The 250085-nt window shown below is 32.1% G+C and overlaps 2 protein-coding genes and 5 long non-coding RNA genes across 9 annotated transcripts; 3 read left to right on the plus strand and 4 right to left on the minus strand.

Moving 5' to 3' along the window:
* Window positions 1-8309: 8309 nt before the first annotated feature.
* On the minus strand, window positions 8310-18094 carry LOC126744663 (uncharacterized). Its single transcript, XR_007663275.1, has 6 exons — window positions 17963-18094; window positions 17825-17907; window positions 17687-17769; window positions 16597-16768; window positions 16375-16535; window positions 8310-8782 (listed from the first exon to the last, which is right to left on the minus strand). It is a non-coding gene; the product is annotated as an uncharacterized LOC126744663 (long non-coding RNA).
* Window positions 18095-41100: 23006 nt separating this feature from the next.
* Window positions 41101-154906, minus strand: LOC126744656 (uncharacterized). 3 transcript variants are annotated; one of them, XM_050452174.1, is made up of 9 exons: window positions 124253-124438; window positions 96787-96924; window positions 79594-79857; window positions 79027-79083; window positions 78909-78971; window positions 66508-66600; window positions 66075-66137; window positions 41992-42114; window positions 41101-41377 (listed from the first exon to the last, which is right to left on the minus strand). In XM_050452174.1, the coding sequence occupies exons 1-9, from the start codon at window positions 124346-124348 to the stop codon at window positions 41273-41275; spliced, it is 1002 nt and encodes a 333-aa protein (XP_050308131.1). In that variant the 5' UTR covers window positions 124349-124438; the 3' UTR covers window positions 41101-41272. The 3 variants fall into 3 exon arrangements, with proteins under 3 accessions (XP_050308131.1, XP_050308133.1, XP_050308132.1); XM_050452176.1 differs by lacking the exons at window positions 96787-96924; window positions 124253-124438 and adding an exon at window positions 154658-154906; XM_050452175.1 differs by lacking the exon at window positions 96787-96924 and having other exon boundaries at window positions 124253-124439.
* Window positions 89434-120401, plus strand: LOC126744665 (uncharacterized). The gene is made up of 3 exons (XR_007663277.1): window positions 89434-89630; window positions 116343-117229; window positions 119017-120401. It is a non-coding gene; the product is annotated as an uncharacterized LOC126744665 (long non-coding RNA).
* LOC126744666 (uncharacterized) lies at window positions 136372-137322 on the plus strand. The gene is made up of 3 exons (XR_007663278.1): window positions 136372-136951; window positions 137041-137111; window positions 137201-137322. It is a non-coding gene; the product is annotated as an uncharacterized LOC126744666 (long non-coding RNA).
* LOC126744659 (uncharacterized) lies at window positions 143081-144457 on the plus strand. The gene is made up of 2 exons (XR_007663270.1): window positions 143081-143872; window positions 143929-144457. It is a non-coding gene; the product is annotated as an uncharacterized LOC126744659 (long non-coding RNA).
* A 2552-nt stretch (window positions 154907-157458) lies between the features above and the next one.
* On the minus strand, window positions 157459-161975 carry LOC126744489 (uncharacterized). The gene is made up of 4 exons (XR_007663208.1): window positions 161574-161975; window positions 161140-161327; window positions 160969-161058; window positions 157459-158125 (listed from the first exon to the last, which is right to left on the minus strand). It is a non-coding gene; the product is annotated as an uncharacterized LOC126744489 (long non-coding RNA).
* Window positions 161976-173025: 11050 nt separating this feature from the next.
* Window positions 173026-174952, minus strand: LOC126744517 (uncharacterized). The gene is made up of 2 exons (XM_050451952.1): window positions 173217-174952; window positions 173026-173084 (listed from the first exon to the last, which is right to left on the minus strand). Exon 1 carries the CDS (start codon window positions 174904-174906, stop codon window positions 174004-174006), a length of 903 nt encoding a protein of 300 aa, XP_050307909.1. The 5' UTR covers window positions 174907-174952; the 3' UTR covers window positions 173026-173084; window positions 173217-174003.
* Between the last annotated feature and the right edge of the window lie 75133 nt (window positions 174953-250085).

Consider the following 250085-nt stretch of genomic DNA (forward strand, 5'->3'; position numbering starts at 1 on the left):
CTACACTCTCAACGCGTTCCCAAGTGCGACGACACTGACTTATTGCGAAACACCATCGAACTTCCAAGGGTACTGTGATGAATAAAGCAAAGAGGTATAACTATTATAACGACTTTATCTTTTTCCTTGTGAAAGAGAGAGATGCATGTATTCACGGTCAAGTAAACCTAATCAGGGAAATATGGGGCCTCCCCTTTATTGATTTTTTGGTTTAAAGTGGGTTTGTGCGCATTTTACGTCACCGGCATATTCTCTCATTTTATGGACTCTAGCAACGATTAAAACATAGGACAGTGTATTTATAAGGCCCATTACCAAATTATGTCCACTTCCTTACAACTCTCACGCATGACTTCGCCTCAAGAAGGAAAGAATATTTGGATTTATAAATCAAAACCCGGCTGATATCCGACCAATAACATAATTTCTTATAAACCAATTTTAATCCTACCGAAATAAAATATATTGTACTTCGCGGAAAGCATTGTACGATTGCTTAATATTCTTAGAAATTTTTTTTTTGCCTACTAAGAAATACTTTCTTGTTTTTCAATTATACTAAAATCGGTTAACTCTCAGTCTCCATTATTTTCTATAAATAATATATTTCTATAAGTTATAATATAATTAATTAATATTTTATTTGGAAAAGTGTCTTATTAGTAAAAAACTTAAGAACCAGCAGTATAACGAAGGTGGATATGCTAAATTATCCATAATTGAACCAGCGACCACTCACAAATTAAAGCGTCTATTTAACAATATAAACTCCGTGATATCAAACTAGACAAGTATTTCCATAGTAGCCAATCAAATCCATTTAATTTACCAGTCAATTTATAATATTCTGGATAAAATAGAAGTTGCCTTAACGTTCTCAGAACCAAATACCCGTACTTATCTAATGATTAATCCAGAATTGCTTTCTAGAGTCGAAGAGCTAAGAAAACAATATTTTACTAATTTATAAAGGTAAATTACCTATAATTGTGAAATTATAATGGCCCTAGAAAAATTAATTAATACACAATAGTTGATCATTCATTGCCAGTTAGCCTACTAGTGACTTGTCCATTAAGCTCAACATCTACTCAAATCACTTTTTTGTGCCAGAAAAAATATAGCGCAATAATAGAAGACCATGTGTCATAGTGATTCTAAATATTCAATCAATTACCGCAGTATATGTATGTCGCCTGCTAAAATGATAAGAAACAGACAGGGCTCACTATTTTATAGCATCACCAGGGCCTGTGTCTCCCTTATCGAGAGCAAGAAAGCGGCTGATGACACCAGGGTAGCTAGTTAGTCAGTGGCCCCTGGGCCCTCGGCCTCCGACCTAGAAAAGGCCACTACTGCTGACACCGCAGCTTCCGAGGGGCCAGGGCAATCCGTAGACGATGGCCCTTCCAGCTCCAAGGACTAAGCGTGCTGGCAGTCAGCCAGCCCCACACCATACAGCATGCCTTTAACATTTCTGCAGGCGAATCTACAGCATGGAAGAGCGTCCACCGCTGTTCTGTGCAAAAGGCTCACTGAGCTCCATATCGACGTCGCCTTATTACAGGAGCCCTGGACTTACCAGGGCTCTGTTAAAGGCCTGGGTTTAACTGGCGGCACAATACATAAACATGTACCTTGTGAGAATCCCCGCGCAATCATCCTTACTAGGAATGTGCGGTGTTTTCTCCTCTCAGGTCTCTGTACAAGGGACCTAGTAGCCGTCAAACTGTCAATGGATACGGGAAAGGATCTGATAGTCTGCTCTGCCTACTTTCCCATCGAAATTGAATCACCCCCCCGGCCGTCACTGCGGTGGTCAAATACTGTGAAGACTTGGGTCTCCCGCTTCTCATGGGCTGCGATTTGAATTCACATCACGGCCTTTGAGGATGCGGAGATGAGAACCCAATGGGCCGCTCCCTGGTTGACTTCCTGTGCTCAAATGGCCTAGAACTATTGACCTTACTATCTGTTCACCTAGTACTGTGAACCTTTTCAGCTCATGGAGAGTATCCCTTGAGGTCACAATGTCGCACCACAGGCACATTATTTTTGAATTAAAGAAGCAGGCTCGGTGCGATAGCTCCGCGTACAGACTACAGCCTCACTGATTGGGACCACTTTCGAGAGGAACTAGTCGGTGGTCTTGCGGACATGCCGGTAAGGTACACACTTCCGGCCGACACAGAGATCGGGACTGTCAACCTGACTCGTGCGATAGTCGCGGCATTCGAGGGCAGCTGTCCCCTGAGACGGAGACCCGCCAATGCCAAGAATACCTGATGGAACAGTAATACGGAAAAGCACCGTGGCACTACGCGTCGGCTCCTTTGCAGGGCTGAGCGCACTAAGCTTGCCACTGACTAGGATGCGTTCCACGCAGCTCAAAGGCAATACAAAAAGACACTCAGGGACTCCAAAAGACAGTGCTGGAGGCGGTTCTGCGATGACGTGGAAAACACACCCTCCGCAGCACGACTGTGCAAAGTACTGTCCAAGGAACCTGGAACTAAATTGGGGTCGCTGTCACTTCCAGATGGCGGCTTTACTACCAATGAGCGGGAGTCACTGGAGGCCATGCTGCGCACTCACTTCCCAGACTCCAACTCATCTCGCGATCCTCCTAGCTGTTTTCGGGCTCCGATTCGCTTAGAGTTCGAGACTGCTAGAAGAATAATTACCTACGAGAGGGTGAAATGGGCAATCAAGACATTCCCCCCCTTAAAATCTCCGGGCATGGATGGATTATATCCATGACTTTTGCAAAACGGGTTAGAAGTACCAACCCCACACATAGTCAGACTATTCAGGACGTCCCTTGCTCAGGGCTACGTCCCAAAGTTATGGCGTCAAGTGAAAGTCGTCTTCATTCCGAAACCTGGAAAAAGCGATTTTACGGATCCCAAATCGTACCGACCTATCAGCCTTACCAGCTTTATGCTGAAGGCAATGGAGAGGCTGATTGATCGGTACCTTAAGGAAAGCATTCTGGTCAACAAACCACTGCATGTGCACCAATACGCCTATCAGGCGGGCAAATCCACGGACCTGGCCCTACACCACCTCGTGAGGAAGGTGGAGGGTGCTCTGGGTAGTGGCAAGGCCTGTCTGGGTACGTTTCTAGACATTGAAGGGGCGTTAGACAACAGCCCTTTCGCATTAATCTGCCAAGCAAAGAGAGCCGCATCAACATAACGGGTTCCATGCGGACGGCGCTTGAGACTCTGCTGAGCCTTCCGCCTCTGGACCCCGTTGTGTACTTCGAGGCAATGAGGACTGCGTACAGGCTATACGTCCTCGGCGAACTACGTGCTGGCGAGACCGCTCACGCAAAAATTTGGTCACGGGCCATACAGGAATGTTCTGTCTCCTTCTGATGGGCAGTGACTGCATGGCTCCAGTGACTGTGGACTGCGAGGGATTCGTGACGCACATTGCAGGCAGAGAGGAGTGGCAGCATTCCAACAGACCTGCATTGCTAAATAGGGGGACCATCTGGTACACAGATGGCTCCAGAATGAATAACAAAGCTGGGCTTTATGGTGGGATCCCACATACCAGTAGGGCATACTCGACCAAACTCGCCAAATGCGTTGCGGTCGCGTCAATGAAGGGTCTGCTGGACAAGTGGGCCCACGAAAGATGGACTGAGTCCCCTGGTATGAGATAGGCCAAAGCGCACATAGGTGGGCCCTCTGCCTGTCTCACCAAAAATCTACTACGCCTAAAAAGACGCGAAATTCGGCTAGTGACATGTCTTTTAACCGGTCACTGGCACTTAAGAAGCCATCTCCATACTATTGGTATTGCGGACAACCCGGAATGCCGATGGTGCTGTGAGGAGGATGAAACCGTTGACCATGTAGTCGGGGAGTGCCCAGCACTCACGCGCGCCAGGTTCAAATACTTGGGTAACACTTTCAGTGTACCGAGTGACTTTAAGTCCTTCAGACCAGAGAGCCTTATCGGTTTCTCTAAGGCCGTTGGGCTCTGGTAAACCCCGGAGGGGCATGACGGGTCCATCAGGAGACCTACATACACAACTGCCTTGGCAGCCCACTGTTTCGACAATTCATTCATTCATGTATGTCGCCTTTTTTCTGTTCATCTACAAGACTCAAATATCTTTCACGTTATTGACGCTAAATGGACAATAAGCTTCCCTTTCACTACAATTGCTAAAATAATATTTTAAAAATATTGTGGCAGCTCTGAATCCAGCCAGCTGCTTAATGGATCGTATCTCATAAAAATCCGCCAGGATGTAGGTCAAGAGAAATTTAAAAATGACAATTCGTGTAAATCAATTATACTAAAAAAATTAAATTTGTGCTTTAAATAAAAAAGAACTTAAAAAAGTTAATAGATCGAAAGTTCAGAATTTTATTAATTTGGTAATAAATTTCTATAAGGCGTTTTAAACGATTTTAAGTGTAATAAAAAAATAACAAATTAACAATTTAAACTATAATCATAAACGTAAACAAATTCCTATAATAATTGGAATTACAACAAAAACTTAAAGTTATAATTGCTCAAAATGCCGGCGATCATACTCGATACATGTAGTGTACCTTCGCAGCAGATAAAGGTTAACGTGGTTAAAAAACATCAGGCATGTTTTGTATTACTTCAGCAGCTGCGAAAATTCTAGCCACCAAATCTTCCTCTGATTCGACTGGTTCCATAAACAAGAATTTTCGTATGCTTCATCATGTTGTAGCCACAAGTTTTGTCGTATATTTATGGGCAACTCATCTAACAGTTCTTGCAGTACATAAACGTCTTAAAATAATTAGATAATTGATTGATTAGTTTTATATAGCTTAAGTTATTTGTTTAATAGTTATCCTAGTGCGACACTGTATAACAGCTGAATTTGGTTCATTATTACTGCGTTACTCGATCCTTTATCGCATAATGCGAGAAAAAAGGGAAACGAGACAATCTATAGTCCGATCGATCCGAAATATCGATAGTCCGACTATCGATAGTAATTGATAGTTTTCTTGGAAATGTGTTTTAGGCGAAATTAGAAATATTATGTTAAAAATAAAACTTGTGATATATTTCAAATAACTTATTATTAATCTTTATTAACAAATATTAAGATAAATTAATTTTCCTATGAAGAAATATTAACTTATTTACATTAGTGGACTGAAAAACGAGGAAAAATTCGCTTCCTTCTCGATTTTTTTTTTGAGGTACAACCACATGTGGTCTTTACAAAATGATAGAGTAAGTCCCTGGCTACCTGGAATTGATAATTACAACATTTTTTAGCAGGGACAACATTTTTTATGGCGAAATTTGTCAAAAATCTGTCAAAAAGATTTTTAATACTTTTTTAAACATACTTCGCGATATTTTGGGAACGAATTAAGATATCAACTTACTTTTTTTTTTCCTCAATAAAAGAAATGTTAGCGAAAATAACTGTGGTATTTTTGTTAGTGTGAAAAACTTAGTTTTTTTGTAAAACTAGAAAAATATTTAATATCAACATTTTCGGCATAGCTATTTTCAGTAAGCGAGAAACTTTTTTATTTTAAGATATTTAGCTATACTATCTATGATCGTATCGTATGAAATAAAGCTATAACATCAACAAAGTTTTAAAAAAAAATCAATATTCTAAGTCTTTTAGTTTCCGAGTTATAGCGAGTTAAAATCGAAGCATTTCGTAGCCGCGTTTAAAATATTTCTACTGCCTATGCCGCGCCGGCGCCGGGCCGGGCGGCCGCGCCGCGCGACAGCAGTATTATTGGTATATCCTACATAAACGAATATTAAGCCAGTGAAAACCTGTCGGTAATAGACTTTTTAGTAAGGGTGCGAAAGTTAATGCTTTTTATGTGTTTTTATGCTTATATTCAATTCTATTTTTGTACTCGTTCAGTTAACTGTATATACATTTCTGTTTGTTGTTTTGATATTCTTTTCTTTTAAAATGGAGTGTCTATTTTGTGAGCAATCTTTGCAAGAAAATGACAAAAGTGTAACACAAAATCCAAGGTTACAAGGATTAAAAACAATTATAACTGCAGCAGAAAAAAGGAAAGACGTTTGTTCCCAGAAGATTTTGAATCAAAAATATGACATTCTAGCCGGGAAGTTTAAGGTAAAATTTCATTCAACCTGCAGACAAACATTTATTAGTTTGCAAAATATTGGATATTCTGTTTCTCAAAGCTGTGTTTGCAAAAATGTGTCTAATATATAACAAATCTGGAAAAAAAGGGCAGCAGTGCTTAACATCTGTTCAAACAGATAAATTTCGTAAGAATAGAAGTTTGCGCTAATCTGAAATCTCAAATTAATCGCCAAAATAAATATCTGACGATTTTTCTGTGTCTATGCAACCAATGCCTAAAATTCATAAACTATCCAGGCTATTTTGATGCAACTTAGTTGGTAGTATGGATTGGTGAAAAGCTATTATATTTGTTAGGTTAAATTAACCATTATTTATAAAGCAAAATTACGTTATTTGTTTTTTTTTTCTTATTCAGGAACCGGCAAAGTTACGCACTCTAAAATAATCCAAGCTGCAGAAAAACGACAAGATATTAAGATGATTTCAAAATAAGCTGATTACGAGGATCTCTTTGCATATGATGCAAAAATCATAAAACGTGTCATTGTCAGTATATTGGTAACCGAAATATCGAAGCTTGTCAAAATAAACACGATATGACTACAAGATTTCAACCAATCAGGGACAAGATGATGAATTGAGAACTGATTTAATAATAGTAATAAATAAGTTGTATAAAATAAATCATGTATAAAAAATACAGCAAGCAGTTCGGACGAGCGGGCAAATGCGCTCGGGCGACCGGTCGACTCACGAGGCTGCTGTTGTGAATGCACGATGCTTCATCGGACGCGAGAAAACATTCAAGTTCAACTCGCTATAACTCGAACTAAAAGACTTAGATTATTGATTTTTTTTTATAAAAACTTTGTTGATATTATGGGTTTATTTCATATGCAGATAGTATATCTAAATATCTTAAAATAAAAAAGTTTCTCCCTTACTGAAAATAGCTATGCCGAAAATGTTGATATTAAATATTTTTCTAGTTTTACAAAAAAACTAAGTTTTTCACACTAACAAAAAACCGCAGTTATTTTCGCTAACATTTCTTTTATTGAGGAAAAAAAAAGTAAGTTGATATCTTAATTAGTTCCCGAGATATCGCGAAGTATGTTTAAAAAAGTATTAAAAATCTTTTGACAGATTTTTGACAAATTTCGCCATAAAAAATTTTGTCCCTGCTAAAAAATGTTGTAATTGCCAATTCCAGGTAGCCAGGGACTTACTCTATCATTTTGTAAAGACCACATGTGGTTGTACCTCCAAAATTTTTTTTTTAAACATTTTTGCACCTTTTTCAGTGCACTACATTTGAAGCCCTTAATTTTGACCTTCTTTCCATCACCACCTGCTCTGCTGAACTGAAGGTTCTTTCACTTTCAACAAAAGTTGCTGGAATTATTAAAAATTTTTCAACATATTCATTAATTGGGGACAACTCTGTACCATTTATATAAAATGAAATAGAAGCGATTATTTATCTGAAAAAATAAACAAAAATATATATTTTAACCTACCTTCCAAAATAAAAGTGGATCAGTACCCTCCTCCGCATTTGGTCTTTCTAAGTACTGTCGTTTGGTACTAATGATATCTGCAGTAACTGATCGTATTTTGGTTGAAATTCTATTTTCGAGAAAGAAGAGGGAAGTGGCTGTGTTGCTCGAAGGACAATACAAATTAATCAAACCAGATGTATTCAGAGCATTTTTTAATTTTAACAGCTTAGCAGAGGGCTTTCGGCGTATGAGTCGTGTGGTTAGAGCTGTTAGATGACCATTCTTCACCTTTTTTAAGATTCACATGCTTTTTTTTCCTTAACAGCGCCTCATTTGTTTTCACAAATTTTTTGATCATATAATGTGTACTGTTTCATCTTGTGGATACATTTATAATTTGCTGTTCTTTTTTAAAAAGCTTCATAACAACATTGCTTGTTTTTATGAAGGTTACAATTTCTTTTGACTTCTTTAAAAGTGGTTTAACACAATCAAGGTTTTCTTGCACGACAAGATTGAGGGTATGTGCAAAACAAGGTAGGTGTCTTATTTTTAGTATCTCACACATTTTTAACATATATAACATATAACTACATTTTAAAGGATGGCTCATTCCATTTTCTAGGAGTTTTGTGGAGAGAACATTTGTTAGAACTGGGTTCTAACAGATTTATTAATTTTTGAAAGCCCCTATCTCTATTTCTAACAATTAAAAATGGCTGAAAATCTAAAGCCACCATTTATATCAAAGTATTGTCTATTTGTTTTTTCTTTTGAGAGTTGCTGTCATATTGTAAAGCTCTTTTAAAAAATGAACTTATAGATCCTGACGATCCTGCTCCAGACCTTCCACTAGATTTAGCACTTGTTGAAGTTGGTAGCATTACTTACAGATTCATCTTCAGAGGTTTCACACACATTTTGAGTTTACATAGGAGGGTGATGTGTCTTTAAATGCTCTGCAAGATTAGATGTATTGTCGCTGGTTTTATGTTCCCGTCCACACTCTAAACATTTAGCTAACTTATTATCATTTGACCTCTTAAAGTATTTCCAAACTGATGACACCTTTACCCGTTTTCTTTTTCCACCTGACGATGAGGTTTGTTGAATTGTAGATACTTTAAGTGATCATCCAAGAGTTCTTTATTATTTTCTTTCCATTTTTTGTGAGGCCCTACAATATAATAAAATTTTATGTTTATTATTAAATTTAGCTAGCCTAAATCTGATTACAATTATGATAGTTACAATTATCATAGTAACTAAGTAAGTAACCTGTCTTGGTCTTTGCTTTTATTTAAATACTTTTCATAAGTATCGATAGTTTCCGATAGTGAAAACTGTCGATACTTATCGATAGTTCTCGACCATAAGAAGTTCATTTAATTCGCTCAGCTTAAGAATATAAGAAACCTGTAACTAACCCCAATTAAGGCAAAATTGTAAAATTGAGTAGCCTTTTTAATCAACCTAAATTAAGAATATCTTAGCCCAGCCAGAGGCAATACAAGAAACCCAAAACATTGTTACTGTTCTCCAACAATGCTGGCACAAATATTGACCAAGAACCTATTAGTATCCCTTAAATGAATACCATGTGGGTTTTCCTTAGCCCACAAATGACTATTTTTAAAATTAAAAATAGTCATTTGTCATCGTCTTCTTTCGTAAATATAGCTTTGTCAGTAAAAAGGACATATTCTGGAAATTGAGGATTTTCTGTACACTTGAATGTTATTCAATTTGCCGAAAAGCGCTAGTAATAGCCCAAGTAGTACAAATGTGCTTGAGATTATCATATAGCACGCTATATACCATTCTAAAAAAACTTAATTGTCATTAAGCTTACGCTAATAAAATATTTTTATTTCATTTAATAGTTTTATATAGGATTATAAAATCGATTCCAGTTGATACGTCGTCTTGGCACTGGTTATCCGGTCTAGCGTCGCGAGGCTCTTGCAAGTCTCAGGCTCTTGCCGGTCTAAACCAGTCTACAATAAAGCATTCACAAAATTATTTTATTAATGCTATATTATTGTTTTATTACAAACTTACAAGACTATTTAAATACAATTATAAAATAATAATATTTTATTCAACATACTTTGTATTCGGCTAAGATTATTTTATCACACTCATAAATGGCGAAATTGAAAACAACACCACGCATATCATGGCGGCTTAACTATGATCATACCTGTAATGATTATTATATAAGAAAATATTATTTTAAAAATAAATTACAAATATCACAAACTCAATTGTAATTCAAGTCTGTTTTTAATAAAATTGCAAATGCATTTAATTTAGTTCGTAAAAACCAACATGGCGGAAATAAACTTAAATAAATTACATGGCGTCATTAGATGAATCTATTTCATTTTATAAGAAACACTGATATAGCATAGTTATTGGATCTGTGATAAAAGTGATATATATTTTTATTTTATAAATAATCTGCTTAAAATATAATTGTCTTATTCGAGAACGCTATCAACACTTAACAGATGGCGCTTTTATAGGTCTAGTATTCAAGAGGAAAGGTTTGAATTTGAGAATAATTTTTGTTATTCTAATCTAAGAAATCTGAAGGAATAATTGGAATTTTTTTACTAAAAATCTTAACTTATAGTCTGTTGTCCTCAACCTTAGCTCACTACTCGGCTCTATGTTTTTAGAAATGTCAGTAAGATCATTAACTTTATTAGTACTATTTATACCTTCCACTTCATCATCATCGATGTATTATATGTCAGGATTCTGATCAATTTCTAATGTTTCAAGTTGATAATATTTTCCTTTTTAAAATTGCCAGATTCTTAACGTTTTTCAAGAAGAAATTCTAGATATTTTCAAAAAAAAACTTTATAAATAAGTATTGGCATGAAAAAATAAAACAGATTCTATTATAGCAGATATAAATTAATTTAGAGCGTAGTCTTTAAAAAGTTATGAAATTCCTAAACAATAATTTTGTAAACAAAAACACATATTTATTTTATAAAACATTTATAAATCTATATGAATAACATTTAAGAGAGTGTAATAATATATTTTTATAAACATAATCCTTACAACTATAAAGTTATTGAAAGTTATTTGTTTTATAATAAATTATTCGCTCACCTAATATAATTTACTACAAAACCTTTATAAAATAATTTAATATCTGTTTTATAGTTATGTTATGAAATAATTATAGAGCAACTAAATAACAAATCCCGCTTAAAACATAATAGTTATAAAACTTTGTTATAAAATAAGGTTGTTTATAAGACTGAATTATTTTAATTAAAGCCGTTAAGTAATATTTTATTGTTCAATACGGTCTTAATATAACTAATATAAAATAATTTTGTTTAGTAGTAGACTTTGGGTGCTGTTTAGGAGGGTGCGTCCTAGAATACAAATACAATTTTTGATATTGTAGATATAAATTTATGTAATTTTTAAAATTATTAGATGGCACAGTATTGTGGGAGGTCCAGCAGAAAGCTAAAAATTCAGTCCTTGATGCACTATCGTTTCCCGGTAAATGAACTTTAGCATTATTAATAAAATAATTAACTCTGGTGCTGTATCTTAATTGTATTTCATTTTTCTATATCTCCCGTAATATGTATAATTATACCCGAAAAACATTTAATTCCAATTGTCTTCTAATTGTTAAGTATTATTTACAAGAACAGTGACGTTGAGCGATTTTTGCTGAGAGCACCTTTTTTATGCAAAAGGCATAGGATGATAATTTGATACCCAAACGGGGAGAAATTGAATTCTTAGAGAAATGGGGTTAAATTTACCAAATATCCTCCTGGTTTCCAGGCCCCTGGTTAGAAATATTTTTGTTTAGTAGGTTCAAAAGAATACACGCACAAACAAATAATTTATGTCTCAAAATTTTATTTAAATTTTTTTTATCAAAGTATTATTAATTCATTAAAAATCAATGCGCTTTTTATTGTTAAATATTAATTGATCATTTGTTATTGTTGTGTTTGGAAAACTGAGGTAACAAGTTTTTTAAATTTTCATTCCTCGACCTTATATTTATTACATATTATATATTTATTACAACCAAACGATATTTTAATGTTATAAAATTTATTCTTGAAAATGTTTGTTCGAATAAATAAGTGCTTACAAATACAAATAATTGATTTTGAAGAAAAAAACTGAAATTGGGAAATGTAGTTTTTGGTAGATTTCAATAAAATGGATTCAATTATGATCATCAAAATTATTTTTAAATTCATTATTAGATTGCAAATCAGACTAGACGTAAATTGTCTGGTAGTATCAAATTCTTAAGGATTTTTAATTATTAATAAGTCTATTTCTTTTTGTTAAAAGGGATTGCAAAGTAGGAAAATGACAATAATTACCCTTTTCGGGTTGAGAAATAAACAATTTTATTTTAAGCTGGAAACTGTTATATTGTGTAAATAGCTCAGTGATTAACTTTCCTTTCCTTCCATCTTTTTATTGTTCAAACATTGTTATCTTGTGGATTTCCCTGTTTGGTAGGCATATTGGTGTCAAGGTCTGATATACTTTTCTATATGCTTTTCCTCTGTTTTCTTTACTTTACTTAACTCTTTGGTATATGCGCCATGTCGTAAATGTCTCGTATTATTTTGCATAACGCGGGTAGCAGCAGTTTTTGCCCTGCTATAGCATGACAGGTATAACCATCTATTCCGGGAGACTTGAGCTTGAAGGTGCCTATCCTCCATTAAGCTTTTTTGTAGGTTACATCCTTTTCGCTATTTTGCAGTTTTCCTTTCTGCCCCCGAAACAACAAGAGTCGGTATGGGGCATGTCTTAATTAGAGAATTGTCGATCGCGGGAAATAGGTGTTTAGCATTAAGCCGAGCGAACCTCCTCAATTGTCGTATATTTTTCATTGGGATTTAGGCGATTTAGGCAAGAACTAAGGGTCTGTTGTGGCGTCTTGGCTTTTACCTTGTGGACTCTTGCATATCCATCACTTATAAAGTCAATTAGGTCCCTGCATAGTTATCTCCATACTCTTTTTTCTTTTTTATGTCATCATTGTATCTGGTTAAGCTTTGTCTACGTCGATTCCACTCGCTAGTTCTCTTTGCTCTATTGACAAGTCTTCTTACTGTCTTTTGTCTTACTGCTCACTCAGTTCTTGATTCTACCACCAAGTGTTCCCTGCCTGACATGGTTTGTTTAGGGGGCAAGATTGCCCAAATGCCCTTTCAACTATTTTTTGCATCTATTGGAAATTTTTCCAGGTTGCATGCTATTTGCTCTTTATAGACACTTATAGGAATTGTGTCCGCAGACTCTAGTTTGAACCCTTTGTCCCTATGATCTTACAAACTGGGGTCTTCAGATACGCGCAACTTTGTCACAAGGTCACAAATGCATCCCTTACCTAGTGTAAGATAAATTACTTCTCTTCGGGGTACTTTGACGAATGTCATACGAGCCGTCCTCCACTTAAATCCGAAGATAAACAGTAATCTAATAGTGACTTACCTGTGTGTTTTTTCCAGTGCCAGTTTTGTGTGCATTGGCATCGCATCCTATTAGAAGGTCTTCCGATCTTTGCTGGTCTGCCAGCGTCCGAACTGCGGTGGTTCCCCTGTTCATCGTGCGAGAAGTATGATACTATTGTTGTGTTGTGTCTCCACTGTCTTAACTCGCAATTTAATCACCTCCGTGTCTCTTTACAAAAACACGCACAGCGGTGTGGCTTTAACATCTTTTCTTATGAAGATAAGGCTTCTTGGGTTGGGTCCTTCTTTTTAGTCTGATACAAGTCTCTCTTTGAGGTTCCCTAGTCCTCTTATCTGGCTGCTGTAAATATACGATTCCTGGATTAGGGCTATCAATGAGTGAAGCAGTAGGCAGTGATGAAAGTTTATTTCTAATAACCTTATTTCCATGCAAGCTTTTTATTTACGCTTGGGCGTAGGTTCCCCGCGTGCGTTTGTCCGTCTAATTCGTTTGTTGGCCTCCATTGTTAGGAGTTCAGCTTACCAGAGGTCTCTTTCTCCATCAGGCCGAGGAGCCAGTTTTTAGGCGGCTTATTGATGCAGGTTATGTGAAGGATCCCACCAAGCAAGTATTCTGCTTAAAACCAGCCCTTTAGAATGTTATACTGCTTTTCCGAGATGTGTGCTGTGACGGTTTTTTGGACGCGCCGAATGCTTGCACCAGTCTTGTGGCCCTGCCGTTGAGACCAATGGTTTACCATTGGCTCAAATAAAATGTTCCACGAGTAGCTAGGAAAAAGGTCGCCCGCTAGTTACTCTGTTGTTGCTTTCCCTTCTAGTAATTCATTTAATTTATCGAGATAAGTTCATCACCCACAAGAAAAGCTAACTCGCTCATCCATTTCAAATTCGATAATTTTGGTATATTATATCCTTTTTGTCAAGAACATTTTAATTTTGTCTATCTAAAAATCTTTTTAAGACTTTCCCATGTCTTACTTCAGAAATAAATAATATCTTAAAATTCTTTAAAGAAATTCCGGAATGTTTGATGGTTCATCCAATTTTTGGGATTATAATTAATGGACTTTACTATAAAATATTCATAACGTTTTCCGAATTTATAATATTTTGCAAATCACATATTAATGGATAATACAACGAAGTTGCAGAGGAGAATGTGTAATATTTAATTCTTTCAATTAGTTTTTTTTTCAGTCAGTTAACATCTTTTTAATTTTTCTTACTTGAGATCATATATCTTGAAAACATCTAATAGATGCAAAAATAGATATTCACCTCTTGTCGTTTTATAAAAGCCTCTAGTATTTCCTTTTAAATGCAGCAAGTTTCTCTGTTACACAAAATTGTTCATCAATTTATGGATGTTATATTGGTGGTTAATCCTGAATTTGTGAAAAAAATTACTTTAATTTGTCAAATATATTAGCTGATATATTTTTAATATGCAAGGATGAAAATTTAGTTTTTCCTTTTGTCTTAGTTGGAGATCAAGCTTTTGCTCTAACAGATTACATGAGGCCTTGTAAAAGGTTTTCAATGAGCACCCTACCAGATCAAGGGATGTAGTTGAATGCGCTTTTGGTATTCTGAGAGGACGTTGAAGAATTTTTGCTAAACCAATTATTGCGCCTACAACTAGAAAAATAGTGAAAGCAATAGTTTGCTTACATAATATTATCATGAAGAGAAAATCTTTGTTGCCATCCAGAGATTGCAAATATTCCCAGCTAGATTTAAATAAATTGGAATCTTCAACAGGATTTACTGATGTAAGTAGAACAGGCATGAATGTCTACACAAGAAAGACTGCAAATCTTGGCAAATAGACAATAGAATTATGTAATATTACACAATTTCTTTTAAACGCTTTCTCTTTTCTTCTTAAGCATTTGAAAAACATAAATTTGCAGTCCTAATCTTATGTTGAAGCCTCCTCAGAGCCTCTTCGATCAGGACTAAGAGCCCTTCTATATTATGTATTTTAAAATTGCCTTTTGGACTTGTTCATCCTGGACTCTAGAAATGCAAGTTAATAAATTTTTATAAAATTTGTTTAAGAATGCTTCTAAAGTAAATGATGGGTAAAAAGCTTTAAAATAACTGCTTTGAACATAAAAGTATTTAACATTGTTATTTAATTAGGAAAATCTCATCCATTTTTCACGCAGAGACCGACGTATACAACAGACGAAAAACAATAAAAAGCACAAAGTCACGGTCTCACAACATTTACTTAAAGCTACACGTGTTTCGCTCTATTCAGAGCATCATCAGGCCTAAAACAATAATAATTAGTATTGAAAGAAAAAAAAAACGAGGACATTAAAAAGACTAAAACCTTAAAAAGCCACTAACGTTGGCAAAACAGTAAATAAACATACATTTAAGGTTAGGATGACTATACAGTTATTTACAACCAAAAAATAAAAAATAAAAAATTGCAAAATAATATCACACCTATTGGGAATCGAACCCGCGACAACAAGCTTACAAGCCAGAGACTATGTAAGAGATTATGTAAATATAAAATGGATTAAATAAGATTATTAAAAAAATAAAAAAAAAAATTATTAAAAATAAAGTTACGTAAATAAATATAACGACGTATTTAATTTTGAACCCAACCTTATTTTTAATAATTTTATTTAATCCATTTTATATTTACATAATCTCTTCCAACTGAAATAAGTTTAATATTGTGTTAAAATGCCTTGGCTTAACAACAAATGTTTTGAACTTCTCCTCAGTGTTCCGGGAGCCCGTAGGTTATAGTCTCTGGCTTGTAAGCTTGTTGTCGCGGGTTCGATTCCCAATAGGTGTGATATTTTTTTGCAATTTTTTATTTTTTATTTTTTGGTTCTAAATAACTGTATAGTCATCCTAACCTTAAATGTATGTTTATTTACTGTTTTGCCAACGTTAGTGGCTTTTTAAGGTTTTAGTCTTTTTAATGTCCTCGTTTTTTTTTTTTTTCTTTCAATACTAATTATTATTGTTTTAGGCCTGATGATGCTCTGAATAGAGCGAAACACGTATAGCTTTAAGTAAATGTTGTGAGACCGTGACTTTGTGCTTTTCATTGATTGTTTTTCGTCTATTGTTATTTAATTTAAAAAAATATTTTAAGGTTATTAGGTAACTACAATATTGCTTGGTCCCTATATGAGTATAAGGCCAGGGAAAGTAGTTTTTCAAACAAAAAGTTATTAAACAAAAGATAATTTTTGAAACAAAATAATTAAATTAGTTAATTAGTACATATACTTACACCAAGTTTCCAACAATTTCTTCTTAGAATTTATTAGTTTATAATATTTAAATAAAGGCTGAGTGTTAGTGGTCATTCAGACTCACTAGGAATGTATGCTTTTTTCTTAGTCCGCATAAAATCATATCTCCGCCGTTTTTTAAAATATTCTACAAGAAAGCCTAGAAACAAAAAATAATTACTTAAATAGTAAAATAATACAACATTTTGTTGGTCAATTACCTCTCAACAATTGAGAAACCTCCTCCCACAATTGCTTCAATTTATTTTTGTGTCCTGACTGTAAAAAGTTTCTTGGATTTTATAGAGGTCTTCTGTCATAAATAAATGAAATCAACATTTGGTCATCTAAGTTCCTGTGTTTTTGGCTTAAATCTTTGCTATTGGCTGTTGACTACAAGTAAAATAAAGTTTGAATGAACAAAGAGACAATGTAACTAATAAAAGCTATAACATATACTAGAAGGACACTAACTAAAAACTTGACAAAAAATAAAATAAGTAAAAAATGTAATAAGTATAGTCGCTTCGGTCCTACTCTCTGGTCCGTGGAGATCAAGTTGAAATGTTTAAGTCTCGTCGGTGAAGAGCTTTAAAGGAATTCTTAAAAAAACTACAAATTATTCAGTGTAGTTAGGTCTGATTAGTTTAAGAGCAAAAGTTTATATGCGAAGGAAAGATCAGTTCTTGGGGTATCATGCTTCAAAGAACCGAAACACAATATGTTTATATAGTTGCTCTTAGCGAGTTAAGTAGTAAAAGAGATTTTCAGAAATTATCTTAAAATGTAGCATATGTTCAAAAATAAATCAAGCTTCTTGATTTGCATAAACCTGAAATATAATACTTCAATCAGTTCCAGCCAATAGCAAAAAAGTTTATATTAGTCACGTGACCAAGAAGTCAACGTTAAAAATATGTCAAAATTAATTGACGTGGGTATCGTAAATAAACCATAAACACCAAATTTCAACACAATAGGACCAATAGTAAAAAAGTGATGATGGTCACGTGACCCTAAAACCTTTTATTTTCAAAATTAATTAGTGATATCTTAAACAAATTATAAATATGATTTTCTTAAAAATGCTCTCAATCTTTAAAACACTCTACATAATGCTAATATAATACAGACGCCCACGTACTAATAATAAACACAGTGTTTTTCTTGCCATAACAAAAAAGGTTTTTTTTTCACAGAGAATGGAGAAAGAGGCAGACTTTATTGTGTCTGTGAAGGACAACAGGGGCACTAAGCTATAAAAAACAAAATTTTGAACTTGTTTAATTAATAAGAATATGGTTTTCTTACTATGGCAAAAAGGGGTCTTTTTCTCAGAGAATGAAGGAAGAAGCAGTCTATTGTGTCGCTGAAGGACAAACAGGGGCAGTAAACTGTAAAAAACAAAATTTGAAACTTGTTTAATTAATAAAAATATGATTTTCTTACTATGGCAAAAAAGGAGTTTTTTCCAGAGAATGGAGGAAGAGACACACTTTACTGTGTGGCTGAAGGACAACAGGGGCAGTAAGCTGTAAAAAACAAAATTTTAAACTTGTTTAATTAATAAAAACATGGTTTTCTTACTAAGGAAAAAAATTGACAAATTTGTTTGGCGTCTTTACTTAAACAATTACGTTTTAAAACTGCTTGATTTTCCCCTGTAGCGTCTACTTCCCTTGCGTCTTCTTCTGCTTCCTCAACACTAGAAAGTGAACTATCTGTTATGTATTTAGATATTTAATTAATATTATTTTCTAATTACGTTTACGTTATGAGGCGACAGTCCTATATTCTGTAAATTACTGCTAGCTTGTGTCAGCTGTCATACATTCTGTCATATCGTTTTTTAAATTAAAATTATAGTAAAGAATTGCAAGCAAAGTCGATTTATAGTTAATATCGTGTGTTTCCACAGATATACAATATTGAGAAGAGTTCTTTATATTTCTTATTTTTTTTTGTATGTTTCTGTGATATACGCATCTGTGCAACATATGCATTAGGATGCTTATGTTATCGCTGCGCAGATGGTTTTCACCTTATTGTTAATTTTTATTTATTTTTAATTTTTTAATTGGTGAAAAAAGTATTTTTAAATTTGAATTTTTGAACTAAAAATACTGATGGTTGATGGTACCTTAGATGTTTACGAAGAACAGAAAATAGAATTTCTTTGAAAATTTGGCATCATGGGTCTTAGCTAGTGATCTAACGATTAAAAATATTTTTAGCGATGCAGCATTGCCGCTTATACCAAAAAGTAGTAAGTAAAAAGTAAAAGTAGTAGCAACTTTGTTATTTTAAATAACATATCCTGTATATTATTTTATTCTCTGATCCGGTATCGCTTTGCGATTGTTTTTGTATAAGATGTTCCTATACCTATTTTTAGTGGTTTTCAATATATTATTTATTTTACGAAAACATAGCTCCAAATAAATTTTTATAACTACGGCACTGGAATGCACAGAAAGTTGAAATTATAAATGTAATTTACGGAAGCATTGTACATTAGTCTTCACTATAAATATTTATTCTACAATATACAGGGTTGATCAAAATACAAAAACTGTAGTTTGGTTTCTGAAATAAAAGCAAGTTTCTGTAAAAATCTGAATATTTTGACATATTTGCCTTAGGTGGCCATGAAAGGTCATGACCAAATAATGCTATGCTATTGACGTTTGATAGTTACATTTAATGGATCAATAATAGTAATATACGTAGATTTTTCTTTTAAATAGTTGCCTAAAAATTAATTGAAATGAAAATAGAAAGTTGTTCAAATGAGGTTTTGATAAATCTTTTTATTATTCATGGACAATGTGACAAAATTTTAGCAAGAACATGCCGAAAATTCAACGAATTGTACCCTAATTTACAAAAAATGTATAAAAGTAAAGTTGTGCAAATATAAAATAGCTTTATACATATTGTTTCATAATTTAAGAATGATTTAATAAGTTATCCTAAGCTTATAAGTAATTAATAATAAATTTTCAAAATGATTGCCATTGACTTCTAAGCACTTCAAAATCCTGCGTTGTTCAGCATGTGTTGTCGCTGCTAGAAAAATCTTATTGACCAATGCAATTGATAAGTCATTGACGTAGTTTCTGTTTACTGTTTACCGGTGTCTTATATACCATTTACTTTAAATTACCCCAAGAGTAAAAATTAAGTGGTGTAAGATCAAGTGATCTCGCAATCCAATCCAAACGCCTAAACCAGCCGTCATCGAATTTCTCAAGTTACTCACGTGTCACCTCGGTGCAATAAGCGGGTGCACCAACTACCATCCAATTGGAAGCAAGTGCGATAATCTTCAAGCGTTAAATTTTCCAGAAATTATTCTACTGTTGAGCGCAAAATCTGAAGGTATTTATGGGAAATGACCCGTCGTAAAAGAATGTGATTGTCTTTTAGTAAACAAAGAAACATAAAACAATTTTTTTTTGACATCCTATTTCCTTAACCGCATCTGAATTTTGATTAGCTCAAAAATTTTGATTTCTTCTAGTAAAAATACCTTCTCTAAAAACTCTGCTTTTCTGTTATATATCTGTTATATATATGCGTGAAAGTAGACTAAAACATTCACGATGTTGTCTTGTATCATTATTAAGTTGTGAACCAAATTGTATAAAGTTATTTGCACAAATTTTATTTTATCCATTTTATGAAAAAATTAGAATACATTTTGCTGAACTTTCTGCATGTTCTTACTACAATTTTGTCTCGTTACTCAATAACTATTTCTATGTAACTGTCAAACATCAATAGCATAGCATTGTTGCGTCATGACATTTCACGGCCACCTAAAGCAAATATGTCAAAATATTCCGATTTTTACAAAAACTTGCTTTTATTTAAGAAACCGAACTATTTAGATATATGAACATGTTACCTCGTTAGAAAGGGGTTTCAATTTCCTTTTATAATATGTTATAATATACAGGTGTTCCTTTAAAACATTTTTCACAATTTTTGTATCTAGCTGTTTTGTATCTAGAACAAATTTTTATAGTGGAAACTAATGTACAATACTTCCGTAAATTATGTTTATAATTTTAATTTTTTGCGCGTTCCAGTGCCGTAGTAATAAAAGTTTATTTGGAGCTATGTTTTGCTCAAAAAACAAAGAAAATAATTAATTTCTCGAAAACCATTAAAGGTAGATACAGGAACAACTTATACAAAAACAATTATAAAGTGATCGTAAAATAAAATAATATACAGGTATTAGCGGCAACGCTGTATCGCTAAAAGCATTTTTAATGCTTAGATCACCAGCTAAAATCCATCCATCCGTACCATCAACCATCAATCATCCTGTATATTTGTTGGTCTCTTAGAATTCTAACATATCTTGGAACTATAATATAATATTAAGTTATAACAAAAATATTTATTCTGATCCATGCTTGGTGCTCAGCTCTCTTAGTCTCTTTACCTATGTCTCAGTAAACACAGAAAGTGGTACGATACGAGCATGAAATAAAATAAAAAAATAGGCAGTGCAGGTCTTATAATTCACTTATAAATAAATTCACTAAATGATCCATGTGAAAAATAATGACAAAACGATTGTTTAAATAAATATGTATTGTAGCGTAAAGTCAACAGTATTAGTAGTATCAGCCTTTTTAAAATTTGTTGGAGAGAACTAATCAGAACAAATTCTATAGCTCAAAGTCTTAATAAATTTTTCATTGCATATCTTTCTCAATGATTTTTTCGTAATGGGGACTGAAGGAAACTAAAAAAAATCTTTTGTTACTATGTTTATCAGAACCATTTCAAATATACATCCTTTTATATGAAAGATTTACAGCAAAATTAAAACCTATCCAACAATTAAAACCTAGCAGTATCGTTATTAATTTCACTTATATAAAACTACTTCTGCGCTTACGTAAAGGTCAAAACACAGCTGAATTTCTTACTGCTAGACCTTATATGAGTTCCAATAATTCCCTATTAATTTAAAATAGCATTTTTAAAACAATCCCAACCCACGCTTGCAGCATACATTGAAAAACAAACTCAAAGGATCTTCTATCAGTCAATGTCAACAACATCATTTCTGTCAGCTCCCTGTCAATTTTGCAAAGCAAGATGGCCGATATACGATTCCGAATTTCACCATACAAGCTTCACACATGTGGTTCTAATTAACTAACTTCTATCCACTAAAAATCAACACGTATACAAACGCAAAACACGAGGACGGAGAAAATGTAACAGCAAGAAAGCAACGAGTGAGAGAAAAAGACGAGGAGATACCTGCGAGAGTGAGGAAAAACAAGGTGGTTCCCGTAGATCGGCTTTAGCGCGATGCATCGGGCAAGCACAGGAGGTATCTCTCCTCCCTGCCATCTTTTTGGAAAGAATGCGGCAATTGCTAAGCAAGCGGTCGTATTCGCTGGGGAATGGAGATTAAATTTATAGGTATTCCAGTTTTCACTATGCTTCTGTTAGCGCAGATTTTTGTCACGGACCACATTTCGCACGCTCACACTCTAGGTTTGTTGACTTTTCTTAAAATTATAATGGTGCTTTGGCGAGCCGCGCAAAAAGTTGCAAAGGGCCGCATGCAGGCTGCGAGCCGCAGGTTCCCAACCCCTACTATAGAATGTTATGGTCTGGTTTATTTAATGTCTTTTATTTTATATATATAAAATGATATCATCATGATTAAATTAAAAATGTAAAGTAATTTCTTGTAGTATAATATATTTATTAAGCTCTTACTAACATTATTTCATTGGTAATTTTTCATTAGAAATAAGAAATGAACCAGAAATGCTGCATCTTGCTCCGGTGATTTCATCTTGTATATATTTTTGTATATACAAGATGAAATCTAATGAAAAAAATGTATCATAGTTTTCCGCGAAGGGATTTTTTGTGGAGCACAGACAGCCATTTTTGTTACTTTTGTGAAGTATTCGTCGAACTCTGGCTCTCGCTTACGGTAATTGTTGACGTTGCTGATGCGGGGTTTTCCGTTAATTTTCTCCTGTAAATGTCTGTATAAATGTATAAATTTTGTTCTGGCATTTGGGTTATTTGTTTACATCTGCATTTTATGCGCGTTTTGCGCTGAAGTTATGTTTTTCTATTTGTTTTTTGGAAGGTGATTTTAAACCGTTCCATGTTGGTCTAAATTGTAATTGGTAATGCATTTATAATTGTTTAAAATTTTTGGAAATTTTACGCTTTTTTTAGAGCAAATAAAAGTGGTTTAAATACTTAGAACATGGAAAGGCTAGAATTAGCATGCCGTGAAACTATGGGCAGGTTTGTTTGCTTGCAACATCTCTAATGCAATGATGCCAAATGCTTATATAGAAATGGCAAAAATCACTTTATAGTATCATAACAATTTTCAGTTGTTTCCGAAGTCAAAAAACAATACTATTACTCCCCTTTAATCCAATCAAGCATTTTTTAAATAAAATGATAAGATACTCTATATCGAAGTCAATATACAACGTTAAATAAATGTAAATAAAGTATATTAGAGAAAACGGTAATGGCATCGCAACGCCGCTCGATCGCTTTGTTGATGCCACCGACACAAGCACTCTCCACCAGTGACGTCGTCAACAAATATTTACATGATAAATATTTATTAATTATTATAGAGTTTGAGTATAAGTAATATTACCATTTATGAGCTATTTATGTGTTTTTTTAACGGACTTCATTAGAGGAAGGTCCTAATAAAAAGCATTTTTATGGAATTAAACATTTTATTATTACAATATTATAGATTTCCTAATAAATCATGTTTTAAGACACAAATTTTTAACATTTTGCAAAATTTGATTATAATTATTATATTATACAAAACTCAGTTTTACATCACTTACTTTAAATCACATAATATATACTTCTATGATGCTGACTTTTTCAAAGGGACAGTATTGCTTCAGCGGAAAGAGTTAAAACTACAAGGAGGTTCAAATTGTGAAGGAGTTGCAGGTTTTTTATAGGTTATAAGATTTTTATTATGAGTATTTAGCCTGTACAATGGTTTTGAGACATTTAACAGTGATCTAAATAATACCTAATACCAATTATTATATCAGATTAATTTATACTAAAAAACAAAGCTTACCTAAGAATAAAGACTATGTACAATAGATTAGATTAGATAGTTTATTAGTATTAATATACAAACAAGTACTTTTACAAGTCAAATAAAATATGTAATATATGTAAAATTCCTTAAGTATTTTAATAATAACTTGAGACATCTAATTCAATTTCTTTGGCGCAAATTTGTTTGTTACAATCTTCGAATTTTAATTTTTTGTTCTTTTTTTTCCATAATTTGGTGATAAGTGATTTAGCTTTTAAAAAGTCCTCAGGATATCATTTTCATTTTACCCTAGAGTAATATACATAAAAATATAGTATTACCAATATTAAAAAGAAAAAATTAAAAAAATGTATTATGATAATCCAATTGATCAATAAAATGTATGTTATAAAGAATCTTTGAAATATCATACATTTGATTAATTGCATTTAATTACAAATATAACACAATAAAATACTATATCACTTTTAAATAAGATATATAGAATAAGATGATACATGGCATAAAAGTCTTATTTGTACTTAGAGAAAGAATTGAACAATAATTTTTAAATTTGCTATAATGATGTCTATTTTAAGTGTATTTTTACCTTTTCCTTGGCAGAGTCAGGGAATGTGTAGCAGTTAAACAAAAACGGATTGGATGGGAAATAGTAATTGTTGACCTAGACCCCACAGTAACTATTAATCTCAGATGCAGTTATTGTTGATGATGAATGATCAGATCTGTAATTATACAAAATTTGGTGTATCAAGAATATTAATTTATTTTAATTATCCATACTTGTCTATATTAGCTTCACTGTTTGTACTATATACCATTTTGGAAGCTAAAGAAGTTTTTGCACTCTTCAGGAAAACTACCCTTGCAGCTTTGAAGGGTAAATCACTTGGTAAATTAACTGAATTATCGGCTACTGTGTTTTTAACCAGTGCATCAGAAATCCTAGTAAAAAATAGTTTTACACACATACCTAATTTAATAAGTATTAGGTATAAATAAAGCTTATATGAGTAACACTAATACTTTTTGTAACGATTTTTTTATACTAGAAAAATATATTAAAAAAAATTACCTTTAAGGTAGAGCTGATTTTTTTAATAAAGTCTGGCTACTGATAATATTATCTTCCTTATATAATAAATCACTTCTAAGGATGTGATCTGAACAAATATATTCTTTTTAATTGTGTTGATTTCGATTAATGAAATCCATTGTTCCCTTTGGGCGTATATTAGGCAATTTATAATAAGTATTTGATATTTAATCAAAAAGCAAAAAAAATTACAGTAATAAATTAATATGTGGTGCCAATTACTATATATATATTATTATTATAAGTTGCAATATGGTAAAACAAAAAAAAATTATCGACCCAATTTTAGGGAAAGACAAAATTAACTATACATAGATATCAATATCTAAATAAATTTCAAAATTCTTTAAAGGCAATAAAAAATTAGTAATTTCATCTATCTACCTAATGTCTATATTCAAAAACATTACTATATATAGATAGGTATATGGGTATTATGCCATCTTTCTGCCAAAACAACAAAAAAAACATAAAATCCTGCAATAAAACCAGGGACAAAATTCTAGTTTTATATTTTTTATAGCCTATTGATAGATGAATATGTTCAAAAATATATTTAGATTTAAGAATATAAATATTTTGGTTTTTTACACACACTTTCACATTCAAGTTTTTATTAGGTTTATATCTATAAGATCCCCTATTCTACGTTTATGATGATGGTTACCCCATGATGTGATGTTATGAAAGTATCGGTACTTACTTGTGAAAAGATCGGTTTGAATCACCTTTTTATCATGATGCGGCACAAAGGACACAAGTTTTTGCCATCCTAGCAATTTAAAAAAACACTAAAATGTGGCCTTTTTCCTTTTGAAACCAAAAAATTAAAGAAAATACACGAATCTCGAACATAAACAAAAAGCCGTTTGACAGATAACACTATGCGTATGGCTCAGACGCTTAAGTTCCGGTGTTGTCACTTCAAATTTTTTAGAAACGGTTTTAGGGATAAGAATGTAAATAATTTTGTTATTTTTTTGCTTAAGGATATTATATTTATTCTTAAAATAGGTTAATTGTAGTATTTATATTTTTTAATTTAAATTTTCCTATAAAATACAACACAAGTAAGTTAAATTAACATTATAATGGTTGTTAAAATATAGCAAAAAATTTCCTCCGTTGGAAATTCGCGTCGACTTGACAACAGAGAATCGGCAAATATGTTTGTAAACAACACACCCCTCTTGCCCCTGTGCACATGTTGGACTCAAACAAAGTTGTTGTTTACTAATTCTAGCCTTTCAATGTTCTAAGGTTTCGACTGATGCGCCGCCTGTCGCAGAAATTATTGAAGGTGTTTGTATTGACTGTGGTATTAGTGATATATAGTGAGTCATACTCTATAAATATACTAAAAAAATATATTTACAAAAAAATTACCTTTAAAGTAGAGCTGATTTTTTTAATAAAGTCTGGCTACTGATAATATCATCTCCCTCATATAAGAAATCATTTCTAAGGATGTGATCGGAACAAACAAATATGTTCTTTTTAATCGTGTTGATTTCCATTAATGAAATCCATTGTTCCTTTTGGGCATGGTCATTAGGCAATCTATAATAAGTATTTGACATTTAATAAAAGTACATAGCTATTATACCTTTTTTCTGCCAAAACAACAAAAAAAAAATAAAATCCTGTAATAAAACCACGGACAAAACTCTAGTTTTATATTTTTTATAGCCTATTAATGATTAATATTGAATTAATGTAAATTGATGAATATTTTCAAAAAAAATATTTAGATTTAAAAATATAAATATTTTTATATTGACAGATGACACTACGCGTATGGCACGGGTGCTTAAGCTTGTCGCTTCAAATTTTTTAGAAGCAGTTTTAGGAATGTTAATAATTTTGTATTTTTTTTGCTTAAGGATATTATATTTATTCTAAAAATAGGTTAGTTGGAGTATTTATACTTTTATACTTGGTTAAAAGAAGTCGATTTTTCTTTTCTAGATTTTAAAATGTGACTTTTATTTTTTAAGCGTTGGAATTTAATATATTTTTGATCATAAATAAAGTCTAAAAATTGTGAAATTAAGGTGTCCCATTCGGCAGCATGCAACAATGAACTTAATCTAAAATACAAGAATGTTCTTCTCCTTGTGATAAACTCAGCTCTTGGCTGAATCACATTTTGCTTTCAGTTACCAACCTTAAGAGTCCCTTTTCCATTAAAAATTCTTCACAACTAGCGGATGAATTAAAGGATCTGACTTTACCACCCGCAAGCTTTCTAGTCTCTTTTGACGTCTGCAATCTATTCCCAAGCATCCCCCCCAGTGATTGTGTGTTGTTGGTGAGAGATCTGCTTAAGGACTGTTCCAGTTTTCCCAAATTCATATTGATAATTTATCCCTTTTAGTTGAGTTAGTTCTACAACAAAATTTTTTCCAGTTAAATGGATGTTTTTACCAGCAAAACACAGGAGTCGCTATGGGCTCAAGTTTATCTCCTCTGCTAGCAGAGATTTTCATGTCTAATTTAGAACACAAAATTAAGAACAATTCTCTTTTTCACCACATCTTCTTTATCAAAAGATACGTGGATGATGTTTTTGTCATTCTTTAAGGGAATAAAGAAGAGTTAAACACTTTTGTAACTTTTCTAAATGCCTTACACTCTTCAATAACGATCACTTTTTAAATAGAAGAAAATGAATCATTGCCTTTTCTGGATCTTAATCTAAAACGCTTCAACAATAAAATTAAATTTTCAACATATCCTAAACCTTAGAACATTGAAAGGCTAGAATTAGTAAACAACAACTTTGTTTGAGTCCAACATGTGCACAGGGGCAAGAGGGGTGTGTTGTTTACAAACATATTTGCCGATTCTCTGTTGTCAAGTCGACGCGAATTTCCAACGGAGGAAATTTTTTGCTATATTTTAACAACCATTATAACGTTAATTTAACTTACTTGTGTTGTATTTTATAGGAAAATTTAAATTAAAAAATATAAATACTACAATTAACCTATTTTAAGAATAAATATAATATCCTTAAGCAAAAAAATAACAAAATTATTAACATTCTTATCCCTAAAACCGTTTCTAAAAAATTTGAAGCGACAACACCGGAACTTAAGCGCCTGAGCCATACGCATAGTGTCATCTGTCAAACGGCTTTTTGTTTATGTTCGAGATTCGTGTATTTTCTTTAATTTTTTGGTTTCAAAAGGAAAAAGGCCACATTTTAGTGTTTTTTTAAATTGCTAGGATGGCAAAAACTTGTGTCGTTTGTGCCGCATCATGATAAAAAGGTGATTCAAACCGATCTTTTCACAAGTAAGTACCGATACTTTCATAACATCACATCATGGGGTAACCATCATCATAAACGTAGAATAGGGGATCTTATAGATATAAACCTAATAAAAACTTGAATGTGAAAGTGTGTGTAAAATACCAAAATATTTATATTCTTAAATCTGAATATATTTTTGAACATATTCATCTATCAATAGGCTATAAAAAATATAAAACTAGAATTTTGTCCCTGGTTTTATTGCAGGATTTTATGTTTTTTTTGTTGTTTTGGCAGAAAGATGGCATAATACCCATATACCTATCTATATATAGTTATGTTTTTTAATATAGACATTAGGTAGATAGATGAAATTACTAATTTTTTTTTAAAGAATTTTGAAATTTATTTAGATATTGATATCTATGTATAGTTAATTTTGTCTTTCCCTAAAATTTGGTCAATAATTTTTTTTGTTTTACCATATTGCAACTTATAATAATAATATATATATATAGTAATTGGCACCACATATTAATTTATTACTGTAATTTTTTTTTGCTTTTTGATTAAATATCAAATACTTATTATAAATTGCCTAATATACGCCCAAAGGGAACAATGGATTTCATTAATCGAAATCAACACAATTAAAAAGAATATATTTGTTCAGATCACATCCTTAGAAGTGATTTATTATATAAGGAAGATAATATTATCAGTAGCCAGACTTTATTAAAAAAATCAGCTGTACCTTAAAGGTAATTTTTTTAAATATATTTTTCTAGTATAAAAAAATTGTTACAAAAAGTATTAGTGTTACTCATATAAGCTTTATTTATACCTAATACTTATTAAATTAGGTATGTGTGTAAAACTATTTTTTACTAGGATTTCTGATGCACTGGTTAAAAACACAGCAGCCGATAATTCAGTTAATTTACCAAGTGATTTACCCTTCAAAGCTGCAAGGGTAGTTTTCCTGAAGAGTGCAAAAACTTCTTTAGCTTCCAAAATGGTATATAGTACAAACAGTGAAGCTAATATAGATAAGTATGGATAATTAAAATAAATTAATATTCTTGATACACCAAATTTTGTATAATTACAGATCTGATCATTCATCATCAACAATAACTGCATCTGAGATTAATAGTTACTGTGGGGTCTAGGTCAACAATTACTATTTCCCATCCAATCCGTTTTTGTTTAACTGCTACACATTCCCTGACTCTGCTAAGGAAAAGGTAAAAATACACTCAAAATAGACATCATTATAGCAAATTTAAAAATTATTGTTCAATTCTTTCTCTAAGTACAAATAAGACTTTTATGCTATGTATCATCTTATTCTATATATCTTATTTAAAAGTGATATAGTATTTTATTGTGTTATATTTGTAATTAAATGCAATTAATCAAATGTATGATATTTCAAAGATTCTTTATAACATACATTTTATTGATCAATTGGATTATCATAATACATTTTTTTAATTTTTTCTTTTTAATATTGGTAATACTATATTTTTATGTATATTACTCTAGGGAAAATGAAAATGATATCCTAAGGACTTTTTAAAAGCTAAATCACTTATCACCAAATTATGGAAAAAAAAGAACAAAAAATTAAAATTCGAAGATTGCAACAAACAAATTTGCGCCAAAGAAATTGAATTAGATGTCTCAAGTTATTATTAAAATACTTAAGAAATTTTACATATATTACATATTTTATTTGACTTGTAAAAGTACTTGTTTGTATATTACTACTAATAAACTATCTAATCTAATCTATTGTACATAGTCTTTATTCTTAGGTAAGCTTTGTTTTTTAGTATAAATTAATCTGATATAATAATTGGTATTAGGTATTATATAGGTCACTGTTAAATGTCTCAAAACCATTGTACAGGCTAAATACTCATAATAAAAATCTTATAACCTATAAAAAACCTGCAACTCCTTCACAATTTGAACCTCCTTGTAGTTTTAACTCTTTCCGCTGAAGCAATACTGTCCCTTTGAAAAAGTCAGCATCATAGAAGTATATATTATGTGATTTAAAGTAAGTGATGTAAAACTAAGTTTTGTATAATATAATAATTATAATAAAATTTTGCAAAATGTTAAAAATTTGTGTCTTAAAACATGATTTATTAAGAAATCTATAATATTATATTAATAAAATATTTTATTTCCATAAAAATGCCTTGACAAAAATGCTGCCTTTTATTAGGACCTCCCTTTAACGAAGTCCGTTAAAAAAACACATAAATAGGTCATAAATGGTAATATTACTTATATTTAAACTCTATAATAATTAATAAAAATTTATCAGGTAAATATTTGTTGACGACGTCACTGGTAGAGAGTGCTTGTATTGGTGGCGTCAACAATGCGTTCGAGCGGCGTTGCGATGCCATTAACGTTTTCTCGTTGCTTCGTACTTTATTTTCATTTATTTAACGTATATTGACTTCGATATAGAGTATCTTATCAAATTTATTTTTAAAAAATGCTTGATATTTTATTAAAGGGGAGCAGTAGTATGGTTTTAAGTTTTCGGACAAAACTGAAAACTTTTATGATATTATAAAGTGATTTTTGCCATTTCTCTATAAGCATTTGGCATCATTGTATCAGAGATGTTGCAAGCAAACAAACCTGCCCATAGTTCCACGGCATGCTACTTCTAGCCTTTCAATGTTCTAAGTCCTAAACTCACAACTACGGATAGCACCATCCCCATAGCCATAAACTTGCTTCGTTTCATTCATATTTCTTTAGACTTTTCTCTACCCCCCTAGAAAGGACAGACTTCCTGTCGGAGTTGAAGATCATTAAACAAATTGCAAATAACAATATTTTCCACCGAAACTTATAAATAAAATTTATTGCAAACATTTAAATAAATCACTTAACAGAAATTTAGTGTATAAAAAACCTACAGAAACTAAATATTTTTCACTGCCGTTTTGGGGTCCGATATCACATAAATTAAAAAAGATCTTTAGCTCTCACCTTATTAATACAGGCTTTAAAACCGTACACATTCTTAAATCCTTCTTAGTTAACCCAAAGGACATAGTACCCCTCGACCAAAAATCAGGTTTTTATCAATTAAACTGCTCCAGTGATAACTGTGGCGTTTTTTATATCGGTCAAACCTATAGAAAATTCTCCACTCGCGTTACTGAACATTGTAAAGAGATCGAGGCTAGAAAACGCAATCTCTGCCCTTCAAATATCAAATCCAATTTTGCTAGACACATACATCTCAATAACCATAACTTCGATCCTCTTTTAGACACTAAATATTTACATTTTTGCCATAAAGGTAATAAACTGGATTTACTTGAAATTTTAGAAATAAATAGAGCTATACAAAATAATAATACTACATGTGTCAATGATCAAATTAATCATTCATCTACACATTTTTTTAATTCATTAAATTTTAATGATAATTTATAACGCCTTTTCTTTCTCTCATATTAGAGTCAAAACTTTTTATTTATAAGTATCATTTCTAGTACCGCCATCTGTAGCCAACTTCACAATGTCTAATTTTAAAAATTACAGGTACCATATTTTAAATAGGGCGCGCCCTATCTTTTGAAAAGTTATATATTTCTTTTGTTCTTAGTTCTTGTTGACATAACGATTATCCTAGTTTTGTAATTATGTGATTTTAATGTTTGTATAGACCCTGCTTAGTCCCTTCTCATGCATCTTAATGTGAGTCTTTTGTCTTTAACGTTCAATTGTTTATTTGTTAATTAATTAAGGCTTTTTATCATTATTGTAGATGCGCCTTGATTTATTGTTGAGATTTTAACTTTTGACCTTGCCAGTAGCACGATAGCTGGTTATATGTTATGACGAAAACCCTCATTGTATATAAGTTAATTTTAATACCTTTTATTTCAACACTTTTTATCCTTAGCTTATAAGTTTCCTCGGTTCTTTATAGATCCCTGAAGATGGACACCTTATATGTCCGAAACATGTAGGATAGATGATTTTTAAATAAATTTAGTGGAGGATGAGAGAAACAATTTTAGTTACCCTTCGACAAATAAGTTAAATTAACGTTATAATGGTTGATAATATATAGCTAAAAATTTCCTCCGTGGGAAATTTGTGCCGACTTGACAACAGAGAATCGGCAAATATGTATGTAAACAAAACACCCCTCTTGCCCCTGTGCATATGTTGGACTCAAAAACAAAGTTGTTGTTTACTAATTCTAGCCTTTCAATGTTCAAATACTTTTGTTTGAAAACCGTAATTTCGACCGGAAGAGGAATTCATAAAAACCCCCAGGGCTTTGATGAGACCTCTTGAATAAACTGTATTCTAATGGCTTACCACCATCTCTCGTTGCTTAACTCGGAAGCTTCCCCGAGAACCAATCTATCTAGGTTATAGTTGATGGACACACCTGGACACTCCTTCACACACTCGGAGTGAAGTATTAAATTCCAGGGGTGGAATTTAATACTTCACACCGAAGAAGTATTAAATTATTGCTGGTATTCCTCAGAGATGCATCTTATCCCTGCTTTCTATCCCCGTCCTATTATATCTAAATCAGCGACCTTTACAAAACTTCTAATCCAATAGCTTTGCTAACGACAATACATTGATGTTCTCCTTCAAGTTATTTTAGAGTGGGGTGAATGCAATCTGAATGACGCAGTTAAGAATCAGCTGCTGTATTTACAAAGAAGACTACCTGTACCGGCCTAAGCCTCATTATGTGCAAGCTTCCTTTGCTTCTATAGTCTGGCAAGTCCATCTGAAACAGCGGCAGGAATGTGGGCCAAAATATTCGAAGTTGCCACGTTTAACCTCAAAACGTAATTGTACAGGACTTACTTTCTAATAATATGCAATATAAGATTTTTTACAATCACAAAATATAGAGGGTAAAATGTTAAGAATTATAATCTAAATAGTTATTCCATTTTGGCTTTAATACGCAATTGTTTTACCATTAAATATGGTACAATTAAATGTTTGTCCAAAAAATGGATCATGTTTAGTAAATCTGGCAACATTACGTTCCACCTTTACATTCCTACTTCTACTCCTCTACTTCTTGTATAATAGGGGTCAGCCATTATGACCCTAAACGCTTGTGATTGGTTTCCCTCGCCGCACGTGTTTTTGTTATGAATTATTTCGACAGTTCATTGGACAGGGTCTTTGTCACCTGTTTACAATGCTTGCTGCCGTTTCAAAACATTGATTACTATTGAAGGGTGGACAGTGGCGTAGGTTTTATCGTTGATTTTTGGATTCCGTTTATTTTAATTATTATTCTAATATTTAATTTTTTAGTTTGTTTTATTATTGTCTACATATATACGAATAATAACATTTATTATAATGAATAAATTCACTGAGGGTAAGGTCCTTCAAAGCAAACGAGGAAAGTGATAGCAAACGTTTACAGGTAAGTTATAATAATTTATTTAAAAAAAAGTGAAATACATTGTGCCTCTTAAAAAAAAACAGTAGTTTATATTATATTTTATTGCTTTATGTATACCAACTATGCATTCAAACTGTTGTTATTAGGATTTGCGATGAAGAAGCTGCAATTAATTCGATGAAATTGCCTCCAGGAAAAGGGGAAAAAACGGCCACGGAAAACTGTCGTCGAAAAAGATGACAGTTTTCATTTTCAAATAGTTAGGCATTGTATCACCAGATTTTACCTGGAATATAAAGTGGTTCCGACAACTAGAAAGTTGTTAAGAAAATTTAAAGAAGAGGCAAATTTTTCTTATTCCAGGGAAACGCTTCGGCTTTTATTAAAGTCAAATGGCTTTTTTTGGCGTAAGTGTCAAAATAAGCGAAAAATCTTAATGGAGAGGCCCAATATTTTTTCCTGGAGATACAAATATCTTCGCGAAATACGAAAATATCGTGAAGAAGGCCGAAACATTATTTACTTGGACGAAACTTGGGTGGATAACGATTTGACGTTCAAGAAATGTTGGCAGAGCGATACGGTTACTGGTGTTTTAAAAAATATTAGTTTAACGGGTAAGCATACAATATAAAACAGTGTGTATAAGTTAAAGTCATATATTTTTTCACGGGCAAGGACCCGTAAAATTTGATAAATATATATATTTTAAATGATATTTTAGGTCGGCTAATAATTGTTCATGCAGGTTCCGACAAGGGTTTTGTGGACAATGCCTGTTTAAAGTTTAAAGCCGGAAGGTGATTACCATGGCCAAATGAATAGGGAATATTTTACTAGATGGCTCAAGGAAAAACTTCTCCCAAATATACCTGCCAATTTGGTAATAGTGTTAGACAATGCTCCTTATCATTCGGTGCAGGAAGATAAAACCCCAACAAAATCCTCTTTAAAAAGAGATATAATCGCCTGGTTAACTAAGAAAGGTAACTATAACAACTTAATTAAGCCTTTTGAACTGATAAATTTTAAATTTTAAATATATAAATGTACCTACATAATATGTACATACACGGTGAGCTAATGAAAACTTTCCACCCCAGTTTCTTCAGATATTTTCTTTTAAAAAAAATGTTTGATGATCGTTTTTTGACTTCAGGCGAACAAATTTATTTGGTATTTTCAATCCCTTAACTCTAACCCCCATGCGGGGATGACTATCAACCCCAAAATCTTAAATAGGAAGGGGTGTCGAGTGATACCCTTATCATTTAAGATTTTGGAGTTAATAGTAACCCCTGCGTGGGGTTAAAGTTAAGGGGTTAAAAATACCAAATAAATTTGTCCCTTGCAGTCTAATATCGATTTTTTTTTAAAGAAAATGGCTGAAAAAAATGGGGTGGAATAATGTTTATCCTGTATATTATTATGTATTACATATACTATATGTTACATGATGCAAGTGCCAGAAAATTTGATCTTTTCTGAAGGTAAAGAAGGCTCGCTTATTTTACCAGTGAAAATAAAAACATGTTTAAGTGAAGTGTGTGAGACTTAAAAAAAACATTAATATAAATAACAGTAAACGAAAAATTAGGTAAGTTATTTACCTTATATTTTTCTCAAATTACCTTACTTTTTCGGAAATTCCAAAAAGAATACAAATTTCGCATAAAAAAAACATAAAAATTCCCGTTCCTTGTTTAACCGAACTTGCCAAAACGCTTATGCTGTTCGTTTTTTATAATCTATACCAGGTGGCTCATTTTAGTCGACGTTTGACTTTTGTTTTGTTTTTTTTTAATGACCTTCAAAATACACCTACTATTGCAGTGACGCGGCCCCCTGTGACCTTAGCAACTTTTGTTTAAATTTTGTTTTCAAAATTCGGCTTAGCAACAGAGATATTTGCGTGCGACCCTGTATACAGGGTCTTCCACAATCAACGTCACAGGCTATAACTTTTTTATTTTTAGGTATATGTTTTTTTTAAATATATTTTTAATAGCTATAGGATCACTACTCAAAATTACTTAAAAAAACTACCCCCGACAAATTCATTTTTGGGGGATGTATTTGTTGGGGGTAGTTTTTTAAAATAATTTTGGGTAGTGGTCCTATAGCTATTAAATTTTTTTTTTTATTTTTATAGTTAAAAATAAAAAAGTTATTAATAAAAAGTTAAAAATGTAAAAGTTATGCCTGTGACGTTGATTATGGGACACCCTGTATACCAAAAAAAAAAAAGAATTTATTTCTAAAACCATAAAACATACAAATGAATAATTAATTAGGAAAATTTATTTTAATAAATTTTAAAATTATTTTCCTTAAATCGAATTTAAATAGCTTCACATAATACCACACGCCACTGTCCATTTATGAATGAAGTCGGCCATGTCTCCACTACTGCATTCCCTTTACCTCAGGCCGAAGTGTTTCAGATCCGTCTGCCACACTGTAGTTTCGTCAGTTCGCTTGTTAGGTGTGAAGGTTCGAAGCATTATGTCTTGGTATGATTTAGTAGCGGGAATATCTAAAGCAGCTTCTCAAAATTTTGGGGCTCTTTCAAACAAAAAGGCGGTATACACCACAACAACTTTTAATGCTTTTCAAGACTCAGACTCATCGATCTCTTGATTATTGCTCTCACATATGAAGCTCTCTGCACACAAACACATTTTGAAGCTGCTTGACTTATAATTTCTACTGATCTTACTTAATGGAGCATATTTCTTTTAGGTGTTTTTTTCTGCTTTTTTAGTTTTGGATTTATCCAGGATATCGATTTACCGTTTGGGTCAAACCTTTTGTCTTTTGGAATTCTGCAATATCTGAGGTTTGAACCTGACTTAATGGTTGAGTTGAACCCTCGGATCTTTTGGATTCTCACCACTGTGTCAGCTGTTTACCTTGATTCTGACGAGCTGTTTTAAAATATCTTATCCCTATAGCGACTGGAATCCTCCTACAATAGGAGCAGCGACCGATTGATGTTTACACCCGATATCATCTCAACACCAGCTAGTTTTTAATTAATAGTAAGAATACATCTGTTGTTTCAATTATTTATTTTTTTATACACCTATAATCTATTATATTTTAAATGTAAAATATATTTTCAATATGTTATTTATAATACTGCTAATTCCACACAAATTTCTACTTAGCTGATTACACGTATGATCATACTTCACTACTAAGGGGTAAGACAAAGGTTTTATTAGGCTGTTTCTTTCTTTTCTTTATAATCAAGAGGTACTTCTATTATGTAATAGTACATCCTACTTGTTAAAAACTCACTGTGATGTAGACCAAAAATTGTAGTAATGATGTAAAATAAAAATTCACTGGCGCTCATTTATATTTCTAACGTTTTAGTGAACTTTTGTTTAACCTTAAATTTAGATAAACTGCTAAACCTTTGGACGTAACAAACTCAACCCTGAGTAGAGTTAACTATTGTGTGGTTAACTATAACTAAATTTATTATTTAACTAAATATTTATTTGTTAACTAAATATAAACTAATTTAGTTTGGCACAAGACGATCTTTCGGGTTTTAATATTTTCATTTTCTCCTAAAAAATCACAATTCCTAATTCTATTTGGTTAGTTAAATATCTTGAATTATGAACTTGGTCTAATTTTTGCCACTAGTAAGAATGTAAAATTGCATCGGATATTCAAAGGATCTGATGCAATCCAGAAAATTCCAGTAGCAACAAGCTACTGGAATTTAAGATAACTTGAACTTGATAAAAATTGCAGATAAAAAATGCAGTAGTAGTTACAAAAGGTAACAAGTGACTTTTGTTGGGTGCCACATGTTTTTCAACGGTCTATCTTGATTTAATTTTTTAAAGCTAAATAATATTAACGCACTTAACAATAATCCATTTTTATAATAAGTTAGTAAAGTCAGACTGGTTTTCGCAATTATTTACTTATACAATCATAAATGGACATATAACCGGTTAAATACAAACACCACTAAGTTATATAACTTAATTATTAATCAATTAAGGAATATTTCACCATATTTTATCAGAACTTTTGCAATTAGTTTGTTGGTTCACATTTTCCTTTAATATTATTCACCTAACTTATTTAACCAATCTTCATTTGCTAAATATTGATAAATTACGTCGGCACCATATTTACATTTCATTTTGCAGTAATTAAATTAGGCAATTACATGCATCACCTATCAAATGAATAAATAACTAACAAGTAATGTGAAGTAAATTATAGGAATATACGAAACAGCAACAATCAATAATTTTTTATGTAATAATACCTTTTTAAAAAGTACATAAACTGGTCTAAGTTTAAGTAAATTAAGATACAAAAAATATAAGTAAATGTTTAGTTCTAATAGTTTAGTCCTATTATTTTTTTAATGAATTAAATAACTGTTGTAAGTAGGAGAAATACTAACTAAAGATTATATCAATGGTCAATACACGGGCATAAAAATTTACATGAATAAAAATGTTCAAATTTTTAAGGTGCGATAACTTTCTTAATACGTTTCATTTTTTTTACAAAAAAATCTTCCCAAACACATTCAGATTTATCATGAACAGAGGTTTTCTAAATTAGTATGACCATATTCTTCTAGAGAATACGCTTATGAGTAAGATTATGTAAATAAAACTTTACAAAAACTCTAAGTTGGCCTTTAAAAATCAAGTCGAGGTTAGGTCTAGGATAGGCCTGTTGTGAATGGGGTACCTTGTGTCCCTCCACTGCGACCCTAGGTCTATTGTGGCTTACTCCTAGGTGCCTATGCTGGGGAAGCATCAAGTCAGCCCTCTTTAGGAATTTGATAATTTGATTGGGAGGAGCATTCTTAATATAATCCGTCTTAGGTAAGGTATTACCGAATATGGCCTGCCTGGATATAGTCTGCAGTCTCGTCTTCCTCCATGCATAGTCTGCATGCGGTATACATTCCCATTTGGACTTTTAGTTGCTTCCTGTTGAGTTCCCTTATGGTATCTGCTACCTTCCTTGCTATGTCCGGTATGAAACCCTTCGCATGGTTGTATCCTGGTAATCCCTCCCAGTAACGCTTTGCTTTGTTATGCACCAGGGTTGTGATTGTGTGTTTTACCGTATTAAAGGCAATGCCGAATGCTGTTTCGGGACCTATCAGGTTGGATTCTGCTTTTTAAACGTATAACTTTATAGTCTCTACTTCTAGCACTCAGATCCCTTTTTATAACTTTACGAGATGTTGTTAAGAGATATTCAGTTCTTTTCCGTAACTTCCTGTTTAACCGGAACCTCACTTTTTTTATTTTGCTGACTTGTACTGAGTTAGAAGATTAAGAATTATTAATTTGGTGAGCTTATCCTTTCCTTCAATACTGATTTGTGTAATATTAAGGGTTTACATTTGCTACCAACTCAATAATTTACTCCACCAAGGTATTACATAATTTAATGAAGAATGTTAAATAGGAAATAAAATCGTCATATATGTCTATCAAGTAATACATTTTCATTATATTCCAAATCCTAAGATGATTTAGATTGGAATTTTCTCAGTGGGAAATCGTAGAAGGTATAGGTTTAATATAATTATGGCAAAGTTACGTAACTTGATGTTTATTCAAATGGTGTTTAACAATTCTAAAATTCTGAAATATTTACAGAGAAAATCAAAACATTTTCTTTATTTTTTTCTGACATTATTTAAAGTCAAAAAGGAAAATAAATGACACTTTCTTATGAGCACTATTTTCATATTTCCATTCAGTTTATGATCAAAAATATAATTATTTTCCGAATTTTAAATAGTATCAAATTACGCAAATTTGCTATAAATTAATTTAAGATAATAATATTAATGCACTTTATTTAGCAGAAGCTATAAAGGTTATTAGAATATTGTCTTTAATTACATAATAAAAACTTAACTTAAAAAAATAAACGTCGCTTACAGTAAATTAAAACTAATTAAAAAAAAAACAAAACAAAGAACATAATACGCATACTTCAATAATTAAATAGAAACTAAATGGTAAATCTACGATTTAAAATATAAAATTAAAATAATTAAATACAATCACAGTATAAACTGTTAATATAAAAGTAAACAATAAAATATAAATGAAAATCAAGGCAATAACAGATGCAATGAAACAAATTTTTTCAGCAGTCTTCTAAACCGGTTCAAACCATCACAGTCCTTAATATTAGCTGGTAGTCTATTAAATTTAAATAATCCTCCGCAAAGAATAAAGTTTACCATTTGACTAGTGTTACATCTATGAAAGACAACATTTGTACGGTTTCTTGTACTATAATTGTGAGCGTCTCCCACTATTCTTATTCCATTATAAATATACGCTACGCAGGTAATCACTGTCGATTACGCTGTCGCATGTCATTGTTTTATCCGCAAAAAAACATAGTTCTGCATTTGCAAGCACACTTACCATATCATTTATAAACAAAATTAACAAAACTGTATCCTGTGGAAAACCAAACGTGACATTAAGAACTTATTACGGACAAAATATTCACAAATTTACCACATAGAACTCATTGCACACTTAGGATTTTAACTAGTTTAAGATACTTAATTCCAGTTTAAGATACTTATGACTTAATGCCAAAACCTTCTAATTTATAAACCAACATTGCCCTGTCAATGGTCTCGAAAGCCCTTTTGAAATTCAAGTATAAGCAAGAATTAAGAACTTGTCCTTTTACACAAACTTCAAGAAGCTTTGGATGGGCAGGCAAAATCTTAATGGGTCAAAACTCATTATATTTGGTGGTGTTTGGTACTTTTGGAACAGGAATAACAGTAGACGGTTTCTAGGAACCTGGAAAGACACCACTTTCTAAAGAAGTATGAATAATATTCAAGACACGGTCCTATAGCATAGGATACATTATACAAAACTTTTTTGGATATGCCTCCCTCCCGATCACCAACATTTTTTAGACCATTCAGTATTGTCTTCATTTTACTCCTGTAGACTTATTGTTTTCATTGACCTAATCAGAGACTGGTTTAAACTTGGAAAATTCTTTACTAGTTTCAGAGACCTATCTACCTGCAGGGAATAATCCAGGGCAATTTTATAGGCAAATTTATTCTGCTTCAGTTTAAGTATATATAATAGGGATTTTTATTATTAAGTCTTTATCTATTCTAATTCAATAACAGCTAAAGAACCTCTATTTTTTTATTATGGACATTGGTATATGTCCTTCTTTTAATCATTTTTTAAAGCTCATGAAATATGATATTAAACTTAGTATAAGACATACTATTTATTATATACATACTAGTAGCTACTGTCGGTGTTTTTACAATTGCCAAATTCTGTCGAGAAAGTACTGGAAATTAATCAATCCGACGTCAAAAAATTATCGGATTTGATATGCAAACAGGTATCAAATTTATAATGGCTCTTTCCTACCAACTCAAAATCAAAAAAAGCTTATCAAAATCGATCAAAAGTGATTATAGTGTTGACAGGTTTTTATTGCCTAAATATTAAAGTGTAAATAGACAATATTTTTTTAGCATCTGAGAGTGTAAATTTTTTGCAAAAGACCAGAGGAAAAAACTGGATTGCACTAGAACGCATTCAAGGCAATTATTGAGAAAGCATTATTGGCCTTAAAACTCATTACAAGTTTTATCAAATAACCACCGTATTTACCCGATATGGTCAACTATTTTAAAAGCTATTTGAGCTACATGCCACCTGGATAGCGCGAAGGTCCTTTTTATAATGCCCCGTTGTAAAATTAATTAGTAATAAAATTTAGGCATTTTAGTAAATAACCTATAATAATATATTTATAATATATTTTTAAGTTTAATTTACCTTTTAATTCACGAAAAAAGATACAATATATTGAATAAAAAATTCTAGCTCAGTCAAAGTTAATTATAATTAATAGCATGTCACACTTTTCTACTATATAAATATATAACTATGTAAATAAAATTTTTAATTTTGCCAGTCGGATTTGGACGATAAAGAAGATGCGGCTGAAATCACACCAGTAATTGCAGAGAAGATCAGTTTGAATAAAGTATACTTCGAACCGGTCTTCTGAAAATATTTAAAAAATATACAGTTAATATATTGTTATGACAACTTAAATATTTGCGCATTTATTTTCTATATTCATCTAGATAGTCTAAAGAAGTATAAACTTAAATTTTAATGATATTTTCGACATTTAATTCAATCTAAATTCGACAACTTTATTCTAAGATCTAATAAATTTCTAAATGTTTAAACAACCTTCTATCTTAGGAGCTAAGCATATTTGTCCTTTTTGTTAGCCTATCTAACTTTGTTATTTAACTTAAAAAGAAAAATTGTTGTACTAAGTTTATTAGTTAAATAAAATAATTCTATTTGAACATTGTATATTAGTTATAAGTTTTGCGTAATAAAGTTCAATTTTCTTAATAATAATAAATTAAACAGGGTTTTGAAAAAAATGAACGTCAAGTTTCGAAAATAAACCTTCAAACTGCATTTATATTCCTTTTAAGGGCGTACATAAATTATTTTTTTCTTTATTGCAATATATGAAAAATGATTTTTTTTAATTATTTTGTATGTATTTAATCATTACAGTAAAACTCATTGTTGGAATTATTTTTTTGCTCAGTTTTTACTATAGGTTGAAAAATATGCCCAAAAAAATACTGTACCTGTCCCATTTCATTTCTATTAATTCCTAAGACTGTTTTTAATAATCCAGTCAAGAAAGATCCTGAATCTAATGGAGGTTCTTTTTTCCAAGAGGTTGCACCATGGCCATCCAAATTTGTTTCCTTAAATATACAAATAGTCTGTGAAATAATGTATAATAAATTGGGTATTGGGTAGTAATTGTAAGACTTCTTAAAATCATTATATATTAAGAAATAGTTTTCAAAAATAAAATTTTCATTTAACATTGAACTTTACGAATACGAATCGAATTTAATTTAATACTATACGAATTAAGAAAAATAATTAATTAAATACGAACGACATACGAATTTTGATTGAGATATTACTCGAATTTAAAACCAAATCTAGACCCCCTTTGTCATCTCTTTAAAGCGTTTTGCTTGGAATAACTGCATTCCTTCTGTATCACGTAACCCAGATGGCACCCAATATCCATGAAATATGCCGTCTATATCTTATTTGACGAAATATATTGCAATATGCCTGGAATATCCCGCGAATATGCTAAATATCATATATACAAAAGCAAAATTCTTAATGCATATATTTAATTTTTGTAGTTAAAATACGATTTTAAAACTTATTATTTTAAATATATTGATATGTCTATGGTCGCTATGTTCTGCTCCAATCCAATACCTCTTAGTGTTTTCAAACTCAAATCCGTTTATTTGTTTAAAAAAACAAATACATAACCATATCTTTTATCAACAAACTTTTAATCGTATAAGCTAATCCTATAAAATCTCGATACAGCGATTCTGATCTATTAGTCGTTCAGTCTCTCACTCTTTCTAACTGAGCATTTGTATTGTGAAGTTGTTATTTGTATCTTAGCATAAATTTCAACATAAATTCGTAGCGTTGATTGAATATTTGGGTATATTAAATTAACCAAATATTCAATCAACGTTCGTAGTAAGTATCGATACAGCGTTATAATACACTGAATACTGAACCAAATTTTACTGAATAAAATACAAGTTGCTTCACCTATTCACCGCCCCTCACTTCATTTGCCGGGCGACGCGACGCTCCAACAATCGAATCTGTTGGGGTACACAGTGAGTAGAGTTTAAATCGTTTTGATGTGCGAGCGTTTTATTACTAGTTGTACCGGGTGGACTCAGTGGACTGGCAGATTATTATAATCTATTATATTAAAATGTCGACTTATTGTTCGGTAGACAGTTGTTTTACATAGCGTGGAAGTGGTTTAATGTTTTTTAGATGTCCGAAAAATAAAAATATATATATAAAATATATATTTATATATATAATAAAATAACAAATAAGAAATAAGGGTAACCAAATACATGCCAGGTTATAGTACCTCTCTTGAGAGGGTGTGTTGTGACCAAAATAACGTGCGCAGTTTCGTTTTCACATAAAATAAAATATGAAAGTTGGATTTTGGTCAACTTCTTATTTTATTCTTATATTATTTTGCTATATAAATGCGTTATCGAACTTTTGTACATTTAACTCTTATTTTATTTTTATTTTACTGTATAAATCCAGCTTAAGAGATATTGTTTACATTTTAAAATGGCAAAATATATTTTTCTCTCCATCTTTTGTCCTTCTTTTACAATATTGCACTTTTGCCAGAGCTATTTATTCGCTTTTTAAGTATTAAAAAATGTAATAAAATGTGTTCTACTTATATGTTCTACCTTTTAAAGGTTATTTGAGTTGGAAACATAACTGAGCTTATAATGAAAAAAAACTAATCGAAAATTAATAAAATTCATAGAAAAATCGACTTAATTTAAAAGCAAAAATATTAATAAAAGCAGCAGTCAAAACAAAAATATCTTGGAGCATTAACAAATTTAGTCACTTCGGCAACGTTGCGCTACAGTCTTTTGCACGTTTTACTCTTTTTCCAGTTCTGTCAAAAATTATGAATGACTGAATCCCAAGCGATGTTGCCAAGTAATTAAAACAAATAAACGCTTTAAATTATTGAGTCTAAGGGCGTGTTTGGTGTTAGTCTGTTTGTGTAGAGTCTGTTTTATCACTTTTTTGTTGTTTTCGTACTTTTTTGGTGAAAATTAATGCCAAAATAAACGATCATGGTGCATTCTTGTGTAGTAAAGAGAGTAGAGCATTACAATCCAAATTTAACGTTTCACCGGTAAGTTTATTGTTTACGTTTAAACAGCAAAAGACTTTTGTATTTTTACCACCAGCGTTGTTACATGAAAAATATTAAGGTTAATTAATTATGTAATGACATTTTTCGCCTCTATTTAAAATTGCACAAGAGTGACGAAAACAACACGTATAGATATAGAAAATTATTTGTACAGTACACAATCCTAACCCGATTTGTAAGGGAGGGAAAATGAAAATTACAAATTTGTCGATTATTATAATATTATTTGCACTAGTGCATAAGCTCTACCCCACTGGCAACTAACCAAACAAATATTAATTGAAAATATGCATTGTTGCCAAGGGGTACTAACATCACTTTCTCCATTCTTTTCTCTCTCACTACTAATTTTAAAACAATAAAATTCCACATTTTTGGGCTGGTTATGAATGAAACATTACGTTTATTACTTTTGTCTTTGGTAATGCTATTATGAGCCTGACAAAATAACAAAAACGTCAAAAAGAGCATGAATATCAATCATTTAAAATTCAAACATTCATTCATATCATTACTTAGTAGTTATGTCTATCTTTAGTTGTTACGTTTAGTAACAGTAATATATGCATTTTTTCACACAAACTCGTGACTTTGATTAAAAAATAAATTCTAATGAAACCAGTCGTACCAAAACAACCTTTAATAAGATACCTAAGTACCTAATTATTAACAAAAAAAATTTAACCATTTAGTTCCTGAATTACGTAAACTTTGATAATGTAAAATTTATTTAGTTTGCTGGCTATAAAAACAAATAATTTATAGTATTATCAATTTACAAATTTTTCCCAAGTAGGTACATTGAATAATAATTTTATGCCAGATAATAAAGTTACTATAAAATCGTGCTCCGTCTTACCCTACAGTTCGAATTAGACGAAACTCGTAAAATAATAGCTCTTTTTTACCAGAATTCCCCTTTACATTTTTTGCTAGTTCCCCGTCGGCGAGGAGCTCGGCGGCCTGCCTTTGAGATCGAAATATAAAAGGTTTTTCGCCGAGTGAAGCAACTTGTATTTTATTCAGTAAACTTTGACTGAACCAATGTAATATGGATCCGATACATAAATTTGTATTATTTAACACTTCTTCCATAACTCGTTACCATGTTTTTTTTCAATACATGGTATGGGGATGAAGAAAACATGTATTTTTGATTCCGTACATCGAAATTCCAAATAGCATCGATACAATATATATATGTGAGAATATATTCCGTGCCAGACCAGCTAGATTCAAAACTCAATAGGGCCCTCTTCATGAAATCGTCACCCGAGCCATTACCTTTATTTATTTGACATTATGGGACACTTTATGATGACGATTTATGGATGCGTAGTGTTTGTGTTAGTTTTAAGTTTTAAGTAAGAGTTTTGCTATTAAAAAGAAAAGGGGATATTCGAATTTTAGACAGCGTCTGCGACGCATTATTTCTGAAGAGAAATTTGTTCTGTTTTATTTTAAGATTTTTCGTTTTATTAAATCATAATTTAATTAAAACTCGGTGTTTTCTTACATCAGAAGTGGGATCGGCTTACTAAAAGTACCACTTGTTGTTCGATATTGTTTTCGTGGACGGCTTTAAATCAGTAAAATAAAAGAAAAACTTAATCGCGTCTTGTGGATACAAGAAGTATGGATGAATTCGCGAAAATTTTAACCGACTCTCTAAAAGCGCTTAGAGATGAAAACAAAAGTGCTGTGTCGACGTTAGTGGACATTCCGACGTTTAATCCGGGAAATGACGATGACGGTGCGGTAAGGTGGTGTAACGAATTGGAAAAATTGGGTGAAACTTTTAAGTGGTCTAATCATGAGTTACTTGCCAGAGGTTCGAGTGGGTTGGCTGGAGAAGCAAGGGACTGGTTGTCGACTTGGAAGCCGTTACAGCGAACCTGGGAGGACTTTAGGACTGAGTTATGTAGTCTTTATCCGGCCAAGAGAAATCTAAGCGAAAAGTTGCGAAGAGCCTGTTTGTACACCAGCAATGACGCTACCCCGTACTGTGAGTATGCCAGAAAAAAAATTATTCTTTTAAATTCTCTAGATTTTAATCTAACTGATAGTCAGTTATTAGAAATTGTCATTGGTGATATCAAAGACATTCATGTCAGAACCGCTGCTTTTAATAGCAACCTAGACTCAGTTAGTGGATTACTAATTCTTTTAAGTGATTATAATAAATCTAGCCCGGGTAATTTTTGTGATAAAAGAGGCCAAAAAAGAAGTTTTCCTTTTCATTTTAAAAATCAATTTGACAATAATTCAAAGAAATATTACAACTGTAACCAAACTGGGCATATCAGCCGCCATTGTCAGAATAATCAATTTAAGAGACAAGCTATAGAAAATAAATCTTATAATGACCATATAAAATTGGCAAATAAATCTGAACTTATTTGCAACTATTGTAAAAAACGCGGACATTCTGAATCAAAATGTTTTAAAAAAGAATCCCAGCGACCCTCGACTTCCCAAGTTAATTATTTTTCTATCAACTTGGACAAGAAATTTTGTACGAAATTTTTCATCCAAGGTTTGGAGGTAAACTGCTTGATAGATACAGGTGCGGAATGTAGCTTATTGTCCCAAAAAATCGCAAATAAGGTAAACTGTCATTTAGAACCTTGCCTTATTACTATGAAGGGCATAGGGAATAATATAATTTTTGCTAATAGTAAAACTGAATTGAGATTAGAAAATAATGGCACTGCATTTGAAATTTCTTTTTATCTTGTCGACGATTCCACAATTGGCCCTGATGCTATAGTCGGAAGAGATTTATTTAATTACACAGATCTAGAAATACGCACAGATCACACCGGAACTCGATTGTTTTTGAATAATAACAGTAATTTAATTCCAAAAACCATTAATCAATTATTAATACCCTCAGAAACCATTAACACACCATTAACTGGTATCGAGTTGCAAAATTTAATAACTTTACTTTCTAAATATAAACAAAATATTACGCAGGGAAATTCAGTAGCTGCTATTACTACTGCTGATTTAAATATTAAACTAAATGACGATACGATTATAAATTTTCGTCCTTATAGAATGCCATTATGTGAAAGAGAAAAAGTAAAAATAATAGTACAAGACTTACTTAAAAACAAAATAATTCGCGAGAGCCATTCACCATACGCCAGTCCAATAGTCCTTGTTTATAAAAAAAAAATGGGTCCGCGCGAATGTGTGTTGATTTTAGGGTACTTAATAAAAACACACAAAAGGAAAGGTTTCCCTTGCCGTTAATACAGGATCAGATTGATAATTTAAAGGGTAATAAATTTTTTACAACGTTGGACATGGCATCTGGTTTTCATCAGATACCAATTGCTACTGATTCTATTGAAAAAACCGCTTTTGTGACCCCAGATGGCCATTATGAGTATTTGCGGATGCCCTTTGGCTTGGCCAATGCTCCCACGGTATTCCAGCGTGCTATATCCAAGGCACTGGGTGACTTAAAAGACAAGGATGCATTAGTTTATTTAGATGACGTTTTAATTCCCTCTGTAACTGTCATTGAAGGACTAGAAAAATTAGACCGTGTCTTAAAATCACTCTCTTTAGCTGGATTTTCTTTGAATCTAAAAAATGTAACTTTTTTCAAAATCAACTGGAATATTTGGGACAGGAAATTTCCGAAAAAGGGGTTAGACCAGGGAAGGCTAAGGTAGAAGCGCTTTTAAAAGCAGCTGATCCAAGAAATGTTAAACAAGTTAGGCAGTTTATGGGACTAGCAAACTATTTTCGCAAATTTATACCCGAGTTGTCTTCTCGTACGGCATGTATAACCAAACTAACGAAAAATAATAAAAAATTTATTTGGGGTGATGATCAAAAAATAGCAAAAAACTATGTTTGCGCTTTCTTGAGCCAAAGGCCGTTATTATCATTTTTTGACCCAAGCTTAGAAACAGAACTTCACACCGATGCTAGCTCTGTCGGCTTCGGCGCGATACTGTTTCAGCGTCACGAAAATAAACAGTTAAAAGTAATTTCTTATTTTTCGAAACGCACCTCTAATGAGGAATCTAAATACCATTCTTATGAACTTGAAACCCTAGCTGCTTATTATGCCATTAAACATTTTCGCGTCTATTTATTGGGAATTCATTTTAAATTAATAACTGATTGTAACTCCCTTAAACTGTCAAAGAATAAAAATGAACTTATTCCTAGAGTAGCTAGATGGTGGCTCTATTTGCAATGTTTTAATTTTGATATCGAGTATCGAAAAGGTTAATTTTTACAACATGCTGATTACTTTAGTAGGAATCTTATAGGCTTAATAGAAAAAAGTGTAGCTGTAAATACTATTGATACTGAAAATTGGTTAAGAAAAGCTCAAAATCGTGACCCAGAGACTCAAGATATTTTAGAAAAATTAAAAGATGGTAAATTGACCCACGATTATTTTTCTCAAAATGGAATTCTTTTTAGAAAAATAAACCCCAACCAGATTCCTCCTGTATATCGTGCTTTTGTCCCTAAAGGTAGCCGTCTAGGATTATTACGTTTGTTTCATGACGAACAATGCCACATCGGTCCTGATAAGACATTCGCAAATATAAATCATTTCTTTTGGTTTCCAAAAATGGCAAAATTTGTGAAGAAATATTGCGATCATTGTCTAAAATGTTTAGTGGGTAAAGGTCACACCGGCCCCAAACATACCAAACTACGTCCTATTGACAAAAAACCGATTCCTTTTCAGACAGTGCATGCTGATTGTGTGGGTCCGTTTCCTGTTTCTATCGAGGGGTTTAAACATTTATTACTCATCATTGATTCCTTTACAAAATACATTTTCTTAGTGCCGCTTAAATCCCTTTCTGGCCCCGAGACAAGTGCCGCTCTTAAATTGTATTTAAGTATGTTCAGTGTCACAAAAACTTTGATTTGTGATCGAGGCACTAATTTTACGGATAAGTCTGTAAAACAGATGTTGTTAGAATTAGGCGTACGTCAACACTTAATTGCTAAGGGTACACCTCGGGGTAATGGCCAGGTAGAAAGGTATGTGGGCACTGTTTTGAATTTATTACGCACAGAAATTGAAATTAAGTCCGAATGGTCAAAGCATGTTATAAAGTTGCAAACCACTTTAAACACGACGGTACAAACAAACTACGGGATTTTCACCAATTTATTTACTAACTGGGCTAGAAGGTAGTAATGGCGATGTACGAACCCTAACTGAGTCTCTCCCTTTAATTAATGCATCGGCAAGTTTAGAGAAAGATCGGTAACTGGCATACGGACGTATGAGAAAACAGGCGGATTATGCAAAAAGTTTATATGACAAAACAAAAAGGCTCAATAAAGAAATCTCAATCGGCGATCTTGTCTTTCATCCGTCGGGTGACAGTCATTTAGCAAAGTTGGACAAGAAATACGAAGGTCCATTTGAAGTTATTTCTATTTTGCCGAATGACAGGTTTGAGTTAAAAAATCTGTCAACTAATCGAAAAAGAGTTATTGCTAGAGACATGATCCGAGTTTGGCCAGGCGAACTTTCAGAATGTTGAGATACATTATTACTTCTTCTGCTTGTTTATTTTAGGTAATTGGAAAATATTTTGTTTTTTTGTTTTTGATATGTGGAAGCAAATTGGTTTGACAAGTTAATATTTCAGTATTTGCTTTATTTTATTTTGTGTTGGAAGCTTTTACGCTTTGCATTAGTGTTTTTATAACGTTGAAAGCTTGTACGCTTTGCGAATTATGTTGAAAGCTTTTACGCTTTGCATTAGTGTTTTTATAACGTTGAAAGCTTGTACGCTTGGCGAATTATGTTGAAAGCTTTTACGCTTTGCATTAGTGTTTTTATAACGTTGAAAGCTTGTACGCTTTGCGAATTATGTTGAAAGCTTTTACGCTTTGCATTAGTGTTTTTATAACGTTGAAAGCTCGTACGCTTTGCGAATTATGTTAAAAGCTTTTACGCTTTGCATTAGTGTTTTTATAACATTGAAAGCTCGTACGCTTTGCGAATTATGTTGAGAGCTTTTACGCTTTGCATTAGTGGTTTTATAACGTTGAAAGCTTGTACGCTTGGCGAATTATGTTGAAAGCTTTTACGCTTTGCATTAGTGTTTTTATAACGTTGAAAGCTTGTACGCTTTGCGAATTATGTTGAAAGCTTTTACGCTTTGCATTAGTGTTTTTATAACGTTGAAAGCTCGTACGCTTTGCGAATTATGTTAAAAGCTTTTACGCTTTGCATTAGTGTTTTTATAACGTTGAAAGCTCGTACGCTTTGCGAATTATGTTGAAAGCTTTTACGCTTTGCATTAGTGTTTTTATGACGTTGAAAGCTCGTACGCTTTGCGAATTATGTTGAAACAATACAAATCAATCAAACCAGATGTATTCAGAGCAATTTTAAAAGAAATGTTGAAAGCTTTTACGCTTTACGAATTATGTTGAAAGCCTTAACGCTTTACAACAATGTTTGAATTACGTTAAGAGCTTATGCTTCACACTGATGTTGCTATAACATTGAAAGCTTTCACGCTATGTTAAAAAGAAATTTTTATTAAAAAGGAATTTGAAAAAGAATGTTAAAAAGAAAGACGAAGTTCTTGTATTTTTGTGTCATATAATATGCTTCCACACTAAATAGTTTAAACCAAAATAACTTTGGCAAAATTTGGCTGGCGTTTGTTTTGTTGTTCCAGGTTAACATTGGATTTTTGTTTCAATTCGAGAACGAATTGAGTGTCAGGATTGGCCGTGTGAGAATATATTCCGTGCCAGACCAGCTAGATTCAAAACTCAATAGGGCCCTCCTTATGAAATCGTCACCCGAGCCATTACCTTTATTTATTTGACATTATGGGACACTTTATGATGACGATTTATGGATGCGGAGTGTTTGTGTTAGTTTTAAGTTTTAAGTAAGAGTTTTGCTATTAAAAAGAAAAGGGGATATTCGAATTTTAGACAGCGTCTGCGACGCATTATTTCTGAAGAGAAATTTGTTCTGTTTTATTTTAAGATTTTTCGTTTTATTAAATCATAATTTAATTAAAACTCGGTGTTTTTTTACATATATATCTGTCCCTATTTACCTCGTTTTTATAAATGTTTATATTGTGTGAATAGGGTTTTCTTAACTTTTTTTTAGATTAATTTTGAAGCATTAAAAATACCCGATACCTGTGAGTCGAAACTTGTGAGCGAAATATGTACAAGATTCTTTGAAGACGGTTTGCTTCTTCATAATCTAAAAACAAATTGGTAAGTAGTATAGTATAGTAGTATACCTAACCTCTTTTTATATATGTTATTTTTTGTTATATTTCTCATTAATTGTTGCTATTAGAGGTTTAGAGGATGATACCCTTGGTTAGTTATCCAGCAAAATTCCAAAGATGCTAATGTAAGCAAAATAATTGCGATACTTCTGAAAAACAAACTAATATAACTACATAAAATAATTATAAAATTTAGTAAGGTACTTTCATCGTATGGCTAAACTCATAAGACTAAAATCAATTCTTTTTAAACACAACAACCAAACGCCCAAATTATTATACTGAAACATCAACAAAAACGATATCGTAACATAAACAAATATAATGGGTTCCTGGATCTCGGCTCGGTGGACAAAGTTGCTGTATTAAATAAATAATTGTGTACCCAAGTGTTTCTTACATTCGGCCATCCTGACAGACAAGCCTGTTCTCAGGCTTTTCACACGTACTAGAGATCTGTTGATCCCTTCATATATAAAGATCCATTGATCTTTCACCTAAGAGATCCGCCAATCCCTGCGTAATACGTAAAGATTCATCAATCTTTTCATCTTAGAGATCCGTTAATCTCTGCGTAATACGTAAGGATCCATTGACCTTTTCGTCTAAGAGATCCGTTGATCTCTGCGTAATACGTAAAGATCCATCCATCTTTTCGTTTAAGAGATCCGTTCATCTCTGCGTAATACGTAGAGATACATCGATCTTTTCGTCTTAGAGATCCCTTGGGCTCTGCTTAATACGTAAGGGTTTCTTTTCACTTTTACAAACAACATGTACGGCGTGTCCCATTCTGTGCTACTTTTTCGTAAAACTAAAGATGCTGTTAACAAAATTTTCATAGCCCTTTTATTTTTTAAGATACAGGGCATTTTTTTAATTTTTGCATTTTGGGACCCCTCTTGTATCTCCGTTATTTTAAGGTTTTTGTGAAAGAAACATTTTTTCTCTCATTCTTATAGATTTTTTCCGTAAAATCTAGTGGTGTAGATATTTTTTTTTTGAATAATAGTTTTTGAGTTATAACCCAAAGTTATGTTTTTTTAAACGGAACACCCTATATATTTATAGTTCATAAAATTGGCCTTTTTTTACCCTTTTAAAAATATATAACAGAATTGACTTATTTTCAAAAATACACAAATAACTAATAATTTTCTAAATTATATGCATAATTTAATAGTAGGCCATGAATAACAATAATAGACAAATAAAAAGATTATTAAAAGAATAATTTAAAGAATAATTTAAAGAATTAATAATGACGAATGGGGAATTGCATCATTCTTTTTTTTTGGAATAAAAGAACATAAAAAACAAAATATATATAAATTTCATAAACATTATAGAAACATAAGAAAACAACCTTGTAACAAAACCACATTTTTACAAGAGATGTTCAAAATGACCACCATATTCTCTGATAATAAATAGTTCCTAAAATTATGTAACACCAGAACTTGTAACTTCAAGAAAGTCCTAAATTTAAGATGGGCAGTAAAAGTCAGTTAAAGATGTGGATGCCGTTTATTTAGCCAAAGTATCAGAGCGCTTTAACAGAAAAATGTAAGTACCAATTTTGGGTAACTCTGATCTGCCTTTATTATGACTTTATCAAACTATGATTTACTATGCAAGGATTTATTGTTTTTGATTCATTGTTTTTACTATTTATTTGTAAACTATATTATCTGATTTAATTAATTAACAATACTGATATTTTTGCTTTTTTAGAAATAGAAATACTTTTGGAAGCCAGCTCTAAGAAAAGTAAAGCTTAATATAGAATAACAAAAAATGTGACTGAACACACTTTATTTTTAGTTTCTTTACACTTAACAATTTATTTTCTAATAATTTTTGTTTTAGTTTTTGGCTGTAAAATTATATAGCTCTTTATAGATTTTCAAGATCAATGTTTATTTAAAGTTGTTTTCAAAGTACTTGTTTTGTTATTCTCTTCAATCTAATCGCCGCAAGGGAAGAGTAGATTCACTACCCTTTTGGGTGGTTACATCACCCCGGGTCCCAGTGAGTTAAAAAAGCGTCTGCGCTCCAATTAAGCGGTTTCCTCGGACATCGTCTGACCCAAAATGGGCGGCTGAAAATCACCACCTGGCAACAAGGTATAAAATGCACGAAACTTTAATGCAATGTCGGTTACCAATATGGCCTCGGAAATTGTGTTGCCACTCCGCGGCAGAAGGTCGAGTGACGCCATGGTCTCCAAACCAATCTGGAAGTGGAGCGAATGGCGCTTCCAGCGGCAATATTATCTATTCGATAAAAAATGTTTTTCCTCGTCTTGAAGAACAATCTAGTAAAAGGCTAACAGAAAAAAAATAGAATAAACTCTGATATAAAACGACAAAGAAAAGGCATTCTATTAATAATGGAAAATAGTCTAGAAGCTTTAAATAAAATATAAGTAGTTAAACGATTGGGTGAAGCTGAGGTTATTGTAGAACTACATAAATCTCTCAATTACGTTAAAGGTGTTATATATAGTAAAGATTTAATGATATGCTCAGATAATGAACTATTGAAAGGATTTGGAAAACAAGAAATGATAGAAGTTAAAAGAATTCTATATAAGTCAAAGGAAACATAATTTTAACATTTAAAACACATAAACGACCAAACCAAATTTATGCAGCTTTCATTTGAATAAAAGTCCGTCCCTATATACCACCTCCTTTTCGGTGTTTCAAATGCCAAAAATTCGGTCATCATTCATCAATCTGTGATGAAAAAGACATATGTCCATCGTCCGAAACTGAAACACATACAGACCAGGAATGCTCCTCTCCACCAATTTGTGTAAATTGTAACGATAATCATTCACCACGTTATAAAGGATGCCCAATCTATAAAAAATAATTTCAAATTCAAAAAATCAATTGAAAAATGCCAAACATTTGCAAATATAACACAAAATGATAATCAACAAAAATTAAAACCTATCTAAATCTATAATTTCTGGAAAGAAATCTCGATCCAGATCCCCAAGAGGCTCAAAATCCTCAAGTCAACCTCGATCACCATCTAGAGATAGAAATAACTCTGCTAAAGAAAAACAAAACACTTAAATCATAACATATTCAACTCTCTTATAATTCAATGAAATATATTTGGACTTCAGCATAACTTTGAAGATTAAAAATTACTTATCTCTAGATATAAACCACATATAATACTACTACAAGAAACAAATCTAAAAATTCAAAACAAATTCAAAATTAAAAATTACAAAATAGTTAATAAATACCGGATAAATGCCAATAGAGCATTGGGTGGTGTGGCTATCCTAATCAACAATAAAATACAATATAGGGAAATATTATTGAACACAGATTTGCAGAATTACACTTTTACCGCATAATATTACGATATGCTCTATATATATTTCAACATCTTATGGAACTAACATAAATGTATTCAATAATCTTATTCAAGAACTTTTTTATTATAGGAGGCGAATTTAACTTATACAACATAATATGGGGATCGAGATACACAAATCAGAGAGGTAGTACAATAGAAAATATAATTAATAATAATAACATTACTTCACTAAATAACGGAGCTCCTACTTTTATTAGCTCCTCCTCCGGAACCCTTTCTGCCGTAGATCTAATGAATACCATAGAACCAGTGGGAAATAAATAAAGATACCAATAGCAGCGACCACTACCCGATTATAATAAAACCTTTACATTGGAATCCTGCAAATGTAAATAAAAAAATTTACAACTTATTTAAAGCTGACTGGAAAAACTATAATAAATCATTTAAATGTGACGCAGATCCTAAAAGCCACAACTTTCTGGAAAAATTCATTGCAGCCATCAAACGTTCAGCAGACCAATATATTCCAACAAATTTAATAAACTTTAATAAAGCCTCTGAACCTTGATGATGCAACGATGCAATTTTAGAAAATAAAAAAGCTCTTAACAAGTTTAACCATTCTTCATCTACCGAAAGAGCAAGAGCAAATGCAAAGAGGGTCACAAAAAGCGCAAAGAGATCATTCTGGAAGCATGTGTATCCTCCATAAGCTCATTAATTACAAGCAAAGGACTTTGGTCACAAATTAATAAGCTAAAAGGCAAACCCTTAAATACTATAAATGGGATAATACATTATAATGAATGGCTAGAAGATTCTCACGAAATATCAAATTGCTTTAGAGAATATGTTCAGAATATATCATCTCATAACTATGACGAAAAATTTTTAACGATAAAATCAAACATTGAAAAAACAGAAATAAACATCAATAGTAATACTGAATTCTTATATAATCTGCCCACAACCATTAAAGAACTAAAATTTGCAATAAAGTGTAGCAAAAATCGCTCACCTGCGCCAGACGAAGTTTTGATCACAATGATTGCAAATCTCCCAAATGAAGCATTACATAAACTATTGAAGTACTATCATTGCATCTGGTCCACAAAGTTCTTTCCAGATCCGTGGTGACATTAAACTCTAATTCCAATTGTAAGACCCGCGAAACCATATGCCAATATAGAAAGTTACCGACCTATAACCCTTACAAACCATTTATGCAAAATTTTAGAAAGAGTAGTAAATTTTAGACTGATGTGGTACTTAGAAAAAAACAATCTGACTGATCCAAATCAATTTGGTTTTGGCAAGGGGACATCTACAATTGACCATATAATGGGATATACTCTAGATTTATATGAAAAGTTTGCTAAGAAAAATTACCTTGTTCCTGTTTTTTTTTACCTAACTCGTGCATTTGATACCATATGGAAATACAATATTATTAAAACTCTTTTCTTCGGGAATAAGAGGTCATCTATCAAACTTGTCTGCATTGACATAGCTATATGTTAACGAAAGTTGCAAAAAAACACCAATAACATTACATCTTGGGCACATAAAAAGGGATTCACTTTCTCACCCAATAAATCTAATACAATGCATTTCTGTAAAAAAATAAACTGCCCTAAGACAAACATTATTGGAATACAAAATTTTGGAATTCCTACTGTAATATCAAACAAATTCTTAGGATTAATTTTAGATAATAAAATGACCTGGAAAGACTATTTTAAACACTTAAAAATGAAGTGCACTGCTGATATAAACCTACTAAAGATATTAGCAATCTCCAAATGGGGGAGTGATTGAATATACATTACCATTATTAAACCAAAAATAGACTATGGAAGTATAGTTTATATATCTGCAAGGAAATCATATGTAAATACAATAAATCCAATACAAAATCTATGCCTTAGAGTGTGTATTGGAACTTTCCCAACTACTCGAATTACCAGCTTAAATTGTATAACAGGAATCACCCCTCTGAACATCGGACGCACACAGCTACTTCTAAAATATTTAACTAAAAATATTTTCAAACACAAATACCAGAAGATTTATACACTTGAAGCAATCAAGTTGTTCCACCTAACATAATACTAACGAAATCACTCAAAATGAATAATATAAAATTCGCTGAAATAGGCAATCGTACTAACTATAACTTTCCACAGTTGTTGTTATGTTGTTACTTGTCACGCAAAATTCTGAAATAAATGTAAATAGCAGTATACTTACAACAGAACTACATGTTATTGAGGAAGCAATTATTTTCATAAAAACATCATCTTTCAGTAAATTCTTAATTGCTTCAGACTCTCTCAGCTCATTACATACTCTTAAAAGATATAATTGGGAACGCCCAGCATTCATAAATATATATTCAAAATGACATAATCAAATGCAATAGAAATGGTAAAAATATTCGTTATATATCTGGATTCCCAGTCACATAGGTATAGACGGAAATGAAACAGCTAATAACATACAAAAAATGCAACTGGTATCTGCTCTAGACTATCAGATACCTTTTACTAGAAAGATCTATTTCTGCAAATAAATAACAAAATACAGAATTTAACTCAACTCAAACTAGATTTAGGCGAAACCGATAATAGGCTTATTGAAGAAATCAAAATACAACCTTCGCCTTGCTAAGATGTAAATTTAAACAAAAAAGACCAATCAATTATTTGTAGAATTCTGATAGGCCACACGAAAACCACACATGAATATATCTGAAAGAAAGAAAATCAACCAATATGCCCCTTTTGCAACAACTATAATCTCACCATAAAACATATTTTTGCACATTGCAATAGATTACATACATTTAAAATGAAACACAATTTACCAAACGAAGAAAATATAAAGAATATAATAGAATTCTTAAAGAAAGTAAATATATATAATAAAATATGAAAATATTATAAGAAAAAAAAACGTACAGGGCGCTAAATGGCCTCAGAAGCTGATGCCGCTTTACAAAACCTGATTTCTCTCCTTCTCTTTCTCTCTTCAATCTCATGACTCTATAAATTAAAGAAAAAAGAAAAAGGAAGCATAGTTAAGGGTTATACTAGTCAATCGTCAATCCAGGGTGTTAATTTGACAACTTTGAAATCAGAAAATATTTTAAGTTGAAAAAATGCACTTTGAAATAACTTAAGACTAAGAGAGACTCATGGTAACTATAGAACCACCAAATATTTAATATGACAATTTTTCTTGTGGATGAATCCTACTCAAAAAAAAAATTAATTAAAGTTGTGATAAGAAAAGGAGATTGTTCAATGCTGGGATAGAAGGCGCTTAGAAATGGCTCACCTTTTGATAAAAAAAGGGGGTTCCCATTTTTTCAACCTCCATGAGAGTTATTCCAAACTGCGTCTTTCCAACTCTTATATTTTGTAAGATATTCACATTGACACTTTTCAAATTCACACCCTGTATAAATGATACTATATACCTAGGATATATTTTAAAAGATTAAAAAATAATGCAGGCATATGGATTAAAGGTATTCCCAATATATGCAGCAGATATGCTGCAAGATATTCCTGGCATATGTTTGTTGTATGGTGACCTGCGATATCCCCTGAATATGCCAAGGCCATCTAGCATATGCCAAGGGAGATATGAGATATTCCTGGCATATATGAATATGCCAATTAGATATTCTGAGCATATGCCCAGTATATGTAATTTCATTATTCGTGGTAAGAAAACAGTTAAAAAAAGTAACAAAATTTAGAACTTGGAAAGATGAAACATTGGACGAAAAATTTTGTGGAGCAAAATAGTCAGTATAAAAAGCAACATAAAATAAAATCCATTGTTTGAGTTAATTTTATGTTGCTAAAGTATACTCCGATAGATTTTCTAGGAAATAAAAATCATAAAAACCAACATGCAATCCTAAGATATGAAGTTTTCCATCTATATAAAATTTCAATTTGAGTTTTATGTAAAAATAATAGGTTCATCAACTTCTAATTATACGGCCTTAACTTAAATTCTATTGGTTCTATCAATTTTAATTTTTGCTCTATGATTTAATAAATTAAAATAATGAATAGATTATTTATATAACGGCTTTAATTTGAATGAAAAGTTTCAATATGAGTATACAGGGTGTCATTGAAATGGTGTAAAAAACCGAAGGGTAATAGTCCTCCTAAAAAAAGTAAAAATAGTTTCTATAAGTATAGGGCGGAAAATGAATATTAAGGGCACTAAAATGGTGAATTTAAAAAAACGAGTTTTTTCAAATTGTAGGATTAAAAATGAGATAAAATTCAAAAAAAGTCTGCCGCTATAAATTTTGACCCTAATTAAAAATTTGTGATACTGAAAAATTATTGGGAAAATTGGAAAGGATTAGTTCTTGCAAGTCAGGAGTTGTTTCGTTAATAACTTTTTTAAGGTTATTTTTTTCGTAACGTGAATTCATATTTTAAAAACTACGTACTTTTTCCTACAAAAAAGGTACTCCTGTTGCACATCGCCAGAGCCAACGGTTTTCGAGAATATCGAAGGTAAAAAGTTTGCTCTGATGGGTTGCTATAGTCGGATTACCGAACATATGGAGTAAATGAGGTGCGCGAAATATATGCCCGCCCATCGATGCAACCTTGGCAGATTTAGACGAGGAGAATTATGCCTAGTTATTTTAAATTATTTTACCGTACAGCTTTGCTTTGTAAGCAGCTTTTTTTAAAATATAATACGGTTGCCTGTAAAATGGGTCCAAACCGATTTTGAGGTTGTGTCAGGTAATGATATAATAATGCCTTTTAAGTATTTTGTTATGCAAAGTAATGTTAATATATTGGGGTTTACCGAAAAGGGATAGGTAATCCTTTTAAGTAATCGTGCCACGTCAAACATTTAGTAAATGTTTGACGTTATATGAATATTTATTATCTGCTGCTTCTGCTGTAAACTGGATTTTTTGCACATTGTTGTATGCTGGATGCTCGTTATCACATGTTTTATGTATGTTCATAATCACTTCCTTTTCAGCAATGGTCAAATGTTTTCATACTCTTTTCTTGGGGGGTGAAAATGGGGGTGTACGTGGCGCGTCAGCCATTATTTGTTAACAAACAAATTAACAAAAAAATAAACACAATCTCAACTTTCTTAAATATTCGAATAGCAGAAAATTCAACCAAAACGATTTAACGCCGCTCGACTAATAAAATTAAATAAAACCTCTATAAAAGTCATGAACCCTATCGAGGCTCTAGGCCACACCTCCGGTGCAGAACGATCACGTGACCACTCCATCTATTCGGTAACCCAAGTCCTTATAACTATATTTATAGTTAATCAACATAAATTTATAACAGTTATGGCGTTTCAAAAGTAATCAAGTTGTTATTAAATAATTAATATAAGAATCAAAATTTTATAATTTTTTAAAGCATCTTATAGCTTTAAAACATTAAAGAAACCTAATACCAAAATTCCTTATTAAATGCATACTTATTTGATTCGTTAAAATTATTCGCTTATCTCTGCGGTCTGTTGTCAAGTTTAGACGCATTTTGAAAAGAAGAAATTTTCATATATATATCAACACATATAATAATATTAACTATAATAATAATAATGTTAACTTATTAAAAATATAAAGTAGAAATAACTATATGCTATTCTAAGCGCAAAAATAACAACTTCAAAGCAAAAAAAATAACAATCTTATTCCTAAAATTCCTTCCAAAAATTTTAAATGGAAACACCGCCATCCAAAAGCTGATTTCATCTTGCAAAATGTCATCTTGTCTGTTTTTTTTTAATTTTTGGTTGAAAAAGAAAAAAGGTCTCATTTGAGTGTTTTTATGAACTGTTACGATAGTAAAAACTTATGCCGCTTGTGTCGCACTATGGGGAAAAAACGATTTAGACCGATTTTTTGGATTTTGGATGGGCACTGGTAAAAATTACTTGTGTCGGTGGAATCAACAATACAATCTAGCGGCGTTGCGTTGTTGTTGCCCTTTTCCTCTAATACCCGTTATTTACATTCATTTAACTTTGAATGTTGACTCCTTCATAAAGTATTTTATCATATTTTATGAAAAAAAAGCTTCATATTTTATTAAAAAGAAATAGTATTATTTTGAGCTTGTCAAAATTAGACTTATGATATAAAATTTTTATAATAATATAAAGTGTGTTTTTTTTGCCATTTCTACATAAGCATTTGGCATTATTGCATCAGAGATGTTGCAAGCAAACTGCCCATAGTTCCACGGCAATGCTAATTCTAGCCTTTCAATGTTCTGTGTTTACGCAATTTTGAAATTGGTTCCTTTTCTAACGTAACCCCAACAAAATAAGTAACTCTTTACATACATTGAACTTGTTTTCTTCTACTTTTAGTAGAATAAGTTTTAGATGAAGAAATGTTTATAATTTTGTGTAGAATCCAAAAATGTATTAAAAATAAGAAAGTTTGTATTGATCGCGTCTACATTAGACACCCGTTCGTTTTGTCGTTCACTATATAATGAACGTCTGAAGAGTTTTTTTCTGACAAAAATTATCCAAAAGTCTTTTACAAAATTTAATAAAAATCAGAAAATTCCGAAATGAGTAACAGTGGTCTTAAAAATAGTTATAAAGGCAAATTACTTAAAAAAAAACTAAGTCTAAGTCAGCTACATACAAAGGCAGATGAAATTATAATAAAGGATATCCTATTATGTCTACCCTACAACTTATGAACCGCGTGGTGGAAATGTTAAAAGTGGACTGTATGTTGCGTTTGTTCTAACACTGCTAGCGTTAACTAATAAAAGAAAGGCAACTACACGTTAAAATTACTTATTTATATTATAAAGCCTTCTTATTATTAGGTACAGCGAATTGATATTGATATATCAAGGATAAGGATATTGATACGTTTTGTTTTACGAGAGTTAAAAAAGGAGAAAAAACAGAAGCGTAACAACACGATGATTTCTCTCGTAATACTGCTAATGCAGCTCTTGGAGACGGGCCGGTGTGCTTCCCAGAAATTGTCTATGACGGAGCGCGGTTGCCGCTTACACTGTTGTCAAGTCTTTTTAATCGAAATGTTTTCAACCGAACACCGCGTAATAACCATAATAAACACTTGTGTTTTGGAGGGCATTTTCCCAGCAGCTTAAAAAGAAAATTGCCTAAGAAAGCAGATCCTGAAAACGCCAATGACCTCAGCATTTAGAACCAATAAGGATTTTTCCAGCAATATAAAAAAACTTTTCATTTCTTCGAGAAATTCATTTATCAACAAATATCTCTTTTTGTAGAAGAAACGCACATAATATCTATCAAGAATGTTGAGCACGTCAACATTCTTGGTAAAAATTTTAAATAATATTAGAAATATTAAAGACCATAAAAAACCAACATATCTAACATTGCTGAATTTTACCAAAGCATTCAATCCCATATATCATAATGCTCCTGGCAAAATTAAACTTTTATGATTTTTCTCATAATGCAAAAGGGTTTTTTTGGTATCTCTAAAAGCAGCTATATAATGGAACGAAAGTCCAGCTACATATCAGTATTAGGAAGTGTGCCACAAGGGGTACTATTGCCTCCTTTATTATTTTCTGTTTATATCGCAGTTATGAATAGTCATCTGCAATCTTCCACCTTACAGTAATATACAGATAATTGACAGTTACATTTACCAATAAACTGTGTAGGTTATAAATAGTGTCAATCGAAACTCAATATAGAATTTTAAGAGATTTTTCAATAATCCAAGGATCAAAAAAATTCGAAATGCTTGCATAAGATATTCTTTTAACATTCTACCGCAATTATATTACCTCTTATTTGAATTCTAATAATATTATTTACCTGGAAAACAGAAGAAAACATCATTTGTATTTATTTATGTATAGAATAGTTAAGAGTAAAATGCCTTTGCCTAATAAATTGTTTAACTCCTTTTAAAAATACCTATCAAATCCGCAATTTCTGCCCGACAAATTACGAAAGATCATTTACTTTTATCGCTTCTGATATGTGGAATAAAATTTCTAATGTGTTAAAATCTATTCTAATCATTTCTAATGTGTAATATGCTTTGGCAAGCTCAAACCGTAGTTTAGAGGCGTTTGCATTTGTATAATAATACATGTATAAATATATATAACTTTATATTTTTTATCACAATATATAATTGAATTGATTTGCCGGCATTTGCTGAGCAACAAATATATAAGGGTTTTTATTGAATGAAATTGCACTCCTCTTTTTTTTCTTTCGCCTCGCTAGCTCTTGTTGCACCATGCCTTCAATTTTTTTCTTAGAGTGACCTACTTTTTTCTCTCTTGTTGTTTTGACTTTTTGTTTGTATAGTTTAAAGCATTATATAATTTTCGTTCGACTATTTTAAATTTTTTTTTTCTTTTCGTTTTTTATGACATGTTTTTTAAACCACTATTTTTGTTGAAACATTTAATAAAAAAAAACGTACTAGCAGTTCCAAGTATATAATGTAATATAATTAAGTATAATATATTGAAGTTTTCTTCATTATTAAAGGGTGGTCCCTCACAGAGTTTTTAATTTATTTATTTATTTCACCAACAATTGTCTAACAGGAAATTCCTAATAATAAGACAACTTGCTTAACAGATAAAAAGTAGTTATACAAACCAATAAATTAAAAAAAAACAAAAAACTAAATACTTTAGGCAGCTTAGGTGAACAGCATATAAAACTTAAAAACTCCAAAATTAATTTGACTTAAAAACAGCCGTGCATGCAAAAGAGAATTAAATGGAGAATTTATATATATAGAAATATTTAATGGTTATAAGGTCATAATTATTGCAGCAATTTTATGTTTAAATGCAGCTATAGTGCCATTAAAATTCTGAATATCTTATCAAAACTTATCAAAGGTCAATATTATTATTGCTGTGTAAATATATTAAACTATAAGCAAGGTGTATTTCTTGCTAAATTAAGTAAGTTTATTTCCTAAATAAAAACGAAGGTATTTTCTAGTGTGTATAGGGGGAATAAAAAAGTTTAACTTCCCTAAAAGATAAGGTGCATAAATTTTATAGTTGCATAATTTAAATTAAAAAAGCTCGCTGCTCAGAGTAGAGCAATGCCTTAGAGATAAAAAATTAAATCTTTGTAGAAGGAGTTTATGGTCATACCCCCTTGTAGGGTAGATTCCATTAATTTTGAAGCACAGATACTTCAAAAACCTGCGCTGCACATATTTTAGTCTGTTTATATGGACATTAGAGTTGGGGAACCACACCATTGCTGCATAAAGTAATTTAGACAATGATAAGAATATAGTTCAACCTATCGAAGGCCTTTGAAAAATCTGAATACATAACATCCAATTATCTCCTATGTCCCACAGCTATGTATACTTTTTGTAGAAAACACGTGAGATTCGTGACGGTCCACTTTCTACGAAAGAAACCATGTTGTTTTAAAGAAATATGATTTTTCAGTTGATGAAATAAGCTGTCATAGATATACATTTCAAAGGCCTTCGAGAAGTTCGACAGTATGGACAGGTCAATTATTTTCAATATTGTCTGTTGCACCGCTCTTATGTATTGGCGTAATTTTAGAAATCTTTCAAACATCTGGAAAAGTGGAGGTTCTTATAGCAAGACTGAATATGAGGAGCAGGGGAGCTGTAAAATATTGTGCACAATCTCAAAGAATAAAAGAAGGGATCATATCAAGTCTAGCTATGTATTTGTTTTTCATTTTTTTGCAGTATAGCCTTCACTTTATTTTCAGATAAAGCATTTATTATTATGTTAGGGAAGCAGGAATCCGGGCCAAGGTGTGTAGGCACGAGATGCGACGAGTCCACGTAAACAAAAGTCAGCAAAACCATTGACAATGCATTAAGGTACTGTAAATGAGGACCGACCTAACCGAAGCAGGAATTCGGAAAGTGTTTTTCTTTGATTTTATTTTATTTTATTTTATATTTATTCTATTTAAAGAGAGAGAGAGTAAGTTATAATATACTCTTTGGTCGAGTATGTTATATAGATGCTCATAGTGATATCAAAAGTGATACTGCCAGACTGACATCAGACACAGTTACCAGCTAAAAACTGGTAATTGTTCTCCGAGAGGAGTATTTAAAGCGGAGGGCAATTAGCCTTTTAAAAATGTTGGCATTTGCTATTAGGGTTAGTCTAAAAGAAGTCAGATGATAATTTATTCTCCAAGACCAGGGAGACATTAATGCTGGAGTGCGATTTCTCTTCAAGAACAAGTGTTTGATTTTCTTTAGCAACTTCATACTCAAAATTACTTATCACAAGATCCAATACCTTATTGTAGGGAGTTTTAAATGTATTAAATTGTTTGAAACTGCATAATGCCATAAAATCTTTTAACATATTAAGCTGGGGACTAGATGTAATATTGAAGTCTTTAATGAAGATCACCTTATTATTTTATATGAGCTCATACACTGAAAAATAATCAAAAAAAGTTGACATTGAGGCAGTGGCGTTTGTGGTTGAATATAAATAACAAAAATATATATACAGGTTTATAAGAGATTAACAGCTTACATCTCAATACATCTATCCTAGGTATCAGATTTTCAATGTCCCGAAAATCAATTGCCGGGGCTGGTATATCACTCCTAACACCAAGCAGAACTTGTCCTCTTACTACATTCATTACATCCAAATTTCTATTCCTTCTAAATACTCTATAGTTTTGGTTAAATAGTTCGCCATTCAAGACACCATCCTGGATGCAGGTCTCTGTAACTGCCACTAAATGACACAGACTTATCAAATTAACTATTAACCAAATGTGAACAAAATGAACTATTTTACCAAAACTACATAATATTTAGAAGGGATAGAAATTTGGTACTTAGGAAAATAACCAATTGCTAAAAGATATGCTCAACTGAATTGAGTGTATATTAGCTTACATAAGAAAATTACCGTTAGAGACTAGCATCACTTTAGTATTAGCGGCTAACAGGATAGATTAAGTGAATAGAAATAACCATCTGTTATAGCTTTTGCAGTAAATATTTGATTCTATTTATCTCGCGAAGCATGACCTTCCTAAAATAAAATATGGCTCGCTTTACGTTTTTCAAAATTATATCAAGTATATTACAGTACACCACTTGTATAGGAAATTTTGGTTACTTTATTTAATTAAAAACCGCAAAGCAAGGATAAAGCAAAAAACGTTTTTTTTTAATGTATAATAATAAATATAGGACACTTACTGGGGCACTCAAGGCTGGCAATATACCAGTCACCACCTTCCCGGCTAGAATACCCGCGCCTTTCTAAAAAATAATAATTAGATAATAATATCATGATTAATCAGTTCAATTCACCCGTCTAAATGAATAATCCTAGACTAATAACTTATAGGTTTGGTTTTTTTCTAAAAAATAAAAATGCAACATTCACAATAGTTCACGGTCAATGTAGAGACTTAATTTCTGAGAGAATAATAGCTTATTTTAAATTAGATCCTTTTTGTAAATAATAAGGAAGTTTCCTTAAATTAATGTAACTTTTACAACAAAAGTCGACTAGATTCTTTATTTCATCGGTCAAAATTTTATTATTGACAAATAATGTAAAAACCAATAATTTTCTTAATTTTAGATAGTCTCAAAAGATATTAATTTTATTAGTTATAAAACCTACCGGACCAGGAGGATTAGCGACACCTTTAATAAATGCTCCAAGTAATCCACCAGCAAATGCACCAATATCAGATCCGCCTCCATCGGGACTACCCTGAAAAAAGCAGTATAAACTTATTTTAATAGAAAATTGATGTCAAAGTAATTACAATAACAAATGATATTTCTTTTAAAGCCTTTATTAAAATTTTTAGCTTTCAACGTAGAAGATACTCATTGCTATCGTTTGGTGTAATAAAATATGAGGTATCCTGGATTACGCTAATTGACTAAAACCACTTAAACAAATGGGTTTTGTATTAACATAAATAATGAACAAATAAAAATTGATAAATTATTTTTTTAATATATTTATACGTTTGGTAATCTACGTATCTATGTATCTGCTGGTTGGTTGTTATTAATTTCTGTGGTAATAATTGAACTGGTATTCCGAAAAATGACAGTAATGAATAAGTAATAACTTTATGGGCTTGTGGCTACATAACTCCTTCCTCCTTAAGTCAGAAAGTACTAGGATATTTTTATCTTGAAACAGGCTAGTGTAATTTGGATCTTCCTCGTAGTTTTTTTTTGTCCAGGTCTGGAGAATTAAGCCTTTATTGAAGCAGGAACAGGATAATAATCAACAGAACAAGAAATATCATGGCACCAATTAATAGATATTCAAAAGGTAACAGCTTTGTCAATGACTTATTTTAACAGAAAAAGTTTTTTTTGGACCATCAATAGATTTCTTATAGAGAAGTTAATTTCCTAACATTTATTATAGTGAAACTCAGGAATCCACTTATGCCAGGAATACACTTTTATATAGAAACGTATCATCCATTTTTTCTCTAAGAGACCAAACGATAACAAAACAAAGGTAAAAACACAAAGTCATCTCATCAAATCCATATATTTTTTTAAATTCTACACGTGTTTTGCTCCTATCGGAGCATCATCAGGCCTAAAAAATACATTAAGATATTTTTCACAAAAAGAACGCTTATAAAACTCATTACCTAGACCTACACAGATCACATTACAACTAACAAAAAAAGAAAAGCTAGGTTAAGTTAACAATTCCCACCATAGATAAAAATATATGCTTAAAAAAAAAAATAAAAAAGTAAAAATGTAAAATGTCAGCAGTGGGGAACGAAAAAACGAAAAAGAGAAGAAAAAGGTTTGCTGAATTTTCCTTTTTTCGGGTTACATCATTTTAATTTGTTTAGGTCTGATGATGCTCTAGTCGAGCGAAACATGTAACCTTTGTAATTTTATTAAATGTATTTGTGATGCTGTAGATTTTGTGTTTTTACCTTTTATAAAAGTGTTAGTACTGAGTATTTAATATACAGGGTGTCCGGAAAAGGCGGCCAATCCGCCGGCTACATATAGGGTGGACCAACATAATGCGACTTTCGTTATGCCATTTTTTAATTGGGTGCTCGGTAATCAATATACAGGGTGTCAAAATAAAAAATATAAAATCGTTTTTTTGAAGTAAGTCAAGTATTTCAAAGATATTAAATTAAAATTTGGTGTGAGGGTGTTTTTTGGAACGAGAATTTGAAATCCGTTCACGGATTCGCTATACCTTGCAGAGGAAGCCACCTGCGGTATATTGCATCTGTTAAAAATACCAAAAATTTTATACCCCTGTATAAAAAAGTTTTAGTAAAAATTCTAATTATCCAATCTTTTCTTGTAAAAAAATTATTCTTAGTAAATGTCGGCCTGAGAATCCGTTTATTAGATATCTTAATTTTAAAATCTAGATACTTATTTCTAAACAAATTGGCTGACTCTGGGCGCCAGTAACTTTACGTACTGTCAAAGTGACAAATTTAAATGCTTCTGACCCTCTTAACAAGCTTCTCAAATACTCCTAAAATAAATCTACATTTCTTAATTACACATTTGTATTTGGTGTGTTTTCTTCATAACTTATAAAACCATAATGGCTCATAAACCAAGAAATGTACCCTTTTCCGAAATGGCGGATATGGTTTTGATGTTTGGTAAGTTTTAAATATTATTGTAAAAAGTAAATACCAATGTCAATTCTCAACTAGGAAAATGTAACTCCAATGCTAGTTTAGCCGCTAGGCGCTTTGCCCAAACCGATTTCGTCTCAAAAGAAAATATTTTTTAAATTTGATTAACCGCACAGGGGAGACTGGAAGTTTCAGTGAAAGACGGAAGGGTAATTGCAGCCGACCTCGTGCGGTTCAACCAGGGCAACAGGAAGAAGTTTTAATATTGTCGAAGAATTACCAAACATTAGTGCTAGGGTTTTGGCTGAACGAGTGAGAGATATTGGGAAAACCGAGATACATAATATTTTACGGAGTCAACAACTTTATTCATTTAATTTTCAACAAGTACAGAGTCCTTTACCTGACGATCCCAAAGCAAGACTTGCTTTTTGTAGATGGTTATGTAAAATGAATAATAAAAATATGGATTTTATAAGGGCGATTCTGTTTACTAGCAAAGCCACGTTGACGAGAAACGGCATGACAAATATCCATAACACATACATATGGACTGAAGAGAATGGTAGAGCCATAGTTTTGACACATCATCAAGTAAATTTTAAATTTAATGTGTGGGCAGGTGTTGTGAATATCTTTCTTTTAGGACCTGTCATTTTACCAGATAATTTAACTGGTGATTCATTTCTGTTGTTTCTACAAGAAATACTGCCCGATTTGCTTGATGATTTGCCTCTAAATTTAAGACAAAATTTTTGGTTTTAACTCAACGGTGCTTCGGCTCATTTTTCTATAAATTTTGGGAACACTTTACATCAAGTATTTCCTAATCACTGGATTGGTCGGGGTCAAGAGGCTCCTGTTCCGTGGCCATCCCCTTCGCCCGACTTTACATCTTTAGATTTTTCTATCCGGGGATGTATGAAAGACTTTGTGTATATGGAGCATTTCAGGTTGAAACAAAATATTTTTCAAAGCCTTAGATTTTCTTTAATAAAGAGGGCTCGTATGTGTATACAAATGAATGGAGGTCACGTAGGTCAAATAATTTTGGGTCATTATTCTATGATTTTTATTATAAGTAAGTAATTTGGCATTAATATAGAAAAAATAATTAGCGTTTATTTTATTAACTTGTTAAAATGTATCTAGATTTTGAAATAAGGATATCTAATAAATCTAAAAAATCCGCAGGCCGACATTTACAAAGAATGTTTTTTTTACAAAATAAGATTGGATAATTAGAATTTTTTACTAGAACTTTATTATACAGGGGTACAAAAAAGTTTTAGTATTTTTAACACATGCAATATACCACAGGTGGCGCTTTTTGCAAGGTATAGCAAAAACCCCCTCACACCAAAAAATGTTAATTTAATATCTTATAAAACACTCGACTTTCTTCACAAAAACGATTTTATATTTCTCATTTTGACGCCCTGTATATTGATTACCGAGTGTCCAATTAAAAAATGGCATAACGAAAGTCGCATTATTTTGGTCTATATGTCACCCGCGGATCGGCCTCTTTTTTCCGGACACACTGTATATTTGTTTTAAATAGCGTTTATTTTGTAATTTAGTAATGGGAGTATGCTGTAATGCAAAGCCTTTCATTCTGCTAACATGCTCTAAATTATCAACAATGAATAAAATTTTGGCAATCTAAATATATTTAAAACAAAATACCTTCAAAAACTATTATGTTGTACCGAGTGACCCAGGAAAAAGGGAACATTTCATAATTATTTTATTCTTCAAGATAAAATTAAATTTGGTATAGTATAAGAGTATCTTTTGACATATTCAGTTGTTTTCCATCGCTTCCTGTTTGATTGGAAGTGACACTTACTTTCTTATTTTAAATGAGACACTTATATTATTATTATTATTACTTAATTTTTTTTAATGTAACGAAAAAACTAAGTCACATAAATAAACACATTTAATTAATAAAAGGCTTTGATTTCTAGAATAGGAGGCTGCGTTTTGATGCGATTCTTTAATTATTAATTAATTGACATAACACGTAACATCTTGTCAAGTGCAATTTTAGTCTTTACATTATTTGAAATTTTTTACTGACTATAATATTTTTGAAAAACTGCATTTCAAAAGTGGTTGTTCATAGTAATGTGCTATTTCAAAAAATTAAGTGAATGTCAAAAATACTGGTTTGGAAATTTTAAATAGGGGTATAAAAGATTCAAGTTATAAAATATAATGAATATTATGTTTCTCTGATGACTGAATTAATATTTGATTTTTCCTAGGAGTATAAAACAAAAAGGAGCAAGTCCGGTATCATTATTCTCAGAATATTATTTAATAGTATATATATAAAATAGCGATTAGTTTGAAAGTAGAATAAATTATTAAGTCTTGATGTTTATGTTGGAAATAATAAAACGACAGTAAACGCAAGTCAATTAAGAGTTGTAAGCTGACGTTGGCTATAAAAGTCTGTGTTTCTGGCATAAAAGTGTACTTCTGACGTAAGTGTGTTCCGGACAGAGGTGTGTACCTAAGTTTCATTTCAATTCATATCATTAACAAAAAGTCAGTTAATAAAGACCGAGAAATTAATGAAGCTGCTATTAAAGAAATTTGAGGAGCAGTATACAAAACCTATACAGGGTGTCCCGGAAAGGGTGGAAAAGCTCTAAAAAATAAAAAAATTATATAGAGTTTTCCTATAAATAAATTTTATCGATGCGACAGTTATTCAAACAACAGAGAAGTTTCATTTTAATATATTTTATTGTGTTTTATTTAATAAAGTACATATTTTAAAAATGCAGTGTGGTTCTTAGAAAGGCACCTTAACGAAATTGGTTGAAAAAATGAAAAAAGAATGTAATAAAGAAAGAACCTAATAATTCGAGACAACTAATTAAAAACTTTATAGGTAGGTTCAACTTGGGCTCCTCTGATACACTCGCGGGTACGACGAATCGTGGGCTACTGTACTCGCCACAATAACCCTGGATTGTTCCTTATCACATCACAACAAATCCTGATTCTTTGTAAGTTCCTCCCGTCCTTCTCAACAACTGTCAATATCCGTTCCTTCCGTCCCGAGTATTGACAGTTGTTGAATACACCAAGACTTTGAGGTGACACCATAGGTAAAAATGAAATGGCGTTAGATCAGGAGACCGAGGCCAGGAAATGTATTCTCCTCTGCCCATCCAACTTACAGCAACACTGAAATGAGGTAGGACTCCATCATGCATAAAATACATGTTTCGGTGGTGGATCGCAAGTGGCAAATGCTCTATTAACTCCAGAAGATAGTTCTGGAGGAACTCCAAATAAAGTTCTCCATTCAATCGTGGCGATAATACAAATGGCTCAATTAAAAAATTGTCAATGATTACTGCCCAGATATTAATTCATTGGACCTGACGTTGATAATGACAAACAACAGCCGCATGAGAATTTTTGTCAGCCCATATATGCGAGTTATGTAAATTCTCAATACCATTTTTGGTAAACCCTGCTTCATTGGCAAAATGAATAATGCTTATGACGTTTGGAATAATTCGCTGCTAATCTGATAGCCAGTTCGGGAATTGTATTCTACGACGAAAATCTTCGGGAATTAGTTCTTGCATTTTTTGTAGTTGATATGGATATAACAACTGTTTTTGAAGTACTTTATGTATTATTGTTTTTGGTGAATTAAGCTGTTATAATTAACAGCTCAATTTTCGAGTGCTCATTAAAGGAGTATTAGCTACAGCATCCAAAATATTTTCCTCCTATTGTACCGTAAGTACTGTTCTTCTTTGACCAGCATCAGTACTTTTCTTCTCAAAGCATCCTAAAATTACGTTAAAGAACGCCAATAATGTCTTATTAAGTGGACTCGCCTACCAGTTTTCCTTAGAGGTTGGACAATTTATTAAAATGTCTTTTGATTTGGAATAGTGTGATTAGGAAATCTTTCTTCAAACAACCTTTTACCATTCATAAGTTACATATCTGCCTACTTAATATACGTAAATTCCATATTTCGACTAAAGATATTATCGAAATAAAGAATCAATGTAAAAACAATGTGAGAGATGGCAAGTTTTGAAAGACAGGTATTCGTTTATTGTGTACTATAGAAATATTTGCAAGAACAATGCGTTTAGAAAAACAAAAAATGCCGACAACAAGATGCAAAAACATTTTCATTTTCATTTTTTTTCAGGTTGTTTTTTAAGAACCACACTGCATTTTTAAAAACATGTACTTTTTCAGATTAAACAACTTAAAATGGGAGTTTCTCTGTTGTTTAAATAACTGTCGCATTGCTGAAAAAAAAGAACATATTATGGTTCTTTTGAATTAAAATAAAACAGTAATCTCTTAATTTTTTTTTCTCCAAAACGGTTCATTTTATCGGTAACGAACCAAAGTGCTTTTTCTTTAGTTTAAGATTTAAGCTATCGATATTTATTATTTCAGAGTTTTTATCATACAGGTTGTTAAAAATTTAAGCATTATAATGTACAATCTAGTCCGCCCCTAGTAAAATAAACAGAAAGAAAGAAATAAAGAAAGAAAGAAAGAAAATGTGCTATATTACGTAAGAATAATCTTGTGTACAAGCATCCTACAAGCTAAAAAAACAAAACAAAAATACAATTTCAAAAATTGACAAAACAATGAACAAAATTAAATACAAGAAGACAAATTTTTTTGAACATACTTGAATTAAAGATAACTAAAAAAAACAATCAATTACAAAATAAAGGTAAACTTGTTGACAAAACTAAAGAAAAAAAACTTTCCAACATGTCCAAGGTTAAAACCTATCATTAAAAAAGTCATCCAGGTTATAATATGCCTTAGCCAATAAAAGCGTCTTTAATTCTCTTTTAAATTTCTTAACATCCGATATATGTCTAACACATAGAGGAACATGATTGTAAATTTTTTTACTTATGTAAATGAATGAGTTTTTGGTAAGGGAAGACGCAGGAATAGGTAGGGGAACATCATTTACACGAGTCAAATGGCCAGTGTCAGAGGGTAGTTTGGGAATTTTGTGAATAAGAGCAGCTGTTTCTAAGATAAAGAGTGAAAAAAGAGTTAGGATTTTTTCAGAAATGAAAATGGGTTTGCAAGAATCTCTTAACTTAGCAGAACACAGGTATCTAGCTGCTTTTTTTTGAATAACAAATACAATGTTAAGTAGCCCCTTATTGGTTAAACCCCAAAAAGGCAAGCCATACCGAATATGAGATTCAATAAGTGAAAAGCACACTGAACGTGCAACCACCCCTCCTAGCTCTTATTTTGCCATTCTTACTGCAAAACATCCAGAAGATAATGTCCCAGCTAAATGTAAAATATGATCTTCAAACCGAAGCCGACCATCAATGGTAACTCCTAGGAACTTGCAGCACTCTTTATTCTGCAAGAGGGAATTTTCGTCAAACATCAGACCCTGAACATCGCACTTAAGCCCCATAATAGAGGTCTTTCTTACATTAAACACGAGCCTGTTGGAAGCACACCATCCTGATAAAATTTAAAGGTCTTCAAGGATACAAGTCTTAATATAATCAGAATTTTTATGGCTCCATAGTATGGTGGTATCATCAGCAAACTGAACCACCTTGCCCTGCAGTTTCAATGAACTCAAGTCATCCACATACAGTAAAAGTAACAGTGGTCCCAACACTGAACCCTGGGGAACGCCGCATTTTAGGGATCTAGAAGCAGACAAACGCCCAGACACTGTAACCTTCTGAGTACGATTTGATAGAATCAAGGACACATAGACGCTCCCCAAAAAGCTAAAAACAGCATCATGAGTCCCTTTACCGGCTTGAAATCCAAACTGATTTGCAGACAAAATGCCATTATGATGTAAAAAGGACAAAATTCTGCTTTTTGCAAGTTTTTCAGCTATCTTAGAGAGGGTAGACAAAATAGAAATAGGACGAAAATTACAAGGCTGATCCAAATCTCCACCCTTATGAAGAGGGATAACCACTGCTTCTTTTAAACATGAAGGAAAAATGCCAATATGTAAAGAATTGTTTATGGCAGAAACTAAAGCATTTAAGGCTGAATCAGGCTAAAAGAGTAACAACCTCGAAGATATCCCATCAGCTCCAGATGATTTATGGTTTTTTAGGCGTTTGATTTCATTTTTTACTTCGGTAAGATCGACAGGATGAAAGAAAAATGAATGCTCAACCGACACTTGTTGCAGATAGTGTAAGGGATCAATGTTACTACGAATGCCCTTGAGCAAGATATTAGGTATATCACAATAATAGTCGTTTAAAATGTCAGGTTTCAACTCCGGTTCAGATACTTTTCTATGGCAATGTTTAAAATCATTAATAATCGACCAACACTCTCTTTGCCTATTTGATGACATATTTAAGCGATCCCTATAATAATTAGATTTTGCTGCTTTAATTGTCTTTCTGTACAGACTACGGTATTTCTGATGATATACAAGGATATTTTCATTTGTGGTATATTTGCACAATTTAGTCAACAAACGGAGGTTTTTAGCTGAAATTCTAAGGCCTCTTGTAACCCATGGTTTTTGTTTCTTAGTTTTAAGCTCATTTTAGGAAAGCACTGATTGATCTTATCATACAGAACTTCAAAAAATAAAGTAGGTGGGTCAGAAGCCGTTTCAAGTGCATTCCAATTTACCGAAGCAGTAGCAGCAGACAAAGCATTGAAATTTCTCCTGCTGAAAATTCTTCCCATATAATGAGATGAAGATAATACAGTATTATATGGCATTTTAGCAAGAATAGCTTCATGGTCGAAAATACCAGATGGGAGTACTGTGCATAAAACGTCATCAAAATTTGTACAGAAATAGTCAATTGTAGTTGCAGATGAAGAAGTTATTTGTGTGGGAGAAAGAACGTGCATTTTTAAGTCGTAAGAATTTAAAATACTTAAAAGATAAGTACGTGGCAAGGTTTCATCAGTGTAGTTGATATTAAAGTCACCAGCCAATATAACCTTAGAGTGTAGGGACAACTGGGATAAAAGAGAATCAAGCTTGTCCAGAAACATAGCAATATCTCCTGTAGGTGGCCTATAAACACAAAGAATATATAAATTAAAACGCTTACAAAAAGAAAGAGAGAATTCAAAAACATTCTCTAACAGAAGATTACCATACTTATCAATATTACAAAAAATCGTTTCAATTGTTTGCCTAGCCAAGATCATGGTTCCTCCATGTATAGATTGTTGACGACAAAAATTTGATATAGGAACATAATCAGATATTAAAAAACATTCACAAGGCCTCAACCAGTGCTCAGTCAGAAGTACAATATCAGGAAAACTACATGTGTCCAGCAAAAGATGAAGCTCATCCATCTTGTTTCTTAGGGATTGTATATTAAGAATAAAGATACTTAAGCTTTTCGAAGAGCTAATTTCAATCTTACTAGTAGAATATGAACATGAATGAGATTCAACCTTCTTCCAGCTTTTTAAGCTACTCAAATGTAAACCCGAATCAGACACAATGTAACTTTGGAGAGTGACCTCGAAGACCCCCCTAAATAAAAGTAATTTAAAAGAGTTAAATTTAAACCTAAAAGACTATTCCGCTATTGAAATTGTAATGAGGAAGGGCATCTTTAAACACTAATTCCTCAAGCCTTTGATAGATCCCAGAAAACTTTCACTAGTCATCTATGGGGAGCAAGCTGAGTGTTAGCAAACACCAGTATAAAATTAAAACGGCTGCCACGTCTAGGAAAGAATTTTGTTGTAACGGAAAAAATATACCACCGTAAAGATGAGATGGTGGTAAATACAGGATTAATTCAAACCATCATAAAGCCGATTGTAGCTCACTGTTAAATTTCATAGCGATTGTCAACGCGAGTAAGATAAAAGTTGTAATTTGACGTTTCCAATAAGAAGAGTGTGGTCCTGATATAAAAGTATATACTTGGCAAAAGTGTGTTCCTAAGTTTCGTTACAATACATTTAAAAATACAGGGTACGTTAACAAGGCACACGACAAAGATAGCGCCAAAACCTTTTTTTTAATAAAATGCTCTGTATATAATTTCAAAAAATAATTGAGCATGAAGGATATGGTATTGCAACAATACGATCAACCATACGATCCTACCTTGACGAGAGGCTTTGATAATGTTTTAAAAGACTTAGGTCTAAGAATGGTCTATCAGAGTTCAACCAAGTTACGAAATCTTTTAGGAAACCCAAAAGATAAAATTAAGACCAATGAAAAGTCTGGGATCTATGAGATTAACTGCAATGATTGTGATAAAAAGTACATAGGACAAACCAGAAGATCAATTAATGTCAGATTTAAAGAACATGTAACTCAAGTGAAATATGGAAGAGATGAAAAGTCAAGTTTGGCTGAACATGTTTTAAATACTAGTCAGTTTGTAGGGACAAACAACTTAAAATTACTTACACCAATTAATAACAATAGAAAATTAGATGCATACGAAAGTTTAGCAATATTTAAGAATCAAAAAAACATTCTTAACAGGGATAAAGGTCCAATCCCTTATAGCCAATTATATAGTTTGGTTAGTGTTTAAGATTTGTTTGGCCATGCTTCATTGCTTTTTCCGCTCTATTAGTTATATCATTAGTATATAAGGAGATTTGTTAGTAGTTTTAGTTTAGTTTTGTTATGTTAATTATGTTAGCATCTTCTCCCGAAGATGCTTTCGTAATTTGAGCATCACACCAAAGGTTCCAACCATAGGACTATTTGATTTTCATATTTTCATTCATCATCATGGTCCCTTGGTATATTTTTTCCTTCACATATCCCCACAAAAAAATCAACTTTGGTTAAATCGGAAGACCCTGCTGGCTAAGGTACTGGTCCACCTAGACCTATCCATGCTCATTTATAAAATTTGAAACAGCTTGACTGTAATGAGCTAGAGCCGTATCATGCTGAAACCAGATCCTTTCCCGAACCTAATGGGGCAACCCTTGAAAAAGGAGGTTTAAGTTATTTTGCAAGAAGTTAAGGTATATTGTACTTATAAGATACGTATCAAAAAAATGCGCTGGAATAACGCATTACCCTATAATTTCTCCTCAAACATTAAGCGACCATCTTTGTTGGTGACGAATTTCTCTAGTAAAATATAGATTACTAGTTTTATAATAATAAATATTGTGCTTATTATTACTGCCATTACTATAAAATGTAATTTCACCTAAAAAAAAGCACAAAATCAAAAAAGTTAGGCTGGTGCATTCTATTTTGCGCCCACTGACAAAAGCCGATCCTATTTTCATAATCCTGCAATTATTATAATTCTTGTAATAATTGGATATAATAAGAATGACTTTTTTTGATTCTTAACATATAGAAAATTGATCATGTACTAAAATGCTACTCTCTAGTTAGTTTTCTAGTGTTTTGAGGTCCTCAATATCACCTAAAATTACCACAATCTTATTATCTTCATTTGTATCTGGCTTTACATGTTCATATTTTTCATACATTAAATTTTCTCATTTTTTTGAATTTGTCCTTTAGATTTTAAATTACTTATGATTGGGGATGTCTTTTTTTCAGATACATTTGACCATGACCATAAATTTTATAAGCTAAAATATTTTTTTAGTAGCTCCCTGTGCGATCATATCAATAAATTCCTTAAGTGGAATATTAATCACGAATAATTAAAATTAAAAATTTTAACTGATTCAATAAATATTTATATTAGATCGATTAATTAGAGGAGAAAGGCAGACTTAGTAGTTAAAAAGTGCTATTAAAACGATTGACAATAATCTTTTGAGTCTTGAAAAATAACTGCACATTATTATTATTATTGATTTTTTTTTCTCTAAGCAATCCTATTTAAAATTTCCAAAATATGCTTGTTAGGCTTAGATATAATATATTTGACAAAAAATTAAGGTATTTTATAAATAAATTTAATAATCTAAAAATATACCGGGTGTTTCATTAAAAAATATGAGATATTGCATATTTAATTTGGGTTAATTCGAAAGTTTTTAACCAACACTCCGTAAAACAGAAATGACAAAATATCACTGCCAGTCTTTAACAGGTATCTTATACTAACTGTGATAGAAATGTTGTAAATCTAGGTTATATCCGTAGTTAGCTATGTACTAGTCGGCACGAACTTTTGAACTTGTCTTTTCCTATGAGTAACCTGGACTGAATACAAATTATAAATGACATATTTATACATACATACATTGTTTATATTCCTACCTCAACCTGAGCATTATAGGACATCGTGTAAGATCAATTAATTATAATAAAACTTTTGTATATAGACAATGAGAACTATTAAATTAAATTAAATATTTATTAATCATTTTTTAATTGTTAAGTTTTTATTTAATTTAACTTTTTATTAATTCTAAAGAACATAAAACTTACTCCAAAAAAGCTTCTTAAAAGCTGTGTCAAACCATCAAAGTCATAAGTTCCATCCGGATTTTGCTAAAATAAATAATAGGTATTATTAATGCAATCTAAAAACTAATGAAATACTTACAGTGCTTAAACTTCCAAGTAATCCAATAATAGCTTCTAAGTCTATACTGCCGTCAGGCTAAAAATATTATATTCTTATTAATTTTATTTAAAAAATATTATTTTCATATTTTTTACAGCTCTATTTTTTTTCTCTACTACCGTGCGTAAAGTGCTCACTTTACACACTTCCCAGGGTGTGTAAAGTTTCGCACTAGTGCGTATAAAGTGATATATGATATTTAATTTATAATTTGTCAACAAATGTCTTGACGTTTTTTTTACCGCAAAGTCGTTTGATTACGTAAAGTAATTTGATATTTTTTATTTTTTTTATGTTTTCTTCGGTAGTAGAAAATTTTTGTATGTTATACGTGTGCAAAATTCCCTTTTTTTGTTCATGGGAATTGTTGCATTCGCCTGCGGATCATGCGACAAGTTTCTCATTCATCAAAAAGGGCTTATTTTACTACACACTTGTTACATAAATAACTATTTTGAGCTGAAATACTTCAAAAAATATTTACAAATTAAAAGTTCATTAACTGAATTGTTTAAGAAAAACATAAACATTTTGATAATTTTTTACCTTACTCAGACCACCCAAAAACGCAGATAGTAAACCTGTTAGCATGTTCCCTCCCTCTTCAGATTCTTCACTACTATTGGCTTCTTGAGAAGCCTTGATATTTAAATCATCAATTTCTTCACTAATATTTTTTATTTTATTACTAAAAGTATTTTTGTATATTTTGTTTTCATCCGGAACTTGATTAATTTTACTAGGAATTGTGGTGGAAGAGACTGTACTGCTTATGGTGGAAGTAGTTGTAACTGATGCCGAAGTACTAGTCTAAAATAAAAATAAATATCTTTATACATATATAGAGTGCTTTTATTTCAAAACAAACCACGATTAATAACTACATACAAAAAAAACTATGTTAATTTAGATATGCAGGTTTAATTTTATATTTGAAAAGGTTCTGTCAATCACCTCCTCATCTCCAGGTAATCTCTATTTGATATGTCAAGTGGGAATCCCCATCGTGTGATATATTGTAAGCAGTATTAAAATATCTATTCAAGAGTACCACAAAATTTAAATCGGTTGGCGTACCAGCGAATAAAGATAGTTTAAATAAAAACAAATAATTTATTTATTTATCCCATCGAAGGGCTCTCGACAATTTAAAAACATCTCTGCCTTGTCATGTCAATCTAGGTACAATTTCCTTCTTTGTCACTTTTTTTATTGCTGCGCGTTTTATCGGCCCTTCCGTATGCGTAAACAGGCTTATTCTTTTTTCCTTGTATGTAGTACACCAGATAGATATCGAGATATCGCTATAATCGGTACTGCATGTTAAAGAAAAAAGTCAATAATATCTTACAGGCAGTTGACGTCATTAAAGAAGAAGAAATTGGCCCTTCTGGAACAGATTATTGACTTTTCACAAGCTGTTGAATGGCCAGAGCATAATATTCTTCTTAAATGAAAAAATGCTCCTTGCTATATGTGAGATTTTAAAATTTCCAGTTTCTGAGTTTCGAATTTACAAACCTGCCTCATAGTCGCAGTCTCCACAAACGATTTTTTAAAAGTTGCCATTTAAAAAGGAAAAAAATTCGAAAGCCTTTAAGAATTTTGGAAAAATATCAACTCGAATAAATCGATGACAAATCGATCTATTGACGACTGCAAACATAGATAATTCTTCTATAGGGACTTAGTTAAAAAAAGTTGTCTATTCACTCCCCGAAGATATTTTTATTCCATTTGGTGGTACTAGTTACGGGCTTCTTAAGGAGTACTCATACCCTTTTGATTAAAAAATTGGCATTTTTAAGCTGTAGAGTAGACGATGTACATTTTCAGTGAATTTTCTCTCTTTTTGTTCTTTCGGGTACTAACAGTAATTTTTACCAGGTAGAGTGTCACTTTTAGAATAGATTTTTAAATAGTTTTAGGTTAAATCAATATGTCCACCACCCTTAATACCTTCTTAAAAAAAAACACACGTAACCTTATACAGGAGGACGTTTAATTTTGTATTTGGCAAAGTTCTGTCAATCACGTCCTCACCTCCAGCTAACCTCACTTTAATGTGTTTACCTTGCAAATAAACGATAGTCAACGCGAGTCAGTTGGAACTTTTGACTTTGCTAATAAAACGTGTTTTCTAGCCGTAAAAGTGTATTCCTGGAGTAAGTCTCTTTCAGAAGGAGTGTATTCCTGAATTACGTTACAATAATGCAAGAAAAATATATTTATATCTTTTTAATTTTAGATTTTTATTGGATACTAGACTAAACTGGTATAAATTCACCCCCATTTAGTATAAATGAGAAAATTGTTTTTGAAAAATCCGAAGAGTAACCCGTTCAGCGACGTCTTAAAACCGAATAAGTTCGCCCTTACGTGTTTCTGCTTAATATTAAAAAGTTTATGCTTAAGAAAATACTATAATATACTTCATTTTGCAAAGCCTATATATTCTTAGAAATTAAAAAATTTAACATATATGGCATGCAGCTCGGTCGTACAACTTAGTATTATTGGTATCTTTCTTGATATTTAAGGTATAGGGTCGGCTAAATTAGGAAACTAGTAGATTTTTTCTGCTGACTAAAACAGTGAGAAAGAAAAAAAATTAAAGATCGCGTTTTCGAAAAAATGTTCCCAATTTATTTTTACATAAATCAAAAGGAAATAATTTTTATTTTAAAAAAGTTTATTTATACGAATAACGCATAACAAGCATTATATAACTTGCAAGAAAACTTATCTTTTTTAAAATAGGTATTTTTAATTAAATTGGTTTCCAAAGTATTTTATACATTAATTATCTCTTAATTATCTAATTTGTTACAAAATTAGATATTATGCCAATTTCATAAAATTTCTAAAACGATAAATGTCAACATTAATGCGTTATGATGCGTAATGAAACCTTTAAACGTATTTGCAAAATATAAAACTAAAAGTGAAGTTTGTCTAATGGGAAAAGATTACAATATTTAGTAATTGATAAGAGGCTATAAAACCATTTTTCATGTTTTTAAACAGTATTAATAGATTATGGACATACTACATTATTAGAAAATGTACGTTAGCAAATAGCAGATAATAATTTATGCACTAAAATTAACGTGAGGTGATTATGTATAAACAATTTAAAATTCTCATGTAATAGTAGCGTGCGGTTAAATTGTTGGAAGGGAAACCGATTCAATCAGCGTATGAAAAACATGTTTGCTTACGAGGATACTCTAGATCAAATCATAAAATTTAATAAAGTATATTACTTTAAGAATAAAAACTGCAAAGAACGATAAGTTGTTTAGATTTAAAAAGAAGAATTATCTTTCAGTTAGACACATATTTTTATTTGAGGTCTTTTCTCTTAATACATGCAGTTTTGTCTATACCATCATTCTAAAATTTAGTTTTTCCATAAAAAAATTACATTAATAACAAGCTTCGCAAAAGCTTATTTGTAGATCTGCAGCACAATCTAAAAGCTCGATACAACACCCTAATAAATATCCAGCATGTCATCGCAGTGCCCTTTTCAAACGGTATTTTTTTATGTTGCACCTAGGTTGTTTAATTCTCTAAATAAGCGTCTAAGCTTTACCAAATTTTTGATTTTCATTTTTTAAAAGCAACCTAAGAAAAAGATTTTTAGCAAAGTTAAATCGATAGCTTTGCACCTTACGGTGGACATGTATCTGACTTGACATGAATCTGACTAATGTTTCCACGTCAGAAGTTTGTATTGTGGAACGAATAAACAAATTTGATTCCGAATTTGTTCACAATAAATAAAATTGTCACAAATTTTGAAGACTTTTGTCAGTGTCTCCTAGCCTGACCTAATTTTTGTTTTTTCTTTTTAATTTAGTTAATACCTTTTTCAAATAATGCTTGGTACTTTGTCCAATGAAAAACTTTCTTGACATCGATTTAACTTTTATATAAAACAGCTGAAATATTGACCCATTTTTAATTTAAATAAAAGCTACAGAGGAAACTCTAAAGTATCCCAACCCTGACGGCATTTCCCTACTAATAACTAATAATTAAAATTGTATGTTTATTTTATTTTGTACCGGGTGGCTATGCGAGGTAAGTGGCTGTATCTCAGAAACTAAAATCATAGAACCTTAAAGGAAATTACTATAAAAATGGCCTAAAAAATGCTAAATATTTTCAAGTTTATTAGTTAGCCGCTAGAGGGCGTCACAGCTACTTCAAAATTAATTTTCTTCCAAAAAACTTTCAATAACCAAAACACTATCGTAATAATCTACAAATATTTCCACATAAAAAAGATCCGACCAGAATTCATGCCACTTGTGAAATAAAGTAATAGGAGAATTTTTATTTTGAGTGAAAAAAATTGCTGAATATCGGCTTTGAGTAGACCGATTTTTTTTAAACTTTTTTTGTTTAAAATTTCTTAATTTTTTACTAAAAAAAATATATACTGTTACTATTACTCTTGGTAAAATTCGCTGGAACGCTTCCAGGCTTGAGGTTTACTCTATTCCACAAGTTATTTCACAAATATCAAATTCAGCCATACAGTTAGAACCGTGTTATTATATTATTACTTGATCTAAGTTATAAAAAAAATTGACCGCAGCAGCACAGGCTAGCTTACTACTTTTAAAAGCTAGCGCAATAACCCTTGCGATATTATGCTCAAAAACCCTCAATATGTTATTAGATTTTCTAGATTCTAAACAAAATTCTAAGAATGTTGATGGTCCACATGTTATATCTTCCATATCTATCCATATATGATTTATGAAATGCAAGGTGCTGAAAATATGGCATTTTACAACTTCCCAAAAAAATTCGGCATAGCCAAAGATACTCATTCAAAGAGGCTCCGGGACATTAAAAAAATTGTTTGATCTCCTTGCGACGTACACCTGCACAATTGCCGGCACTTATAATATGTTCTTACTATTTGAAATAAAAGAACTATTATTATCTCTATTCGGCACGCGACCAGCAGTTTTTTGTTGTGCGTGTGTATCCAATGCATTTAAATTTCAAAATTGTTGAAATTTTAGATTTGTAAATTTGCATTTTGGCTTATGTATTATTTTATATAACTAATTATGTTACTTTATACTTACCCTATCTGTTAAGTAATAACCTAATGGGTAAGTATTTTCTGTAAGTTTTATGAAGTTGTTATTAATTTATTCTAAGAAAAACTGAATACGAGCCTAAACTACAAACCAAAGTTAGTAACTAAATATTTACAACGAAAAATTAATTTAAAACAAAAACATTTTTGCAAAAAAAGAGAAAAAACGCTCATCTTTAGACAAACTTTCAAAAATTATTTACATACAGGGCGTCTAAGATTTTAAATCAAATCAAAATCAAATCAAAATCAAAATCAAAAATGGTTTATTTGTCAAAATGTACAGTTTTATAGGTCAATAAAAATTACAAAGAAAAAAAATTACATTGACAAATAGGACTATTCTCTCGATTATAAAACCGTTTTCCCTTGTTAGCACAAGCAAAGAAGGGATGAAAAAGCCCTTTACAATTTACAAAAACAATTTTACAAAAATAAAAATAACGTTTTTATATAGGAATGCAAAGTAAGATATAGAATTAATTAACCTAAGATTTTAAGACAGGCAGCGGCAGTGCGACAACGGACGAGCGCAAGGAGAGAGGACAGACGAGGCGAAAAAAGACCCCAAAAAAATAACCCCAAGATGCGTGCATCGGCCTAGGCTATTAAAAAATATACGTATGTATGTTGCGGAAAAAGAAAAAATAAAACTAAAAACGGGATTTTAAAATATAATCTCCGAACATTCCACTGAAAATTAGCATATTATATACACATGTATATCTTCTGTTACATGTTACTATTTCTTGTATTATGTTATTATACGCATTATCACATTTTATATATCACCCTACTTGAATTAATTGCCAATTATTTGTTCCATAAGTAGTTTAGATTTTATTTGACCAGAGAAAGCTCCCAAGGGCATTTGCTTTATGTCATTGTTTAAGCCATTCCACATTTGAACAGCTACATACTTAAAAGAACGTTGAAATGCTGCGCTTCTATGCAATGGTACGATAAAAACGTTATTTCGTGTGGCATGCGCATGTTCGAATTCTTGAAACTGACTTCTTAAATTAAATGGTTGATTATTATTTACTATGCGATATACAAAATTATACATATGTAGCTTTCTTCTATTGTTCATATTTAATATTTTATTATTATTGAGATAAGGCGATATATGGTTTCTGTAGGGGATACTATAAGAGAATCTCATACAGGAATTTTGGACTTTTTGTATAATTTTTTTATTTTGTGAAGATAAAGAATTTCCATAGACTACGTCACCATAATCAAACAATGACAAAATAAGACTATCGCACAATAAGTACTTTTGTTTTGCCGATAAATTTCGCTTAAACTTAAAAAGTTTTTTTAAACGTAAATAAGCAGTTTTCGTTTTATTTTTTATGTGTAATTCAAAAGAGAGAGAGCTGTCAAATATAATGCCTAAATTTTTTGCCTCGGAAACAACAGGAATTGAAGTATTATCAATAGATATAGGATTTAAGGATAAGTTGTGTTCGAGCCTTTGCCTTATATTAAAGTTGGAGCACATAATAAGAATTTTAGATTTTGTGGCATTAAGCTTAAGATTATGATTTTCTGCGTATTTATGTAGACTAATTAAATCACTATTAAAATTTTGATAGAATAGATTTATATTATTAAGGTGAATTGGAATATAAACTTGGGAATCATCGGCATATTGTTGCAAAGTGGCGTGTTTTATTACTTTGTACATATCAGCCACGTAAATAGAGAAAAGTAACGGCGATACTATAGAGCCTTGAGGTACTCCCTGGTTAAAAGGTGTAAATTCTGAGTAATGCTTTTCAGACTGCCGAACCACCATAACACAACTGTCTCTATTACGCAAATAATCCTTGAAAAAATTTACACCGCTCTCTGAAATACCAATATATTTTAATTTTGCCAATAACATATCATGGTTAATCGTGTCAAAAGCCCTACTAAAGTCCAATAAGGCCATACATGTTGGCTGACCATTCTCCTCATTTACCCTAATATCATTTAAAATACCCACCAAACTTGTAGACGTGCTAAAGTTTTTTCTGAAACCGGATTGACAATCGGGGATAATTTTATGTTTATCAACAAAATTTGAAATTTGATTAAAAATATGTTTTTCCAGAATTTTAGATGATGCTGGTAGAATACTAATTGGTCTGAGATCTTTATGCTCTTTTGGATTTGAATTTTTTGGAATCGGTTTAATAATTGCCCTTTTCCACACATTTGGAAACTTTTGTTGAAGAATACATTCGTTAATAATATGCAATAAAGGACTTAAGCAAAAAGGCAAACACAATTTTATATCTTTTATAGAAATACCATCGATTCCCGTTGCATTTGATTTAATAGTCGAGATTATTTTAATCATATTGTCTTGGTCCAAAAGCTGGAAATTAAGTTTTATATTATTTATGGTATTATTTTGATAAAATTCAATACATTCTTTACTGACCTTCTGAAAATAATCCTAAGAATCCTAAATGACCTTCCAAATACAATACAATATTTTACGTTAAATAATTTTTGAAAAGCATGTAAAATTAATACGCCTGCAGACTCAACTATAGGCTCGTAACTAAAGAATATGTATATTAATTTTTGTTTTGTTTTTTCCTTTTTACCTTTTTTAACAATAATGGTGCACACATTCGCTTTTTAATTTAAAATATATACAAGTATACATTATTAAAAACTGTCGGGACCGTCCATCATTCGTCTCTCGCCATTCGCCGTTTCTTCCGCCTCCCTCTAGCCTTAAGCTTTTAATTAATTATAATGGGAAAGTAATATTATAAATAAAAATATATTATAATATTAATTCCTTATATTGACTCTTAGCGCACACTCGTGCAAATATGTTATTATTCTTTCTGTAATAATTTATTCAACTTGAGGATCTTTTTTTGTGTTTTTTTTAGTTCCCTTATTAAATAACTTTAGGTTGACTGGTTTTTCGCACTCTTGGCTTCTTTTGTCGGTAGTTAAAGAATATCGATTGTTGAAAATCGCGGGACAGATCTTTTTGCCAAGGGACGATTTATTTATCATAAATTAATATTTCATAATAATTACGTATCAAATTAATATGAGAATGTAAATACGTAAATTATTGTACTAGTTTTTCTACTGTTTTATTCGTATTTTGTAGTTAAAAGTTGATTAGTAGGGTTTATTTAGGGTTCTACTTTAGCTTTAGCTTACGTTTAGCTTAATATATTCATCTAGAGTGTCTAGTTTTGAAATAGTTCATCTTGTTTTAGGGCCCCCTTTTGGCCCCAATTTAGGTTATTTATGTTATTTTATGGTAAATCCCTGTTTATCCTTATCCCTGTTGATTTTACATTTTCTAGAATTTGTAAACTTGCTTGCTTTGACTGTCAGTATTTTCTTGAAATTATTAGTCTTTTTCGGCAGAAACGCGGTGAAACACGAAACTTGAAAATAATTTCGAGAATTTTCTCATGTCCACTTTTAAAATAATAAAAAAAAATCTTTCTTTTGGCCGAAATCCCTTTGGAACTAATCTACCTTTATACTTAACTCTATTTCCTACATAGTGTGATTTAATTTAAAAGGATTACAATCTATAACCGTTATATTTTCAAGTATTGTTTTTCATTCAAGAGAAGAATTTCCTCACATATATAATTTTTCCAAAATTTGTGCTTTTGATGACTGTTTGACTCTTACTAACCTATCAAAAATGAAGCATTAAAGGACATATGTTAAAAGTGATTATTTAAAATTTAATCATCGTAATAAAGTGAAGTCTTTTTTTTCTGATATTTTTTTACTCCATTCTCGTCTTTATTCTTTTCTCTATCTATTTCAGTGCGAAGATTCATTCATCAAAAATTATATTGTTTATACATTTTGCTTGATCCTAAACCCTACAGCCATTATTCGCATGTGAAACTTCTATGAAAAACGCATATGAAATTTTTGGTTTTTTTAGGTATCTGACAGTAAACTACTAAAAACGTTTAAATTTTTGAAATAAAATTTTACATTATGAAACAACTTAGATCACATATATTGTTCAAAGAAGTAATTGATATAGAATTTAATAAAAATAAGTTGCACAAAAAAATGATTCCTCCTAATGTTATTTAGACAACTTTGATTGTAATAGTATTGCCCTTCCTTTTCAGGTTATAATCTATTGAGTCTCTCAGCCCTACCATTCATTTCTGGGTTGTAGGGAACTGAGTACGTAAATCTAATACCTATGGATTCACAAAACTAATTGATTAAAATAGTATTAAGTGTCTTTATCGCATTTTATTGAACCAATCATATAGCCAGTTACTAGGTTAGTCCAGGCTAACAAAAAAATTTTCATATTCCTTAAGTACTCAGATATATCACTTTTATTTTTGATAAGAGCGATACACACTAAAACGAGTATTATAGATACTAGACCCACAGTCCCTACGCACAATCTCTAGAACGCATTTTGTCACCTATGTAGATACCCTATTTGGTAAACGAATACTTTGACTGACTACCAACAGAACAATTTTCAAATTCTCTGTTAATTTATTTATTTTGTTTAACTAATTTTTCAAAAGTTTGATTTTATTAATTTAGTACTAGCCTTAACCCGCGGCTCGCATTTTAGATTTTTTTAAATCATCGTTGCTTAGAACATTGTACCCATAAGTACAATATTCTAAGCAACTAACAACATCCCGGATCAATTTAGATTTAATAGCATACGATATAAGAAGTTAGTATGTTAAATTTCAAGCTATTTCATTCCGTATTTTTTAGCTATTAGTTTTTATTTTCACAAACATGTGACGTTATCAAAAATAACGTAAAACTTCTACATTTAGATTATTTTGCTTTTTATTTCATAAAAATATAATAATTTTATACAAATACACATAGGATGAATTTTAAAAACAACTTTAAAATTGTGCTTTTCTAATTTTTGAATGCTTCACATATTATAGCTATTTATGTATCAAGGGCATTGTAAGGACAATAATGCCCGGAAGGTCGAAATAGTAGCCCGAGGGCTAGGTTTCCGCCTGATGGGCATTAGAGTCTAACAATGCCCGTGGTGCATACAATGCGCTATGTTTAACCTAAAGATTGATTTTTATGAACAAAAATAATTTTAAAATTAATTAAAAAATAGGGTCTACCTGTACAGGTAGGTATACGTACCTACCTACAGAAATTTATCAAGTGACTTGAGAGTCATTTTTTAAGAGTGATTATTTAAGTTTGACTTTGATGTTTCTGTCAGTTAGTCAGTTGGCATTTTTTGTTTAAATATTTGCTTAAAATGGAAGAAATTCCACAAAATATAAGAGAAAAGGCCATAAAAGCGATCGAAAAGCTTTTGCCAGGTAAATCAAGACAACAGTATGATCGGGAGTATGGCATATTTGGTATTTGGAAAGATGCCAACGCAATTGTTCAAATAACTGAAACCGTTCTAATGGCATATTTTCAGGAACTGGTAAGTTATTGATTTTATTTTAATAGGTACCTATAATGAGTTACTTATTATATTGGGTATTACGTCACTTATAGCAAAAATCAATTTAGAAATTTTTATCTCACACGCTCAACAATTGAAAAGAAGAAGAAAATAGACTTATTCACGTATTTAAAAGAAATATGAACTTAAATCTGTAACGATACCGTTCGATATACTTAATTTAATTTAAGTTCAATAAGTTTTAAATACAATAACTTACTTGAGGTATAATAGATTTTTTATATACCCAGGAGCTGAGGTTCAATCTATTAATCTCTGAGCTCGTTTCTTCTTTTCAATATCCTACCTAACTTTGTTATGAATATTACAATTAAAAAACGATAAAAAACAACAAGAAGACCTACTTTTTTTAGAAATACCTAATTTGAACCAACGTTTCGGTAGTTACATCTACTACCGTTATCAAGGTAATTAAAGTAAAATTAAATTAAATTAAAAATAAAATATACTTATCTTTCAAATTTTCAGCAATGTAGTCTCATTAAAATTTCTTCCCAATTCGAAAATACTTTATATACTTTTTATATGATTTGACGGTTTATTAATAGTTTGACAAACTATTTTGAAAGATAACAAAAATTTCAAAGGTTACTTTTTTAAAATTAAAGGGGTGTGATCTTTATGTAAATTAATCATAGAAAATACATGAATATCAAATATTTTAAATCATTAATTAATTTTGAGAATACTCTGATCTACTTCTCTCTTTAGAATGAATTTGTCACAACAATACAGATTTTACTTAGGTACATATGTTTAACAAATTTTAATATTTTTAGTCGGAAAAAAACAGTCCGAACTATCTCTAGACCAAGTATTCTACCCTAAGGTCTACGTTAATGGTCTATAAAAATATAGACATCTCGCAATACCATCGTCTCATATCTTTTTTAAAAGTTAAGTCGAAAGGATATAAGAAGTTGTTATGTCCCGAAGAAGTCTAAAGTTTTGGAAGGAGAACAAATAATAAAATTTATTAAGAAGGCTCCTGATGATATCTACTTGGTACACAAAGTCATATTGGTAATGGGTGTTTTTGGAGGTTTAAGACGAGATGAGTTGGTCAAAATGACCATTGATGTTATTGAAGATAGAGGAACGGTCTTGGTTATAAAGGTACCAGAAACTAAAACTTTAACTTCAAAAAGTTTTACTATCATTGAAGAAGATTTAGGCGCTTTAAATTTAATAAAAAAATTTATTTCCAACATAAAAATTACAATTTTGAAATGTCCCGGAAAATGTAGCTGAGCCCAGTATAGAATGGTCGGTGTTTTTTGTGATGGTAGAGGTGGCGCTATTTTGTATAGTTTGTAAATTGTCCATTAAAATTATTTTTGCATAAAATGGATGTTTATTCTTTATTATGAGAGAAATAAATTGGATAAGAAATAAAATTTCCGGGCATTATCATAATGCCCGCTTATAATGCCCTAGGTGTGATAGCAGGTATTATAGCTACCATAACATATTCCGTTTCTAAGGTATTATAAATCAATAATAGATAGGTAAAACATAAAATATATAACATTTTTTTATACAGTGCTTTCATTTCAAAACGAACCACCCTTAATAACTTTCTTAAAAAAAAAAACACGTCAAATTAGATATACAGGGGGACGTTTAATTATGCATTTACTGAAGTTCTGTCAATCACCTCCTCACCTCCAGCTAACCTCACTTTAATATGTCAAATGGGAACCCCCATCGTGTGATACATCATAGTAAGCAGCGTAAAATTCTCTATTCACCGGTAATAAAAAAAATTAAATCGGTAAATGTGTAAGCAAATAGTTAGCGAAAATGTCTAGAAATGAATATTTACGCCAAACTTTGGTATTTTAAATGAATACTTTTAGTGTGGTACCTACATCATTTTAAAATTCTTACATTTTTTATAATAGATCATCAAAAAAAAAAATAAGCAATTTAGCAGTTAAAATGTGTGGTAACAAACTACATTTGGTTCAAGCAAATTAACATTTGTTAAAACTGTCAGTTTGACGCGTGCAATTTTTTAATTTTAGTTAAAACAGTGAGTTAATAAAATGGTGTATACGCTAGCCGAAAGAATAGAAATAATTTTCCTTTATGGAGGTCAAGATCGGTGTGCTCGCAGAACCGCGAGAGCATTTAATGAAAGGTATCAAGATAAAAACGTGAGCCATAAATACGTATTAGAATTGATACGAAAATTTGAAAAGACGAGATCGATTTGCAATAAGAAAAAATATGAAAATAGAGTTGTCCATAAGTGATGTGCCAGCGAATTGACGACGATCCCCATTTATTGAAGAACATTTGCTTCGGTGACGAATCGACCTTTTTTTTAAATGGCCTGGTGGACAGACATAACTGTAGATACTCGGATAATGAAAATCCGCATGTTTTTCGGGAAGGTCATACCCAATATCCCCAAAAATTAATGTTTGGGCAGGAATTTATGGGAATGAAATAATCGGGCCATTTTTTTGGAACAAAATTTGACTGGCAAAATTTATTTAAACCTTTTAGAAAATGCAATATACCCTTCCATCATCTAATCTATGGAAAATCAAGTAGATCAACATAGTGCTATATTATTGAATGAAAATAATATACATTTTCAGCAGGATGGAGCACCCGCGCACTTCACTTTGGTAGCTCGAGAGTGGCTTGATGAAAATTTTCGAGAAAAGTGGATTGGCAGACGTGGTGCAATCGAATGGCCTGCGTGGTCTCCGGACCTAACCCCACTAGACTTTTTTCTTTGGGGCTACTTAAAAAGCAAAGTTTATAAAACCCCACCTGAGAGTATTGAGAATTCAAAAAATAGAATATTTCAAGAATGCAGAGAAATTAGCGGGCAGACCCTTGCCAATGTTCGTAAGGAGTTTGAAATTGGGCATTTTTATTGTCTTGCTAATAACGGCGCGCATGTTGAACATTTAATAAAATAAATTTGTTAAACTAATTAAATTTGTTTTTCTACCCTATCGATTTACACTTTAATTGCTTCTTGGTCAATCAATTTGATTTTTTTACAACCATTGATAGCATAATGAATGCCCTTTAAAATAATGTATCACACCATGGGGTAGCCATTTCACATACCAAAGTTTGGCGTAAATAAAATATTCATTATTTCTAGACATTTTCGCTAACTATTTGCTTACACATTTACCGATTTAATGTTTTTTGGTACCGTTGAATAGAGAATTTTTCGCTTCTTACTATGATGTATCACAGGATGGGAGTTCCCATTTGACATATTTAAGTGAGGTTAGCTGGAGGTAAGGAGGTGATTGACAGAACTTTAGTAAATGCATAACTAAACGTCCCCCTGTATATCTAATTTGACGTAATTTTTTTTTTTTTTTTTTTTAAGAATGTTGCTAAGGGTGGATCGTTTTGAAATGAAAGCACTGTATATTCAATTCATATTTTTACTTACCCGAGTTTATGCTGAGTAGTTTTTTTTAACCTTAGTAACTCATATTTTTGTAGAACTTTATGTCTATGTTTCTGAAACTGCGTGTTTAGGTTTCTTCTGAAGTTCTTGTATTATAAAAATATCGAGTATTATAAAAGTGCCTGGTATATTGAGAAGGTACCAGAGTCAACAACAAATATCACATTTTGATTTTTTGGTGTCATACATATCATCGCATGTAGTTGCAATTAATGTAATCTTCTTCCTTCTTAAAAGTTCATTAGCCTCTCCTTTTATCTTCCTTTTTTGTGTGTGAATGTTGAGCCCATAACTTGATGATTTCTTTTTCTAAAATAACCAGGCTTACCACAAATCAGACATGTAAATCCGTATTTGCTGATAACTTGTACTGTATTTTTCCACTTTTGCACCACTCTTTGTGCGAGTTTTAAGGTGGCTTTTGAGTTTGGAGGTGTAAGAAAATTTGTAATAATTACTATTTTTATGATTATGATTTTTTTAATTATTTTGGAGTAGCTCACACTTCTTTATCTACTAAAAAACTATAGTTAAATAAAAAAGCCATAATTCATACTCTTATACTATTGAAAAGATCATTGGTTACACTAAAGCAGAGCGTAAACTACGGTGTCATCTGGCGAGAGTTACCAGCTGTTGTCAAAGCGTTGGAATACTGCTATAAGTATTATACCACTATGGAAGAATTTCTGTTGTAAACTGACCATGTAATGACACATTTAAAATGGATCCAGTTTAACAATCCGGAGGGTCAATTGGCAAGATGAATGAATGATGAATTAATGCAAATCCTGATGCCAGAAAACTTTTTTTACGGAATTCACTGACACAAAAGGGCAAACTCTATGGTACTTAAATAACACAGGTACCGCCAGTACTACGAAAGTATCTGTAGATATTATATTAAGTTATGTAAGTTGTAATGTGCGGGAAAGACGCGCTTTGGTTGGAGTTGATTCCCCAGTCTTGCACTGCTTTATAAAAAGAAGTCCTGATCTACCGACGTTCTAGGCATCTGCATCGAGTAAATCTTACTTGTATAGCTTTAGGTGGAATGATATCGGCCAGTTCAAAAGAGCATTTACCGTGAAGGCATTGATAAAACAGAGTAAGACCCACCACCTTCCTTCTATGCGCCAAACTGTCCAAGAATCTAGTTATCTCTGGATCTCCTATAAGACGTATCACCTGAAAGCAATTAAGCAGCTTCAAAGTATATTTAGGTGCAGAACTCCATATACAGCCTTCTTTATATTTATAGCAGCCCGAGTCTTAGCTGTGTAAACCTCAATTAATAGTCCTCATAATTAAAGGAAATAATAATAGATTTAGTAGAGAAAAATAATTATTAGACTTAAAGGAAACACCAATGTACTGTCATCTGCAAAGCTGTAAATTAAATTATAAGTCTTGTCTAGAAGATTGATATACAGAAAAAGCGTATGGCACAACATGCATCAATAAGCGTTACCAGCATTAATTTAAAACCTCTTGCAAGGTGCGTCCATCGCAAGGTGTGATCCTCGGTTCTCAAGGAACCTTCCAAGCCAAGCAACCAGGGTTAGTGGCAAACCATAATAATAACGATACTTATAGAAATACGTGATAGAACATAATAAACTTGACTCCCTGTCTATAAAATGCAAATATTATATTTTATGCTGATTTTAATATTAACTTGATTTATGTGTCTGCTGCTCAAAAATCTCTTTAGTACATCTTCGATTCTTTTGGTGTTGTAATGCACTCACTAAGCCAAATAACTAAAATTAGTCCCAGTGCTATAGATTATGTTGTGTCATCATTTGATCCAGTATTTTTTGACTGTCATACTTCTAGTCTTGTAATATAGACATGTATAGACTTATGATATATATAGTCATTAGTTTTCTCAGATGATGAGTAGTACTAACAATTTTTTCTGCAAAATTTAAGCAGAAAAGTTTCGCAGCAAAGTAATGCAGACACTTTTGAGATAAAAATTGTCTAAATTTTAAATATCTATGCCTCACATCTCTCTGGAATACCCGTATAGAGACGTTTGTAGCGTATTTATAAATACGTTATTCAGTCAAGCATTTAAGTCCTTCTCACTAAGGCTTTTCAATAGGCCTGAAAAACAAACAACTTTCAATACCCTATGTTTATTATTTACAATATATTACATACTTAATCTTCAACTTACTCAATAATCAAGATATAAAAAGTTTAATGCTTTATTATATGCAATAGGTAAAATAAAAAAAATTTATAGGTATTAATAATAGGAAGAATAATAAGTTTACCTAATATTTCTTAATTTTAATAAATAAGAAATTAAAAATTAAATTTTATAAAAGTTGACCAATTTATTAATTTATATTGCAAATCTCATCCTTTATCTCCATTTTCTTTTTCTATAAAGTCAACCTATGAAGATTAAGGTAGTTTAATTATATAATACTTATATTACTTATATTAATTAAAAAAAACTTATTATTATTACTATTTTTGTGTCACGGTTGATGGTAGGTTTTAACCAAAGTAGAACGTTTATGGAAAACGAGACGTTCGATTTTTTAAGTTATGGTTAGTTTTGACCCATAATACAATTTTCACGATTGTTCATTGGGAAATATTTCTTAAAACCTTCTATTATTTAATCACGTTGGCCATGAAAAATTAACAGCTTCAATTATACTTTGCTTCAACAGTTATTTCTTTTCATTTTACATATTTTGCAGTTGCTTTGTTAAATAATGAGCAAATGCGTTATTTATTATCAACAAACTAATTGTCAAATATTCATACTATTATTTTTTAATCGTCATATTTAAAGCTTACCTAAGATAAATGTTTATTTACTGCTATTTCAATACATATTAAGCTAAATGCTCAAATCAAAACAAATGCAGAAGACGTTACACCCAGAATATCAAGTTGATATCCAAATACAGTATTAAAAAAGACTCAATAAAAAATAATGGAAAATAGATTTAAAAAAATAAATACGTATCTAAACTTGAACATTTAGATACGTATAGGACAAAATTAGAAACCAAGATTCAGAAAGCCATGACATTTTTTCAACAGCCTTCTATAATAATATGCATGTTCCACAAACTTTACCTTTACTAATTCATTCAGTATAATTTATAATTAAGCGAATGTTTAGTATTTTAGGTTTATTAACTTGTCGCGTAAAATTAGCGTTTTGCGGTTAAGTTGCGATAAGTCAAGGATCTTTTATTCACATAACAATTATTTATAATTGCGCTAACCCCCAATTACTATAAACTTATTTTCTACTGTTGCATAATATAGGTATTAAAAAAATAACACTATACATGGTAAACCCAACAGTATTAGTTTTCATGGTTTATTCATTTTCTTATTACTTATTTTCATTCATTTAACCACAAGTTAATTTTATAAACATAAAGGTAAAATAATATTGCTTATTAATCAAATCACCACCTTAAGGGATAAAACTACATTCAATATGTTTTATAAAAAGAAGTATGTAATTTATAATAAATAATTTTAATATAGCTACAAAGCAGTTAAATAAAAGAGATTTATTTCTAAAATTTAATAATATAAGAGTTTACTAAATTAAAAAAAAAACAAATATCTTAGAAACTCATTTTTCATAACTAAACCTAAATATTTTATGCGACTCACCATATTTAGAAATATTGTTGTAAAAGGTATAATTGCTTCGGTATAATCTTTTGATTTAGATTCTCCTGTAATATTTTGTCGGAAATAGCTTTCCAAATCGGGAAACTCGTCATACTTTTTGATTATATTATCCTGTTCCTAAAAACACCAAAGTGTACGTAAGTTTAACACATTTAAAATAGTTTGTTGTTTTAGGCCAAGAATCCCATTTTGGCAATAATTAACCAATTAATTAAATTATGCATTTTATTGGGGAAGTAAGATAATACTTTTTTAGTAAATAAAACAAAATAAGATAATAAAAAATAAAACCAATTTAGACTAATTATAAACTCAAACGTTTAAGTTTATAATTAGTATTTAAGATTTCGAGACACTTTATACATTTCGTTATTTAACTCAATACAAATATAATAAAAAAAGAATATTATAACCACAATCAATTATATACAGGGTGTTCAAAATTCAGTGCAAATATTTTAAGAGCATATTGTTGGAGTCGAAATGTGTTTTTTTTTCCTTTAAACATGTGTCCTATAAGCTCTCCCTCAGAGCTACAGCCCGGGCAAATTGCTTGAAGAAAATCTACAAAGAAAGACTACAGTTATACGTAAAATCTTCTGTAAAATCTGAAAATTTGCATGTTTTTATTTAGTGTTAAACAATATATTAGAATTATTAAATTTGTATTGTGTTTTGTGTAGGCTAAATATAAATAATCCTAACGTATCGTTAAATAACGATATTTCATTTTCTATGAGAGCCACTTTCTGTTTTTTTTTCTTTTACTTATTTATGAAAATCATAAATTAATTTATTAAATTTATGATCTTTAACTAATAACTAGTCAGGATTCACCAACAAAATTTCCATAAATTTTTACTTTTATTTTTTTTAACAAGCAAAATTGAATTATTGTGATGTGTTTATTTTTACTGAGTGTTTTCAATTAACAAGGTTATCGCACATACTATAATGGAGGGGATTTTAATAGTAATGATGCTCTGATAATGTTTTTTGATGACAAATTGCAAAATAATATAGAAATCTTTACAGGGGTTATTGACTTAAAAGTCGCAAAGAGCAGTACAGTAAATAAATATCTATGTCCCATATCAAATTGTGGTTTTTTGCTCTGTATTAAACTAACAACTAGATATGACTCAGACTTCTACTTACATCCATTTTTTTATCAACAGCAGCACAACAACAAAACAAATAAATTCCCTCATATTATATATTTGTGTCCTAGATCACTATCCAGTTATGGTCAATATATCGCAATATAACACTAAAAATTATCTTTTTACAAATAAAGATAAATATACTAAAAGAAAAATTAATGACTTGGAAGCATTTGCAACAAATACTTTGTGGATGTCTGTAAAGAACTAGAGCAAGAAATAAAAGTGCCCGTTGAAACTTATTTATTCTCAAGAAAGCAATACACTAAAGTAAATAACAACTTAAGTTCCTCAGAAATAATTAAAATCGGCGTTTCTTAAATGAATATAATGGGACCTATTCTTTTCATTACCTATATAAATTCATAACTTGAATTAATTTTAACCTGTTGCAGTATTTGCAGTATATAGGGATATAACATGAAATTTAAGTACATTTATAATTTATTCATGTCAGCATATTTGAATATATTATATATTGAATATTTGATTCCTTGTAAATATTTAATTAAATAATAATAAAAAATTTGGTTTCCTTGATAAACAGAGAAGAATTGTCTAAAATGTGATTTTCTATAGTATCATTGGAAAGCATTTTTCAAGATAATGTATCATTTGACTATGTATCTTTTTATTTAAGATTTTACGGCTGTAACTCAGCCTGTTCAAAGATGTCATCCTGTATACACTTTCCATTAAGATGGTTGGTTTTTTTATGTGCGCCGAAATGGAATTTTAAAATTTTAACAGCTCTTTTAATTACCTTTCCGATAATGTATCACACTTGCATTTCCAACACGTAATTTTGGTAATAACTCCGTGAGCGATGGAGAGATAGGTATATAATTTTATAGTGGTGACACTAAATCCTCATTCAAACTACAAGACACCTCATTAAAAAGGTAATTAAAAGGACTATTCAAAACTGCAAATGATCAATACAGCGCCGACAAAGAAAAACAAAGTTGATGATGGCTCTCTAAAGACAGAACGTCGTATTTTAAATTTAAAGGTGTCATCGTATAGGCGAGAAAAAATTTTCACAATAATTTATTTACCTAATAAATAATTTTGTTATATATTTTTAAATAACTCTAGAAAAAATTTAAAACGATTTTGCCAAATTTCAGTTTTTCGCAAAATTTAAGAAGTATTTGGATTTTACAATATTTTATTATAAAAGGAAACTATATTGCTCAACTTTTCTCCTATTATACCACCTCTATTGACGTCCTGTATAACTGTGATGCCGGGTCCTTAAACAAAATTTTCGTTTTTTTTTTATGTTAGTATCTTCTTATAGTTTTAAGTACAGTTGTAACAACTGGTATTTGAGAACTTACTTTTTAAAAACATTATTAATTAAGAAGTTATATTACCATAGGTATTAGGTCTTATGAACTATTTCAATTGTTCTTTATAATATTTACGTGAAACCTACTTATATCAGTTATATATTATATCCCTATTTAACTCATAAGAAACTGTACAATACCAACCAGCTTGCCGAATCATCATTTTGCCTTTTCCTATTTTCAGCATTTTATAAACTTCAGCTTTTATTGTACGTAAATTTATTATTTAGTCTAGAATTAACTCTGTACTGTATAAGACATATCTAATTTGAATAAAGTTTTTTTTAAAAACAGAGTTCCGTAGTATCGTTACGTAATTGGCGCAGTCGGGCTTTTAGGACTCTCTCACGTTCTTAGCATAAAGTACGGTTCGTTTTAACGATTTATTGGGAGGTGAACCTTTTGTTTTCGGGAGTGCGGTTTTGGACTTTACGACGTTTTCGCGCTTCTAACCAGTTGGGTGAATTGAGTAGCTCAACGAGAAGATCCGGAACAGTACTACGTCGTTGACGGAATATCAACGTCGGAAGCAGCCAGATCCAGAGACGAGACTTCAAAGGGACATTGAAGGGCTACGTATGGACAAGATACTGGTTTTGCTGTAAGTACATTTAATGTCATTTAGAGTGTCTAATACTGATAGTGATAGCTCATACGAAAGTTCATCATCTTCAGATACAGAGAATATTAATTCTGGCTCACCAAGTTCTTTTAATTTTAAGTATCGTTCAAGATCTCCTTTAAAAGTAAAAGCGAAAGCACATCGCAAAAACTTTAATAAGGAAAAAAGAATTCAAGAGAGTAACTTTGACAATTTTAATATGCCTCACGAAGGTGCAGGAGCTTCGACTCCAACCTTTCCTTCTTTAAAAAAGGAATACTTAGACATGGTTCCCGAGTTTCATGGTGAAACGGAACTACTTCCTAGTTTTTTAAATATTTCGGAAAAACTTGTAAATAAATTTTACAATACTTTAGATTTAACTGATTTTCAAAATGAATATTTAATGTCAAGTTTAATTTCTAAAATAAAAGGTGAAGCCGCAATAAATATTTCATCTAGTTTAATAACAAATTGGCAAGAATTAAAAGATGCATTACTAAATGCTTATGCTGATAAGCGTGATATTTATACGTTAAATATCGAAATGGCAGAAATAAAACAAGAAAATGAGACACCATTCGAGTTTTATAATAAAATACAAAATTTATTAAATTTGCAAATATCATTTATTTCAACACATTCAAGTGTGATAGAATCTCCAGTGCTGTCTCAATACTGCCGAAATTTAGCTTTAAGGGTTTTATTAAGAGGGTTAAAAGATCCAATTGGTTCATTAATGAGAACCAAAAATCCACAGGATTTAAATACAGCTTTAAATATGTTAGTTAACGATTTTCAAATTCAGTCAGCGGAACAAAAAAGTTTAAAAACGTTTAATAAATCTAATAATAATAGGCCTAAATATCCAAATATGCTAAAGAATTTTAATTTACCGATAACAAACTATAGCCATAATAATTATACACATTTACAAAATCAAAATCAAGCCAGTAATTTTAGGCAACATTTTCAAACTCAAAATTTACAAAGTCCAAGCAATATTGGTCAGAATTTTAAAAACACTCAAAACCCAACACAAACAAATTTAAACACACCAAACACCACAAACGTTTTTAGGCCTAACCAAAATAGATCTTTCCCTGCACCCACACCAATGTCAATTTCAACGAGAAATACTTTTAAGCCACCCCTTAGCAATAATTATTTTAAAAATCAGCGAAATAACCCAAATAATATTGTTGAGGAATTACATAACATTGACGAACAATGTAATGATAATATATTTTACGAGATTGATGACGAAAACGATCAATCCGATTGTATTATTGAACAGCCCTGTGAAAGTGACGAGTTTTTTCGGTCACAAGCCTCGGTAGCACTGACACCATTACAAGATTGCCAAAATTCCAACTGATGAATTTTACTTATAACGAAAGCAAATTACCATATATCATATTTCCTGAATTTAATTTAAAAGTCCTTATTGATACAGGTAGCACAAGATCTTTCGTCAAACCTGATATCGCTATGAAATATTTTAAAAATTGTAGAAAACATGATCCGTTTCAAATTTCCACTGCCCATGGTACATCAGTTGAAAATTTTAGCACTCTAATTCCCTGCTCTAAAATATTTAAAACAAAAAAGTCTCTTGATTTAAAATATTATATTTTTGATTTTCATAATTACTTTGATTGTTTACTTGGAATTGATAATTTAAAAAAATTAAAGGCTATGATCGATTTAAATAAAAATATTCTTTGTACGCCAGAAACTGAAATAAAACTTTCATATTATAATGTGATGACCCATAATACAAATTTCATAGTACTGCAACCAAGGTCAGAGCAAGTTATCAAACTCAAAGTAAAAAATATAAAAGACGGTAACGCGATAATACCCCACTTGAAATCGGATAATCTTGAAATTCCCGAGTGCATTGTGAAGGTTGAAAATAATCACGCCATTTGCTCTATATTAAATTCGTCAGAACAGCAGAAAACCGTTGATTTTTCCAACCCAATAGAGGTCATAGACTTTTGTGATTATGAAATATCAAGTAACCTTAATAAAAATGAAAATTTAAATAACGTTAATTTAAAAAAATTTAAATTCGATTTTTCGAGAATTCGGCATGAACATATGAATTCTGAAGAAAGTGACGCAATTTTTAAACTTTTAAGGGAATATTCAGATATTTTTTATCAAGAAGGCGATAAACTAACATTTACCAATAAAATTAAGCACCATATCAGGACAAAAGATAATATTCCCGTACACACCAGAACATACAGGTACCCAGAAATACACAAAAAGGAGGTACAACGTCAAATCAAGGACATGCTGGACCAAAATATAATTAGGCCATCCCATTCGGCTTGGTCTTCACCAATTTGGATTGTCCCCAAGAAAGCTGACTCATCTGGACGCCAAAAATGGAGAATTGTCGTCGATTTTAGAAACATTAATTCAAAAAGCATAGGCGACTCCTATCCACTACCAAATATAACCGACCTGCTGGATAAATTAGGGCGCTGTCAGTATTTTACTACATTAGATTTAGCCTCTGGATTTCACCAGATCGAAATCGCAGAAGAAGATATGCAGAAAACGGCATTTAATACAGAAAACGGACACTACGAATTTCTTCGAATGCCGTTTGGGCTAAAAAATGCTCCGGCGACGTTCCAGAGGATCATGGACAATGTTCTCCGAGGATATCAAAATGAAATATGCGCCGTATATTTAGATGATATTATCATTTTTAGCACCAGCATCCAGGAGCATATAACCAGACTAAAGAAAGTATTCGATCGACTTAGAGAAGTCAATTTAAAAGTCCAACTAGACAAATCGGAATTTTTGCAAAAAGAAGTGTCATATTTGGGCCATATAGTCACACCCGATGGTGTAAAGCCCAATCCTGACAAGATCCGAGCGATAAAGGAATTCCCAATACCAAAAAATCAAAAAGAGATCAAAGGATTTCTTGGGTTACTAGGGTACTACCGTAAATTTATTAGAGATTTTGCGAAACTAACTAAACCTCTAACAAAAAGACTAAAAAAAGACGCCACTGTAAACATTTCGGATCCAGACTATATCAACTGCTTTGAATTTTGTAAAAACCTTCTAACAAACGAACCCCTTTTACAGTATCCAAATTTTGCCGAACCTTTTATTTTAACCTGTGATGCATCGAACTTTGCTCTAGGAGCGGTACTTTCACAAGGAAAAATTGGATCTGACTTGCCAATAGCATACGCTAGCCGTACCTTAAGTGAATCAGAAATCAACTACTCGACAATAGAAAAAGAACTCTTGGCAATAATCTGGGCAACCAAATATTTTAGGCCATATTTGTTTGGGCGTAAATTTAAAATCGTCACCGATCATAAGCCCCTCGAATGGCTATTTTCATTAAAGGAACCAAACTCAAAGTTAATAAGATGGCGCCTCAAATTAGAGGAATTTGATTATGAAATCGTTTACAAAAAGGGCATTTTAAATAAAAATGCCGATGCCCTTTCTCGTATGGAACTAAACGCTAATGAAACATCAGAACAACAGCAAAATTTTTCTTTACATGACTACATAAACAAATTGGTTTAAGAACTTGAACAAAACAATAGAGAAAATAAATCTGTAATAGTTGAAACGGGAGATCTGGATAACACAGAAAACGTAGCTGAAGACGATAGTAACGAAACCGTACACTCAAATCACGAGAATCCAGTGATAGGAATACCAATCGTAGATTGCCCCGTAAATTATGGAAAAAATCAAATAATTATCTCAGAAGTCAATTTCTCTCCTGCAGATACTAATAGGGTCAATCTTTTATATCGAACAAAGAAAAGAATCCATGTGCAATTTTCAAAAAATAACTATGAACAAGAAATGGTTAAATTCATTAAAGAAAATATTGCCCCAAAAATTAAATATTATTTATATTTTGAGGATCCCTTATATGAAAAATTTAGCAGTGTTTTACAAAAATATTTTAATAAAAACTCCCAAATATCCATGATAAAATGCACTAAAAAATTAATAGATGTTACCACCGAAGACGAAATTAAGAATATAATCCAAAATCACTATGAAGGAAAGACAAACCACAGAGGCATAGAAGAAACGGAAAAACGTATAAAAAATATTTATTATTGGCCAAATCAACAAAAATCAATTCAAACATATATAAATGAATGTGAACTCTGCCAAATTACCAAATATGACAGACGACCTCTTAAATTAAATTTTAATATTACCCCAACAGCTACAAAACCATTTCAAATTTTAAATATAGACAGCATCACTTTGGAAAAATGTAAATTCCTTACCATCATAGACTCTTTTTCTAAGTATGCACAAGCATACAAATTAAGGTCATCACAAGGAATTGAAGTAGCAAATAATTTAATAAAATATTTCAGTCACCATTGTATACCAGATCAAATCATTTCTGATAATGGCTCAGAATTTAAAAACTCTATTATTTCTGAACTTTTGACAACGCATAAAATTAAAATTCATTTTGTTAGCTCGCAACACCCTGAGTCAAACGGGCTTATAGAACGTTTTCACTCTACCCTTATTGAACACATTAGACTATTAAATAATCAAAATGAATATAAAAATGAACCTATAGAAATAAAAATTAATTACGCTATTCTTGCCTATAATAATACAATTCATTCTGTAACCAACTTAAAACCCTATGAAATTATTACTGGGCATTTAGACACAAATTCTCCACTTGATATAAATATTGATAGTCAACTGTTAAATAATTATATTTCTAACCACCGAGATAAAATTAAAATTTTATACAAAAAAATTAATAATGATATTCAGAAGAAAAAACAAATGGATATAAATAAAGCTAACGAACACCGTGAAGAATTGCCGATAATACCCGATACCGTGTACGTCAAAAATAAACAAAAACAAAGCAAAACTCTAAATAAATATAAAAACGAACAACTTAAAACAATCGACCCCACTTTAAAAACTGCAAAATTAAAAACAACACACGGTAATACGGCTGAAAAAATACATCTTTCCAATGTAAAAAGGCCTAAAAAGAAACCCTACAAGTTTCAAAATATTTCAGGTTCCTTTCGCTTGGACAAGGAACAGAAATAAGGGACATCACCAGCAACTTAGGCATCCTGCCTATAAATCTAGGACCTGCAAAACTACAACGTACAGATCACACTTTTGTACACTATTTTAGTCTAGAGCCCCTTTATAATGAATTTATTAATTTAAATGAACAATACAGTAGGCTTAAGTCGTCCCTCTCGAACGGCACGTATAATTTCGATTTAGACAATTATTACAAAATTGTAAATATTTCCCAATATTGCATTTTTGAAAAAATTGAAAATATACAATTTTATAAACATAACCGCACAAGAAGAGGTATAATTAATGGCTTGGGTTCTATTGTTAAAAGCATAACTGGAAATTTAGACGCTCGAGACGGTGAAAAAATTTACACAATTTTACAACATCTTCAGAAAAATGACCAAAATCTAGAAAATCAAATTAAAATGCAATACTCCGTTAATAAACAAATTATCGAAAATTTTAATAATACTGTCCAGAGTATTATGCACAATGAAAATCTTTTAAAATCAAGAATATTGCAGCTTAACCAATTAATTAAAGAAAATGCTAGTTTCAAAGATATGCTTTTTGCCAAGGACTTGTTTAATCAACTAATAGCCTTATATAACTCCATACTTAATACTTTGCAAGATATCGAAAATTCAATTACCTTTTGCAAACTGGGCGTAATGCACCCTAGCATAATTAAATCTAAAGGTTTGTTCTATGAATTGCAAAAAATTGCCACACACTATAAGAACCAACTTCCTTTCGATGTGAAACTCGAGAACATAATAAACTTCGAAAACATTATAAAAATCTCTTGCAAAATCGATTCTAACAAAATATCGTATTTTTTATCACTCCCCATAGAATATACAATTTTAATTTATATTATTTACTTCCAACTCCAACAAAAATTAATTTTCAGAATATTTTGCAATAATCCCAAAAATAAAATATTGTCTGAAATCAGAAAACGATGAACTTATTAGGCCTCTTAGTGACAAATGTACCGGAGGTAAACCGTATCACTGCCCAAGCACGTTGCAGTCAAAAATAATTAACGCAACTTGCGAAAGTAAAATTTTGTTTGAGCAAAAAACCAGTACTTGCCGCTTCCTCAAACTTCATGTTTTGGAAAACCACATAGAAATTATTTCTGAATTAAACCAATTTTTGGCAGTATTTCCCAAAGCCGAAAAACTAGAAATTCACTGCCAGTCGCAAATAGACGTAAAAGAACTTAAAGGCATTTACCTAATTAAAAAAGGAGCTTGCAAAATCTTTTACAGGAAACAAATGCTAATTTTTCAAGAGACATGCTATGGAAGTCCTTTGGTCATTGATGCCTCTAAGCTTGAGTTCACACCTAAAAGTTTCCCGAAGTTTCACATACAGTTGGAAAATCTGCGCCTAGATACTCCAGCGCTAAACCCAATTATCCCATTAGAAAACAGCACATCAGCCGACCAGTATTATATACCAAGCCTGTGGACAACCACTCTGTATATTGGTCTAATAGCCGCAGTGCTCTTTTACCTTGTTTACAAGAGAAATATCTGTTGGAAACGGACCAGAATTAATGTCGAAGATCCTACCTTGCAAGATATTCCCCTACAGCCAAGATGCCCAAGAGTAAATCTTCCAGGGGATGCTTCGTTCTAAGAGGGGAGGAGTTATATATTATATCCCTATTTAACTTATAAGAAACTGTACAATACCAACCAGCTTGCCGAATCATCATTTTGCCTTTTCCTATTTTCAGCATTTTATAAACTTCAGCTTTTATTGTACGTAAATTTATTATTTAGTCTAGAATTAACTCTGTACTGTATAAGACATATCTAATTTGAATAAAGTTTTTTTTAAAAACAGAGTTCCGTAGTATCGTTACATAATTTATCTTAAAATTTGTTCCACATATCTTGTGTATTTTAGTTTTTAGTTGATTAAGTGCAACAGGCCTTTTATTTAAAAACTTTACCTTGAACACAAAATGAAGAAAACATTATGTTTATTGTTGGAATTATAACTTGTCTTAAGCTTTGTTGGTAATGTTGTAAAAATAGCCTTTTATACATATCTTTGTATTAATTTTTGTCTCAAAAACATATTTTGGTAAATAGTTAATTATTTGTTTATAAAATTTAACTTGTAAGAAATTTCAACATGCCCTCCCCTTAAGTACATCACTATATTGACCACCTAAATGACACCACTGTGGTTGTGGTATGTTTAAAAAAAAAGAATAAAAACATAGTTGGAGTTTTGTTCGTGATGATCAAAACAAATTAAAAAAAAAAAATATTTTATTTCGATTGACAGCAAGTACGTTAACAAATGAGCTAGTTAAACTTAAAGGTATTCTAATTTATAAGTTTTAAAAAGTGCTTAATAACTAAATCTTATCTGTGCAACCAATGCATCCGCCTACGTCTGGTTTATACAAAGTATTTATTATATACAGAGGTCTAACTTTGGCAGTATCGTCCTGTCTTAAAAAAGTAACCAACGCAGCCGCGTAACCGGAGATTTCAGCGTCGTTGAAAACCTGACTCAAAGAAGCTAAAAGCTAAGTCCACGCAGCTTAAATAAATCGTTCCTAGATTTGCCGCTTCGGCAGCACCACACGGTGCACGAAACAATCGGTATCGGCAATCCGATAGTCGACCGGGTATATTTTTTAACACAGTACTGCATATCTTCCCAAATATTCAATCAACGCTATTACTGTAAACGATCATTATTTATGGGTTTTAGAAACCGTATAAAAATATTGCATGTGCATGATGTTCTAAAACAATTTTTGCAGTCGTAAAATTTTTGTTCCGACAATGTCTAGCACTTCAAGGTTCTTCTAAAATACTTTTTGAGTCTGATAACGGAAATTTTCTTAAGGCTGTCGAGATGATTGCCTCATTTGATCCTGTGATGAGAGAACATCTTAGTAGAGTGTAGAACTTTCAGGAAAATTCTTAAAAAAACTCATTATTTAGGCTATCAAATTCAAAACGAAATTGTAGAATTAATGTCTTCTAAAGTAAAAAATAATATTTTAAATATGGTACGCAATTCCAAATATTATTCAATAATTATGGACTGTACCCCAGATATAAGTCCCACAGAATAAATAAGCCTTGTTTTACGTTATGTGGTGTTAAATCAAGATTGTATCTAAAGAAAAACTTCAGATACAAGGGAGTTTTTTAGCTTTTAGCCCAATATTCGATTCTACAGGAAAAGGACTATTTAAGTTTGTAGTTGAAATTTTACAAAAATTAAATAGATTTATTTAATTAAACAGATTTATAGAATTTAGATATTAAAGACATGAGAGGGCAAGGGTATTATAACGGTGCCAATATGCGTGGAAAGCATATTGCTTACACAAACGTATATTGGACGTTAATCTTAGAGCTTTTTTTGTGCCATGCGTTGCACATAGCTTAAATTTAGCATTAAATGATGCTGCTAAATTATCAAATGAAACAGTAAACTTTTTTATTATAGTACAAGAACTCTATGTTTTTTTTCTCTTCCTCCACAAAAAAATGAGATATTATTTAAAAAAAATGTACCTGCATTAAAACCCCTAAGTGATACTAGATCGTCAAGTAGGGTAGATGCAATAAAGCCATTAAAATTTAATTTAATTAAAATTTGTAAGAGTCTTCTAGAAATAGCAGATAACCATATTTTTAACATAGAAGGTAGGCATAAAGCAAGTTCTTTACTATTAAATATCCAAACTTTCAAATTTATTTGTAGCGATTTGACAAAATTATTTGGGATGATATTTTATTTCAATTGTAAGCAAAAATGATAAAAAGTGTAACAATTGACATTAAAGTATGTCAAAATTATTTAAAGAATTAAGTCGATCATTTCAAAAATTATAGAAATGATAATTTCTTTGAGGATATAATTGCTCAAGTGGCAAAATTAGCCGCCGATCTTGAGATAGAGCAAGATTTTCCCATAATCAATACTACTTGACGAAAATATAAACCCAATTTTTTTGATTATGAACATAGGGATGAAGCACCTCAAAATCTTAAAACCGCGTTTAAAGTTATCTTTTTTTGAAAATAATTGATCAAGTACTAACTTCTCTAAATAGTAGATTTGATATGATCTCTAATTATGACAATGTTTTTGGTTTTTTTAGTAATATTTTTACATTATGTGACGATGAAAGAACTGCCAAGATCTACAACAGAAGCTTACTGATGCGGTAAAGATGGAGACTGATATTGAGGCGGATGTTTTGTTTAATGAGATTAAGGCTTTAAAATTATAATTCCTAATTTTTCGAATTATTAATATATTGCAATTTATATTTGAACACAATTTAACCTCATCTCTGCCAAATGTTACAATTTCCTTAAGAATATTCTTAACTTTACCAGTATCTGCGGCTTCTAAGAGAGGTCATTTTCAAAATTTAAAATAATAAAAAAATTTCTTTGATGATCAATGCATCACGAGAGACTATCTGGGCTAGCAATATTAGGTATAGAGCAGGAGACGGTTGACAAAACCGATTTTGATGAAGTGATAAAAGAATTTGCGGCCGAAATATATCTATATTTAACATTTAACCTAATAAAAGTTCTAGTTTTAGGTGACGGATTAATTTTTTGTTATTAATTAATAACTTATTAATTATTATTTCCATTAAAAATAAAATTTAAAAAATTTTGTTTTATTATAAAATAAAAAAAAGATGTTTTTTTTATAACTGGAAAATAAATGTAAAATGTATAGAAGCTAAATATCAAAATAAGTGTAGTTGTGCCTGGTGTTACTAAAGTTGGAATATGCTAGTATAATTATGTGCCATCCATGTGAGGTTTGGATTAAAACCATTAAAGGCGTTGAAGTATATGTTTTTAAAAAAAATTGGGAATTATCCAATGGCCACTATTTACTTTTACGGACACTTTTATAGATTAACTTTGGAAAAACTTCTCATTAGAACTATATCACTTCGAAATTTTAACCAACAAAATTGATTCCCCTGAAATTCTTTCAATAGATTTAAATTAATACTTATAAAAACTCACCCATTTACAAATTGCACAATCATTTTTATACTTATGCATGTAATTTGGATGTAGACCTTAAATTTAAATAAATTCACTAACATTATTAACGATAAACTTAATGCTTAGCAAAATCTTTTCATTTTAAGTCACCCTTTATTGTTAGCTTAAGAAGATAACTTAATGATGTTATTCTTTGTTCTGTATTGTTAGACCTAATTGTTTTTGTTGCATCTGAATGAACATATTTTCTTTTATATACCTATATTGGTGTCTGTAATTGGCCCTCAGACTGTACTTAATAAATAAATAAATCAAAATGTTTTGTTAAACAAATTTGTTTTTTTTAATGTTCTTATACTTACCAACACTAAGAGCAATTTATTTATAAATAGGTTCTAAAGTAATCAATCAATTATATTAAAATTACATTATATCTTTCACATAGGTATGTAAAACATCATAAGGAAAATATCAACACGAATAAATAAAATAGTTATATGGAACTCAAAAGCTTTAAACGCTTTAAAAGACAAAGCTTTTGAAATATGGTTGGTTACATAATAATAGGGGCTCGGCGCTCGCTGCCCATTTTGAATTGAAGCGCGGATTCGAAATCCGAGCATTGAGCCAAGCTCACCCGAGAGCCACTAGACTTTAATGGTATCCTTACAGATAAAGGGCCATGATTAAAAAAACTTATAAAAAAGTGATATACAGGGCATTCCATTTAAAAAATCAAGGTTAATCAAAGCTCAAAAAGTTAGCAAGATAGTCACGGAAACGTCGCAGTTCTGAAAATATTTTAGATCATAAAGGGTGTTTTATTAAGCCACCTATAAAAACCTTATTTTCAGAAAAATTTAATGTGCAGCCCTACCTATCTCGTACCTTGCTGCAATTTTATTATAAACCAGCCCTGGAATTATAGAAATATGATACAGGTAAAATGTGCATACACCACTGCGCATCCAATTTTAAATAATATATAGATCGCTGCCATTTGTATAGTCTTCTTCTGTTACAGCTGATCAGTTGTTTTTGGCAATTAATTTTGTTTCAAATTAGAGCGGGTTATTTATTTTGTTGTTTACAAACTTAAAAAAGTTTACAAGTTTGCAATTTTAATATTGGGTTTAGGGTTTTTCTACGAGGAAATTAAATATAGAGGGTGACTAAAAAAAAGATATGACGTCATTAATATGTTTTTTAACTGGAAACCACAATTTTTTAATGCAGAATCAGAAAGAATGCATTTTTTTACAAAGGAAATGCTTGTATTGATATACTGTATTTAAGTTTAACATAAAACTTTATTACTATAAAATCCAAACTGGAAGACAAATAAAATCGGTACAAAAACGCGGTAACATAAATTTTAATCGAACACTGTTAATCTGCTGCTGGTCGGCATGCAAGAGAACGAGCCATGGGTCAGCGTCGAGATGAGGCAAATCGGCGCGGTTGCCAGCTTTGGTAATTAGTATTGGCGGAAACAATGGTACAAATAAATAGTAGTGGAAAAATGATAATAAAATGTAAAATTAAAGAAATACCTATCAAATATATATGTAAAATATATATATATATATATATATATATATATATATATATATATATTTTGTATATTATATTTTATATATATATATATATATATATTTTGGTTTTTTAGTTGTTGTTGTCGTTGTTGTTGTCCGTGTCAAAAAGTTAATGTGTTTTGGTGACACTATTCGAAGTGTTTTTAGACTTGCAAGTGGCGTTTATTCTTTTTGAGAGGCGAAAGCAGTGTCATTCTGCGTTTTATTAGTAACTACACTTTATTACCTACTGTTATTGAATGAAATATGAATCGAAATCTTGCGCATGATTGGTTTCGGAGATATATCGCGTACTCAAAAAAAGGTGGTTCAGTTGTTTAATACAACTCATTCTGATCGGTCGCCTATTAGCCAAAGCATTGTAAGCAGAATTGAAGCAAAGTTTCGTGGATTCGGGCATATTCGAGATACTCAGAAAGCTGGTCGGGGTTCAATAACTGAAAAAGATGAGCTTAACGTTCTGTTAATGGTCCAAAATAATCCCAAAGCCACAATTACACGCACGGCTTCTAATGTTAATTTATTGCGATCTACTGTGCATAAAGTATTAAAAAAAGCAAAGTTCTACCCTTATAAAATATTCTTACTTTAAGAGCTATTAGAAGATGATTTTGATCGTTGAAATAAATTTTTTAAGCAAATTATGTAATGATGCAAAAACAATTATGTAATGATAACAATAATTTTGTAAAACGGATATTTTCTGACGAAGCAACGTTTACTCTAAACTGCCATGTGAACAGACAGAATTGTCGATACTGGGCGACCGAAAATCCTCATTGGTTCACAGAATGTCATACACAATGCCCCCAAAAAGTCAATATGTGTGCGGTATAGTGGAAAGAAGAATATAATATATATGTTATCTGTATATATGTATATTTAATTTCCACGTCGAAAAACCCCAAGCCTAACAGTTTCTATTTTCTTTAAGTTTTAAATGAAAAACTATCGCATTTATATTTTGAAAAACTAGAAGATAGTGGCAGATGTCTTTCATACTATCTACGAGCCCCGTCCATTTCAGTTTGCCCAATAGAAAAAATTCTTAATAATTGTTGTCATCACCAGAAATAGACAAATTATGTAGTTTTGTGCACTTTTTATAATTTATGATTAATCGAATGTTCTCAATAATTTTACTACTAATTTTTACAGATTATACAAATGTCAGTGCTCCAAACATATATCTGAGGTACATACATACATACGGGATACTTTTTGGTCGTGTGAAATAAAGACATTTTATACTAATTATACTAATTAGTATAAAATAATTAGACTAAATTCATTTTATACTAATTAATAATATAGTAGTAAAGGTTTTATTTAATATATAGTTTTTATTATAGTGATAAATGCCTGCCATTTCTAGAAAACTAAAAAAACTTAACGGTTTAATTGCCTTTTTGTTACTTAAACAAGCCAAAGTATTAAGCAAACAAACATTAAAGTATTAAACTCCATATTTGCTTAAAACAAAAGTCTTAGATCTTCAACCTAGTTCTGTTATTTCAATTACTATGGGGAAATAAATCTGATCCTAAACCAGGATGAAATTGAAATATTTCAACTAAATTGCAAGAAAGTAGGATTATTACTACATAAATTTCTACATTTAAAAATATGAATTTGATGTTAAAAAAACTGATATAAGGTTGATACAAGAAAATCATAATTCAGAATTGCCTAAAATAAGAAAGGCCCAAAAAATGTTTCAAGTTGTTCTTATGATAACTTATAAGTGCGAAGGTGCCTGAGACGGTTGCCTGATTTGACAAATTCATCAAAAAATCCACACACAAATTTTATTGTGATGGCAAAGCCTATGGAAGGTTTTTTTGTAGAGTGATATACAGGGGCCTGCCTGAAATATCTATAATCTTACAAGACAATCTAATGTTTCTTCTGAAAATGGTCCAGATATATTCGTTAGATATTCTTAGAGCAGCATGGTCTATTTCATTTTCAAATGGGGCTCGGGTATTTAAAATATTAAATAGGCTATTGATTCTGGATATAAAATTCTCTGTGGCTTCCCTATCACTGAAATATGCATCTACTCTTAAATACCTTATAGAATCAGAAATAATTTGAGATAGATTTTGGGCTACTAAAGTTATCTAAAATAAGTCCAAGTATCATACTATAATAGAAACATGGATAGATAATCTTATATTTCTAGTTTGGTTGAAATAATCAGTATGTCGTTTGGATAATTTGTTACGTAATATTAAGGTTTCATATTCCTGGATACTGTGGAGTTTAGTAATATTATTTCATTTAATTAAATTTCTATTTGCACCTTTGATTATTCTATTCCAAAATGTGCCATTATTTCTTATTAATTTAGGCATATGACATGCATCCCGAATAATAAATATTTGTATTCTATTTTTGTCGCAATATCAAGCTATTCCAACTATGGTTAGAAAGTTTGATATGACACTCAAATTACGAGACAGTTTTATCACTAACTTTTGTGTCACGAAGTAAAAAACCTACCTGATTTTCCTTTCGTAACTGGATTCAAATAATAAAACACAGATTATTTAATTATGAAATCCTTATCCATTTTTCCAAGAGACGACACAAAATGTAAACAAATAAGCAAGAAACAAAGTCACGTTCTCATAAGCAAATTTTGTTGGCTACAGGTGTTTCGCGCTATATAATCAGGGCATAATCAGGCCTAAAACAATTAAAGGGGGTATATAATACAACTATTTGCAAAATAAAATAAAACTACCTTAGGACCTACACATACATTTAAAACGTATAACAAAAATAAACAAAATAGTGAGGTTAGAAACACAAGATATAAGCAAATAAAACCAAGAAGCTTGAGGTTTTGTTCGGTTTTAAACCGTAGACCTTTGGCTTGCTAAGCGAGGCCTTAACTAATGGACCAGACAGACATGTACATTTAAAATGGTAACATATAACTTAAACAGATAACATGTATAAACAATTTAAAATTACAGTATATTCTCTCGACGCAAAAAACCTTTTTCCCAGCATCACACTAGATGATTGTATTACTCTAGTTAGAGACCTATTACTTAAGTCTTCCTTGAGTCATAATATTATAGATGATCTAATGAACCTGCTTAAACTGGTCTCTGATCAGAACTTCTTTCTTTTCAACAATGCATTTTATAAGCAAATCACCGGTTTAGCTATGGGGTCCTGCCTCACTTCCCTCCTAAGTGAAATTTTCATGAGTCATTTGAAGAAAAAAATCATAAAAAGTGGATTTGGAAGGTTTCTAACTGTATATAGGAGATACGTGGATGACATTTTTGTGGTGTGGAATGATAGTGACATCAAAATGGCAGAGATTCTTGGGTTTATTAATTCTCTTCACCCCAATGTTTTCTTCACCACAGAAGAAGAGGTAGATGTGGTAAACTGCAGTTTCTAGATGTCCTCGTTACCAGGAAAATTAACAAATTAGAGTTTGAAATCTACCACAAACCAACCACCACGGATAACGTTATTTAGTTTTCGTCAAATTCTTCACTTATAAATTTGCCTCGTTTAATTCTCTACCCTACAGACTCTTTAACATTCCTTTGTCTAAGGAAGCTTTTAGGTCGAAACTTAACATTATTAAACACATTGCTTTTAATAATGGTTTCCCTCTTGTGCGTATTAATCAACTTTATTTTAAATATTTTAACAAACATAAAATGACTTATAGTCTAATGCAGTGTATATTGGACAACCACGCCTAAAAATATCCACTAGAATTAAAGAACATATGACTTTTTTGGATAAATACAGAAACACGTATGTTACAGAAACTAAAAGCGTTCGCTAACCATCTGCTAGCTAAATCCCACAGTTTCACTGCACCTGATGGAGCTGACAAACTCCATGAATGCTCTAATGGGAAGAAGTTAGACCTGTTAGAAAAAATCGAAATAACTAGAGCCAAGAAATGTTATCGCACTATAAAGCACGCGCTACTTTTTCATAATTTTCACCGATCGCCGGAAAACTTTCAACCAACTCCCTTGCCCTATTACCCGGAACTGCTGATTGTATTAAATATTGTATCTTATCGTTAGCTTTAATATTCGGATCCGAATCAATTTTTTCGAACTGTCCCCAAAGTGGCAACCATTCACGTATATTACTATCAAATTTAATTAGCTCTATTCGGGGTAATTTAAATTTCCGCTTACCAGTCTGATTCTATTACCCACCATCCCCGGTCACTATCATCATTAGCTTCACTTTGTGACATAGACACCCCCAACCTCTGTATGCTCTGGAACCTAAGTTTCAAAACTCCAAACCGCTTTTTGTAGGTATCCGTTGAATCCATTTCGGCTGCTAAATCCTTTTCATTTGTCTCAGCAATTTCCAAAACACAACCTCGAGTAAAGCTGATACATTTCATGCTGGTAATCTCGCACAGGCTGGGTCAGAGGAAGCCGTAAATATTTATGGCAACACAAACATTTTGAAAAATGCTGATTTGTTTATTTTTTATAAAGGCCTGCTTTATTATATTCATTAGACCGACCAATACATATTGTGTTTTGCCTTATGAAAAGATACAGAATAATGAAAATAGTTTTATTTATTTTGTTTTACTTACACAAAAGTTACCTATGATACATATTATATGTTAATAGAGTGAGTAATTATTATATTAATAATAATAATAATTCACTTTATTTTAGGTACAGAGTCTAGCTCAAGTGAGTCTGACTCTAGTTCTAGCTCGTCTGGAGCTCATATGAGTGAGGACGAGAATCAGGGGGAGGCACAACGAAATATAAAGGATCAGATAGAACGAAATATAGAAGTAGATAAAAATCTGATTGAGATATTGGGTAACGATCCTTTGGCTATAACAACGGTCGGGCCAGAAATACACACAGAAATAGCTAGTAGATGGACTATATTTAGTCGAAATGGGTTAGATAAAGACGACAGGAAGAGCCTCATTGAAAAGTACCCCAGACCAAGCAACGTCGAAGGTCTTTCACCACCTAAACTTAATAGGGAAAAGCGGGCTTTTAAGAGACACTCAGATTAAACAAGATAATTTCCTACTACACTTATAAGAACAAATAGCGGCCGCAATATCAGCTATAGCAATTCCTATGGAGACATACGTTACCAATCCTACTGAGGAAATCACTGAAAATTTGCAGGTTCTGGCTAATGCCTCCAAACTTTTAACGGATGTCATACATTCGTTGTCAACACACAGACGATATGGATTGTCATATAGCATCGACAATTCTATTAGAAAAGTTATCATGGACAGACCTATTGATGCTTTTCTCTTTGGAGAAGATATGAGCAACCATATCAAGTCGGCCCAGGAAGTGAAGAAAGTGTGCAATGAAATAAAAATGAAATATACCCCACGTTCTTCTGGAATCCCAAGTTCGTCAAGTAGAAGCCATCCTGTACCAGGACCCTCCAATAAATATGGTACCAATCCAGATTTTTTTGCCAAGCGGTACAAGTTCAACAACCGAAAGAAGACGGAGGGAGGCAGGAAAGTCCAGAAACCAGAAAAGAGCAGGAGAAGACCGGACTACCGGAGGAACTAGAGGTAATTAATGCCGGAAGCTTATGTAAATTTTATAGAAATTGGCAAAAAATTACCCAAAACCCTCTAATATTAGAATGGGTTAAAGGTTATAAATTACCGTTTTGTCGAAAACCTACACAGAGTAATATTCCTAGAAACTTTCTTGCTCAAAATCCACAGGTTGAAATCCAGCATTCGATTAATGAACTAATTAATATTGGTGCTATCTCTAAGTTACAAAAAACACCAATTCATCTCAAGCTTTTTTATAAGCAAAAAACTTAATGGTTCTTTACGGTTTATACTTAACCTTAAAAAATTAAATACTTTTTTAATCGATCCACCACATTTCAAATTAGAAGATTATAGAAGTGTTAAGGATTTAATCCATCCTAACAGTTTTTTATGTAAGATTGATTTAAAAAATGCTTATTATTCGGTAAATATTCATAAAATTCCGAAAATATCTGACGTTTACATTTCAAAATGAAACGTATTGTTTTAACTGCTTACCATTTGGGCTCTCTGTTGCACCATATGTGTTCACGAAACTTTTAAAACCAGTTCTTACACATTTAAGAAATTTAGGTATTGTTTGCATAGGATACCTGGATGATATCTTAATAATCACCTCATCCTATGAAGAGGGAGTTCAACACTCTAACAAAGCGGTAGAATTATTAACATCCCTAGGTTTTATTATAAATAAAGAAAAAAGCATTTCTGTCCCTAATCAAGAATGTAAATTCTTTGGATTCATTTTTAATACGGTTAATATGAAAATGTTTTTGCTGCTCGATAAGAAAAACAGAATTATGCTTACCTCTAACAGCTTTTTAAACCGTAAGACGTGTTCTATTCGCGAATTAGCAACATTTATTGGTACTCTCGTGGCGGCTTGCCCAGCAACTCAATATGGATGGGCCCATGTAAAACTTTTAGAAAGGGAAAAATACTTAGCTCTTAGTATAAATAACAATAATTATAATAAAAACATGAAGATCCCCTTTTTCGTTAGAGCGGACCTAATTGGTGGCTTAAAATACTTGATAACCCAGGGGTGGATATAAGTGAACTTAAATTCCAGTTCTCTCACTGTATTACATCCAGGGGGCTGTATGTAATACAGTGAGAACGAGGGGCTACTGGAGTAATAAAGAAAGAAATTGCCACATTAATATTTTAGAACTCAAAGCGGTTTTTAATGCTTTAAAATGCTTTACAAAGGACGTGTATAATTGTAACATCTTAATTAGGGTAGATAATACTACTGCACTAGCCTATGTAAATAAGATGGGGGGTATAAGTCATGAAAAACTAAATAAAGGGGCTCAAGAAATATGGAATTATTGCGAAAGTCGAAGAATACATGTTTTCGCTTCATATATTAATACAAAAGATAATATCGTGGCAGATTTTGAGTCAAGAAACCTCCAACATGAAACTGAATTTGAACTATTTCAAAAAATTTTCAACAAAATATGTAAAGTATTTAATACTCCGGAAATAGATTTATTTGCTTCTAAGCTTAATACAAAATGTAAAAGATACATCTCGTGGAAACCGGATCCTGATTCAGTCTCAGTAGATAGTTTTCTTATTCCATGGACAGGGCTTTATTTCTATGCCTTTCCCCCATTTAGTTTAATCAATAAAACTATAAAAATGATTATAAATGATAAAGCAATGGGAATATTAGTGGTTCCAAAATGGCCAAGTCAACCGTGGTACCCCTTATTCCAGAAATTGCTAATTTGCGAACCACTATATTTTGGTCCTTCTAGAAATTTACTTATGTCTCCTTTTAGGAAACCTCATCCTATGCACAAAAGCCTTATCCTGGTGGCAGGGAAATTATCAGGACATCTTTTTTAAAGAGACTGTTCCCTGAGGTCGGTGTAGACGCTATTATGTGTTCAATAAACGAAAGCACTCACCGTCAATATGATTCTGTATTTAAAAAGTGGTGGAGTTACTGTGGCAAGAAAAAACTGGACCCATTCACATACAACCTCCAAGAAATTATTTCATTTTTATCAGAAATATTTAAAACAGGTGTTTCCTATTCTAATATTAATATCCATAAATCAGCTCTTACCATGATTCTTGACTTTAAGGAGGAAGACAAAAATATGACAAAAAGGTTTTTAAAGGGGCTATATAATATTAAACCTCCACAACCTAAATATAATTATACATGGGATCCACACCCAGTTTAAATGAAAGTAGCAAAATTGTATCTTTGTGAAAATATTACCTTGAAAGATTTAACACTTAAAATGGTTGTACTATTATCACTGATCTCAGGACAACGGTTACAAACTTTATCAAAAATCAATATTAAACTGATAAAAGAAACCAACGAAAACTTACAAATTTTTATTGCAGAAAAAATAAAAACATCAGGAAAAAACAGACTTCAGCCCGTATTGATTCTACCATTTTTTACAGAAAAGCCAGAGCTTTGTCTAGCTTCTACGATTATTGAATATATTAAAAAGACAAAGGATTTACGCCCACCAGAAGAGCATAAATTAATGTTAACCATTAAAAAACCCATTCACGCTGTTTCCAGCCAGACAATAAGTCACTGGATTAAAAATTTCTTGGAGAGTTGTGGGGTAGATACCAACATTTTTTCTGCTTATTCCTCCAGACACACATCTACCTCAACAGCCCTTAAAGGTGGTGCTAACATTGAGTCAATAAGGAAAGCGGCAGGGTGGACAGAAAAATCAAAGGTTTTTTCCAAATTCTATAATAAACCCATACTACCAAACGATTCTGATTTTCCAACGAGTTTCTTGAAAGGGTCAGGTATTAAATAATCCTTTTACACTAAAAATATAATTAGTATTTAGTATTAGTAATTATTGTAAGTTAAACTATACGGTACGATTAATAATTATCATTATTATACTCGTACGTTATAATAGTATTATTTTTCTGATAGTTTACTCGATATACTTAATTATTCGTAGTTGTAGTTGTATGTATAAGTCTGTATGACATTTATGCTTTATTATTATTTTAGTTTACGTATGCATAACTGTTATCGTATAATTATATTAGTAAATTTATATTGCACACAAAATTTAATTTAAATGTCATATCATTTTGGTTATTATTTTGTTCTATGAATAAACGCATAATGCATATTATTTAAATTAACCCATACATATTTTTTTTTCTCTGTTATGAGATTACGTCTGTTCAGATTGCAAATTCTTTCAACATCTACAGGGTGTTTATAATCTGAGACGAGGCTGCGAAGTATAATTAGAAGATCAATCGACTTACCTGTAAGGAAGAGTGATCCTAATTATACGAGCAGCCTCGCCGAAAGATTATAAACAACCCAGCCCACAAGAATATTCTTTTTTACCCACCCCTAGCAATCTGAACTCTTTAAACAATGAATATTGATGCCGTCGCATTAACCAATATGAATCATATGCTGCCGAACCAAATTTTTTTTTTTAATTCTTTGAACGTCGTATGTAGGTACGTCGCGCTGCTACTACAGGGTGTTTATAATCTTTCGACGAGGCTGCTCGTATAATTAGGATCACTCTTCCTTACAGGTAAGTCGATTGATCTTCTAATTATCAATGTGTCTTTAACTAAATATGCTCTAAGACTAAAACTGTTTACATCATGAAAACCGGTGAATCACTCAGCCAACGGCTAAAATATTGAGAAAACATTAAAGTCCAAAAATAGCATCCTTTTGTTGTTACCACGCAGATAAAAACAAACTAGTAACTATTAACTACAAACTAAGTAGACTATTAATATTACTAATTTAGTAAATTTATCAGATTCGACTCATTGGTGTTCATTTATTTAAGTGCATTCCCAACACTAACCAAAACTCTTTATTTTACTATCGACACGTGTTTCGCTAACGATGTTAGCATCTTCGGGAGAAGATTAAATAAAACTCAGTTTACACAGCTTTAGGTGATAAAACTGTCTCGTAATTTGTACATCAAGGAGTAGTTTTGATTTTGGTTTTTATGAAAGATGGATAAAAACATTAGGATCAAAAAAATAAACAACAATGTATATTTTTTCTCAAAACCAAGTGAAAAGCCATAAGGTTTGAGCGTGATACTGTTGAACTTTTGTCAAATTTAAACTAACAAATAAAAAATTTGCTAAATATAAAATTTATTAAAATAAAGGTTTTATATGAGTGGCAAGTTTTTTGCTATATAATTTTTGCAGTTTACTAAGCACCAACATTAAAAAAAAAATCGGTCACTCTAAAATGGGTATGTAATTTTAAGATTCACTTTATATATAATTTTCTAAGAAAGGGTATAGGCTCATGAGATATAGGCTTTACATATTATAGATAATGCCCTATAATATATTCTTATTACTTTTATTTTATCTATTTTTCTTGACAACGCTTTAAACATTTTTGTACGATTTCACGAAAGTAAACACCTGAAAAACAAAAAATGCAGAAACGCGAAACACAGGATATTATCTTAAAAGAAGAGAAGACCATACAAATGGCGGCCATGGACATTAGAATATTGGTGCAGATCTTTGCTCATTCTACCCTTTCTCTATATCTATGCCTAGAATAGAACCAAAGTCTATCTATTTCAACCAGTTCGCTCACCCTCGGAGTTCCACAAAAGGTCACCTCGTACGGACGCGCTTCGTCTCGCCGATCGGACTAGACATTGCGGCGGCATTACCACAGTCTAACAATCTATATACTTTGTTAAAATCTATATACTTTGGCATTACTCTTATGTTGTTATTGACCGGGTGTGCCTAGCTTATAGTGGTATATTGTTTTTTAAGAGTCAAGAAAAGATGTCCATTTATTGCTGCAAGTGCTTTGGTAGTTAGGGCAAAAGGAATATCATATAGTTGGAAACGACCTATTTTATATTTCTTTACAAAAAATTCTACAAATGTTGATGATTTAAAAGAATTTATATTTGACAAAGCTTAAAACATTGGGTTAAATATTTTAGCTGTAATATCAGATCAGGGACCAAACTTTTATAAATTAGTTAAATCTTCTCTTAAGTTAACAATTCAAAAATCATATTTTTCAATGTCAAAATTCTTTTTATTTTTGACGTTCCACATTTATTAAAATCAATTAGAAATAATATTTTTTGTCATTTCTTTTATTTAACTGATGCGTTATTAAAAAATATTACATTGAAATATTGTAATAACCTAGATACGGCAAAACAATTCGGTTAGCACTAAGAGCTTTACAACATAATGCTGCATGAACTTAACAATTTAATGCACCCTAATATTTGCAAATACGAAACTAAGAAATAAGGGACACAAAATGGCAAAACTCCACTCTAAGCTAAAAAATTATAAAAATTTATAATTTAAAAAAAGGTAATTTGTTGTTAAGTAACTAATTAAAAATAAAAATTACATTTTTTCTTTATGTAAATATTTTTTTTTATTTGATGTTTTAATATATTTTTTTCGTTTAACATTATTATGTATTATTAGTAATGTGAATTTGAGTATAAGTAAGTTCTAAAATCCAATTGCTTTTTTATTTATATTTCCAAAAAGTATACACATATCTATCCTATCGATTGATGCATGCACACATGATTTACGACCCCCTGCAAAAAATGCCGTCTTTTCGAGGAGAAGAAAAGAGTGGTTCGACTTGTATATATATATTTCTATATATATTATAGACTTAGATATAAGATTTGCCGTTTCCAGAATGTCTCCTTTATTATCGGCTGCAGTAAAATATTAGACAAATAATAATATCTTTTATAATACTAAATTCCTGTAATTTAAGTATTTCTTAGTCTTTCATAAAGCCAATAAATCTATTCTTAAGGATATTCGAAATAAATTTCAAAATTACTTAGAAATATACACAGATGGATCAAAAATTGGTGATAGTATAGGTTGTGTTTTTATTATTACGAAAATTAATAATAAAAAAAAGTAATTTTTTTTTTTTATTTTTACTGCAGAGCCATTAGCAATATTGAGAGCTCTGAAATTTATTAGTGATGCTAATATAATATGAAATTTTTTCTGATTCACAGTTTTGCAATCACTTAAGAACTGACGTAATTTTAAACACCTAGTTATTTTTAAGATTCGAGAGGCACATATAAAATTTCGATCACTAATCTTGATAAACATAATACTAAGATAGATTTCATTTGATTAAAGGAACACACAGGATTGCTAGAAAATGAATTGGCAGATGAGGCCAAGGAAACAATTAAGTTGGATCGGACTCTTTCCAAAGTACACTTTAGTGATATGATTTTCCGAAGTAGCTCTTCAGAAACTTAAAAAAGAAAATATCTTGAATATTTAGCAAATACTTCAAATACTTACTTTTTAATGAAAACGTCCCTTAGAACTTATATAATGGCTTCTAAATGTAACTTTTGACAACACCTTTCTTCAGATTTCTAGTGAGTCATGGTAATTTTAATAATTTAATATTAGGAATAAATGACTCATATATGTATATGTGATTGTGATAACCAGTCTGATGACTTGAACCATATTTTGTTTGAATGTAAAAATCATTTTGACGCAGTGATGTTTTTGCAGAATAAAATAAAAGAACTTGGTCATACTACATTTATGGCGAATGTAACTGCGAACGATGAAATGGAGTTTATTTTCCTAAAATTTTTGAAATTATCCAAAAGGAAAATATAACTTGGAAGTATATGCACTAGTAAATAATTTTAGTTATTTGGAGATCCCTTTGTTTTTGCCCTCTTATTTACTTACCTATCCGAGCCCCCCTATGTTTTGTCTTTAAAAAAAATGAAATGTTAAATAAAATGTTCTGCGTTGGCTCCAGAACGAGAAGCGTGTGATCTTGTCTAAGATCCCTAACTTGCACTTTTGTCCTTTTTTAGGTATAATTCTTTAAATTATATATTAGCAATCTGTTTTATCATAAATAAGTTCTTATATTGGAACAAGTATCTAAATGACCAAAAAACGAAAAAAACAAGTATTTCTTAATTTTACGTGTTCTTAATTACTTACATTATACTGTGAATTTTCAGCTATTTTCTGAACCCATAATGATGGATAACAATACGCAGTACCAAAAATAATAACAAATAGTTTTATGCAAACCATATTAATACAAGTAATATTTTTTCATACACGGATACCTAAATTAAGACGATTACACTACATCAACTCTACTTAACGCTACTGAAATAAGAACTGAATAGAAGACACGACGTTTGGTGAAATTAAGTTATAGTATTGCATAAATATTTTAAATATTGTTATTTTGATAATAACAATGCATTTGATTAGGTAAGTAGCAAAAATATGAGGGCAAAACGTTATGCATCACACAAATAAAGATTGTATTTTGCTTGTCGCTAAAAGTAATTGAATTGTCATTTGGTCTACTGTGTTTTTTTCAAGCCATTAAGTTATTATGTAAACATTGACGATTCTGATTATATGTTTAAGAAAATCGAAGAAAGTTCCGATTAGCGTGCCCAATAAGCTATTATTAATAATATAAGTTCCCAGTTTGTGAATTTATTTAGTTTAAAATATCAAGTTTGAAAAAATAATAACTTTAGCATATGTAACACCTAGATCAATCCCTATCTAGGATTCTCATTCTCTGGTCCACATCAGAAATGAATATGTTTCTGAGATATGAACTAACCCTTATTTTTCTAAGCTGGGCGCTGATAGCTAATCAGGATGCATTTTTAACATCAACTAGTATCAATATATTTCCAATCAGCACAAATGTGCATGAAATTATCATATAGCACGCTATATAATATAAAAATATATTATTATAAAAAAACTTTTTTGTCGTCAAACTTGCTCTTATAAGCATTTATAAATCATGTATAAAGTCTAAAAAGGCCCACGCTAATCAAATATTTTTATTTCATTCATTAAAGTAGTTTAACAGTTTTATACCAGATTGTAAAATCGATTCCAGCCTTTAATAAAGCATTTACAAAATTATTTGATTAATGTTATATTATTGTTTTCTTACTAAGTTATAAAACTTTATAAATACAATTATAAAATATAAATATTTTAATCAACACTATATATATTCGGCTTATTTTTATTATGGAGATTATTTTGTCACACTCATAGAGATTAATAAAATTAACTATTATAAGTTTATAAGCTCTATACCTTTTGTGAAAAGAAAAGATAAATGGCAAAATTGAAACCAACACCACGCGTGTTATGGCGGCTTATCTGATCATACCTGTAGTGACTATTATATAGGAAAACATTATTTTAGGATTTTTCGGGCGAATATTTTCTTATAAAACGAATTTTACTAATATTATAGGTGTATATTCGCATCTTATTTTTGATGCCCTTTGAAATATTAAAGATTTTGGATAAGTAAAACAAAATTCCTTAAATCAAGATTTAAAAAATGGCAAGTTTTTTGCTTAATTTTACTTTGCATTTATATTATGTATATACATAAATAAACTAGAAATATCACAAACTAAATATAAATAAATAAATAAATAATGGCTTTATTTGTACTTTTCAATAGTGTACATAGGCGAAGTCTAGACAAAGGCTAATCTACTTAACCTATTTAAAAAATGTAAGCAAAATTATTTTAGATAGCACAACAGAAAGAAAAAAATTAACATTTGTAATGGTAACACTAATATTAATATAAAAATAAACAGATATACACCCATTGGTCCATAAAAATTATAAAATAAGAAATACCTGACTGACAATTTAGCTATTCTGTTTTGTTAAAAAATGCAGCTTTAGTTTTTCCTTGAAAGCCACTACTGACATTTCTTTTATAGGATTCGGAACAACGTTATTGTAAATTGCCACAGCATTATATAGAAAACTACGACAAAAGAACGCTGTTCGATATCTAGGAATTGACAACTTATTTATAAATCTCAGATTTGCTTCATGTAAATTTTTCCGAAAATCTAAACTAAATCGCAATTCAAGTATGTTTTTTCTTAAAATTGCATACACATTTAATTTAATTTGTAAACTTCAACATGGTGGAAATAAACTTAAATAAATGTCATTAAGAAATGGCGTCATTAGATAAATTTATTTAATTTTATAAGAAACCTTAATATAGCATAATTATTTTATCTGTAATAAAAGTGATATATATATATCTTTATTTAATTTATAAATGTTTTATTCGCAAATGCCATCAACACGTAACAGATTGCGCTAGATTTATAGGTGTAAAATTCAAGAGGAAAGGTTTGAATTCGAGGATGATTTTGTTATTGTAAGGAAGGAATAATATTTGGAATTATTTTATTAAAAATCTTAACTTATAGTTTATTGCCCTCAACCTTACCTCACTACTGGTCTCTAAGTTTTTAGAAATGTTACTAAGTTCGTTGTCAAATCCTATTAGTACTATTTATAGCTTCCACTTCATCATCATGGATATTTGATACTGACAAATTTGCAATGTTACTAATTACCCTACTAATAATTAAATCCAAATTAATTTTTAATGGTGGTTTTTAAAATATTCTTCTTTAATTTTCTTTTAAAATTTTTCAATTTTTAATATTTCTTAAGAGGAAAGTCTAGACATTTTGAGAAAAATTATACTTTATACATAAGAATATATGAATAACATTTTAGAGAGTGTAAAAAAATATTTTTATAAAGTTTTAGAACTATTTCTTTTTCTTTAAATAAGGTTGTTTAAAAGACAAAATTATTTTAATCAGAGTCGTTAAGTAATAGTTTATTTTTTAATACGCTCTTAATATAACTAATATAAAATAATTTTTGTTTGTAGTAAACTTTGTGTGCTGCTTGGGCAGTAATTACTTTATTCGCTTTCACTAGCTTTTGAATCTTTTCTACTGCGTGTGAAGTAGAGCATTCTTCGCGAAATCCGAATTGATTTTTGTATTTTCCTGCCAATCAATCGAGCATTTAATAGTCTTTCATAAACCTTGCAAAGTTCGTCTATTAAACATATTAGGCGATATTTCATCGGGAGACTTTCTTTTCACATTTCTTATTACCCGCTATAAGCGCAGCAACATCATGGACTGGGACACTACGATTGGAGTTAATTTTCAATGTTTCATTGATGGAGTACTATGATTTTGGCTTTAGTCTTTTGTTCGTACTTAGTGCCCTACGGAAACTAATACACATTCTGAAATTAGATTTTTGCGTTTCCTTAAATACTGAGTATAATGGTTCTGCCTCGCATTCTTTGAAAATACATCCTTCTTTCCTGCAGTTAAAACAACAAATTCTGCGATCTTGCCCCTTACACTCTTCGATCTGGTGATCATATAACTAGCTTCTTTTGCATGAATGAACGTTTTGGGTAAATACGTGAACCTTGTCTTCTGGTATGGAAATAGTGACAGCTAGGCTAGGTCCAGAATTTAGCCTAAGATTTCCAATAGTACAATTTTCTCTATCCTTTCGCCGATCCTTCGATCTATTGCCTTAGCCATATCCCATTCCATCGCTATTGCACCTATCTCCCGAATATGCTATCTTTTTCTATCTTCCCCGTGGTTACCTCCTGTGGTTGCTCTCATGTTTGTTGACTCTACTACTTCTTTTACAGATTTCATCGCTTCTTCTTGAGTTATAAGGACCTTTCCATCCTTGGTTTCTCTAATATGTCTTATACCTCTGTCATCTTTTATATTTTGAAGTAGCTCATTTATGGTTTTCACCACTTTCAGGTAGGTATTATTTGGTTTTTTGATTATAAGACCATATGATGTTGACTCACGTTTGGTTGCTTTTTTCTGGGTATTTTCGATTTTTTGTTTTCTTCTAGTCCTGCAGATAAACACTTCCATTCCCGACTCGAAAAATATATACGCTGCGAGTTTCCTAAACTTGTCCAGCGCCATACTGTTAACATGATGGAGTGCAATCTGGCCATCGTTTAATGTGTATTCTCTTACAGTTTTTAGCGAGTTCCTAGTTAGTAAATATTCTTCGCTCACAATTCGGGATAGTTTAATTATTTTTGACCTAGTTTTATCTTGTCCTTGAAGTTTTGTAACTTGCTCGATTACTGTATATTTTTTATTGGTGTATATCTAGTCAGCCGGTTCGACTTTTACAACTTTGGTTATTGTCGCTTTTGCCTGTAGGGACCACCCACTATCACTTTCGTGGTATTGTATGCTTTATCACTCCATTTAGCATTAATTATATCTTTGAACTCAGAGAAGTTTGAGACTTTTTCTAATGATCTGATTATTTTTAAAGCATTTTCCAGGATCTGGGTCTGTTCCTCCTGAAAAGCTTCCGGACTACAGGTGCAATTACAGGTTTCATTGTTAACTTTTTCAATGTCCATTTTTCCAGACACTGTCTATTTTGGATACTGGTGACAATCCCTTCGTGTATTCTGGTTTGTGATGGCTATCTTGTCTAAATTTGCAATTTCTGTTGTGGCTTGTGAAATCCACTTACAGATGTCACATCTGTTTTCTTTTGTTAGAATTTTTGATTCGCTCTCTTTCATTTGAACGGATTAAGCATGAGGGCAACCTTTATTAGGTGTCAAAGGTTCTAATGATAAACTTCGTTGTGGCGGCAACCTTACAGTAATGCTACTTCTTCTATTAGCTCTTTCCAGCAATTCCATTTCATAGGTGCTTAATGGTCGATTGTCCCCCCAAAATCCGAAATTAGCGGCTACCCGAAACTAATTAGATCAAGTGCTAAACATTTTTAAAGAGTTTTCTCGCGACATAGGAATGACCTTTTAATTAGATAAATGGCGCGTCGTTAACATTGTTGCAACTAGGTAAAGTTCAGATCGAGAACGGCAAATCAGTGCAGTAAAGAATGAAGAAAAAATCTATAAATATTTAGGAATAAAAAAAAATTCATTATGAATAATTATTATATTATTACATAGTGATTTACTTCACTTTATATAATCTAAGTTTATTCAGAAATCAAAGGCAAAGGCACAAACCCATTACAGTACAAAGCATTATAGGATAGAAAGTTAAACAAAAACTTAAGAACGAAATACAATAAAAAAATCGTTAAATAGAAAATTTAAAATAATAGAAAATGAGAGTGCAGGCTCCATTTTAGAGAATCAGTCCTAAGAATGAATCGTTGGCCTTACAAATATTTCTAGAAATGTTCAATAGCTAATACTTCTGGTCATACAATATCATCTTTCGGCTTTGATAATGTTTTCCTAAAATAACCTTGCTAATCACTTACTCGCCGTCTTCCTATTTTTGTGAAAGGAAGCCTCAATTTCCAGCATCATCAGAAACGGCATTTTTTAGAACTTAGTTTGAGGCTTACCTCTCAAAATGTAACAAATGCCTCTAGAATGTTCTTTAAATGACCTTAAAATGTTTTTACCTAACAAAGCTTAAACATGCTTTGGAGAGTACAAAGGCCATAACTGTAAAGTGCCAAAGTCTTGTTTTAGTGGAAAATGCAGTCTTTTCCCTATTTCAGGATGCATTTTTACTTACCAATGTTCATCCTTTGATCCAGCAGCAAAAACCATGGTGGACCTAAAAGTTTTAGCCTCCATTTTAAGAGGTCCTTAGTAGTGGATCACGTAAAATTTTTATTAAATTATATCAAGTAGCTAGATTTCCAGCGGTATCTTTAAGGAACCGTATCTTCGTAGGGAAGGCCTGGAGGAATTTTTTTATAGAAAACTTCCATATAATTTTTTTATTTTCTATCTGAACTCTCGGATTCCCCCCATTTTTTGAGATACCCTGTATAAATAGGATATGACCTCATTAATTTAAAATTTTATTTTCTAATATTATTATATTCCTTAAAATAATTTTTATTATTTTCATGACAATATAATTTTCAACTCCTGACGTACATTTGCAAATATTTTCCTGAAAATAGATCGAAATTCGGTTGCGTCCTAAAGGCAACAGATTTTAGTCGGCTTCAGAGAGAAAGTAATTAAAAGAAGATAGATGTAGTAAGCCCATTCAATAGAAGTTCTTCTTTTAACCCATAGAGTAGAATAATTATTTAATAACCATTGCCTAACTGGAACACGTAATGAGCAGGTGCTGCATCTTAATGGAAACGTAATCAATATTTTTGTAAATGTAAATTGCTTTGTTTCTCTGAGTAAATAGTATGTTTCATTTTATATCACTTTATTAAAATAAAATCATGATTAGATTAATAAATTTGAATAATTTTTTCTAGGTAAGATAAACTGCTCCACAAGAGTTAAGGATATTGCTGAAAATTGTAAATAAATTCTAATAAAATAATTTTTTAGTGACCAGCTTAAGACAAAGTAGACCAGCAACAAGTTAAGGAGTTTATGATTTATAGTGTCTTTGGAAATATTGTAGTATGTGTATCTCTTCAATACAATGGTGCCACGTAAATTAAAAGTTGAAGTAAAATGGGCTATTCGCATCCTCCAAAGTGATCTTGTTCTACAAGAAGTTTCCAATTTGTTTAATGTTTCGCAAAGTATCATAAAATAATTACATAATCGATTTAATGAAACTGGTCCTGTGTTAGAAACTCCAAGAATTGGTGGCCCCAGGAAAAGCACAGCCGCACAAGACAGATTTGGTACACTTAGTGCGTGTAGAGAGCCATTATCCACGTGTAGACAGCTTTCGCGGCGCCTTTTTATTGCTACAAGAACAAGTATTTCAATTGAAATAATAAGCCGGTGATTAAATAGTGTAAATTTAAGATCCTGACATCCATTAAGGCGGGTTTCACTAACCCAAGACCACATGTGGGAAAAGTTGGAATGGGCAAGAGATCACGTAAATTGGATCAAGAAATGGAGGCCTGTGCTTTTCGCAGATGAATCCAGATTTTCGGATAGTCGAGGGGTTAAGGGTATGGGCCTTACCTAGAACACCTGGACATCGACGACCTGGCCAACATGTCAACCCTTGCCGAGGAGGTTCAATAATGGTGTGGGGTGGATATGTTTTAACGGTCGTACTGACCTTTACATTTGCGATGGAAACATGAACACAGAAAAATACAGGCGGCATGTCATTAATAAGATTGGACCACAATTTCATGCTGCTATCGATCCAGACTTTCATTTATTAGATGATTATGCCAGACCTCATAGGAAGGAAAGAGCTCTTATTGATGCGATAGAAATGAATGGAATTCCGCAACTTTCACTGCCCCTATCATCTCCAGTCCTTAATTGCATCAAGCACGCTTGGGACATGTTGCAGCGAAGGCTAGATGAATACAAATTCCTCCAGAAATGCTTAACAACCTGATTGACAGCATACAGAGACGTTGCCAAGCTGTTATTGAAGCACATGCAGGCTATACTATATATTAAAGCCATATTTGAAATTTAAAAAAAATAAAATTTCTTAAAAAGTATTTTTTAGTTTTAATTATTGTTTCTAGTTATAAGAAATTAGGTTTATATTTTCATAAAAAATTGTGTTTTTCTTCTTTAGCATTAGAAAAAAAAATAGAATTCCTCTATATTTTTTTTCCAAAAAAATACTAATATCCTTAGCTCCTGTGGAGCAGTTTATTTATTAAACTATTAATAATATTATAATGTCATTAGTGATTGTCACGATCCATCCAAAAATCCAATAGCCAAAAATGGACCATAAATACTAAATCTTGCCCTGGTGGTTTTATTTGTATATATTTTTATGTGCCTGTCTCTTGTTGTGTATTAGTAGTTCGATTACTAGGCTGCAGTTTAAATTGGTAATTCTTGTTGACTTGTTAGTTTGTTGGTTCTCTCACCTTGTTCTTTAAATACTTACTGTCTGGAAATGCCCAAGAAATCATTTGAAAGAATCCTCTTAAGGATGGTCGTTTGTCATGAGTCCTTTAGAAATAGCGGCAAATATGCGATTTTTAATATGGGGAGAAATACTATGTATACTTACCATTATGTGGAATGTTTATTTTAGTGAATTACAGTGAGTTTCTTCTTGTTTTTCGAAGTAGCTGTCAACTTCTAGCTCCTTATTGCTTTTCGTGCTCAACCCTATTTAGTTAGTTAAATATCTTGAGCTAAATTACTTAAAAATTTAACTTGGTCTTATTTTAACCACGAGTATGAAAGAGAAATGTGCATCAAATATTCAAGCGGAAGCTACTGAAATTTAGGATAACTTGAATTTGATTGAAATTTAGCAATTTAGGTTGATTAAATTAAGGGGAATAACAAATGGCACCCAATGATTCTCTTTTTTTTTATAATTAATTAAGCCAGAGATATCAATGTAACGAATCAATGATTGGATGTTTCAATATACCAGCCCAAACATTCTCCCAACTTTGTGGGGGTATTACATATATCCTTCTTTAAAAAGATGACAGTTTTATTTATTTATATGACCATTTAAAAGTAATAATATTATATTATAAATATGCCGAGGCTCTGCAGTAATTCTAGCTTTCACAATTTCACAAAATTCAATTATATCGCGGATCATGGTCACCTTCTATCAAGTTCTGGAAGAATTTAAATTTTATAGAGTTGAAATTTATGTACTTTTCTTATAAATTCGCGGGATAATCTGCTGCCTAACAAGTTAATAAAGTAGGATTAAAATAAGAAAGAAAATAAGAATAATTTGTTTTAGCAAAATGCTATTTCTTGTATAAATAGTATCAAAATAAAAATCAAATATATTAAAAAATCTAAAATAATTATCTTTTAAGGCTAATCTTCAAGAGTTTTAAATTTATTTCAACGATAGTAATAAGAGTGTCTTTACATTTATTAAATTAATAATAGAAAATACAATCACAATTTTATTAAAAAAAATTTTATTTATTAAGCCAAAAAACTACTTTATCGAAAGTAGTTTTGTAGTACCTTTAAAAAGCATTTTTTTAAGCTTTTAAATAAGTTATTACCAGCGGTTACCATTTAAGATCTTAAAGTTGGTATGGCTAGAACATTATTTTTATCCTGATATAGAAACTGTTTATTGCGACTTTGGAAATCTGTATTCTGTCCATAAAAGCAGCTTTTGTGTATCGATTAAGTATTTCTATTGGTCTGAAACATTTACTTTACTTAACAATTGCAGGAGACAAGATTAATTTGTAATGTATTTACTTTCAATCGACCCAAGGCTATCTACTATTTTTTACATAAGACATGCTCCAGTTTAAGTTGATTAAAAACTAAGTATTATGCATTGATTTTATAATAGGGCAAATGTGAATATATAGAAAGCAAATTAATTAATTATTTAAATTAGTCGACGAATGTGTTTTGGGATTAATATTTTCCTAAGTATTTAAAATGTATATATCCAATAAATACATAGTATAATGTATTTACACTATGTATTTATTGGATATATATTTTGAGAGTTTGGCTTGGCTGAAGAATATAGCAGCGGATAAGAAGCGAACCACCATCACGTGACTTAAGAGTTATAAGAGTATCATTATACCCTACCATTATATTATTATCATTAGCCATTATTAAACCCGAACCGGCTCTATAGTCGGGAAAATGAGTGACAAAAAAATTCAACTGTTTTTGAAAGGCAATTTTTTAAAAATTAAGTTACATTTGTGGTGTAGAGAAAATAACCTGCCGTCAGTCGTTCGTTAGCGTTTAGTAGTGGGGCGATTTCAAATTTGTAAATAAACTATAGATGTCGCAACTATTTTCAAAAATCCTAAAAATAGATTTTCAAGCAATATACTAATTATAAAACCGTTTTTCCATAGTCAGTTAAACTGCCTAAACTAAGTAACTAGTTAACTTAAAAATCTTGTAACAAGGCACGTCAGCAGCCCGTTTAAGTTGTCAAAAATCAATATACCGTGAAAGTGCTTTCTAAAATTTGAAATTCGGGATACAAGTGAAGAATAAAACTATTAAAAAAAAAACTTTGAAGTCAGAATTTTATTGAATCAAATGACATCAGCAGCCGACAGAAGAGCGTTCTCTGCGTCTTTCTTTTACAGCGCGTCGACGAAAAAGTATTTTTGTAAAAACTTAAAATATTTTGAATAAAATAAGTCATTTAATATATACATTTTAGAAGCGCACGTTGCAGTTTCCTATATTCTATAGAATATTATATTTCCTATAATAGAACTGGTATTTAAAAATAAAAGCAGGTATATTGTCGACGGGCAACGCATACGTATACGTAATATAATAGATATTTTCCCTCTGTTTTTCAAACAGCAGATATTCTAGAAAAGTATGTGCTGTATGTGTAATTTGTTTAAAAATAAGCAGTGGAATCAAATTATTTGAAGAACAGACTCTTGCCATATGCAAAAATATATTGGAAATTCGAAAAAGGTTTAATTTGAATTACAAAAGTGTAAATTTGCCATCGCTTAAAAATGCTCAACAAGGCTATCATCTAACATGCTACTGATTCACGGCTTTAAGTAAAAAGCACAGGGAAGAACTTAACTTAAGAAAGGAAACTAACTGCTCCAGAATCAAGGTAAGAATTATTATTACTTTTATACACGAGCAATAAATATAATAATAATAATAATAATAATAATAATAATAATAATAATAATAATAATAATAATAATAATAATAATAATAATAATAATAATAATAATAATAATAATAATAATAATAATAATAATAATAATAATAATAATGCAGAATTTCCAGACCATCGAGGCCATGGGCAAACACCAAATTTACAAATACTTGGGGATGAAACAATCGCAAACGATTGAACAACAAACAATGAAATGCGAACTGACTAACGAGTTTGTGAAAAGAGTAAGATAAGTTTTGAGAACCAATCTCAACAGCAAAAATATGTTTAAGGCACTTAACATGCAGCACTTATGCATGTTCAGCTCTTAGTTATTCTTTTGGGGTAATTAATTGGAGTAGGACAGACATAGAAAGGCTACAAAGAAAAGTGAGGGCCCTACTTACTAAAACGCACAACCACCACCCTCGAAGTGCCACTGAAAGAACAATGCTTCCCCGCCACCTTGGAGGAAGAGGACTAATAGAACTGGGTAAACAACCTGAAAAACAAATCTCTAACTTAAGATCCTATTTTTACAGGCAAGGAGAAAATTCCACGCTGCATCGCGTAATAAATCAAATAGACGATTCCACTCCTCTACAACTTAAGAGCGAGGAAGCGCGCAGCTACCATCATACGAACTATTGGTTGGTATCAGGCAAGATGTTTCCAGAAACCGAGGGCTTTCTACTCGTCATCCAAGATCAGGTTATACCAACAAGAAATTATCTCAAACACATCGTCAGAGATCCGTCCGTACAAAACGACAAATGCCGCTATGGATGCCAAACATCAGTGACAATTCAACACATAACAGGAGGATGTCAGGCCTTTGCAGCGACAGAATACAAAGAACGGCACGACTCAGCTGGGAAAATTTTACATCAAGAGCTGGCAATGAAGTTGGAACTTATTACAACAGAGAAGGTTCCGTATTATAAATATCCTCCAGAACCCGTAGTGGAAAGTGACCGATATAAGTTATATTGGGACCGCAGTGTACTTACCGATCAACATGTAAGGCATAATAGACCAGATCTTATTTTAATAGATAAAATTTCCAGGAAAACAACTCTAATTGACGTAGCCATACCGAACAACAATAATCTGCAAGAGAAACACACTGAGAAAATCGCCAAATACAGAGATCTAAAAATTCAAATCGGAAGGCAATGGAGAATGGATAATGTTCAGACCATCCCAATTGTTATATCGACAACGGGTGTAATACCAAAGAGTCTACTGGAATACCTTAAACAACTAGGAACTGGCGAACATCTATATAAGCACATGCAAAAGGCAGTACTACTGGCAACCGCTCGCAGCACTCGAAAATTTCTAGGAGATAACTCTACATTTCAGGTCACTTAAGGGCACCGAAAGGCCCCCCACAGACCACAGAGCTTAATCCTTTTGATATCGGAGGTATCTGGGATGAGTAAATGATTCCCCCCCCCCCCTTAGAGGGAGTGCGAGCCTTAACTGGCTGTAAATAATAATAATAATAATAATAATAATAATAATAATAAAAATATTAATATTATTATGAAAATGTAAATACGTTAATTATTCTCCTAGTTTTTGTACAATTTTATTAGTATTCTGTAGTTAAAGTTAATGCGAAGGGTTTCTTTAGGGTTCTACTTACGTTTGGTTTATTATTTTTATCTATAGTGTTTAGTTTTTAGTAGTTCATCTTGTTCGAGAGCCCCATTTTGGCCCCAATTTAGGTTATTTAGGTTATATTATTGTAAATCCCTGTAGTTCTAATTTTCTAGAATTTGTATACTTGCTTGCTTTGACTGTCAGTATTCTCCTAAAATTATTGGTCTCTTTGGGCAAAAACAATGAAGATAATTCTAAATATTTCAAAACTGTTCCATCGGGTTTTAAAAAGGACGCGCTTCATGACAATTCATTCAGTTTTAATTATTTAGTCAGTTTTTACCTTGGAAACAATTAAACAAGTCAAGGCGAGTTAGGTTAGTGTTTTTTTGACGTTGACAATAAAAGTGTGTTCCCGAATTTCGTTACAATAATAATAATAATAATAATGAATTGAAAGACATCAAATGAGCCATCGAATCAACAACAACACGAAGTATTTTAAAATGATAAAATTATTTGTATTCTAATCAAACTTTTTTATAGCGATGTGCAAAAATGGCTAAAATGACTAGCCACTATCTCAGCCGTCATGCTCCGAAATAAGGTAACATATTTATATATGTAAATTAATTAATAATTTTAATATGGAATAGTAATAATATTATTTGTGTTCTTATCCAAAATTTTTTATAGCGATGAGCAACCATTAAACCAGCCATTGCCTAAGGCATCATGCTCGGAAAATAGGTAACACATTTATGAAGGTATATTAATTATAAATTTTAATTTATTTAAGTAAATTAAAAACCTTTAATATTCAAAAATTTTTACGTACTTTATTTTTTTTACGTAGGGATAAGTCATTGATCCAGCCGCTGCATGAACCATCGGTCTCCGAAACCAGGTATGGCATACCTATTTATATATGTTAATTAATTCATAATTAATTTACTTTATAATAAACAATCAATATAATCTCATTAAATTTATATTTTTAAGCAACGAGGAAAGTGATATTAATGGAGACGAACCGTTTTGCTTTTTATGCAATGAAACTCGCAAAATGGTTAAATGCCGGTATGTGCGATTGCACTTTTTTTTAATTTTAACCTTTTTTTTTTATTTTTTTAAAATTCATAACTTTTTTGTTGAAGTTGATGTTCTTATTGTCACTGCCCATTGCGTACTGTATGATGACATTTGCGATGCTGTTATTATCAGATAAATAACGCCTTCAGCGGCTGCATTCAAAATCCAGCATTTTTCAGAAAAGGTAAAAAACGTCCATATAATCTACTAGTTCAGTCCAATATCTTTCAAACAGCCTTTGCAAATTTAAGTACGTTAGATGGCGATAATTGTTTGGATGTAGTTGAATAAATTGAACAATTTGTCTGCCGATTATACACTAAAAAAAAAGACACTCAAAGAAGCTCGTTTCGCAATTTTTTCGAAGACGTACACATTTAAAGATGACGACGAAAGATCTAAAATCCATGCGAAGAGTTACGAGGTATCAAATCTTTCACCATGTAGATCTGAGCTTATTAAGCACATTCATCGCAGCGCATATATCTCCAGCATTTGAGCCAATGCAGACCAAAAAATACCAACTGCAAAGGTGGCTGTGAAAAATGTTGGCAGGAAAATTAAGGGCGGTATGAGCTCGATTGATTTGAAGGTCGTTGTCATAGAAGCAACTGCTGTATCAGGTAATAAATTGTCCGTAGTAGATGTTTATCACATTTGTTCAATTATTTACAAATTAAATAAATTACATTTTGGTTAACTTGCAGATGCTGAGTCTTCAGGTGTAACTGATGTGGAAGAAAATAATGAGTCTGACGGAATTTTTAGCCGTAGTAGCAATTCTCATTGAAATAAAAATTAATATATTTTTAAAAAATTATATCCAAAAGATTTTTTGAAATATATTCTACTCATATTTTTACATGAATTGTATTAATGTAAATATTAAATATAATAAGTCTTCTCTGTTGAGCGCGCTGTAAAAGAAATGCGCGAAGTGCTCTTCTATCGGCTGCTGATGGCATTTGGTACAATAAAATTCAGACTGACTATGTTTTTTTTTATGGTGATAATATTCCTCACTTGTATACCGAATTTCAAATTTTATAAAGTATTTTCACGATATACTGATTTTTGACGAGTTAAACAGGCTGCTAACAAGCCTTGTAAGATTTTAAATATTGAATAGGGAAAAACGGTTTAATAATTAGTATGTTATTTGAAAAGCCATCTTTGAGATTTTAGAAAACAGTTGCAACGCAACATATATAGTTTTTTTACAGATTTGAAACCGGCTCACCGCCAAACGGTAAAGCTAACGAAACCGTCAGACTGACGGCAGATTATTTTTTCTACACTATAAATTAACTTAATTTTAAAAAAAGTAGCTTTTCGAAAACAGTTGAATTTTTTGTTGCTCATCTCTCGGACTACTAGGGGTACAAATATACTGAATATCGGGGAGTTACCAAAGTAGTCGTGTAATCAGAATTTATTTATTATGTTTTTGTTCCCTATACTAAATATACTCATTTTGAGTTTAAAAATCGTTGATTAAAAATATTATAATAACAGTTCGTAGAAGTTTAAAAAGGATTATTATACATATACTTATGATTTAGGAATAATTGGCTGCATTGATGGTAGTCCCATAAAAATAAATGCTCCTAAAGAATACCAAAATTTACATGTAAATTTCAACTTTCATTTTATATTTTTATAAGTTTCAAATCAAAAATTTAGTAGGGGAAGTCTTTTCTCCACAAATAAAACGCTAATCCTCTAATTTCAGGAGTGATGCATTTCGGCAAGTGTTCTTGTCATTATCAGACTTGTATTCTTGAACAGAATATTGTTCTTTGTTTGAAGGTTGAGTAGATGTTTTGACATTATATGGTTCTTAAACTATAATATTTTTGTGTAACCTTATTTCTAAATAAATTTGGGGGGAATTAAGCTTGTCGTTTAGAATGGATTCTGGATGTAGAAATTTAACATAGAACAGGATGAACTGGATCTATAGGTGAAAATATTTTTTAGTTTGCCAAAGACTAGGTCCTTTAAACACATTAAGGTTGAATAGGAATAGGTTGACTTCGAACTCTTTTTTCTTGTTGGAAAGGAAGCATTTGTGGAGGTATATATTTCTTATTGAGGTCTTGTCTATAGGAAAGATTTTGATGGAAATTTCTGTAACTAGCATTATTCTTCTTCTTCCTCAATTACAATGGACTCGCGTCGTATTTCAACGGCCGCCCAATCTTGTTGTTTATTATGGACCTACAGTTTAACGTGGGTTCCGAACCACGAGTGTTTAGTTTTTTGTAAGACAAACACAGCCATGTCCATATTTGCTTAAAAAATTTAAAACTAAATTGCTTGTATTTAAATTTAAATTACCATGTAAACCTACTGAACTAGTTCACTTTATTTAATGATTCGGTATATATACCTAAAGAGTTACTATTTCTAAACTAAAGTTAAACGTATTTTAATGGTATAGCAGAGTCAGACATAAAAGGAGATTAACGAAATTCACCTACAATACAATCAAATATGGGTCCATAGAGCTTGTGTTGTAGGAATCATGGCTAATGGAGTTATAAAGGCGTGGTCAAACTAGTGCTTTTTTGAACTTTGTGAATTGCACAAGACTCAATTTTTATTGAGCCACTTACGCACAATGGAAATCAATGATATGTCAAATTGTTTTCTGCTTGCAGCGCCAGTTATGTTCTTGATACAGTCCTTTACTTTTAAAAAAATTGTTATATTATTAAAATGGATGAAAATTAGGGTAAACAAATCATTTTTTTGATGTCATAAGCCAATTAAGGTAAATGATAAATCACCAAGGATTTTCTGTAAACCTCTGCAGAACCCTCCTAAACTGATATCTATCAGTATCAAATATACGTTTTACTGCAATCAGCAGCAATAACAATACTATGATGCATTAATCGTATTCATAAAATAGAGAAATATTTAGCTTCTCAAACCTAAAAAATCGTTTTTCCTAAGTTTTAATCTTCCAAAAATCGATTCTTTTTTTAAACATAGTATATACCTCCGTAACTTATAATAATATAAAGCTTTAAGATGATATAAACTTATCTGACTCAGCTTGATTTTTCATACATTCAAAAAAAAAATCATGACTAAAAAAATATTTTTTATTTTGAAAATTTGTATATTTAAAAGAAAGTCTATTTTGAAATTAAGTATTCTCTAGCCCAAATTTCTCTTTTTTAAAATAAATGGGTGTTACAGTACCTTACGTTGTATAACACCAATGTGTTTAATACATAAGTAATTTGAATAATTATTACCAAACTCTAACAATAATATATTATTTGCATCTGAGTCACCATGTTACCTTAATAAAAATCTAAAATAATAAATAAGCATATTTATTTTTACTTAAGACTCATTATTTTTATCGTAAATTAGTACAAGGTAAAAACGCATTTTAAATATGCATGTGTTTTACTTAACAAAAGAATATTATGCTGCTGACACAATTTACTTCGGCAAATTATTAATTGGATGTTTATAAAATAAGTTTTTACTACAATATATGCTACAGCAAATAGAGGATGTGCTAATAATTATTAAGTTTCAGGGTAACATTAATATTCGGAGCTTTTTATGCCTTCTACTTTTAGTCGTTTATACAAATAATTTCGGCTTAGGCTTAACCTGAAACGTATAGGCACAGATGTAAATAGCTCCGCACGGAGGAGCTATTTACATCTGTGGTATAGGCTCTATTGTCAGTGTTGATGTCTGATGCAACAAAAACTGTAAGGTTTTCAGGGTTAAAAATGAGTTTATGTTTTTGTGTTGCCTTCGGGCTACCGATTTTCATCCAGTACCACCTTATATTACGAATCTTATTAGGAATACCAATCTTAAATGAATAGTAATAACTTTGGTCTTTTGCTCGAGCAGCTTCTCAGTTGCAATAGAGTATCTAATATATCTGTTAACCATTGTCACACACAACTTTATAATAATCACAATCGCTGATAGTATTAAAGTTTAGTAGTATACTAGTGAGTAGCCCGTACGTACAGGGTATCCTATTTGCTATTTCCGAAACTATAGGAGATACGAGGGTAATTAAATTAGAAAAGAGTTGCCAATTTTGATGCTTGTTCTTAATTTTTTTAGAGCGTTGCAAAATATTTATTAGTTCATGAATTACAGACTGATATATGAAAAACGCCAAATTTTATTATCATATTATTTCCCAAACTATTGGTCTTAGAAAGTTACTTTTAATTACAAAGTCTAATAATTTTTTGTGCTCCACAAAACTTCGCCCTTAATTTAATTTTAATGACGTTTGGTATCTTGGCAACGGACCAACTTCTTTTTTTTTTCGAAACCGAACCTGCATTTTTATAACTTATTTTAAAAGCGTTTTTTATTTTCTTTAAAATGATGTATCTCATTTATATGTTTCTCAACGTATTAATAACTATCATTAGTAATTTTTCCTTAGTGCAGGATCTGACTTTTTTAAATGCTAAAAACTTAAATATATTTAAATGTTTATTGTTTATGATTTAAAATTTAATTAATTAAAAGCTTAGGCTTATTAAACTAGTGGTTATTTATGTTAAGCATGATGAACCCTAATATAAATATTTTAAAGAATTTAGTTTTAAATTATGATACTTATTGATAATATCCGTTTAATTTAGTTGGCTGTGACAGTAGTTAAAGTCTGCGTTGTCATGGTTACCAAGCAAAAATTATATTTTTGACAGAAGTCATCAAGATTTCGCATAATTTTTTTTTGCTTGTTACTTTCTTGATTTATTTCCTTAGTTTCTTTTTGTATCAAAATGAAGTTTTCAAATGAAGAACGTCTAGATTTATTGTTTTGATATGCAAGAGCATTTCGCAACGCAAATGGTGCACTTCAAATATACACAAATTTGTATCCAGAAAGATGAATTTTTTACGATGAAGTTTTACAATATTTGCCATGTTAGAAAGAAATTTGCGCCAATATAAGTATTTATTAATCCACAAAATAGAGGTGCCAGTTTATTAGTAGAAAGAGCAACAAGCAGAAATAAACATGCTGGATTACTGGGTAAGGATTAACTGATTTAAACCAGTCCATTTAATATCGCGGTACTCGATTGTGGCTAATTCTTGAAACGGAAAAAACATTCAATAGGAGGAATGTTAATTAATTTAGAAAGGCTATTTTTTTAAATTAGTTTGGTTGATACAGGGTGTACCAAAAAAGAGTAGTACATAATTTAAACTTTTTTTTTAAATGGAACACCCTGTATCTAGTAACGCTATTTGACAGAGCATTCTTTTATATTGAATTTGATACCAACAAGTTTGCCTTTGTCTCTAACCGTCTTCTTAAAATTTGTTCTTAAAGAAAGAATAAGACATTTTTTCATAGACATTACGAGACTTACGACGGCAAATAATTTATACATACCTTATGGAATCAAAGTGACAAGCACTTTCTCACTCTGTTCAATTCTATTTTAAATACTTTTTAGCAAGAAAAAAAATCAATAGTTGTAGTAACTATAATGAAATTATAGTAGTAAAGGCAACAATATAAGTCCATGATGCTTATCTCATATTTTATAAGTAAGGAAATTTTTCTCACAAGTAAAAAGTTGGCCATGATTCATTTATTCTTTGTTGTGTGACATATGTCAATTTTAATGTTTACTTATCATGTTAAGTATATTTGTATCAAAATTAATTATTACTCTCAGCGAGAATTAGTAAATATGATTTACGTTATCGGTGAATGCCTTGGGAACTGTTTTTTGGCTTCAAGAGTTTATGCGGAAAAATTTCTTAATAACCGACATCCTGATGATAGAGTGTTGAAGATATGAAAAGAACGACTCGAGCATACTAGAAGCGTAGAATACAAGCAGCAAACTAGAACGAAAACAGTTTTAAATGAAGAATACCAATTAGCAAGTCGGGTGTAGAAACACCGGAAATTAGTATAAGACAAATAAGTAAGAACTTAGAAATATCGAAATTATCCGTAGGAAAATGTCTGAAGGAAAATAAAATATCATCCCTATCATGCTCAGATACATCACGAATTGGCCGAAAATGATTTTGAAAAAAAAAAGAACTTTTTGTCAATGGGCACAAAAGCAGCAGAAAACAAGATTTTTTTTAATTAACGGCATAATTTTCACTTTTACGATACAGAAAATTCGCATCGAGTTGTTGCTAATAATTTTCAACACCGATGGAACATCAATGTTTGGGGTGGAATAGTACATGATTTTGTTATTGGTACATAATTTTTTGAAAATGGTGTAACAGGGGAAGTTATTCTAAATTTCTTAAGAGAGGATTTTCCATCGTCCCGACTTTGTAGGGCAACAGATGTGTCTACAGTTGGATGGTGCACCAGCTGACTTCAGTGCAAATGTCAGGGAGCATATCACGCACCAATTTGGTAATAGATGGATTGGAAGGCTAGGTTTGTTATTAAAATTAACTTTTGTATACATAGTTATTAAGCTTTATAATTAATAGGTCCCATTGGATGGCCTCCGGATTTAACGCCTCTGGATTTCTTTTTGTGGGGAAATGTTAAATCCGAAGTTTATCGTATTGTACCCACAACTAGGGAAAATATGGTGGAGCGCATACACGAGTCTTTTAGATGTATAACACCTTCCACGCTTCGTGCAGTTAGAAGAAATTTCGCACGTAGGGTTCATTTATGTTTGGAGCAAAATGGTAGACACTTTGAGCAATTTTTGTGATATAACTCTTTTTATAATGTTGTTAATGTTATTGGTGAATTCTTGATGTAACTGAACTTGATGGTAGTGATTTATTTTTCTTGTGGGATTTTCCTACGGACGGTTTCTGAATTTGTAATTCCTTACCTATTTCCCTTACCCTAATTTCCGGATTTTCTACAACCGACTTGGTAACTGTCAATTTGATTTCTTCATTTAAAACTGTTTTTGTTCTAGTTTGTTTTTTGTACTCTACGCTTCCGGTATGCTCTAATCATTTTCAAGTAAAAATAAATGTTGTAATGCCAATGGAAAAATGCGCCACTTTTCCTTTAACAACAAATTTTGAAAAAAAGATTAGAGATAAAGGCAAACTTATTGGTATCAAATTAATGATAAAAGAATGCTCTATCAAAACATGTTACTTATTGCAGCGTAATAATCTACGAGAGTAAAACTAATAAGAAGTAAAATAGAGATTGACCAACAATAATACATAGTTGCTTAAGAGTATAGAAATACACATCACACATATGAGAAATATTATTAAAATTACTGGTCAATATAAAAAGGGTGGTTTTCTAACTACATTAGTTCCAGAAGCCCTAATATACAGAGTTGTGGAAAGTTGCGAATTCATGCGTGGTATCCAAAAGTCTAATGTAAATAATAAATAAGAAGAATCAGCTTCATTATAAAGAAGTTTAAATTAAGAGATATAAATGATTTTCTAAGTCCAGTAAATCAATGTTAAACTGTCGTAGCAAAATGGTATTTTCAATTCCCCTTTGTGGATAAATACCACTCTCTCTAAAATGCAAAAACTTGAGGAATCTTTGAGACAATGGTGATTTTTAACAACAGAGCATCTTTTTTCTCTGCCTGTTGCCACTGCCTACATCAACGATGGCGCCTTCGCATTGAAGTGGAACAAGCGTCTTCTGGATAGTGTCTTTTTATGTCACCTGCTTGGCCATACTTCCGGCACTTCAATTTCCGATCCTGACTGCTACGTATTCCAATCGCTTTCCCTAATCAGTCGCTAGACGTGCTAGTAATAGGACCTGCCTCAACTGCCATTTCAACATCGCGGGGTTCGTCCAGAAATGCTTAAACTACCAAACGTTCCATGATCCTTTCTTGGACATTTGGATATGCCAGTCGAACCAAATGTGCAATATTAGCATTTAATTTTTGCAAGAACTCTAGCACATTTAAGACTATCTTAATCATTTAAGTCTACTAGAGGCAGAAAATTTACACTGTATTTATTTACTACTATTTAATTTGGTTTAAAAATTGCCCCAATATTCCTACTTGAATATTGGCGCTACCTTTATATCTTAGCATTGTTTTTCATATAATAGTGTATTCCTGGAGTAAAAGTATTCCAGTCAGGACTGTTTTCCTGAGTTCAATATCTCGAAAAACCGCTTTGGACATTGGAAAAACACTTTCTAGTTTATCAATGTCGCAGATTGTTGCTCCTACTGATGACCTTGACTAATTAATTCAAAATAAATTTACTGAAATATTTCAAATTTAAAAATTTGGGCAAAAATTCTAATTCCAAAAGTAACAGAGATTAATTGAAAAGATGGTCAGCACAACATAAATGCTTGCTCATCAGTCAGTAAATGGAAGTAGGGTAATTATTTAATAAAAAGCATATGAAGGCGCCACTGGTATTCTGAATTAAAAAAAAATAACCGCAGATCGAGATCCTCGTTCAAAAGAAATTGCTTTCGATTCACCCTATATAATCCTCATTAGAATTACCCTGTATACTATCTATTATACAGGGTGTTCGAAAAATAGACGGAGATATTTGAAGGGGTGATTCCTTATTAAAAAATATGAGAAATAGTTTTTATAAACATGGGTTCGAAAATGCACTGTTTTCAAGATACAGGGTGATACTTTTTTTTTAAATATTATTTTTTTATAATTATAAAAAAAATAGTTACTCGTTTCTTTTAAAATTTGGAGGTATTACTTGTTGTATTAAGAGGCTAATTTAGCCCTAATTAGAGTTAAATTGTAAGGTCCAGTGGCGTCCCGGGGGACATCTTAGCAAATATTATTGGCAAAAAAATGTACGCCACTGCCTTTTTTCAACTTTTATATTTGTTGTTTGATTAAGCATTTAAAAAAAAACTTTTTTGCCTCTTGTGTTTTTTTCGTATCTCACTTCGTTTTTGACAAACAAAATAAATACGGTTTTAATACATGCCACTGGACATAATTGGTTTATTAATTTTTGGTAAAAAAATCACAGATGCCTTGAAAAACAGAAAATCATTTCTGCATGGAGGTTTGACTTTGACAATTGTCAGTTATCCTAGAAAAATAATAATTATTATTAATAAACAATTAATATTTAAAAAAAAAAATGTATCACCCTCTATCTTGAAAACTGTGCATTTCCGAACCTATGTTTACAGATATAACTTTTTCTCATATTTTTTACAAGGAATCACTTATTGAAATATCTCCGCCTATTTTTTGAACACCCTGTGTATCCCTTATGGGTTTCAGCCTATTTATATATTCACTTAATGAATATGCGCCTTTAGGTTTGGCTGAGCATAATGATGTTAGACAAAGATAGTCACCGATACACAATTAGCCTAAATACTATTTATTATTATTTAAAACAAAATATGTACCTACACTTATTTAGAGAAATGACAAAATGTTGCTCAGAACCTTAATCAGAAAATAATTATTAAGTTACTTGAATGAAATAAAGATGAAATAAGACCTAAAAGAAAAAAATACATAAATAAATAAAAAAATTCTAAGATTTACAGATGACCAACCTAATGTATAAGGATTGGTAAATCATCATGCGATCGCACTGAAAAACCTAACACCCTATTAAATAAAACCCGTCATACGTCCGCCAGTTTTGTAAAAAATAATTATAAGCCGCCTTATCTACTTTTAAATAATATCAATCTCTAGTTAATCCAGAAAAATAGACAAATTGTCCCTCTTCTTAAAACTCTTCCTTAAAATTTTAATTAAAAAAATCAATTAACTTGCTATGTGTATTATTTTATTAAATTCCGTATTAAATTTAATTGTGGCATTATGCTCTTTTGTTTTATGGCAGATTGACGAGTCTTATAAAGAGAAATTTTGAATTTATGTAACAAAGTTTACTACATCAAATAATGTTTTATTTTACAGGGTTTCCCATGAATTACCCGTTATAAAGCTACAGGTAATACCAATGATCAAAATAAAATTTGTTACATAAATGTGGCGGCAAATGGTAGATTTTTAAAAAAAAATGTGAATAAGTAAGAATTTATTTTCGAAATATGACGACACTTTTAAAATGGTTCCAAGTACTAATATGAAAATTAGTGTACTAAAGTTTTTAAAGTTATGATATCCAATTTCAGTATTAGTTTAAAGCTAATTCCAGTTGGGCGCTTGCTACTAACTATATATTGAAATAACTCGTGCATGTTTTTCATCCTATATAACTAAGCTTGTTTTGACTTGGTACTTAAAAAGACTTGTTGGCATGCGGATTCGATAACTTGAACTGGAGGACAATTCGCAGGGTGTTAAAGGTAATCTTCAGACTTACAAGGGTGCGAGTTTTATTGTACTGTTATAGGTCGTTCTCTGATAAAAGGCGTTGATTTTTATATTTCTATCAGACATCTACCATCTTTGGGATCATTTCATGACGACGACGGAAGGCGGCAGTGTCGCATCTTAACAGTCGCGAATATGTCAACTGTTCCGGAATTCGGTAATCAAATGGTGGCGCGAGCGACGGACACGCTGCGCGATATCTCGAGAGACATGTGGAAGATTAACAAATATTTTCGAACAATGGTCTAATATTAAGGTATAAGCGTTGACTGGATACTTGGGAAGATCACATAAATGATGTTTCAAATGGTGAAAATCGGAATCGTATGTCGGTCATCTTGCTTGGCAAAATTGACAGGAGCTGACAGAAATTACGTTGTTAACATTGACTGATAAAACATCATTTGTCATATCATTTGAGTTTGTTTTTCATTTTAATGTATGCTAAAAGCGTGGGTTGGGGTTGCTTTATGAATGCTCTTTTAAATCAATAACTTTTTTCCTAAAAAGTTGTTTTTCAATATAGGGAGTAATGTTTTAATTGATATAGAACAATTTCAGGTGTCCGGTAAGAAAACGTGATTTTATTTATTACTGTTGTTTTTTTGTATTGTTAATTTTTAGCCTGTTTTAAAATCAAATTCACTTGGTTTCAATCAAGATGTTTCACCTTTTAAATATTTAATTTTTAACTTGAATATTATAAATACATAAATAATTTCTGGCCTCTCATTTACTTTTCCACAATCAAAAAGTTAATTAAAATGTTTCTGTAATAATTACAGGAAAATTAGAAAAAAGGATAATCATTATCCTTCCGGTAAGAGTATGTATATTTTAAATGGTTTTGATAAACTTAGAAATAAAAGATTTTTTTTGACTGAAAGATTGCAGAAAAAAAATATTTCAGCAAAGATGCAGAAATTGGAGAGAGAAATGCAATGTAAATTTTATCAAGACCTTGAGCCATAGAACTTGTTCTAATCAGTTCTCTCTTTTAATTAATTTTAATAACGCTGATGCTGCTGGCTTTACTATTTTTCACATGAATTATTTAGATAATTTATTTATAAGGTTTGCACTGCCTATTTTTGGATTTTATTTCATGCTCGTATCATACCTGTGTTATACTCCCTGTGTTCACTGTGATGAGACATAGGTATAGAGACTAAGAGAGTTGAGCAGCCAGAATGGATCAACGTGCATGTTTTTGTCATAGCTTGTTCTTTTTTTTTAATTTATTTTTATTTTCTTTAGTTTTCTTATTATTTATATTAGAATTTGTAAAATATGTTTAATTTTTTTTAAAAAGAAGATTATTACAAATGTAGTTATAATTTATGTATGTATTTTTTTCGCTCTGCTCTGTCTGGCATGTTTTGTAAGTATCGAGTTATTATTAATAAAAACTAATCGACCTATGATTTAATTTTATAGAATATCTATGATATATCATCAATATTATCATCAAATTTAATATTAAAAACTCACATTTTAAACAAAATAGTTTAAATTACCAATTATATAAATAACTAAATTAACTATACTTCAAACATTTAACATCTTTTAAAAAAACTATCTACTGTAACAAGAAGCAAAGAAATAATATATTAGTAAATATAACGTATTTTTTATCGAATCCTGCCATCCAAAAAGCCAAATAACAATTAAACTTAAACTAATTAAATTTTGATTATAATAAAAAACTACATGAAATGCTCAAATAATCCTCCTTGAACTTGGATGCATTTCTGAATCCGCCGACGCAGATTACTCGTGACTGTTCGTTGAACCATTCTTTATCTTGCCCGTTAATTTGTGAGTAAAATTCTGACGTAAAACATTTATATTTTGAGGACTTTTTTAGCCACACGGTCTTTTAAATATCCCTATAAAAAATAATCAAGAGGTGACAAATCGGGGCTTCTGGCAGGCCAACGAACTGCTGCTTGGTTTCCAATCTACTTAGTAGGAAAAGTTTGATTAAGAAACTTAGACACAGCAATAGGATTATGTGGTTGTGCCCCATCCTGTTGCCATCATAATTGGTAAACAATATTCAACGGCTCGTCATCTAGGGCATCAAATATATCATTTTGCAGCAAATTTAGGTATCGTTCGGAAGTCAAATTTCCATTATAGAAAACTAGCCCAAAAATTTTGTTTCCATATAGACCAATCCAAACCTCAAACGATTCCTGTCTCTATCTTTGAATTTGCTGATTTGGTACGGATTTTCGACTGCGTAATAAAGATCATTATTTCTGTCAAAAAAATCACTCGTGGGGAAATTGCATTCATCTGTCCATATTATTTTATACAAAAAATTCTCATCTACATTGCATTAAGCCTATTGCAAAATTCAAATTTTAATTCTCCGAATCTGGGTCCTAGGTATACTCAGTTTCAAAGAAAATTGGCGTGAGGAACCGCGTGGATTTTCTGCAACCTTTAGCAAAATGTCTTATTTTATTATTGTAAAACGTGGTTTAAAAATATTAAGGCTGCTCTCTCTATTATAATCTTTTAGTCTAAATTACTCGTTCTGAATTCAAGATTCGAAAATATAATATTTACAAATATTTATAAGCATTTGTCTTGATCTTGTTCCTAACATCGCCATTTTTTTTTGTGAAACCAAGACTAAAATTTAAAAAAATGTTATGCTTTTTCTAAATTTATAAGGCGCTAACACTGCAAAAGTTTCGTATTATTACTAGTCTAATATGACAGTCACTATATACACACGTTTTATGATCTTTACGCGGTCCGAACGTTTTTGTAAAATTTTAGGACTGTATTTTGTGTTGAAAAGTCGCGTGGAGAGCGCTCTTAACTTAATTGTTTTTTTTTTAAATAATATGGTCTATTATTATTTCATAAAACTTAAGGCATTTAAAATAGCTTCATCATTTTGAGCATCTACTCGTCCGCCATATGCAGATCGGGGTTTATTAAAATTGCCAAAAAGGCCTTAAATTCTATCCAACGTGCTAATGAATAGGGCGGTTGTCGGCGCTCGGGATATTCTTGTAAATATCGTTCAAATGCAACTTGTGTGTTTCGATTAGCAATATAATATATACGAATCATATCGCATTTTTCTGCATCTGAAAATATTACCATTTTTGCTAAGGATAATTAAAAAACCAAAGCCAAACAATCGTAACGTCTAATATCATATTTTGACGGCATCTTTTGTTTATTTCAATGCCGCCTTTTTAATTTTGTTTTAATATTGGCAATCAAAAAATATCAACGCGTTGAATTTCGTCGTATTGTAATTTTAAAAACGCCATCTTGTAGAGGAGAAAAAGTGTCCTTAACAAATTGTAATTTATTTTATTATACGATTTTAAATAACGTAATAAAAAAATAAAAAAGATTTGTCCAGATTTCGGTTTTTTTCGGATAGGAACCATCTTAGGAACCATTCGCATTTTTTAAAATTCTAAAATGGCATTTTGCTCAGTATCAAATTTAGCAGCTTTGCCATAATTTAAGCGACCTTGTATCTCTTACGGTTTCCGAGATCCCAATGATAGGGGTCGAATTTGAGCCACCCTGTATTGTATTTTTGCAAATAAAAAACATTTATTATTATTATTATTATTATATAATATTATCCTCTATAGAATCTGTTTGTGTTAGTAAAATAGATATTATTAACCTAATGGTAATGTCTTCACCTGTATGAAAAGAAAATAACACAAAAATCTTCACAATATTTTCTAATATGTTTGGGTTGTCCTAGTTTAGTGCTAACGAAATAATTTTAAACATTTTTGGGTTAATTCTTATTTATATGATATCTGTTATAATGAATTGTTGTATATTATTTATTAAATTTTAACTAATTATTTTACATATTGAGAATTACATATTAAAGAAAAACAACATTTTATTTCCATTTTGAAATGGGTAATATGTTGTACACTATTGTTATCTCATTATTGCAGTACATTAACTCATTTAGGTATGGAAAAAAAAGCTGAAGAGTTTTATTTTATCCTGATCTAAATCTGATGCTAACACCTAATCTAAGCTAAGGTAACCTTTTTGATAAGGTGTCAATTTTCGCTTTCGATATCGCGATTAAATAATAAAATTATGAGATTTCTTTTTACATTAAATTTAAATTTTCCCTTTATTAATATATATTTATTATCTTTTACAAAATTAACAAAAAAGTTTAATATAACGTATAATTCCAATAAAAAAACTTTTCAAAGTTTTCTTCATTCTGTGCTCAAGAAGGTCAAGTTTTTAATTAAAAATCCGGTTGCACCTAATTTACTAAAACTAATATATAAAAAGTAGACAATAATAAAATGCGAGAAGCGATTTGTATACCGTGTATATAATTTTCTAGTAGCAAAGCGCTTTCGACTAAAAAATCATCAGTGCTACCTAAATGATCTAAAAAATAAAACTTTAAAACTTCACTAAAATTATCGCACTTACTCCTCAAAATAAATAATAAAAAACAAAAATAACAAAAAATTTTCTCCCTTAAGGGCTCAAAACATAAAATATGATGACAAAACTTATTTTAAATAAACAAATTAAACGTACGTCACAATTGAAAAATTAAAAATAATTGTACAATTTAAGAGTTAAGACAGACAAAGAAAACAATAACCATCATTCAAAAGACATGCCAAGTCATTAATTTTTCTCTCGGTTTATTTACCTTGTTTATTTATTAAAAGAACATTTTGAGTGTTAGGTTCCGATATATTGACAATAATTGGATAGTGATCGGTGACACAAGTATGTAATATGCAAGAATTGACTTGTTTGGTTGTTGTGCTGGTATTGATAAGACTACCAGAATTTGACATGAGACAGAAAAATTCATTTACTGTACTGCTATTTACGACTTTCAAGTTAATATTTATATCCCTTGTAAAGATTTATTTATTATTTTGCAATTTGTCTACAAAAAACGCCTCTAAATGCTCAAATATTAAATTAATATTTGAGTTTGGAGATCTATACAGTATCTTATACTTTTGTTATAATATAGTAAAAGTTTTTCTGTTTATCATTATTTTTGACTTATCTAACTGTGTAGAGTGATTGGCAATAGGATTTAGCACATTTTTAATTAGAATTAAAAACGTATTATTTCTATTAAAATTGCCTCCATTATAATATGTTTTATAACCTTCAATATTAAAGCATTCACAAGATGTTAATTGAAAACACTCAGTAAAAATAAACCCATCACAAAAATTTAATTATGCTTGTTCAAGTAAAACTAAATATTTATAATCTTTTTCTACGTGAATCCTGACTAGTTATTAAATAGCATAAAATTAATAACTTGATTTAAGATTTGCTTAAATAATTATAGAAAGAAAAACAGAACGTGGCTCTCATAGAAATTGAGAAACAATTTTTGTAAGACCTCCGTTTAGTTGTTGTTGATAAAATTAATAATTTTTGGTGAGGTTTATAATTAAGATTCTTTTCAAGATTTGCTTATAAGGATTTGAGTTTCCCATTTTCGGTTATTATAAATCAGAATCTTAATTAATAACTGTAACTATTTAGTAATCGGCCATGGACATAGGTTTAGTATATTTATTTGTGTTTTATCTAATAATATTTTAATAATATTATGAATTCGTTAAAGCATTTTATTAAATAAAATAATTCAATTAATAAAAAGACGTTATTTGATTTAGTAATATTTATGAGAAATATTTCTTTCTTATCGCTTATTTCTAATTTATCCTTTTTTAAAAAATAATAACAATTGTTTTTACATTTCGTTTTCTCTATTAGGCTTTTGCGAAATATCCAGAAACATTGCATTACAACACTTTTCCCAACTTTCCTAATCTAAAAATATCGAATAATTTAAATAAAACGGTTGTTTTATTTAAAATTATTCGATATTTTTAGATTACATGAAGTGAAACTACTTGCTTGTAAACGCAATTTCGGAATAACAATAAGTCACATTTTTATTGACTTCAATATCTGAAATTAGAACTTTAGTGGTCTATCATTAAATTGTGAAAAGTTTTGGACATTTTTTGCGATTTAATATAAATATTACATTGCATTACAATTCGAAACTTTTGAAACCTTGAGTTTGTTTTATGTCTACAACTATTTCTTATTATAGAAAATACCTTCTATAGATCTTGATCAAGGTGCCTAGTTAAAACATATTTACAATAAGAATTTGTTTGTCGAATATTCAAGTAAAACAATAACTGAATTAAGGATCTAAATAAATCCGTAAATGCAGTGAATACTTTTTTAAAATTACCTTTTAATACTTCAGTAGAGCTAAAATAATGAAGATCAAATTTATACAAAATAAGAAATTAAATCTGAATTACTTAAATAATCCATGATCAATAAATTCCTAACTATATTAATTGACTGGAATAAGTATAATAAATACATCATTTATAAATCTCTCATGTATTGATCTAATACTTAATAATATAGTTTTAAATTTGCTTTTGTAAACCTATATTTTTTTTAAATTAATTAAACAAAAAGTACACTACTCTGTAAAGGCTCTGTAAATAGCTTGTATTATTGTATTAATAGGTTAAATTGAATTCAATATTTATAACAACAAATTTTTGGAAAATTCTATAATAAATGAACATCTCTATTTAGTGAAAAAAAAATTAATTATATAAAAACCTTTCCAAGATACCACATTTCCTCTTAGGAGTTTTGTTTGGTATGTTCTTACGTAAATATAATTTAAAAAAAAGGTCCGTTAAAGTTAAAGGGATGTCTAAAAAATGTATTTTTTTTGAAAATTTTTACATAGAATATTGAGTTTGAACATTTTATTGATAAAAAAGGATTGAGGATGAAGTAAAAAAATGCAAAATTTTATAAATTGTAAAGGATTTTCTACTTACGTATGATTCACAATTACACCCGGCTTAACTTCACTCTATTTGCGACTAGGCATCACGTTGACCATTATATAATGCTATTAATTTGAATTTAAAGCTTTAAGAACAAAATTCTGTAACTTAGAAGGATTTACATCACTTCTTTAGGTAATAAACACAAATTCCCACATGCAAATCAGGAATATCAAATATGTAAATACGTATTTATTCATAAATAAAAAAGACTGTCAAAATCTCACGTCAACAAATATTATTTATTGGGAGTGGCTACTGTACTAGTACCATTATCGTAATTTTCTGTCCTGTCTCATTATAGGTAAGTATTTGTTTATTTTTATAATCATAAAATATGCACACGGGGCGGCAGCCCCGTATGCGCATACAAGGTGGGAGCACATGGGACTGTGTGGTTGGCGCACATGTGGAGTTGGGATTGCAAAAAGAGATTGAAACCTTGGGTTGGCGCTAAATAGTGGGTTAGGTAGTCGTTTGAGCCCTACTTAGGGAATGGGATAATAGTTAGAAAATGGGAATTATAGGCACAAACACGCGGGGCGGGAGCCCCACGTGTTTGTGCCTATAATTCCTATGCCTTATTCCTATTCCTAATGCCTATAATGAATTTAAAGATATTTATTGTTTTCACTATAAGTTAATGTACATTACACCTCATCGTTATTATTTACCTATTAATAATTAAATATCTTAAATTATTTTTCTTTTTCAAAATGTATATTTATTATATATAAAATTACATAAAATATTAAATAATTTAAATAAATAATACCTATTTTTTAACACCTGATAAATGTGTTTTGTTCATGTAATGTAAAATCTAACTATAATATGCATTTATTATCTAAAATAGAGTTCACAGCCAACCCATCCAACTAAAAAGTGTTCCAGACAAAACCAAAAAATACTACTGGGGACTTAGTGAAGCCGCTGCCATTTGTGTCAATAAGGTTATTGTAAGTAAAATCTGTATTGTTGTGACGAATTCATAATGAGTTACTTATTATATTGGGTATTACGTCACTTATAGCAAAAATCAATTTAGAAATTTTTATCTCACACGCTCAACAATTGAAAAGAAGAAGAAAATAGACTTATTCACGTATTTAAAAGAAATATGAACTTAAATCTGTAACGATACCGTTCGATATACTTATTTTAATTTAAGTTCAATAAGTTTTAAATACAATAATTTACTTGAGGTATAATAGATTTTTTATATACCTAGGAGCTGAGGTTCAATCTATTAATCTCTGAGCTCGTTTCTTCTTTTCAACATCCTACATAACTTTGTTATGAATATAATAATTAAAAAACGATAAAAAACAACAAGACCTACTTTTTTTAAAAATACCTAATTTGAACCAACGTTTCGGTAGTTATATCTACTACCGTTATCAAGGTAATTAAACTAAAATTAAATTAAATTAAAAATAAAATATACTTATCTTTCAAATTTTCAGTAATCCAGTCTCATCAAAATTTCTTCCTAATTCGAAAATACTTTATATACTTTTTTATATGATTTGACGGTTTATTAATAGTTTGACAAACTATTAATTTATTAAAAATGGCTGTTGTTTTTTTGTGTGTATTTTACAAAATATGTAATTAAAGGGGTACAAAGCGAAAAAAAAATTAATAAATTTACAATAATAGCCCCCAAAAAGTTCCAAAATTGCCCCAATATATATATTTTTTAACTATAGCAAAATCAAGAGCTAAAAAACCTTGTGCAAGTTGGCAATAATTGCGTATTTAATGTATGTGGAAAAACCTTCATAATTTCCAAAATTTTGTATTTTTTCCAATCATCCTCACTTTTTTATCAATATTTTGACCACACTCAACATTCTATGTAAAAATTTTAAAAAAAAAATCCGTTCTTAGACGTCCCTTTAACTTTATCGGACCCCCATGGTTTTGAATCCACTTAAACAGTATTTGATTTAGAACCTGAGATTTAAAGGAACTTACATGTTTTAACTACGGTACTAAATATATTAAACTAATGCTTATCACCCAAAACATCCACAAATAAAATTAAATAATCTTTCGAAGTACTCCTGTAGAACACATTAATAGATATCAGCGCAAAGCGCCCGAGTTTTCAGGCCGAATTTGCAGGCAGACAGTGACCGTTGGTACACGCCTTTGTCAAAATTCTTGCGACTTAAACCAACGCGACGCTGTCGCTATCCCATTGTCAGGTATATTTAAAGGTATGTACATTTTTGTCCATAATGCTGCGCATCTTTCCAAATATGCTATCAACGGAATCAGCTTTTGCCGATAGAAAGTTGTCCGAATATTTTTCGGCGCGATTTTTAAATTGAAATAAATAGTAGTAAATAAATACAGTATAAATAAACATTTCTAGTAGTCTTAAGTCATCGTGTTTAGTGTATATGTGTGTATTCACTTATATATTTTTGTGCATCGTCTCTTAACCTGTAATGTGAACATTTTAACATAATTGGAAACACATGGTCTATTGGACAAGAACACATAAAAATTCAAATTAATGAAAAACATGACTTCATGATTCAAAGACATTATCATTCTTAACATTGGGTGACATAAAGGATCTTTAGAAAATAGTTGAAGCATATTTTCATGGGAAGATTCTTAATTGAAGATAATATGAAAATTCCAAGCAAAGCCTTAAGCTCGACTATCTTAGTGTTTCTGTAACTTGAGCTTTTGTGTAACATATTTGCCGGTAGCTACAGAGGATAGTCCAAACATGGACAAATAAAACAACCATTTTCTACCATGTTCCACATTAAGCTATATTTTATTATAAAATTAAATGATTACACCAATTGGTGTTACTTACATATTTCCCTTATGTCATCAACCCATTTAAACTAATTGCATTAATACATATAATTGCTTAATACTATTAATAGTTTATAATACTTGCACATTAACCCCACGTGTATTAAAAAATATTTAACTTACTTATATGTTACAAGTGAAATTAGACAAATTTTCTCTAATAGAAGTTATATAATTTTTATATTTGTCCAAGTTCTACTAAAAAAATCCAAATGTCTGATTTAGTCGGGTTATTATTAGAGGTTAGAGCTGGCAACCCTTTAATATTGTTAAGTTTTTGTGTTTGTGGGAGGCTTCTTCGCTTGCCACTGCAAACCATCTTTTTTCTGGAATATGTTCATTTCTGCTTGTAAGGGATCATCGGATCTAGTTTGTTGTTAATTATCCAGAGGTTCATCTAGTTTTAAAAGTTCACTGTCTGAACGAAATGCTTTATCTCTGGAGTCTTCACTTTCTTAAATAACATAATCTGGATCTTCGTCTCAATTATCTATAACATCTTCAGCCTCTTGATCAGTTAAGTATAAATCCTTATTCTCAGAACGCCGCATTGTTTGCATTTTCTCAGCAAAATTTGGCTCAGCCAGATTTACGCATTTACTCCATCCCGTACCACTAAAATTAAAGATTATAGGTAAGAAGTTAAGTATAATAAAATTAATAAATCGCCTTGGTTATTGCCAGGTTGTTAACGGTGCTCAAATCGAACATTTAATTAGATAGGTATTTCTTTAATTTTACATTTTATCGTAATTTTTCGTTCGAAATTGCTTATGTAACCACTATTCATTTGTAACGTATCCTTTAAAAAAAAATGCTTCTGATTCTTTCTGATTCTGCATTAAAAAAGGGTGGTTTCCATTTAAAAAACATATTGATGACGTCATATCTTTTCTTTTAAGTCACCCTGTATATTTAATTTCCACGTAGAAAAACCCTATACTAATATTAAAATCAACGAGTTTGGTCGTTTTTTCAGAAATGATCCATTTCCAGTTTTGTTAATAGTTACGTTAAGTTCGCTTTTAGAAATTGGGTTGCAGCTTGGTTGTAACCAAATTGTGAAAATTTATTAAAAGGAAAGTTAACCGAGTGGAAAGTAATAACTCAATAGTTAATGAGCGTTATCATCTGAGACACTCATTAATTGATAATCTTGTTAAAAAAGACTGAATCTGTAGCTTTTCTTAGAATTTATTTAATTTTTTTAATTTGCCGTAATATTTTTGTAAATTTTCTATTTTTCATATTTTTAAAATATACAATAAAAATTAAATTGGTCAAAATAATGTAAATATCTATCTTTTTTCTTTTATTACTATTCATAAGTATATTTTACACCCCATTCAAGAGATTCTGAACTACACAGCGAAGTGTGACTTATTTTTATTTATCCCTAAAATGATAGATAAGTGACTAATATAATTACAAAAATGGCCAATATAATAGTTATATTTTAAGCGGAATCAGTTTAAGGCAGTCCTTAATTTATTATGAGATGTGAGATTATGTCATTATTTAATAATTATGTATTTTTACTCGCGAGTTTATTTTACCGACTATAATGCATGTTGTTATTAAATGTAAATACGCTAATTATTTTTCAGTTTTTGTGCTGTTTGTCATAAAAATTATCAACACAAAAGTTATACTTGGTATATCCAAAGTTTACAGAATAGAATACAAGTCGGTTCACTCGGCGCCAGCTCTTTGAAAATCATCCTACAAAGACGCGCCCGCTTCTGCAGGTGTGAACTATAAAACGAGTGTGGAGACTGGGGCAATAAAAGCCAAAACTTGGCCATTGATAGTGTTTACCTTGGTGTAGGCACAGTATAAAGAACAAGAATTCTAGTTTATGTTCGGTGGTGTAGGGGAACCCTGGAAATTCCATAGGCTCCTAATACCAATAAACAAGTACATATTTGCATCAATTTACCTGTTTGTACCTATTTGGTGAACATGGACATATTTGGGATTTTAGGATATAAAACTAGGTATATAGGTTATTATTGTAAATGAAACAAAGATAATAATTACAAAGACTGGTTAAAGTTTTATTAAAATAAGTAGGTACAATATAAATAGACGGAGAGGCTGACCATTTTATTGATATAATAACTTCATTCTAAACATATTTTTTAACCTAAATACGAAACACATCAACATTATTTAGTTTAAAAAATTATTTAGTATGATACATACGTACTACGAGTATTTACAAATGTTTTAATATGTTGCTTGCTTACATAAACATCTTTACTTTTTTTTAGATTTTTTTTTTAATATAGGCATTTATAAATTTTAATGTATAATAAATACGCACCTTTATGTATAAACTTAAAAAATAGTCAATGGGAAATTCATTACAGGGATGCTTAAAGGTAATGTTAGAAAATAGTTTTTTAAGATTATAGCCAATTGCTTCTTGCGCTGATAATTTATTAAATTCAGGGATAAAAATACTTTCTAATTTTATTATGTACTCAATATTGTCTTTTGGAGGTATGGTTAGACCACCAAATAAGGTATTATTTTCATATGCTTTTAATTTACAATAAAATAACTCTTCATTAAACAAGGCATTTGACTAATTGCAAAATTATTGCATATATCACAAGAGTGACGTGAGAGACTTTTTTTAAATAATTATCCAGCTACATATATTAAAGCATTTCCTTCTGCGCTTTTTAAATTTACATAATCGTTGGTAAAAACTCGAAGAGGTATATATTTAGTGAGAGAGTCATTGCATATATTATTGCAACTCTTAATAAAATCGGGTTTTAAATTTAATAGGGCTTTAGCGCCATCATCTATACTAGGATTAGCTGTTTCGACATTATCTAAATATGCTAACGCAAAAACCTTTTAAGAACTTTTAGCTAGTTTTGGAAAATTAGTACCCTGAGCTGATACAACCCCAAAAATATTTAAACCGGTTTTGCGTATCCTTCCGAGAGTTTCAAATAAAATATCTTTTAAATGATTAACAGGTGCAGATGTATTTTTACTTTACATTCATTTTTCGACTTTAAAAACAAATTCGTTAAAACCTGGATTTATTACCCATTGTTGCGTATAATGGTTTAGTGTAGATCTTGATAGTAGAGGTTAAACTGTGGACATTTTTTGTAAGCTTTTCTACCCAGAAAAAACACACTTAGAGCAAACTGTTTAAATTCATTGATATAGCTGCGTCCTTTTGAGTCCTTATTCAGCAATAACATTTGAGTTTTTAACAGATTGCATGTTTCTTCAGAAAAATTTGATTCCAAAAATTTCAGAACGTCATCCATGGTATTTATATGAAAAACTTAACTAATTTACGCCGTTTATAATCAAATCTACGATGGATTTTTAAGGGCAATATTTTTATTTGGTATGTTACAAAAACATAACAGCTATTTATAGGTATTAGTATATTATAGGTATTTTGATTTAAATAAATATCTTACCTTTTAGTAACGGCTGCTTTGGCTCATTTACTTTGAAGGGTTCTGTCTGAACAATGGCATTAACACTGGCTCTAGGAAAATGTGCATTGTCTACAATATGTCCTATATTATTTTAATTTAAAATCAATAAAAAATAATTTAGTTAGGTTTGAATTTATAAAAAAAACATACCTTTTTGGGTAGGTACTCCAATCGATGGGATGGCATACGAATGAATTCGGGTTTTCGAGGAATTTGTAAAGTTGTCATCATTAAAATGCAAACTACAAATTCTAATACGGTTATAACATTGCTTTGGAGTATTATCCGCGTATCTATGGGATCCTATAAATCCTAGGGCATTTTTTCAAGCTTGATACCTAAAATTTTTATTTCATTTAAGACTGCATAATATATTATAATTTTTTATAATTTTTTTATACGAGTTATTTTAAATGTTAGTTGGGTAATTAAATAAATAATTATTATATTTGCAATATTCATATACTAATATTAATCCCTTGTAAAGGATTAAATAGAAGGTTGAGTTAAAGTAATATAAAGATAATTAAAACTCCATTTTCATAATTAAAACTTATTTAATAGAATCTATATTTGGTACATACCTTGCTTCATCTTTAGGGCACCTAAAAAACGATATCTGATCTGTCATTCGACTTTCACAACCATCCACTGAACAAATATTTCGATTAGACATTTTATTCTCTACACAATTAATAAAACCCACAACTATTTCTTTAAACTCCACCCTATACACCGAAATGTAAGTAAAACTGAAATGAGCTTGGAGCGCTCGGATACATGGATAAATAAATGTGCCCAGGTCTGGTGCACCGGGAAGACGGGGAACTGCGGGGTGGATTTTGAACGCCGACCGGAGTGACCCAACTTGTATTCTATTCTGTAAGCTTTGGTATATCGTGTATTACCACAGATGTAAATAGCTCCGCACTTGCGGAGTAGAAATCAGAAATATTAGAAATAAAGAACAATAATTAAAAAAATGTAGAATTTGGATTTTAAATTGGCCGAGAAAAACGCTTCATGATTTAATGAATCTCAAGTAGCCTGCCTTGAAAATTAGTCTAATGGTATTTTTTAGTTAAGTGTAATTAGATTTTTATATTTTATACCTTAAAAATTTTATAAATGTAAATTGATCGTTAAATAATGATAGTTGTTTTAGTAATAGTCTTAACCTATAATACAGATTTAGATAATTATTACTATAATAACATAATAATGTTGGGAATAATTAGTTAATTTCAAATTTATTATTTATAACATTAGATTTAAATATGGGAAATACCTAAAATAAGTGTTCGGTCTTATTTTAGGTTCCTTTTCTTTTTCCAAATTTAGCTTAAAGTAACACTTATGTAGAGTTATGTCAAGATGAAAATAAATAAAGTTTAAAGTTAAAAAAATTCATAAAAAATACGCATATTACAATATATACCAATACTGAAAAAGATTTACAACCGAATACTAGAGATACTAGGAGAAGATGACAAAGAGACTACTGCGCTGGTGATTGACAAAGACGGTTCGGAAAGGACATACTAAAAGTACTAAAAGACAATATGAAGAATAGAATAGGAATAGAAGAATAGAAAGAAAGAATCAAAAATTATAAGAAACATACAACAAACAGGCAAAAACCGAAAACTTAATGATTATCACAGATAATAATGAAAATACGATACAAACACTAAAGAAAACAGTAGAAAAAAATACAAAAACCACGAGGGTCAAAATACGTGACAATGAGCAGGACAAATCAGTATTCCGTATTACGGGCATGGATACATCCACAGCCAAGGAGGAAATCAATGAGGCCATAGAGGCCAAAACTGGAACATTACATGAAGGAGAAAAATATAAGATAAGTAGGTGAAGATAAGGGATAAAGTAGATTTGTCATAGAACCCATAAGATTGGAACTGATAAATGTCTAGCATTGAAAATGGCAATATCGACAGCTAGGAGGAACTAACAATACAATTTCGTAGTTGTAGTTTCTTAATTAAGTTTATTTTAACTTTAACTATAGGGTTTATCTTTGGTAGTTCATCTTATTAGAAGATCTTATTTGAGCCAATTAGGTTGTTAAAAAATGCACTGTGCGCATCTCTAATTTTAACGTATCCAAGTCCTAGACAAACGTTTATTCTAGATACAAATACCAGCAATGTTGGAATGGAGGCCATCCTTTCACAAAATTATAACGATGGCTTATTTCCGTAAAGCGCTGTTAATGACGGCAAAAATCTATTGGAGGAAAAGAGGGGGAAAGTGTTTTGAGTCGATGGAAAGCTGTAAAGTATATGTTAGATCAAAGGTACAGCAAAGACAGTATCTACGCAGAAGAAATCTAATGTTTTAGTTCGAATGATTATTTTCAAAGGATATGATCAATAACTGAAACAAGTAGAGATTGGTGTATGCTCTGAAGTAGTAGCATTCATGGAAAAAGCTGAGAGAAATTGTTATTCAAGCAGAACTTTTCAAACAAAACCTTTTTGAAGAATCTCCTGCTAATTTAACTATGGACCAGTATAGTAAACTACGATGCCTTCTTAAAGAAAATTAAGATATCTTTTTCTTGCACAATAAGGACATGGAATATTGGGGTATGGCCGCTGGTGCTAACAGTGTGAACAATGGTTCTCAACGCTCGATCTGATGAGTGGCTACTGGAAAGTAAAAATGCACTTAAAAAAAAAAGAAAACACAGCATTTTTGATTGGAAAAGGACTTTGGCAGTTTAAAGCCATGCCCTTTGGACTCCAATGCTACAGCCACCTTTGAAAGGCTTATGGAAACTGTGTTTTCCACGTATATCAGAGAGAAAGATGTCAAAAGACTTATCCAGATAAAGCAGAAATAATCGAATATTAGTCACGACTGTATTTTTGAGGAATGCTGAATAAATTTGTCCAGTTAAATTTTCTTCCCAAAAAAAATGGCTCGATGATTTCGTTACCATAAATCGCTGCCCATACATTAACTTTTTCAGGATACCAATATGATCCTCTTGACAAGGGTGTGGATGTTGGTTTACCAGTTCACTTAGAAAAAGAAGTTCACAAATGTTTTTTACAAAATGGGGATCTGCGTCAATTCCCTGTCAATTCGCTCTTATCAAAATCGTTTTCTCCTAGTAGTTAAAAGATTTGAAGTTTGTAGATAAAAAACTTATTTTTTTTTAATTTGTGTACAGAACCTGTTAAAATATTAGTTAACTCTGCGACTTTGGGGATAGATAATGTTGAATTCTTTGCGAGTGGTCCCATTACCGCAATTTGGATGTTTTGCAACTCTTTCCTCGGTATAGTTTTTATTGCAAACCGATCCCATTTCCTCATACTTCCTTATCAATTCTAGTACATATCCTACGTTCTTGTCTGGATGTATGTCATTAAATGCCCTGGCGGTCCTACGAGCGCATCGATCTTCAGCACCATAAAGAAAAATAATTTCTATTCTTTCAACTAACGACCACCATTTTGAATTATTGTAAACTATAGCCAAAATACAAAAACCGCCGCAATTTTTTGCCAAGACAAGATTTATTGTTTTAGGATGTTAGTTTTTGATAATGGCATAACTTGAAAGCAAAAGCAGAGAAAAGGAACAAATGAGACATATAAAAAAATAGCAGACATTTAATTACCAATATAGTAGTCTTTTTTATGAAAATTTCCCTACGATTCATGCGACAATCCCATGAATAGGAAAATATGGATTTTGCTGGCATATATAATTTGATTCTTAATAAAAGAATTAATATTATAGTTATTTTAAAGATTTTAATGTCAGAAATAAAAAGTATAGACATTACAAAAGTAAATTTCGTAATTGAACCAATTAACATACTTTTAAATTACTTACCAGTGAGTGAAATCTAGGTGAAGAATTGTGGTACAACATAGGTTTTTAGATAACATAAAGAACAAATAAATAATAAAAAACAAGTCTTTGTGTTGTAACGTTTGATTTTATTGATATGTATGAAAGATTTTATAGTTGCGTTATCCAAAATAGAGAATATATCAAGAAATGGTAATGATGATAACTTGTTTTACTGAACAAAAATTTCGCATATAGCTATATTAATGAAGCAATAATAATAGGGGTAACGTGTCCTCTATCTATGTAATTTATATTTTACCATACTTTTTTTTATTAGAAAATACATTTTAAAATATATTGAAATTATATTTTTGCCTGCGATAAAAAAATTTTATTTAATTTTAAAATGATTAATTATTTTATTTTTTTAATATGATAAGAATATCGTTTTATATTTCGATTACAAGTAATTTTCACAAATCTATCTGCTTGTTATATTCCCGTTATGTTTGCTTAACGTCTGACCCAGATAAGCCGGATATCTAAGTTTTTTTATAAATTCTGTCCTCCTGAAATATGTTTTTAAAATGATTTATTGCTTCTGACAAATTTAATTAAATCTAATAAGAATTAACTGTTACGGGGTTTTGAATGATAAATTTACAGATGAACAAGGTTATGAAACCAACGTATGTTTTTTCACTCTTGGGCCTGCGAAACAATGAAGTATGTTATAATTTTCAGTAGCAAAATTGTACCGAATTTGCTATTAAATTAAACTGGTTAAATCCAACCAGCAAAAACTTTATTACTTTGATTTATTTGTGATAGTTGACTAAATTGTAATATAAAAACAATCTGTTGAAATTCAAAAAAAAGAAAATCATAATGATTTTCCAAATAACTGGGAATTTTTTATAGAGAAATTTTACTATTTTGTCCATGCGAAATTTCCTAATGTCACAATATTAATATAAATTTTAAAAAAATTGGGTGAATATAAAATATGCATCAAGATTTAAATTAATTATTTTAGCAGTTTCCAAGTTCTTGGACATAACAGACCTATTTTGATGGGTATTACGTCACTATTTGAATTAAGCAAATACTTCTTGTACCCTTAATTAGTGAAAAAAATAAAAAATTTTTATATTTTATTTTTTTCATCAAGTCATCAAGTCACCTCTAGCAAAGTCACCCTATTTTTGGTAATCAGATGGAATAACGCTTATCTTAGACCCGATAAGGAATTACAGTTACTTAGTCAGCAGAAATCCAGACATGCGGTCATCCAAAATGCCTGTTCCTGCTGAATAGGCATATGCAAGAATTTATAAATAGAAGAAGAATCAAGAATCCAGATATTCCTTTTTAGTTAATGCCACGATTATGTATTGTAACGATATTATACACATTAACACCGAGAAACTAATTGATTCTCCGTCATTCCGGAATGACAAGTGGCACACCGCACGACGTCTAGAAGGTTGGCGAGAATCGTCTGGAATAGCGTTCAGCCGAGTATATAAGAAAACGCATCGCCGAGAGTTGTCAGTTCAGTGAAGTAAAGTTTGGAATATTGGCGCAACATTTAAATAAAATGCTGCGCCAATTAAAATAAGTACAGTAAAAACAAATATCTCGAGTATTTGCTAGTGATTGTTTTTTCGTAGTAAAGTATGTAAATAAATATTATAGTAAATAAAAGATTTTACAAAATAAGAAGAAATTAAAAAAAGAAATTCTGGAAAAATCTTTTTTTCAGTAAAGTTATTTAGTTTAAAGTGATTCCTTCATTATTGAAGAACAAACTCCAGGACGTTCAAAACAAATGTGCAACATTGTATCGATGAACTGCCCGCCAGGTCTTTAGCAATGGACCACAAGAGCGAACTTTGTGCTAATACGGAATTTGTTGGGCTGATGCGCCTCAAACCGCTTGAATTTGATGGCACTACATCCCGAAATCTTTATTAGCGTCAATTTAAAGTGGCTGGAAAAGCAAATGGTTGGTCATCCAGGCACTGAGGCCACTGCCCTTACCTTGGTCTTGAGTGGAGAACCTACCGCTGTGCTACAAAGAATGTCCCCCGAAGAAGAAGAAGTCTACGATAACCTAGCGAGGCATTTGGAGATGCGCTATTGTTACCTGGAACATGTCTACCACAAGCAGTTGAAAAACCGATGCTAAAAGTCAGGGAAGTCCTTGAAAGAATTTAAAATATAACCATTTTGATTTGACTGGCATATCCAGATATTTAGGAAAGAATCATGTAACGTATGGCTGTCCTATATGGACTATGAGGCAGTCCTTACTACTAACACATCCACCTAAGCTAAAAAATTCATTAACAGGGGCCCTTAAATTCGGGGCTGCCAAAAACATAAATAAGGGTCAGGGTCGTGTTCAGCAACTAGATCCAGGAGAGGACATCTTTGAGGAATCGGTCAAGCGGATGATAAGGGAAGCGATTGGGAGACGTAGCCGCCAAAACCCGAAGTTAAAGTGTTGGAAATATGGCAAGGAAGGTCATAAGAAGACACTGTTCAGAAGCAGCTAGTTCCACTCTCGCCAATCCGGAAAACTAATAAAGGTCAGCGTGACGCGGCGATCGTCGATCTGTATTTAGCAAGCTCCAGAAAAAGTAAATACTTAAGTAAATGGCGTCTACGAACAGTGACGGGGGATCAAGCAAACGTTTAAAGTGAAACAGACGTCACGTTTACTATAGGAAAAGCCACAATTGAACATCCTGTGATAGTGGCTGAGATTGAGGATGAGGTGATAATCAGAGCGGACATAATGGACATTAAGGGCTTTGAGTTAAACTTTAAGCAGGGAGTTCTGAAGATGAGCCGATGAGAAATATATTTTGTATCGTGCGCAAGATTACAATCTTCGAGTACTCCTTTTAAAGAAAGCTTTGAAAGCAGAATGGAATGAGATCCTTCTAGAGAGCTGCATCGATAGCAAGACCACAAAGGGTGAAGTAGTCATATTCGAGAGGTTATTGGTCGAGGGATAACAGTTGAAAATACCCTTGTTTGCGCTGAAAGGAGTATTTCTGTGAGGGTAATGAATATCAGCTTTAGCAATATTTTGACAAGCGAATATGGACATCAATCAGGAAGACATTTCAAAAGAATTAGAAGAGCTGGTATAGTTTTTAGGCACTGGTCTAAGCCCAGAACAAAGAAGAATGCTGAGACATTTGGATTATACATATGGCGACGTTTTTGATATGGAGAAGAAAGAAGAAACCAACATAGTCCAGCATAAAATCAATACAGGAAATGCTCGTTTCATCCGGCAGACAGCTCAAAGACTAGTACTGGTACCTACGAAGATAGAGGAGGCTGATAAAATTATTGAGAGTATGGCCAAGGAAGGCGTCATAGAACTACCTAGTAGTCGTTTGTCTTCACTGGTGATACTAGCAAAGAAGAAAGACGGCTCCATCAGATTTCGCATATATTACCGGCAGCTTAATAACGTGACTAGAAAAGGTTAGCTCGCATTGCTGACACTTTGCATACCCTGGTTGGATCAAAGATCTTCTCCACGCTAGACCTGAAAAGTAAATAATGGCAAGTTGAGTTGGCCCCTGAAGATTAAGAGAAGACGGTTTCACAGTGGATGCTGGATTATAGCAATTTAATGTGATGCCATTTGGACTGTGCAATGCCCCTGCCACTTTCAAATGGCTGAAACGATTTTAAGAGGACTGTTCTGAAGGGCTTACCTGGTTTACCTTGATAATTTTAGTGGGCCAGAGAAATCGTTTGAGAACCACATGAAAAATCTTAAAGAATTGTTTCTGAGGCTGCAAGGTTAGATTAAAGTTGAGCCCAATGAAACGTCATCTGTTTCAAAAAGCTGTGCAGTATTTGGGTCACGTTGTTTTCAGTCAAAAGTTTGTCAGGTCCCAATGAAAAGCATGAGCTACGCAGCTTCTTGAGATTATGCACTTACTATCCCCGTAATAAGGAGGGATTTGTCAATATCACAAGACTATTGATCGGGTGGACAGAAGGAGAAAAGTTATTCCGATGATCCCAAGACTGTCAGGCAGCCTTCGATCAACTAAAAGAGGCTTTCAAAAGCTCGCCTATTCTGAGCTATCCCCTACCTAAAAAAAAATTGCATTCTAGACCGACGCAGGCAATGTGGGCTTATTAGATTGTGGATGATGGAGGAAACAAAAGTAATTTGATTGTATGGAGTGATGGGGGTGTTAATAACTCAGTTACAATGGTATCCGTAAATTTGATTCCATTATCAACGATAATTTGGTTAAGGATGCCATGGTGTGAAAAATAATTTAACAAGTTGTCAATAATCTCAGTTACTCTTAAAGACTGCGCAAACAAGTGGTTGAGAATGGCGAATATATGCATCAGCATAAGTATTAAGTTCACTTATTTTATTTAGGATGTTATAGTCGAATTCATTAAGTTTGATTCTCCCACGTAAAAGTTTAGATGAGGGTTCGTTTAATGAAAATAACCATAAAATGCGCTTATGGTCAGTTATGATATTGAACTTTCGACCAAAAACATTGTGTAAACAATTAAAGTTACCAAAACAAAAAACCATTTAAATTGACGCTAAACACGTTTGATAAAAGAAAAAGTAAAAATCTCCTTTTTTACAAAATTTTAAAACAACACAACGCTATTAATCGTTCTTCTTCGATTACTTTTTGTAATTCGATACCCGCCTGATAAAATCTTATTTATGGGTTTGCTGTCATAACACTTGGTCAAAAGGCCGTTGTGCTGCGTACGATAACATTCGGCACTTCCTGGCAGTAGAGTGTCCACACTACGATCTGGAAAGATAAAAATTGTTTCTATGAGATTTCAAACAATAATGGTCATTAATATGTGGTCTTGAAACGCAGTACCATCTAGAACAATTCTAGGTCTTGCAATCCTATTCCAGCATCCAGGCCAGGCCAGGCCATCTAGCCCCTGGAAATGTGTGTTTAGGGAGATGCAGTATGAACCATATGACCAGGCTGTCTACTCATATGTCCAGTACTTGACCTAAGCTCACCTTAGTAACCTTATTTATTCAAATTGGACCCATGGATTCATGTTGACACTCAAATACGGGATGCGTGTGACCTTTCGGGAATATCGGGATTTCGGGAATATCCGTTACTTTAAACTGGTCACTTCCCAATACATTGGAAATTCGGAATGGACTTCTTCATTTTGACAACAACTTTTGACTGGCGCCTGTTGCTGGAGAAGACATAATTTTTAATAAAATCATATTTTCCTTCTGAAATATTTTCGGAGCACACCGAAATTCGAATTTTGCTCTTTTTGACGAACCTGTTATATTAAATGGTTATCGCACACTTTTTGACACAGTTAAGACTCCTATATTTCGCATTTAATTGGCCATTTAAAATTTTATATCTTAGACTATTTATTCTTCAATTGTCTTGAAATTTTCAGGGGGTGTATAATTTTTCCCGCTCTTTGAAATCCGACTAATAAATTTTACCTGGAACTACACAGAAAAGAGTTAATTTTGTAGCTTTTTTTAATGGGGACAAAAAGGCACTATAAAACCTTATGAAAAAAATCTCCAAAACACGTCAACTGAGAAATTGATTCCAGTTTCCAAGTTTCCAAATACACTATTAGTTCTTTAAGGTAATTGCTGCAGTATTGTTTTTATTTTAAATTTTCGACCACTCTTATTTTATTGGCCACCACTGTATGTACCAGGTATTTAACTAAAAGAGGTCACTGGCTTTATTCCCTTTGCTTATAGGTTTCTTAGTCTTAAAAACGCCTTTTTCTTAATATTGTGTCACCAAATTCGTAATTTCTGACCCCAAAAAACAAGTTTCAGTGAAAACGGCTGGAAGAATCATATCATATCAATCAAAAATCATATTTTTTTACCTAATGCTTTTCCATGAAAATACTTTTTTACAGATAGTCTTGTTCGACAAAAATGGAGAGGTCTACGGGACACATTTAGGAAGGAACTTTCGAAATTAGAGCACAAACGAAGTGGAGATGCGGCGGATGAAATTATAGAATCAGAGGGGCAGTTTTTTGATAATATGTTCTTTGTTAAAGACCAATTTGTGCCTCGGAAAACCACTGGAAATATTCCCAACAGTAATACACAAAGTCAAACTATCATGGAAGAAATTAAATCGCCGTCTTATGCGGATTCGCAAAATTACGATGAAGAAAGTGATCATGAAATCGACTATACGTTAACAAACACCCTACTCCCTAAAGAGAGACAGGCAATAATAGATACACGTTCTCACGAAAAAAATCTACCAAAAAAAAGGAAACTTAGTGAAAATAATATAAAAGGGCAGACATTGGAAAAATTTCTTAAAATAGAAGAAAAAAAATTAAAACAATTTCAAGAGAGCATGCAAAGGCTGCAACAGCAAAACGTGACTGATGATTCGCATTTTCTTTTAAGTTTGGTACCATTTTTCATAGACTTGCCAATGCACAAAAAGTTGCATGTAAGAGGAAAATTTATTGACATATTTACAAAAGAACATGAACTTATCTATCTTCAAGTTATTTATCAACAAGCTACAACGTCAACCATTTCTCAGCTTTCACACCAATTCCAACACCTTCGCCTGCATATTCCAGTTCCACTTCAGAATATTCACTTTCAGCACAACCACTTCCAGCACAACCACTTCCAGCCCAACCAGCAAACGAAGAGCTCTCTCTCTATTCAATGCACACCACTGCCCAAGAAGTTAATAATACATCTACATACTTTTTAAATTTCCAACCAAATTAAAAACATTATATTTTTAACTATAAACCTAATGTACTTTGTTATCACCACTTTAAAATAAATAATAATTGGTTTAATTGGTTAATAATATTAATTGGTTTATTTTACTTACCTTAACGTTAAAATGAGCTTTTCTTGTGGTGATATACATTATTGAAAATTTGAATATTTTTGAAGATAGAGAGAAATTGAATGGTATATTTTTAACATTCTATTTAAAAAGTAAATAAAATTTGCAAAAGTACTGTAAAAACCGCACGATGATATATTCGCTCGTTTTAAAGTTATAGCGAATTAAATTTTTTACGCACCGAGCCTAAACTTGTGTGTCCCGCCTAAAAATCTCTAATTAGTATTACCACAACTAGAATGCCACGATGTTGTCATAATTAATAAATTATTATAGTAATAATTGATTGATAAATAATAATATAATAATACCTATGTATCACAGAATAACTGGAAGTTTATATGACTTTCTTAAGGCGAATAATTTTATTAACGAATTTCTTTTTATATTTAAATTATGGTCTTGAAAAGGACCGATTTTAAACCCAATCATATTTGGTATTTAATGCCTCGATAGTTGTTCAAACTGCCTTTCATCACATTCCAAACAAGCTTCTTTTGTTTTTGCCGCCTACTATACGTTAACTAGAGGCCGAGCGCTAGATCGCGGTACATAAGTTTGGACTCAGTGCGTAAAAGAATTTAATTCGCTATAACTTTAAAACAAGCAAATATATCATGGTGCGGTTTTCACAGTATTTTTGCAAATTTTATCTACTTTTTAAATATGATGTCAAAAATATACCATTCAATTTGAATTTTTGGAGCAAAATGAAAAAAAACGGAATTATTACAAATTGCGCCCTCTGGCGGTTTTATTAGGAAGTATAGGGTAGTGATGAGATCAAACTTTTAAAGCAACTACATTTATCTCGCAAATAAATTTTGAATTGCTCAAATGGAATAAGTGGTTTAGAATTTACACCGATTTTAATGATTCCACTTTCAATAGCTTCCCCCACCTCTATTATAATTCGTACGTCAATAATTCATAAACCAAAATTATAGCAAATTATCTAGGCTTACTAAAAATAATATGAAAAGTATAGGTTAATATTTAAGTTTTCGGAGAAAAAGACGTTTCGTTTATTTCATTTTTAGTTGCGCCCTCTTGCGGTGAAATACGGAACTTAAAAATAATTTCCAGAATTTTCTCATGGCCACTTTTATAATAATAAAAAAAAAATCCATTGTTGCCAGATGTACAGGTCCTGAGATACACGCCACCCTGTACAAAGACGCAATAGATATATTATATATATATATATATATATAGTTATATAGTTATATATATATATATATATATATATATATATATATATATATGTAAAATACGCTTTAAAATGTGGTTTATTACCTGTCATAGTTGTTCTTAGCCAATGGGTCTCTACAATGCAAATTCACTCAACAGTCATCCTTCTTATATTGTTAGACATAAACTCGAACATCACATAAAAATAATTAAGAAAAACAATATTTACTGTTCTGTCAACTTTTGGCAATAATAAAATATACTCACCGGGGAACTTCCGTTCCCTTGCATCATCTCAGTCAACATCAATTTACACAATGTCACATTTCAATATATACATATGTCAAACATGTTATCTTCCTTTATTTGACGACTAGCTAGTGTCACCTAAAATAGTAAGGGCTTCCCCAGACGCTCCACTGCCGCTAAACAGTAAGCATCTCAACGAATTAGACAAAGGATATATTTCTACTACATCCTTCTGTTTATTCGTGTCAATCGAGCCCCAGGTAAGGCCCCCAGTCTTACCAGACAGCACTCGAGGAATTGCGCATTCGTTCCTAATTGAACAGAGGCTTTCACACCTACTTGTGCGGGCATCTTCAAGATGCGCAAACAGATCTGTACAAACTTCTCATAATGGCCACATATCTACTCAAGATCAACTATTTCTCACATATTCACCACTATTAAATTTAGCAGCCTGGTTTAACCAGTAAACACAACTCTTTTTCCAACACACCACCTTACACACATTTCTCTCAAACGTTGCTTTCTGACTGACTCGCCAATTAATATTTTTGGGTGTCCCCTTAACTCAATGAATATTAGAGATCTTTAGCAATATACGTTATTTTAAATATATCAAGTTATTAATTGATTATGGAATTAATTAAATTGAGATAGAATTATTATAGATCATTAAAAGAGTTTTGTTTTAAATGAGAATACATATATTAAAATATAAAATAAGAAATATATAATATAATAAAATGATAAAAATAAAATATGTTTTACATTCGGCCAACCTGACAAGATGTTGCGCCCCCGCAACCTAATCTGAATCTGAAGGTAGCGGTACACCATCTTCACCGCTATGATTGTCAGTATCATCAGAGACTCCACCAGTTGGAATCCAGGGTTTTTTAGCAAATCGTTTCACTCCACGATTAAAATGTTGGTTAGGTAGGTAGTTTATATTTTGAAATCGTCCCGAAGTACCAGGATGCGTTAACTCACAAGTTCTAAGATAATTAAGCAGAGCTTCCGGTGTTTGACAATCTTTGGCTCGAGCAGCAGCCTGTACCACTGGGTCGGGAATTCCACCTATCAGACACGAGACTGCATCTTCCCCAGTTATCTTGCATTGATTTAATAAGGCTTCCTTTTCATAATAATAAGTGATGTACGATTCGTGCCTCTGCTTAATCCGTTGCATCATTTCTTGTATGCTATGGCAAAAATCACGCTTTGATGGAAACGCTGTTTTTAATTTTAGTTTCCATTCTTCCCGGGTAAAATTTACTGATGGCAGCCCACGATACCAGGTTTTTGCCAGTCCTTCCAACTTAGTTAAAGCATTATAGTTAGTGCGCTCGTCACTCCAATTATACAGACTTTTCAATTCATCGATTCTGTCACACCACCTTACTACGGTTAGAGCCTTATCTTCAGGATTAAAATGTGGAATATTAGCTGGTAAATTTTGTTCATCAGTTCCAACCGTTTTGCTCTTGGTTTGCAGTTCAACTGTCTTAACCAAATTTTCAACCATACCCGCTAAATTAGAAATTATATTTTCTTCCCTCATGGTTGAATTTATTGAGCTGGAAGTAGGTGTCGATTCGTCTTCATCTGAAGATGATTCTATAACACGAATCTTTTTTCTCTTTTGAATAGCCATTGATTTTTCTTCAGCCATCCTTAAACCAAACACGCCACTGTATTTATTACACATTTATAAAGGCATAAAACAGGCAGCAACAAAATAAACTTACCCCACTTTTTTTTTTGTCGCTAAACACACAAATTAAAAGTTAAATTATTAAAACACCTCAAAACTTAAAATCACAATTGTTTACAGTACGTAAAATAAACAAGACTGTCAAAAATACAAAATGAATAAAGCCGTTATTTACTAAAAGAAAATCGGTCGCGTATCGTCTTACTTCGAAAACTTTGTTTATTTCGAAAATGGTTTGATTTGACTGTGTAACTAAACTTTATTTCTTAATCAATAGGTCCACTCATAAAATACAGGATACGTTTTCTTTTTTTTTTTTTATGATTGAGCGTAACCGAAAATATTGAACACTAAAGCATCAGCATTTTATTAATCAAGGCTTATTATGAAATAAAAATCTTATTCATAATATGTTTATTTTAACTAAAGCTTTCATTTTATCGGGAACCTAATATTATTTTCGGGCCAAATGCTCTGCTATTTGTTTATTTTGGTAAGCTAAATAAGGCAATAAATTTCAAGCCATATTATGGGATGAATATTAGATAGGTTTAGCATTCAACTTAAAGGTTTTAATATATTATACGTTAAAAAGTTAGATAAGTTTTTCATAACATTTTTATGAATCGGTATAAATAAATCCCTTTGAAACATGCCGTTGAGTGAATCGATTGCAGTACCCCACACCTGAATGTAAAATACGCTTTAAAATGTGGTTTATTACCTGTCATAGTTGTTCTTAGCCAATGGGTCTCTACAATGCAAATTCACTCAACAGTCATCCTTCTTATATTGTTAGACATAAACTCGAACATCACATAAAAATAATTAAGAAAAACAATATTTACTGTTCTGTCAACTTTTGGCAATAATAAAATATACTCACCGGGGAACTTCCGTTCCCTTGCATCATCTCAGTCAACATCAATTTACACAATGTCACATTTCAATATATACATATGTCAAACATGTTATCTTCCTTTATTTGACGACTAGCTAGTGTCACCTAAAATAGTAAGGGCTTCCCCAGACGCTCCACTGCCGCTAAACAGTAAGCATCTCAACGAATTAGACAAAGGATATATTTCTACTACATCCTTCTGTTTATTCGTGTCAATCGAGCCCCAGGTAAGGCCCCCAGTCTTACCAGACAGCACTCGAGGAATTGCGCATTCGTTCCTAATTGAACAGAGGCTTTCACACCTACTTGTGCGGGCATCTTCAAGATGCGCAAACAGATCTGTACAAACTTCTCATAATGGCCACATATCTACTCAAGATCAACTATTTCTCACATATTCACCACTATTAAATTTAGCAGCCTGGTTTAACCAGTAAACACAACTCTTTTTCCAACACACCACCTTACACACATTTCTCTCAAACGTTGCTTTCTGACTGACTCGCCAATTAATATTTTTGGGTGTCCCCTTAACTCAATGAATATTAGAGATCTTTAGCAATATACGTTATTTTAAATATATCAAGTTATTAATTGATTATGGAATTAATTAAATTGAGATAGAATTATTATAGATCATTAAAAGAGTTTTGTTTTAAATGAGAATACATATATTAAAATATAAAATAAGAAATATATAATATAATAAAATGATAAAAATAAAATATGTTTTACATATATATATATGTTATCAGTCAGTTGTTTAAATAAAACAACTAATTTCAGTAAAACTACTTTTATTATTGAAATCCGTAAAAAGCAAATTAAAACCGTATAAAAATATTGCCCGAAGCGAATTCAACAACCGACTGACTGACATCATCTTTTCTTAAAAATCTCCAGCCACAGTTGTTTATTTTACACATCAACCTTCAAAAGTGCCCATCTAGATATTTACAAACTAAAGCACTATAACTTATCAGTCGTCGCCGACGATAACATTATCGAGGCGGCGAACGTGAAACCCATTTCTTAAAATAATAATAAGCAATAAGTTATACAAGTCGGTACCATTAAATACGATATTTAGTACTATGAAATCTATTTTATTCTAACACGGCCATCCTGCAACTTGTGCGCCCTCACCCAAAACAAGCAAATCAAATATCTAACATTACACTTAATTTAAACCATTTTTGGTGACACTTAACTCTAATAACATTTACGAAAGTATTACCTTTTTTTTTTTTTAAATATTTTAACCTTATCAGGTTCATGGTTCATAATTTTATCCGATCAACCATTTAAGGTTCTTTCGAAAAACTCTTTAACTACTATTCAAGCTTCAAAGTTTTAGCTTGAAAACCATTTAAGGTTTAAATTCTTAATTTAGCAACCATTTGAGGTTCATATTTTAATTTGTCAACCATTTGAGGTTCAAAGTTTTAAATTATCAACCGTTTGAGGTTCAAAGTTTTAAATTATCAACCATTTGAGGTTCAAAGTTTTAGATTATCAACCATTTGAGGTTCAAAGTTTTAAATTATCAACCATTTGAGGTTCAAAGTTTTAAATTATCAACCATTTGAGGTTCAAAGTTTTAAATTATCAACCATTTGAGGTTCAAAGTTTTAAATTATCAACCATTTAAGGTTCTTACGGCTAATAATGTAATATAGAACTGAACGTCCTATATCTAGTCAACAATTAGATCAATTAGGATGTGTTACCGCCTTCGGGCCATTTTCTCAAATGTTCATGTGCTACTGTTTTCGTCACATTGCTTCTGTTATTTGCTCTTTTTAGCACATATCTCTCATTATTAAGTAACCTAATTACTTCATATGGACCGTCAAATTTTGGTTTTAACTTTCCCCCAGAAACTTGTGTATTTTCAACCACCACTTTATCGCCAACTTGAAAAGGTTTTGCTGGTGATCTTTTCAGGTTTAACCTAACCTCCTGTTGCCTTCTCTCTTTTTCTGATCGATTAGCCACTTCTGCTCTGATTTTAGAGAGATCTTTGGTTTGTTTTTCTGGCACCCCATCCAAAATAACTTTTTCTCCTGGCAGACGATCTTTATTTCCAAACATTAATAAATTTGGAGTACAACCTGTACTTTTGCACTCAGTTTCATTTAATACTGCCTCAATTTGTGGAATTACTGAAGTCCAACTTTTTTCATTCTTATCATTTAGAACGCTTCTCACTAAATTAAAGAGCGTTCGCATAACCCTCTCCACCTGTCCATTGCCTCTTGGGATGACAGTGGCAATAAGGTGCAAATCTACATTGTTCTGGCCCAAAAAGTCTTTGAATTTGTTAGAGACAAATACTCTATCAGTAATAATTCTCTTAGGCTTTCCAATTTTCTGAAAGACCTTTCCCAAGGCTATAACAGTATATTCAGCTTTTTTATTTCTTACTGGACAAAAGGCTGAATACTTAGAAAAGGCATCGACTATCACCAAAATGTATGTGCATCTGTTGGATTCTACTAAAGGACCGGCATGGTCTATATGCCAGACTTCAAAAAACTGCCAGTTGGTTTTTCACCCATTTGGTACAACCCACTTTTTTTGCCAGTGTGACTTTTATTGAGGGTGCAGCTTTGACAATTTTTAATAAATTTCTTTAAAGTTTTTCCCATTCGAGGCCAATATAACTCTTGCCTTAGACGAGATAAGGATTTATCCCAGCCGATATGTGCAGCGTCATTATATGTAAATATGTAAATTTGTATTATTACTAACCTTGCCGATATGGGAACAAAGCATCGTAATCCGTCATCAGTTTTAGTCGGCTTATTTACAGCATAATAAACCAAACCATCTTTAATTTTAAAACCATCTTCCAATTTCCAAGTCCCTTATCGTTTTTGACTTATTAGCAATCGCGTTCTTCTTTCTCACTGGTAAAATTACTGGCGATCTATTCATATAATCCACATGTCCCATTTTATAACCTTGGCGATATTCAATTTTAAAATTAAAATCTTGCAAACTGACCCACCACCTTGCAACTCTAGGATGCAAATCCTTTTTCAAAGCCCTTACCGAATTACAGTCGGTAAAAATAGTGAAAGCGATTCCATACAAGTAGACTCTAAAATGTTCTACACCTTCAACGATGGCAAGCGTCTCCAAATCGTATGACTGATACTTTGATTCTGTTTCTGTAGTTCTTCTACTAAAGTATGCCACCGGATAGACAGTTCCCTCGTAATTCTGCATTAAAGCGGTAGCAATTCCCAATGAACTTGCATCACTGTGAAGCTCCGTAGGCAGATCTGGATTAAATATCTTTAATATTGGCTGAGTCGTTAATTTTTTTATGATTTCTTTTCGAATATTCTCATGTACATCGGTCCACTCAAAAACAACATTTTTTCGTAAAAGCTGTGATATTGGGGCAGTCATTAAAGAAAATCCTTTGATAAATCTTCTAAAATATCCAGCCAGGCCCATAAACTGCCTGACTCCTTTAAGGTCTTTAGTAGGCTGCGTGCTCGCAAGAGCTTCAACTTTATGTGCACCTGGTTTAACAGCACCATTTCCCACTATTGTTCCCAAATATTCTGTTTCTTTTGCAAAAAATACACATTTCTCCCAGTTAAGAGAAAATCCAGCATTTGTAAGAGCTTCTATCACTTTTCTCAAATTAATAAGTCCTTCTTCAATGGTTTCAGATGATACCATGACGTCATCGATATAAACTTGTGCGATATTATCTTTGAGGTTATGCAAAGCCTTATTAATTGCTCGTTGATAGCATGCTGGAGCATTTGCAAAACCAAACGGTATTCTACAATACTCATAGTGGCCATCTGGTGTCACAAAAGCAGTATATTTTCGTGAACTTTCTTCCACTTCAATTTGGCGAAATCCAGCTTTCATGTCTAAGGTAGTAAAATACCTTCCTTTACCCAAAGCATCTAACTGGTCGTGTAAATTAGGAAGTGGAAATCTGTCTTTTACTGCCTTTTGGTTAATGGCTCGAAAATCACAACATAATCTGAGGGATCCATTCTTTTTCTGAACCAGTACAATTGAACTTGTATATGGTGACGTGCTTTCTCTTATTATTCCTTGTTCTAATAAATCTTCAATTATCTTTTTGACCTGGATCCGTTCAGCATAAGCCAAGCGACGAGGTCGAAAAACTACTGGGATATCGTCGGTTAATTTTATTTCTAATTTTCCTGTAGTAACCACCGAAAACGTGACTTTCCTGGCTTCTTCCAAAATATTATTTAAAACAAAGTTTTGTCGCTCGTCTAATCCTGACACCTTAATTTCATTAACTGGACTTATCATAGCTTGAACACTGGTACTAAGACAAAGATCTATACTATGCTTTCGACGAATAATTTCTAATCCTGATCGACTTATAACATCCCAACCTATAAGAGCATCAACTTTAGGAATTGTAAAATCGGATACCATAAGAAAATCTATCTCAACTGTAGCTTCTTGAAAAGGGGCTAATAAAACACATTTTCCCAAATTGGAAACAGTCTCGTTACCAAGCCCACAGAGTTTCACATTATGAGGCACCATATTCCCATTTACTTTTCGAACTACATGTTCTTGTATGATTGACAAATCAGCCCCGCTATCAACTAAATATGAAAATGAATGTAATCCGGAACCAACTTGGATGGTGGCTTTTGGCATTATAGTGCATCTTTGTAAATTAACACATAAAACTTTGGGTTTTCCATTCTTTTTCCAGCAGTCGTTTTCAGTATGGCCTATTCTTTTACAAAAAGTGCATTCACGAGCTGCTGAGTTACAATTTTTGTTCAATTTATTCCCAGCTTGTAGATGACGGCAATCCTCTTTTTTATGACCCGTTTTTCCGCAGTTATGACATTTTCCAGAAAATTCCCGCCGTCTTTGTTGTAAAAGGAGGCAAATTATCATCAAACTTTAGATCTTTTGGAGCTTTCCGTTTCAATAATTCATGCTTTCTTAAAATCAACATTAACTTACCTAAATTTGAAGTACTTTGTACACGAACACTTTCGAAAATATAATTAGAGTTAATACCCTCGATTAAAATAGAGAGAACTTTCTCCCAAGATAAATCAGAATGAAAACGGTACAAGTCTCTAATTTTAATTCTAGCGTATTCACTGTAAGTTTCAAACTGAGAAGCATTTATTTCATACGCTCTCCGAAATTTACTAGCCCAAGTTTCATGATCGGGAAATGCAGTTAAAAAGTCTTCTTGAAACGAGTCCCACGTATGTGATAAGGGAGCCCACGCATCATAAAACCGTCGGCCCTCACCGCGAAGCGCCTGTCCCGCTTTTACAATAGCTAAACAATCATCCACCCTGTATTTAAGTCTTATTCTGTTCACTTCATTTAACCACTCTTCAGCTGGATAGTTGCTTTTATTAGGATCAAAGCAAGTAAAATTAAATTTCAAAGGTTCTCTTACCTCGCTACAAACGGTTACAGGTAAGGGAGGTGCACTACTTACAACCGGGGGTTCTGGTAGATTATTGGAGGTTGACTTTAATATCAGCCATCTCAGAAACCAAAGTCTGCAATGTCGCCTGCATACTAAGCAGCGTAGATCCCAGCAAACTATTTTCACTAGGCATTTGCACTGAACCACTGACATTAGGTACTCCATCACTATTAGGTTCAGTCACTTGTGAATTATGTCCTTCGCCCGTGGACATTTTTACGAAACGCACTCACAACTAAAGAAAACTTTTAATTTTAAATGCCCTTTTTTTTTAAACACTTTCTGTTCCCGTTAAAAACCAGGTAACAGGCCGAAAAAAAAATGTCATTGGCCGGCTTTTATTTGAGCACTAGGTATATCCCACTTCTGATGTTATCGGTCAGTTTAAATAAAACAACTAATTTCAGTAAAACTACTTTTATTACTGAAATCCGTAAAAAGCAGATTAAAACCGTATAAAAATATTGCCCGAAGCGAATTCAACAACCGACTGACTGACATCATCTTTTCTTAAAAATCTCCAGCCACAGTTGTTTGTGGGTATTGTACACATCAACCTTCAAAAGTGCCCATCTAGATATTTACAAACTAAAGCACTCTAACTGAACTTATCAATCGTCGCCGACGATAACATTATCGAGGCGGCGAACGTGAAACCCATTTCTTAAAATAATAATAAGCAATAAATTATACAAGTATATATATATATATATATATATATATATATATATATACATTCACATATATATAAACTTTTCAGGCTTTTCCTCTATAGGGAATTTTTTTTCTGGGCAAATTTTCAGCTTCAAACTTCAAAGGACCGTTTGGTAGTCCGGCGTGCGTCGAAGTCACTAAAGATTGTCATGACTTCTCGGTCAGATTGCGGTAGCTGAATATGCAGCGCAGCACGTGCTTCTGCGTGGTCCAACCCATATTCAACCATACTCAAAATTGTGTTCCACGGTAACTGTTCATAAAATCTGTTTATACTTCGAATTTTCTTGTTTCCGTAATCACACAATGAATCACAATCACGGCTTCTTAGTGTAGCAGCTTTAAATGCCCGAACGCCAGGTGACTCTTTGTCTGGGAAAGCAGTGATGAGATCAGCGCAAAAATTTTCCCATGTTCGGCGAATGGGTCTCCAGTCGCAACAGTATCGATTACCACGATTTTTTAATGCTTCGCTGGCTTTTGCGATCATTAGATTATCGCTCACATTCAGCTCGTCCTTCAGCTTCGTAGCATCCTCTAACCACTCATGAACGCCATAGGCGCTATTATCCGGATCGTAGCTGGTCAATTTAAATGTCGTGTAGCCGGGTACTACGGCAGACGCCTGCGCATTCAATCCATCTGCTACGAAGTTGGGCGTTGACGATGATGGTGCCGATGACATCATTGCCAGTTTCGTTTGTTTCGCTAACTCGGCAATTTGTTGTTGTTGGGCGGCAATTAAATTTAATAATGTTTGTTGCCACTGCACTTCAGGAAGCTTATCAGTTGGTCCAATACTGCTTTGTGATGCAACATCTTGGTCTGAACCTTCCTCATTCTCCTGCGGAAGATTGATGGCTTGGGAATTTTCTTCCGACATGTTGGTTACACTTTACCGCGAATTGTTTTGTAAATTTAGTCTTAACTCTCACTAAAACTCCGCACTAACTGCACAAGGATCTAATCCCACTTCTGATGTTAAATCAAAGCCAAAAAGTTTATAAAAACACCCGTTTTATTACTTTTAATAATAACAACTCAAAAAGAACGACTTAAACTTATCCGACCCGATTCGAAGACTGCCTTCCGTCGTAGCTTCCTCGTAGTAGGTTGCGCGCCTCGTGTGCGCGCAATTGTATTTGCACACCACTCGGTCATTTGATAATCCTGACATAGCAGAATTATAATGGCATTTAACATATATATTTCACATTTGAATGCTAAAGGTCTAAAACGACTTTTTTCAAAAACTTGTCCGGATCTCGTTCGGCACGATTATGTATATTATATATTAACATGTGTTCCGTCCTAATTCTCAAGGTGGCGCTCGAGCCGCCTTCCTGTGGGGACTTGTATCGCCCTCTCACTCACTCCGAGAGTGGAGGGGAGGCTGTCAATTGTCAGGATGTATTCGATCCATTATGGCGGATTAGGTTGTACCTGAGTCGTGACAGAGACTGGTCGTAAAAGTCGTTGACTTCCACGTGTCTAAGCTATATAGCCGTTTACTTGTACGATTGGTACAATAAAGTATTATTACCCGTTAACGAGTGTATTATTTTGGTGTTTAGGAGTATAGGATCTCTCGTCTGGTGACTACAAAACCTACAGTGGTGACCCCGACGTTCATATATAATGGTTGTGCGTGTGCTGTAATTTAACAGTGAACTAGTACGCTATTTGGTAATTTTACCCTGGAACGGTGATGTGATCGCTCAGTTGTGTTGTTAATGAATTTTATTGAAAAATTGTGCCGTCTTCAGTATCCTTACCGCCAATTTTTCCCATCTGCCATCGTGTGCGTCCGGCTTTGTGATTGTTCGTATTGCTAGGCAGAACATTCTGGCACGCAGTTGCTGCCGGTTGAAATTGTGCTGTGTGCAGCCGGCTTTTTGCAGTTCGACTGTTGGCCGCACTTGTTGGTAGTGTTCGTACGGTTGCTGTTTGCCGGTTGCCGGATGTTTCGCTGGTTGCTGTACTTTGGGGCACGACGTTTCGCCACTTGACTCTTGCATCTCGCCGTCTGACTGCAGGATCAGCTGATTTCAAACTTCAAACTTGTGATTGAGGGATCAGCTGATTTGATACTTCAGTGCAGTGCGTAAAGGTACAAAAGTTTAAATTTATTTAGTTTTTTATTATGGATGTGTGATAATCATCCCTTTTGATTAATTATCGTCACTGTTTTTACTGTATTAAATATTGTGTTGGAAACTATTTTTAATTTAAAATTAGATCATACTTTTTTATTTTTATTCATTTATTTCACATATATTATTCATTTTGTTGCCATAATGTCGGCTGAAGAGCTACAAGTGCAATTAGATCAAACTAATGCTCAACTACGTGATGTCAGGGACGCCCTGGCTAATGTTATTGCCGGTAATGGCCGTAATGAAGGCCGCATCGACGCTGTTTCGCCTAAAATTCCCAAAATTATAACTTCTGACATTCAGTGCTGGCTTTTTCAGGTCGATGCCGCTTTCCGCCGTGCCAATATAGTGTAGATTCTACAAAATTCGATTATTTAGTTATGGCTATTGACGATGCGGAAGCCTTCAAATGTATCAGCTCAATTATTAAAGCGAGTCCGCTTCCGGGTGATGCGTTTGAACAAGCAAAAGCCAAGCTTGTTTCACGTTTTTCCTTATCTAAGGAGGACAGCTTAAAAAAGTTATTAAAGGGTCGTGTCGATGTTAATTGCAAACCTTCTATAGTATTCAACTTCGTGATTTGAATGAAAGTAACCTCTCGGATCAAGTTCTTAAAACAATCTTTCTCGATTGTCTTTCGCAACAACAGCGTGACATTCTAACGATTATATCAGACAAGGACCTTGAAACTTTAGCCACTATTGCCGACAAGATTTCGTGTCAACCTGGTTCGAATGCTGAATTTCCCCAAGCTTTCGGGGTGTTTAAAAAACCCGTGCCATCATTGCAGGTAGATCGCTCTGAATTTCAAAAGCTCGCAAAATTTGACACCATGATGGAATCATTTAAGCAAATGCAAACGGAATTTAAACGCTTATGCAGTCGCGGTCGGTCACGGTCTGGGTCCAATCAGGGTCACAGGGGTAATTCTGCGAAATCCGAGTTATGTTATGCGCATCAGAAATACCCGAATAACGCTCTTTCATGCAAAGAGTGGTGTAAAATGTTCGCGGAATTTTCGGCTAAGCCAAAAAACTAAGTTCTACACCTTCCTGTTTGGAGGCGGCAGGTAAAGGTGTGATTGGACCTTCTCGATGTCTTCATATCCGTGACAGGACCACAGGTCAAATTTATCTTGTCGATACCGGTGCGGACATTTCGCTAGTGCCAGTCGATCCTAGGTTTCGCGACAGACCGGCTCGGCTAAAACTTTATGCCGCTAATAATAGCTTCATAAATACTTATGGTGAGGCGCTTCGTACTCTGAATTTGGGGCTGCGGCGCGACATATCCTGGAACTTTTGTATCGCGGAGGTTCCATATGCCATTATTGGCGCCGATTTACTTTTTCAGTATAATTTGGCGGTTGATCTACGCAGGAAATGTTTACTGGACACTTCAACTGAGCTATGCTCTAAAGGAATTGTCAAAGAGGCTCCTGTACACTCCATACATTATGTGCTGATAGATAGTGAGTGCAAAAAAATTCTTTCAGAATTCCCAGAAATTACAGGCAGCTCCTGCAATATTCCTCCAAAAATTCCTAGGGTTTTCCATCATATATCCAGGACCTCCCTTGTCAGCTCGGGCTCGTCGGCTACCGCCTGATAAGCTTAAGTATGCAAAAATGGAGTTCCAGCATTGGATAAACACTGGTAGGTGTAGACCTTCTTCTAGCTCTTGTGCAAGTCCCATTCATATGGTCAAAAAGGGTGACACCGAGTGGCGGGTGTGTGGTGACTATAGACCGTTGAATGCTGTCACCAAACCGGATAAATATCCCATTCCCCATTTATATGACTGCTCCAGTGAATTACATGGTAAAAAAATCTTCAGCAAGCTTGATCTTATTCGTGCTTATCAGCAGATTCCAGTTCATCCTGAGGACATCGAAAAGACTGCTGTAATAACTCCCTTCGGTTTGTTCGAATTCATGTTCATGACTTTCGGCTTGCGTAATGCTAGCCAGACCTTTCAGAGATATCTCAACCAAGCCTTGAACAATCTTGATTTTACCTTCGCTTATCAGGACGATATTTTGGTATTCTCCAAAACCATTGAAGACCATCACACTCATTTACGAGTAGTCTTCGAAAGACTTAGAGAATTTGGTCTTCGCTTAAATCCCGCCAAATGTGTTCTTGCCGTTAATGAAATTGATTTTCTCGGTTATCGCATTAACCATCGTATATCTCCAATTCCTACTAAGGTTGAAGCCATTTTAAGTTTCCCCAAGCCTTCTACGCTCTCTCAGCTTCGCCGCTTCTTAGGCATGGTAAATTTTTACCATCGCAATATTCCTACAGCGGCCTCCTCTCAAGCTCCTTTAAATGCATATTTCAAGGACTCGCGTAAAAATGATCAAAGTCCTATCATCTGGACGGATCAGTCTGAACGAGCTTTTGAAAAAGTTAAACAGGAGCTGGCTAGTGCAGTCTTACTAGTCCATCCCCGCGCTGATGCCGAACTCCGTGTGGTATCCGACGCCTCTGACATTGCGATTGGTGCTTCCCTCGAACAACTGTCCGAATGATGGATCCGAATGAACCGATTGATGGAACGAAGCAGTCTTGGGAGCCTTTGGCATTCTATTCTCAGAAATTGTCCCCTCGGCAGACTCGATACAGTCCTTGCGATAGGGAATTGCTAGCCATTTACGAGGCAATTAAATACTTTGAGCATTATCTTGAAGGTCAGGAGTTCAAGGTTGTGACCGACCATAAGCCTTTGATCTACGCTTTTCTTCAGCGTCCAGATAAAGCTTCTCCCCGGCAATCTCGCCAACTTTCATACATTTCCCAATTTACTACGTGCATTGAATACATTAAAGGTTCAGATAATGTGGTGGCTGACTGTTTGTCACGTCTCTTTCTTGAGTCTCTTTCTCTACCCATAGACATCTCTCTAAAACAAATTTCTGATTTGCAGAGCAAAGATGAAGAACTGGCAGAGCTTATTAAGACCCCCCATAAAGACTTCTGTTTTAAAACCTTCGACTTTGGTCCTGACAAGACATCTTTATATTGTGATGTCTCTGGCGACTCCATTCGACTCTTTATCCCTTTGATATTACGGCGCGTGATCTTTGATCGTATACATAACGCTGCCCATTGTGGAACCAAATCAACTGACAGGCAAATTCGCATGAAGTACATTTGGCCCGGTCTGCACCGTGATGTTGCACTATGGTGCAAAACCTGCTTAGATTACCAGCATGCCAAGGTTTCTAGGCATGTCAAATTTCTTCCTGAACATTTTGTAACCCCTGATGGTCGCTTCGACTATGTACATATCGATCTGGTGGGCCCTCTGCCTCCAAGCAACGGCTTCCATTATATTTTGACAATGATTGATCGGTTCTCCCGTTGGGTAGAGGCCATTCCAATCCCGGATAAATCTGCCCAAACTGTTTCGCGGGCCTTTTATGATACATGGGTCTCTCGTTATGGGTCTCCCAAAGTTATTACCTCTGACCAGGGTCTTGAGTTTGAAGCCACCTTATTTAAAGCCTTACTTAGCCTTATTGGCACTCAACACATCCATACGACTGCTTACCACCCCGCGGCAAACGGAATGATCGAGCGTTGGCATCGTTGCCTTAAAGCCGCTTTGAAGTGTCACAATGACAAGAATTGGACGCGGACCTTATCCACGGTTTTTTTAGGGTTGCGCTCTCATGTTCGTGCTGACACCGAGGCATCGCCTGCCGAATTCTTGTTTGGCACAACACTTCGCATGCCTGGCGAATTCTTTCTTGAAGGGGATATTACTCCTGATCCTCGCACATTCATTGAGGAGTTTCGTGAGTTTATGCGACTTGTCAGGCCTGTTCCAGTCACACATAACCACAAGAGGCGCGCGTTTGTTTTTAAAAATTTATATGAATGCTCCCATATTTTCTTACGCAATGTTGTTGCGAAGGCACTCGAACGAACTTATTCCGGACCTTACAAGGTTGTTAAAAGACCGTCCGATAGGGTGTTTGATATCGATATCAACGGGAAAACGCAAAGCGTCTCGGTTGAGCTACTTAGGCCGGCATATCTCTTGTCTGAAGACTTGTTAGCTGATAGCGACCCTCCTTTAACCACCCCTTCGAGTCTAGCTGGAACCCAGGACTCGAATGGTGCTGGCAATTCGCCAGTCACCTCATCCAGTTTGGCTGGAACCCACGACTTGGACGGTCCTGGCGATTTGCCAGTACCAATGGTTAAAAAGGTTTTAAAAACTTACGCTCGTAAAAAGCAAGTGAGATTTTCAAATACATAATTTTAATTATAATTTTAATTATAATTTTTGCATATTATAGTGTTTGTAACTTTGTGTTATTCTAATGTTGCTAATGCATAATTTTATTAATCTTTGCATATTATATAATGTTTGTGACTTTGTTGAATTGTAACGTTCACACTAGGAGGGGAGTGTGTGGGGACTTGTATCGCCCTCTCACTCACTCCGAGAGTGGAGGGGAGGCTGTCAATTGTCAGGATGTATTCGATCCATTATGGCGGATTAGGTTGTACCTGAGTCGTGACAGAGACTGGTTGTAAAAGTCGTTGACTTCTACGTGTCTAAGCTATATAGCCGTTTACTTGTACGATTGGTACAATAAAGTATTGTTACCCGTTAACGAGTGTATTATTTTGGTGTTTAAGAGTATAGGATCTCTCGTCTGGTGACTACAAAACCTACATTCCTCTGTGTGCTGTATTTCGGTTAAGACGAGATCCGTCAATCGCGGTAACGTTGATGAATTATTTTTTAACTGCAGGCGCGGATTTTTATGGGAAAATGAGCTTTGTCTTGTACTTGATGATTCGCAATATATAGGGACATAAATTATTATTTTTAGTTGCCAGCGTTTTTTAAAGTATATTACGATTAAGACGAGATCCATGATACCAGCATGACTAATGTCTTTCAACAGGTGATAAAAGTATAAATAGAAGAAATGAACTTTGATTCTCTGGAACTAAAACTTCTTTGTTTTTTATTCAACACAATTGAAATTTTTAATTTTATGGATTTTGCGTAAAAGCTAATTTTTTGACAGTCGGTTATTTTCTACCATTTTCGGTTTAAAGAGAAAATGTCTAATTTTAGTTAGGAATTAGGATACCTGTTATATTTTTATACATTTCGATACAAAATAATACTTATTCTAAAGCAATGATACCTTACTTAACATTAACATAATTTTTAACACATAACGTCAAAAAAATTAACTGTTAAAACATATTTAACTTAATTTGAAATGTCAAATTGTATGTAGGTACTGACCCAAATTCAACATTTTTAGCTTATTCATAGCACTCTTTTCCAAAATTAAAGATTTAATTTTTTTATGGTATGTTTAAAATTAGAAAATTTTAAATAAAATAAAAAGTCAATTTACCATTAGATGGGCTGTGAAAAAGAAATCAAGTAATTACGCCAAAAAATAAACACTTATGTTACATAATATTCTCGTTTTCTTTTTAAAACTTCTTTAAAAAAGAACACACGTCAATCTTGATATACAGGGGGGAGTTCAATTTTATATTTGACAAAGTTCTGTCAATTACCTCCTCACCTCCAGCTAACCTCACTTTGATACATTAAATGAGAATCGCCATCGTGTGATACATCATTGTGAGCAGCATTAAAATGTCTATTCAACAGTGCCAATAAAAATTAAATCGGTTGAAGTACCAGCGAATAGTGAGCTAAAATGTCTGGTAATAGTGCATATTTTATCGAAGTCCTACTTTGGTATATCAAATGGCTATCCTATAGTGGTGTATAAAAATGTAAGTTTTTAGACTTATAAACAGTAAGGGTGTAAAATGGTGCTTAAAAAAACAATTTAATTAGTTCACAGAATTTATTTTATTAAGTTCACAAAGCGTGCTCTGTTATTCGCGAGACAATAATAAAGTCTATTTTGAAATTCCTCACGAACATTGGCAAGTGTGTGTCGCCTAATATCTCTTTATTCGCGAGTTATTCGCTCCTTTAAATCATTAATATTTTCAGATAAAGTTTTATAAACTTTGCTTTTTAAATACCCCCAAAGGAAAAAATCTAGTTGTGTTAAGTCTGGTAATCGTGCGGGCCATTCAATTCCCCCACGCCTGCCAATTCACATCCCTGGAAACTGTTCATTAAGCCACACTTGAACTGTCAAAGTGTAGTGCGGGGGATCTTGTTGTAAATACAGATTGTTTTATCAAATGATATACACTTGGTTTTCCGAAGATTGAACGATTCAATGATATATTGTATTTTTAAAAAATTGGACTATTTGAACTTAATGAACAGTTTATTACCATACATTTTTACTAGTAAATCGCTTCAACTTGCATCCATTTTTTTTGGCGAAGTAAAATGGAAAAGTGTTCGCGATTTAAAATAATATGTGACTCTACGAGGGTAACCATTTGGCCTACCAAAGTTTAAGTTGATAAAATGTCTTTTATTACCACACATTTTTTTTGGCACTGTTGAATAGACATTTTAAGCAATCTAAGCAATCTAAAATGTTGCCTATTGACCACTACGCTGACTCATCACAGTGGAAATTTAAAATGAGAATATGTTCTCCACAAGCTGAGATCTCGAGTCTGTTTGTTCGCCCAGTTGCATTTCTGACGATATTCGATTCTCACGATATTTGTATATGTAGCAAGAAAGAGATAAATCCTTTTAGAACAAATATATTAAGTCTTTTAAAAAATACAAAACATAAACATGAATATCCATCTGATTCAACTTATTATTAAGTTTGTAAGTTGATAAACAAAGATATAAAACTCCTATAATATTCTTTTAGGTAACGTGAATTGTATTTTGGAATCGAACATATTTTGAACAAGTTTGAGAGAATTTTTTTCTTTAATGAAACCTCTTGTATATTTTCAAATTCACCAAATAATTTTACATGTATTACAAATAATATCCTTTACCTATCTTCAACTGTTTACGAAATAATTATGTTTCAATATTAATTATAATACTTTATTGCAACAGAAATTAATAAATTACATTGCATATTCTTAAAATGTATTTTATCAAATGCTGGAAGTGGCCGCCATTAACATAATTTTAAACCAATTATAATCATTTATGTATATAGTTCATTCACGATGAAAAGACCAAATTCATTTAAAATTTAGCGTTTTTTACAATAAAAATTTTCTATACAGGGTACCTCAAGTAGAAACTATGGCGTCAATATTAATTTTTTTTAATGGAGTACCCTGTATATGACATTTTACAATTCTACGATATTCCCTGAATACTTTTTGTATCCATTTTGTATATACGTCAAAATTTGACGTAATAGACTAGTGAAACATACCACATTAAAAAAAAATTTTATACATTATTTATTTCAACTGATGTTCAATTTTTTGTCAATTCAATGCATTTTTGATCGATTAGTCTAATTTCTTGTTCAATTCTTGGCTTTATATTTTATTTGATCTAATCACATCAAGTTGGGACTTCAAATAGCCCTATAAAAAAATCTAACGGGGTTAGATCGGGTGACCTTGGTGGCCACCTAAAGTTAGAAAAAGTTGCATCCAGAAATTGTCGAACAGCAATGGCAAAGTGAGGAGGTGCCCCGTCTTGTTGAAACTATATCTCGCTCGTTACGAGGTATGTCAGCCTCTTGTGGATTAAGGAATAAAACAACTAAAGCATGGATAAGTCCAAACTATAGAAAGTCTAAGTAGCGCTTTCCGTTTAATGTATCTTGTAACATAATATATCTGAAAAAAAGGGTCCAAAGATTCGATATTTCCCAATATTTGCCCACATATTAAATTAATGAGGGCACTATGTGTGATATTGTTGAGTCAAATCAGGATTTTCGGTTGCTCAATCTGTAAATTTCCCTGTTAACTTGTCCATTTAACGTAAAGGTGGCCTTATAAGAAAAAATAATATTTTAAATGAGATTTTCATTGTCATTGTTAGTCTCAATAATCTACTCACAAATCTGCATTTGACGGTCAAAATGGTCTTCTAGCGATTCATGGATCAGTTGTAGTTTATAATAATGATATTTATTTACCCGAAGTATTCTTGCCACTAATTCTACTAAATTCCGGTTTCTGAAAATTATACTAATCGCTGGGGATTATTCTCCGTTTCTAATAAAACATTTAGCGTAGCATCTTCACATACTTTTGAAGGTTTTGCTTTAGATTGTTAAATAAAAAAAAATAAATAAATAATTAATAATTAAAGAATTAATCAATATAATTAATCAACAAAAATTTATTACTTTAATATTGCTTTAATTATACTTGGATTAAATGAAATTTGAATGGAGGGATGGAGAATAACAGGAAGGAAAAAGGAGAGTAAAGATATGGGGAGTGAGGGTTAGGAAGTGGGTACCAGGGAACCAATGGAAGGAGGGAGACTTACTATAGGCTATAGAGACAGCTCAGGGGATCTTCTCAAAGGGAAGCCGACTAGCACTAACCACTTTGGTAGAGTGGCGTGGATTCAACAAGAGATCAACAAAATATAAGCGCCACCTGTTTTATCCCAGATGGATAAGAAAATCCTGATGACCAAGAAAACAGGAAATTACTAAAAGCACTATACCTACCTATAAACCTGAAATAAAATCTCACAAGGAAGAACAGACAGTTTTAAGTGAGTCTATATTAAAAGAAAAATTAATAATTAAACCTATTATTCTAAGAACAAGTTATGTTGCCCTTCCTAAATATAGTGTTTATATCAAAACTAAAATCTTGTATTATGTTGTTTGGGGCTAAAAGTTTGCATGGGTACTTTCGAAATAGGCCTATTTATCCAGTTTACAAGATCTATACGGTCTATTTCAATAAAATAACTAATATGTACCTAGTTATTATGAAACTATTCAAAACAATGGTGTGGTAGTAAAATCTAATGATCAGAGTGGTAACAATGTAATTTTGAGGTTAGTATTTAATCTAATATACTACAGTAAAGCTAATGAATAATGACAGGACTTTGGTTTACTGGTTAGGTTGTTTTACTGACTGCATGGTTCACTAAACGTCACAAACATTAATCAAACCTGGCTCCAAAAGGGCTGCATGATTGCGGTGGGGGACCTGGGTGGATCGGTTTAACAGTGAATGTCAATGTAGATGTTATGGACGTTATTGGAGTAGATGAGTGGAGATTTCTACCTCTTATAATCGTGGATAAAGACCATACTGGGGGATGAAAAAAAAAGCCAATGGAATTGGCCTTTTCTCGGGAACACAAAACTGGACCCTTAAACAAAGAACCTTGAAAAAGTTGGGATTTAACTACACTACTTATAATCCTGCACTATTGCAGTATGGCATTTAGTATCCACAAACTAAAATACCCAAAAGGTGAGTTTTCAACTTTTCATGGGAGTAAAAGCGGCAAAAATACCAAGAAACAACCTTCTTCAAAGGCTTGTTCTTCAAGACTCCTCGAGGTCAAAGATTTTCGCGCCAGAAATGGTTTTAGTAGGGATATAGGAGAATGAGCTGGGATCTTATTGGCTAGGATATGACTTCTGACATTAGTGAAATCAAAACAACTAAAAAAAAAATTAATGTTATGATTAATAATTTGAGTTTTATCATAAGGGTTGAAAATTATTGATATCAAAAATATAATTAATACTGAAATGATAACTGTTTATTTTATTAATTTTAGCACCAGAATAACTTAGAAATTGCCTCTTAAAGTTCTATAATCGAGCTATGCTTTCGCTAACATTTTAGATTCATTTTATTTTCTTATTCTTTATGTATCTGACGAAAATAAACTGTAACAAGATAAATTTCTTACATGGCCGTGTTCCCTAAATTTTGATTCAATTTTGCTAACGGCGGATCTAGTAATTGTAGAACGATCATCAAGAGTTGCATTAAATAGATTACAGACTTCTTGTTTCTACGCACCCGGTCTCCAAAACCAATCATCATGAGTCTTTCAATTCGTTCACTCTCAGAAAAATGCATTTTATTAAAAAATGATGCTTGAAATAACCACTAATATGAAAATTTTAATCCCAAATGCATGACAAACCGTAATCAAGTAGGTTCTAAAATTGGAAATTGTTCAAAAATAATAAGGTCTTCTTACTTTCTAAGAAATCACATAAAAATTTAATGTTGGCCTCATATATTCTACTTGAGACACCCTGTAATCAAAATTTTCATTGCAAAGGACATATTGAATCAAATGGACAACAAAATAAATATTAGTCGCAATAAATCTAGAATCAATTTTTATTTTTTAATGTCTTATGTTTCTTTAGACATATGGTATGCTATACAAAAAGTATTCAAAATATATCATAGAATAATTGTAAAATATCATGATATTCCATTTAAAGGAATGAAGGGTGACGCCTTAGTTTCTACTTGGCACCTTGTATAAAATTTCATTTATTCAAAATTGCTCCTTTCATCGTGAATGCACTATATAACCAATCATTTCAATTACCTGTAAATATTTGTATATGTAATCTTTAAATAAGTGTTAATTATTTAAGTTTGAGTTTCAACTGGATTGTTAATTGGAAATATTTACAATACACTAAACTCAGAAGTTTAAGTACTAAGACTTAGAGAATCGAAACAATAATTATCTTTGGCTGTGATGAGGAAACTAGAACATACAACGAAGTTCGAATAATCTTGAAGTCTGAATATTTAAATAGAGCACCTGTAAGTCAATAGCAATGTAATTAATATGAATATCTTTCTTGTATTTTGTAATTTAATTAAAAATAACAACCTCGATTTTGCTCGGCCAGCAGAAGGTATCCTCTCTTGCCTATTAAAAAACTTAGCCATGGCAAAATCGAACATATCTACAAGCTACAAAAAAAGCACACATAGTGTATAAATCCATTGAAAATAAGTAGACTGAAGTTTTGAAATAAAAAATTGATTTAAAAAATTCTTAAAAGTGTTAAAATTAATTAAAATAATAAAAATACAATAAAAACTCAATAAAACTCATTCAGATTATTGTAAACACTACCAAGAAGAAAATTGCAGACTCTCTTCCGAAATAGCTTAAAGAAAAGAGAAAAGCGCTGTTCAATGTGTTCCTTATAGCAAATGATTACATATTTTAATTTTATATTTGATTGATTTGTTAATCAACGTAGAATGGGGCATTTGCAATACTAAATTAGCAGCACTATACAAAATCTTCTCCTTAAAACTAACTAACACACTTTTGAAACGCCTATTAGTTATTAACGCCTATTATTATAATGTTATACATTAATCAGAAAAGTACATATTTTCTCGAAGACGGTGGGATAATAAAAGACCAACTCCAATTTTATTTCGATATTTCGAAAACGTGTAAACAAGTATTGTTAGAGTAGAACATTGATCGCCCTAAATCCCGGCTATTATTTAAAATGCAAACATTTCAAACGATTGTGACAATTCCTTTTTTTCTATTACTTTAAAATTAATAGGTATTTTTATAATTTACACACGTAATTATCAAAACATTTAATAACTAATATTAGCAATAATTAAATAACTTCCAGTACGTAATTTCCAATATATAACATTTCTAAAACAAGAGTACTCATGATTCGATATCTTTTATTCTGAGTGACCAATTTTTTTGTGAGAAAAATATTATTTTTAGAGTATAATTTTTAAAAAAATTTATCTAAAATGTTGCAAATAACTTATTATTAGAAGAAAATTCTAAAGAAGTCAATTTATGAGTAATAAATACAATGAAAAATCAAGCTACGTCAATAAATAAGTCGCCATATAAATTTACTTCATATTTAAGCTTATTTCCTTATTTCGACGGTAGAGCATAAAGACTTATACCTAATATTCTATGAAAGAAATGAACCAATACCCAAAATATAACAGATTTATGAGATTTATATGTTTAACTAATTTAAAAAAAAAGAAATGTATATACATATGGTGGAAAAAACCTGTTTTCATTGATTTTTCCATTTCATCTACATTAGTTTTGCCTTCATTAAGAAAACAGACCATCAATCGAAATAAATAGACTTTTATTGGATCCGACTTCTTCCTTTAATATTGTGGCACACCTATCTAATACATATTACCTATAACCGTAATGAAATATCAAATATTAGCGGAAGATTTTCAAAATATAGTCCTATTTTATGTTTAAATTACTTGTTCAAAGCTACAATATCGTCACAGTATAGACCTCTTTGATTACTTCTTAGTTTTTCTACTCTACCTTCTTCTATAGTTTCCATTTGTATTATTATAGAAATAGTTTATAGGTAAACATAAAAGATTAACAAAACCTAATTTTGTCTTACAAATTGGCAATATTTAATCTGGCAACATCGTTGGATCTCGCGTTATGCGGTGACTTTAATGATATACAAGGTCGGATCTCGAGTTTTACCATATATTTAGTGGATCTCGGGTTGATATAGATACCTGGTATATATAAAAGGGTTGCAAAAATCTGATCTCAATAATTGAACCACTTTCTTAAATATACTAACAAATTTTTGCTTTCATATATTAAGGGCTTCAGGTGGATGTCGTGGAGTCTTGATAGAAAGAAGTGTATAATATACGTTATATACGTTATATATAACGTATATTATACAATTAATTGTCACGGGCCATACACGAATGTCCTCTCCTTCTGATGGGCAGTGACTGCATGGCTCCAGTGACTGTGGACTGCGAGGGATTCGTGACGCATATTGCAGGCAGAGAGGAGTGGCAGCATTCTAGCAGACCTGCATTGCTAAACAGGGGGACCATCTGGTACACAGATGGCTCCAGAATGAATAACAGAGCTGGATCAGGGCTTATTGGTGGGATCCCACATACCAGTAGGGCATACTCGCTGGGGGAGCACGCCACTGTCTTCCAGGCCGAAGTATTCGCTGTATTAAAATGCGGACAGAAAATCCTAAGCTGCGGACACCGCAATACAGTCGTATCAATATGCTCGGACAGCAGAGCTGCCATTAAGGCTATCACGGCCACAAAGGTAAGCTCCAAGCTTGTACTAGAGTGCATAAAAGTCCTGAAAAAACTGGTACAGGTTGGATGCAGGGTCCAGCTCGTCTGGATACCTGGCCATGCAGGCCATGCAGGTAATGAACAAGCTTGAACAAATTGCCAGACTGGGATCCGCGAATGTGCCGATGGGGCCGGAACCCATAGTTGGTATCGCCAAATGCGTTGCGGTCGCATCAATGAAGGGTCTGCTGGACAAGTGGACCCACCGAAAATGGACTGAGTCCCCTGGTATGAGACAGGCCAAAGCGCACATAGGTGGGCCCTCTGCCTTTCTCACCAAAAATCTACCACGCCTAAAAAGACGCGAAATTCGGCTAGTGACAGGTCTTTTAACCGGTCACTGGCACTTAAGAAGCCATCTCCATACTATCGGTATTGCGGACAACCCGGAATGCCGATGGTGCTGTGAGGAAGACGAAACCGTTGACCATGTAGTCGGGGAGTGCCCAGCACTCACGCGCGCCAGGTTCAAATACTTGGGTAACACTTTCAGTGTACCGAGCGACTTTAAGTCCTTCAGACCAGAGAGCCTTATAGGTTTCTCTAAGGCCGTTGGGCTCTGGTAACCCCTGGTGGGGCATGACGGGTCCATCAAGAGACCTATATGCACAACTGCCTTGGCAGCCTACTGTTTCGTCAAATTCAAAAATACGTTATTATAATATACGTAATATACGTTAAATATAATTTAATTTGAAATACTTATATGGTCACACCCTGTAGTCTGGTTCATATAATTAATACTATACAGGCCTATTTTCTTAGAGTGGGCACTTGACAAAAAGAATGCAAAGGCTGTCGAAATATGATATTTAAGTTCGAAAAAGGTTTTAGGAATTGTACCTAAATGAACAAGTGGAGGTCTGTTACATGTTTAATGTTTGGGTTTTCTTGAAAAAAACAAAACTAATAGTCTATAAAAAAAAAGGTAATTTATGACCCTAGAAAGTCAACTTAGGTACTGATTTAGATGAAAGCAACCAAAAATATTTAGTGTCGTTTAAACCTGCTTTCAGTTTTGGGCATTTATTTCACGGATTAATGTGCATTTGTCGGTTCGGTTGCGAATTGCGGGTATAAACAACTTAATTAATTTATTTTGTGTAAAAGTATACATTGATTAAACTAGTTCTTTAAAAAACTTTAATAATTAGTGACTTAGTTAAGTGAGTGATTCTGTTTATTAAGGATAGATTTGTTTGTGTTATTGGAGTTGAACTAACCTAGCTAGGTGAGTTTTTTTCATGCGATATAACTTGTAATAATATTTAATTATGGTAATAATAATTTATGGTGGTAGATTGAGATTAGTGTAGTGAAATATTCTTGTTTTATTTTTCTAAGAAAAGAAAATAGATCAGAGGATAATGAAGAAAAAAAGAATCTGTCAGGCATAGTTTAGGTGAAGTTACTTGGACAAGCATAAAAACTAAAAACGTTTAGCACCCGGCGTTTTCTTTATGAGGCATTGGCGTGCATATACTTTTTGTCTGGTTTAATATACAGGGTTTATTTGAAAACTTCCCACCACGGATTTAACGAAAACCACTGTTTAAAAAAAATGCCGAAATACGTCAAAGGTTTGTCAAGGGGACAACTTTCTAACCTAAAATTACTTCACCCCCTTTTACCCTCTGCCTTCCAGGGTCATCCCCTTAAAAATTTTAAATGGCAAGGGGTTTCGAGTAATAGCTTATTTAAAAGGTCTTTCGAAGTCTTCTATTTTGACGTTTGATTTTTTTAAATAGGTCGATTCGTTTTCGAGAAAATTAGAAAAATCTTTGTTTATCATAATTTGTTCAAATAGAAAACAAAAACATAAAATTATCAGTTTTTATTTCAATAAGTGTTCAAAATGTTGCCCGTTAGGGTTTGCCAAATCCACAATTCATTTATAATTTAAAACGGAAACTACCAACATAAACAGCAATTCCGAAGATTAGACGTGGAAAAAACTAAATAACAACCTGCATTTTTTTCCGCATTCTTTTCATCAACACAGATGTCCTGGGCGAACTGTATTTATTTTTATACCTGCTTAGTTATTTATAGTTGCTAAGGAAAATAAAGAATTTATTTTGCCGTCAGTTTCATTTGTAACAGTCTTGGAATAGTGAAAATATTTGTTGAATTGAAGATTTTACTTCTGAAATGGTTTACACACCAGCCAAAAAAGTGAAAATTATTCTAATTTATAGTGCCCAAAATAAATGTGCTCGGCAAACTGCCGTCACGTTTAACGCCAGACATCCGCAGAAGATAACTTCGTATAGGTATGTTTTGGACCTTGTTACTAAGTTTACTGAAACTGGATCTGTTGCAAATAAAAAACGTGATCATCGGCGAATTTTGGATGAAGCCGCTCAAGTTGAAGTTTTGGGTCATTTTGGAATAAATCCTAATACTTCATTACGCAAAATTGTTGCTGCCACTGGTATTTCATTAGGCTCTGTTGACACAGTTACCAAACTTCATAAATTTCATCCATTCAAAATGAAAATATTGCAAGAGTTAACCGAAGACGATTTCGATAGGCGAGTTGAGTTTTGTGAAAAAATTACTGAAGCGATTAATGATAATACTATTTATGTAAAGAATATCTGCTTCAGCGATGAATGCACATTTTATCTAAATGGATTTGTTAATAAGCATAACTGTAGATATTGGAGCAATGAAAATCCTCACGCATTTGTAGAAGGGCATACCCAGTACCCTCAAAAAATTAATGTATGTGCAGGCATTTTAGAAAATAAAGTGATTGGGCCATTATTTATTAATTAATATTATACGGAAATTTAAATGGAGACATTTATTTAGATATGTTGGAAAATACCATCAATCCGCTTATCACTGAATCCATTGAAAACCAAATCGATGATAATCGAAACCCTATACTTGATGAGGCTGAAATGTATTTCCAGCAAGACGGCGCTCCTTCTCACTATGTTCTTCCCGTTCGGTAATGGCTAGACGACGAGTTTCCAGATAAATGGATAGGGCGAAGGGAGCCTATAGAATGGCGTGCTAGATCTCCTGATATAACGCCGTTAGACTTTTTTCTATAGGATCATTTGAAATCTACTGTGTTTACTCCCCAACCTAAAAGTTTGGATGAACTTCGTCAACGCATCATCGACAGCTGCCATGATATCCCACAACATGTTTTTGAAAATGTCTGTCAGGAATTGGAACATATCATTGTTTGGCCAAAAACGGGCGCCATTTTGAACACTTGAAATAAAAACTGATATTTTCATGTTTTTGTTTCCTATCTGAACAAATTAAGATAAACAAAGATTTTTTTAATTTTCTCGAAAACGAATCGACCGATTTGAAAAAATCAAACGTCAAAATAAAAAACTTCAAAAGACCTTTTAAACAGGCTATTACTCGATACCCCTTGCCATTTAAATTTTTTAAGGGGATGACCCTGAGGGGCAATGGGTGAAGTAATTTTAGGTTAGAAAGTTGTCCGTTGTGCGAAGTTTTCAAATGAACACCCTGTATATATATGTAGTAAATATGTTATTTTACAACCAACAAAAACATTTATCAAGTCACGCAAAAGTCATGGTTACATATAATGACACATATTTTTTACACAGTTTTTTTTTTAATTATTACAAAAATTGTCAAAAAAATAAAATACCTAATAAAATACTCATTAATCTTGTCAATGTGATTTAACCTTGAATTTTTATCTTAAAAAACAGTACTGTAGTTTTTATTAAGCAGATATATTAATTTATTAACAACGTATATTGTTTTTTGAAGGTGGTAGACAAAGGTACAGTGAAAACATCTTGTCGGACTTGCATTGTCTTATTTATTTAATGTAACACGACATTTCGGTTGGTAAGTATCTCCAACCGTTATCAAGTGTAAACTGACAGCAAACTACTATTCTATAGGCTTATATACTAGATGTGTGCAGCGATGTGGAAAGGAAAGTCATCCGTGAAAAGAGTTGGGGGGGAGGACACGCCTCTCTCTAGATCCTACACTGTCCTGAGAGTAGAGGCTTCCAGATGTTGGGTATATCGACGCTTGGCTGGCTGAAGATCCCCTGATTCTGTGAAATGAAAGCTGCCTCTACGAACTTCCTCTTCCGCCAGTGCTGTTCCTTATGCAGAATCTTGGCTTCTGACCAGTGGATATTGTGTCCATTATGCCACGCGTGCTTTGCTATTCCGGATTTGGAAACCTCTCCTCTTTGGGTCCAGCTGCGATGTTCCTTCGCTCTGATTTCTAGGGGGCGCTTCGTTTCACCTATGTATGAGTCACCGCACTCACAAGGGATCCGGTAGACGCAATTTTTGGTATCCAACAGGCCATCTGGTTTGGTCTTTGATACCACGCTTCTGATAGTGGTGCTAGATCTAAAGGCAGTTCTAATATTGTACTTGCTGGCAATGCGTCGGATTTGTTCCGAAGTACCCCTAATGTAAGGTATGGGTAGAAGTCTGGTTGTCGTGGTGGCCTCGTCTCTGATTTGATTTGGACGCGTCCTTTAGATGGTCCTACTTATTAGCTTCTTTGGATATCCATTCTGTTGTAGGTCTTTGTAGATGGTATCCACTTCAGTCTTGAGATCCTCGTCGTTTCTACAGATGGTTCGAGCTCTATTGTAGAGGGATCTTATGATGCCTACTTTGGTGGTTGCAGGATGGTTGGACTCATAATGAAGATACTGGCTCGTGTGTGTTGGTTTTCTATAAACTGAAGTTCGTAGATTTCGTAGAAAGGTCGGTGGAATTTATATATTTTTGGTTGGTATTTATGTATATATATATATATATATATATATATATATATATATATATATATATATAATTTATATATATATATATATATAAATTATTAGCGAACATAAAGTAACTATATTAACTATATTGATGGTTGTTGGCATGACTGAATCAAGGGGACCGAGGTTCCCCGGTGAGTAAACTTAATCTTTATTAGATGGGTCAGTACAGTAAATCGTAAACGATTTTGTTTCATGGTACTCTCAATCTCTTCCTGTATACATGGTGGAGCTCGCTGAATGAATTGCATTGTTAATACGCACGTAAGTTTATTTTTAAAATACCCAAATTTTACAGAAAGGTATTTATTATCTATTATCGGCATAGATTCATCACATCGGATTCACAGTAACAAATTAAAGTCATTAGCTTTTTAAAATTCAGGCTTGATTTACCGAGTACTTGCCGTAATAAGTCTTTCAGCAACCCGATTAACCTCTCGAAAAATCCGCCTCACCACAACGCCACTGAGAGATTGAACCGCCACGTGATTCTTTGTACCGCCGTTTCACATTCAATCTTTTCCTAATTCAAAATGTTAAACGCGTTAACAGCACCTTTAAAGTTTGTCCCATTGTCACTGTAAACGATATGAAGTCGCCCACAACGTGCGATAAACCGACGCAGAACTTGGAGGAAACAATTAGTAGACAACGATAAGGTTAATTAAAGGTGAACAAAACGATACACGGCACAAGTGAATAGACACACCCTTGCCGTTTCGCCCGACTTCAGAATTAGCGGCCCCGCGAAATCTTTTCCCGTAATCTCAAACGTCTTCACCCGTACTCGATCAGCTGGCAATGGCGGTGGCTCAACAATGAACGATTTTGAGTCATATCGACGATGCGTTACACACTTTTTTATTACCGACCTGACAGATTTTCTGTCTTCCAATATCCAGTTTGAAACTCCAGATTTCAATCTAGTTTATTCGTTTTCATCATATTTTGGGTACAAGTTCTTTATCTGATTATCTTCTAAGCCAGCAAAACTCCTTTATTGAACTGCTTTAAAAATAAATTATTCTGCCTCGTGCAACTCCTCCAGTGTTAAATTTCCAGATTTCTTCTCAGTCTCAAGTTGTTTTTTCTTTTAAGTTAAATTATGTACAAATCTGAAAATTGATGCTAGCAGTTTTCTAGAGACAATTTAATTTGTCCAAGTAAAACAAATTAGCATCTTCTTGTTTAATGTTTAATAAAGTCTTTACGGTTCTTTTCTTTTTTCAGCATTTATCTCATCATCATTTAATTGCAATTCCAAAGTACATGGCCATTTTTCAGTACCTTCATATAGCCACTGAGGTTCCTCCCACCATTTTTATATTAATAGCTGTTTAGGTGTACATTTACGAGAGGGCAAGTCAGCAGGAATATACCCTCCAGGAATATGACGCTAATAAGTGAAAGCAGTTAACTTCCTTATTTTTACAACACTATTATGTACGTATGTGCCCCACTCTTCATTACGTTTAATCCAGGATATCACAGTCAACGAGTTTGCCAGTAAAGATTTTTGCTAACATATCAGCCCCTAATAACATCTTGATAGGGCCTTGAATAATTAAATCTGAAACGTCTATCCCTAACGACATTAAAAGTGTGATGGCAAATCTCTTTAAAATTCGTGACATCATATACAGAGTGTGCCTCGATCTTTTCAATACCTCTGAACAAATAATGCGTAATTTTTGTGATTCTTTTAGGCTTTAAACTAAGATTTGCTACAGTATATTTCAAAATGTAGCTTCTATGACTACCCGAGTCGAACACTGTCCTTACATTTTTATTTCCGTTAATACCTTGAATGTTCACCCTCAAAACTTTATTTTGTTATTGGTCAAATCTTGGCATATTAACGGAAAGCGCTTCTTTATCACAGACACTTAAATTGTCTCAATTTGGCTTTAGGCACTCCCAGGAGACCTCAACGACACTTCACTCAAAGTTTTCGTTTTTTAAATGTCCATCTAACTCATTAGCAGCTTTTGGGAAGCTCATTCATAGCATTTTTCAATTTTTCTTTTTAGCTTCAAGCGTATCACCAATTTTACCGCACTAGTAATAAGTGACGGACTGATAAAATAACTAACTTAAGCTTTATCAAATTATTTTTAAGTATTCTGAGCTACCCGCGATTATTAAGATTTAAATGTTATACGCCGTATTACCGATACTACACGTACGTTCATCAACTCTCACGACTATTAAGTCCTGTCATGGTCGCCAAAAAAATTTTAATTCACACCTGTTAATTCTGGACGGGTCGGTTTGAAATAAAATAAAATAATCGGTTCAAAACGCGATATATTATAAAAAATAGTAACTAGAGAATATAAAATCGGTATAAAATACTTACTTGTTACTTAGCGAAAAAATTGAATACTTATCTCTTTTTTTAAATTGCACGGCCAACAAGATCATTTTATCTCGCCGAAACCGAGAGCAAAAGAAAACATCGTAAATAAATGATTTTACCTTAAGTTTTTTAGCGGAAGACTAAACACTATTTACTGAATTATAATAATCTATAGGTATTGTCACCTACGGCGGCGTTCGCAATACTTGATTACAAGCGCCTTGCTATTTTCACCTTTATTTGGACAGTTAAGTCTAAATGTCCTGTTTATTTCTAAAAGTTGTGAAAGTTTGCTTTTGTGAAGTTTTGTTCCGTACATTATAATTTCCTGCTATATGAGTAGTAGAATTATTGCTTGTTTTGGGTATATCCAATTTTTCATCGAAAGTTTTTAAGCAGAGCGCTAATTTAGCAGGGTTAGTTATTTTATAGGTTTCTATTGTAAACCTTATTTGTTGACCTTTAATTCCCCCCATGAATAAATTAACTTTATTCTTATCAGTTATAAGTTATTTCAATTTGTTAATTAGGGCCAGTTTTTCAAAACAATATTTGCACAAGTTTTGATAAACTCTTAGAATACAATTTTATCAATATTTTTGTCACATCCGCATGCAAATCTCGTTTTGGTATGAACTGATCTTGTAATAATTCTTTCCATTCGAGTCCCGGTTGAACTCAGAATGAATCCGGTTATTCCAATTGTTAATAAAAGCGTATTCGTCTGTCATTTAAATATTTCATATTGTCATCATTACTAGGATTCAATTCATATATTATATTGCTGTTAACTACCCCCCGAATAATTTGACTTATTTGCAGTTCCCTCAATACCTTTTAGTAAAAGCTTAGCTTAACGTTAACATAGACTCACTACGTTCTTGCTGGGAACTTTGTACACTTGTAGATGCAATTGCTAAAGAAGAGTAAGTGTAACTCTAACTCCTGTTTTGGTCTTCCGCCCTACATCGGCGTCGCTGACTTACATGCACTGGAACACTACGAAAACCACCACTTCGGAAGCGGCTACGAGCACGAGCATGAGCACTAGAGATTACCAAGCAATCCTTCCACCTATCACTAATAGCCCAATGATGATGCATTGTACTTTTTTTTGGGTTCTTAAGTAACACTTTGACACAAACAGGCGTTAAGTTTCTATTCCACTTCTGATGTAAAGAATTAAAATTACAAAGAAACATTCAAATTGGCGCTAAACACGTTTATGAAAAGAAAATATAAAAACGTCCTTTCTTTACAAAAGTTTAAAAGAAGCACAAGTCCGATGCCAACTATTTCCGCTATTCATCAGATAGAATAATTTTGTTCAGAGTCATTGAGAGTGCGGGATGCATAAGCTACTGGGAGATCTTAACCAATAGGTCCTTGAACCCAGAGCTATATTGCTCATATCTGCAATTAGATTAAAAGGTTTAGAGAAATCGGGGTATTGTAAGACAGGTTCATTAATAGGAAGGTTTTTTTCAAAGCATTTTTTAAATTCGACATAGTTTTCTATTTATGTGCCTGTTTTTGGGATATTTAGTTAATGGTTTCGTTAATTTGGCAAAATTATTAATAAAACGTTTATAGTATCCAATAATTAGAACTCCTTTGATTTGCTTAATTGTTTTAAGTATTGCGAATTTTTTAATCGCGATAATTTTATTAGGGATAGATTTTACTCCGTTGAGTGTTACATGGCAACCTAGACATACTACTTCACATTTTAGAATTTTGCTTTTATCCAATTAAATTTAGAAATTTGAATTACGTAATCTTTTGAAAACAGATTTTAAACTTTGTATGTGTTAAAATGTTGAAAATATTATTATATCCTCTAAACATAGTAATATAACTACTAACATTTTTCATTTTGTATAACACGTAAGATAGAATCCAAGGGCCTACGGGTAAATTCAAAGTGTCCGTTTTCCGCATTAAATGCACTTTTCTCCTTTTTATCTATTTCAATCTGATCTAAGGTGGTAAAATATTGACGTTTACTCTTTTCGTTTAATTTTTTGAAATCGAAAACTAGATGTCATTTCTTTTTTTTTGGGAAGCATCGAGCTTCTCGAGGCTACCCAAATGGGTGCTAGGGTGAATTAAAGGATCTCTAAATTTTTTGACTGACTTCTTTTTTATGAATAAATAAAAATCGCTAAGACTTGGCAAAAACATAGACTTTAATTATTTTAATTTAATGTTTTATTTTAATTATAAACGTTATAAGTGTGTTTTTGTAATAAAATTTGCAATTTTAGAATGGATAAATTCATAGATTTCTATTAATTTTTAAAAAATTGTTTAACTGCTGTTGGTTCAAAAAAATATAATGTTACAGGGTCACAAGTTTTGTTCAGAATGTTTTTGTTATGATTGCGAATCCATGTTTTGCAATGACAAGCATTGTGGGATTTCAAAATTATGAAATTTTTGATGGGGAATGATAATTCTCTATTTTGAATTAAAGTTTTTACTTTAATCGCTTGTCCAGAACGTGTTTTAATTGTTATGCAATTTATATCGAGTTTGGTTTGATAATAGCTTAATTTTATTTTTGAGCACAGGTTACTAAAAATACTTAATTAAAATCTAAGTTTGCTTATAATAGTTTTATATTATATAGACCTAAGAGTCCATTAAAAGTATCATATAATTTAAAAAAATTAAATTTAAGATTTTCTTGTTTCGGTAATTTGAAAATTTTTGAGGCTGATAAAAGTGCGCTAAATTTATGGGCATATTTTTAGAATACAATGCTTACTATGAAAGGATCAGTTGTTATATAATTGGAGTAAAAGTTAAATGCAAGCTACGGGTAAATGCCTGATTTCGTTGATCTATAGTCAATCAAAATTTTTTTATTATACTCTGGAAAAGTGATATTTGTTTATATACTAGTTTTTTTATATACTAGTTGTATTAATAGTTAAAATTGATTGTTTATTAAACGTACGTTTTAGGTTTTTCCGCAATGTCCTCTTCAAAAATTGGGGTTTTATTGTTATAGTTAGGTTCCTATTTATCAACATAATCGTGATTAAGCATTAATAAAGCTTACATCCTTAGTGTGAAATAAAAAGAAAGTATCGCAGGTTTAGGATTTTAAATAACACTGATTTAATAGGTGTTTTGGCCTTTATTTAGGCCATTTTCAGGGCTGAAAATGATACGCTATAGTTTACAAGTAAATAAACAAATAAAAAATTAATTAATTAAAATATTAAATGAAAAACACAATAAAATAGGCAGTCCTATTTTCTTAAAATCAAAAAATGCTACATCTATTTTTTCAAAAAATCAAACTGCTCAAACTTTTAATACCTTTTTTGTTAACATTGCAGTAAGTATAGTCTCAGAATTACCTACACCCACAAACAATTTTTCCACATTTTTAACTCCTGGTAGATTCACCACTGACTCTTTTAAATTTCATGAGGTGACTTTCAATGTGGTTAGAGATAAAATAAACTCTCTTAAAAATAAAAAGAGGAAAGACTGTTTTGATCTTAACGTTAAACTCATTAAAACAATTAAAAATATTATCATTTATCCATTGACAAATCTCTTAAATGCCTGCATAAAAGAAAACATTTTTCCTACATCCTATAAGGTGGCTAAAGTGATACCAATATATAAAAACAAAGGTTCAGTTGATGATGTGTCAAACTATCGCCCAATATCACTGTTGCCAATTTTCTCAAAAATTCTGGAATCACACATGAAGGATCAAATGTACCAACATTTTGAAAATAACAATCTCCTTATGCAGGGTCAGTTTGATTTCAGGAGTAACAGGTCAACTGCATTGGCTATTAAGAGTTTGGTGGATTTTTCATCAAGGGATCTGGAAATGGGTTTCGACACCTATGCTTCTTTGACCTGACAAAGGCCTTTGACTATGTCTCTTATGAAATTTTATGAAGCAAGGTCTGTTACTACAACTTTCATTCAGAGAGCATTGCCTTTGTCAGGTCATACCTGTATGGCCGACTCCAATATATGTCATACAATGCTAGTGTATCTGATAAACAGTCATTACATCATGGAGTACCACAAGGATCCGTTCTAGGCCCACTCTTATTTCTTATTTATGTAAATGACTTGCCTTATTTTACAGACCCGGCACATGAGCATAAGTTGATCCTGTTTGCTGATGACACTACTCTACTCCAGCATCATCACCCGGCAAAACAGAAAATCGCCAGTACAGAGGAAATAGAGAGTAAAATGAGGGAATGGTTTAGCAAACAAACTAAACCTTAATGCTTCAAAAACACAGCATCTAAATTTTTCACTTCGAAACTCTCAAATAGATCTGCCACAGGATGAATCTGTAAAGTTCTTGGGTGTACTTCTTGACTCTGGTCTCACTTGGGAAAACCACATTATTTAGCTGGCATCTAAGTTATCAAAAATAACCTTTCTAATAAGAAATCTATCCAGCTTTATATCAAGGGAAGTTTTGTTGTGGGCTTATCATGGTTACTTTAGCTCCGTTATGTCATATGCTGTGCTGAACTGGGGTCACTCTACTCATGGGGAGAAGATATCTGGTTTACAGCGCAGGTGCATAAGGGCTATGACTGGTTTGGGGCACCGTGACTGTTGTCGACACTGTTATTATGAACTTGGCATCCACTTTTCCATGTGTATTCATCTTGCAATTTTTGACTTTTATAAAAAATAATCTACCATCATATTTAACACACAGTAATATATAGTTTAGTTCAGAGATCTATTAGAATCTTTGATGTGCCGTAAATAGTACGTGTGCCGGTGTTTGAATTGTCACATGACATCCATGTTTAAATCGCAAAATTTTATGTGGAAAGAGTCATAGTAGTATTCTAAGTTAATTCTCATAGAAGTCAAGTAATATTCTAAGTGATATTTAATCATTCCATAAAATAAATAAATGTTTTAAGCATTTTTTTAAGAATTTGTACATTTGATTCCTAAAATTTGACTACATGCGCCCACGTACTATTTTGTTAGACGTCTGACCTCAATCACAGTCACTCAAGCGTGAAAAGTTATCATAGCGTGAGTAGTCATTTATTCTGTGGATTAAGGCATTAAAGATTTACTTTTTGACACAAAAGGGTAAAATGTTTTGGTTTATCTTCAAATTTTATAATTCTCTTTTTTTGCGTATTGCGATTTATTTTTATTATTAACGGAGATTTTGGCTGCCATATTCAATGTCCTTTATTATTGTTTTTTTTTAATTAATACATATTATGATATATTATTATAATAATATACTCATGAAAACCCTCATTTCTATATTTAGTACCAACTTCTTTTTATAAAAAGTAATTATGTAGTCAGAAAAGTGGCAGTATATTTTTTAAAATAAACTTTTACATTAAAAATCATCTAGCTGTCTATATCTTATGTGTGTAAAAGACACAAGTCTTACTTATAAAAAAACACACTTTGCATCCTGAATGTAATATTTATTAATTTGTTTGCCTCATATATAGTTATTGTGCATAATAGGAGAGATTAGATGAAAATTAACAAAAATAAATGCTTATACTAAAATCTAAAATTTTTATACAAAATCTTAAAATTACTCATTTGAATCTGGCCCAAAGAGTTAATACAATTTTCTAAACTCAATTTTTCCTTTTTTTCTTTAGCAGTTTCTTCCATTAAGGAAAGAACCAGTTTCTTTGTTGCCGCTAGGATTCCAACTTCATCTCGCACAGTCGCAATAAAGCATTTGGATACTAAAACAGATTTAAAAAGTGTACACAAGTAGCAGAAATAATTTTTAAATTAAATTAATAATAAATTTACATTTTTTTTTAAATAATTACAACTCAGATGTAAAATAGGCTTTTTCTTCCAGTGAATTATGAAAGAAGTAGTCTTGCCTCTCTGAGACAGAACAAGTGTGGCAGTAACTGTAAAAAAAAATTAAACTGGTTTTATAATGTCTCTATAAGACAAATCATGGACAAAAAACTGTAAAAAAAAATTTAAACTTGTTTAATTAGTAAAAAAAGGGTCTTCTTACTATTGCAAAAAAAGACTTTTTCCCACAGAATGCAGGAAGAAGCAGTCTTTATTGTATCGCTGAAGGACAAACAGAGGCAGTAAAAAAATATGTTAACTGGTTTAATTAGTAAAAAAACGGTCTTCTTACTATGGCAAAAAAGGGACTTTTTTCCCAGAGAATGCAGGAAAAAGCAGTCTTTATTGTATTGCTGAAAAAGACAAACAGAGGCAGTAAACTGTAAAAAAAAATATGTTATCTGGTTTAATTAGTAAAAAAAGGATTTTCTTACTATGGCAAAAAAGCGACTTTCTCCTAGAGAATGCAGGAAGCAGCAGTCTTTATTGTATCTTATGTATTAAACTATTGTGTCTTTATGTATTAAACTCATAACTTCCCCCTTAATCAAATTTATAACTTTTTTATCAAATTTTGGATACTTATTTTTCCTGCGAATTCTCCTTTTTAGTTGTCCCCAAATCAACTCGATAGGATTAAACACACAATAATATAGAGGAAGTCTGAGGACAGTATGACCATACTTTTTAGCTATGTTATCTACTACATACTGCTTTTCCCATGATTTGGTATTTACAACTTCCAATAATTGTTTCTTTGTATAAGATTCATGAAAATAGAGATCATGTTTTAATAAAAATGTCTCAATTTCCAATTTATGTGAAGATGTGTTTGGGATTTTCTCAGAAAGCCTTATGATGCATTATCCATAACAATGACACTGTTTTCCTTTAAATTTGGAATTAATGTTTTCTCAAACCAGGTTTCAAATATATCTGCATGCATGTTTCTATGATAGTCAACATTGCACTCTTCTATTTTTTTGCCACACAATTTCAGTCCATCTTTCACCCAACCTTCTTTTGAACCACAATGAATAATGATCATTCGAGATCCTCTGTTCGGTGGAACATCTTTTAGGACACATTTGTTAGAACTATCAGTCCAACCCTTTTTTGCCATGTCATGTGTATCATACCAGGTTTCATCTAAATAATATATGGATCTTTCTTCCTCCCGAAATTTTTAAATATTTTCCAAATATTCTATACGCCACCTGACAATTCGAGTACTTTCCATTACAGCAGCCCTTTTGTTAACCATCTTAAATTTAAATCCAAGTTTTATTAGGTATCTCCGCAAGGCTGAGACTGTGAAATGTTTGTCCCTTGCTGATAAGGTGTCCTTAACCATCTATAGTTGGAATTTCGTTGTTTTTGTATTTAGAATACACAACTTCCCTTAGCAATTTGGCAATGTCCAAGACAAGTCCCTTTGATTGTCCTGCATCTTTCCTTTTTTTTTCTGTCTTTAATCCCTTTTTTTACAAAATAGCATATTGTACTATATGGAACACCTGTTAAAAACGCTGTTTTTTGCAAAGCACTACAATCATTTGTGATCTGACGATCAATTCTTAGATTGTTATAGACATTTAAACAAATTTGTTTGGCGTGTGTACTTAAACAATTACGTTTTACAACCCCGAGATTTTCCCCTATAGCTTTTACTTCCCTGGCTTCTTCCTCTGCTTCCTCAACACAAGAAAATGAACCATCAGAACTGTCGGCGACACTGACTTATTTATTGCACATAATATGAATGGTTTTCTCAGACGGCGACACTGTTCACTGTTGTGTCTATTTTTAGACGGCGAGGGCCGGCTGTCAGTCTGTCACTTCACGCGCTGTGTAAGAACGACCGCTCGGGAAAACGGGCTCCGATTGATAAGATTTAATTTGATAATTTTCGGATTTACGCCGGTGTTTTCTCATAAATGTTTTACCGATAATTAGTAGATTTGTCGCTTTTTTTATTTAGTAGATTTTTTGACGGCTTATATCAAGTAAAGTGGTTATGAAGCTAATTATTTAGTTTTATTTTCCCAGGGTCGAAACATTTTAAGGTCTTTAACTATAATATTATTATGAAAATGTAAATACGTTAGTTATTCTTCTAGTTTTTGTACAGTTTTATTAGTATTCTGTAGTTAAAGTTGATGCGAAGGGTTTCTTTCGGGTTTTACTTACGTTTGGTTTATTATTTTCATCTATAGTGTTTAGTTTTTAAGTAGTTCATCTTGTTCGAGAGCCCATTTTGGCCCCAATTTAGGTTATTTTGGTTATATTATTGTAAATCCCTGTAGTTCTAATTTTCTAGAATTTGTATACTTGCTTGCTTTGACTGTCACTATTCTCCTAAAATTATTGGTCTCTTTGGGCAAAAACAATGAAGATAATTCTAAATATTTCGAAACTGTTCCATCGGGTTTTAAAAAGGACGCGCTTCGTGACAATTCATTCAGTTTTTAATTATTTAGTCAGTTTTTACCTTGGAAACAATCAAACGACAGTCAAGGCGAGTTAGGTTAGTGTTTTTTTGACGTTGATAATAAAAGTGTGTTCCCGAATTTCGTTACAATATTAAAACAAATCCACAAACACAAATAAAAAAACACGCTTCGTCACATTAAAAACTGCAAAAAATTTAGACGAATACAGGCCAAATTCTAAGTTCTCCACTTTAATAAACGTGTAAAAAAGTAAAACCGGCAAAACACATTAAATAATAACCTCACATGACTCCCCGCCCAACTATAAAAGGTGATAGACCCATCCAACAACTATTTTAAAGGCGATAGTCCCATCCTTTGGTCGTGTTTTTAAAGTTTTGTTTTTTTTCGTCGTGTTTTTAAAGATCTCTTTAAAAACACGACGAAAATAATACAAAAACGGTCCAAAAATTTATCTGCATACGGCCCCGTAATCCTCAAAATCAGTGGGATAGAGAGAGATACACAATCACTTGCACAACCTAAAGTAGGAATCGCCAGATCGCTGGTGTTTTATCTTTGTTTAATAGACTAGATAAAAAGAGGTGACAGTCTGGGAGTGCTGCAAGTGTTTAAAATGATTTGTACAGTGCTTGGATTTTAGTCCGCGGTCCATTTTTCGATATTATTTTCTTGTGATATTATTTTCTTTTTAAAAATGGACATTTTCGACAGACAAATAAAAAATAGTGTACAACATGGGGTTCAATGTATATTTAAAATGATTTAATTTAATTTAATTTAATTTAATTTAATTTAATTTAATTTAATTTAATTTAATTTAATTTAATTTAATTTAATTTAATTTAATTTAATTTAATTTAATTTAATTTAATTTAATTTAATTTAATTTAATTTAATTTAATTTAATTTAATTTAATTTAATTTAATTTAATTTAATTTAATTTAATTTAATTTAATTTAATTTAATTTAATTTAATTTAATTTAATTTAATTTAATTTAATTTAATTTAATTTAATTTAATTTAATTTAATTTAATTTAATTTAATTTAATTTAATTTAATTTAATTTAATTTAATTTAATTTAATTTAATTTAATTTAATTTAATTTAATTTAATTTAATTTAATTTAATTTAATTTAATTTAATTTAATTTAATTTAATTTAATTTAATTTAATTTAATTTAATTTAATTTAATTTAATTTAATTTAATTTAATTTAATTTAATTTAATTTAATTTAATTTAATTTAATTTAATTTAATTTAATTAAGAAAAACCGCATTTTCCACCGCTTGTTCCCTGCCAGTAAGATAATTACTAAGTAATTCTTTCGGCCCTTGTGATAACGCTATGTAACTTAAGATAGATAACATTAAATCATGATTCAAGGTATCGAATAATCTCGACTGATTCTGAAGCAAAATCCTTGTCGCCTCAATAACATCTTAGAGAGTATGCTAATTGGTCTGATGTCATTTAAAAAGACTGGATTAAAGTTCTTAGGCAAAGGAATACTGAATTTTAGTGGTTTATATTATGCACAAGATATGGCAGTAAAAATGGCACACACAAGTTGATGGTACGGATATTGATCCCATCGATTCCCGTGGGTTTATTTTTTACGCTTTTTATAGCGTTTAGAATATCCGTTTCATTAATACAACCAAAGCTAAAATTTAAGTAAATAATTATTAGAGAAGGAAATATTTCAGATCGTGATTTCGTCCAACTCTTCGCGAAACCGGTCAATGTAGTACCAATCTCGTGAGTTTATGACACTATTCAGCTAGATTCACGAGGCGTTGTGCGATTTCTGCTCCAAGATTTAATCTACGGACTATTCAGCATTATTAGTTTTCATATTATCAGAGACGTAGATTCCTGACATGAAAAAAGTTAAGCAGTTTCCTTGCTACTAATTTAGATGTGTATGAGTTATCAGACCACATGTTGGTGTCATTTATGACAAAACTTAGTAATACTAAGTCTAAACTTATAGGCTATCTTTAAAACTTATCGTGATTTTAAAAACTTTAACTACTTCCTGCATGATCTAAGCTTTGATATTTCGAAATAAATATACATATTGTTTTAATAATACAATGATATGATTTCGGTTTTGAACACAATTTTATCATTACACGCTCTCAGACACGCAAAACACGCACGCTTTAAAACGAACAAAACTATCATCTCCCTGTATGACATAAAAACTGCGATTTTTCATGAGGCTTACAGATAAGGCTTGGTGAAAATACCAGAAAACAAAGTTAGCTAGTACGTTTGCAAGCTACAAAGCCTACAAAGCGAGTTATAGCAATACTATATAAGAAAAAAAGCTCATTTATCACACAGTTTAAAACGTGGTAGAAAATATTTTTGGCAAATATCTTTAGACGTTTAATTCTATGATAAAACAACGACTTTAACGGCTACTTTTTGAATTTTATTTCTCAGAATATTTGAGATAATAAATGATTCAAAACAAATAATATACAATAGTTTACATAAAGCCAACATATTACTACTACTACATATTACTAATATTCGGAAGGAAAGGGAAATATTTCGGGAACATTTTCAGAAGGTCAAAATAAGATAAAAGTACCCATATGTTTTAATCCGATTCTTAACCGCGTTGTCAGTTTGGTTGATTCTGAGCGTTTCAATTTAAAAAGAGCAAAGCTTCTATTAAGTAATGGTTCTCACACATTCACCCATAGGGACTATGCTGACATAATATTCGTGTATGGTTTCTATAATAGTAGCGCATTACGTGCTGTTGAGAAATACCGACGTCGTTTTCCAAAATGGAAGAATTCCTAATCGAAATCTTACTGGAGAGTGCGTAATTTCTGAGACAATAATTGGCAGAGGAGGACCTCAAGTTTGGCCACCGAGGTCACCAGACCTAAATCCACTGGATTATTACCTCTGTGGTTGGATGAAAGCTCTAGTATATGAAACATCAGTAGAAACCGTAGAAGAACCCACAATTACCTTCAATTATTATTAAAAACAATCCCCAAATAATTAAACGTGCAACACGAGCGCTTAACAAACGTGCTGCAGCTTGCCTTGAAGTTGGTGGGGGTATTTTCGAAAACATTTTAAATTAGTGGAACTTAATTTTTTTATTTGTATTAGTTTGTGTTGCTTTTAAAATAAAAAATCTTACAAAAAAAACTTCAGAACCGATTATTTCAGAAACGGTTGAGAATCGGTTGTAAACATATGGGTTAGTTTATGTTATTTTGACCCTCTGAACATGTTCCCAAAATATTTCCCTTTTCCCCCGAAACATCCTGTATAAACACGATACGAGATTTTTAATCATTAATTTCTTGTGGACTGCGCTAAAATACCCTAAGTTTTTTAGATATATTTATAAGGTTATTATAATAGGTTATAATTTTTCTTCGTGACAAATTGCCTACGTAAATAGAGGTGTAACTCAGGGCAGTATCTAAGAACCGCTTCTTTTGTCATTATATACTGCTAATGTATCTGAATACTTAAACTATTTAAAATGCCATGAGTTTGATAATATTACGTAAGTGTAATATTTGTTTTTCGATAATAACGTAGATAATGTTTAGCTTTTTCGCTAACTCTTTTCTGTTTTCGTAGCTAACTCTTTAGTTTCCTTAGCAAATAAAACTAAGTCTGATTTTTGCACAAAGTAGAAAAATACAAACTGAGTAAGTATAGCCTCAACCCTTAAATACAGAAGTGCTTAATGCGCAAAGCTTAAAATTTGTGAAATTGTTTATAAGCAAGCGCTTGAGAATGCTTACATTCCTAATTAAAACTTTGTCCATGAATATAAATATGAACATATTTCTCAATACTTTTTGGAATAGATAAATCGCAACTAAATTCTAGTTTCCACAATTACTGCATAATGTATTTTGCAGAAATAAACTTAAAAAACCGAAAGTGTAAAAATTATTTTTATGTGCGCCTCAGCCTGTCTCTTACTGGAAGGTTCCATCTCCGGAACATCCCTCTATCAAGCAGATTTATTGATGCGGCAATAGGAATAGGCTTTTGGGATTTGTACGGGAGGGTCGATAGCTTTTCTCTCCTGTCGTAGTTTTAAGGCACGTGGAAGCACCTTAACCAAGAGTGTGTTGGAAACATCTTTTTAGGAACTGAGATTAAAGGTTCACCTTTCAAGAAATGGGATGGAGTCAGACAGTTTAAGTCATTTGAATCTATTGAAATTGCATACAATGGCCTTGAATTTAGAATTGCTTCAGTTCCTGATTATACAGTTGTCAATTTATCAAAAGTTATAGTCAAATTTCCTACAATACGCCGCAAATGATATTTGGTTAATTTTATCCCAGCCTCCCATAATCCACCCCAATGAGGACTTAAAGGCGGAATAAATTTCCATTCAATTTCCCTGTTTGTTAAAAAAGAATTAATCCTTTCAAAACTAGTTTTTCTTAATAAATAATCTTATAAGCTTATATATTTTACCTTATAAAATAAATAAACTTCTCTAAGTAAATTATTTGTTTCTTGGAAATTTGTTGCATGATACATTCTTACAGGACAGCCTCGTCTAGCACTAAATCTTTTTATTGTATACAAAAAACATTCTGCAGTCAAACTACTGACCAATTCAAGGTGAATGGCCTTCATTCTCATACAAACAAAAAGTACCATAATAGCCTTTGTTTTTATCGAACCTCTTAATCTTGCCTGTTTTACCAAAATAGGACCTCTAAAGTCAACTCCGACCTTGAGAAATGGACGACCTATCCAATAGAAGAGAACCCATAAATTGCTCAGATGTTTAAGTCTTAATATGATGACATTTAACACATTTACGGATCACAAATTTTACTTTTACTAAACCACGGATAGGCCTAAACCTTAATCTTAAATTTGCAGGTACAGCATGACCTCCAGCATAAAATAGTTTAATGTGCTCTATCTATATGAGTAATCTTACAACATGGTGTTTAGCAGGCAAAATAATTGGAACATTTTGATTGTAATCAATCTCTATATTCGACAAACGACAAATAACTCGTAAAATATTGCTTACATCCAAAAATTTATTTAAACCCTTTAAAATACTAGAGTTGAAAATTGATGTGTCTCTTTTATTTATCTTCATATATTCAATTTCTTTAAAAATACTTAGGCTTGAACAAGTGATACTATTTTTGTTAAAAACCACTTTAATTCTTTTACAATTAATCCTGTCTATTTACAAACCTATAACAATATGCAAGTGTCCTTTGCAATCTATTAAAATTAAAAAACCTATACCAATCAATAATTGAGTCCACATTAACTTCCATTTAAGTAAGTTTTCTTTGTTTTGGAATGTTTTTTACTTCTGTAGGTTGATTACTTGAGAAATCTAACTGTAAGTTTAAAAAAAAATGTGGCCCTTCCTTTCCTTGTAACCTGAATTTAATCGTCTTGATAAACAATCAGCAGGATTTTCCTCTGATTTAATGTCTTCAATAAGAGTTCAATGTTAATTCCTGCACCTCCGAAACCCTATTGGCAACAAAAGTTGTCCAGCGGTTTGGAGTACCATTGAGCCAAGCCAAAAAAATCTTTAAATCCGTCCATAGAGACTCCTAAGTCTTAGTCTAAGTTCTTTTTTTTTTCTCCTTTTCGCAATTTTCATCCCATTTATTTCCCTTATCTTAGGAACTGAAATTCTAAACACATCTTGTTTTGGGAACCAAACAATTCCGAGAAATTTATTTACAAATTCCTTATTATTCATACAAATTCCTTCAGTTTCCACTATTGACAATAAAGAATTATTAAGAGCACCACTTATGCAAATTGAAACCTCCAGAATTAAATAATTTAATTAATTGTTCTTACAGAAGTAATAATTCTTTCCTAGAATTTGCCCCACATAAAATGTCATCAACATAGCATTGCTGTAACACAGCTTTAGCTGCTGATGGATAAATATCAGTAGCATCTATTGCTAGTTTGTTCAAGCAACAAGTGGTCAAAAAAGGAGCTGAGTTTGTACCATAGGTAACAGTTTGCTTTATAATTTTAATTGGTTTATCCAGATTTTACCTCCACAAGGTGTTTTATAATTTCCTTTGATCTGAATTGATTGTAATCATACGATACATCTTTTTGATATCTGTTACCAAAACAAATTGAAACGGCCGAAACCTACAAATGATATCAAACAGTTCTGGCTGAACCGGAAAACCTTTCAAGATGTTATCATTCAAAGAGTACCCTGTAGATATTTTGCTAGAAGCCTTAAATACTACCTTGAGTTTGATTAACAGCGCTTCATCCCGTATAACACAATGATGAGCTAAAAATACTCTTTCTTTTATTGATGAATCAAAATTGACAATTTTGTTATGTTCCAACGCAACATACTCATTAATAAAATCCCTATATTGTAAAAATAAGTTTTGATTCTTTCTAAATCTATTTTCCAAGTAATTAAACCTTTTTAATGCTAAATGATATTAAATACCTAATTTGAACTGACCATTCTGCTCTTTTTTATGGTAAATCAACTTAAAAGCACCATTTTCTAACCTTTTAAAGTATTTTCTCGCAAATTTTATCGTCGGCTGGCAAAAACTTTTCATTTTTTATCTTCTCCATTTGCCGAAATTTTGGAATCAGTTAATTTATATCAGGTTCTATATAATTCGAATGCAAGATTATAGTTAGATTATTCCCCAATCCAACGAAATTTTCTTGAATGTTAAACTACTGTCAAAATACTTAATTGGTGCAGATCCACAAATTAACCAATCTAGTTTTGAGTTTTGAAGAATAGGTAACCCGGTACCCAATTTAACTATGTCTGAGAGCACTACATCAAAGTAAACATCAGCGGATATTAACAAATAAATATCTGAAGGATTAAAATATTTTGGATCTGCTAATTGAACATCCAGGGGAACCTTTGTTTTATTAATTTCAACCACAAATTACGGTAATTCACAAGTAATTTGATGTAAGACTGCAAATGAAATATTTGCCTTATACCCACTTGTTTGTGATTGTAATTTTAAGTCATTTCATTAATTGTTGTATTTTTATTACCAATTCTTCCAATTTTAAAATTTGTCAAATGTTTGTGAACCTGAGTCCAGTAAAGCTCGAGCCTCTACCTTATAACCTTCCCTTCAAACCAAGTTAACCACAGCTGCTGCAAGAAAGACTTGAGTATTTTTATTTGTGTCAGTAATCAAGTGATACTTGATGTACCACCGGCTCCCTTACTACACCCATATCAACCCCATGATTAATACCAATAAATTTTTCATTAAAATACTCTCCCGTAGTTAAATCTGGTATCTCATTTTAATGAACCTCCAATAATACAGAATTTGATTGACCTTCATTTAAACTATGTTTTTTATTTTGTTGAAGGCTTGTGTGTTTGACAGTCCAACTTTTGTGGGAAAAGAAAAACCAATAACACATCCCATTTCTTGACAAGCAAACCCAATGCTGTTAAGGAATTTATATGCTGTCTAATATGTGTTAGGAAATTCGTCATTTGTTTTCCTGATCCCTTAATAATATTTGGTGATAATAACATATCCCTTAGATGCGCATTCACCACTGCTAATTTATTCTTATATCTATTTTTTAATAAAGTTAAAGCACTTCTATAATTATGATTTGTTAAAGCTAAGTTATTAATAATCGTTAGAGCTTCCCCCGATAATGCACCCTTTAAATACAAAAACTTGTCGGAGGCTGTTAAATTTGCTAATCTTAAATATTCTAACCGTTTAATAGTAGGTTTAATTTTAGCCCAAATTGACAGATATTTAGTTTCAATCCCTTCCCTATCTGTAACCTCATCTTCATCCTCCACCTCAATTTGTGATTGTCCATCACAATACTTTTCATAACTTTTTTGCAAAAATGACTCTCTGGTTTTAAATTCACTAACACTAACAGTTTCAGAATTTTCATTCAAATTTACAAAACTTTCTATCCTTGTGATAGAACCCTTAATTACACCTCCCTTATATTTAAGTGCCTCCATTTTTATAATATATTCTTGATCCTATACCCAAATAATTATTTTTTATTTTTTAAAATCAATAAACTTAAATAGGGTATTTAACCTAAATACCTGTAATATTGGTTTTATAAATAATTAATACCACATATATGTATGTCCTAAAATTTTATACCTATTCTTCACCAATTTAACCTAGTAGCCCGAATGCTACAAAATGTCATTTTAATATAAAAATTAAAATTCCAATTATAGCTAAATCTTTTACATATCAAATTTTATCAACTCCAGGACTATTTTATCTTTAGACACTTACAATGTACGCACTTGTTAATCATACATAAATATTACCTGTAACTCATTATCCAATGTACATCAATAAACAATAATTAAATAAATAATAAATTAATATAAATATTTACAGTGTATCCAATCTGCATACGATTTTAGAAACTAATTAATGCAAAACAACCCTGCAATATAATTTATTGCCCTACGAATAAATTATTACCAATTTACCCAAATTGTTAATAAAATGTTAGAAATCACTCTACTCTCCCTTTTTATTATTTTTAAATTGCTGCCCAAACTTAAATAATTCACTAAATATTTAACCTAGGTCCGGTTTTGAAATATCTTTAGTGTCTTTTATAAATATGTAAAATTAATTACAACTCAAATTCCCAAAATTGAGCCTCAAAATTCTTGTTGAGTTGAAAATGTTCATCACGTAGAACCGTAGACCGGTAATTATCTCCCAATGCAGACATTCAAACTAACTGCTGCATCAGCCTCTTTTCTAACTAAGGTCAGATAAATTGCTGTAGTATCTGACCTTAGTTTCCAGTAGCCCAGTCGTTTACTTGCCAAAAACCATATAAGTCTCTAGTTGTCCAAAATCCAAATCCCCTGCAAGTCTATCCGTATCGATAGGACCATGAAAGGGAGGGTCGATAGCTTTTCCCTCCTGTCGTAGTTTTAAGGCACGAGGAAGCACCTTAACCAAGAGTGGACTGTATAATTTCTTCCTTCCCTAGGATATCTAGATCTTTCAGGGATGTTTGAGAAACCCAGCAATTGGCAAATCACAAAACAAAACACTATACTCTTAACCTTTAATTATTATATAATTTTTAAAAACTTTACTTGTAGATGTTTAAAAATAGATTGTTACAAGATGCACCAGAAAATACATTTTTAAAGCGGTGCGTTTACCCTTTGAGATAATTAGGTCGACTGACTTAATCAATAAAATGAGTACGGTCGATGAGGATGTGGTTACAGAGCAGGTCTGCGTATAGTAAAGTAAGTTGTCATAAGATCGGTCAATTATGGGCGCATCAGACGCGTTTAAATATTATGAGAATCACAACAGGATTAATCCTATGACGAGAGGCACTACCAAATAATCAGCGTGACTCTGTACTGGCCTGCCCTGTTATTTCTAGATCATTGACTGGTCTAAGCCGTCCACTAGATACTACAGAGACAATAGTCCTACCTGAGGACAGTCTTTAATAGCCACTGTATTAACAATCTCAGTATTAGGCTCGACAGATACATAGTATTGCGAGAGCTTGACCAGATAGATCAAATAACCATACAGGGTTTTAAGCCACGGCCTTTCAGTGCCCGACCAATACCTGCGAAAGGAGTATTATCAAATGCTGTTTCGTTATCTAGAAAGGCACCAATATCAGCCTTTCTATTTTCCAGAACCTCCACCTTTCTCACGAGATGGTGTACAGTGGCCTTTCAACCAAGATGCTGTTTTTAAGGTAACGATCAATCAACCTCTTTATTGTTTTAGCAAAAAACTGGAGAGGCTGTTCGGTCCTTAAAATTTGAGATCAAGGTAGTCGTTTCTTTCAAGTTTCGGAAGATAGACAACTCTCACTTCTTCCGATTATCAGTCGTGAAGGCCCAACCTGGAAGTAACCAGGCTTCTTGGACAGCAATTTGTACTCTGAACATTATCGCCTCCAGCCTTGCCTATCTTTTAAGGTCAAATTGCCTTTTTTGTGTCTTTGTTGTTTTACCAGGTATTTTTTACGTCTGAGGGCCTTCAGTCAAATAGATAGCTAACCTCAGCTTATCAATTTTAATCTCAATATCTGCTCGAAAGATGTAGATTTCTTACCGGTATGTACGAAAGGCCTCAGTTGCTTATAAAAAAGTTTCCAATCGGTGTTCCTGTAGACACGATTCTCGCACTGAGCATGCTTCAATAGCTCAAAGAGAATGTATATACCTGTGATCTGACTTCGTAACTTTTAGGGACACCCTCCATTAAATTCAATTCAATTCAATTCAAAAAGTGCTTTATTATTTAAAAAAGTACACATTTTTGTTAACAAAGCGTCTATGCACTTTTATACAAAATATAGCTTAACAAGATAAATAAGTATACTTAGTAAAAGTTAATAAAGTAGTAAAATATAAATTATATATACACAAAGTAGTAAAACATTGACTTAAGTTATAAAACCAATTATAAAACCGCAAAATAGAATAAAATTATAAAATCTGATAAAACATAAATTATTAAAAATAAATGGTAATAAAACTAATAGGTATGTTATAAACTATAAAACCAACTAAAAAATATATATAAATAAATAAATAAAACTTAAGCCGTATTCATTTTAGCCAGTTGGTGACCGCACTCCTCCCTAACTTTCCTCACCGCAAACCATCCCGAAGAGAGTCTCCTACTTAAAACCAGGATAATATGCTCCTTAAAATGCAGATCACAGTCGATAAGGATTCCGCAGAACCTAGTCACAGGTATCCGAGATTTCCATTAAAAAGTAAACCCGTGAGATTCCATTTTAGTCCCATCAAGTTAGTCTTGCTTAGATTTAAACACAAGCGATTGCAGTCAAACTATTCTTTAATAATAATTAAATCATCAACTATGGTTCTCTTTAGCCCAGAGATGTTCAACTACTCATTAATATAAAGCAGAAACAAATTAGGACTCAAAACGGATAGTCAAAACTCTGTGGGATACCACAGTTAACTTCTAATGATGAAAACTTTGCTTTTGAGCACATAACATATTGATAACGGCAATCAAAATAAGATCGAAACCAGGAAAGAGCTAGGTCTCGAAAGCCATATCTCTCGAGCTTTAACAGCAGTATTCGCTGATCAAATAATCCAAAGCCTTGGTGAGATCACAGAACACCGCCGTCATCAACTTTCTCTGATTCAATCCAAAATATACATCCTCAAGAAAACTGTAGACGGCAACATGAGTACTCCTGGCCTTCTGAAAAAGATACTGTTTAGAAGTTATTAAATTAAATGATTGAAAAAAATTGAGCATCCTTCTTTTAACCAGCTTTTCGATCATCTCCACTAAACTTTTTATTTTTTATTTGTGAAATAACCTCTTTAAGCTCGTAACTGTTTGTTAAAAAAAAATTGTTTATTGCACACGTTTTTGAGAAAAGATAATGGGTCAGACTTAAAAGTTAATTTTTGGTTAAATTATTTGCTATGTTATGAAAAAAATATTTAGGTTATTTGGATCTATGTTAAAATTAGCAGGAGTCGACTTATTGTAAAAATCGTTAATAATCGCCCAACTTGCTCTTTGCTTGTTTTTCGCCTTAGAGAATATACTATTAATTATCTGTTAGTACTACGGTATTTATTATATTGGGGAATAAAGATATGATCTCTATACAATTTTTTCAAATAGTTAAGAGAACGAAGGATATTTGCTGATAATTTTACGCTATTATTAAGCCAACGATTTTTCTTTTTGGACTTTCTTTTGATTCGATACACAGGAAAAGCCTTATTAAGTAAATCACATAACACACTATAGAAACTGCCAATTGGATCCGAAAGATCCGAATATCAGTTTAGCACATGCTCAGTAATGCAAAATAGATCGAGAAACTCTATACTATCTAGGAATACATACAAATTATCACAATTATTCCCTAGAAACTAAATATTTAGTAAAAGTAAGATCCTTGTTAAAATTGTTTTAAATATTGTGTACACTATGATTTTATTGCTCATTCTGCTATTAACAAAATCTGTCGATTTTTGACAATCAAAAACATACAGTAAGTAATGCATTGCTCAACTTAACCTGTCCTTTAAAGAAGCAGAAAAAGTATTTATTAATCCATCATTACCAAGTATAGTAGAGTAGTAACGTAGCCAAATAAAGTAAGTAAATACCATTTCATAGAAAAAATTAAATGCATATACCCTTATTTTCTAATACTTTAAAATCATCAAACGAATGTGAATCTTTACAAGCCATACTATTTGTTATATATTACGGTTGTTTGCAACAATTGTAGAATTTCAATCGCGAAAAGAAATAATTATTATGGTTTAAAGGACAGCGTAGTCGGCAGCCATATTGGCTTAGTTGCAGAATCTTCGACGTCTAATCCATACTCGCGACTGGCTTCCTCGTCAGCTGTTCAGACTGGCTTCCATCTTAGTCAGAGACTTTCACGGGGTTTTCGACCTTGCCGCCAATAATAACAAACAATAAAATGTAAATGTAACAGATCCCAATAAATAAACAAGGTGGTCTGGACGGAATCGAATAAGAAACATTGACCAATTTGCAACTCATTCCGATATGAGAATTTTTTTCTTGTATTTTTCTAAGATGCGAATACTAACCATCAGGATAGTCACATCCACTATGGACTAAATGTCAAAGATCCAGCAACTAAGCCAATATGGCTGCGGACTACGCCGCTTTAATGTCGCTGGGTAAACTGTGGGTGTTACCCAAATATTTGGATCTAGCGCGCGTGATTTACAGTTTCATCTTTCTCCAAACACCACCAGCATTCCAAATTTTTCCGTAACACCTATGGTGTGAAAATGGCAGAGTCCGGTGAACTGAAAATTTGGCTGCGGTGAATTGAAAATTTGGCCTGTCACCAGCCAAATTTTGCATCTCTTTAAGCATAGTAATTGTCTAGGGAGAGAGACAGGCAGAGAGCCCTTCTTGGTGTGCCTTCACCTGTCGCATGATAGGTGCTTCTCTCTATCTCTGTAGGGTCCACTTGTCCAACAGACTCTTCATCGATGCAACAGCTACACATTTGACTATGATTTAATCGTTTACGACGTAAAAACCTACAAAAAATTAAAACGGAATGAATTATCATGAAACGAGGTCCTTTTTAAAGATCTTTGGAAAAATTTAAAAATGTTTAGAACTTTTTACATTATTTTCGCCAATGGAGACCAATAATTTCAAGAAAATACTGACTGTCAAAGCAAGCAAGTATATGTCGGAATAAACTCACTTTTACTTTCAGACATTATGATTTATTTCTATTAAATAAATTCACAAGAAAACAAATTAAATTTAATAAACAAATCCGTAATGAGCAGAACGAATTCACAAGCCCATTCTCCAAGCGCCTCGACCGTACCAAACTAAACTAAACTCGTCGTGTTTTTCTCTCAGGTCAAAAATGCCAGGCTTGTGACTACGTTTGCATGAAAACGGATTTATGCATTACTCATTCCTTTGGTTGATAAATTATTTTAAAGAAAATTCTTAAACTTATTAAAACTAGATGCGTTAAATTAAGAAAACAAAACAAATAATATAATTCTACCGACACGGCCATCCTAACTTACTTACACACGTCCTCGAGTAATCCTAGAATGAAGAGATTCTGTTATATTACATCAACTTTAGCATCAAAAAGTGAATTCGAATAATGAAGTCAAAAAGTCTATAGCTCATAATCAACACTAAAACTATATAGTAGACGTATGAGGAAGTTATCAGGCCCAAATTATAAAAATACACAAGGCTCCTGCTGTATACCACAGCGATTACATGCTTGTTTTAGCTCTAGAGCAACACTATCACCATCGGGTGACCAGGTCCCCGCCACAACTTGTACCGCATATCGCACCATGATCACACATTCAAGTGTGCACTTGTGACTTGAGTACAACGTATGTGGTGCAACCACTAGCCCTGATTTACTTACGTCAACTATCCTAGGAGAACCCTTCAACTCATTATTTTCATCTTCAATATCATCACACATATCTAATTCCACGGGAACTTGACTTCCCGGCATACTTCTTAAATTATCATGATAATACTTATAAGATCTTTTATTAGTTAATGACTTTAAAGTGTATCGATCACCCTCAAGAACTTCTGTTATTTCGAATGGACCTTTAAATTTAGGATCTAATTTTGTTTGATGTCTCTCTTCGTTCTTAAGTAGCACATGATCTCCTATTTTATAACAAACTACTTTAGCTTTTCCATGATCAAATCTAACCTTATCATAAATTGATACTTTTTTCATGTTTTCCGAAGCACGGTCTCGAGCTCCCTGAATATCTATTATAACTTCATCATCATTATTAACAGATACTAACCCTAGCGGACGTGCCACCCTACCGATTATTAATTCTAATGGACTAACCTTAGTAACGCGATTGGTCGTGAAATTCAACGTCAGCTGGATCTCGCCAATAGCATCTTGCCATGATCTTTGGCTACTTTCTACTGCGGTTAACATATTTTTCAAATTACTCATGACACGTTCCACTTGACCATTTGCCCGACATGAATCCGTAGCTATTAAGTGTAAACCTATATTTTGTGACATACAGAATTCCCGAAAGTTGCAAAGCACTTGCAAAGCACCTTCATTGATCACAAATTAAACGAGATGGATTGCCAAATAATGAAATAATCGATTTCAATGCTTTAATACAACTACCGGTATCGCTATTAAAAGTATGATTCAAGGACACAAACTTTGTAAAAGCATCGGTCATAACTATAATATACTCCTTGCGGTCGCTTTTTCCACTTAATTTTCCTGTTATATCAACGCCATTCACGTATGCCAAGGTATGCTGACTTTTGGAATAGGATAAAGTTCGCCTTTAATTTTACCTGAATAAGATTTTGACAATTTACAAGTAATGCAGTTATCAACGAACTTACGAACATATTTTGACATTCCCTCAAACCAGTAATAATCGTAGAGCTTATCCAGTGTTTTATCATACCCCAAATGCATAACAGATTCGTGAACTTGATTTATTATCGACCACCTAAAAGCGCGAGGAACAACAGGTAAGCTCCGAGTTCTACCATATCTTTGGAATTTTCGATACAGGGTACCTGCTCGTGACTCATATGTTTTAGCGATATCATCTGGAAGTTCATTTTCAAGAAGTTTTTTTTCATGATAGTAGAGATCTCATCATCACGTCCTTGCTCAGCAAGAATCCAATCGCTAGAAATTTCTGCAAGGTTTACATGCTTTTCTTCTATTTTATTTGGACAAGGTTTTGGTTTAGGAGTTATTAAATCTCGGGAAAAGAAATCCACATGGGCCATTCGCTCGCCTTCTCTATACTGAATATCGAAATCAAAGGATTGCAGAAAGGCCCACCAACGATGAACTCTCGGTGTTGAGTCAATCTTGTTTCGTGAAGCTTTCAAAGAATTGCAATCAGTAATAGCAAAAAATGTCCGTCCTTGTAAGTAGTGGCGAAAATGTTTGACAGAGTTGACAACCGCCAGAGTTTCTAATTCATACGAATGATATTTTGACTCGCACGGCGAAGTTCTTTTGCTAAAATATTCGATAACCCTGTTTTTATTATCTATCCTTTGAAGTAAAATAACCCCATACCCTTCAGAGCTAGCATCGGTATGAAGCTCAATAGGATAGTTCGGATTAAAAATCATGAGCACGGGTTCAGTGCTCAATATGGAAATTATTTTCTTCCGAATTTCTTCGTGGTCAGGTTTCCAATCCAGATTTTTATTACCTGACGTTAACAAGTAGAGAGGTCTCATAACCTGGGAGAACTTGGGAATAAATTGTCGAAAATCAGAACTAAGTCGAATAAATTGTCTTAATTGAGTAACTGTTTGTGGTGGGGGTAATTCAGTTAAAGCCTCAATTTTACGACGGTTAGGACGAATTTCACCAGAAGAAACTTCATAACCAAGATATTCTATTATAGTTTTAAGGAATGAACTTTTAGATATATTGAAGGAAAATCCAGCTTTAGTTAAAGTATTTAGTACTTAGGTTAACCTTTCTAATGCTTCATCCACCGTAGTTGCTGTAATCGTGATATTATCCATATAGACCACAACAAAAGAATGAGCCAAATCACCCAATGCTTTCATAACACTTCGCTGAAACACAGACGGAGCATTTCTGAGTCCAAACGGCATAGTCAGTACTGGTACTGGCCATGGGGCGTGACAAAAGCAGTACGCTCTATCGAATCAGGGTGTATTGGGATTTGATGAAATCCGCTAGCCATATCTAAACATGAAAAATATTTGGCATCGTTAAGTCGATCAATTTGATCGGATATTAGTGACCTTTTAAAACAACAAGTTTATTTATTCGTTTCCCAGAAAATTTTACAGATATAATTTCTTTTATCAAAGAACACTCGGCACCAGGATCAAAACAAAATGGATATGACTCACCGGATTGAATCAGCACTCCTGATGGAACCGCAAGCTCACACATATCAATTCGCCTTTCAAAATCCTTGTTCTTGAGTCTCGTCGTCGTCGCCGTGTTGCCGTTGTTCTTTAGACATACTGAGGCGAAGTGCCCGTATACCCCACATTTAAAACACATCACTGAATGTTTTGGCAGCGCACTCTTGACGTGGATTGGTCTCCTTTAAAAAATAGCTGCTTCTTTTCCCGTTTCAATCGACAATCAATGGCCTTCTGTCCCATTTTCCCACAAAAATGACATTTGATGCTAGTTATACATTTCATCTTTTTTCCCTCTTTTATCTCAAGAGAAGATTCAACTTTTCGTTTACTGTATGATATGGCCTTTAATTCTTGCTGCAATTCAGCCCTTGTTGTGATTTTCGTGATAAAAGATAAACGATGTAATCTACTGTCAATCTTTGCTAAATGAGGTAAAACAGTTGAAACAGCAATTTCTTCACTGTTTATTTGTTTCCACCTTGACATTATGTATGTCATTAGCCTACAACCATATGTACTAAGGCATTCGCCGTTTTTTAAAAAATCATTCATCAATCAAGTTAATTAACATACCAGCTGTTGTTTCAACACCACGAAAACTTTCAATAAGCAAGTCCTTAAATTGGTTCCATGTTATTCCAGGGAAGCACACTTGCGAGAGCCACTGGGAGGCACTTCCTTCTAAAGCTTTGCTTAGTGCAATTATAGGGGCACTACCTTCTAATGGATTATCTGCCAGACAAAGCTCAACTGTAGAACACCAGAAAATGGGATCAGTGTCGTCATCCCGATTAAACTTAGGGAGGAAAAGAGGTGTAACATTTTTATTGCTTAGATTGATTCTGCTTTATATTGATTCTGTAAAAGAAGAATTATATACATAAATAGAAGAGGTTGCCAGAATTTTTTCTAGAGGTGGCGATCACTTTTATCTGAGATAACGATAAACTTTACTTGAGATAGCAATCGATTTTACTTGAGATGGCATCAGTTTTGCCTGAGCTGGCGATCAGTTTTGCCTAAGATGGCGATCAATTTTACCTAAGATGGCGATCAGTTTTGTCTAAGATGGCGAACAATTTTGCCTAAGATGGCGATCAGTTTTACCTAAGATAGCGATCAGTTTTGCCTAAGATGGCGATCAATTTTGCCTAAGATGGTAATCAGTTTTGCCTAGGATGGCGATCAATTTTGCCCGAGGTGGCGATCAGCTTTGCCTAATATGTGTTAAGCAAGATACGATTAAGAATGACTATGGATTTACCTTAACTTTTTTGAATTTCAAACGGCTTGATGTTTTCCAGGCAAACTGTTCCCTCGTAAGGTCTTTGTGATCTTTCTGTGTGAATGTCCTCTTTGACACGATACCTGTCATTCGGCAATACCTCGATAATTCGAAAGGGTCCTCTAAATTTTGGAAGTAACTTTTTACTTTCATTATTGGCCGGAAAACTAGTAACTTTTGTCATCACTAAGTCCCCAACTGAGAAGAACTGAGGTGAAGATCTTTTCTTGTTGAATGTTAGATTTTGTTTCATTCGATTTTCATCTAGATTTTTGGCAGCTATTTTTCGACTTTTAGTGACATTTAAAGATTCTTCGTCAGATATGGCATGTAGATCACAGTCAGTTTAAGGATTAAACCCAAACAAAAGTTCTGAGGGCGCGCATTGAGTAATTCAATGTTTTGTACTGTTTAGTCCATGTTGAACTTGATCGATTATTAAATCCCATTGATTCTTGTTAATATCTGCACCTGTAGCAGCAAGAACATCTAAGATTACTTTGTTGACCCGTTCAACCTGTCCATTCCCTCTTGGTGTACCCACATCTGTTGTGAACAATCGAATTCCTTTTCTGTCTATGTATGTTTTAAATTCACTAGATGTGAATGCAGATCCAGCATCAGTGATTATGCGTCTAGGGTTACCCAAGATTGGGAAAAGTCTTTGCAACTTTTCTATTACTTCCTTTGAAGAAGTATTTGGAACTGGATATATGTAGGTGAACTTTGAGAATCCGTCCACAATCACCAGAAAGTATTTATTGCCATTTTCTGTTTCTATAAACGGACCTAAGTGAGTCTATGTGAACAGTGTGGTGTGGCCTAGCATACTTGGGTATGGAATGAAGATAATCTGGTCGTTTACCGCTATGTTCCTTATGATAGAGACAGTGTAGACAAGCACCGATATATTTCTTAACACATCGGTTCATTTTGAGAAACCAGTATGAACGTTTGATTCTATCAATGGTTTTATCAAAAGAAAAATGACCAATATTGTCATGATTAGCCTCAACGATTTACCACCTACATAGTTTGGGGAGTACTATTGTGAGACCAAATGGAGTTATTCGGAATAACTTGTTTCCTCGGAGATCAAAATGATCAAAAATTTCTTTTTTATTTTCATTGTCACCGCTTGATAAAATTTCTTTTATGTGATTATCAGAGTCTTGTGCCTTTCGTAAATAATCATTTTCTGTTATAAGCTGTACTTGTTTTGTATTAACTTCTATATTTATTTGAAAGTTACGGCTTAATGCATCGACATGCTGCATTTGAGAATCTGATTTATGACACATTAAGTTAATTAAAGTCTTGAAGAAAAAGAATCCAATGCGCAATGCGTGGAATAATTGTTTGTTTATTCCAGGCATTTTTAACTGCGTTGCAGTCCGTAAAAATAGTAAATTTATTTCCCATTAGATAAAATCGAAATTTTTCGAGAGTTTTAACGATTGCTAATAGCTCTAGCTCAAAGGAATGATAGTTTTTTTCTGAGTCAATTGTTTGCTTACCGAAAAATGGTACAGGGTGTTCAAGACCATTTTCTTTTTGCACGAGGATATCAGCAAATCCATCCCTACTAGCATCCGTATAAACTATTATGGGTAATGCGGATTAAAAAGTGCCAAGATCGGTTTTGAAGTTATTTGTTCTTTTAAACTATCTATAATTTTTGAATGGCTCTGAGTCCAAGACCATTTTGAATTTTTCTTTAACAACTTTGTTAAAGGTGCTGATATACGAGCAAAGCCTTTAATAAATTTGCGAAAGTATCCCACCAAGCCTAGAAATTGTCTTAATTGATGTTGACTTTTGGGATAAGGAAAACTTGAAACCGAAAGTATTTTTGAATCAGAGGGTGATATTTTATTAAAACTTATTTCATAACCTAAATAGTTTTTCTAGCAAAAAGAAAGACTTTTTTAATTTGATAGTTAAACCATAATTTTTAACAATTTCTAGTACTTTGCTCAAAATTTCAACACCTTCATAAATTGTTTTCGAGGGGATCAGCAGATCATCTAAATATGGTACCACCTTATAGCAACGAAGAGCAGAAAATATTTCATTCATAAACTGTTGAAAAACCGAAGGAGCATTACATAGTCCAAAAGGAACTCTCAAGTATTCGTAATGTCCTTCGGGTGTTGGTAAGGAATAGATTCGTGACTCATAGGGATCTGATGATACCCCGAAGCCAAATCTAAACTTGTAAAATATTTATACTCTGATAAATTATCAATTATTTCTTCAATAATTGGCATGGGAAAGTTATTTTTAACTGTGATTTTATTTAAAGATCTATAATCTACAACTAATCTCTTTTCCTCATTTTTCTTATTTACTAGTAATGCCGGACTTGAGTAAGGTGATTTACTGTCTCTAATAATACCAGCATCAAGTAATTCTCTAATAATATTTCTCAATATTATTTTATCTTGCGCACTGCAACGATAAGGCCTATGGGTTACTGGTTTTTCTGTTGTTAATTTGATAGAAAGTGAGACTGAATGAGCTTTTCCGATTACGTTTAGTGACTCAAACATAAAAATTTTATAATTTAATAAAAGATTGGATATTTCATTTTCATTAGTTAATGAAATTTTAGAATTAATATTTATATTTTTGAGCCACTCAGGAATATTTTCTTTATTTTTAAAATGAAGGAAATTATCAATTCTGTAATAAACTATATTTGGATTTTCTGTGAAGTTCGCGCCAATTAAAACGTCGAGTTTAAAATTTACATTCTCTATAATGTAATATTTTATATCGAGATAAACTTCGTTAATTTCCGTTACTTCAGAGACATATTGCGATACTGTGGTTCCCAATCCTAAAAACCCAGAAAGTGAAATTGGATTTTCAAGATTGTGAACCTTCAGATTAAATAAATCAACTAATGATTTTTTTATGAGCGAACATTCACTACCAAAATCAATAAATCCTTCACATTAATTTTTATTAATAAAAATTTTTTTGTAAAATTTTGTATGAGGCTCTGCGTTTGTAATAAGATTAACCTTTTTAGATGTGTTACTACTAATATAAGATTTTTGGGGTTTATTGTTTTCAGCTAACTGACTTAGTTTGACGTTTGTTGTATTTTTTTTTTTTTAACACTTTGCGTCAATATGACTTTTAATATTACAGAAATTACATGTTTGATGTTTATGACGACAAGTTAGGCGACTATGGCCATTTTTACCACAGGCTACACATAACATAGATTTTTCTTTTTCTGCATTTTGTTTACTCGTAGAGGGTAGAAAATTTATTTTATTTTTAAAATCAAATTTTTGGAAATTTTGCTTAGTTTTTGAACTGCCAGCGATTTCGATTTTACTTACAGGCGACGAAACATACAATTTGTTTTTGAGATATGTACCTAATGTATTAAGATCAGACATATTAGAGGCTTCAACAGCTGAGGTTATGTTATCGTCCCCGATTGCTCCACAAATTAAAGAAATTTTATCAGAATCCGTAAAATTTACTTTTAATTTGTTAATTATAGATAAATGTTTAAAGAAAAATCATATAATGAGCAGCCCTCAGTAGGTTTTTGGTTAAAAATGTTCATTAAAAGTTTAAAAGCATCTCTTTTTGACTGAAAAGTAGAAATTAAAATATCTTTCTATTTTGCCCAAGTAAACTCATTTTCTATGTAACTATCGTACCATAGTTTTACAGTGCCTTTAAGTTTGTTTAAGACTTGGAAGATCGTAATCGTAGTACTACTATCCAATCAATAATATCGATAGATTTAGGGTCAAAATCGGGTATAATTGTCGATATTTTTTAAGTTAAACTTGTTTCTGTGGATGGCTGTTCAAAATATTGACGTAGGGGTGTATAACTTACAGTTTTTCGGCTGGTATGGACCTTTTTGTTTTTCTTTTCGTGCACTTTTCTCGTATGCTCTATCATTTGAACTACTACACACTGAACTAGTAGACGACGATGAAGACCGATCTCGTCTCGACCGTTTTTTGCCCATTTTATTAAAGTTCTTTGTCACTTGCCCGAACAAAACACCGGCTCAATGCTTATTCAACCACTTCTGATGTAGACCGTCGTAGGGCGAGGTGCTATTATTTAAATAAAACACCCCTTTCAATTAAACACGAAATATATTTTAAAACGACTGTTTCTAACAAAGATTACAAGGGAACTGCCATTATACTTTTTTAAAGATCATTTTACAAAAACTCTAGAACAAAGAAATCACTGTATTATACAAAAATAAAAGAAGTGCTGAATATTAAATACGTTGGACCCTCAGCCGAGAGTGTTTACATTATCGGCATTGAGATAAAGAAAATAATTACTGTGGCGGTCTCTTAATCGTCGGAGTCGGAAAGATTGATGTATTTATAATGGTTCTTGGGTGATATGACCACAAATATGATTTATTTCTATTAAATAAATTCACAAGAAAGAAAAAATTTCATTTAATAAACAAATCCGCCCATTCTCCGAACGCCTCGACCGTACCAAACTAAACTAAACTCGTGTTTTTCTCTCAGGTCAAAAATGCCGGGCTTGTGACTACGTTTGCATAAAAAGGTATTTATGTTATGTTGTTATGTTATGATTCATATACATTACTCATTCCTTTGGTTGATAAATTATTTGAAAGAAAATTCTTAAACTTATTATAACTAGATGCGTTAAATTAACAAAACAAAACAAATAATATAATTCTACCGACATATACATATTCTAGAAAATTTAAAATACAGGGACTTACAATAAAATAATTTAAATAACCTAAATTGGGGTCCAAGTGAAACCCTCAGACAAGATGAACTACAAAAAACTAGGTAAAAATCGTAAGCTAAACGTGTTGTGGGCAAAATAAAACAGTGATTATTGAATTAACTGTTTTAATTAAAACTTAAAAATGGTTCGCACAATCTTAATACAATTACTTTCCGAGTCTCAACTTAAAACTAAAACTCTCTTCAGTCCCAAACAACTATTATTCAGTGCCGGGGCCCTACATCTGTCAACTAAATAGGACACTTAAGTATTTATTTATGACTTTTCTGGTCACACAGATATTTAGTTACATACTTATAAATAAGAAACTGCCTATTCACATATTCTAGATTAAACAAACTTAAATGCTATAAATGTCTTTTGGATATTATTTTTAAATCCATATTTATGAGGTGCCACAGTTCGGCCATCCTGACAAAGGTTCGTCCTCGAACCAATTAATATCACAATGTTCATGTTGCGACCGGACCTCCACGAGAATAGCCCAACCTCAACTAGTCTCGTCGGCATCGCCGTCGTCCGAGAAGAATTGTCTGTGACAACGAAGTTGTTAACTTCGTTCATAGCTAATATTTAAAAATTCATCCATTAACAAAATATGTTAATAGGGTTCTTTACATTTATATACATTTCTATACAATAAAATCATCAGCCATCAGTAACATAAAAGTATTATTACGGATAATAAATTAGAGCAAATACACCACATCGTAATAATACAGACCTTCGAAACTACATAGTTTTCGAGCTTTTGATCAGATCAACCAACTTTCCGCCTCAAAATATTCGAACTGGCTTAATATTGCGTCACACAATATTACAAAATCGCTTCTCTTATTAAAGCAAATTGGTTTATAAATTCATCAGTTCTCATTGATCAAGCTTCTGAACAATATGTTTGTCACGATTCGCAATATATCAGCCAAAGTCCATGCAGAAAAACCCCTAAAGTTTATAACCACTTAACCCATCTCCCCCTCCTCTTTAAACCTTTATATACCCATAGAAATGTGACCCCTGGAAAATAACTGACATGCACGAACCAATAACAAAACATTTTATTCAGGATTACCTCCCTGTACTCAAAACAGAGGCTTTCAGTCTCCAAAACATGCGGAAAACTAGACTGAGCTTCGAGAAAGGTTTTTAAACTTTTCTCGGCTTCCAAAATTAAATATCAATGATTCATCCTCACTAATATTTTGCAACTACCTCCCAAAACTAAGTACCGCGTACTAGTTTCTAATCTAGGCATCTGTTACTGGTCAATTAACACTCAACAGGCTAAAAGACAATATTTATTGCCATTGATATTAAACAACAAACTAAAAAAAAAATAAACTAAACATTTTCTTATAATACTTTTACTATACTCATACTATATTGGCTGTGCTTCCTGATCATTTAAAACAATCCAGGGCTTTAAACTGTCAATAGCAACAATTGTTTTTGATTTTCTAGACTCACGAAGGTCCTGAACAACGTATCTAGCATTGTCTAAATGTTTTATTACCCTAAACGGGCCCTTAAACTTAGGTAGTAATTTTTTTGAACCCGAGTTTGGACCAGAATCTGTTTTACGGACCATTACTAGGTCATTGCAGTTAAATGCAACCGATATTTTACGTTTTTTGTCAAAGCGGTCTTTATATTTCATTTGTTTCTTCGTAATTTTGTTGGATACTTCGGTTCTAAGCGTTTCTCAATTTTCACGAGCCATGTTGTCACGAACAACTGATAAAATGTTAGCATCAGCAATTGCTTTTGGATTGAAATCCATTATAACTTCGTAAGCTGATTTTTCCGTAGTACTATTTTTCGAAGTATTTATGCTGTATTGAATTAATTTTAAATGTGAATCCCATTTGTCTTCTCTATCATCATTTGCGCTGTAACATCTTAAAGAATTTAAAATAGTGGAGTTATAACGTTCACACTGGCCATTTGCGCGAGGTGTTGCCACAGCATTTTTCACATGTTTTATGCCATAATTTTTACAAAATTCTTTCATTTTATCTGAAGTAAATGCTGCACCTCTATCAGAAATTATTTTGTCCGGGGGGCCAAAAAGATAAATAAAATTGTCTAATGCTCGTAGAACAAATTTTACGCCAGTATTTTTAACAGCCTCTAAAAATGTAAATTTACTGAATGCATCGACTACAACAAAAATGTAATAATTTTTATGTTTTGATGTAACAAAAGGGCCTAAGTGATCAATGTGTATTGTTTCAAAAGGAATTGACGCTTTTGGAATAGGGTGTAAAAGTCCTGATTTCTTCCCTGACAAATCTTTCATATAAAGACAATTTAAGCAAGCGGAAACATATTTTTTTACAAAAGTAGCCATTTTACTAAACCAATAATTTCGTTTAATTCTTTCTAATGTCTTTTCAAAACCAAAATGACCGGCATCGTCACGATTTAGTCGACAAATTAACCACCTACATGACTTTGGAACCGCCCACTTTAAACCATCCTTTGTTATTCGATATAACATATTGTTTTTGAAAACATAATTATCAAAATAATTTTTATTTACAGGTATTTTATCACTTTAAAGAATTTTTATAATATTAGTGATATTCTTGTCCTGCGTTTGCACCGCAATAATCCACTCTAATTCTGTAATAATATTCCAGCTATACCAATACTACTAGCATCACAATGTAACTGGATTGGTCGATTATTATCAAGTATTTTTAATACAGGACTATCAGACAAAATGCTTTTAATTAATTCAAATGCCTCATCTTGTACTATAGTCCAAGACCAAATAGCATTTTTCTTTAAAAGTTTTGTTAGTGGTTGAATAATAAATGCATAATTAAAAATAAACTTCCTAAAGTAATTAGCTAACCCACAAAATGAAGTTCTTTTTTATTTGTTGGAGGTTTTAACTTAGCAATAGCTTGTACTTTTTGTCTGTTTGGGCGCACACCATCTGCAGAAATTTCCCTACGTAAATATATAATTTCAGTAAGTAGAAATTTGCACTTTGACGGTTGTAAAGTTAGGCCATGTTTTTGTAATACTCTAAGCACATTTTCTAATTTCATAAGTCCTTCTTCGGGAGTTGTAAAAGCAGTTTTTGAAATACTCTCGGGCGCCATTGCTATTTGATGATAACCAGAAAATAAGTCTAATAGTGTAAAATATTTAAAATTTGCAAGTTTATCAATTTGATCGTCAATCAACGGAATAGGCCACTTTTGCTTAACCGTTATGGAATTAAGTTTCCTATAAACAACACACAATCTTAAATCACCATTTGGTTTAGGAACAAGAATAATAGGGCTTGCATATGGAGATGTGGATTCGCGAATAATATTATTTCCAAGTAATTCATTAATTAGTACTCTGAGTTTTTGTTTGTGCAGTTCAGAAAGCCTATATGGATTGTACGACACTGGATTTGAACTAGTTAGCTCTATAGTCATTTGGACGGTTTCAGTTTTTCCAATCTCACTTAAATTAGTAGCAACACATTTTCTATATCTGTTTAACAGATTCATTATAGTACCCTTATTCTCTAAACTACATGTAATATTGTCTTCTAATAAAATTTTTGAACAACTTAAACTATTTACTAAAGTTATGTCTAAGTAACTATCAAATTTAATTTCGCTACCATTTTTCCAAAATACTACATGTGGCTGCCCTAAAAAATTATTTCCAACCAGTATTTCCGCTGGGCACATTGCGTCAGGTACTATAAGACCGATAATGGCACTTACCAAATCGATAGACAGATTGGCCACGCATACGTTAACAGACTCAAAAATTTTACCTGCGAAAGATTTTAAAAACCGAGGGGAACTTTTTACTATGTTCAATTTTACTTTATGTACAGTTGAGGTTCTTATTAAAGAACACTCACTACCAGTGTCTATTAAACCATTAACTACTATATTATTAATTAGCATATCCTTAAAATAAAGATTCACATAATGCTTGCCTATGTGGAAAACTTTATAATGCTGTAATTGTGATGCACTGTTTTTATTTGCAGAATTTTTCTTTTTGCGGCACGCCCTTTCTAAATGTCCGACGTTTTTGCAAAAGTTACATTTCCCGAAATCCCGACGAGGTTGTTGTCCTTGAAAACGTTTTCTATGGCAATTAAAACTACGATGTCCGTATCCATTACAATTAAAACACTGAATTTTAAATTTGTCCCCCCTGAAATTTTCTTGATTTTGCCTAATTGAAATATTTAAATCGCAACTCCTAAGATATGTTAAAAGATCTTCCGTTCTTTTATAATTATTAGCAAGTGCCATTTGTTTTATTTTCTTATTTTCGATTCCGTGAACAATTATATTAACTTTATCATTTTCCGGTATTTCCCAATTTAGACGTTGAATTTTCTTAAGTTTTTCCTCAAAATATTCCATAAGGGATTTATTTTTGCTAGAAAAATGACTTGCCGCATCTTGAAATAAAAGTCCCGTGGCAGATGTGTCAATATCAAAAGTAAAACGAAGAGCGGCTTTTAATTGTTCCCAACTTTTATGCGCGAATTCACCCGCTAAATACCACTCGCGTGCCCGCCCTTCTAACTTCGATTCGACAAATCGTGTTGTAGTTACATCGTCCCACCTCATAAAATTTGCCCGTTCTTCAACAAACCGAATCCATTTGTTTATCGAAATATTGTTCTGCCCTGCGTTAAACACCGGTATTGTTTCCCAAGAAAATGATTTCATACTAACCTCATTCCGATGCTTTAACTCTGTTATTTCTTTTTTTAACCATACCAACTCTTGTTCCATTGTTAACGGCGGTGTACTTGACCTTTCACTTGTCTCAACTTCCGTTGATGTTGAGGGTCCAACTTGTAAGGCGGCAAAAGTGCTAACTTCCCTATTCGACATGGCCACAGGTCACAAATAACAAGCTAGCACTATAATTAATTAATTCTATGTATATACACAGGACACAGGTACACGGAACAGTTATGAAATAAATCAGTTTTTTTTTTCGCGAAAAATGCTAGTCGCAAATCGTAAGTAACACGATACCGAAAATAAGCGCGTAATCCCACTTCTGACAAATGTTGTGGGCAAAATAAAACAGTGATTATTGAATTAACTGTTTTAATTAAAACTCAAAAAAGGTTCGCACAATCTTAATACAATTACTTTCCGAGTCTCAACTTAAAACTAAAACTCTCTTCAGTCCCAAACAACTATTATTCAGTGCCGGGGCCCTACATCTGTCAACTAAATAGGGCACTTAAGTATTTATTTATGACTTTTCTGGACACACAGATATTTAGTTACATACTTATAAATAAGAAACTGCCTATTCACATATTCTAGATTAAACAAACTTAAATGCTATAAATGTCTTTTGGATATTATTTTTAAATCCATATTTATGAGGTGCCACAAACGTAAGTAGAACTCTAAAAAAACTCAATTAATCAACTTATACTGCAAAAAATGACAGAGACTCTGAAAATAATTACCGTATTTACATGTTCATTAGACTGCTCCGCTCTCAAGTTTTTTAGATTAATCATTTGCTCTCAAGCAAATGATTAATCAACACCTCCAGGGTCATAGATAAGGCCACTTGAGTCATGATAAGGCACTAGCCAGACGATCTTTATAATTTTCATCTTCCCAATCCTTCTGGAGCCTTGGTGACTTCCCCTGTGTCTTCCGTGAATTCCATAACCAGGCTCTGTCCCCAGGATTAAGACCGGTAGAATTTGCCTTGTATACAAGTATTGTATACAGGTATTCCAGTAGCTTTGTTGGTCTGAATGTATCTCTCTGGGCACATGAAATCGGCATATCCATTTCTGGAATGGCACGTTAGCTACTGTTTAAAATGTTACAAACCTCAAACCACTTACTAAAGTAATCCATAGCAATAAAAGCATATCGACTTCCGGAGCTGCTAGTAGGAAAGGGTCCTGCTACGTCTATGGCAATTCGTTCCGGGCGCCTTAACAAGATTCATTATTCTTCCTCTAGTCCGTTAGGCCGTTGTTTGACAAACATTGCTCACACTGTCAGCACCAGCGGTCAACATCTTCATGACTGTTCAGCCAGTAAGACCGTTCTTTCACTTTTGCTAAGATCTTACTAACTCCAAAATTTTGTCAACCATCCAATAAGACCAAATGCTGTTCAGATTACTGAATAGCCGATACGATGACAAGTAAATATCTCTTTCGATTTATTTTTAAGACAATGTTAACATGTTTCAATAAAGGGTGCTCTCGATATAATAAAATATAAATAAAAATTTCTAAATTGATTTTTGCTATAAGTGACGTAATACCCAATATAATAAGTAACTCATTATGAATTCGTCACAACAATACAGATTTTACTTAATGTTTAATAGCTTTAACTGCTGCCAATAGTTCTCGTCTGGTGACACAATAGTTTCTTTCTGGCTTTAAAAGCGGTTTACCGAAATAAGCCATTACTTGCTCGCTATCTTCATATTTTTTGGGACGCCTCTAATTCCAATATTGCTTACATTTGCAACTAAAATTAAAAATTTTGCTCCTTTTAACCCTTTTATTGCTCCTTTTAGCCCTTGAAATGCTTCTTCACAGTCTGCCGACCAATTAAATATCATTTCGTTCTCCGTAAGCTTATGTAGAGGCTTTGCAAGGTCAGCGAAATTTCTTACAAATCTTCTGTAATAGGTACAAATGCCCAGAAAGCTTCTTAACTGGGGTTTGATAGTTGATAAAAATGATGTTGGGATACTAAACGAAAATAATTTGTATTTGCAATTTGCAACAAGATGGAGCTCCCCCGCACTACGCTTTGACAGTTCCAAAGAGGTTTAAGGGACAATTTCCAGGGATGTGGATTGGCGAGCGTCGTGCGATTAAATGGTTCGCACGATCGCCAGACTTAACTCCACTAGATTTTTTGCTTTAAGGGAATTAAAAAAGAAAAGTTTATAAAACCTCACCTGAAAATATTATTGATTTAAAGGAGCAAATTACTCGCAAATATAGAGATATTAGCGAACAAACAGTTGTCAATGTTCGTGAGGAATTCCAAAACAAACTTTATTATTGTCTCGCAAATAGAGGAGCACATTGTGAGTAGTTTTTTTATTGTTAGTTCTTTAAAATGATGTACACTATAGGATAGCCATTTAACATACTATTATGAAAATGTAAATACGTTAATTATTCTCCTAGTTTTTGTACAATTTTTTTAGTATTCTGTAGTTAAAGTTGATTCGTAGGGTTTCTTTAGGGTTCTACTTACGTTTGGTTTATTATTTTTATCTATAGTGTTTAGTTTGTAAGTAGTTTATCTTGTTCGAGAGCCCCATTTTGGCCCCAATTTAGGTTATTTAGGTTATATTATTGTAAATCCCTGTAGTCCCCATATCGCTAATGTTTTATCTTTTCGCTGATATTTAATCTCTAATTAAAAATCTTTAGCAATTTAAACCTAAAAATAATTATTTAAAAAGAAAAATGTCTTCAAAATATAAAGTTGCAAAACGAAAATCAAAAACGAAATGTTTCTGTTAAACGTATAACCGACATTTATATTTTTGCCGAAAAAACTCTAAATAATCGTCACGATATTCCATTATTTAAATCTATGTATGAAAGTTTAGACGACGTTTATACCGAGTTTAAAAAATTTCATAATCGAAGATGTTATTAGACAGCAAGTACATTTAAATTATTTTAAAGTCAAAACAATTTATTCACAAGTGTCTCCACCCGAAGAAAATAGTTTTTCGCTAAGCACTAATGTAGCTCCCATAGTACCAAATCACACTGATTTAAGTTACCAAAATTAACGGTACCTAGTTTTGATGGTAATTTGAAGTCATGGCCTGTTTTTTTTATATATGTTTAAGTCAATAGTTCACGAAAATATGACTCTGGCCAACATACAAAAATTTTAATATTTGATTTCTCTTCTAAAAGGTGAACCATTAAATCTGATTAAGTCCATACTCACTATTGAAGCAAACTATGAAATTGCGTTTCAAACATTGTTAGATCGCTACCAAAATAAAAGAATTTTAGCAACCACATATTGGAACGCTTTAAATGCTGCTCTGTTTTTAAAATCAAATTTTCTTAAGGACCTACACAATTTGTTAGACTGTTTTAATGAAAATACTGCAGCTCTGCATATTTTAGGCTTTCCAACTGACCAGTGGTGTTTTGTTTTATTCAATATGTTGCTTCAAAGGCTCGATAGTCAAACCAGAACTACTTTTGAAATGCAGTATAGTAAGGTAGAATTACCCACTTACAAAAATTTAGTTGAATTTCTGCATAATCATTGTTAAGCCTTAGAATCTGTTCAGATTATGCCTTCCCCTCGACACCAAAAAATACCTGCGTCATCCTCGAATAATTTCAAAAGTCAAATTAGTTCATTTCATAGTCCCAAAAATTATTCCCAAACTTTTGTCGCAAATATTCCTAGTAACAATTTTAACCGTTTAGCATTAGCTAGCTCTTCAAATAATATAGGTTCAAGAGTTTCTTCATTCCCTGAAAAATTGCAAAAGTGTCGCCTATGCAATCAATCTACACATAATTTGTCGCAATGTTCTTTATTTCTTGCTAAATCCCCGCATGATCGTTTTGCTTATATTAAACAGAATAATGCCTGTATAAACTGCTTAAGGTTTACGCATATGTTAAAGAACTGTCCTTCGACATTTAACTGTCGCAACTGTCGATCTCGCCATCATACCTTGGTTCATTTTTGGCCAAATTCCAGACATAATAATTCAATGCAATCCAACGTTCCCGGACCTTCTACTTTAATAATTCATGAGCCCCCGATTTCATCTCATCTCGATAATATTTCGCAATCACCCTCGAACGAACAATTGTCAAATCAATCTGAAGAAGCGACACAGGTTAACTGCGCATGTGCCTGTCTAAAATCTGTTATACCTAAAAGCACAGTACTTCTATCTACCACTTATGTGGACGTTATCGACGTACGAGGAAACATTCAAAAGGTTCGCGTACTCCTAGATTCTGCTAGTCAAGCTAATTTCATAACAGAGTCTTGCCTAAATCGATTGGGCCTTCCAAAAATGAACTACGTTATCCCTATTGAGGGAATTAGTCAATCAGCGGGTACTACTAGTGGGATTTCCAGTTGTACAATTAAACCTGTCGATGCGTCATCACCATTGTTTACCATTGAGGTTTTTGTTTTACCAAAGATTTGCTCAGATATACCCTCTTTTAAGATTATGTCTCCGCATTGGAACGATATTTCAAATTTGAAGCTTGGTGATAGAAATTTTAATATTCCTGCTCCAGTCGATATGTTACTTGGAGCAGATCTGTTTTCGCAAGTATTGAAGTCAGGTCGAATTCCTGGAGCCAGTGGTAGCCCTACAGCCATTGAGACTGAATTTGGATGGTACTTCTCGAAAAAATCTCCAATTTTCCTTAATCATTTCAAGTAGAATCTTATGTTTCTTTAGCGAAACCATCCCTTTATCAGAGTCTTAATAAGTTCTGGGAATTGGAATCAGTCCCGGTAAAAATATATAGCTCTCCCGATGATAAGAGAGCTGAAAAGATATACCAAGACACTGTCTCTAGAGACAAGTCAGGTCGTTTTATTGTATCTCTTCCTTTTCGCAACTCAGAGCCCGATCTAGGTGATACCTATTCTATGGAGAAACGATGCTTTCATTCTCTTGAAAATCGTCTTTTAAGAAACCCCGATTTGTATCGTCAATATTCGGATTTTATGAGACAATATCTTGATAATGGTCATATGAGTTTAGTTTCGCAAGACGAAAAAAAAACAAATTTTGTCGGATATCTTCCTCACCATTGTGTGCTTAAGCCCGAAAAATCTACTACAAAACTTCGGGTCGTTTTCAATGCGTCAGCTAAAGGATCGAAGGGTATAAGTTTGATTGAAAGTCTTCTTCCCGGTCCTAAACTTCAACCTGATATCAATAGTATTCTCCTAAAATTTCGCTTTTATGCTGTGGTATTTTCGGCTGATATAAAACAAATGTATTTACAAATTCTATTGACTCCTAAGGATAGAGATTTTCAGCGGTTGATTTAGCGTTTTGATTCCCAAGGCCCTTTTCAGGAATATTGCTTGAACACCGTTACTTTTGGCGTAAGTTCCAGTCCATTTTTGACCATACGTACTGTTCAAGAGCTAGCTTGTCAGGAGTCTCATAGATATCCTAATGCCTGTGAAATTTTACGCAAACAAATGTTTATCGACGACATCTCTGCCGGGGCTTGCTCTATACATGAGGCTGTTTCTCTTCAGAAGGATCTTATTGGAATTTTGACGTCAGGAGGATTCAAATTAAGAAAATGGGCAAGCAATTGCCCCACCCTCTCGAAGTCCTTTTCGCAAGAGGAATGTCAGATTCCCATAACCTTTAACAAAGAAAATTTTTCACCCATAAAGGTTCTTGGCCTCCAATGGAACCCTTTAACTGATACTTTTTCATATACATGTCAATCATCCGACAAAACTTACACCAAAAGACACATTTTGTCAGAGATAGCCAGAATTTTCGACCCCTTGGGTTTTCTTTCTCCGGTTACTTTTTTCGCTAAGTGATGCAAAAGCTATCGTTGTCTAATTTAGGGTGGGATGATATCCGTGATTTTCGTATCATCAATTCTTGGATGCGATTCAAGCTAAAGTTACCTGCTATATCAAACATTGTCTTGCCCAGACAGATTTTCGCTCAAAATAGTGTATCCTGTGAAATTCATGGATTTTCTGATGCCTCTGAAGCGGGATATGCCGCTGCTGTGTATTTGCGCACCGAGTTATGTAATAATAAAATTGAAACATTCCTAATAACTGGAAAATCGCGAGTAACACCTCTTACATCACAAAGCCTACCTCGATTGGAGCTTTTAGGAGCTACTTTTTTATCAGATCTTCTCGCTTTCGTAATAAGAACTTACTCATCTTTAATTTCGATAAATGCTATTTTTGCATATACCGGTTTCGCCGTAGTCCCCGCTTGGATTTTGAGTTCTCCTCATTGTTGGAAGACTTTTGTCGCTAATTGCGTAGGCCATATTCAAGAAAATATCCATAATGTTTCGTGGTTTCACGTTTCATCAGATGACAATCCTGTAGATTGCGCAAGTAGAGGCTTAACGCCAAATAATTTAGTTATCCATTGTGGTCATCATCCATTGTGGTTTAGTGGTCCCACATGGCTTAAACTACCCAAATCGGACTGGAAATTAAATTCAAATTTTGCCAAGTCTCTTGATATTACCCAACAGATGTCTTGCGAGGAAAAACCTCTTGTTCTCTCAGTTGTAATCGAAGCCAACATTTTAGACGTACTTCTAGAAAACAAATTAAATTTACTTCAAATTCTGCGTATAATAGGTTATTGTAACCGATTTATTTTCAATTGTCGCAATAAATCGATTCGAATTTGTGCCTCTAAACTATCATCTGACGAAATGCAAGACGCTCTGCTTACTTTAGTAAAAAAATGTCAGGAGTCTTCTTTCGATCAATTAATATCGAATATATATGACAATAAACTTTTACTAAAGCCATATCGCAAACTTGCCCCTTTTTTAGACCAAAAAGGTGATCTCAGGGTGGGCGGACGTTTACGTCATGCCAATATCCCGTTTGAGACAAAGTATCCTCTTCTACTTCCCCGTACTCGTCGACCTACTGACCTTTTGATTGAAAATATTCATAAAGAACATTTTCACCCTGAATTTAATACTGTTTTATATTTACTTTAAAAACCACTTGGCATAAACCACTTACAATTAAAAATCAGTTGGCATTTCAATCCCCCCGCTGCACCTCATTTTAATGGACTCAGTGAAGCTGCAGTAAAATCTGTAAAGTATCATTTGTTCCGTGTTGTTGGAGATCAAATCTTAACCTATGAGGAGTTAAATACTTTGCTTATACAAATCGAATCGCTCTTAAATTCTCGTCCGCTTTGTCCTCAATGTTCGGACCAACGATCTGGTTTCATTGACCCCCGGTAATTTTCTGACCTTAGAACCTCTTACTACTTGTCCCAGTCCAGACATGTCTTCTCTTAAATTGAATCGTCTCTCTAGATGGCAGCTAATTCAGCGTATGAATACCGATTTCTGGGTTCGGTGGAAGAACGAGTATTTGCATACGTTACAACAGCGTTCTAAGTGGGTCCAAAAACCAAGTGAAATTAAAATAAATGCTTTGGTTCTCATAAAAAATCAAACCAAGAATCCAATTAATTGCTTGGTAGAATTGTAAAAGTACATCCCGGTAATGATGGCCATATACGAGTAGTTACGGTGCGAACACAGAACGGATTGTTCAAACGGCCCATCGTAAAGTCGTGTCCCTTGCCGATAATTTAGCTTCATACATCCATACATTTAAATACCACTTTTGGTTTATAGTTTTAGGATTACAAATTAGTATCAAAATTGTTAATTTGGGATTTTTTTCTCATTCTCTATTTAATTTTTTTTTGTACTACTTGGGTAGAAAATGTTTATTAATTATTATGTTAATTTGTTTTAACTATTTAAAATTTTTTGTAATATAAAGAAAAACGTCCGTTTTGGTGGGCGGAAAATGTCGCTGCAACAATTAGTTCCCGCGTCTAAAGTTAAATTTTTATATTTATAAATTGGCAATACTTGGTTGGCACCTGGATGCGCAGACGACTTAGCAGTTTTGCGATTGAAGCGCCACCAGTCGTCTCTCTCTTTAAGCTTATTAAAAAAGTAATTCTCGAAAAGTAGTTCTTCGCAAGTTCTTTTCCGCAAAAGTCTACATTGTTTTTAAGAAAATCTAATCTAAGTGAATGCTTTGAAACAAGCAGAATCCAGTCAAGTTCTCCAGAGGAAATCAGGGATCCCTGCGACACTCACATCCAGAAATTTCAAAAGTAAGGTGCCATTCATCATTTTTATTGCCAAAGTATACCCTTTTCGCGTTGAATCTCAATAAAAAATGTGTCTATAAAAAACATAATGCCTCAGATTACTGGTCAGGTCCAGTTAAATGTTTATTACAGTTAAATTTCCATCACATTTATTATTAAGTAGGATAAGGAGATAAGGCCATTATTCTATTTCTATCCCTCCTTCAGTAAGTCAAATATTCAGCTATTTTCATAGTCCCAAAGCTTTGACATGGGCAACCATCGTAAAAATTTTAATTTTTCCGACACTGGTTGGTATTTTTTAATGGTAAATATAAATCTGGCGCAAATTCTTTGCTATCGCTGGATTCCGTTTATTGTAGCAATATCCAGACAAGGAACATTAATAGTACAGCCGTAAATAAACTTTGCAAATACCAGAGACTCAGATAGAGGTTTTCTTAAGTTAAAGTACATTTTTATTAGCATATAAAATTTTCATAGTAGAACATGACCTTCGTAATAACCCGGAAACGTGCTCCCTGAAACGTAAATTCGTGACAAACATTAAACCAAGATTTTCGACTAATGACGTATAGAGAATTTTTTCATTATAAATAAAAGGATCAAAATAATTTTAAAGACAATTTTGAAATTTTTTTGAGCTTCTAAAGAGTAAAAAGTAGTTCTTTAGCATTCAATGTAAGATTATGAGAAATTAAAGATTTCAATGTAATATACATATATATATGTAAATTTTGATTTATTGTTAAATTTGCTTGCGCTGCGTCACTGGGTGGAAAACTATAATAAAGATATATATCATCAGCGTATCCATCTACCGAAGAGGAATTAAGCCTAAAGAACAATTCAAAAATTAATATAAGGAACAACAACGGCCCTAATATTGAGCCCTGTGGTACACCAGTACATAAAGGAGAAGCGGTTGATAATTTGTCATTTAAAACAACACTCTGTTTTCTTTCAGAAGTAAAACTTTAAAAAAAGCTAACTATGTCACTAAATCCAATAAATTTTAATGTAGCACAAAGTAGATTGTGATCCACAGTATCAAATGCCTTAGAGAAGTCTAGCAGTACCAATGCTGCAACCTCTTTTGCATCAATTGATCGGCGGATGTTATCTATTATTTTTAATAAAGCTGTTACGGTACTGCGGAACTCCCTAAAGCCTGACTTTAAATGAGGAAGTACATACATGATTTTCCGTCAGAAACTTCACAAACTGTTTACGTATAATTTTCTGCTATATATTAGACACCACAGGCAGTAGGCTAATGGACAGAAGATCCGAGAGTTTTGATGGACAGCTCGTTTTAGAAATAGGATGCAGATGCTCCACCTTCCAGAATGTAGGAAATACACTGTTTTCTAAACAAACATTCACAACATAACAAACTTGTGATAATACTTGAAGCATACAGTGCCCTAACATACGAACTGAATGATAAAGGGTCACAACCTGCAGCATTTGATTTAACTGTTAAAAAACATTCGAGCACCGTCAAATGAAATTAAAATTTGTTCAAAGTAAAACACTGCAGGTTTCTATACATTTCAGCAGTACGTCGACAATTTATATTATTCCAATTAAAATTAACTTTTTTTATTAAAAAGATTATATTTACACTTAGAATAGGTTATATCTATTTCTACTTTTTATTTTTAATCCAAAACCCAACACAAATAAGTGAAAAGAGCATTATTATATATTTTAATATATAACTGAAAATTTCCTATTTTGAAAATGTGTGTAAACTTGACAACAGAGAATCGGTAAATATTTTTGTAAACAAAACACCTCCTTACATCTGAGCATATGTTGAACTTAAACAATGTTGTTTTTCAGTGATTCTTGTCTTTTAATGTTTTAA

Source organism: Anthonomus grandis, chromosome 14 (assembly GCF_022605725.1).
Source record: "Anthonomus grandis grandis chromosome 14, icAntGran1.3, whole genome shotgun sequence".
NCBI classification, from domain to species: Eukaryota; Metazoa; Arthropoda; class Insecta; order Coleoptera; family Curculionidae; genus Anthonomus; species Anthonomus grandis.

What these genes read in the sequence shown, in the direction of transcription:
- LOC126744656 (XM_050452174.1), bottom strand. Translation starts at nt 124,348, where the DNA reads ATGGTTTGCATAAAACTATTTGTTATTATTTTTGGTACTGCGTATTGT. An exon ending in TCGCTAATCCTCCTGGTCCG is followed by an intron (nt 66,138 to 66,507) that starts GTAGGTTTTATA and finishes ATTATTTTTTAG; the next exon opens with AAAGGCGCGGGTATTCTAGC. An exon ending in TGCCAGCCTTGAGTGCCCCA is followed by an intron (nt 42,115 to 66,074) that starts GTAAGTGTCCTA and finishes TGTATATTTAAG; the next exon opens with GAAACAAATTTGGATGGCCA.
- LOC126744517 (XM_050451952.1), bottom strand. Translation starts at nt 174,906, where the DNA reads ATGTGTAATAAATACAGTGGCGTGTTTGGTTTAAGGATGGCTGAAGAA.